Source organism: Ranitomeya imitator, chromosome 5 (genome assembly GCF_032444005.1).
Source record: "Ranitomeya imitator isolate aRanImi1 chromosome 5, aRanImi1.pri, whole genome shotgun sequence".
NCBI classification, from domain to species: Eukaryota; Metazoa; Chordata; class Amphibia; order Anura; family Dendrobatidae; genus Ranitomeya; species Ranitomeya imitator.
Window position 1 is genome coordinate 37,395,539 of NC_091286.1, and position 265,394 is coordinate 37,660,932.

A 265,394-nucleotide genomic window follows, 5' to 3' on the forward strand; every position below is an offset into this window, starting at 1 on the left:
ATGGGTTTTCAGGTTCCATCTGAAGGATCCGAGGGTGGCAGATAGTCGGACGTGTTGAGGCGTGGAATTCCAGAGGATGGGGGATATTCGGGAGAAATCTTGGAGGCGGTTGTGTGAGGAACGAATAAGCGTGGAGGAGAGTAGGAGGTCTTGGGAGGATCGGAGATTACGTGAGGGAAGATATTGGGAGATTAGTTCAGAGATATAGGGAGGGAACATGTTGTGGATGGCTTTGTAAATCAGTGTTAGTAGTTTGAACTGGATTCGTTGGGGAATGGGGAGCCAGTGGAGGGATTTGCAGAGGGGAGAAGCAGGGGAGTAGAGAGGAGAGAGGTGGATTAGCCGGGCAGCAGAGTTGAGGACAGACTGGAGTGGTGCAAGAGAGTTAGCGGGGAGGCCACAGAGGAGGGTGTTGCAGTAGTCGAGGCGGGAGATGAAGATGCGGCTCCACCCCTATGGGAGGTGGAGCCGCATATTCATGACCGTAATCGGCGGCACCACGTGACCGCTCATACAGGAGAAGCTGGCGCTTAGAGGAAGCTGCGAGGGAACCGGGTGAGTATTTTAGTAACAGCGGGCGGGCGCACAGGGGTTGGGAGGGGACAGGGATCTTTATTTTAAACACGAAAAAAAAAAAAAAAAAGGATTTTTCATATCTTCTCTCCAGCGAACGCTGCTGGAGAGAAGATAGGAATGGCGGCTTCAGCACCACACTGGGGGGACAGCGCTTGCTGTAGCACTGTGTCCTGCACGGCACACAGACTGCACACGGACAGCGTCCGTGTGCGGTACGTGTTTTACACGGACCCATTGACTTTAATGGGTCCGTGTGATCCGTGCGTTCCCACAAACACTGACATGTCTCCGTGTTTTGCACACGGATACACGGTCCGTGAAAACACGATGACATGTGCAGAGACACATTGATTTCAATGTGTCTACGTGAGTCAGTGTCTCCGGTACGTGAGGAAACTGTCACCCCACGTACCGGAGCCACTGATGTGTGAAACGTGCCTAAAGGGGTTGCCCTGCCTTAGGCTACAAGTCTGCAGTCAGTTGCACTCAGTGCTATGAAGATTCTCGAGCGACAGGCATCTGTCTGCAAGTATTTGATTTGCATGCATGCGGTCACCTGCCAACTAAAATGCAACTGTACCACGTCTAGTTGGACTGTGGCCGGAAATACGCAAATCACATACATGTGGTCAAAGAGACGGCATCGAAGATTCCTCGCAGCACATATATAGTGACTGCAGACTTGTAGCGTAAGGCTGGGCAAACCCCTTTAATGTCTGTAAGATGAAGCAACTTTGCAATTGGTGCTAAAGAAAATCTTTAAAAGGGTTTTAACCCACAAATCGCCACCAGTATGATACTAATGTGATTAAAAAAAAAGTATAAAGCTGTTTGCGATCTCCATAAAGAATGAATGGAGTGTTGGTGTGCATTAACCCTTCAATGCCTTATGCCAATAATGAATTGGGGGTACAGTGGCTAATTTATATTTTTATTGATCGGTGAAAGTGGCTATTTATAGTTAATCGGGGGCACGGTGCTGGATTATCACTGTGTATTTTGAATGGTGGGCTAACTATATACTGTATTAATGGTGTGGTGAACATTTGCATTCAGAGGCGCAATGTGGGAGATTTTGTCTCTGTCGTCGTGGACAAAATGACTGTGTAGTCCCGGTCTAAATTTAACAATGCAGCCTGCACCTTAGGGGATTTTTCTACGTGGCACCAGACTTCATTTTAGTTTGGGGTGGTAAACCCCTGCCCTTTTCCGATGCCACAGAGGCAAAGTTGTCTCTGCTGGCAGCATAAGGGGGCTTTCACATGCCAGTCCCATCGGAGCTTGCGTCCGAACCCCCAGCAAAACGTGGTTTGGACGTATGCGCTGACGGGGCCACAGACTATAATGGTGCCGGCAGGGTGAGTACGCCTACTGGATGCAGACACACATAGTGACATTTGTTTTTTTTTTCACTTGAAAAAAAAAATCGCCGTTACGGCATTGAAACGCGTTGTGAATAAAAAGCCTTTTCATCATCATTTCTGAAGAACTGATTCACTCCAGCAGCGCAGCCCACCGACGTGTTCATCCAACTGGATCCAACTCAAGACATAGCTTATGGGCATGGATGGCGCCGCTTCCGGACAGAAAAGAAGAAAAAAAAAAGGAGCTACAAGTAATAGATTATCAGAAAACCACACATACAACTGTCTGCATAACCGCACAGAGTCACAAACACAAAGCCATCGAGTACTATAGATCTGCAGAGCTGCCAGTCACTGCTCGCCGGCTCACGGATGATTGACGTCCTCACATCTCAAGACTCTATGAAGTAGGAATCTGAAGCGTATTTCAAAGGCGTCTTTCTTCCCAGCCTCGACCCGCTTCGTCTTGGTTGGCGGTGAATGGATGTGATAGGAGAAGGTTATGATTTTGTATTCAGAATAAAATACAATGCAGCCATGATTCATAATTCAGGATATGGGGGAGGGGTGGGACAAGTGTATAGAAGAAAGCCGCGCTTGTACGGAATGTTTACCTCGCAGTTGTACATTTCCTTTTAGGACGGGATAGTATAAACCTGGCCTCCAGCTGTTTCTTTCTTTCCCTTTAGTTTCCCCTGCAATCAAATTCAATTAAACAATCCGTACACCCTTCTCAATGGATGACAATAAAGCCAATTACGCCGCAATCACACAGTCTTTTCTGCACTTCCACTGTTCCTGCCTATTGTGCTGGGTATTTTGATTCCATGCTGGAGACTTTAACCTACACCTTCTCCGAGCGGCTCGCCGCAGGCGATTTCACCATAGCTTAGCAACCAATCACTAACCCACGGCGGACCGCGCAAAGGCCGATTCAAAACACTAGTTAGCGCCATCCGGCCCCGGAATTAAATGTTCCTCGCTGCTGCCCATTGTACTTCTCTGCGGGCTGCTGGATTATAATGGCAGGGAAGCTGAACAAAATGAGATCCTCGCATCCGAAGGCTGAGTGTGATATCCACGAGGAGGGCGATATGTCTTATTGTGAGTGATTCTTATCCTTAAGAATAGGCGCTGATCCTCAGAGTGTACCAGGGTATTATTAGAGGAATATTAATATGCCATTGATTGTTCTTAAAGGGAACCGATGAGAAAAATTTGTGCTAGGATAGGGCCGCATGCAACAATTGCAATGATACCTTTTGCAATCGTGATCATTACTCGAGTTTCCCCAGGGTGCTCAGGTATGCACCAAGTATCGCGGGGGTGCTCGAGACAAGTGACATGTTCGAGTCCCTGCAGCTGCATTGACTGACAAACATGGGCAATCCCCACGTTTTGTGCCTGTAACAGCAGCAAAACATGCAGCCACTGGGACTTGACAAGGTCACTCGTCTCGAGCACTCTAGGCAAACTCAAGTAATGAGCACTTGCGCTCATCATGATCCTTTGCAGCAAAATTCATGTTTTTATCCATATGCACTGGTGGGAGTATCGGTACACGTGCAGGCTATGGCTCCGCTTCTTCCCGCCCTCTGCTGCTTGATTGACAGTGAAGAGTCTCTGCTGCATCACGCCGCCTCTGCTCGCAGCCAAAATCTTGCATGCAACCCAACCTATTTTTTTATCAGTGATTAGTGGCAATAAGTACAGGGTTTGCAATCTAAATCGGACCCTGGAGCCCAGGAAGGAGGACCAAAAGGTCAATTGGCCCATATTAGTCGTCTGGACTACTGCAGCTCTCTTCTGATCGGTCTACCTCTTTCCAAACTTTCTCCTCTCCAATCCATCTTGAATGCGGCAGCCAGGGTCATATTTCTGTCCAGACGCTTCCCCGATGCCTCCATCTTGTGCCAGTCATTACACTGGCTACCCATTCGCTACAGGGTCCAGTATACACTCATCTCTCTCACCCACAAAGCTCTCCACAGTTCTGCACCGCCTTATATCTCCTCTCTCATCTCCATCTATCGCCCTACACGTGCCCTCCGTTCTACAAATGACCTAAGACTAACATCCCTGTTGTGGATTCTGTTTTTGGGCTCCCTCTGGTGGTTACAGATGGTACTGGGTGACTTGTGTTTTCTGCGGTCTCTGGTGTCCACCTGTTCTATCAGGATATGGGAGTTTCCTATTTAACCTGGCTTTCTTGTCATTTCCTCACCGGCTATCAATGTAATCAGTGTGTCTTGTTACCTCTGCTTCCCGCTTCTGTAATCTTCAGGACAAGCTAAGTTTTTGATTTTCCTGTTCCACGTTTTGCTTAATTTTTGTCTTAGTCCAGCTTGCAGATATGTGATTCCTTTTTGCTGGTTGCTCTAGTGGGCTGATATTACTTCTCATGTTCCATGAGTTGGCACATGAGTTCAAGTAATTTCAGGATGGTTTTTTGTAGGGTTTTTCGCTGACCGCGCAGTTCACTTTTGTATCCTCTGCTATCTAGCTTTAGTGGGCCTCATTTTGCTGAATCTGTTTTCATAACTACGTATGTGCTTTCCTCTCATTTCACCGTCATTACATGTGGGGGGCTGCTATTTCTGTGGGTGTTTCTCTGGAGGTAAGAGAGGTCTGTGTTTCTTCTAATAGGGGAAGTTAGTCCTTCGGCTGGCGCGAGACGTCTAGGAATCATCGTAGGCACGTTCCCCGGCTACAGCTAGTTGTGTGTTAGGTTCAGGATCGCGGTCAGCTCAGTTTCCATCACCCTAGAGCTTGTTTTGTTTTTTGTGCTTGTCCTTTTTTGACCCCCTGCCATTGGGATCATGACAGTATAGCCGGCCAAAAAGTGGTAATCGTATTGGCTGAAGTAGGAGGAAAAGTAGTCTGAGGAAGTTTTTTTTTTTTTTTTTTTTCTCCCTCAGAGTTTGCTGCCTAGCCTTAATTGCAGCCTGGCTGCGTCTTACCTCCTCTTAATCCCTGAATGGCTCTGACCTCAGCTGTTTATCATGGACGTCCAGAGTTTGGCTTCCAGCCTGAATAATCTTGCTGCTAAGGTTCAAAATATACAAGATTTTGTTGTACATGCTCCTATGTCTGAACCTAGAATTCCTATCCCAGAGTTTTTTTCTGGAGATAGATCTAGTTTTCTGAATTTTAGGAACAATTGCAAGTTGTTTCTTTCTTTAAAATCTCGCTCCTCTGGAGACCCTGCTCAGCAAGTCAAAATTGTTATATCTTTCCTGCGGGGTGACCTTCAGAATTGGGCATTTGCATTGGCACCAGGGGATCCTGCGTTGCTCAATGTGGATGCGTTTTTTCTGGCATTGGGTTTGCTCTATGAGGAACCTAACCTAGAGATTCAGGCTGAAAAAGCTTTATTGGCTCTCTCTCAGGGGCAAGATGAAGCAGAAATATATTGTCAGAAATTTCGGAAATGGTCGGTGCTTACTCAGTGGAATGAGTGCGCCCTGGCTGCAAGATTCAGAGATGGCCTTTCTGAGGCCATTAAAGATGTTATGGTGGGGTTCCCTGCGCCTACAGGTCTGAATGAGTCTATGACTATGGCTATTCAGATTGATCGGCGTTTACGGGAGCGCAAACCTGTGCACCATTTGGCGGTGTCTTCTGAACAGGCACCTGAGACAATGCAATGTGATAGAATTCAGTCCAGAAGTGAACGGCAAAACTATAGGCGGAAAAATGGGTTGTGTTTTTATTGTGGTGATTCAGCTCATGTTATATCAGCATGCTCTAAACGCACAAAAAAGGTTGATAAGTCTGTTGCCATTAGTACTTTACAGTCTAAGTTCATTCTGTCTGTGACTCTGATTTGTTCATTATCAGCCATTTCCGTCGATGCCTATGTGGATTCAGGCGCTGCCCTGAGTCTCATGGATTGGTCATTTGCCAACCGCTGTGGGTTTAGTCTGGAGCCTCTGGAAGTCCCTATTCCTTTGAAAGGAATTGACTCTACACCTTTGGCTATGAACAAACCTCAGTACTGGACACAAGTGACCATGCGTATGACTCCCGTTCATCAGGATGTGATTCGCTTCCTGGTACTGTATAATTTACATGATGTTTTAGTGCTTGGTCTGCCATGGTTACAAACTCATAACCCAGTCTTGGACTGGAAAACGATGTCTGTGTTAAGCTGGGGATGTCAGGGGGTTCATGATGATGCACCTCCGATTTCTATCGCTTCATCTACTCCTTCTGAGGTTCCTGTATTTTTGTCTGATTATCGGGATGTTTTTGAGGAGCCTAAGCTCAATTCGCTTCCTCCTCACAGGGATTGCGATTGTGCTATAGATTTGATTCCTGGCAGTAAATTTCCTAAAGGACGTTTGTTCAATCTGTCAGTGCCAGAGCATACTGCTATGCGGGATTATGTTAAGGAGTCCTTGGAAAAGGGACATATCCGTCCATCTTCGTCCCCTTTGGGAGCAGGTTTTTTTTTCGTGGCCAAAAAAGATGGTTCCTTGAGGCCTTGTATAGATTACCGTCTTTTGAATAAGATTACAGTCAAATATCAGTATCCTTTGCCATTGTTGACTGATTTGTTCGCTCGCATTAAGGGGGCTAAATGGTTCACTAAGATTGATCTTCGGGGTGCGTATAATCTTGTGCGGATAAAGCAGGGTGATGAGTGGAAAACCGCATTTAATACGCCTGAGGGCCATTTTGAGTATTTGGTGATGCCTTTTGGACTTTCTAATGCTCCTTCTGTCTTCCAGTCCTTTATGCACGATATTTTCCGTGAATATCTGGATAAATTTATGATTGTGTATTTGGATGATGTTTTGTTTTTTTTGATGATGACTGGGAGTCCCATGTTCAGCAGGTCAGGAAGGAGTTTCAGGTCCTGCGGGCCAATTCTTTGTTTGTAAAAGGTTCAAAGTGTCTCTTTGGAGTCCAGAAGATTTCTTTTTTGGGGTATATTTTTTCCCCTTCTACTATTGAGATGGATCCCGTCAAGGTTCAGGCTATTTGTGACTGGACGCAGCCTACATCTCTTAAGCGTCTACAGAAGTTCTTGGGCTTTGCTAATTTTTATCGTCGTTTCATAACTAATTTTTCTAGTGTTGTTAAGCCTTTGACGGATTTGACTAAGGCTACGTTCACACTAGCGTTGTGCCGCCCTGCGTCGGCGACGCAACGCGCGACGCACGGAAAAACGCGCGCAAACGCGCGCAAAAACGCGTGCGTCGTTTTTTGACGAAATCGGACGCAAGAAAAATGCAACTTGTAGCGTTTTCTTGCGTCCGACGCTAGCGTCTAAAACGACGCACGTGTCGGAAAACGCGTGCAAAAAGACGCACGCGTCCCCTATGTTAAACATAGGGGCGCGTCGCCGCTGCGTCGCCGACGCAATAGCGACGCGACGCTAATGTGAACGTAGCCTAAGAAGGGTGCTGATGTTGCTGATTGGTCTCCTGCGGCTGTGGAGGCCTTTCAGGAACTTAAGCGCCGGTTTTCTTCTGCTCCTGTGTTGCGTCAGCCAGATGTTTCGCTTCCTTTTCAGGTTGAGGTTGATGCTTCCGAGATTGGAGCGGGGGCGGTTTTGTCGCAGAGAAGCTCCGATTGCTCAGTGATGAAGCCATGTGCGTTCTTTTCTAGAAAGTTTTCGCCCACTGAGCGGAATTATGATGTTGGTAATCGGGAGCTTTTGGCCATGAAGTGGGCATTTGAGGAGTGGCGTCATTGGCTTGAGGGTGCTAGACATCGTGTGGTGGTCTTGACTGATCACAAAAATCTGATTTACCTTGAGTCTGCCAAGCGTCTGAATCCTAGACAGGCTCGTTGGTCACTGTTTTTCTCCCGTTTCGATTTTGTGGTTTCATGCCTGCCAGGTTCAAAGAATGTGAAGGCGGATGCTCTTTCTAGGAGTTTTGTGCCTGACTCCCCTGGAAATTCTGAGCCCATTGGTATCCTTAGGGATGGGGTGATTTTGTCGGCTGTCTCCCCAGACTTGCGACGTGCTTTGCAGGAGTTTCAGGCGGATAAACCTGATCGTTGTCCGCCGGAAAGACTGTTTGTTCCGGATAATTGGACCAGTAGAGTCATCTCCGAGGTCCATTCTTCTGTGTTGGCAGGTCATCCTGGAATATTTGGTACTAGAGACTTGGTGGCCAGGTCTTTTTGGTGGCCTTCCTTGTCGAGGGATGTGCGTTCTTTTGTGCAGTCTTGTGAAGTTTGCGCTCGGGCTAAGCCTTGCTGTTCTCGGGCCAGTGGATTGTTGTCACCTTTGCCTATCCCGAAGAGGCCTTGGACGCACATTTCCATGGACTTTATTTCGGATCTCCCTGTCTCTCAAAAAATGTCCGTCATCTGGGTTGTGTGTGACCGCTTTTCTAAGATGGTTCATCTGGTACCCTTGCCTAAGTTACCTTCCTCCTCTGAGTTGGTCCCTCTGTTTTTTCAGAACGTGGTTCGTTTGCATGGGATTCCGGAGAACATCGTTTCTGACAGGGGATCCCAGTTTGTGTCTAGATTTTGGCGGACGTTCTGTGCTAAGATGGGCATTGATTTGTCCTTTTCGTCTGCATTCCATCCTCAGACGAATGGCCAGACGGAACGAACTAATCAGACCTTGGAAACTTATTTAAGGTGTTTTATTTCTGCTGATCAAGATGACTGGGTTACCTTTTTGCCGCTTGCCGAATTTGCCCTTAATAATCGGGCTAGTTCTGCTACCTTGGTTTCTCCTTTCTTTTGTAATTCGGGGTTTCATCCTCGTTTTTCCTCTGGTCATGTGGAGCCTTCTGATTGTCCTGGAGTGGACATGGTGGTGGATAGGTTGCATCAGATTTGGAGTCATGTGGTGGACAATTTGAAGTTGTCCCAGGAGAGGGCTCAGCAGTTTGCTAATCGCCGTCGCCGCGTGGGTCCTCGACTTCATGTTGGGGACTTGGTGTGGTTGTCTTCTCGTTTTGTTCCTATGAAGGTCTCTTCTCCTAAGTTCAAGCCTCGGTTCATCGGTCCCTATAGGATCTTGGAAATTCTTAACCCTGTGTCGTTTCGTTTGGATCTCCCGGCATCGTTTGCTATTCATAATGTGTTCCATCGGTCGTTGTTGCGGAGGTATGAGGTACCTGTTGTTCCTTCGCTTGAACCTCCTGCTCCGGTGCTGGTGGAGGGAGAATTGGAGTATGTTGTGGAGAAGATCTTGGATTCTCGTGTTTCCAGACGGAAACTCCAATATTTGGTCAAGTGGAAGGGTTATGGTCAGGAGGATAATTCTTGGGTGGTTGCCTCTGATGTTCATGCTGCTGATTTGGTCCGTGCATTTCATAGGGCTCATCCTGGTCGCCCTGGTGGTTCTCGTGAGGGTTCGGTGACCCCTCCTCAAGGGGGGGTACTGTTGTGGATTCTATTTTTGGGCTCCCTCTGGTGGTTACAGATGGTACTGGGTGACTTGTGTTTTCTGCGGTCTCTGGTGTCCACCTGTTCTATCAGGATATGGGAGTTTCCTATTTAACCTGGCTTTCTTGTCATTTCCTCGCCGGCTATCAATGTAATCAGTGTGTCTTGTTACCTCTGCTTCCCGCTTCTGTAATCTTCAGGACAAGCTAAGTTTTTGATTTTCCTGTTCCACGTTTTGCTTAATTTTTGTCTTAGTCCAGCTTGCAGATATGTGATTCCTTTTTGCTGGTTGCTCTAGTGGGCTGATATTACTTCTCATGTTCCATGAGTTGGCACATGAGTTCAAGTAATTTCAGGATGGTTTTTTGTAGGGTTTTTCGCTGACCGCGCAGTTCACTTTTGTATCCTCTGCTATCTAGCTTTAGCGGGCCTCATTTTGCTGAATCTGTTTTCATAACTACGTATGTGCTTTCCTCTCATTTCACCGTCATTACATGTGGGGGGCTGCTATTTCTGTGGGGTGTTTCTCTGGAGGCAAGAGAGGTCTGTGTTTCTTCTAATAGGGGAAGTTAGTCCTACGGCTGGCGCGAGACGTCTAAGAATCATCGTAGGCACGTTCCCTGGCTACAGCTAGTTGTGTGTTAGGTTCAGGATCGCGGTCAGCTCAGTTTCCATCACCCTAGAGCTTGTTTTGTTTTTTGTGCTTGTCCTTTTGTGATCCCCTGCCATTGGGATCATGACACATCCCCCGTAATCCGAACCTCGCACCTCCATCTCCAATACTTCTCTCGTGCTGCGCCAGCTCTCTGGAATGCACTTCCCCAGACGATCAGGCTGATACCTAGCCCCAAACTATTCAAGCGCGCTTTAAAAACCCATCTCTTCAAACAAGCCTACCACATCAACTACTCAGTAACCTAACTTTGTCCTGTTCCCTCCTTCCAAATATTACTCTGAATCTGCACCCTACTACTCATCTGTCTCCACACCCTCCATGCACACGATAACTGCACTTGATACTTGACTATTGCACTTAAACACACGGGCTGATGACCGGATCATGCAGCTTCATATGAAAATCCCTATTTATTATAATTGCCAGACCTGAAATAACAAACACTTTTCACCTATTTGTCCCCCCATTTCCTTGTAGAATGTGAGCTTGCGAGCAGGGACCTCACCCCTAATGTCACTGTTTAAATTGTCTTAACTCGTACCGAATTTATTGTCTGTACATGTCCCCGCTTAATTGTAAAGTGCTGCGGAATATGTTGGCGCTATATAAATAAAAATTATTATTAATTATTATTATATGAAAAGACTATTGCTAATGAAGGCCTGCTATAGTTTGAGGCAGTGTTAGAGATCTTGCAGAGGGACCCGTGAGCTTTAGCTATGCCACTGAGTACAAGGCTAAGGATTTGGGCGGCACATAGAAGCGCATGCGTAGGCTAAAATAAATATGGCTCATGCACGATTTTGGCATTCAGCAGAGACTATGCCTTCACTGTTAATCAAGCAGAGAGGAGTAGAGAGAAGAGGAGCCGTGGCCTGTAACTGTACCTGATCCTGAGCTCCAATTCACATATAGAGGAAAAGGAAGATGAATTACGCTGCAACCAATTGCTTCCCATTGCCTTCTGCACTGCCTCTGCTTGTGTAGTGGAAACATTGCTGACAGGTCTCGTTTACAGGAATATTTGCTGCACGATTGTTCTCAGTTATCAGCCAGTTTGGTCTAGTCTATATAGCCTGCGGTGTTCTTCAATTGCTGACCATTGACTTGAATCATTTTATATGCTGCACTTAAAGAAACATTAAAACACAAAACATATCCCAGAACTTCCCCCCCTTAAAAGGCTTGTCCATGTTGCTCTAGTTTAATATAACAAGCTGCAGCAGGAGCCTCCCCCCTCGGCACTAGGACAGAAGTAGCCAAGTGCTACCCCATAGCTAAGTTGGTGGGTCTGCAGCCAGACACCATGCAAAAGATTAAACTGATCAGCGCATTAACCCTTCTGTTCTCTGCATAATTTCAGGATCACACAGAAAATTCTACATTTTAAACTTTAAGTTTAAGGTTTCTTTAGTAGAAATTGCCGAGTTTAGATTTAGTTTCCCTCTACATTCAAAAGTGGTAGGAAATGTTCACTGCTACATGTGAACATGGGCCTAAAATTAGGATTCAGCAGTTTTTGGTGACACAATCTCTACTTTTACCAATAGGATAAAAACTAAAAGGACAAAGTTAGAAAAAGAAATGTAAATAATTGACTAAAATAACATAAAAATAAATGATAAATATGTATTGGCACACATACAGTATATACACTGCTCAAAAAAAAACCAAAGGGAACACTTAAACAACAGAATATAAATCCAAGTAAATCAAAGTTCTGTGAAATCAAACTGTCCACTTAGGAAGCAACACTGATTGACAATAAATGTCACATGCTGTCGTGCAAATGGAATAGACAACATATGGAAATTATCAAGACACCCTCAATAAAAGGAGCGGTTCTGCAGGTGGGGACCACATATCAGTACTAGTGATGAGTGTACTCGTTGCTCGGGTGGCCTCGGAGTATTTTTTAGTGCTCAGAGACTTAGTTTTCATCGCCTCAACTGAATAACTTACAGCTACTATCCAGCCTAAGTACATGTGGAGGTTGCCTGGTTATACAGGCACGTGGAGGCCACACACACTACTGAGCATCATTTCCTTGTCTTGAGGCATTTCCACTGAAGTTGGATCAGCCTGTAATTTCATTTTCCACTTTGATTTTGAGCATCATTCCAACTCCAGCCATCCGTGGGATATTAGTTGTGATTTACGTTGATCATTTTTAGGTTTTACTGTTCTCAACACATTCCACTATGTAATTAATAAAGATTTACAACTGGAATATGTCATTCAGAGATATCCAGGATGTGGGATTTTAGTGTTTTCTTTATTTTTTTTGAGCAGTGTATATATATATATATATATATATATATATATAAAACATTTACAGTTTTTATTGGTGGATTACTACCAAATGTATTTTGCAAGTGTTGAGATCTCAGTCTGCCACCTGGTGGCAGGACTTAAAAAGAACAGCTTCTACACAATAGACCTGGACTGGACAGTTTCAGCAATTTCAGCTTCTAAAAACAATTCAATGCTATCCAAATGTTAGAAATTATTATTATTAGTGGACTGTATACCAAATAACCCTTTCTTGGGGGGGGGGAAGAAGGGGGATAAATGACATGTATCAACTATGTATTACGTATATACTATGTAGAAATCAATGCCTCAAAGGGATTGGTGTTAAAAGGAGAACCTGTCAGAACGTTTTTGCAATTGGAAGTACTGGTATGCTTTGTAGGCGCTTGTCTCCCAATAAAAACGATACCTTTTTTGTAGAGATCTGATGTACCAGTCATGAGAAATCTAGAGCAGAAGAAATATGTAAATCAGGATGAAAGTGCAAGAAAAACGTCCAAGTGCACCGACACCCCCAGTGCACCTCCGGTCTGATTTGCATATGGCTTCTATGCTAGATTTCTCACATCGGATCTCTACAACATAAGATATCCTGTTTATTGGGGGACGAGCACCTATGAGGAAGTGGTAAAAGTTTAGAAATTACACGGAAGCCTTCAGCTTCTCTACATATTGGAAGTTTACACACACTGGTGTTGGTGCATTTGCTGCTTCTATGATCACAAAATCACAGCAAACCCAAGGTGCAAAGTCCCCCACCCCCCGCAAAAAGAAACGAACAAAAAAAAACAAAAACTTGGAAAAATGGTAACAGCCAACAAAACTGTGTGGCCGGAGCCGCTCGGTGCACCTTCTCACCTTGTTTTCCCTCCATCTCATCCTCAATCAAGGAAAAGATACTGTATTTTTCGGTAGGAAATGAGTCTTATAATCCAAATGTAGCTTTACTGGGGGTTGAGCTGGGTCACAAGAGACAGGGTCGCTGCTGCAAGAGGCCGGCGGCAGGATTGGGGCGATGCTGCAGGCCCAGGGCTGGGAGGAGGGGGTGTCCCAGCAGTGCGAAGCTGCGGGCCCTGGGCTTACAGAAAGTATCGGCGGTGAGCGGAGTTCCCTCACTTCCCACTGATGTTCATGCGGTGAGCCTCGGTAAAATAGACACCAGAGGTGGTGTATGTGCAGACTGAGATCTGTGAAAGCCCAGGGCCTGCAGCCTCACACCACTAGGACACCCCCTCTGCTCAGCTCGGGGCCCACAGCATCGCCCCATTCCTGGCACCACCAGCAGCAACCCTGCTCCACCGCCGTTGCCCCCCTCATGCCCCCAGTGAGCTACCGTAAAATCGGTACCACCACTTTATAAAAAAAAAATGTTTTATTTTCCTCCCCAAATTTTGGGGTGCGTCTTATAATCCGCAAAATACGGTCGTTACACCTACATGCTTTGCATCCGTTTGACCTAGACAAGAGTACACTGTACGTCTGTGCTTGGTTTGAACAGTCATTTTGCGATGACAGACTCCCATAAATGTGATGAACACTTTCATGGGGTAAATAGCCCCCAAATTATACATGGCATAATAGTTTTTTGAGCGCATTATAACTATGTATCAACCTAATTCTTACTGTTAATAATAATAATAACAATAAAAAAAAACAAAAAAAAAAAACACAACACAGCCCAGAAAAGATTATTAATATTATTATTAACAGGATATAAAACAGTTCTGTACATGGGCTTTTAGATCAGTGAAGTTTCTCTGGTTTGGGGGCTGGGGATCACTAGAGGGGGGATCAGTCATTTTCCCCAGTGACAAAGAGGTGCACGTTCTTCTTGGACTGTAACATCTGGGCGGTCCGCTCGGCGCCCACCACTGTGGCCAGTCTCTGCGCATCGTACTTGGAGTACAGCACGGTGCACGTCCAGGTGGCTTCCTCGCCCTTGTTCCATGCGGTCATCATGTTACACACCTCGCTGTAGAAGTGAGGATAAGTCGGCAGCTCGTAGAAGATCAGGTTCCGGATGCCCTTCAGCATGTACCTGAGAACATAAGAAGGAGGATTACCGATCAGTAAAGTACTAATGGATTCTATAAAAATCATCCATCTTAAAAGAAACACAGCCCAAGCTACCGGGACCCCCACCGATCCTCAGAATGAGGGGGAGATAGCGCTAGTTAAAGGGGTTTAATCAACTTCTGCCTTCAGCAGTGAACGGCTCCTCCGCTTCCCGACTTCCAGATTTTTGGGGGTAAAGAGGGTGAGCCTCCAATGATTGACAGTTCACACCGGCAGCACGGCGGCGCCACTGCTGGGCAGAGTTGTGCACTCTCCATTGCTGCAAGAAGCAGCACTTTTGCCTCTCAAGCATCAGAGACGCGCACGGTCACTACACAAAATGACTTACAGCCCAAGAAGACCAGCCACCTCTGATAAACCTCAGCGGTGGCTGGTAACCTAGACGAAGAGCGACAAACAATAGAATTAAAAATTCCTCTCTGTTCTTGAGAACAAACATGATTTCTAACAAACATGCATGCACTATATTAAATAGATCTTGTCACCCTGGTGAGGCTGGTGTACTTACTTTGGAAACCAGGTTTTTCTGCCTCATTAAAATCAGAATTTTGACAAAATTCAGCTAAAGCTTGATGCATAATGCTAATTTCAGGGAAAACGTTTAAAAAAAAAAAAAAAAAAAGATTATGCAGCCATTTTGGAGCAAGTACACCAGCTTCATCAAGTCTATAAAGATCTACGATGTAGTGTATGCAGCTTATATTTCAGAATCTGGTGACAAAATCACATAAAGGGTCAGACGTGTTGCAGATTTTCATTTTCAAAAGTGGACAGGCGTCATCGATGATCATTGTGCGCCATGAGAGGTATAACCAGAAGATCTGGACCGAAGGAGTCAGCGGATGATCGGGCAGTGAGCTGTGATGAAAGGACAGGTGAGGGGGAAAGTATGATCATTTACTCTTTTAAACCACTTTGCGTGCCTATTAGGAATCCAGGAAAATGGCAGCTGGTCGCTACTTTGCAGATCAAACCACAAAAAAATAAAAAATTAAAAATATGAAAAACTTGTAACAAATTCCCTTTTGCTGTGAACCGATTGACTCCTCTGCACATTTGGATCCTTGCAAAAATGTGAAAATGAAGTCATAAATAGTCGCTCTCGTCTTTTTGGCCGCATATATACAAGGTATCAGTGTCATTTCTAGAGGGAGTCTCTGCTTCAGGGAGCAATGGGCGACCAATACGGCATGGTGCGACACCTGGGCTGCGGCAGTAACGAGGCGCACTAATGAGCCCCCCGGGGAGACCCCCTTCACAAACAAAGCTCCAATATCCTCACCTCTTATAGAAGTGGAACCTCTCGGTGACCAGAAGGAACTGTCTCTCCCCTTTCAGAAAGTGCTGCCGTGCCCTGGAGATCCCAGACTTGTCCGTATACTCGCAGATGTGGGTGAAATTCAGCTCTTCCTTTTTGAAGTAATTTCGGAGGCGCACGTAATCGAAGTAGGAGGGGATGTAGAGGAGGGTGTGCGACATGATGGCGTCTCGATACTGAGGCAGGATCTTGTCAGTGAAAAACTTAAATCTAAAAAAGAATCAAAACGCTTTAAAAGACGACTGAGAACCGGAGGCCGACATTAAGAGACGTCTGAGAAATAAGGTCCAAGAGGGGAGCACAGCGCATGGACGGGCCGCGGGAATCCTGACCCGAACTCCACAGCTTCACATATCCCCGCGGTTCGTCTGCGGTCGGACCGTATTTCCCGACCGTCTGCCACAGCCTTAATACAGCGGACCTCATCCTGGAGCACTATGGCGGCGCATTACACAAAACACGTCTTATTTCCATATATGAAGCCCCTTTATAGAATGATAACCTGTACTAAGCTCTGGTGCCAGTGCTGTTCAAGCGACATCGGCGCCTGGTCTCCCGGGGCTCTCCTGACATTATTGTGCTACATGAGCCCTGCAGCCGATCAGCAGCCACTTCACCGTCATCTCCTTCACACAAAAGTGACATTCAGAGGAAGTCAGATCAGCAGCAGCTCTCGCTTCTTCCAGGTGTCCGTTTGGTCCGAAGACTTTATAGGTGTTTTAGTACGAATATTACTGACTGCCATGGCGGCAATCCATGGTGTCCCTGGGGATGGCTGTTCCATCGAAATTGTACCGCTTATTGCTGCTGTCAGACTACAGCAGTGGTCGGAGCCGGTTTCGTTTGCTGCCGTCAGGTGCAGGTGACGGCTGTATAACACAGATGGCGCCTGCCCTGTATGACGTGGACTTCCCTCCTAAGCCCGCACGCGCCCTAGGATGCATCAGAGTGTGCTACTTGTGTCATCCGATTTGTGGAAACAACTAAAATCCCTAATAATTTTTGACTTTCTCCCTATAAAGGCAACTGCATAAAAGTGTCAAATTCCTCCATCAGTGCCTTACCGGGCATCAATGACGGAGAGCACGTCGTCTGCCTCCAGGCGCTGGAAGACGTGGGGAAGCTGCACCATGACGTGACTTATGGAGCCCGACGTAGCCATGTTTCTCACAGCCGCCTGGATAGGAAAGAGCGAAAAGCAGAAAGGTGTAAGGTTTCCCCCATCCTGAGAAATCAGCGAGTTCACAAATTAAATCATTTTTATCCTGGGGGGGGCTATGCTCACTGCACCTACCTGTCCGTTGTAATTACAGCAGTGCTTATTAAACACTGAGTTTATCTGGGGGTCCTGCAGGGCACTAAACAGCAGGGTCTGCCGATAGTACTTGGCCCAGTTACTGAGGTTCCACATGCGAACACGAGAGAAGTCCACGCCGTGGGAGTCCGAGGGCTGGAGGTTCAGATGAGACATCAGGTGCTGAAAGAAGAGGAGCAAAACAGGTCACATATCCGGCCATAGAGTAATACGGTCAAATATTAATGCTTTTTAGATCAAATGATCGCTGCTCCAGGTCACTTAGCGGGACAACGAAAAAAAAGTTATCACTCTTGGAATGTAAGAGCCAAAAAAGAAGGGGTTAAGTAATTACTAAAGGGGTTATCCAACTTTGGAATTTTTTTTTTTTTTTTTTTTAACTTAAATGCAAGTATTTTGGGCTAAGAATAATTTTTGCAAAATTGATCTCATTAAAAATGTTGCACCGTTTGAGTTTTACCGGCTATGTTTCGACTTTGATGTGATCCAAGATCATGAATGAGTTGAGTGGAGGTAAGAAAAAAAAAAAAAAAAAAAAACAGATAAAAGAGCTACAAACTCTCCCGTCATTCAATGTGAACGAGCTCACTGATGGATTCTCAGTTAAATCATTCTGCAGCCAGAAAACAGACCAGGCAACAATAAAAAGTACAGAAGAATAGTACGGTGCTTTTTTTTTTTTTTTTTTTTTTTATCAAATGAAAACCATTTGCTAAATTTAATTTTTAGCCAAAAAGTAAAATTCCCCAAATAACTACGGTATTATAATACTAGATGGTGGCCCGATTCTAACGCATCGGGTATTCTAGAATATGCATGTACACATAGTATATTGCCCAGTCACGTAGTATATTGCCCAGCCACGTAGTATATTGCACAGCCACGTAGTACATTGCCCAGCCACGTAGTACATTGCCCAGCCACGTAGTACATTGCCCAGCCACGTAGTACATTGCCCAGCCACGTAGTACATTGCCCAGCCACGAGGTATATTGCACAGCCACGTAGTACATTGCCCAGCCACGTAGTACATTGCCCAGCCACGTAGTACATTGCCCAGCCACGTAGTACATTGCCCAGCCACGAGGTATATTGCCCAGCCACGTAGTATATTGCCCAGCCACGTAGTATATTGCCCAGCCACGTAGTATATTGCCCAGGCACGTAGTACATTGCCCAGGCACGTAGTACATTGCCCAGGCACGTAGTATATTGCACAGCCACGTAGTACATTGCCCAGCCACGTAGTACATTGCCCAGCCACGTAGTACATTGCCCAGCCACGTAGTACATTGCCCAGCCACGAGGTATATTGCCCAGCCACGAGGTATATTGCCCAGCCACGTAGTATATTGCCCAGCCACGTAGTATATTGCCCAGCCACGTAGTATATTGCCCAGCCACGTAGTATATTGCCCAGTCACGTAGTATATTGCCCAGCCACGTAGTATATTGCCCAGCCAAGTAGTATATTGCCCAGTCACGTAGTATATTGCCCAGCGACGTAGTATATTGCCCAGCCACGTAGTATATTGCCCAGCCACGTAGTATATTGCCCAGCCAAGTAGTATATTGCCCAGTCACGTAGTATATTGCCCAGCCACGTAGTATATTGCCCAGCCACGTAGTATATTGCCCAGCCACGTAGTATATTGCCCAGCCACGTAGTATATTGCCCAGTCACGTAGTATATTGCCCAGCCACGTAGTATATTGCCCAGCCACGTAGTATATTGCCCAGCCACGTAGTATATTGCCCAGCCACGTAGTATATTGCACAGCGACAGAGTATACAGCACAGAGCAATGTAGTATACAGACTTAAAATAAAAAATAAACATATACTCACCCTCCGTTGAAGTTCTGGCCCTGTGTATGGTGCATGCGGCAGTTTCCGGTCCCAGGGTTGGTATGGGCGCAGGACCTGTGATGACATCGCGGTCACATGACCATGACATCATGGCAGGTCCTTGTCGCATACCATCCTTAGCACTGGAACCTGCTGCTTGCATGGATCGGTCACCGGAGCGTTGCGAGGAGCAGGAAAGGCGCCGGAATGGGAGTATATGATGATTTTTTATTTTTTTTAAATTATTTTTAACATTAGATCTTTTTACTATTGAGGCTGCATAGGCCTCGGTCGTGGCAATGGTTGTGGCAATGGTCGTGGGCGTTTTGCCACGACCAATCAGCGACTTGTATTCCATGACAGACAGAGGCCGCGACCAATGAATATCCGTGACAGACAGAAGGACAGACAGAAAGACGGAAGTGACCCTTAGACAATTATATAGTAGATTATAATCATCCATTAGGTGGATTCAACTAGAAATTAGGAAAATGTAAAATGTTGCGCCCTTACCAGCACGTGCTCCCAGTTTTGCATCAGGTAGATGTCAGTCTGATCCAGGACGAGAATCTCTATAGAAGAAAGAAAATCAAAATCCCTCTTTTTCTCGCCTTCGGTGCCGATGATGGTCCGCAGCCCCAGGGGAGAAGCGATGATGATGTCAGACGAGTAGAAAGGAGAATACAGCCTCATGCTCTTCTGCATGACGGACACTCCTGTGAAAAGGAAACTATGACATTTAGTCTTCTGCTGATATTGAGGCAGAGGACCCTGTGATGGCATCAGTCCTGGTCCAAAAAGACGCTCACACCCCATTTACCCCTTTTCGGGTGCAAGTATTAGGGCCACTGTTCACGGCATGGCAATTATCCTGGTGGGTGAGTGGGTACTGGGTAGGGTGGATTTTCTCTCTCTGCGATGAGGTCGGGAAAATATATATTTTTTGCAAATTGGATTTCATTAAAAGTGTTGCACAATTTTTTTTTTCCTTTTGTTTCCTGCATATTGGTGTCTGCAGACAGCGAGATCATTCCGCCTGAGTGTTTTTTTCCCCAAAAAATATCTTTTTCTAAGCTCACTGACAAGACACTCAGTTAACTCATTCTGCAGCCAGCACTGTGCAGAAAAACTGCGGCACATACATGATGCACCTCGACGTGCAGCATGCCGTTCATGTATATCTGCTGCTCACAGCAGAAGCCAGGTGTTACAGGCTGCCGAGCTCCTATGGCAAAAGCCAGGATTATCATCAAGAACATCAATCCCATCCATTTAACCCCATCGATGCCACTGTCAACACCAGAAGAGGGTCCATCACTCTTTAGCGGAACCCCTTGCCACCCAATCTAGGGGGGCGGATGAGCTGTGATGGCAGCTCGGGCCCCGATGAAGGCCACCTGTGCTCACCCCCTGGCCCTACAATGGGCAATAGCCCTTATACCAGTGGCCATCGCCCCCAATCTTACCTATCCTAAAGTGATCATCGATGTTCCCAGCGAATATGGCTTCATAGTCCTCGGGCCTTTTCAGATTGGGAGGTCTATCTCCGGGGTCAGAGCTAAACTCTTTCTTGAATCTCTTCTTGTTGCTCACTTCTATCTTTTCGCCGGACCCCTCCAGGAGGCTGATTAACAGCTGCACCACTCGCAGGGCAGATTCACGGAACGGCAGGACTATGAGGACCTGAAGAAGAGATTAAAGCCGTTGGGTCGGAATAATTAGATAAAGCCGCCAATGTATTATAGGAATCTATCGCACAGCGCTTCTAGTTCTCGGGTGAAACAGATCCCTCTGCCCTTGCCATAGCTAAACCTACGTGCAGGAATACTTGTTCTTAAAGGACATATCTAAGGCTAGCAGAATGGAGACATTCATTCCTTACATGTGCTATGGCGCCCCCTTCTGTTCTCTGGATTGCCTCTGAAGCCGTCCACCTAATGTGTCCGGTGTCGGCGGTCGCACGTGCTCAGACCCACTTGAACACAGGAGGTCGAGTTATCCCTGCTATTGTAAATAAGAAACAGAATAGCCCATCACCAATGTAAGACCCATTAGATGGACATTCTGCACGGAACTCAAAAGAACAGCAGGGGGCGCCATAACTACAATATTGAGACATAAAGGATGATTAAAAAAAAAGGAGTATAAAGGTACCGTCACACTAAGCGACGCTGCAGCGATACCGACAACGATGTCGATCGCTGCGTCGCTGTTTGGTCGCTGGAGAGCTGTCACACAGACAGCTCTCCAGCGACCAACGATCCCGAGGTCCCCGGTAACCAGGGTAAACATCGGGTTACTAAGCACAGGGCCGCGCTTAGTAACCCGATGTTTACCCTGGTTACCAGCGTAAAAGTAAAAAAAAACAAACACTTCATACTTACCTACCGCTGTCTGTCCCCGGCGCTCAGCTTCTCTGCACTCCTCTGCTCTCACTGTGAGCGTCGGTCAGCCGGAAAGCACAGCGGTGACGTCACCGCTCTGCTTTCCGGCCGCTGTGCTCACAGTGAGAGCAGAGGAGTGCAGAGAAGCTGATTGCCAGGGACAGACAGCGGAAGGTAAGTATGTAGTGTTTTTTTTTTTTTTACTTTTACGCTGGTAACCAGGGTAAACATCGGGTTACTAAGCGCAGCCCTGCGCTTAGTTACCCGATGTTTACCCTGGTTACCAGTGAAGACATCGCTGGATCGGTGTCACACATGCCGATCCAGCGATGTCCACGGGAGAGCCAGCGACGAAATAAAGTTCTGGACTTTCTTCAGCGACCAACGATCTCCCAGCAGGGGCCTGATCGTTGGTCGCTGTCACACAGAACGATTTCCTTAACGATATCGTTGCTACGTCACACAAAGCAACGATATCGTTAACGATATCGTTAAGTGTGACGGTACCTTAACTCAAGCAGAGAAAAGATTACCTTGGGTCGGGTGAGACCCTGGTCTCGGAAATCATCATCATCATCGAGTGCCATCTTCGGATCTTTCTTTCTAGCGTTGTTGTTGAGCACTTGAGAGTTGGCTTTAAGCACGTGATTGAGAGAGTGGAGACAGTAGACGTGTCTAACCTCTTCCCCCTGAGCGGTTGCCATTCTGGATGGATAATATAAGTCTTTGTAAGAGTTCATTATGGTAAAAAGTTCTCTCTGTAGGGGGCTGAAGAAGCTCCGCTCGTTCTGGCCGGTGAGAGCCGAGCGGTTTGCTATGGGCCATGTGGAGTCCAGCGGCTTGTGGAGATAAAGTTTTGTCAGGTCAGTTTCCTTCTCAGATTTTAATAGATGGACCTTTTTAAAGGACGACGAAAAGACCAATTGACCCAGTGTTGGCCACTGGAAGAAAAAAAACGAAAAAAAAAAACAACTTTTTAAAAACTTAAATATTTAGATTTAAAAATAAGAGAAAAAAAAAAGTTAAAATGAAAAAATTATATATATTTTTTTACTTCATTTTTTTGTGTTAGGGCCTTGATCCTGCGATTGTTTGATTACATATACTATACATTGCAATACCATAATGTTGTAGTTTATACATTGCAGTGTCCTCCAAAGTGGAATAGGACATGTGTATCGCTACTTTCAGCTGGGACAAGGAATAGCCGGGATGTATCTGTCTGACGCGTGGCTCAGATATCACGTACATGTAGGAGAAAAAAAAACAAACAAAAAATCCCACACAACTGAACAAGACCCCAATTTGGTGGTCGTCATCCTCTCGACTGTTAACATCAAACCTCAGTCAATGAGGCGTCCACAGGAGCGCGTGAATTAATAACCAACACAAACACATCTCCAATCAAGGGTTTAGCCGAGATCCATCTGATGTGTGATTCCTAGGTTAATACGATTAATCCCTACAGTTTTAAGCGTGCCCTAAAAACTCATTTGTTCAGACTGGCCTACCGCCTCAATGCATTAACCTAACCATCCCTGTGTGGCCTATATAAAAAAAAAAAAAATATCGTAGTTACTTACCGATAACGGTATTTCTCTGAACCCATGACGGCACTAACGAGAGAGAGGGATCCGCCCTCAGGGACAGGAAACCCACAGGTTAAAAAGGCGGGACCTCTCCTCCACCTCAGTTGGTTTACAGAGCCTTGCAGGGAATTTCTGCTGTAACTTAATTGGTTATTTTTACACAACAAAATATAACTGTATAACTTATATAAGCTCCTCTATATATATATATATATATTTTTTTTTTTTTTTTTTTTTTTTTTATGCACACCTCGTGACTTAATTTATAAGTAGTGTGGACACCCATACGTGAAGGGAGGGAATATACAGGTGCCGTCATGGGTTCAGAGAAATACCGTTATCGGTAAGTAACTACGATATTCTCTTACCCCATGACGGCACTAACGAGAGAATTTCAAAGAATGAAGGTTTAGGGTGGGACTACTGCCTCAAGAACTCTCCTACCAAAAGTTAAGTCTGAGGGAGAAGATAGATTAAGCTGATAGTGCTTGAAGAATGTAGAGGGGGAAGACCAAGTGGCTGCTCTACATATTTGATCTATTGATGCTCCACCACGTTCAGCCCAAGAGGTTGCCACCGACCTGGTTGAATGGGCCTTAATTGTGTCCGGAGCTTGTTCTCCGGAAGAGGTATATGACATCTTGATGGCATCTCTTACCCACCTCGCCAACGTGGCTTTCGATGCCTTGTGACCCTTATTTGGTCCCTGAAAGCAGACAAACAGAGCCCTCCCTTTCCTACACTCCCTTGTGGCTGATAGATAGTGTGTTAGACATCTCTTTACATCTAGAGTGTGTAGAGCCTCCTCTTTTTTGTTTTTTGGATTGGGGCAAAAAGATGGTAACGCTATCTCTTGAGATCTGTGGAATTTTGATGCCACTTTGGGAAGGTAAGAAGGGTCAGTTTTGAGGATTACTCTGTCATCTAATATTTGTGTTAGAGGTGGGTAGGCTGATAAGGCCTGCAGATCACTAATCCTGCGAGCTGAGGTTAGGGCCACCAATAAACAGGTTTTCCAAGATATTATTTTTAGTGAAGCCTGAGATAAAGGTTCGAACGGCGCTTTAGTTAGTGCTGAAAGGACTAAGTTCAGGTCCCAGGGAGGAGCGGTGAGATGTATAACTGGTCTGGACCTAGTAGATGCTCTAATAAATCTTTTTACCCAGTGATTCCCCGCCAAATCCTGGTTGTAAAGGGCACCCAATGCTGCAATCTGAACCTTCAGCGTGTTTGTTGCTAGGCCTTTCTCTAAACCTTTTTGAAGAAATTCTAAGATTTCCTGAATTGGCATCTGATTTGATAGGATAACTCCTGACGTGGAGAGGAACTTTTTCCAGACTTTGCCGTAGGCTCTGGTAGTTATAGGTTTTCTACTGGCCAACAGGGTAGAAATTAAATTTGAAGAAAACCCCCTTTTTGTTAACAGTTCCCTTTCAAAAGCCAGGCCGTCATGTGCAAACTTTTTATTTGAGGGTGATTCACTGGCCCTTGATGCAGAAGGTCTGGGATATCTGGGAGTACCCATGGATCCGCTATGGACATTAGGCGTAGCCATGGGAACCATACTCTTTTCGGCCAGAACGGAGCTATCAGTATCACTTTGGCTCTGTCTTCCCTGATTTTCTTCAAGACTAAGGGAATTAGAGCTATCGGAGGAAACACATAAGCTAGATGGAATTTCCATGGAATTAACAACGCGTCTATGGCCACTGGACTCCCCCGAGGATCTATCGAGCAGAAGGCCTCCGTTTTCCGATTTTGATTGTTTGCAAATAGATCTATATCCGGGGCCCCCCAAAGATCCACTATGCGTTTGAATATACTTGTATTTAACTCCCATTCCCCCTGTTTTAATTGGGTTCTGCTTAGAAAATCTGCAGTTTGATTTTCTGACCCTTTTATGTGAAGGGCTGTCAGGGAGGACAAGTTGGCTTCTGCTTGTGACATGATGAAATTTGTCACTTTCATTAGGGATTGAGACCTCGTCCCTCCCTGATGGTTTAAATATGCTACTACCACCCTGTTGTCCGTTAGTAGTCTCACGTGGTGGGAACGGAGGGAAGTTAAAAAATGATTGATGGCGTACTGAACTGCTAAAAGCTCCTTCATGTTTGAAGTAAGGTCTTTTTCTTCTACTGACCAAGGACCTTGGGCAATTTGCCTGTTTAGGTGGGCCCCCCACCCCCAAGGGCTTGCGTCTGTGGTCAGGATTATCGAGACCGGCCATACCCATGGAACCCCCCTCCTGAGATTGGACGGGTCTGTCCACCAAGCTAAGGAAGTTTTTGTCCGAGAGGATATTTTTAATTGCTTTTCTAAATTTCCTCCTGCGTGGGATACCGCCTCTAGTATTTCCCACTGGAGATCTCTCGAGTGGCTCTGAGCCCACTGTACCGCTGGGATACAGGATGTCATTGATCCCAGTATAGACATGGCTCTCCTTAGAGAGATCAGAGGAGAGATACTCAACTGATTCACTAGATGTATCATGTTGGATACTTTTTCTTCTGGCAGACGACACTCTTGCTTTGTTGAGTCTATTAATATCCCCAAGTACAACTGTACTTGAGATGGGATAAGCCTGGATTTTTCCAGGTTCAGAAACCATCCTAGATTCGATAGGGCTACCATCACTCTGTTTAGTTGCTGGCTGCAATGTAGAGAGGAACTGCCCATCACTAGGAGGTCGTCCAGATAAGGCACAATCAATATGTTTTGTTCCCTTATATGGGCCATTACTTCCGCCATTAATTTTGTGAATACTCTCGGGGCAATGGCTAGACCAAACGGAAGAGCCTTGTATTGGTAATGTTTCAGTTCCCCTTGTATCATTACTGCAACCCTGAGATATTTCCGGAAATCCGGATGGATTGGCACATGATAGTATGCGTCCTTTAAGTCTATAACAGTCATGAAACAAGACGGGATAAGGGATCTGACACATGATTTTATTGTCTCCATTTTGAATTTTTCTATTACCAGGTATCTGTTTAGTTGTTTCAAGTTTATAATTACTCTGAAAGTTCCGTCCGGTTTTGTTCGAAGAAAGAGCGGAGAATAAAACCCCCTCGTCTCTTCCTGTTGTGGAACTTCCTGTAAGACTTTCTTCTCCAGAAGAGTGAGAACTTCTCTCTGGATGCTTAGCTGCTCGATCTCTGACTTTCTTCGTGGTGTGACCACAAACTGATTGTGTGGTATTGTGTGAAAGCTTAATTTTAGGCCCGTCTTTATGATGTTTAGAGTCCAGGCACTTCCAGAAATTTTTTCCCAGGTTGGAAGAAAGTGGGTCAGTCTCCCTCCTACCTGGGGCACACCCTCATTGTGGCTGTTTTTTATTATCCGGCTTGTTGAACATGAAACCTCCTCTTTTGAATTTTCTGTCTTCCCACCCCTCCTTTTGATTTTTTGGGGGGCGTCTTTGTGTGAACCTCCTTCCTCGAAAGGGCCGCCTATAAGATTGATTTAGGAATCCCGGAAAGGCTTTCTTTTTATCAACCGCTTTTTCGAGGACATCGTCTAGGGTGGGACCGAACAAATATTCACCTTCACACGGAATGGAACACAACTTAGCTTTAGTTTGCAGGTCCCCCGGTCAGCACTTTAGCCATAATGCTCTCCTAGCCGCATTTGAGAAGGAAGCCGATCTTGCCGTCAGTCTAACTGAGTCTATTGAGGCATCTGCTAAATATGCAGCGGCCCCTCTCATCGCTGACACGGAGTCTAGTATAGACTCTCTCGGGGTTTTATTTTTTAATTGAGTCTCTAAATGATCCAGCCAGACCATTAGTGCTCTAGCTGTACACGTAGCAGCTATACCGGGTTTTAGCCCCCCGCTGGCGGCCTCCCAGGACCCTTTTAGGAAGACATCGGCCTTTTTATCCATAGGCTCCTTGAGGGTCCCCATATCTTCAAAAGGCAGAGCGAACTTTTTAGAGGCTTTCGCGATGGCGACGTCTAATTTTGGCGCTTTTCCCCATGAGGCGCAGGCTGGGTCATCAAATGGGTACTTCCTTTTGGGTGTTAACAGTACTTTTTTGTCTGGTCTTTTCCACTCCTTTTTTATAAGGGCTTGAATTTTTTCATTTAATGGGAACACTCTGTACTTCTTTTGTTCCAGGCCACTAAACATAAGATCTTGTACAGATTTTTTGGAACGAGTATCTGCCAGACCCATTGTCGCCCTAACCATTTTCACCAACGCATCCGTTTCATCTATTGGGAAACAGTTGCGACCGCTTTCTGAAGATGCGGAGGAGGATGATGAAGCTGTAGAGCTATCAGAATCCCCACTCGTACTATCTCCCTCGCTGGAGCTGTAATCTGGAGATTTTTCTTTATGTTTTCTTTTACGGTTTTTTACGCTTTTTAATGCGTCTGCTACTTGGGTTTTAATTAAATCTTTTAATTCAGATGTGAAACTTGGTGCCTCCTCATCAATGGTGTTCTTAATACATGACGCACAGAGTTTTTTAACCCACGAATCTGGCAAATCTGCTGAACAAAGTGGGCACACTTTATGTTTACTTTTCCCTTGGCATTTCTTTCCCTAGGAAACAATAAACCCCTATTAGAAAATACACTTTCACGGAGGTCACTTACCCTCCTAATGTGAGGAAGATACCGGTTGTGGCTTTGAGGATGCCTCCTCCACTTGAACCACCGTCTCCCTCCTGGATCCACCAGAGCCTCTGCTGCGCTGGGATCCTGAGCTGCTGCGCTGCGTAGGTTTCCGTGACGAATGGCGCTCCTTCGGATTCTTTGTCACAGGGGCCTGTGAAATTTCCTCCACCGACTGCTCTATTCCACTCATGGTGGTAATTACTGAGCAGCGGTATGCCCCTTCTTTTTTCCTTTTTATGCTGACAGAGCGGCGCCAGGTAACTTCCGGTTTACCCAGAGGTACCTTGCGCCGACCCCGGAAGTGACCCCAGCGCCTGCGCAGTAAGTTGCCGGACCTCGCGCGCGCGCGCTCACTACTTGCCGGCTCACAGGAGGGACGGAGCTTCTGCAGCCGCCGCTGCAATCTGCGTCTTGCCGCTTGTCGGTGACCGGCGTCACCACCCCCTGTGCGCCTCATGGACCGGCGGAGGAAACCTCCAGGTAGCCGCCGCTACCTATTACCGACCACTCCATTGCAAAGAGAAGAGGCAGGCTCGGTAACCTCTTCACTGCCTCCCCTCCGCGCATATCCACGAGGCCCGCCGACCCCGGAACGCGCCTTCAGGGAGGAATCCACCTGAACCGTGGCAGGGCCCCCCGCTGCCTGAACTCGGCCTGATGGTCCCTGGACTCCTGGATGGTGAGTTGTGGGATCCCCGTCGGGGACAGGAAACCGAACTGAGGTGGAGGAGAGGTCCCGCCTTTTTAACCTGTGGGTTTCCTGTCCCTGAGGGCGGATCCCTCTCTCTCGTTAGTGCCGTCATGGGGTAAGAGAAAACCAGGTTCCTCGCATCATGTTCTCATTCACTTTATGCAGTATTAGCCCTCTGTGTCTGTACTGCTACATACTTAGGCTGATAACTGGTTCATGCAGCTTTACATGAACACCTGAGCCTTACACTATGGTCGGTCCGAATAACTAAAGCGATTGTTACCATCCACCTCTCATGTCTCCCCTTTTCCCCATAGTTTGTAAGCTTGCGAGCAGGGCCCTCACTCCTCCTGGTATCTGTTTTGAACTGTATTTCTGTTATGCTGTAATGTCTATTGTCTGTACAAGTCCCCTCTATAATTTGTAAAGCGCTGCGGAATATTTTGGCGCTATATAAATAAAAATTATTATTATTATTCTATGATCACAATGGGTTCAGGTTGCACATTCAAGACTAGAATTTGCAACAATGGTCAAAAGGATTCTAGTGTGCCGACCAACAACAGGCATGTTCACACTATTACACAGATCTCTTAGGCCTAATGAGGCTGCTGTGCTTACAGGGAACGGGTCATCTGAAAATAACCTAATGTTTAAATCAAGCTGGTATTTTTTAAATTTTCCATATTAACCCAAAACACACACACACAATAATCTTGCAATTTTCACACAGGCCACACACTTCACCTTCTCTACAAACTTTGCAATGTTTTCATTATGATCATCATATATAACCAAGCACAATACATAATCACAGACCAGACTGCAATGACTGGTAACACCTCTATATACAGTAGATGACACAGGATCCACCATTCACAATAGGTGATGTCACAGCTCACCTCCTCCTCCTGTACAATGACTGATAACACCTCTATATACAGTAGATAACACAGGATCCACCATTCACAATAGGTGATGTCACAGCTCACCTCCTCTCTTCACAGTGACTTTTGCTGAGATTAGAGTATTTCTAGAGAACTCTCCTACACTAAGTCAATAATGTCAGATGTATATTGCTGTCTCTCCATGTGGCTGATGTGCAGGCCAGGAAGTAAAAGCGTAATATTAAAATCAGTCGCCAGTATAAAGAGATACAGTACATGGAAAAAAATGAACTCGCCACTACAAAAATGACCTATTATCAGAAATTAAAATTGTTTTAACTTCAGATGACATATTCCCTTTAATATCAGCGCAGAAAAGTCTGAGAGGATCCAAAAGCCATTTTGACATGGATTTTAAAAGTAAGTAAACCCGCCTCAACAGGCCTAAGAAATCTAATAGTATATGTGGTTTGTATTGTGCAGTCTGGTGACAGGTCCTTTGTAGACGGGCTAGATGAATCCTGGCTGTGTGAAATCCGACAGTAATGTTGTGCTTTACCTTCATGGATGACGTTGCTTTAGGGTTGCTTGTGATTTGGGCAATGTTGACTTCTTCCAGTTCTTGGTCAATATGCTTTTTATATGGATCTTAAAAAAAAAATAATAATAACAGAGCAAAAGTCAGGATTATGTATAGTTATTCTTCAGTAATAGAAGCGTGGCCACCTCTTCAGTCGGCCAGTACGAGGGTCGGGAGGAGATGGGAACCGCATGTATCAGACATTTATGGCATATTCTGGAGGAGGAGTATAATCTTTTAACCCAAAAGTCTAACACTAAAGGTGGGATTTCTCCATATTCAGTGCAGTGACACACTCTCTCTGGCATCATATGGCTGATAACAGCGAACATTGCATTTATAGGAGATTACAAAATACATATAATATTAATTTGTCATGAAGTGAAATGGAATCAGGTCAGTGCACTCAGTTTCATCCAAACGCACCGACGCGCCCCAGTGCACTTCCAGACGGATTTGCATAAGGCTTTTACACCAAATGTGTCACAGCTGGTACATCACAGCCCTACAAAAAGGTATAATAGCTTTTTATTGGAGAACCTACACATCCATACCGCTGCTTCATACTACTACCGTTTCTTTTTAATTATAGAAATTGGATGGATGACTAGAAATACCTTCAGAATCTACACTGGTCGGTTCTGTAGTCTCAGACTTTTGGCCTTTATCGCCTTCTTCCAAGAAATTAGTCTCTAAACTAAATTTAGACTCGAGTTTACTGTCTGTGAATTCCTCCTGGTCTTGCTGGGCCGGATCTCCGGGCTCAGCTGGATCTTTATCTTCAGCCTCACTGGTTTCATGCTCTGAAACAATAGAAAAAGAAATGTTACTCAGAAGGTAAAAACAAAACAAAAAAAAAAATGCTCACAATATAAATCCTTTTGACTGGAACTGTAAGATTGAGGATTTCTTCTACTTCAGAAAAAAAAAATCCAAAAAGGTGATTTAAAGGTGAAAAAAAAAAAAATCTAGCTGTGAGCTATTAAAGAGTTATGAAATCGCAGGTCATTATTTATCATCTAATTTTCTACCTTCTTGAGCATCATCCTCCTCCTCTTCCAACTCTTGTTCTTCTTCACTGTCCTCACTGTCTGCATTAGTGGTCAATTGTTCATTCTCTTGAGCTCCTTCATCATCCTCAACCTCCTCCTCCATATCATCATCATCATCATCGTCTTCCTCATCATCAGAAACGTGCTTTAATGTAGCCAGCAGCTGCTGATACACATTGACATTCTCTGTTTCGCTCTCGGCCTCACTTTCTGAATGCGATTCCTCGTCAGAACTATCGGGCTGGAAAATAAATACATTTGTCAAGTTATCAAACGGCTTCATGTCTGTTGGAGGAAAAATCCTTCCTAAAATGTGTATCAGATGCAGTGTAGACAGTCCGGACTGAGATCGTGCTTCAAGGACGCCTGAATTTACCTTAACTTGCAAATTTGAGTATCTTAATCCCCTCTGGCTCATTACTATAAATTTACATAATTCTTTTTTTCCATGTCCGCTCCATTTCCAGTGCAATAAGCCAATGAAATACCTCCCTCTGTTGCTTTAAAGGCTCATTCACATCACAGTATTTCACATACGAGTGCTATCCATTTTTTTCACGGATAGCACTCAAACATATGATAGTCTATGGGTTTGTTCACATCAGATTTTTTTCCTAAGACCAAGTGGTCTGTGCAAAATCATAGAGACATGTTCAATATTGATCCAAGTGTTGACAATGCAAGTCTATTGGTCAAGGGGGAAAAAAAAAAAAAAAAAAAAAAAAAAAAAAAAAATCGGTCAGTATTCGGATGCCATCCATGTATGGTCCGTTATTCACTGACCAGAGCAACATATGTTGCTAGTACATATACCTGACCTCTAAAATAAGGGTCTAGGCACCCCTGTTCTCAGACCGTAGGAGACCTGGCTTGTAGTCCCACTTCCCAATCACACATTTATTCTATAATTTAACCCCTTCCCGACCTTTGACGCATACGCTGCGTCATGAAAGTCGGTGCCATTCCGACCCATGACGCAGCATATGCGTCATGGAAAGATCGCGTCCCTGCAGGCCGGGTGAAAGGGTTAACTCCCATTTCACCCGATCTGCAGGGACAGGGGGAGTGGTAGTTTAGCCCAGGGGGGGTGGCTTCACCCCCTCGTGGCTACGATCGCTCTGATTGGCTGTTGAAAGTGAAACTGCCAATCAGAGCGATTTGTAATATTTCACCTAAAAAACTGGTGAAATATTACAATCCAGCCATGGCCGATGCTGCAATATCATCGGCCATGGCTGGAAACACTTATGTGCACCCACCCCACTCCTCCGATCGCCCCCCCACCCCCCCGATCTGTGGTCCGCTCCCCTCCGTCCTGTGCTCCGCTCCCCCGTCCTCCTGTCCGCTTCCCCGTGCACCAATCACACCCCCTGTGCTGCAATCAAACCCCCCCGCACTCCGATCCCCCCCCCGCACACAGCGACCCCCCCCCCGTGCTCCGATCCACCCCCCCCGCACAGCGATCCCTCACCCCGTGCTCCAATCCTTCCCCGTGCTCCAATCCTCCCTCCCGTGTTCCGATCCACCCCCCCCCCATGATCCGATCCACCCCCCCGTGCTCCGACGCCCCCCCCGTGCCCTGATCTCCCCCCCTTATACTTACCTGGCCGCCCGAGGTCCGTCCGTCTTCTTTCCTGGGCGCCGCCATCTTCCAAAATGGCGGGCGCATGTGCAGTGCGCCCGCCGAATCTGCCGGCCGGCAGATTCGTTCCAGAGTGAATTTTGATCACTGAGATATATCCTATCTCAGTGATCAAAATAAAAAAAATAGTAAATGACCCCCCCCTTTGTCACCCCCATAGATAGGGACAATAAAAAAAATAAAGAATTTTTTTTTTTTTCACTAAGGTTGGGGTAAGAACTAGGGTTAGGGTTAGGGGTAGGGTTAGGGTTAGGGGTAGGGTTAGGGGTAGGGTTAGGGGTAGGGGTAGGGTTAGGGCTAGGGTTAGGGTTAGGGTTAGGGTAGGGTTAGGGTTAGGGTTTCGGTATGTGCACACGTATTCTGGTCCTATGCGGATTTTTCCGCAGCGGATTTGAAAAATCCACAGTGCTAAACCGCTGCCGATTTATCGTGGATTTACCGCGGTTTTTCTGCGCATTTCACTGCGGTTTTACAACTGCGATTTTCTATTGGAGCAGTTCTAAAACCGCTGCGGAATCCGCAGAAAGAAGTGACATGCTGCGGAATGTAAACCGCTGCGTTTCCGTGCAGTTTTTCCGCAGCATGTGTACAGCGATTTTTGGTTCCCATAGGTTCACATTGAACTGTACACTCATGGGAAACTGCTGCGGATCCGCAGCGTTTTCCGCAGCGTGTGCACATACCTTTAGAATTAGGCCATGTGCACACGGTGCGGATTGGCCGCTGCGGATTCGCAGCAGTGTTCCATCAGGTTTACAGTACCATGTAAACATATGGAAAACCAAATCCGCTGTGCCCATGGTGCAGAAAATACCGCGCGGGAACGCTGCGTTGTATTTTCCGCAGCATGCCAATTCTTTGTGCGGATTCCGCAGCGTTTTACACCTGTTCCTCAATAGGAATCCACAGGTGAAATCCGCACAAAAAACACTGGAAATCCACGGTAAATCCACAGGTAAAACGCAGTGCCTTTTACCCGCGGATTTTTCAAAAATGATGCTGAAAAATCTCATACGAATCCGCAACGTTGGCACATAGCCTTAGAGTTGGGTTGGAATTAGGGTTGTGGTTAGGGTTAGGGGTGTGTTGGGGTTAGGGTTGTGGTTAGGGGTGTGTTGGGGTTAGGGGTGTGATTAGGGTTACGGCTACAGTTGGGATAAGGGTTAGGGGTGTGTTGGAGGTAGAATTGAGGGGTTTCCACTGTTTAGGCACTTCAGGGGGTCTCCAAACGCAACATGGCGCCACCATTGATTCCAGCCAATCTTGTATTCAAAAATTCAAATGGTGCTCCCTCACTTCCGAACCCCGACGTGTGCCCAAACAGTGGTTTACCCCCACATATGGGGTACCAGCATACTCAGGACAAACTGCGCAACAATTACTGGGGTCCAACTTCTCCTGTTACCCTTGAGAAAATAAAAAATTGCTTGCTAAAACATCATTTTTGAGGAAAGAAAAATGATTTTTTATTTTCACGGCTCTGCGTTGTAAACGTCTGTGAAGCACTTGGGGGTTCAAAGTGCTCACCACATATCTAGATAAGTTCCTTGGGGGGTCTAGTTTCCAAAATGGGGTCACTTGTGGGGGGTTTCTACTGTTTAGGCACACCAGGGGCTCTGCAAACGCAACATGACGCCCGCAGACCATTCCATCAAAGTCTGCATTTCAAAAGTCACTACTTCCCTTCTGAGCCCCCACGTGTGCCCAAACAGTGGTTTACCCCCACACATGGGGCATCAGCGTACTCAGGAGAAACTGGACAACAACTTTTGTGGTCCAATTTCTCCTGTAACCCTTAGGAAAATAAAAAATTCTGGGCTAAAAAATTATTTTTGAGGAAAGAAAACGTATTTATTATTTTCACGGCTCTGCGTTATAAACTTCTGTAAAGCACTTGGGGGTTGAAAGTGCTCACCACACATCTAGATAAGTTCCTTTGGGGGTCTAGTTTCCAAAATGGGGTCACTTGTGGGGGGTTTCTACTGTTTAGGCACACCAGGGGCTCTGCAAACGCAATGTGACGCCCGCAGACCATTCCATCAAAGTCTGCATTTCAAAAGTCACTACTTCCCTTCTGAGCCCCCACGTGTGCCCAAACAGTGGTTTACCCCCACACATGGGGTATCAGCGTACTCAGGAGAAACTGGACAACAACTTTTGTGGTCCAATTTCTCCTGTAACCCTTGGGAAAATAAAAAATTCTGGGCTAAAAAATTATTTTTGAGGAAAGAAAACGTATTTATTATTTTCACTGCTCTGTGTTATGAACTTCTGTGAAGCACTTGGGGGTTCAAAGTGCTCACCTCACATCTAGATAAGTTCCTTTCGGGGTCTAGTTTCCAAAATGGGGTCACTTGTGGGGGGTTTCTACTGTTTAGCCACATCAGGGGCTCTGCAAACGCAACGTGACGCCCGCAGAGCATTCCATCAAAGTCTGCATTTCAAAACGTCACTACTTCACTTCCGAGCCCCAGCATGTGCCTAAACAGTGGTTTACCCCCACATATGGGGTATCAGCGTACTCAGGAGAAACTGGACAACAACTTTTGGGGTCAAATTTCTCCTGTTACCCTTGGGAAAATAAAAAATTGCGGGCTAAAATTCATTTTTGAGAAAATAATTTTTTTTTTTTATTTTCATGGCTCTGCGTTATAAACTTCTGTGAAGCACTTGAGGGTTCAAAGTGCTCACTACACATCTAGATTAGTTCCTTTGGGGGTCTAGTTTCCAAAATGGGGTAATTTGTGGGGGATCTCCAATGTTTAGGCACACAGGGGCTCTCCAAACGCGACATGGTGTCCGCTAATGATTGGAGCTAATTTTCCATTTAAAAAGCCAAATGGCGTGCCTTCCCTTCTGAGCCCTGCCGTGCGCCCAAACAGTGGTTTACCCCCACATATGGGGTATCTGCATACTCAGGACAAACTGGACAACAACATTTGTGGTCCAATTTCTCCTATTACCATTGGCAAAATAGGAAATTCCAGGCTAAAAAATCATTTTTGAGAAAAGAAAAATTATTTTTTATTTTCATGGCTCTGCATTATAAACTTCTGTGAAGCACCTGGGGGTTTAAAGTGCTCAGTATGCATCTAGATAAGTTCCTTGGGGGGTCTAGTTTCCAAAATGGGGTCACTTGTGGGGGAGCTCCATTGCATAGGCACACAGGGGCTCTCCAAATGCGACATGGTGTCCGCTAACAATTGGAGCTAATTTTCCATTCAAAAAGTTAAAAGGCGCGCCTTCCCTTCCGAGCCCTGCCGTGTGCCCAAACAGTGGTTTACCCCCACATATGAGGTATCGGCGTACTCGGGAGAAATTGCTCAACAAATTTTAGGATCCATTTTATCCTATTGCCCATGTGAAAATGAAAAAATTGAGGCGAAAATAAATTTTTTGTGAAAAAAAAGTACTTTTTCATTTTTACGGATCAATTTGTGAAGCACCTGAGGGTTTAAAGTGCTCACTAGGCATCTAGATAAGTTCCTTGGGGGGTCCAGTTTCCAAAATGGGGTCACTTGTGGGGGAGCTCCAATGTTTAAGCACACAGGGTCTCTCCAAACGCGACATGGTGTCCGCTATCGATGGAGATAATTTTTCATTCAAAAAGTCAAATGGCGCTCCTTCCCTTCCGAGCCTTACCATGTGCCCAAACAGTGGTTTACCCCCACATGTGAAGTATCGGTGTACTCAGGAGAAATTGCCAAACAAATTTTAGGATCCATTTTATCCTGTTGTCCATGTGAAAATGAAAAAATTGAGGCTAAAAGAATTTTTTTGTGAAAAAAAAGTACTTTTTCATTTTTACGGATCAATTTGTGAAGCACCTGGGGGTTTAAAGGGCTCACTATGCATCTAGATAAGTTCCTTGGGGCGTCTAGTTTCCAAAATGGGGTCACTTGTGGGGGAGCTCCAATTTTTAGGCACACGGGGGCTCTCCAAATGTGACATGGTGTCCGCTAAAGAGTGCAGCCAATTTTTCATTCAAAAAGTCAAATGGCGCTCCTTCCCTTCCAAGCCCTGCCGTGCGCCCGAACAGTGGTTTACCCCCACATATGAGGTATCGGCGTACTCAGGACAAATTGGACAACAACGTACGTGGTTCAGTTTCTCCTTTTACCATTGGGAAAATAAAAAAATTGTTGCTGAAAAATCATTTTTGTGACTAAAAAGTTAAATGTTCATTTTTTCCTTCCATGTTGCTTCTGCTGCTGTGAAGCACCTGAAGGGTTAATAAACTTCTTGAATGTGGTTTTGTGCACCTTGAGGGGTGCAGTTTTTAGAATGGTGTCACTTTTGGGTATTTTCAGCCATATAGACCCCTCAAACTGACTTCAAATGTGAGGTGGTCCCTAAAAAAAATGGTTTTGTAAATTTCGTTGTAAAAATGAGAAATCGCTGGTCAAATTTTAACCCTTATAACTTCCTAGCAAAAAAAAATTTTGTTTCCAAAATTGTGCTGATGTAAAGTAGACGTGTGGGAAATGTTATTTATTAACTATTTTGTGTCACATAACTCTCTGGTTTAACAGAATAAAAATTCAAAATGTGAAAATTGCGAAATTTTCAAAATTTTCGCCAAATTTCCGTTTTTATCACAAATAAACACAGAATTTATTGACCTAAATTTACCACTAACATGAAGCCCAATATGTCACGAAAAAACAATCTCAGAACCGCTAGGATCCATTGAAGCGTTCCTGAGTTATTACCTCATGAAGGGACACTGGTCAGAATTGCAAAAAACGGCAAGGTCTTTAAGGTCAAAATAGGCTGGGTCATGAAGGGGTTAAAGAAGCTTTTTCTTTTCAGAAATGTATGGCATACTGCAGTGATGCATCAGAACTTTATGACCAGTGGGGGTCTGACGTTTCAGAATCATGGGGATGCAGTATACTCATGTGTTTTTTTCCCTTCCCCTTGACCCTGCCACCCAGCTGTACCGAGAACTATATGGCAGCACTATTCAAATAAATGGGATCACTTATCATTTCCTGCATATTAGTCCACCCAGCTGAGCAAGAAAAAAAAAATAAAAGAAGTCATAGCATTACACCAGCACTGTGCCTCCTTCTTTTTGGGATTAGTGGGGTCACAGCCCATATGATGATGGCATACTATAGCAAAATGGCATCATGTTAAAAGATACGGAAACCACTTTAATTAATCATTAGTGTATATACCGACAATCCCCCATGAAACACTGCCACAGCAACCAGCCCGCCCTTTCTTACATTAATATCTGCATTCTGATGAAGCAAACAGGTTTATCTGAGAAGACAGTAACAGAGAACGTAACTGCTGCAGCCAATGTATTTGTTCTGCGCTGAAATAAAAGTATAAAAACTTTGCAAGAAGTTTGGCTGAAAAACATTCCACCGTTTTGTATCTACAGCTCTCACGCGGACCTATGCCCTTCCATGGTGACATAGCGTAGTCTGACCCATGAGCCTTACTCCCCTCCATCAGTCACTGTTAGTCAGTAGGTGTTGTTTCTGGGGAGCTCAGAATCTGAAATGTCGGCATAAATACATGGGCTGTTCACTCACCAGCTCCACCACCTGTGTCCTCTCTTCTACACCGGAAACTCTGGAAGAGGAAAACAAGATAAATTACTGATGTTATCCAACTGCTATAAAATATAATTAAGATAGGTGACTTAGCTTAGGATTCTAACCTTTCCACAAGAAGTAAAAAAAAAAAACCTTTGGTGCCATCTGCCATACCTCTACGGTGAATGTGCGCACTAACTGTAGAATGTAAGCCCGCAAGGGCAGGGTCCTCTTCCCTCTGTACCAGTCTGTCATTGTTAGTTTTGTTTAGTGTAAGTGATATTTGTATTTTTATGTAACCCCTTCTCATGTACAGCACCATGGAATCAATGGTGCTATATAAATAATAATAATAATAACTGTAAGAAGGGGGGGAGTATGTGAGTTTGTCCAATGCTCATCGCTCACCCAGTAACTAGACGGCAGGCGCCGATAGGTCAGTTTAGAGACCTACTACGGGCCCTCCGTTCTGCCATGTACCAGGAGGCTCAGCCTGTGTAATTATACTATACACTGCAATACTGAAGCATTGATGCTGCACTGCGGTGGCAACGCAGCAACAGCAGATCCCATATGTCTAACAAAACCTATAATAAATGTAAAAGAAAAACAAAACATAGACAAATCGGAAAGCATCAGAAAATTATGTAGATAGTGGAATAGAAAAATTTAAAAAAAAAAACATTTATTATCCATAAAAATAGAAAATTTTTATCCCATAAGTTGGTGGAATCAGTGATTTTTTTATCATGTCACCGAGCATGAAAAAAAAGATGATTGTATCATCCCTCGGTTATTCCTCCTGGGAGTCTAAGGGGTTAATAGCCTTCCCGGGAGCCCTCACTCCCCACTGGTACAGACCCCAGAATATTCAGCTCCCAGTCCTCACTTACTGGTCATAAAAAGGGTGCTGCTCCCCGAACTCCTTCAGGTGCTTCTTCTGCTTCTTGGTCAGGGAGCTGACACTCTCATCTACGCGCTGTTTCCTTCTCTTCCCCATGGTTGTAGCTCCACGTGGGTCAAAGCGCATGCGCTGTAGGTTTCCGTCGCTTGCTTGATGACGTCAACGAGTTCCCAGAACGCACGTAAAGTCACGTGACAAGCGCCCGCCGGAAAAGAACGTCTTCAGGGCGTGTTCCCGTGACGTCAGTGACTCGCGACCTCCCTCGCTGCTGCTGCTGCTGCTGCTGCTGCTGCTGCTGCTGCTGTCGCTATGGAGATGGCCAATTCTGTTGAACGGCCCCGGTTACCGGAGAGGCTACAGCGGAGGGAGGAAGACAGGCAGCGGGAGGTGGAGAAGAAGCGGCAAGAGAAGGACGAGCAGGCCGTGCAGGAGGAGAAGAGCGGATACTTTAGCTCCAGCTTCGGCCTGGAGAGAGCCGCCATTGAGGAGGTGTTGTCCGGGGAGGATGCCGGTGGCGGAGCCGAGGCTCTGGATGAGGTTCCCGGGCGGCTCCAGCGGCTGCAGAAGCTGCTGAATGACAGCATGATGTTCCTGCCGTCCTATGACATCCGCCAGGCGCAGGAGCACATCACCCGGCTGCAGGGGGCGCTGGAGGCCCGGAGGCAGCAGCTGCAGCCCAAGAAGAAGTTCGCCTTCAAGTCCCGGAAGAAGGAGGCTCCAGCCGGCCCAGCCGCCGCCGTCATCCAGCCCACCGCCCCGGTGACCCGGGCCAAGGAGACCCCAGCCGAGCCCGCTGCCCAGTGCGGCCTCCGGGGCCTGAGCGGCCAAGTGCTGTTCATGGAGGCGGAGGAGATTGGCCAGAAGGACGTCCAGCTGAGCCAGCTCCGGGACTGCACCGTCACCCTGCCCGGCAGCCCCGCCACCCTGCACATACGGGGGCTGAGCGGCTGCAAGGTGCTGTGCGGCCCGGTGGTGACCTCCGTGTTTGTGGATCACTGCACCAACTGCCTCTTCACCTTCCCGTGCCAACAGCTCCGCACCCACAGCACCAGGGACTGCCGCTTCTACCTGCACGTCACCAGCCGCGCCATCATCGAGGACTGCAGCGGCCTCCGCTTCGCCCCGTTCACCTGGAGCTACCCCAGTATCCAGCAAGATTACCAGCGGGCCGGCCTGGATCAGAACCGCAACAACTGGGACCAGGTGGACGACTTCAACTGGTTGGCGATGGACGTCAGGTCCCCAAACTGGAGTATCATCCCCGCGGAGGAGAGGATCACCCAATGGAACTGAGACCGCAGCACCGTGTACTTGTGTCACTGTACAGAGCACGTCAAATGGGGACCAACTATATATAATATATATACACTTTATACAGTAACTGTATACATGTTTATGTATTATATTCCTTATATAGTGACTGTATGCAACAATGGGTCATATAGTAACTGCACATCAGGTCGTGTGAGAACCAACCGTGTGTGTGTATATGTGTGTGTATATATATATATATATATATATATATATATATATATATATATATTCACCACACACCGTAACTGCATACATCAAATTAACACCCACAGTATACATGACTTGTACAGTAACTACATCTGGTCATATGGACTGACCGTATGTACGCCTTGTATAGCAGACATATGTGAATAATGAAGAAATAAATTGTGCAAGATACAATATTAAAGGGGTTATCTTGCCTTAAGAATCCTCTTCATTCTAGAAAATGGAGTGACTTTTAATTCTGTAGAGTACAGTTTGTTCCCAAAGTTACCGGCCATTTCAGATACCTATTTCCTAGCACAGTGCTTGGTGACCCTGCATGCCTCCTGCTAGCAGCATGTGTGAGAGCGCAGAATGTGGGCCAGCAGCTCGCTCAGCCGGGCCAGCGGCTCGCTCAGCCGGGCCAGCGGCTCGCTCAGCCGGGCCAGCGGCTCGCTCAGCCGGGCCAGCGGCTCGCTCAGCCGGGCCAGCGGCTCGCTCAGCCGGGCCAGCGGCTCGCTCAGCCGGGCCAGCGGCTCGCTCAGCCGGGCCAGCGGCTCGCTCAGCCGGGCCAGCGGCTCGCTCAGCCGGGCCAGCGGCTCGCTCAGCCGGGCCAGCGGCTCGCTCAGCCGGGCCAGCGGCTCGCTCAGCCGGGCCAGCGGCTCGCTCAGCCGGGCCAGCGGCTCGCTCAGCCGGGCCAGCGGCTCGCTCAGCCGGGCCAGCGGCTCGCTCAGCCGGGCCAGCGGCTCGCTCAGCCGGGCCAGCGGCTCGCTCAGCCGGGCCAGCGGCCCCAACTGTCAATCATCAGGAGCACACTGCCTCCTAACAAGCTGGTAGGTAGAGGACCTTTGTGCACTTGAAGATTTAAATTAAGACAACCTTTTAACTATACCAACAAGTAGCCCAAAAGAAGAAGCAGCTGAGCAAGAAAAATTTAGTTTATTAATATTTCGGAAAAACACAGATCTGATAATGAAAATGATCAAATGACTGAAAAGTGCTAAGATTTAATTTTGAATTTTGCAGCAGACACAAATTTCTGTTTCATAATTCACACACCGTGTTCGGTTGTGAACGGTTTCATGTACTGTCATAGGACGGGTTCGTACATTGTTTGCTGTTTTAGTATAGGAACCATATACACCAAGACAGAGGGAAACTGACCATATATAAGACCTGTGTGATATCCGTATACATCACTTCTGATGGAGACTTCTAGTAAACCGTATATAACAAATGAAGACCATCATACTTATGCCTTGTATAAAAACCAAGTACTTCAGCCCCAGCATATAAATGTCTTGAATAGTAGCTATACATTAATAGGGTTGTCTCATGTTTGCACTGCCCTCCTGCCTCTTCATTTCCTGCCTAACGGAGGCAGCGTATTCCTGAAGATTGATGCCAGCAGCATGGTTGAACTTCTGACGCAAACTACGTGCCCTTCCAGTGTTAGTAGGAAAACGCTCTGAGGCCGGTCAGATCCAGCCAGTTCTAGAGCATTACTTACAGGCTCCATAGCAAATCGCTCATAAGTGTTGGCTCCTTGACTAGGACATTGGCCACTGCTGATACACTGCAGAGGTGTCCGGTAACCTAGGCAATGTGCTGTCAACTATCAAAGGAAAAAATCACTCCGGTCTTGAGAACTGAGACAATTTTTAATATGAAGTAAATTGCAAAGTTGCTTGTTCTTAAAATCATTTTGCAGTTTTAACCATTTACAAATGAAACAATGAACCCCATTAAGCCAAATGTAGAGCCGTCATGTATATGATGTGTACAGTAGCCATGTATATCCAGTCAGAGGGAGCCCGACCGTATCTAAGCCTCGTGTATAAATTCTCTGCTGTGCCTTCAGTGATACTGACTACGTTCGGTCTATTTATTATTCATTTACTCAACACATATTATAATTTTGACAATCGATGGTTCTGTTTATTGCAACATATGGTAAATCTGATGAGATCTACTCCAGTGTCACCTCCAGGTCTCCATCATCTATGCTGCCCAGTGTCACCAGGTCACTTCCCCAACTCCCAATACATACCGTAGTGTTGATTATTGTCTCTTTATGTGCATCTGAATAAATGGTGGAAGATAAAATGTCGCTTTGGAAAAACACCACAATTAATGCTGAGTAAAGTTAATTTTCCTGTTCTGCTTTTTAGTCGCATGGCATTCAGTCGCGAGCTGTGAGATCTGCTGGTTTCTTGTTCGCTGTAGGAGCTCGCGTCTCTTCAGTGTCTGATTTCATGTCATGTGTAGTGGGAGATTTAGAGCAAGGGTGTCAAGCTGCATTCCTCGAGGGCTGCAAACAGGTCATGTTTTCAGGATTTCCTTGTACTGCACAGGTGATAATTTAATCACCTACACAAATAATGAGTTGGTGATTAAATTATCACCTGTGCAGTACAAGGAAATCCTGAAAACATGACCTGTTTGTAGCCCTCGAGGAATGCAGTTTGACACCCCTGATTTAGAGGCTGTATAATGTGTGTTATAGAAAAGACTGCGCCACAATAAAGAAATTAAATGGGGAAAAAAAAGAGACAAATATATTTCCTTGTTAAAATTAAAAAAATAGTGATCCTTTCCCATTACGCTCACATCGTGTAATTGTTCTTCAGTGTGAAGATTAAACTAGGTTGATGGTTCTACCCTATATGGGGGCAGATGCCAGTACAAAGGTTGGATCTCCTGACTTTTTACATTGATTCACCGTTTACATAAAATGTGATCAGTAGGAGCAGATGTCCACAGTCACATAGGGGGAGATGGGATACCTCAATAAAAGGGGCTCATCCTGACTGATCCACGATTTCCCAGTGTAACTTCTAATGAAATAGAATACAAAGAGGGTATTTTCTGTATGTGACATAACATAGCTGGGCTCTGTCCAGGATGAGAGCCAGGAGCACGGACTGGAAGAACATGATATTTATACCAATATTTTCTGCAGTGTCGCAGTTTTCTTTACTATTCAATTTCTTGTTTCCTGCTCCGGGATTCGGTAATCTTAGTGCAGTGACATCCTCAGTATTATTGGCCCTGTTGGGCTAGGGGTGTGTTCTCACAGGGTGTATTTGCAACAGATTGTCTGCTGCAGGAGACACGGTGTCACATTGGGTGTGGTAGTTTAAAAGAAATCTGCGTGACACCCAAAGCAGTGAGACAAGAGCTGATTTCTATAGTATTTTAAAGGAATAGTCCAATACTCAGACAGCTAATTCTTAAATAAAACAAAAAAAAAACGCAAAACTGTACTCGCCTCTCGTGACATTGTTATTCCATGTGAGCCCTGCAGCCAGTCAGCAACTGCTAATGGGCTGCAGCGCTTACACGCCCCGGACATCTGAGGTCCGTCCAAAGGAAGTGAGGATACAGCGGCTCAATATCAGCCACTGACAGGCTGCAGGGCTGGTGGTATAACGATGTTACGTGAGCCCAGCACGAGAGCGGAGTTCAGGGCATTTATATGTTACAGGGGAAATATATTACTTAAGAAGAATTTGTCTTGGTAGTGGACAACCCTTTAATACTGCGGAAATAAAGACTTGGGCCCTGGTTGTTGTGTCTCCAGATTTCTGACGTAATTTTCTCATTAGCAGATTTAGTGTTTGCACCTTATTCACTTTTAAGTTTTGTGCTATGTTTTCAATTTTCTTTTTTAAAGGGAACCTGTCGCATGAAAAAATGCAATTAACCTGCAAATATGGGGTTAATCTGCAAGATAATCCCATCCCGACATATGACGTACCGTTACATCATATTTTGTGGTACTGGTACGTCCTGGCGATCGTGCGGGCCCAGTAGCTGAGCCAACGCGATCACCACCGTGAGCTTGAGTTAAGTGATGACTTAGACCCAGCTGGCAGCCCTGGGCTGTTTAATCCTCTAAATGCTGCGATCAATAGCGATTGCAGCATTTAGAAGGCTCTCTCTCCAGTCCGATTGGTGCCATGGGGGCTGGATGGTTGCCATGATAGCATGAGATCACATGACGACCTCCTGATCTGTCAGCTACAGAGGCCTGCTTAGGGCATGCCAGCACCAAGAGGCTTTTGTCAGTGTAAAACTGACACGTATAATACATTGTAGTGCTGGTTCAATGCAAAATATCGAATATTTGTCTGTGTTTTCACATGGCCTAGATTCATATACATGTGCTGCTGTGTTTCTTTATATCTATATGATGCAGCTTGCATGTGTTCACATTGGGAGTGCTGGTTGGTTTTTTTTCTTTGTTTAGTGTATGGATGTGGCTGCATCCAGACTGATCTTGCACTCCTCCCATTGACCTTGCAGGTGGCGGTAATCATCTCTACTTGCCCATAAATTGTAGGTTTAGCCCAGAGTGACATGTTTGTCCTAAGTTGCAGGCTGGTGGCCCAAGAGTGGCATGTGCAGTAGAGTAGGACCCATCAGAGGGAGATCACCTTGCCGTGGTTGATGGGCACACATGAATTGGCCAATTTATGTGCTAAGAATCTTCATTTTATCTATAACTGTAAGTGTTATGAAAAAAAAATTTTTGAAATTTTTTTAATGAAAAAATATTTTTGAGTAGTATGATTCATATTGAATATTTGTCTGTGTTTTCACATGGCCTATATTCATATACATGTGCTGCTGTGTTTCTTTATATCTATATATATATATATATATATATATATATGTGTATATATATATATATATATATATATATATATATATATATACAAATCACAAAATAAAGAACCCAAAAATGAAAAAGATTTTATACTGATGAAAATGTATATTTTTGTAAAAACAAAACCACATCTGGTATCGCCGAGTCCGGAACAACCTGATCTATAAAATTGTCACACTAGTTAAAGGAGTTGTCTGGTCCAAACCAATAAGTCTGCGGTCACTCTGCATGACTGCAGATTCGCCAGTTTCAGACCTGTGACCGTAAGGTTTGTATGAGTTATACATACCCCTGGCAGGTTTTTATTGTGTAAAAGCGCCAAAACATAAAAAAAAAAATATAAATGAGGTATTGCTGTAATTGTACTGACTCACAGGATAAAGCTGCCTTATCAATTTTATCACACGCGGAACAACATAAAAAAAAATCCAATTCCTAAATTGCTGGTTTTTGTTCATTCTGCCTCCTAAAAACTGGAGTAGAAAGTAATCAAAAAATGTCATGTGCCTAAAAATAGTCCCAATAAATACCTCAGCTAGTCCCGCAAAAAAACAAGCCTTCATTTGGCTGTCAGCCGAAATATAGGAAAAGTATAACTCAAAATATGGCAATGCAAAAACTTTTTTTCTCCTTCACCTCATTGGGGGACACAGACCATAGGGTGTATGCTGCTGCCACCAGGAGGCTGACACTAAGTAATACAAAGAAAAAGTTAGCTCCTCCCCTGCAGTATACACCCTCCTGCTGGCTCCCAGCTAACCAGTTCTTGCTTAGTGTCCGTAGGAGGCACACGGACAGGTCTGCTATTCAGACCCAAAGAACTCTTTTTTACCGTTTTTTACTTTTTACTACGGTCGAATGGGGCGACGGATTCTTTCATGTTCCGATCTCCTCGAACCATCAACAGGCGAGCACGGGAGTTTTACCTCTCCGTATCCTCTCCTGCGACGTGGGAAGCCACTGCCTGAGCTGATTTTAGGGGCGACGGGCCCCTTCAAGGGCACCGATCTCCCCCCTCCCTTATCAGACGAGCACTGGAGTTTCACCTTCAGTATCCTCTTCTGCAGCCAGGCCTATTGCCGGACATTCAGCCCTGTCCACCAGGTTTTACCCTCGGCTGTACAGAGGCACCTTCCAACGTGGCGTCCGAGCAGCCCCCACTGCATCACCACTGAAAAAGCGGATGATGGAAGGAGGCAGACGGTTCCTCTCCAGCCCTCTTCTGCAGGGATGGTGGATGGAGGCTCCCCAACCCTGCACCGTCCTATCTACCCGGGCACAGCTCCTACCTGCAGCCCCCTCCATATTGGGGTAAGTGCTCCGTGAGATTTGGGTTTTCCGGCGGTCAGAGGAGGGCTCCATAGCGACTGGGTCCCCACAGAGCTTTGCGGCACTTTTCTCCTCAGTCTGCGGGTGCGCGCCGGCTGAAGCCATAAATTTAGTCCCCGGCTTCGGCCCTGTTTAGGCCGCATCCCGGGAAGCCCCGCCCACCGCGAGATCTCGCAGGCCACCTTCTTCCTCCTCCATTGCGGTCACTTTCTTCTGGAGGGGACTGCGGCCGGCGGTTTTTCAGCGCTGAAGTCAGCGCTATTCCAGACGGGGGACTCAGAACCTGAGTAAGGTGAATCGCCCCAATATCTCCCCCCCCCCACCGGCACGCATCCCGGCAGCATTGAGGGACTAGCTTTCCCTGTTTTTTATATACTTAAGGCTGCAATCTCTGGAGCTCCTGCACACTACAGAATGTATAGTACAGTGTGCAGGCTTGCAAACAGAGAGCTGTGAGTTCCCAGCAATGAAGCTCTCATGACTCATTCCCTGGTGACTCATTCCCTGGTGACTCGTTCCCTGGTGACTCGTTCCCTGGTGACTCGTTCCCTGGTGACTCGTTCCCTGGTGACTCGTTCCCTGGTGACTCGTTCCCTGGTGACTCATTCCCTGGTGACTCATTCCCTGGTATTTAATACTCTGCCCGGTAGTCGCTGGGCCCATAGGTGCATCCCCAGCTTTCCATGCCTTTTTATTAAACCCAGGACCAGCATTCCCTGGTCTTAAGGGTCCCCTAGTTTTAAAAGGGTCACATCCCCAGCATTCTCTGCTCTGCCAGAAGCCGGTCTCCTTTTCCTTAGTACTTAATCAGGCCAGTATGCCCTGGTCTTAAAGGCGCAGGGCCAGTAGGCACTGGTCTTAAAGGCACATGGCAAGTATGCCCTCGTCTTAAAGGCACATGACCAGCATCCCTGGTCTTAAAGGAGCATGACCAGCATACTTGTTCTTAAAGGCACATTACCAGTATTCCTGGTCTTAAAGGCACGTGACCAGCATGCCCTGGTCTTATAGACTCGTGACCAGTATCCCCTGGTCTTAAAGACACGTGTCCAGTATACCCTGGTCTTAAAGGCACATGACCAGTATGCCCTTGTCTTAAAGGCACGTGACCAGTATTTCCTGGTCTTAAAGGCACATGACCAGTATGCCCTGGTCTTAAAGGCACGTGACCAGTATCCCCTGGTCTTAAACGCTATAACCAGTATGCCCTGGTCTTAAAGGCACATGACTAGTACGTCCTGGTTTTTCAAGGCCATGACCAGTATGCCCTGGTCTTAAAGGCACGTGACCAGTATCCCCTGGTCTTAAACGCAATAACCAGTATGCCCTGGTCTTAAAGGCACATGACTAGTACGTCCTGGTTTTCAAGGCACATGACCAGTATGCCCTGGTCTTAAAGGCTCATGTCCAGTATGCCCTGGCTTTTAAAGGCACACGACCAGTATGCCCTGGTCTTTAAGGCACGTGACCATTATGCCCTGGACTTGAAGGCTCAGGACCAGTACGCCCTGGTCTTAAACGCAAATGACCAGCATACCCTGGTTTTAAGGGCACATGACCATTATCTCCTGGATTTCAGCATGCCCTGCTTTTAAAGGCACATGAACAGTATGTCATCTTACAAAAGGCACAAGACCAGTATTCCCTGGTCTTAAAGGCTCATGGCCAGTAACCCCTAGCCTTAAAGGCGCATGACCAGTATTTACTGGTCTTAAGGGCACATCATCTATCCTAAGCTGGTCACCCTAACTGAGCTCTGGAGCACTCACATGCTCCCTCTCCTACAATGGGAGCCGTCGGCTAGCAGGGGCCGCAAGTATTCTAGAAAAACGTACAGGTTCTAGAAAATCTCCATCAACATTTGACGGTGATGCACTGGAAGACCTCTAAGTAGGATACCATACCTGGTCGGAATTTTATGGGCGACGGGTCCCTGGCTCCGATTTCCCCCCACACCTTCAACAGACGAGCACACGGAGTGTCGCCTCCATGTATCTTCTTCTGCATCCAGGTCTATCGCCACAACCTGCCCTGTCCACTCGGAAACCTCAATTCTGGGGATGTGGCGTCCACATTTGTGGCGTCCCAACAGGGAGGTTTTTCCCCCCTTTGTATCAGATGCAAGAAAGTGGACGATTCCTCTCCACTTCCCTGTTAAGAAGATGGTGGATCGAGGTTTTTCCTTATTTTCTTCTCTGCACGACGATGGCAGAGACCTGCTGGTTACAGTCCCGCATTCTGTCACTTGGCAGACTCGCCGGGCAGAATTTCTTGCGGTATTCCTACCAGTATCCTGGCCGGTGTATCGTCAATTAAGATTCCACAGACGGTCGGATAGCAAATCTAGTTCGTTCCGTCTTGTGGTTTCGGGTTCAGCGCTCTACCCTTCCTTAGCCGCCACATGGGTTGCTTGACCAAAGGGAGAGAATGAAAGTCTCCGGGTCCCAGACCTTATCTACTTCGTTCCACAGTATAGCTGGCCAATCAAATCTTCTGAGCGGGAGACTAGCAAGGGATCGTATCTCTTCTTCAGGCTCAACCAGCAGTGGAAGCATTGGCCAGGACAGTCTAGATCTAAGGGATCTTGGTTCCAAAATGGAGGGAATGAAAAGTATCTCCATTCCTGGACCCCAAACTTCTAACAACCTTTGACAGGGCCCTTTCTTTTTTCGGATGGAGTTCCTCCGCTCAGCCACTTCTTCAACAGAGAAACGTGGTTGTTTTCTGGCATCCATCGTCATTCGGGATTCTTACCCTCACATACCTATTTCTCCTCTCTACTATAATCTCTTCGCCTTTCCATTCGCGAACAGTATTTTCACGACCTGGCCCTTCTGCCTGGCTACCACACCAGAGTGGTCGCAAGGGTCATGGCGGTTGTCATGTTCTTCTTGCACCTTAGAAGCATGGTCGTCCTGCCCTATTTGGTCGACTTTGTAGCCGCTCTCCTAGGACTACGCTGAGTCGTCCATATCACTTGCAATTACCTCTCTATTGGGCTAGCAGCTAAACTTAGACAAGTTTTTTTTTTTTTTTTCCTCATTCTCAGCCCAGCAGATCCTCTTTGAGGATGATCCTGCCCAAGAAGGATGGTTATTCTCTCTCGGGTCTAGGTCGTGGCCCTTCTACAGGGAGCTTGCGCACTCGATCTCTCATTCCCTTGGTTCTTTCAATTCGCTAGGAGGGTTCTGAGGGAAAGGACATCTACGGAAGCAGTTTCCTTCGCTGCGCTCGTTTTCTGCAAGTCAATCAGGCTCTCAAAGGGTAGTCTCTGAGCTCCTTTCTCTTCCAGAGCCTTCTCCTGGCCCAAGGGCTATTGGGAGATACCATTGCCAGTTTTCTTCTCCCGATCATCTCTCTGTAGATCCGAACGGTACGGCTATTCCTTCAGCAGGCCCTCTGCCTTCTGGCGGGTCTTCAGTTGGATAATGCCTCGGCTGTGCCCCAAGTTAGCCATCTAGCAAGTACCCTCAGTCAAGCGCCATGGCTAAGGTACCTCGCACTCTCTGATGGGCCGAGTTCTATCTTCGGTGATCTCAACAGTACATTCCCTGGAGTAGAACACTGGGCGGCAGACATATTCAGCCGTCCGGGCTTTTCCTCAAGTGAGTGGGAACTTCACTCGGAAATCTTCCATCGGACCTGCCTTCACTGGAGTACTCCAGAGGTAGTTCGGATGGCGTCCAAACTGAACGCCAATGTACTCCAGTTCATGGTTTGGCCTCGCGATCCAAGACCATTGCAGTGCATGTTCTATTCTTCCATGGTACCAATTTCCATAACCCCTCTTCCACTACGTCTGAATCCTTTTCGGAAGCGGGTAGGGCCCCAGTGATCCCGGGAGACCCGCACTGACCATGTCAGGTTTTTTTCTCGCTTGCGGTACTAGTATTTTTCCGGCTTATTGTCTCAAGCTGGAAATATGGTCTTTCTTGCAGGCCCCAACCTGTAGTTCTTCCCTACCGCGTACCGTTAAATCCGTGGGACCTTAATGGTCCTGGGCATCTTACAGTGGACTCCTTTTCTGATCCGGATAGACTTTTCTATCAGGGAGGGTCTCTCCCCTTCTTTCTCTGCGTTCTTGTCCTCCTGATGAGTCTTCAGATCTCGACGCTCTGTTCTTTATCTTTTTTCCTTATTACCTTCAAGGCAAGGTTGCCCTCTAGCCATCCCCTTCCCTCGTTGCCAAGGGGTATTATATCTCCACTGTTGCAGGGGCATCGTCCTCTCATCTCCTTCGGCTCTAGTCCACAAAGCGGAATGGGTTCTCCATAATCTGGAAGAAGCGAGTGCTCTGAGTGGGTACGTATCGAGGACGACGTCCTTCCAAAGGTTGGACATTTTACTCGGGTTTTTCGATGGTAAGTAGGCTTCCTGACGGTCGCAGGAAGGGTTTAGCCGTTTTTCTTTGGGCACGTTAGCCTGGTGGATTCTTTTCTCCATCCAGGAGTCCTTTCGCGCTAGATGCCAGCCTATCTCCCTGTCTGAGGGCTCTAGGCACCAGACGTCGGCAAGCACGACCGCAGGCTTGCGAATTCCTCCAGGCTGCATGCATTCTTGAAGCACTATAATTCACTCACTTCCACAGATGTGAGTCTGGGCAGGTGGACTTTGCAGGCCGCGGTGGCGCACTTGTAAGTAGCGTCTACACGGCCTGAAGTGATGTTGTCCCCACCCAGGGACTGCTTTGGGACGTCCCATGGTCTGTGTCCCCCAATGAGGCGAAGGAGAAATAGGGAGTTTTGTGTACTCACCGTAAAATCCTTTTCTCCGAGCCATTCATTGGGGGACACAGCTCCCACCCTGTTATTAGCTTACGCTTTGTTTTTATCTTTTGATATGTTATACTCTTATATATAATGTGACATGCTTTATGCTTATATGTCGTTATTGATCTCCTACTGCTTTTGCACCGAACTGGTTAGCTGGGAGCCAGCAGGAGGGTGTATACTGCAGGGGAGGAGCTAACTTTTTCTTTGTATTACTTAGTGTCAGCCTCCTGGTGGCAGCAGCATACACCCATGGTCTGTGTCCCCCAATGAATGGCTCGGAGAAAAGGATTTTACGGTGAGTACACAAAAATCCCTATTTTTCGTAAAACAAAAAAACATAAAGTTGCCTAATCACTGATACTACACGAAGGACAGCGCAAAAAATAAATAAAGCCAATTCTTCACTTGCTGTTGATTTGTTAATTCTGTCTCCAAAAGGCAGTAAGGCTCAGCGCACATTTATCCTGCTCTCTACGCTGAGCACTTACATCGGGGTTTCCGTGTAAATCTCTGAAATACGTGATTTGGACAGAACCCCGGCAGAAGATTCCCTATATCGAGGCAGATGGAGGCACTGCGGATGTTGTCTGATCTGTGATCCAGCGGTGTCTTATTTTTGTAGGCGTTCATAAAAACACGATCCGCCACAGTTTTGTGCACTTTTGAAAAGAGAGTAGAGCACAGGATAAATGTGAACTGATCCAAAATGTTCTCTACCCCAAAATGCCACCAATAAAAGCTTCAACCCAACCCACAAAAAACGTCCCCAATCTGGTCCATCACCTGTTAACAGAAATGTAGGGGGTTGTCCAAGTTACTGGTAGCATAAAGGCTCTGGAAAAGTGACATGGCTCCTACCAAAAAAATATGCACTCCCAAATCCAAATGGCCCCCTCCCTTCTGAACCCCACAGTGTGCCTAAACCATAGAGCCCATGTTTGACATTAACGTAGTGAGGAGAGCCCCCTTAATCCATCAGTGCATGGCTCCAGAAGCACAAGCTGGGCACAATGTTTGGGCACTACAACGTATTGGGCACTACAATGGCATGTTTGCAATTCTAACTTTGCAACTTCCACTGCGTGTTTGTTTATTGAAAACCCCCATAGAGTCAAAATCGACACTGCACCCGTAGATAAATGCCCAGAGGGGTTTAAATTTCATTGAAGAGGTCACTTGAGGGGGGGGTTTCAACTATTTAGGATCATCTGGGGCTCTGTAAATTGGGTCCACAAATTATTCTAAAAAAATCTGCACTGCAAAAATCAAATAGCGCTCCTTCCTTCCCATGCCCTTCCGTGTGGCTAAACAGTACTGTACAGCTTTAAGTGGGGTATTGCAACATTTAGGAGACGTTGTGCAACAAATTATGGGGCTTTTTTTTACCCATTTTGCCTTGTGGAACTGAAAAATCTGGGGCTAAAACAGTATTTTAGTGATAAAAATGTATTTATTAGTTCTTCACCACCCAATGGTATAAACTTCTGTGGTGTCAATATCCTCACTGCATCACTAGATGTATTCACCAAGGGGTGCAGTTAGTAAAATGGGGTCTCTTATAGAGGGTTCTGCTGTTCTAGCACCTCGGGCGCTCTGCCAATGTGACATGGCACCCTCAAACCAGTCCAGTAAAATCTGCATTTGAACATGGCGCTTCTGAGCTTTGCACTGTGCCACAAAAGTAGTTTCTGATCACACATAGGATATTGGCGAACTCTGATAAATTGCATAACCAATTGCTTGATCCATTTTCTCCTATTTGCCCTTTTGAAAAATAAAAACTTGGGGCTAAAACAACAATTTACTGGTAGAAATGTAATTATTTTTTCTTCATCGCCCAATAGTATAAAATGTTGTAACACACCTGTGGTGTCAATATGATCACTGCACCCCTATATGAATTAAGTGAAGGGTGTAGTTTTTAAAATGGGGTACGGGGGTTCCTGCTGTGCTGACATCTCGGGCTCTGCCCATGTGACATGGCACTCGCAAATCATTCCAGCAAAATCTATACTCCAATATGGCGCCTCTTCCCTTCTGAGCTTCCGACTACATATAGGATATTAGTGTACTCAGGAGAAATTGCACAACAGTTTTTGGGGTTCATTTTCTCCTGTTACCCTTGTGAAAATGAACAGTTTAGAACTGAAGCAACATTTTTGTGGGAAAAATCAGATTTTTTTATTTTCATGGTTCAACATAATAAAATTCTGTGAAGCACCTTCTTGTTTAAAGTGTTCACCATACCTCTAGATAAAAAGCTTGAGGGGGGTAGCTTACAAAATGGGGTCACGTTTGGGGTGTTTCCACTGTTTAAGCGCATCATTGGCTCTGCAAACACGACATTGCATCTGCTATCTATTCCAGCCAATTTTGTTTGCTGGAAGTCTAATGGCGCTCCTTCCCTTCCAAGCCCTGCCGTGCCCCCAAACAGTAGTTTTCCCCCACATATGGGGTATCAGTGTACTCAGGAGAAATTGCAAATCAAATTGTACAGTCCATTTTTACTCATGTTACGCTTGTGAAAATGAAAACAATGGCTAAAGTAACATTTTTGTGGGAAAAATATATTTTTGCATTTTCACGGCTCAACGTTATACATTTCTGTGAAGCACCTGTAGGCCACCACACATCTAGATAAATTCATTGAGGAGTTTAGTTTAAAAAATGGGGTCACTTGTGGGAGGTTTCCACGGTTTAGGCACATCAGGGGCTCTCCAAAGTTGATATGGCATCTGCTAATAATTCCAGCGAATTTTGTGTTCCAAAACCCAATTGGCACTCATTCCCTTCCGAGCCCTGTCGTGTGCCCAAACAGTAGTTTTCCCCCACATATGGGCTAACTGCGTACCCGGGAGAAATTGCACAACAAATTGTACTGTTCAATTTCTCCAATTACCCTTGTAAAAATGCTAAATTTGGGGCTAAATAAAAATTTTGGTGGGAAAAATAAAAATGTTAATTTTTTTCCTTCCACATTACTTTTGTTCCTCTGAAGTACCTACATGGTTAATAAAATTCTGGAATGTGGTTTTGAAGGGTGCAGTTTTTCAAGTGGTGTCACGTTGGGGTATTTTCAGTCACATAAGCCCCTCGATGTCTTTTCAAATGTGATGTGGTCCCTAAAATAAACTTTTGTACATTTTGTTCCAACAAAGGAGAAACAGGAGTTTATGGTGAAAAATTGTAACAAATCTTTATTAGCAAAATCACATATAAATAGACACAATATTAAAAAGATGTGATAACAAGGACACCAAACCAGGTAATATTCAGCACCCTATTAAGTACCCGTCCAAAAAAGGACTGCAAGTATGTTATATATAACCCCATCCAATGTCAAGTCCATCCATATACTCCCAAAGTCTCTGGAGGGAGGACGCCACTCATTGTGACCTAGTGGTTAATACATAATGATATCCCTAGATCCAAAGATCCTTTTGTTATATGCTGGTTTGTCTGGTTTGTTTTCCAGTTCATTACTGGTGCTCAGCAGGAAGAATTGCAAAATGACAACTCAGCGCTGGGCCTGATGAAGGACATTGCAGCATATTTTTTTCCTGATAAAACCAAGCAGGCGCAGCCTTGTACAGTAAAATATGCCAAAATTCATATAGGATTAGAAGGTTTTATTTTCTTCAGGAAAACAGCGCCACCATTGTCCACAGGCCGCATCTGGTATTACAGCTCAGCCACATTGAATGCTGCATTTTGTCTGGAATGTCTATTTTATCCTGTACTGTAACACCTGATAATTTATTATGATTGCTTTTATTTTGATTAATTAGCAGCATTTTAATAATATTTTACAGTACATACTTATATCATGTTACTTGATTTTTAGCTACTTGTTACACTGTATCACTGATTAAATGGCTTCTTGTTTTCACTTTGGGGTCTTAAAGGAGTTGAAGTGGATCTGGTACAAGATTTTGCCGTCTAAACTATATACTTTATGACATAAATCTCTTAGACCTGATGAGTCTACTTATAATCTCGCTGTATAATCCTGATATTAAAAAGAGCATTTTATGAGTTCAGCCGTGGAATGAAATAACTCAATTCCAAGAGTATTCAGTCTCCGTCCGCCCAGCCTGACTGAAAGCTGCAGCTTGTATGGAGCAGTGTGAGATCTCAGCAGGGAGGAGGGACAGTGAGGAGCTGTCACTTAGGCTAGGTGGACAGAGCCTGGGTAGTAGAGCCTCGTTCTCGGGATATTTCGGGTCCCAGCTGTTAGACCCATTCTGTACTGCCAAAAAGACAAACAAGGAGTACAGGTTTGCAATCTGCATGTAAAAAAGGGTGTTACTTTTAACATTTTTTTTTAAGAGTTTTTTCTTTTTTTTTTAAAAAAAAAAACCAAAACTTGAAATTCAGATATGCCTCTGCAATTTTCCACGAACCGTTCAGTCTGCAAAATATCAGACATGGGAATGGCCCCATAGACTATCACAGGTACGTAAAAAACCAAGGATATCACTGGTACAAGAACATCGGACATCTGAATGAGCCCTTAGACCCATCTAACCAATCCTGTTTTTACACTCACATTTCAAAACTGTAGAGTGTCATAAAATGGCAAAAATTCCCAGATTTTGTACTCAGAAATGAAGTATTGCAATTTTTTTTGGCACCAGAAAAGTGACTGGTAAATTTCCACTTAGTTTTTTTTAGCAAGCTTTATTGAGATTTTTGTTTTTGACTATGTCAATGTGCTAACCAGGTTATTTCCAGCAGATGGCGCTATTCACATAAATTACATTCGGACCTTATACAGATATTCTGTTTAGCATTTTTCCAGCAGAAAGCAAAATAAAATGTTTTTTTTTTTAAAAATCAGCCATGAAAGGAAATAAAAAATTGATCCAAACTGCATAATGAAAGCAGGGGCCGTGATACATAAATATACACCGTGCGTTGGGTGTTGCCTCTTTGGCATTAGATTTTTCAGTGGAGATGGATACAGTTATTAATAAGCTTCTTCCAGCAATAAATTGATGAAAAATCCAATCACTATTAGGTCAGTTTGTCTGATGCAGCGGTTACTTATCTGTCTCCGCAATGTCCGCACATACTGTAGAATCTACGCCAGGTCACCGGTTTAGCCGAGGATAGCTTACCGGTGTCCTCACTGCAAGGTTTTCACGGACTTAACGCCTCCACTGTTTGCGTGTTATTTTTGTATCCGCCCCATTCATTCCAGCCGTCATGTAGTCTGTTAGATGTTGTGTCTTGCAGGTTACATTTCCGTTCTGCACAAAGTCACAAGGCCGACGATCTGGGCACAAAATAGCTGCTTGTCTCGTAGAAAGTACAGGAAATCTGGATAATTTTAAGTTTTGACTTTTAAGACGCAGTAGGCCTCTGCCTATGGGCCTCTCGGGGGTGGGGGGGATTGGTTGCAGAATATGTAAATTATATCAATTTAAATATTAATCAGCCCCTACCCCAATAGCGGTCGACCGAATACTGGATTGGCTGGCAGATCTCTCTCCCAAGTCCCCCCATGCACAGAAGACTTTTGTGGCAAAGGATCAGCTGTCAGACGTGCCGGATCCTTCTCTCAGACTGTTCCCGACCATCATCTGTAGGGAGGGACCCCATATTGGTGTAAACTCCTGAACTGATTGAAACATACGCGAGTGCCGATCTCCATGTCTACATTTGAAAAATGATGCTGGCGTCAAGTAGACAGATTGGAAATGTTATTTATTAACTTTTCTCTGTCTACTATAAGCATCTAGTTTAAGAATATAAACATTCAAAGTTTATTGCTATATATTTTTGTTTTATTGAATCAAATTTCCAATATTTTCATAAGTAAACACAAGACGTATCGACCTAAATTTTCTTTTTTAACAAAAAGTACAATGTGTCATAAAAAAAGAGCAATGTCAATATCACTGGGATATGACAAAACATTCCAAAATTCTTACCATATACAGCGAAGGAAATAAGTATTTGATCCCTTGCTGATTTTGTAACTTTGCCCACTGACAAAGACATGAACACTCTATAATTTTAAGTGTAGATTAATTTTAACATTCAGAGATAGAATATCACAAATAAAAACCAGAAAATCACATTGTATAAATTATATCATTTTATTTGCATTTTGCAGTGAGAAATAAGTATTTGATCCCTCTGGCAAACAAGACTTAATACTTAGTGGCAAAACCCTTGTTGGCAAGCACGGCAGTCAGACGTTTCTTGTAGCTGATGATGAGGTTTGCGCACATGTCAGGAGGAATTTTGGTCCACTCCTCTTTGGAGATCATCTCTAAATCATTAAGATTATGAGGCTGTCGCTTGGCAACTCGGAGCATCAACTTCCTTCATAAGTTTTCTATGGGATTAAGGTCTGAAGACTGGCTAGGCCACTCCATGACCTTAATGTGCTTCTTTTTGAGCCACTCCTTTGTTGCCTTGGCTGTATGTTTTGTGTCATTGTCTTGCTGGAAGACCCAGCCACAACCCATTTTTAATGTCCTGGTGGAAGGAAGGAGGTTGTCACTCAGAATTTTATGGTACATGGCTTCATCCATTCTCCCATTGTTTTGGTGAAGAAGTCCTGTTCTTTTAGCAGAGAAACACCTCCAAAACATGTTTCCACCTCCATGTTTGACAGTGGGGATGGTGTTCTTTGGGTCATAGGCAGAATTTTTCTTCCTCCAAACACGGTGAGTTGAGTTAATGCCAAAGAGCTAAATTTTTGTCTCATCTGACCACAGCACCTTTTCCCAATCACTCACAGAATCATCCAGGTGTTCATTGGCAAACTTCAGACGGGCCTGCACATGTGCCTTCTTGATTAGTAGGACCTTGTGGGCACTGCAGGATTTTAAACATTTACGGAGTAAAGTGTTATCAATGGTTTTCTTGGTGACTGTTGTCCCGGCTGCCTTGAGATCATTAACAAGTTCCTCCCGTGTAGTTTTAGGCTGATCTCTCACCTCCCTCATGATCAAGGATACCCCACGAGGTGAGATTTTGCATGGTGCCCCAGATCGATGTCGATTGACAGTCATTTTGTATTTCTTCGATTTTCTTACTATTGCACCAACAGTTGTCTTCTTCTCACCCAGCGTCTTACTTATGGCTTTGTAGCCCATTCCAGCTTTGTGCAGGTCTATGATCTTGTCCCTGACATCCCTATGAAGCTCTTTGGTCTTGCCCATGTTGTAGAGGTTAGCGTCTGACTGATTAATTGAGTCTGTGGACAGGAGTCTATTATAAAGGTGACTATGTAAGACAGCTGTCTTTAATGCAGGTAACGAGTTGGTTTGGAGCGTCCAACTGGTCTGCAGGAGCCAGAACTCTTAATGGTTGGTAGGGGATCAAATACTTATTTCTCAGTGCAAAATGCAAATACATTTATATAATTTATACAATGGGATTTTCTGAATTTTATTTTTTATATTCTATCTCTCAATATTAAAATTAACCTGCCCTTAAAATGATAGACTGTTCTTGTCTTTGTCTCGGTCGCTATGAAACTGGAAAATATAAACATTTTCCCCATACATAAAGGTATTCTGTGCCGCAGACACACCACTAGCACACCTGAGGTAGGAGCAGGAGAGTTTAGAAATGGAGCCATACAGCAATAATGGATTATGCACATGTTAGGGACTTGGTCCACCATTGGAATTAAATGATTTAGTTAGTGTCGGGTAGATCACATCATTCATTTTAAGTAATACCTAATTAAAGGGAATATGTTACCAAGTTTTTGTTACAACCATCTGAAAGCAGCATGATGTAGAGCCAGAAACCCTGATTCCAGCGATGTATCACTTAATACTGTTTTCTCTGCTGTATACCTAGCGGTTCTCTGAATGTTGAGCTCTGTATTAGCCTGCACCACTGATTGGCTGCTTTCTGTGTACACTGTGCATAAGCAGAAAGCTGCCAATCAGTGATGGGGTGGGGTTTTACTACATGGCAGCAGGTTTGCTAGTCGGTTAGTGAATAATCTCCTGCTGATAAAAAAAATAGTAATTTTATAAAAACTTAGCCCAGTAAGTGACACATCGCTGAAATCAGGGTCTCTGCCTCTATATCATGCTACTCTAAGATTAGGTAGCAAAAAAACAGCTGGCAGATTCCCTTTCTTATGAATGTCTTTAATTCTTTAGATTCTTTTACGCCTTCCCCTCTCTATAGACTTTTATAGGCAGCAACAGTAACCTGATCCTTCAGTGAGCTGAATGTCTGTCTTCATTAGAGACGGGTTTGAGCAGTAAGTTCAGGGGCATTGGGGAATACAATATTTTTGTCTAATAATATACAGCAGGATAATAAATTTAGAATAAGATAATAAAATAATAATAATAACGTTTCTTATCTCCATTTGTACTATTGAATAAAAGAAAAAATTGCAACAAGGGTTATTTTTTTAATGTGTTAGATGTGGCCCATTAAGTAGTCCAAAAGAATTTAATAATTTATTTTTGTTGGGTTGGAGGAAAAACCTGCAGCTCATTAGATTCAATACGATTTATGCTAGAAAGTGGTGAAAATATTATGACAAGCGGCGCCCTAAACGTATGGGAAATTCTTTAAACCGTTGTTTTCATTTTTAATTAATAAATCAATAGTACATACGACAATAAGCAACTTTGTAATATATCTTATCAGAGAAATCTGCTTCTTTCTCCTCCTGCATTGATCTTTCACTCTCAATTCATTGGTAAAATCTGTATTTAGTGTAGACTGATACTCACATTACTGAGATAAGAGATGATAGTTGGTGCTTTTAAAATTCTATGGAGGAGGAGGAGGAGCTAGAGGCGAAGACAGACATTCTGCTGCAAGTTCTCCTGAAAAGTTTCTTTAAGAACTTTATAAGGAATCAACTGTCATCTCCTCCTATCTCAGTAATGGGAAAGTCTGCATTCACTGAAGACACATATTACCCTGTATTAAGAATTTTGAGAATGAATAATTAGTCCCAGAGGAGAAAGAAGTAGATTTATCTGATAAGATATTTTACAAAGTTTCTTAATTTCAAGTGGTCTATTGATTAATGGAGAAAAAAAACCTTGAAATCTTGATAAATTAGTGTCTACAGAGTATTTGATCATGTTGGCCAGAATGGACTATATACACTGCTCACAAAACTAAAGGGAACACTTAAACAACAGACTGTAACTCCAAGTAAATCAAACTTCTGTGAAATAAAACTGTCCACTTAGGAAGCAACACTGTTTGACAATCAATTTCACATGCTGTTGTGCAAATGGAATAAACAACAGATGGAAATTATTGGCAATTATCAAGACACCCTCAATAAAGGAGTGGTTCTGCACTTTTCTGGCTGATGTTTTGGTCACTTTTGAATGTTGGCTGTGCTTTCACACTCGTGGTAGCATGAGACAGACTCTACAACCCACACAAGTGGCTCAGGTAGTGCAGCTCATCCAGGATGGCACATCAATGCGAGCTGTGGCAAGAAGGTTTGCTGTGTCCGTCAGCGTAGTGTCCAGAAGCTGGAGGTGCTACCAGGAGACAGGCCAGTACACCAGAAGACGTGGAGGGGGCCGTAGGAGGGAAACAACCCAGCAGCAGGACTACTACCTCCGCCTTTGTGCTTGGTGGAACAGGAGGAGCACTGCAAGAGCCTTGCAAAATGACCTCCAGCAGGCCACAAATGTGCATGTGTCTGCACAAACGGTTAGAAACCGACTCCATGAGGATGGTCTGAGTGCTCGACATCCACAGATGGGGGTTGTGCTCACAGCCCAGCACTGTATAGGATGTTTGGCATTTGCCACAAAACACCAGCCCTCCATGTGCTCCCAGAGGTAGCCTGACTGCCACTAGGTACCGAGATGAGGTCCTCAGACCCCTTGTGAGACCCTATGCTGGTGCAGTTGGCCCTGGGTTCCTCGTAATGCAGGACAATGCCAGACCTCATGTGGCTGGAGTGTGTCAGCAGTTCCTGCAAGATGAAGGCATTGAAGCTATTGACTGTCCCGCCCGTTCCCCAGACCTGAATCCGATTGAACACATCTGGGACATCATATCTCGCACCATCCACCAACGTCACGTTGCACCACAGACTATCCAGGAGTTGGCGGATGCTTTAGTCCATTTCTGGGAGGAGATCCCTCAGGAGACCATCCGCCGCCTCATCAGCAGCATGCCCAGGCATTGTAGGGAGGTCATACAGGCACGTGGAGGCCACACACACTACTGGGCATCATTTCCTTGTCATGATGCATTCCCACTGAAGTTGGATCAGCCTGTAACTTAATTTTCCACTTTGATTTTGAGCATCATTCCAACTCCAGACCTCCGTGGGATATTAGTCGTCATTTACGTTGATAAATTTTAGGTTTTATGTAATGAATAAAGATTAACAACTGGAATATTTAATTCAGTAATATCTAGGATGTGGGATTTTAGTGTTGCCTTTATTTTTTGGAGCAGTGTATTTATGGAACAGGCTGCCACGATAGGTGGTGAGTTCTCCTTCAGTGGAAGTCTTCAAACAGAGGCTGGACAGACATCTGTCTGAGATGGTTTAGTGAATCCTGCATTGAGCAGAGGGCTGGACATGATGACCCTGGAGGTCCCTTCCAACTCTAACATTCTAGGATTCAATTATCAGCCCAAACAAATCCCAAACCCTTGTGTACTGATTACCATGACCTGAAGCCATGATTGAGGTCCTTTTGATGTTTATTTTGGTTCCCTCATTCTTCTATGTGAACCAAGTTAGATATTTATGTCTTAAACTTCTCTATAGCAAATGGTTGAAAAAATTTTTTAAGTGTTTTTTTCTCATTTATTATAGAATAATAGCTGCCAGACTGTGAAGTGCATCATTTTATGAGGAAGGAGAAATCCAGTAACCAGTATAACTAGGATTATTTCTGCTGATTATCAGGTTGGCAGAGATTCTTACAAATGGGATGAAGGAGATTAGAGGTATTTAGGTGACGTACAGCACTTGTAGATTTAATCATCTGAAACTTTCAGCCATCTCCTTCGGTGGGAACTAGGCCACCAGATATAGCTGTAGCTCCTCACGGTCGATAACATTTCAGAATTGCATTTAAGTCCTGTAGAATAAGTCATTTTCTCCCTCCATTTTTAGGGGAAGGGTGGTCAATATGAAAGAACCAAACTCTATGCGGCCACTTATGGACTGACAGAACCTCAAAATCGATTTATTTATCCGTTATAAGAACCATTGAAAATTTAAGCAAAGCCCCGATCTTCACTCGGTCAACATGGCGATGATGAAAATGAAATTTAACCTGCGGAAACGTGTCAAATTGGCTCAAGGGATATGGCTGTTGAACTGGTGCAGTGTTCTAGCCGGCATTGCTCTCTTTGCCATGGGATTGTTCCTTAAAATTGAGCTGAGGAAGAGAAGCGAAGTGATGGATAATGCGGAAAGCCATTTTGTGCCCAATTCCCTCATCGTTATGGGGGCACTGGTCTGTTCCCTTAATGCGCTTGCCGGTAAAATCTGTTACGATTCACTGGATCCTGCAAAATTTGCAAAGTGGAGGCCAATGCTGAAACCTTACCTGTTCATCTGCATGATCTTCAACATCTTCATTTTCTTCATTGCCGTCTTGTGTTTGGTGACCCGGGGGTCTTTGGAAAGCACCCTGGCACATGGGCTGAAGAGTGGGATGCGTTACTACAAGGATACAGACACCCCAGGGAGATGCTTCATGAAGAAGACCATAGATCTTCTCCAGATTGAGTTCAAATGCTGTGGGAACAATGGCTACAGAGATTGGTTTGAGCTTCAATGGGTCAGCAACCGATACCTGGACTTCAGTTCCAAGGAGGTGAAAGAGTAAGTAGACACTAGTCACGCACAACGCAGATCACTACTAATCTCATCAAATGGATCTGATATTTTTACCCATTTGCCCATTGTAAAAATCATTATGATCTAATATTCACTGATTTTCTATAAATCCACTAGAGTATAAATTGGCTTTCCACAATCTAAAAGTCTTCAGAGATGTGTTGTTTGTAGACAATATATTTTTTTGCCGTCCTATGTAAGACTAAGTTATCACAAAATGTAATAAATCCGCATTTTTATGTCTTTATTATGTCCACAATACCTACTTAATCTATGTCTGGTTCAGTAGGACCGTAGGGTGGAGAGATCTAAGGAGGGTTGCCAGGTGACACTTATATTACGGGTGTCTTACAGGTCTTTGACCACCCTCAGACACCCATGCTCATGTAAAGCTGCCATCTCTGTACTCCCTGTATCTATGCCCTTTACGAATAGGTAGGTATTAGTCATTTGTGTATTCTTAGGGCTGGTTCTCTTCACTGAAGATCTGGACTAGAGTCCTTGATTGGATTATCTGCAGAATCTGGGTCATGCTGTCCATAGACACAAGGGCAATGACCAGATAAATACTTATGTTAGACATACATGCATCGTTCCATTTGAGTTTCAATGAGCTAGTATGCTAATAATTTGGCAATAAAATGTAATATAAGGCCAGTCAACCCTTTGTGTCCATGTCAACCGTATTGCGCACACAACTGCTCCAACCTCTTAATGTTTGACTTGATTTTCCATATGGCCACCTAACCTATGCCAACCTTGTTCCATCATCCTGCCTGGTAGAGTGCAAGGTCCCTGTTCTTCTAAACTGGTCATGGTGGCATCTTCATGAAAACAAAAAGTTGCATTGTCTGATTGGAGATAGGGATGTGTTTTTCACCATGGAACAGACCATGGTTTCCATGAAATGAGGTTGGACATTTTGCATTTACACATGATGGGGCTACCTCTCCAGGTTGTCAGTTGGCTTTGGCGGGAGTAACGTTTAGGAAATGTTCTTAACTTGAAATTTTTAAATTTGGATTAAACAAAAACGTCAAGCTTTGTGCTTTCTCACAGTTTTGTTTGTAGGATAAAGGGAATATTCGCAGGTGGCAGATTAGCTTCAGACATTTCTGTGATTGTTCTGAAATCCATGTGCGCGTCACCAAAAACGACAACGTTTAGTTGAATGGAGCCAATTTTCCATAGCAGAAACGTCTTCAACTACTCTGTTGAGTGTGAACTTTCTAAGGAAGAACTTTCTAAGGAAAATATTTCCTATTAGTCCTTTGTTTTGGGAATGAGATAAGGCAGAAATGCACCCAATGGTAGATTGAGGGTGCTGAATTATCATAAGGGCACCTGAGGGAGTTGTCAAAGGATCTAGGGACCTTAATCATATCAGACTCCACATTGAGGGATGCAAGGTCCATGGGTGTTCTGGAGATCAAACAGGTCTGGATGAAGAACTGCTGGGTCTTGTGACTCATCAGAACTCATCGTCTTAAACGGAGCATGGCTGCCAGTCCCACCTTAGTACTATCAAATACAGTATATATGTAATGGCATTCATGTAAAAAAAATTTTTTCCCAGTATCCCATTTGCCCTCTTTCCTATAATACATTACAAGAGGCTAGACAGTTCCCTCCTGTACAAAATGAGGGGGGTGGAAATAATGGCGGTGAAGCTGTCACTTGATTTCTACACTGTCAGTTTTTATTGCTTTGCAAACTTTGTTATCATACACAGAGGACTCATCAATAACATTTAGGGTTGTTTTGTGAATCATCCCAAAGGAAATAGACCCTAGCGGTAAAGTAAGTCCCTAAGGGGCCGTCATTTGGTTGACCGTAAAGGCCTGCTACTGCATCAGTCCCTTGGCCCACCAGAAGATGCCATGGTGGTCAATGTGATCCTTCATGAATGCACTGGTTATCCTTATGGTTCGTATTATGTCTATGACCACTTATGAAGTTATATCAGATGCACTGAAAACTTTGTTGGTTAGGCTACCTCAGTGTTTAACTCAGTTTTTCAGTTGCATACAAATGCTTGTACAGAGTTTGGTCATATTCAACGTAACGGGGGTGGGGGAGAGGTAAATGTAATTATTTTTATTTATTTTAAACACTTATATCATCACTGTCCCCATCGGGGCTCACAATCAAAATTTCCTATCAATATGTCTTTGGAGTGTGGGATCAAACCGGAGAACCCGGAGGAAACCCACGAAAACACGGGGAGAACATACAAACTGCTTGCAGATGTTGTTCTTGGTGGAATTAGAACCCAGCGCTGAAATGCAACAGTGCTAATCACTGAGCCAATGTGCTGCCCACTGTACAGTGCTAACAACTGAACCAATGTGCTGCCCACTGTACAGTGCTATCAACTGAACCAATGTGCTGCCCACTGTACAGTGCTATCAACTGAACCAATGTGCTGCCCACTGTACAGTGCTATCAACTGAACCAATGTGCTGCCCACTATACAGTGCTAACAACTGAACCAATGTGCTGCCCACTGTGCAGTGCTAACAACTGAACCAATGTGCTGCCCACTGTACAGTGCTAACCACTGAGCCAATGTGCTGCTCGCTGACTTTACATGTATTATGATGCAATATTATCTGTTACCACTTAGTTCCGATGTGGAAGTGGTGAAGAGGAGGTTATATAAAGAAGCTGCTCGCTGCAAGTGAATTGGAGGTAGACATCCCCTGTTACCAAGGAGAGAAAAGAACAAGGCTGCAGGGAGATAGTGGTGGTGAAGAAAAGGGTCTGACAAAGGGGAGCCTCAAAGGAGTCTGGAAAGAGTACTATATCTGCAGAGAGATATAAGTTTGCAACAAAGTGGTGCAACAGACCCCTACCCAGCCACTTTGGAACTTACCAGCAATTACGTGAGGTCATGGTACAGGATGGCCCCACTATGCCTGATCAGAGCAGTTGAGTGACGGACCTTGGCATAGATGTGAGTTTTGTGGCATTGAATAGCTGTGCCACAATTCTGTTGGAAAGGGACAATGCGAAGTCTTTAAAAACAGTGTTTTGGTACCAGAGGGAAGAAGAAGAGTGCTGTCTTATCATGTGAAGAGGCTTGAGCACCGATTGCTGGCCTATGTTCCCGTTGGTCCTGGGCTTGTCCATGTCCATTGTGATAGTGTCATTGAGGTGGAACAAGAGTGCCTACTTAAAAGCTGTGCGGTCGGTCAACTGTGTGAGAGGTGCCAGAGCAGTACGGTGCAACAAGATCCATGTAATGTCATTGAGGAGTAGAGGAAGAGTCGGCTGGTAGAATGTGTGTCTCGTGTGTGCGACATCTCAGTCACTGATTGTTGTCTATTCTATGAGTCTGTGTGGACTGCTGATAACCTCAGTTCTGAGTCAGTAGTACTCTGTGGGTTGTGTATGAGCTTCAGTTGTGTGGCAAACCATAGTGAGGTCAGAGAGGACTGTAGTGGGGTAACTAATGAGTGTGGGGGTTGCAATCGCATCCAGGCCCTGGAGTCGGGGGGATGGGGGAGGGGGGTCCCAAAGGGTCCTCTCGGCCCATATGAAAAGAACAATGCTATTAAAGATGTTGACTTTGATAGTTGGGTGTCTTGCTGTAGATTTTGCATTAGAGTCCCCAAATTTTAAGTTACAACACTGATGGAGTATGTGAAAGAAGGAGCAAGTGGCCTCTTGTGATGCTATCCCGACACCGAGTGGACTGGCTAAAGGTGATCTGTTCTTTAGCTATAGGCTCCAGTGCCGGGTCCCAGCAGGTCCATTTTGTGCCCAACACAAGAAAGTGTTCCCTGTTCCAGCATTTGATCAGAGTTGTGCATGGAGGAGGATGTCAGACTGCTCATTTCAATATCTAAGCTAGCCCCCTTCTCTGACTATGTAAGGGGCTGACTTAGCAAATGAAATTAGCATTGTGACATGTAGTGACTTGGTCACCAAAGGACGTCTGGAGGTGCTTGGCAAGACGATTGGAGAAACACTGGTGCAATTCCACAGGTAGCACTCAAGCGGGCAGGCTGTGAGTAGGAAACATCATTTTGAAGATCAACAAACAAAATCTGGCAGCAACTCTGGACACAACCCAACTTTCAGTGGACCAGTGATGTACTGGACAGTCCACAGCTTTAGTGAGGGTCAGCTCAGAAACAAACTAGGAAATTTAATTTTACAACATTCAAGTATTTACCGTAGTTTCAATAAGGGTAATCTGCAACCACCAAGCTTACTCTGCTTCTCTGTGTATTTGCAACCATCAAAACATCTGGTAATTGCTACCAGGATATCAGGGCACATGGGCCCCGGTGGTTGCGAGTGCCCCTTATCCTCATTCCCACATAAGAAGTCACTGGTATTGTAAATAGCACTTGGTAAATTGGGGTCATGTTGCAGATTATGCATTTTGGTCCCAGATACTTACAGTTCCGCCTCTGATTGCTACCTACTGCTGTAATTTTACAAGGAGATCACTATAACAGCTTCATACATATAAATGTCCTGTGCTGTAATATACATTGGATATAAAAAGTCTACAAATGCTAGGTTTTTGTCATGTAAAAAAAATCATACCAAGAAGAATTATTTCAAAACCTATTCCACCTTTATTGTCTCCCATAATCTGTACAATTTAATTAAATTGACTGCATTCACTTTTTGGGGGTAAGAGTCTATAAGCATGGCACATATAGAATTGGCAATCTCTGCCCACTCTTCCTTGCAGTGACTCTAGATCTGTCAGATTGCTTGGGGCATCTCCTGTGTAGAGCACCATCTTCGTTACGCTCCAGGAAGACATCCAGGCCTCTCTTGAACCCCTCAACTGATTTTGCCATCACCACCTCCTCAGGCAAGGAATTCCAGATTCTCACTGCCCTAACAGTAAAGAATCCTCTTCTATGTATAGTGATATAGTTAGCAAGGCCAAAAAAAGACATTTGTCCATCCAGTTCAGCCTATATTCCATCAGAATAAGTCCCCAGATCTACGTCCTTCTAAAGAACCTAATAATTGTAAGATAGATCAGCGTCAGGCATAGATTTTCAATTGAGTTCAGGTCTGGGCTTTGGCTGGGCTATTAAAAAACTTTGATTTTCTTTTGATGAAGCAATTCTTTTGTTGATTTAGAGGTATGCTTAAGATCGTTGTCATGCTGTGAGGTAAATTTCCTACCATCTTTAGCTTTTTAGCAGAGGCCTGAAGGTTTTGTAGCATTTGTTGTTTCATTATCCCTTCTACCTTGGCTAAAGCCCCAGTTCCAGCAGTTGAAGAACAGCTGGACACAATGCTGCTTCCACCATGCTTCACTGTTGGTATAGTATTCCTTTGGTGATGCACAGTGTTGACTTCTCACTAAACATACCTTTCGGATTTAATGGCCAACAAGTTCAGCCTTGGTCTCATCAGACCATAACACATTTTCCCACATGCTTTTGGCAGATGTAGGTTCTGGCAAAACACAACCAAACTTTGATATTTTTCTTTGTAAGAAAAGGCTACCGTCTTTCCACCCTACCCACATGCCAGACATATGAAGAACATGGGAGATTGTTGTCACATGTAGCACACATCCAGGACTTGCCAGAAATTCCTGCAGTTGCATTAATGTTGTTGTAGGCTTCCTAGCAGCATTCTGGACCTATTTTCATCTTATATTTTCATAAATTTTTTGAGGGACGTCCAGTTCTAGGTAATGTCAGTATTGGGCCAAATTTAAGTCACTTCTTGTTGAGTGTCTTCACCATTTTACATGGTATACCTAATGCCTTGGGATATTTTTGTACCCTTCTCCAGACTGATAACTTTTAAAAATTAGATCCCTTTGCTGTGTTGTAAGCAGTTTAAGGATCCTGGCTTTTACAGTAAAATGCAACTAATAAAATTGTGGAAAACTCCTACTAAATTTTATTTGGAGTTAATCAGAATCACAGTAAATGATGGCAGCTGTGTACTGACTGACTACTATGTAACATGAGAGTAAATGTGATTTGCTCATTGTCTTTACAACCACGTCCCCAATTATAATCACACTTATGCAACTTCAGTATTTTAGTTTTGTTATTTTTATTTTCTCCCCCAAAGTGATTTCAGTTTGTTTATCAATGGATTTGTACATATTATAAGTGACATTAAGGGTGGAAAACGTTCTGAAATTATTCTTCTTGGTTTGATATTTTAATTTGACAAAAACCTGAAATTTGAACAGGAACGTGTAGACTTTTTTTTTATATATCCACTGTATTAAGCTGCAGGTATATCTAATGTGTTGTGCTGAGTGTTACACTATGTACAGTGTTATCTTTATCCATATGTTCACTTTTGTGGCCATTTTGCTTACCTGCTGGATATTACAAAGTCTTGCTGTGTAAATAGGGGTATGACAATCCGAGACTCGAGAAGACGCTGGAGACGATACGCTGCGTAAGCAGAAGACATTCTTCCAGGTTATATATAACCCAGAGCTGGCTTATTAGCTCACTATTATCCATGTTTAAGGATTGGAGCCCTGCAGGTTAATCCATCAGAAAAAAAACTCTCCATCTAAGCACAACCACCAGATAATGTAGAGGAAATCCTTAGCGCCATACCAGTAGTTCTGTGTTGCTGCATGCTCTATAAAACTAATATCCAAATTATTATGTCCTTTCCTGGCCATAGATATGGAGATTTGTCCTTGAGGCATATATTGATGAACCTGTCTAATTTTGGTCCGCGCATTGTGGTGCTTGCTCAGACCGAGTTTGACGGATGTCTGCATGAGTCCTAAGCTGGATGGACACAGGGAGTGTCTTAAGAAACACCTAAATTTATACACAGAATATCTATATTCACGAGGAGTATAAAAAAAGAACACTCCGTTAAATATTGGAGTTTGCTGCAAATCACAAACTTTGCATCTCTTATTCTCACCAGCCGTAAAATGAATTCTTAAAAACTTCTCAGTTGGAGTTACTTCTCGAATCCCCAAAGAGTGGAGTTATGCGCGATCAGTAAATGTTGGCGTACCTTTTATTTCACAGTATCTGAAAGCATCATCCAATGGAGGGACATAGTAAAGAAACCTATACTGTGCAGTATACTTGTTTTTACACTGAGAATCACTGGCCAACGTATGCGAATATATACCTGTCGAGTAGCCTACATTGGGAATGCTCGCGATCTTTACCTAGGAGAACAACGAAAAACAAAATCCTAGTTTGGCATGATCGTCTTGTTTTATTTGGTTCACACTTGTCGATATGTGGTTTGCATTTGTTAAGTGACTATTTTTGTGATATTTTAATAAAGTTTGCTATTTTTAGCTATGCTTTTGTTGCTATGATGAAGCCTTGATTCTGTGACAAAACAATAGCTGTTGTGTCTTTCTAAGCCCATGCGATTCAACACACAATTACTTTAACTTCACCATTTTCCATCATTTCCATGGTGTTGTCATTTGGATCATTTTTTGCATTTCTGCAGGGAAGCCGCTGGAAGGGTTCTCCATGACAGTATCGGGTTGGTGGCGGGATGCAGACAGTATAAGCGTAGTTGTGTGTAGGTAAGAACACAGGATTTGTCAGATATGGGAAAAACAAACTTACAGGTTTATGTAAAAATTCAAAGAGGAGAGCAAAAAACAGGTGACAAAGCCAGGAATGAGACATAAGGTAGATAAGGTCAAAGACAACCCACGTCAAGATCTAAAGGACTCCATACGACTGACACACTGTAGCTGTTGGGTGAACGCTCGTTTGGCCAACATCTATCAATCAGAGCTGTACGAGTCTCACTGAAAAAGGACCAGTCGCTTTCCATAAATATGTCATTTTTTTTTTTTACCTGGTGCAAATGCCGGTGTTCTCCTGAATCTGGCGTTGTTTTTATTGTGTTCCTGTGCCACTTCATTTCTGAGATACGGTCTCCATCTTTTCTGTATGTAGATCTAATTTGGTAATCCAAGTGGTCTTCAACCCTTCATTGTGGTGTCTTACTGATGACTATGGCCAGTTGGCTAAAAAGACTGGATTTATACACAGGGAAAAGAGCGCGCCATATCTCAGGAACAGAGAGGTGCAGATACAAAAAATATATAGCACCAGATTTATAAGAACAGCATCAGTTACAAGAGGTTAAAAAATGCATATTAATGGTGAATGACCAGTCCTCTTTAAGGTGCCCAAATATAATAGGTAATTATGATTTGAAGACCTTATTAACAGCAGGATCTAACGACCATCTAATTTGCATGGGGGCCACCAGGGAAAAGAAGGATTGGACATTAGTGATGGGCGAGGGTGCTGGTATAAGGTGTTATCGGAGTATGCTTGGGTGCTAACCGAGTGTTTTTGGCATCCTCGAATACTATGTTCGAGTCCCCGCGACTGAATGTCTCGTGGCTGTTCGACAGCTGCAACGTATGCATGGATTGCCTGTTTGATAGACAATCCCTGAATAGGTTGCAGCTGTTGAACAGCCACGAGACATGCAGCTACGGGGACTCGAACATATTATTCGAGCACGCCGAAAACAGTCGGGAGGAACAGCTGTTGACAAACAAGAGTGCACAGCTACTTAAAGAGTATGATTTAGCTTGAGTTATTCTAAATGTTTATTGCAAATAATTCAACCTATGGGTGATTGTTTTGTTTTTTTTCCAAACATAAACTACGGTTGGTCATGACAAGGCGGAAGCACGTATAGGCTATTAGCTATATGGGAATGTCTACCTCGTGGCTCATTTATGTCTAAATCTACTTCTTTATCTTACCCAAATATTCTATTTCCACACTCCTGTCCTGCCTAAGATCAGGTGCAGCGCTGAGATAAAAAGAGGAGCCAAAGTTAATGGAAAGAATATGGACTGTGTCTTTATATGACGATTTAATGACTAGGAGACAAAGTAATAGATCCATAACTACTAAGTGGCTCAGTTACATGTTTGCCAATTGGCGGTCACGTAGGACCGTCTACACAGGCTGATTGTGCTTATGATGCACACAGGATGTGTGTCCAGGCTTTTATTGTTCTCGGCAGCACGTTCTGTTAACTCAGCGTGATGTGCTGCCGAGAATGATGATTATTTTAAGCAAGCCAAAAGATCGTTTCAGTCCGATGAACAAGCGTTTTGATCTTTTGTTGTTGTATGCATTCCTAAGAATGCTCGTTCCCGATAGATATGCCATGTGAATGCATCCTTAGTGAATGCTGTGGATAAAGGGATGACAGAAATAAGATCGATATGACCTTTATAGTGGAGTTGGGCCCATTGTAAGATTCTTTGAGGAATGCTGACGTTTCTCGATATCACCCTGGTGCCAGGATACTTCTACCCTAGTTCTGCTATGTACCAGGTTACTTTTTCTTTTGCTCACCATGCCACTTCATTCCTAGGTTTGAGATAAGCCAGATCTATTAATGCCCAGTTCAACTGTTGGCAAATCACAACTCTGCTATATGCCAAAATCTTATTCTTCTGCAAACCTTGTATGCCAGATTAGTTTACAAATTCTCATTTTGACTTCAGTCTAGATAAACATCCAGAAAACAGAACCACAAAATTACACCAGATCACCGGCAGTTCATGCAATACGACACTCTGATTACCGTCCAGCCAGTCAAAACAGTTGTAATGGATCTGTCATCATAAAATGACTGTTCAAACCAAGCACAGTAGCTCGGTGCACCCTTGGCATGGCCAAGCAGATTAGAGCACCTTCCCACCTACTTGGCTTAAAGGAGACAGAGGAAGGAGGTGAAATTCTGTATGTCAGAAATTAATCTACATTTTCTGGCATTGGGGCAAAAATTCATTTTGGCGCTGCTCTCCTGTACACAGCTTAAGCGGTTAGAGTAGTCACCTTGTAACCACTCATATGTAATGTTCACACAGTCATGAGCCCACGAGCTTCTCTTCCTAATTCTATTAATGTTCAGTAAAAAAAAACTACTGCCGCTGTTTCGTTGAGAAGAGAAGATAGTTGACATGCGACCGTAATTATGAAACTCGCATATGAGTGGTCACATGATGACCTCTGGAACCAGCAAGCAAAGCCGAAATCTGACATTGAGGATTGGCATGCTACAGTGCTTAATTTTATAACTAATAGTCAGAACATAAATACAGATGTAGTAACCCTTAACTTGTCAGATGGCACAATACTTTAACCTAGCTGTGTGTCACGTTATCTGACAGGTTATGGATTGCAACATGTGTACAGGATCAGAACCAATAACAATACATGAATACATCACCATAACCAAAATCAGTACAGGAATACATTACAAGAGCCACCATAAGTAAAGGAACATATAACAAGAACCATATCATATAACCGTGAGCCAAGGGGGGCCAGTGCCAGCACCGGCACCAGGCCCCCCGCCTGTCATCACACGTTCAAATGTTCAGCTGATGCTCCCTCTTCCATCATTCTTCCTCAGCGTTTGATGTTTCAGCGCAGCGAGCGCGATGAAGTCACTTCATGGCGTTTGCTTTGTGTGCACTTCAGAAGCTCACTGCAGAGTCCAGAGCAGCGGGACAACAATAAGGAGAGATGATTATTGTTTTTTTTTTATTGTGGTGGCCATAATACTGTATGGAGGACTATGGATTGCAATATACTATATGTAGGACTGTGAGGAGTGCATTATACTGTATGGAGGACTATAGTGTACATTATACTGTATGAAGGACTATAGTGTGCATTATACTGTATGAAGGACTATAGTGTGCATTATACTGTATGGGGGACTATGACGAGTGCATTACACTATATAGAGGTCTATGGATTGCATTATACTATATGGAGGACTATTGCGAGTGCACTGTACTGTATGTAGGGCTATGGGGAGTGCAATATACTGTATGGAGGACTATGGGGTGCATTAAACTATATGGATAAGTATGGGGGTGCATTATACTATATGGAGGACTATGTGGGGGCTATTATAATATATGGAGATCTATGTGGGGCCATTATGATATTTGGAGGGCTATGTAGGGGGCATTATACTATTTGGAGGGCTATGTGGGAGTCAATATAATATTTGAAAAGCTGTGTGGGAGCCTTTACACTTTATGGAGGGCTATTTGGGGGCTATTATACTGTATTCAAGCAATTATACACTGTGAAGGTTTGCATTGGGCCCATCATACTGTGTGGAGGGCTAATGGGGGCCATTATACAGTGTGGTGAGGTGTGAGGCAATTATACTGTAGGGGGGGTCACAGTTGGGGGATCATACTGTGTTGGGGTCACCATACTTTGCCGCGGGAGTTGAGGTAAGGTACAGTAGGGTAACCATACTGTGCGTGTGGAGGTTACTGTGGAGGTTACTGTGGAGGAATTCACTCTGGGGGTATCATACAGTGCCTGTGTGGCACTTTTTGGCATCATACTTTACGGGTGTAGTGAAAGGGGAATCTAGGGCTTCAATAAGAGGAAAATTACTTTGTAAAGGCTGCAAAGTTATGAGATATGCTCTTTTGTGCCTGCAGAATATTATAATTTTGTTTTTTGGGGGGGAGGAGGGGCCCAATGACAACATCTGCTATGGGGCCCAATGATTTCTATGTATGCCCCTGATGACAACCCCATAGATATGTATAAATCACTGTACAACAATGAAATGCAACAATAATAAGTATATAACATTATTGTAAGATACCTCTAAATTGAAATATATGCAATCAATAACATACCAATATGACCGTAGAGGCCCTAATGGGTCTTTGAGTAAAATCGATAATAATAGTCAAGTCCAAAACCACAAGATAATATCTTCCACAGTATGCTGTAAGAAGTTAAATATGTCTGAACATGTAGTAACCAGCCCTGATTTGGAATATACCGTAGATGTAAACATATATAAAGAGCACCAGAATAGTGAAATCAGTCAGCAAGTGTGCATGCATTGAACCGTGGGAAAGTATGCATAAAGGATAACGCAAATAAGTTGGTATTTAAATCACATGCAAAATAATCAATAGAAAACGCATATTACAAGACCCATGGCTCCAATGAGGGATCAGTGGGAAAATCCCACTCATATCGCTGCAAAACAGAGCAGCTTCCTCAGGGAAAAAGTGAGTTAAGACTGCACACTACTTGCCAAACGGCACAATATTTTAACAAAGCTATGTGTGCCATGTTATCTGACAGTTTATGGATTACTACATGTGTACAGGATCAGAACCAATAACAGTACATGAATACATCACCATAACCACTATCAGTACAGTAATACATCACCAGACCATCATCACTAGAGGAATAGATCACCAGAATCATCATCAATACAGGAATAGAACACCAGAACCACCATCAGTACATGACTACATGACCAGTACCACTATCTCTACATAAATGTGTCACCAGAACCACCATCAGTAAATATTTATATAATCAGAACCACCATCAGTATATAAATACATCACCAGAACCACCATTATTACATGAATACATCATCAAGCTCAGTACAGCGATCCAGTTTAATGTCAGGACAGCCAAATATACCATTGTATCGCATGAACCTATACCTCGCAATATCACCATACCAAAGGTAAGGAGATACTGGGAGTTGTTGTTAACAGTCATCATAAGACTGTTTGTCATACAGGAACCATATAGGAAGAAATTACCGCACACTCAAAACTTGGTATGATGCAAATAGGTATATGCCAGGTTTATTAAAATGAACAAAAAGAGGTTGCCACATAGAAAAATTTGTTGAAAGAAACCCAACGTTTCGACCCTCCCGGGTCTTATTCATGGGGTTACTTTGATCCTTTGGTAGATATACATAAGAGTGGCAATGGTAGAGAGTGGGCGAACGATCCCTTTAAAGCATATCCTGTCACTTGCTCTAGGGCCAGTAAGGGCCTGTGTGTCCCGGGTGGATGAAGCTTGAAATGGAGTGGCCGTCACATTTAGGAAGGGCATGTAATGATGTGTTCCAGGATAAGAGGCACTCCCGCGCCCTGCTAGTTGTGCTGTCCCACTACAGCACCACTGTGCCGCTTAAGCACCGCTTATCCTGGAACACGTCATTACAGGCCCTTCCTAAATGTGAAGGCCATTCCATTTCAAGCTTCATCCACCCGGGACACACAGGCCTTTACTGGCCCTACAGCAAGTGACAGGATATGCTCTAAAGGGATCGTTCGCCCACTCTCTACCATTGCCACTTTTATGTATATTTACCAAAGGATCAAAGTAACCCCATGAATAAGACCCGGGAGGGTCGAAACGTTGGGTTTCTTTCAACAAATTTTTCTATGTGGCACCCTCTTTTTGTTCATTTCAATAAACCTGGCATATACCTATTTGCATCATACCAAGTTTTGAGTGTGTGGTAATTTCTTCCTATATGATTTACGAGACCACATGGTCTGTTTTACCAGCACCTCCCTGTCCCTGACCTGAGTGCACACCATTATCTCTATATATGTCATACAGGAACCACAGTACTGATGAGGTTCAACCAGTATCACAAATAAATATTTACCTAAGGTACCTTATAAGTGACATCTTCTCTGATTGGAGTTGTTCTCTTTCTTCTCTTCTCCATGTTGTCTCCGTCTTTCAGTGGTGGAGACATTCCAGCTCGTCGTCATCTAATTATTAGATGAAATGATCTGTCTGGGAAGAGTTAGGAGGTCTCCATACACACTAAATGATGGGTCAATCACCAAAATCAGCTGAATTTTATCTAATGTGTATGGGGTCTAGGCAGTGGTTATTTTCTTAAAGGGCATGTTTGAGAAAAAGAATTCTGGTTTCTTACAGAATCATCACCCTTGGGATATTTTTTATGTTATGTGTGAATCAGATTACTCAAGAAAAAATATTGAAAATCAGTAGTACTGCTGTATTCTGTCTACCACATTATTATTATTATACATTTTTATAGCGCCATTTATTCCATGGCGCTTTACATGTGAATACGGGGCAAATATAGACAAATACATTAAACATGAGCAAATAACAAGGCACGCGGGTACATAAGGAGGGAGGACCCTGCCCGCGAGGGCTCACAGTCTGCAGGGGATGGGTGATGAAACACTAGGAGAGGGTAGGGCAGGTTGTGCGGCGGTTCAGTAACTTTATGGAAAGGAATCAATGGTATCATGATGAAGAAACTCTGATCTGAAGTTCAAGGTAAAAAATGCGTCATCATAGATTTAGAGTCCACATAGCAAGTGTCAAACTTAGAATATGATATACTGATTAGATGAGACTTACTCTGTGATTTCATAGTCTCATAAAGAAGAGGTAAGTGATAGAGTTGGCTCCAATCAATTCTCAGAACTCGGTCCATCAATCACTTTAGTAATCTGTAGTTGTTGGATGGGAGCCATGAACCGCCTCTTACCTGCAATTATCCGCAGCTCTTTATTTGATTAGCTGGCCTGATGTGACATGCGTATCAAAGTAACTTTATGCCAGACAGGCAAATCAAAAGAAGAGCAATGGATGCCATCAGATAAGAGGCAGTTCTTATGGCTCCCTCCATTAACCACAGATTGCTGATGTGGCTGATGGACTAGGCTGCAAATCGATTTGCGCCAATACTGGTAATTGATCATTAGACATCTTAGTACTTCGTGCCATTATGCATTAGATCATGAAGGATGTGTGTTAAAGGGGATATATGTTTTTAAAAAAACATAACTTTTTTTCCAAAAACAGCGCCATACCTGGCCAGAGACAACCCAAGAAACAAGCCATGTTTTGTTTTTAATTCTGCATATCCACATTAAGACAGGCAGACATCACAACCATGACTCTAAGCCACCATGAGGTCAACTGAAGAAGGCTGTTCTCTGGCAAAACGCGTTAACTGTTTTTAACCAAATGTTTAATGAAACTGTTGCATTTTCAGCTGCCGTGTCATTTAAAAAAGACCACTAAGAGTTGTGCCTGAACTCTGTCGCAAACTGTTTGATGAATGGGCCACGGTGAAGAAACCAGATTATATCTTAATTACCCAGATGACTATTTTTAGCAAACCAAGAATATGCTGTTATCTATACTTTTGCTTGTGTAAGCCTATAATAGTGACTTGTAAGCTAATATTTCATATAATATAGTGTGCGCTTATCTTTGATGACTAATGATGTTTGCTGATATGCTAATTATGCATTGTATTATGGAGCCAGTTTGTTGATTTCGAAAGCAGAGAGGGAAAAACTATGCAAATAGATTAAATAATCAAGTAACTATTTGATGTCATCACCATTGTTTCCCTTATCTATGAGGCTGGACTGAAGGACACAGGGCAAATCTAAAAACAGGTAACATGCCTTTGTATAAAGAGACTCTGAGAAAGAGAGACTGGGGAGAGACAGCCAGAGATTCTGCCAAGACATATAAATCCAAAGGACCAGAGACAGGACTGCAGCCAATATCATGGCACCATCACGAGGTACATGGATCTATCATTCTACAGGAAACAACCTAGGGGTTTTTGGCTCCGGTTGGAAGAATACAGATCTGCTCCATTGACCATCGCTGGACCATGGATACGTTTGGAGAAAGCTAGCATTGGGACCCGCTGGTCGTCTGGCTCCAAGGAGATGTTCGGATAAGCCAGGTTGTGACTCTCGTGTCAACTGGCCTTGTACTTTGTATGGACAAAATGGATTTTCATCTTCCTACGCTTGTCGTTACCTTCTCTGTGTGTGTGTACTACAGGTGAGGTAGCCGACCCTGGGAGCTCTGACGTAACATCTGCCATTATCCCGGCAGGTCAGCAGAAGGGTGGGACTCTAATGTGCATCATGTTGGGGAATGTTGCTGGGACTGTTCTTTGTGTTATCTGCCTGTTTTGTTGTTCAATAAAGCATTGCCACACTGTTTTACCCTCACTCTGTGTCGTCTAAGTAGTGTTATGCCCACGTTATCGGGAGAGCAGGCATTAGGCGGGATGATCCCTGGTCCATGTGGTTTCGGCTAGCGGACCTGGGTGGGTGCCGACCCCCCGTGTCTCCACGGCCCCTATATTTCCACTGACTAGGATAATAATGATGGTTACGTGTCTCATATAACATTACTGTGTTGCAGTGTTTTGCTCATTTTCTATTTCTTTTCATTGCAGTCGTATTAAAAGTAATGTGGACGGCAAATTCTTGATTGATGGAGTACCCTTCAGCTGCTGCAACCCCAGCTCGCCCCGACCATGCATCCAGATGCAGGTGACCAATAACAGTGCCCATTACAGCTACGACCATCAGACGGAAGAACTGAACTTGTGGAACAGGGGCTGTAAGGAAGCTCTGCTCAATTACTACACCAGCATGATGAGCTCTATGGGGGCTCTGGTTTTACTCGTCTGGCTAATGGAGGTAAAAGAGAAACAGAGTTAGAACATTGTTGTGCATCTAGATTTAAATTCTCATGTAGAGGATATTTATGTTTTTAGTACTTGCTATTTTGGCAATGTTTTTTTCAAGCCACATTCAGAGAGCCATACCTTTTTATGTAATGTAGCTAGGTTTACCATTATGTTGTATTTTTTTTCAGTAGCATCATTTTAGGGCATGTATAATTAATTAAACTCATAATAAAAATGTATGCATTTCTGCTGGATATGTAATAAACGCAGGATAGCTCCGGGTTGTATGGACTTTGTTGCTGATTTCCCTTTCCTTTCGCTCCTAAGGCTCTCTGGTCCCATGCAGATCTCTGAACACCCCGCCTGCCATACTGATGTCTCTTGACGTAGAGGCTGCTACAGTCAGTGGTCACGTCACGAGACCTCTTCACAAGAGGCCCGGGTGTGCACAGGCTGGTGGGTACGAGCCAATGGACAGAAGTCGAGTACTTTTTTGCTTTGTTTTTTTTTTTATTTTTCTATTTTTGAGAATGGTAGAGTTTGCATCTTATCTGCATCTTCGGCCTCAATTGGGTTTTATTACAGATTCTGACTTCTCATGCAGAATTTTTTCGAAATGTGGATGACATTCGTTTAAATTTTATCCATTTTGCCACTGCTCTATTCCTCTGCAGATTTTCTGTTTGAAGACTGAAAATCTGCAGCAAATTTGATATGTCTCAATGTAACCCAAGAGACATTTCTGACTGAGGCTATGCCAGATCCTGCACATGCTCTCTGTGAACGTTTACATTTTTTACACATTTTTAGCTTATCAAAAAGGCCAAAATATGACAATGCAATATGGCAAAAATAGAAATAAATATTAGAGATAAGAAAATCGTTCGAAATTCATATTCATCTGCTTTGCCAAATGTAAAAAAAAAATCAATTCACTATGAACCATAAATACTCCCAGAAAATATGTGTGTAACACTCTGAGGTCTCCTAGGACTGTATCCAACTCATTTCAAACTGTTTAACGTAAACTTAATGATGTCAAAATGAAAGTAAATGAGAATCCTGAAGGCTCGTGCACACATTGCTTATTTGTGACTTGTAGATTTAAATCTGCAGCACGTCAATTATTTCAACGGTTTTGCCGCAGATTTCACCTATACTTTTTTTTAAGTCAAGTACATTTTTATTAAATTTATAACAGTTACACATACACAAATAACATTTTCAGCCAAAGGTGTTTATGCCCCTCCCCCATACTTTAATTTCACCAATACTAATAAGTGGGGGGAAATCTGCACAAAAACACAAAGTAAAAAAAATTGCAAAAAAAAAAGCGTGTTTTTTTCCCGCTGCCTTTTTCCTGCCAAGCGATGCAGAAATCTTGCAAAAATATCTGCACCAAATACTTAAGAGAACACTCAAGTAAGATGCACAAAATTTATTCAAAGGCGTTCTTCAACAGCGATGTGCAATCGCCATAAATGTACGCAAGTCAGGGGTCATTTTTGTGGCATAAATTATAATGATTTTTTAGGGTGTGCTTATCAACACCTCATCCAGTTCCTCCCAACTTTCAAGAAAAATGGCAGAGTTGGCTGTAGCTCTTTCAAAAAAAAAAAGAAAAGCAAAAGTAGCAAACATTTTTGTGCATTTTTGAGTTGTACAAAAGTTTTGCAACATTTCAACAAGTTTTATACCAGAATTTTGGCGAAAGCTGCATGATGAATCTGGCCCTATGTGCTCTGTTTACCTGGAATCACGCTTTAGGCCAATACTTTATGCTTAATGGATGTCATATTTGTATTTTCAAAAAGTTAAGATATATTACATTTTCTTAGATATATTATTTTTTTATAACATTATACTGCGAATAGACATCTCAATACTAGGTCATTCTCTACTGATTTATATCTACAGGTGCTTCACACTAACTTAGAATATCATTAAAAAGTTAATTTATTTCATTTCTTCAAAACAAAAAGTGAAACTCATATTATATAAAGTCATTACAAACCGAGTGATTTATTTCAAGTGTTTATTTCTGTTAATGTTGATGATTATGGTTTACAGCTAATGAAAACCCAAAAAGTCATTATCTCAGTAAATTAGAATAATTAACAAAAAACACCTGCAAAGGCTTCCTAAGTGTTTAAAAGGTCCCTTAGTCTGTTTCAGTAGCTCCACAATCATGGGGAAGATTACTGACTTGACTGATGTCCAGGAGGCCATCATTGACACTCCACAAGGAGGGGAAGCCACAAAAGGTCATTGCTAAAGAAGCCGGCTGTTCACAGAGTACTGTATCCAAGCATATTAATGGAAAGTTGAGTGGAAGGGAAAAGTGTGGTAGAAAAAGGTGCACAAGCAACCGGGATAACCGCAGCCTTGAAAAGGATTGTTAAGAAAAGGATATTCAAAAATTTGGGGGAGATTCACAAGGAGTGGACTGCTGCTGGAGTCATTGCTTCAAGAGCCACCACACACAGACGTGTCCAGGACATGGGCTACAAGTGTCACATTCCTTGTGTCAAGCTGCTCATGACCAATAGACAACTTCAGAAATGTCTTACCTGAGCCAAAGAGAAAAAGAACTGGAATGTTGCTCAGTGGTCCAAGGTGTTGTTTTCAGATGAAAGTAAATTTTGCATTTCATTTGGAAATCAAGGTCCCAGAGTCTGGAGGAAGAGTGGAGAGGCCATAATCCAAGCTTCTGGAGGTCTAGTGTGAAGTTTCCACAATCAGTGATGGTTTGGGGAGCCATGTCATCTGCTGGTGTAGGTCCACTGTGTTTTATCAAGACCAAAGTCAGCGCAGCCGTCTACCAGGAAATTTTAAAGCACTCCATGCTTCCCTCTGCCGACAAGCTTTTTGTAGATGGAAATTAAATTCTGCAGCAGGACTTGGCACCTGTCCACACTGCCAAAAGTACCAATACCTGGTTTACAAACAACAGTATCACTGTGCTTGATTGGCAGCAAACTCGCCTGACCTTAACCCCATAGAGAATCTATGAGATATCGTCAAGAGGAAGATGAGAGACACCGGACCCAACAATGCAGACAAGCTGAAGGCTGCTATCAAAGCAACCTGGGCTTCCATAACACCTCAGCAGCGCCACAGGCTGATCGCCTCCATGCCACGCCGCATCGATGCAGTAATTGATGCAAAAGGAGCCCCAACCAAGTATGGAGAGCATTCACTGAACATACATTTCAGCAGGCCAACATTTCTGATTTTAAAATCATTTTTCAAGCTGATGTTATAAAGTATTCTAATTTACTGAGATAATGACGTTTGGGTTTTCATTGGCTGTAAGCCATAATCATCAACATTAGCAGAAATAAACACTTGAAATAGATCACACTGTTAGTAATGATTCTATATGATATACGAGTTTCAATTTTTGTATTGAAGAACTGAAATAAATTAACTTTTTGATGATATTCTAATTTTGTGAGAAGAGCCTGTATATATTTAAGAATGGATTCTTCTCCACACCATAAAATCACTTTTTTGTTGAATACATTGTGAAACAGTACTGTGGCTATAAACTCTACGAGAATGTGGCTGACAGCTTGTCAAAAAAATTGTTCCCTCCATCTGGTGGGCTAACTATGTCGACTTCCTGCAACATCTTACTCTCCAGCTTTCATTGGCAGAGACCACACGTGGCATAAAGTCTGGCAAAAATGTGAACAGAAGCTCGGGTGACAGCCTTGCAGACCTGGAAAGTGGAAGCATTATGCCTGATCACCTAGAAAGTCCCAAACACCCTCATGGGATTAACGGTAACTCTACGCTCTACCCTTGTAGGCTTCTAGAATCTCAGATCTAACCCACGATGGAGGACAGGAAGCCCTTGCACAGTCTATCGAAAAGAAGATTAAAAAGCCAGGCTTCTATTCCGATTCTGGATAAGTAGATCCCAATGACACTGACCATGGTCAGTTGGTGAAGAGAACACTTAAAGGGATGGGCAAAGGAAGAGAAAAAGCAAGAGAAGATGTCTTTGTTCAGGTGGAAGACTGAGATCACTTTTGGGAAAAGTGATGTTATAGGGCATAAGGCCATCTTGTCTTGATGGGGTATGAGGGATAAGGGACAAAGAGCATAAGCTCTGAAAACACTGTGAATGGAGGTGGTCACCGCTAGAAATTCAATTTTCGAGGAAAGTAGTTTGAAGGATTCTGGTAGCTTTCCTCGAGGCCAATGCACTTGTTTCCTGCTGATGGCTCACATAGACCAACCACTACAGTTAAGTTGTTTGTATTCAGCGTTGTCCTCGAGAAGGAGGGACCAGTGTAAGAGAAGACAACTCTTCTTTGCACAAGAGTGATCTAGAGCCAAAACTGCTCTGAATTCTAAAGACCCAATACCACTCCCCAGCTTGAGAAATTGACCTTTGTTGTCACCATTTGCCAATTGAGGAAGGAGCTGCCGTGAAGCAGAGCAGCAACTGTGAACTAGAACAGGGAGTTGGATGCAGAAGTCCAAGAAATTAACGGGCTGTAGAGAGACAGAATAGAAGTTACACACCTGACCTGGGCTCTGCTCCCTTCAACTGGATCTGCTGCCCTCTGTAGTGCTCCACATCTGGTTTTGCAGATTGCCTGGCGTGGATCAATTACATTATCTCCCTAGACTTGTTTAAAGCTCATTCACACACACACACACACACGTTTTTGGGTTTCAGACTCTAGTGTTCCATGTTTGGTTTGCTTCATTATCTGTAGTACTGTGTTTCAACTCTGATCCATCCTTGCTGGGTTCCACTCCATCTGTTTGCTGCTGAGCTTCCAGTTAGTCCTAGTCACCAAGATTCCACAAGTCTTCTGGAAGCTGGACAAACTCCTGAGGTCCATGTGCTCACTTGGATCAGAGGTTTAACATATACATCTCTCCTGGTAAACCCTTACATTTACTACAGTGCAAGTGAAACTTGGCATAGGAGACTGCTTGGAAGACTGGGCCCATCATGACATGGACCTTAATGAAGAAGTGGATGGAGTGCAAGGTTTCTGTCCATAGATATTACACTCTTAACGGAAGACAGGAATTTTTGTCTGGAAAAAAACAACAACAAGTGTCAAAGATAGTTCCCAGGAATTTAATGTGCTGAAATGGCATGACTTCTACCAGTTCAGGATACAACCAAAGTTACAGGTAGTCTAAGGAGATCTGAAGACAGGAGCGATTCTCCTCGCAAAAGGGAGTCTTGACCAGAACAACTTTCACTTAGAGAATGATTGCTACCCCCTGGCATGGAGAAGTGCCATGTTGGGAACAAAGAGGGCAACAAACTAGAGATGAAGCAAAGGAATCATTGGTGAGACCTAGAATGGGGATGTGAAGATACGCACATGTAGGTCCACTGGAGAGGAACTCCTGAAGCTCCAGTGATGCAACTACTACAGATCGAAGAAACTTCATAAATTGTAAGCTCTCACGAGCAGGGTCGTCTTATTTTGCTTTAATTATTGTATTGTTAACGTTGTTACTTATGACTTTTGTGTTTGAAACTGTTAAACTGTAAAGCGCTGCGGAATATGTTTGCGCTATATAAATAAAGATTATTATATTATTATTATTAAAAAATCTTCTAAACTGCACAAATCTGTTGAGCCTCTTCAGTTGCAAAAAGAGTATTACCAAGCTGTCCTTCTTGTAACAGTGAACAGGTTGGATTTATAAACCTGGAACCATTCGAGTCTGGAACCAAAACAATAACTCATTGGAGCTGGAGGATGTGGATTGCTCAAACAAAGCAGATGCGTGTGCTAGAGCCTTCTGAGGGAATAAATTTAAAAAATCTGTGTCAGGGAGAAGATCTCTATTCTATAAGATGAACACCAATTCCACGAATCAAAGAAAATGTTTTGAGTGGGGAAAGACCTTAATGTGAAGGAAGTCTTGGAGGTAGAGGGTGTGTCAGTGTCTCCAACAAAGGAAAAGACTGGAAACAGCATTTTTTTTAATGCTGGATATGTAGCCCACGATCTTTGCCAAATGGCGCAACAAGCCGTGACAATTGTCCAAGGCATAGGCCGCAAGGTGTGCTGACTCAAGAGAAGACTCACAAAGGAATTTTGCCCAGTGTCCGTGGAAAGGGTATAGCCCACCAGCCAGAGTTAATGTTGTTTTTTTTTCTACCTAGTGTCAGTTTACTAGTGGCAGGGCCTATATCCACAGTGATGTGTACCCCCGCCCCACCCTCCATGTAGTCAATGAGAGAGATCAGGTTCCGTATCTTTCATTCTTAACAGAGTAAGGTCTGGTGTGGTAGATCCATTCTCAAAGTAGAATTGAGTGACTTATAATGGGGTCTGCAAGGTTTTCATTGTTGTTTTTAAAAAAAATGTTTTAATACTATGCCATGTTTGCAGTCAAAAACACAAGAATAAAGACCATTGTCTTGCATATGTCTTGTGGAACATTTCTCCTTTACTCATGAGCTTTTGGTTGACCCTATTTTGCAGATGGGCGACATGGTTGGTCTCCGTTACCTGCATACCAGCTTGGACAGCATAGCAAACCCCGAAGATCCTGAATGTGAAAGTGAAGGCTGGCTGTTAGAGAAAAGCCTGCAAGAGACTGTCGCATCTTTCTTAGGAATGCTGAAAAGTTTGGGTAAGAAGAACCAGGTGGAAAACACCGAAGGAGATGGAGGAGACAAGACCCCAGCAGTGGCCACGGTCAGCTGAACATCAGGACTATACAGGACTTTTTTTTCTTCTAAAAAGTCAACTTTTCAAATGTGAAAATTTTCACTTTGGAAATTTTATTTTTTCAAAAAAACCCAGATGTGCAATCCTCTAAAATGTAATAGATTTCCATTCATATATACTACAAATGATATATTAATATGCACATTTGATGTATGCATATGCAACACACTCTAAATTACGGTACGCAAATTGTTTTCTTTACAAAATTTTCCATAAAGCAAATTATTAATTAGTCTTTGCTCCTTTAAATTGGTGGACACATCAATAAGGAATTCTCATAATAAAAGGCTTATATTCCAGGCTGAAAGAAGGCTTGCTGTACTGTACTAAATATATACTGTACATATATATTACGTATACATATAGGAAGGGCGCAGAGGGACCTAAGGCAAAAAGTGAAACATTGGTAGAACGTAAACCGATAGATGGCTGATCGACTGGTTTGTGGAAACTAACCCCTCAATAATCTCAACCACAGGCATCCAATTTGTTATACATAGTGGTTCTCGTATGAAAGCCAATGTGACTGTACATCAGTTTGGGCTTGAGATTTATTGCCCACTTTGATCTAAACCAGATGGTCAAGAAACATCATCTGCAAAACTTCAAACAATGCTGAACACTGCTGGGAAACGTCCACGGGGTCCCAAAGTCTTCTTATTAACGGGAAAAAAATCATATCATGTTTTAATATGGGTAAAAAAAACAAAAAAAAACAAAATATATGAACTGAAATTTGTAAAATCCTCATATGTTACCGAATAACAAGATTAGTGGGTCAACTTTGTGCAACCTTGTTTAAATCTGTCTACAATGGATTTTTATGAAATGTTAATATAACTTTAGCGAAAGACCTGTTTGACCAGACCAAATGCAGCTTTGTACATTTTTAGTGACAAAAAAATAAAACGAATACCGATGGTAAATAGAGTTGACTGCAACTCATTGTAACCTGTGCGATTTATGATCAAACGCAAGAAGTCAACGTCTTCTAGGAATTTCAGGTTGGTTTGATTTTCATTTATCCTCCTTACATATACACTGTAGACTGTAAGAGATGTCCAAAAGAAACATCTAAATATGTTACAGGTCACACCTAAAACACAAACACTGGTCTATTCAGTAAATCTGAACTTCTTTCTAATTCTGTCTCATTTACATATTTACATAATGCAGTAATATTAGCTGCCACATTGCAATTAATTTGCAATCATCTGACATTTGATTAACATGTTAAAGGCTATGGACACGTTTCTATGATTTCTTTCCTACTTATTGAATAGTCTATATTAAAGATGTACTACCCTGTTGCAGTCGTAGATTCTCATCTCCCTTCTTTCAGTGTTAGAGATAATAGGAAGGGTGGAAGCATGTACTCAGTGGATCACAGTTTGGAAGGGGGATGTAGACAGGAAATTAGAGTGTGCGTGGGGGAGATGTAGACAGCAGAACAGTGTGTGTGTGTGAGATTTAGACGGCAGAACAGAGTGTGTGTGGGGGAGATGTAGACAACAGAACAGTGTGTGTGTGTGTGTGTGTGATTTAGACGGCAGAACAGAGTGTGCGTGGGGGAGATGTAGACAGAACAATGTGTGTGTGATATTTAGACGGCAGAACAGAGTGTGAATGTGGGAGATGTAGACAGCAGAACAGAGTGTGTGTGGGGGAGATGTAGACAGCAGAAGAGAGTGTGCATGGGGGAGATTGAAGACGGCAGAACAGTATGTGTATGTGGGAGATGTAGACAGCAGAACAGAGTGTGCGTGGGGGAGATTGTAGATGGCAGAAGTGTGTGTGTGAGATTTAGACAGCAGAACAGTGTGTGTAGGGGAGATGTAGACAGCAGGATAGAGTGTGCGGGGGAGATGTAGACAGGAAATCAGAGTGTGCGTGGGGGAGATGTAGACAGCAGAACAGAGTGTGTGTGGGGGAGATGTAGTCAGAAATTCAATGAGTATGTGTGTGTGGGAGATTTGGAGCTCTGTATCAGAAAACCAAAGTTCTGTTGATTACACGGATAGATTACTAAACTAATTAGCACATTATGTTGAGTATTTCTATCCATCTATACATACAGTCATGGCCGAAAGTGTTGGCACCCTTGAGATCGTTCCAAAAAAATAAGTAGTTCTCCCAGAAAATTATTGCAATTACACGTTTTGTTATACACGTTACTTTCCTTTGTGTGTACTTGAACACCACAAAAAAAGTGGAAAAAAGGTCATTTCAACTTAACTGTGTTCTCTGTACCATCTCCTGTGTCTGTGTAGTTCCCAGCAGTGCACCTAGTGCGCAAGCTTCCCTGTTCTTAAAGGGGCAGCGCACACACTTGTTAGTTGGCCCCCAGACAATAGCTGGGGGGCATCTAAGTATAAAAGGTAACTTTCCCAATAGGGAGGTGCCTAAGCAACGTGGAAGTTAGTGTGGAACTAACCTTAACTCCTGGTCCTTGTGCTGCCAGTTCCTGAAACTGCTCTTCTGGTCTGTTTGCGGCTTGAAGCTGCTTCCCTGGTCCATGTCTGGCCAGTTCCTGAACCTGGTTCGTGTGTGGCCAGTGCCTGAACATGTACCTATCTCAGTACTCAGAGTCTTAGGACTGTTATACTAGTCTCCAAATCCAACCCAGTCTGATTCCGTGTCAGTATCCTTTCTGCCTGAGGATCCAGAACCGGTGTAGTCTGAATGGAGCCCGAATCCGTGTCTGCGTGTGTGACCCTTGGGGTCAGCAGCTGCAGTACCGGGAATTGCCTGAGGGTAGTACTTGGCTACCTGTACCTCAAGCGTGACTCCATTGGGAGCTCCAAATAAACCCATGTAACCACTTAGCTACGCCCCCCTAGATAAGTCGGGTAATCTCCCTGGACGTGGACAATAGAGAAAAATTGATGACAGTTTGCAACGCAGGACAGTCCGGATGGTGGATAAGCAGCCCAATCAAGTTCCAAAGAAATTCAAGCTGTCCTGCAGGCTCAGGGTGCATCAGTGTCAGTACAAACTGTCCATTGCCATTTGAGTGAAATGATTCGTTATGGCTGGAGACCCAGGAGGACCCCACTGCTGACACAGAGACATAAAAAAGCTAGGCTGCAGCTTGCCAAAATGTATGTGACTAAGCCAAAATCTTCCAGGGAAAAAGTCCTGTGGACATATGAGACCAAGATAGAGCTTTTTGGTAAAGCACATCATTCTATTGTTTACTGACAGAATGAGGCCTACAAAGAAAAGAACACAGTACCTACAGTCAAATGTGGTGAAGGCTCACAGATGTTTTGGGGTTGTTTTGCTGCCTTTGGTAGTGGGTGCCCTATGTGCAACACATCATGAAAGCTGAAGATTACCAAGGGATTTTTGGTCGAAATGTAGTGCCCAGTGCCAGAAAACTGTGTTTGCGTCATAGGTCATGGGTCTTTAAACAGAACAATGACACCAAACATACTTCAAGAAGCCCCCAGAAATGGATGGAAACAAAACACTGGAGAGTTCTGAAGTGGCCAACAATGAGTCGGGATCTAAATCCCATTGAAGACCTGTGGAGAGATCTTAAAATTTCTGCTGTGAGAAGGTGCCTTCAAATATGAGAGACCTGGAGAAGTTTACAGAAGAGTGGTCCAAAATTCCAGTTGATGGTTGTATGAAGCGACTGCAGTTATTTATTCCACAGGGCTACAACCAAATATTAAGTTGAGGATGCCAACAATTCTGTCTGGAATGATGTCCAATTTGCCTTTTTTTCCTAGTTTTTTGTGTTATTCCAATACACACAAAAGAAATAAATGTCTAATTGCAATAATTTTCTGGATCAATTGTAAGGGTGCCAAAACTTTTGGCCTTGACCATCTATCTGTAGAGATATATATATTTTCCTTGAAAAATTATTCATACCCCACAAACTTTTACACTTTTCTTAAAGTTACACCCACAAACAAATGTATTTTATTTGGATTTTATGTGTTCCACCAACACTAAGTAGCAAGTATTTGTAAAGTGTAACGGAATTGACTCATGGTTTTCTAAATATTTTAAAAATATAAATCTGAAAATTGTGACGGGCATTTGTATTCAGTCCCAAGACAATACTTTGTAGGACCACCTTTTGCTTCGATTACTGCTGCAGTCTTTTGGGGTCTGTCTCGAATAGCTTTGCCCATCTAGAGGTGACTTTTTGCCCCTTCTACTTTGTACACTCGCTCTTGCTCAGTGACATTGGATGGAGGCATCTGTGATCAGCAATTTTCAAGTCTTGTGACAGATTCTCAATGGTATATAGGTCTGGACTGTGACTGGGCCATTCACACACATGAATATGCTTTGATCTAAACCAGGAGTGGAGAACCTCCGGCCCGCGGTGACTTTTCATGCGGCCTGCAGGCGTGTCCCTGGAGTCTGCAAACCTCGGGCAGCAGCCATATCCAGTCAGCTGACGCCCCTTTAACTGCCATCCAGTCAGCTGACGCCCCTTTAACTGCTATGTGCACGGTATGCAGCATTCATTACAGAACGCTGCCTGCCTGCAGATGAATGGTGACATCATCTGGGTGGGTGGGGTTAGCATCCGGGTGGGCAGGGTTAAGATCCAATGCGCTCACATCCTCCTATCCCAGAAGAGGAGCTGCTGCCAGAGTCCAGAGCGATCTCTGTGAATGCCGGCAGCTTTGTACCTGTCTGCTGGTGATTTCTGTGACTCTCAGCTATGTGCCCCCCTCCAGCTATGTGCCCTAATATGATCTCTCGGCCTCCCAACTATATGCCCCCTGTGCCCCCAGCTATATGCTCCCCTGTGATTTCTGTGCCCTCCAACTATGTGCCACCCGTGATCTCTGTGGCTCCCAGCTTTGTGCCCCCCTGTGATCTATGTGCCCCTGCTATGTACCTACATGTGATATTTGTGCTCCCCTGTGATCTCTGTCCCCTTCAGCTACGTGCTTCCCAGATATGCCCCCCTGTGATCATTGTGCTCCCCCGGTGATCTGTGTGCCTCCCCGACGATGCCTGTCCCCCCCAGTGCTGTATATCCCCCCAGAGCTGTATGTGCCCCAAGTGATATTTATACTCCCCAGTGATACATTTGCCCCAGAAGTGCTGTATATCCAACTGAGTACTGTATATAGCCCCCAGTGATGTATGTGACCCCAACAGCGATGTATATTCCCCCCAGGGACATATATACCCCCAGTGCTGTCCATGCTACCTACTGATATATATAGCCCCTCAGTGACGTCTATTCCCCCCAGCCTCCCCGATGATGAATGTCTCAGCATCTCCTGTGATTTATATGACCCCAGAGTCTCCTGTGATGCATATACAGCAGTCTTAGTGTTTCCTATGTTATGTATGTACAGCAGTCCCATTGTCTCCTATGTGGTGTGTATACAGCGGTCTCAGCGTCTCCTGTGATGTATATACAGCAGTCCCAGCATCTCCTATGTGATGTAAATGATTTACAAAACTTTTGACAAAAAGTTGACTGCTCTCTTGGCTGACACAAACCTGGAAAAGCAGCTGTGAGAAGCAACATGATCAGTATCACCTAACCTCACAGCTGCACCAAAGAAAAACAGCTCCAGCCGTCACATTAAGGGTGAGTTACCATAATTAATTGTTTGAATAAATATACCGGGGTAATTTTCAAGGTGATCAATTTTGTGCGGCCCCCAAATCTTGGTAGAAATTTCCAAATGGCCCTCGGCTAGAAAAAGGTTCCCCACCCCTGATCTAAACCATCCATTGTTGCTCTGCCAGGATGTTTAGGATCCTTGTCTTGCTCAACGGTGAACCTACGCCCCAGTCTCAAGTCTTTTGTAGCCTCTAAGATTGTGTTCCCACAATGAGCTTTTGGTGAGTTTTTGATGTTGCAGATCTTCTGCACCCATTAAGAAGAATTGATCACTTGCATTTTTTCGAAAATACACAGCGTAAAAAAAACCTCACCAAAAACTCATTGTGGGAACAAAGCCTAACAGGTTTTCCTCCAGGATTTCCCACTATTTAACTCCATGCATCTTCCTAACAACTCTGGCCAGCTTTCCTGTCCCTGCTGAAGAAAAGCCTCCCCTTAGCATGATGCTGCCACCACCATGTGTGACAGTGGGGATGGTGTCTTTAGGATGTTAGTTTTCCACGACAAGAGTTTTGCATTTAGCAAAACTTTTATCTATCCTGTTAACAAATGTCGAGTTACAACAGGTGCTCCTTATCTCCTGACCAAAGTGGAGGGTAGATCAAAAGAGGTCCTGATTCATTAAAAACATTTTGCCAATGGGAAAAGAAAACTCCTTCAGATGTTGCAAAATGTTTTTGTACAAGAAGTTGTGCAAAAGTTTGGCAACTTAGTGGTTCTTATTTTATGCCCATCCCACCCAGCTTCAAATTTTCATACATTTGTAGAATTTTAAGGCAGCGCCCCTTTCTTTAAAGCTACTATACGACAATACTAGAAGGTCACATTACGCTCGCCCTAGAGGCCCTGCATTACACATATTTCAATGTGAACACTTTGTGAGCAGCATATTGTCAAGGGACCTTGTCTAAAAAATAGGGAATGTCCAAAGTTAAGAATCGCTTTAAAAAAAATAAAAAAGTCAGGTATGTGTATGTTGAAAACTTCATACACAAGTGTTTACGATATACGGTACATGGTCTTGTCCGACATTAAAAATGGCATTCTAGAACCGCACCATGCACCGGCAGCCCTAGTGCGGACCCCCTGACTCCCACCTTGCGCTAATTTACGATGAGCAAGTGTTTCCTGGCTCTTATGAAGACTAATATCATAATCACCTTTACATTCTGGTCCTACCTGTCCGTGATACAAGTATCCAGGTCATCCCTAGCTTAGCGCTGACATATCTGGGATACTTCAATACTGAGCCTGTGGCGTCCTAGTCAGCAAAACACACAGGAGGTCAATAAGTGGACGACGAAAAAAAAAGCAACGGCTAATGCATTTAATTTGGATAAGTTGTGTTTTCTGAGTCTTTTTTTTTATACATATGTTACATTCAAATATTACAAGAATTTCATGTATATTAAAGAATTAAAACTTTTCCAAATTGAATTCCATTCATACATTTTTTTTTACATGAATATTTCTACATTAAAACATAAATACATGCCGAGCAAGGAAAACGAGTCTCCAAAGAGTTAATGGGCTACATAGCAAAGGAAAAAAATAGTAGTAATTAAAGGGATTTAACAGGTTATCACAGAGGTCATCCTGGGCGCAGCCATCCAGGGCCAGACCAATTTATTAAGGGTCACATCACTGGAACTACTGCAAGACTCCAATAGTCTAGTGCCTACGGGGCCGTTGGGTCTCCATATAATGGGTCTACAGGGTTGTCAATGTCCAATTTTGGTAAAATTATTTTAATATATATATTTGGTTACTTAAATGCATAAACTTGGGGCTAAATTTTTTTTGGGGGGCCATTGGGTTTCATTAAAAATGTTGCAGGCGTTTAGCTTTTACAGATTCCGTGTCCCTGCACAGTCAACTTTGATGTGGTCAATGGTCATAAATCAGCTAAAAAGAGCTAAAAAGAAGGCTGATAGAAGAGTCGCAAGCTCCCCCCTACACACCGTCATAACGGGGGGCTCACCGGTGGAATCTCAGTTGACTCATTTTGAAGCCGCAACACAGAGGTTATAAAGGGTAAATGGGGCAAAGGTTTTCTATGAAATGATTTAGAGCGGATTAAATACACTAATTTTATTAAAAAAAATAAATAAATGGGGTTGTACAATACGGGTGCACCATCTCAAAATGATAACTACTGACAGCAGAGGGATATATATACTCTGCAGGACCCCCAGTAAAATTAATAGGTGCCCACTATAGTTGAGCATGTAGATTGGCACGTCCCATATCCGTGGCCACTGGGCCAGAGACCCTCTTATCTGCCGTCATATCGGGGGCCTTTTCCAATTAGTAGGCCTAGCGCGACGTCATGGTTATGGAGTGCCCGTATGTATGATGGCCTTACTAATCAGAAAAGGGGCAAGGTAAGAGGATTGCAGTGCTGCGGTGAGGGGGCCACCCACGGACTGTGAGCCCTGGGGGGTCCGCTAGTAATAAAAATCATGGTTGCTGTGGTTTTAACTGATGCAAAGGAGGGGAGTCATTATCATCCGCTCTTGTCCTCCTACTTAAAGGGAACCTGTCAGCAGTTCTCGAGTTACAAGCCCCATGAACGCTCAATCGTGTCCCTCATTAATAAGAACGCAGTGGCGTGTAAAAAACAAAACAAAAACAAAGGAAGTAAGTACCGACTAAAAGAAAAAATGTCTGCCGTCCATAGCAACCAATCAGAGCACCGCTTTCATTTCTTACAGTGCTCCTAGAAAATGAAAGCTGCACTGCTATTGGTTAATATAGACAATATAAACAGTTTTCTTTTTCTAATCGTTTTTCATAAATCTCTCGGGGGAAAAGTGGAAACTGGGAAGCTCCTCTCTGGCTTTTTCTGCACCCAGTGCTTGATAGATGGGGAGAAACTTGTCAAACATGGAAAGAGGGGAGAAGACGAAGAGGAGACGCCTTTTGCTCATATCTTTAAGTGAAATTTATGAAAAGAGTCTCCCAAAAAATGTTGTTGTTGTTGCTCACAGCAACCAATGAAAGCACAGGTTTAATTTTCAGGAGCACCAGAAAAAAATAAAAAAAGCTTGGCTGTAATTACTTCATATCAGTAACAATGACACTTTTTATTTTATTTGCATTAATGTCCATCAGGTTTTCTATAAAACTCCGTATAGGACTATATTTATCTAAATAGTCTAAGGCCACATTTACACGTGAAAAAAAAGTGTTGTTTTTTTTCCCAGAATTTTTTCATGTATTTCCCTTTTTCTCTGCAGATTTGATAGTATTTTATGTTTTTTTTAAATTTGAAGATGCATTGCGGTTATTTTTCCATTCGGCACAAAGAAGCCAATAGGCATTTGCTTAAAATGTTAAAAACAGCAGGAAGAAAATGCAAATTTAAGGCTGTGTGCACACGTTGCAGATTTTTTGGTTTTTTTCGCTATAAAAACGCGAAAAAAACCCGCATACATTATGCATACCATCATTTAGAATGCATTCCACAATTTTTGTGCACATCGCGGTAAAAAACGCAGCACGTTCATTAATTTTGTGTTTTTTTCCTGAGGATTTCCCACTATATTATTGCATTGGGAACCTCCGGAAAAATCCGCAAAAATAACGCACCAAAAACGCGAGAAAAAAGCGTGCCGATTTCTTGCAGAAAATGTCCTGTTTGCTCAGGAAATTTCTGCAAGAAATCCTGAACGTGTGCACATAGCCTCACGCTACCGGACCAAGGCCTGAAGGAAAAATGGTCTTTGTTTCCCATAGCAACCAATCACAGCACAGCTTTCATTTTACCAGGGCTGTTTAAGAAATGATAGCTGCGCTCTGATTGGTTAAATGAGGGACCATGCAAGCCTGTGGTTCGGACATTAGACGGGTCCCTTTGAGATTTGGGTTTGTGTATTGTGTGGGGTAAATGGAATCTTATGGGCCCCGGATGCAAAATCTCCAAGATCTTTCATAGTATTAATTTTCTCATCTGGGCTAAAGGGACCTTTTTTTTAGGCCTCGGGTGCCATATTCCAGACCACCAGAGTCTTGCAGTAGAACCACAATGGAGGCTGCACCCCTATATATATATATATATATATATATATATATATATATATATATATATATATATATATATATATGGCTGAACTAATTTCCAAAATGTTCAGGCGAGGAGCATCTCCTCCTACGTGTCACACCACTACAAATCAGCCTAAACGTTCACAGCTACACCACCAATGTGCCAAACCGAAACCAATCGGAAGGGAGGAAACATGGAAAGGGCGAAAAACATGGCGTCCCACAACAGATCTGAGAGTAGGAGACTCTTTGTGATAAGTGACCCTGGTTTAGGATGTCATGAACTCAAGTTATAAAGTAAGACTACCTGGTAGTCAATGATATAAAGCGTGTCCTATGGGAATCGGAGCTACACAGGTGCTTAAAGGGGGTCTCCAGGTTTTGGTAAAAAAAAAAAAAACAACAACTTACCCCTGGCTGTAGTTTGTTTTGATACAAATTGCTCTTCACTCAGGCCTCCACCACTACTCCTGGTGTGTCTGTTACTGTCTGCAACGTCATGTCACGTCAAAAACCTGCAGCCAAATCAGTGAACTCTGATCGACTGGTGTCGTCAACTCGGGCAGAGCCGCTAAGCTCAGTGATTGGCTGCAGCTTTATTGACGGGACGACAGCGATACTGATTAAGAGTCACCAGGAGCAGCGGTGGAGACCAAGGATGAATAATGCACAGCTGCTGTTTTTTTTTTTTTTTTCAATTTCTGCCGAGGTACATAAGTTTTCCAAAACTGGAAGACCCCCTTTAATTCTGCGTTATGTATAAAAATAATCGGCACAGATATTGGCCCTGACTGCTAAAGAAGACCCATATCCATAATTATGCGTTTCTCAAAAATCATTGTCATGATAAGCGCCCAAAATGTCAAAAGTTTTGTATCCAACGGTATTCGTGCCTACCGCGCTAGGTGGCGTTATTCCCTTGCCCTGCATGATCATAAGGACGGTGCCACCTAGAGGTAAATAAGGGCCCCCTGGCAATGGGGTAACATCTTTTCTGCAGCCATGGTAATTAATACCCCCATGGATTTTAGCACAGATCTGCCATGGCAATGTTTGTATTATATATAGCTGGTCATTGGGAAATTAGAAAAACAGGCTGCTTTAATTTAGAAACAGCGCCACTTTTGTCCATGGGCCATTTGTGGTATTGCAGCTCGGCTCTATAGAAGTGAAGAGGCAAGCTGATGTCTAAGGGCAGTTTTTTTCTAATCTCCTACAACCCCTTTAAACAGGCAAATAAAAAGTCACATACAAGACAGATGTCGATATTCTTCGAAGTGCAAGCGCAGCGATAATGAAGAAAAAAGTGTAGGGATGGGAGCGCGAGATGCTCCCTACAGATGTCCTGCTGTGTTATAGTTATGGTATTTCGTACTTTTCACCCACCCTATGGCAGAAACTAAACGCCCTGGTCATCCTAGGATGGGTCCTATACAGATATACCCACGTCTATAGGTGCAGACAGGAAAGTAGATGCATTTTTTTCACACTGTTATATACCTATGCAGATGGGAATACAGCACTGTGGCCTATTGCAAATTGCCCCTTTAAAAAGCAAGCTACTTGTCTCTGGCAAATATCTTATTTCGATATTCGGCAGCATTTCAGAAGAGGCAAGCCATATTGCGGAATAAGATGTAAATATGCACTGGCTCTTCATTACAGGGGTTGCTCACACTCAATCTTCAGGAGCGTGCTGCTCGCCAGCCTCAAGGCTTCCCGCTTGCTGGAGAGGAGGGTGAGCTCCTGATGGCTGAAAGCTCAGAATATCAGCATCCTCTCCCCAATGGCCTGAACTGGGCACCTTCCCGTGCAACAAGCAGAGGCAGCTTTGTCTCTTCTCTGCAGGGGCACCGAAGCTCTTTCCCGCAGCGCTTGCAGGCTCTATATCAAAGAGCTTGTAAGCGCTGTTCCTAAGAAAAATCGGCAACCGCTGCAGTATTACCTAGACAATAGGCAGTAAAAAAGAGAAATAAAAATCTCTCCGTCCTTGTGAAAAGAGAGAATTTTTAAAAAGAGCTAAATTGAAAAGTTGCTTGTTTCTACTCATTTATGTTGGCGGGAAAAAACTTTAATAAATGGTAAAGTGGTTACTCCGTTTTCACATGATCAATGTTATTTTCTGGAAAGTGAAAAGTTATACAATTTTGAAATATGCAAATTGCCTTTTCATTTCTGTATAAATTAAAAACTTTCTTGATCAGGCTATGGTCACCTTACCAGACAGATATATACAGTATATACAGTACAGACCAAAAGTTTGGACACACCTTCTCATTTAAAGATTTTTCTGTATTTTCATGACTATAAAAATTGTACATTCACACTGAAGGCATCAAAACTATGAATTAACACATGTGGAATTATATACTTAACAAAAAAATGTGAAACAAATGAAATTATGTCTTATATTGTAGGTTCTTCAAAGTAGCCACCTTTTGCTTTGATGACTGCTTTGCACACTCTTCGCATTCTCTTGATGAGCATCAAGAGGTAGTCACCGGGAATGGTTTTCCAACAATCTTGAAGGAGTTCCCAGAGATGCTTAGCACTTGTTGGCCCTTTTGCCTTCACTCTGCGGTCCAGCTCACCCCAAACCATCTCGATTGGGTTCAGGTCTGGTGACTGTGGAGGCCAGGTCATCTGGAGTAGCACCCCATCACTCTCCTTCTTGGTCAAATAGCCCTTACACAGCCTGGAGGTGTTTGGGGTTATTGTCCTGTTGAAAAATAAATGATGGTCCAACTAAATGCAAACCGGATGGAATAGCATGCCGCTGCAAGATGCTGTGGTAGCCATGCTGGTTCAGTATGCCTTCAGTTCTGAATAAATCCCCAACAGTGTCAGCAGCAAAGCACCATCACACCTCCTCCTCCTCCTCCTCCTCCATGCTTCACGGCGGGAACCAGGCATGTAGAGTCCATCCATTCACCTTTTCTGCGTTGCACAAAGACACGGTGGTTGGAACCAAAGGTCTCTAATATGGACTCATCAGACCAAAGCACAGATTTCCACTGGTCTAATGTCCATTCCTTGTGTTCTTTAGCCCAAACAAGTCTCTTCTGCTTGTTGCCTGTCCTTAGCAGTGGTTTCCTAGCAGCTATTTTACCATGAAGGCTGCTGCACAGTCTCCTCTTAACAGTTGTTGTAGAGATGTGTCTGCTGCTAGAACTCTGTGTGGCATTGACCTGGTCTCTAATCTGAGCTGCTGTTAACCTGCGATTTCTGAGGCTGGTGACTCGGATAAACTTATCCTCAGAAGCAGAGGTGACTCTTGGTCTTCCTTTCCTGGGGCGGTCCTCATGTGAGCCAGTCTCTTTGTAGAGCTTGATGGTTTTTGCCACTGCACTTGGGGACACTTTCAAAGTTTTCCCAATTTTTTGGACTGACGGACCTTCATTTCTTAAAGTAATGATGGCCACTCGTTTTTCTTTACTTAGCTGCTTTTTTCTTGCCATAATACAAATTCTAACAGTCTATTCAGTAAGACTATCAGCTGTGTATCCACCAGACTTCTGCACAACACAACTGATGGTCCCAACCCCATTTATAAGGCAAGAAATCCCACTTATTAAACCTGACAGGGCACACCTGTGAAGTGAAGACCATTTCCTGTGACCACCTCTTGAAGCTCATCAAGAGAATGCCAAGAGTGTGCAAAGCAGTCATCAAAGCAAAAGGTGGCTACTTTGAAGAACCTAGAATATAAGACATAATTTCAGTTGTTTCACACTTTTTTGTTAAGTATATAATTCCACATGTGTTAATTCATAGTTTTGATGCCCTCAGTGTGAAGTTACAATTTTCATAGTCATGAAAATACAGAATATATATGTATATATATATTTTTATTTATTTATTTTTTCATGGCATAGATGTAAACCAATAACGTATAGATCTCAAAAGCTGAAGAATTTATACATACTGGAAAATTATACAGCTTTTCATTCCAAAAAGAAAAACATTTATGAGCTGAAAACTAAGAATACACCTTTAAGCTAAATGATAGGGCTAATCAAAAAAAAACCAAAAAACATAGAGGCCACGTGGCACTGATCTTTTTTTTTTTTAAACTCCCAAGTTCATCAATTCTTCTGTTAACTTTCACCAACGCCTTCAGTGGTTAACACCCCCCCTCCCAAAAAAGAAGCATTTTATAAATGTGGATTTTGCTAGATTTATCACGGAAATATAATCTTGCGTGCGGGTAACTTAAAGGGCTCTTCAGGTTTGTTTTTTTTTTACAAAATCTGCCATAGAATAGAAAATATTACAAAATAAAGGAAATGCTTACTCTTTGATTACCAGTAGCCCTCGCCGCTTCTGCAGTGATGGGGTCCTATCAGTGATCAGACCACTGCAGCCAATCACAAGCCTCAGCAGTCACGTGCCATATATGCAAATGTCCTCGCTGAGGCCCATGATTGTCAGCAGGGGCTCGGTGACCGATGGGCAGGATATTACGCTGGAGAAATTGCAAGGACCACAGAAGCAGTACTAGGATGACGGGAGATCCGGTGGGTAAGTAACGGCTATTTCTTTATTTCATAACATCTGGGGCAAACTTTGCAAACCAGAAAATCCCTTTAAAATAGATTTTTTTTTTTTTTAAAAAGGGACACTGTCATAAAATCAGCATTACTGTCCATAAAATTAATTTCTCCCACAGATTTCATAGCTTCTTACAATGGAAAGAGTAGAGAGAACGGAGAAATCTGACGTAGATCTGACGTTTGTAGTGTTGTAAGAAGATTCCGCTTTATTCCGTACACTACACAATGAAATATAAATTAAAGATCTGCACTGTGTATGCAATGACTGCAGAATTAACAATGGAAGGGTTTTTTTGTTTTTTCTTTTTTTTAGAAAATGGGGCGGCTGAAAAGAAAAAAAAAAAAAAAGAAAGAAAGAAAGAAAAAAAAAAAAAACAACTAAAAATGACAAGAGACAAAATGAAAGAACATATGCCTGTATTATAAATGCTGCCATTCGATGCCAGCGAGCGTCTGGTTTGCTTCGTGCGCGTGTCCGATTTCCTCTGTCACGCTGTGCTGCTGCCAAAGTTTCTGGATCTTTTTGAAACGCTCTTTGCAGAGGTGAAGAGGATTCCCGCGTCTAAAAAGACAGAAATGTTCCCGTCAGTGTAATCGGCAGATGTGTCGGAATCCACGAATATCAGCGGCTAACCTCATGGCTAGTTGAGGGTGGACATGCCAGGGTAAGGCTACTTTCACACTTCCGTTTTCTGGTTTCCGTCGTTGTGCAGTGAAATGACGTATCGACGGACGTCCCGAAAATAGTAAAAAAACCGTGTGCGACGGATCCTGTGAAATGACGGATGCCTCGTTTGTATTTGTCAATAGAGAGAGAGAGAGACTTTTTCCGGATCTGAAAATCCTTCCGGGCATGCTCAGAGGGCAAAAACGGTATCCGTCGCTGGATTCCAGTGTGCAACGGATCCTGCGTCCATAGACTTCTATTCAACGACGTATGCCGCAGGATTTGTCGTGACACGTTTTCCCGATGCAGACAAAAAAAACGTTACATTGAACGTATTTTTCCAGACGACGGTCTGCCAAAACACGACGGGTCCGTCGCACGTCTATGGGAAAAAAACAGATCCTGCGGGCACATTTGCAGGATCCGTTTTTTTTTCCAAAACGACGCATTGCGACGGATCTGAAAAGACGGAAGTGTGAAAAAGGCCTAACTCGAGTGAGGGGAACACATTATCAGTTTTGGCTATATCTCTGAAGTACCTTGGCACGTGTATTATTATCGTTGGTGACATGAGCCCCTTACGTACCGGAGTCCTTGATCGGTCTCTCCATAATCATCCAGATATGGCGGAGGGTAGAAACAGCCCTTGGTTTTCCCAGCCAAGAAGAGGACCTGACATTCCCTCACTCTGTAAAAGCACAAACAGATGAATAGAGTTTAAATAACACCTTTAATACCCAGCAAAAGAGGGGGTCCGCAGCAATGTTCTTTGTACCCATTAAGGACCGGCCAATTTTATGTTTTTTTGCACTTTTGATTTTTCCCCTCCTCCTTTTACCGTAACTTTTTTATTTTTCCATTAATGAGGTTCAAGTCTGCAGTCACTCTATGTGACTTTAGACTTGTGAATGCTCATAGCGCGCACAGTGCGTACTGTCAGGATTCTCTGGTGTAAGGATCAGGCAGGCGCGTGATCTCAAGTGAGTGATTTGCAAACGTGGTCACGTACAGACTAGACGTACAAGTGAACTGAGTGAGGCCAGACACGTCTACTCGGAGTGCTGCAGCTTTCTTAATGTGATTGCCCCAGATTGGTAAAATGATTGATCTTAGCCAATCCATACCAACACAACCAGGAACCAATGACTGCTAAAAAAACCCCCAAAAAATGTGCAAGGAAGCCGATACAATTCGTGTCTGCCTCTTACAGACATTAGAGGAAAACTTAGCTGTCTTGTGTCTGAGGAGAGGGTATAGCCCAACAAGAGGAGCAAACACTTTTTTTTTTTCACCATCCGAGTTGCCTCCCCCAATGCTAGTCTCAAGAAATGAGCAAATAAAATAAAAAAAAGTTATAAAGTGTGAATGAGCAGAAATGTTTCTGACCTTCTTGAGGATATAATATGAAAAAAACCGCTTACGTCAACCCAAACTGTCCTTACCACCCTAACAAATGAGTTAAGGCTTTTATATCACTACTAGATTGAGGCCCGATGCTATTGCATCAGCAGGGTGGTGACGCCCGGAGGGTAGGGTGCCCTGGCGGCTGGGATCTCAGCGGCGGTCAGAATCCCAGCGGCGGCCTGGATCCCAGCAGCGGGGGGTCCGGCGATGACCTGCTGGTGGTACTGCGCAAGGGCCTGGTACCACCAGCGGGTGCCATATTAGAATACCCATCAGTTGGGTATTCCAATATGGCGGTCGGCGTACTTTCGGCGCGGTGGATTGTGGGATTCGAGGACGTCCAGACGGAAGTGGAGGACAGACAATTGAAGGCAATTATATAAATAGATGTGCGTAAAATCTGTACAATGTGTCTAGGCATTCTGTTCATTAAGGAGTTAAGCCCTCTAAGACATGGTGGGCTACTACTGACCTGAGGAAGATCCCCATCCCTGAGCCGCAGGTGTAGGTGTGTGCGGTGCAGGCGCCCACGTCGTCTCCATCCAGATCGGTCTGACAGCAGTAACTCTGAGAACAAAGCATGGCCCCGCAGACCAGACACAGCGTGGGGGCTCTGCTCTTGTCTCCTCCTGATTTTGGACATCTAAGTCAAAAAATAGAAAGTAAAATGATAAATCTTTTCTTAATCATCAAACATATAGATTCTAAAACTATGATCCATTGGATTATTTTGGTTTTGCTACATACGAAAAATTTGATGCTTGATTGATCAGACTGCTATAATCTTCTGGCAGATCTATGAGCTTGTTGGACTCTCTTGGGTAACTAGGAAGAAATAAAAAGATAAATTATAGCTCACTACAGTACAGACCCCTAAACACATTAGATAGCTGTAAACGCAATCGGCCAGGAACGTTCTCCCCCGACTACCCCATACACAGCCCGAGCACTAGTTCCAGGATCGGCCGGCAGAAATCAGAGATGTTGGATCTTCTATCCCCCAATAGCACCTGTCCAGGGAGAGTCGGGAGGCTGTCATACATCCGATCCCACAGATATCGGTGTGTTCAATGACTATTATTACTCCTGGAAATGTTTGGTAACTGGAGTGTTAGAATTAAACTTCTAAAAAGGAAATGTTCTGACAGTTTCTTGATTAGTGGGTGTCTCAGAGATCATTAGGTAATGGCAGATCCTTAGTAGAAATCATCACTTACTGGAATGCAAATATCCCTTTAAATGGAACATAGTGAGAATTTAAGTTTGCAATTTACTCCCTATTCCTCAGTACCTCCGGTTTTCGCTTTTCGCTTTAGTGATCATTGCCAGTTGAACCAGTCACCCCTGTTCTCTAGGAGTGGCAGTGCTTACAAGCACTTTGCTACTGAGCTTGTAAGCACTGCAATAAAGCTTGATTGCTGGGGCACAATGATAGCTCCTAATCCCAGCCGGCTTCACTGCCACTGCTCTTCCTATGGAGCAGAGACAAAGCATTGGGAACTCACATTTCAGCCAGCAGGGTGCAAAAGCTGCTGGACTGACCTGTCAGTCGATCAGGTGTGCACTGCCCACACACCAAGACAGCATCCTGGGGAGCGGTGCGCTGCTGTAAGATATATCATAAGAGCAATACTGTATTTTTCGGACTATAAGGCGCACCGAACCATAACACGCACCCCAAATTTTCAGAAGGAAAATAGGGTAAAAATTTAATGTGTCAAATGGGGGTCCATCTTACACTCCAAATTCAGGTTACCGGGGTGGGGGAAGTTCAACGGCGCTGGTAGAGCGGGATCATAGGAAGTGTTCGGTGGTCCGGCGATAATCTGGTTCCCATCCCAGGCTGGTATGGCAGGTTGGACGGTGCAGGGGCTCTGCCAACATTTTGTGAAATTCCGGAGCCCCCGCACATCCATTGCTAAAATCCGGTGGCCTTTAGGAAAATGGCTGCTGGAGGCGGCGCATGCGCAGATTGAGATTTTGTAAACGCATTGCAGCCATAGAAGTGCGGGGGCTCTGGGCTTTCACAAAATGTCAGCGGAGCGCCCGCACCAGCGAGCACTGCTGAACTTGCCACATCATCCTGGGATGGGAGTCAGATCATCGCCCTGCAGCGTTGGACCACCAAACACTCCCTCTTCCTAGCCCAGGGCCAGAAGAATTGCCTGACGCCTGCTGGCGCCACACTTCTGGTAAGTACATTCGGACTATAAGACGAACCCCCATTTCCACCAAAACAGGATTTTTGGTTGCTTACCGTAAAATCTGTTTCTCGGTTCCTTCATTGGGGGACACAGGAACCATGGGTGTATGTGCTGCCACTAAGAGGCTGACACTATGCACAAAAAAAAAAATTAGCTCCTCCTCTGCAGTGTACACCCCACCGACTGGCATTATGAACTTCAGTTAGTGAGAAAGCAGTAGGAGAAAAACAATAAGGTTGAGATAACATAACCACAAACATGAGAACTGTAAACATGAGAACAGTCATAAAACACAGAACAACAGAAACTGAATAACATGGGAGGGTGATGTGTCCCCCAATGAAGGCTCCGAGAAACAGATTTTATGATAAGCAACCAAAAATCCTGTTTTCTCTATCACCTCATTGGGGGACACAGGAACCATGGGACGTCCCAAAGCAGTCCCTGGGGTGGGAAAAACAGACTTCCATCAGGTCAGAGGACTCACCACTGCCGCCTGTAAGATCCTTCTGCCTAGGCTGGCGTCCGCCGAAGCATAGGTATGGACCTTGTAAAATTTGGTGAACGTGTGGATGGAAGACCAAGTTGCCGCTTTGCAAAGTTGTAGGGCGGAAGCCCTGTGGTGTACCGCCCAGGAAGCGCCGACTGCCCGGGTAGAGTGAGCCTTTATCCCAGGAGGAGGCACTCTGTTCTTGACCCGGGGAGCCTCCAAAATTGCCATTCTGATCCAGCGAGCAATTGTCGCCTTGGAAGCCGGCAGGCCTCTACGCGTGCCATCAGGAATGATGAAAAGAGAACCCGTCTTCCGGAAAGGAGCCTTTCTAGCCAGGTAGCTCCTCACTGCCCTCCAGCTTGTTCAACGATCACTCCAGAGGATGGGTCAGAGCTGGACAAAAGGAAGGTAGAACGATGTCCACGTTGAGGTGGAAGGTGGAAACCACCTTAGGAAGGAAGGAAGGAAGGCGGAGGCCTGAGGACCACCTTGTCCTGGTGGATAACCAAGAAAGGAGGTCGGCAAGAAAGGGCCGCCAACTCGGAAACGCGGCGAATCGAAGTGATGGCCACAAGAAAGGCCACCTTCCAAGATAGAACTGACAGGGAAACCTCCCTGAGAGGCTCAAAGGGGAACCCCTCAGAACATCCAGCGCAAGATTTAAATCCCATGAATCCACAGGGGTCCGGTACGGAAGGACAGCATGGTCTACTCCTTGAAGGAAGGTCTTAATCTGTGGCCAAGAATATAACGTCTTCTGAAAAAGGATGGTGAGCACAGAAACCCGGCCCTTTAGGGAACTAAGAGCAAGGCCCGAATCCAGTCCTGCCTGAAGGAAGGCCAAAATGGAAGGCAGGAAAAAGGACATAGGTGAAACGCAGTTGGACTTGTGCCAACGGAAGCCTTCCAGGTACGATAGTAGATCCTGGAAGACGAAGGCTTCCTAGCCTGAATCATAGTGTGAATGATCCGATCTGAAAGGCCGGACGCTCTTAGTACTGCGGTCTCAACAGCCACTCCATTAAGCTGAGTGACTGAGAATTCGGGTGGCAGATCGGACCCTGAGACAGCAGATCGGGTCTGTCTGGAAGGAGCTAGGGGGCGTCCGTGAGAAGATTGATGATCTCCGCAAACCAAGATCTCCTGGGTCAATCCAGGGCGATCAGAATGACCGATACCCCTTCCGCCTTAATCTTTTTCAACAGCTTGGGAAGCAAGGGAAGGGTTGGAAACAGATAGGGGAGCACGAACTGCGACGAAGGAATGGCCAGAGCGTCGACGTCCATTGTGAGAGGGTCGAGAGACCTGGAGACGAACCGAGGAACCTTCCTGTTCATTCGGGATGCCGTGAGGTCTACGTCCAGAGTCCCCCATCGAAGAGAAATCTGATGGAAGACCTCCAGATGCAAAGACCATTCCCCTGCCGCGAGACCCTCGCTGCTGAGGAAGTCGGCGGCCCAATGTCCACGCCGGGGATATGCACCGCGGATATCACCGGAACCGTTGCCTCTGCCAAGAGGAGGATCTTGGATACCTCGGCCAAGGAGCTCCAAGTCCCCCCCAATGGTTGACATATGCCACAGCCGTGACATTGTCCGTCTGGATTCAGATTAGACCCCTGAGAATCCTTTCCCAGTGACGAAGGGAGAGAAAGATGGCCCGAATCTCGAGGACATTGATCGGCAGAGAAGACTCCTGCGCCGACCAACGACCCTGAACAGTCAGGTGGCGAAACACCGCACCCCAGCCGAGAAGGCTGGCTTCCGTCATCACCACCTGCCAGTGAACTGGAAGGAAGGACCTGCCCTATGAGATGAGAGGTGATGTCAGCCACCAGTTGAGGGACCGTTTGACCAGAGGATAGAGTCAGATAGGACGATCCAGGGAGAAGACAGACCTGTCCCATTGATAGGATGGCTTGCTGAAGAGGTCGTGAGTGAAATTGAGCGAAGGGAATCGCTTCCAATGTTGCTACCATCCTCCCCAGAACCTTCATGGCCGATCGGAAGGAGAGAAGCCGAGGACCCTGGAGCAAGCGTACGTCCCGACGAAGGATGGATCTCTTGTCTTTGGGAAGGAAGACTTTGGTCTGACGAGTGTCGAAGAGAATGCCCAGAAAAACGAGGCGCTGGGAAGGGACAAGACAGGATTTCTTCATGTTGACAAGCCACCCAAAACGGGCTAGAGTGTCGAGGACGATGGACGGGCTCTCGTGAGCCTGAGAAAAGGACGGAGCCTTGATGAGGATTTCGTCGAGGTACGGAAAAAGTACCAGTCCCCTGACGTGGGAGCGGTTGCGAGACTGAACGGCAGGGCGACGAACTGAAAATGATCCTGGAGCACTGCAATGCGCAGGAATCGGTGACGTCCCGGGAATATCGGAAAGTGGAGGTAGGCATCCTGAATATCTATGGAGCACAGAAATTCCTGAGCCTCCATGGAAGCAATTACTGAACGAAGAGATTCCATCCTGAACTGTCTCAGACGAACTCTCTTGTTCAGCAATTTGAGATCCAGAATGGGACGAACCTTGCCGTCTTTTTTCGGTACCACAAAAAGATTTGAATAGAAACCTGTGAACCGTTCTTTTTCTGGGATGGGACCGATTACCTCGGATTTGAGGAGAGAAGCAATGGCTGAGAAGAAACCCGGAACTAGAGTGGGGTCTCTTGGAGGTCAGGATTCGAAGAAACGATTCCGGGGTTGTGAAACGAACTCTATTTTGTATCCCGAGGATACAACTTCCCTGAGCCATGCGTCCTCTACTGAGGAGATCCAGACGTCTCTGAAGAAGAGGAGACGGCCGCCCAGCCTGGGAAGTGGGCTGGGGACTTGTCGAGAGTCATGCCGAGGTGGATCTTCCAGTCCTAGACCTGGAGGATCTACCTTGGGAGTAGTGAGAATGCCAGGAAGCATTGGGTCTAAAGGATACCTTCTTCTCTTGATGCGCCTGCGGCCTCTGCTGTTGGGAGAATGAATCTGATGCCGCGAAATGACCGAAATTGCCATCTAGGAGGAGGGCGACGAGATTTAGACTGGGGAAGAGAACTTGTGCCCCCGGTGGCATCCTTTTTTTTTTTACTCAAATAGATTTTTATTAAGAATACCATTGCTTTTTACATATTAGTCTTGTTTTCAATACAAAATTGTCCCCATAACCAAACCTCAGCATTCCCAACTTATCCCTCCCCATCCCAATAAGACAGCTCACCTCTTTTAATAGAACAACCATCAATAATACTGAATGGATATTATCCCATTTGGGACCAGGTATTCACCCGCAAGAGAAATCTGGTTGGCAAGCTCCGCCAGCTGTCCGGTTGGAGCCCTGTCCAGGATGCCCCGACGGAGTATTTGGCCCATTTGGATATGGATTTTGAAACCCAAGGGGAAGCAAATGCCGGGCATAGAGTAGCTGCAGCCGCTTCAAAGGCTGACTTCGTAAAGGATTCTATGACTCTATCGTTAGAATCCTTCAGCGATGCTTCGCCTGACAGTAAAAAGACCGTGTTGGTGGACAGCTTGGAAACTGGAGGATCCACCGAGGGAGAAACAGTCCAATTGGCGGTAAGTTCTGGAGGAAAAGGATATAAAACGCCAAGGCGCTTTCCCCTCTGAAAACGTCTGGTTGGATTCTCTTTTTCTCTGGTCATGATCTCCTTGAATTCAGGGTGAGGAGCGAAAAACTTGGAAGGTGGGTTAGACCATCTAAACGAACCCGCCTGATCTGCGGGTTCCGTAGAGGAATCCTTGAAGCTACAGGTCTGATTTATCGCTCCAATGAGGTTCTGAACTATATCCCTCATGCTAGCGATTTGGTTCGAATCCAGCTCCGAAATATCCTCTGAAGGCGCATCAGAGAACGCCTCGCCTGACTCGGGGGAGGAGGACCGGGGGAAAAGCCGACCGCAGAGAAGGACCATGGGGCGAGATGGAACGAAAAAAGGACTCAGACCGGTGTTCCTGTCTGGACCTTTTGCGGCTTATAATGGAGGGCTCAGACTGAGGCTCCTGCGACCCGCTGGCTACTGTGGGAGACTGCAGGGGTAATCGATCAAGCACGGACACTAGAGTTTGAGACACCCATGTTAGATTCGCTACGGCAGAGCAAAACGGATTCCAGGTGGAGGAAGCTGTCCGGCTTGCGGATGGACCTCCGGGGAGAAGTAGCCCTTTAGGCAGGAAGGCAATGTGAGCTCCTGCCACAATCCAAGACATGGGAACTGCAGATGGCGACTGCTGAGAAGGACGCCAGCAAGCGCGCTCTGGAAGGGGCAGAGCGGCGATGTGTGGCACCAAGCAGCGGTGTAGTGGGGAGGGCGGCATTGGCCGTGCACCCAGGAGAAACAAGATGGCGCCGGTGGACGGATAGTGCAGGAAGAGAGATTGTCGGGTGGGAGAAAAGCCTGCCAGATGAAAAACGGAAGTGGGCGGAGCCGCGTCGCCGGGCGTGGATCGCGGCGCTGTAAAGGAGCATTAAACTGCCGCAGACGGTGCGGCTGCTGAAAAGCTCTGCGCCCCCCAAGCTAAGTACCGATCTGGGACAGGAGGGGGAATACGCAACTACATATCCCGCGCCGTCTCTAGTCTGGAGGCCTCGCTCTCTAATGACAGATCCTGAAAAGAGAGGTACCTCAATCCAAAAGGAATTAGACGTCCAGGGAGATGCTGACGGACGTCATCGTCTCCTCCAACCGACAGGCTCTGGTGGGCGAGTGGGTGGGGGACGGAGCTAGGACCGGACTTCTGAGCACGCTTGTGTGCTAGGATCTTGGTCCTGCTGAGGGATCTATGAGGATACGGGGTGGCAGTACACGCCGTACTCATAGTCCGTATTGTGGGATTACAGGTGTGACCTGTATCCCTCTGGAAAACCTGAAAGAAAACGACGCACATTGAGGTAGATAAGGGTCTAATGAAAGACCCGTGTCCACCTCCTACTGATACTAAGATAAACTGAAGTTCATGATGCCAGTCGGTGGGGTGTACACTGCAGAGGAGGAGCTAACTTTTTTTTTTTTATGCATAGTGTCAGCAGCATACACCCATGGTTCCTGTGTCCCCCAATGAGTGCCGATAGAGAAATACATTTTGGAAAAAAGTGCGTCTTATAGTCCGAAAAATACGGTACTTTAAATGAAATTTTACCAACTTATTAGATAAAGAGAAAATCTTTAACTTTCATACTGGTGAAGAAAACTTACCTAATGGATGTCCGCTCAGCATCAGCACATCTTCTCACGTCCTTATGTTTACACCAGCTTACAGAAAAAAAAAGAAGACAAAAATAACAAAAAGGTACAGACAGAGCTAAATAGGTGTACAGTGAACCAATAACGACCCAAATCTTGTTGCCTGACATTTTAAAACATTAGAAGCCTACTAGTGGCAGCACAACTTAGAATTAAATACTGATTGTACTCATAGGGAAGGACCTGATTTCAGCATGAAGACCACATTTAGTATCATTACTTGAAACAATGACTGCAAGATATTGCCATCTTAAATTGCACAGCCAGAAGTTGCTGTGTAGCCTCGAAAAGTTTACCTAAGTTGCAAAAGATGCTGTTGTAGTAATAATAATAATCTTTTTTTTTATATAGCGCTAACATATTCCGCAGCGCTTTACAGGTTGCACACAATCTAAATTCCCTATAATAAGTCTTTGGAATGTGGGAGGAAACCAGAGTACCCGGAGGAAACCCACGCAAACACAGAGAGAACATACAAACTCTTTGCAGATGTTGTCCTTGGTGGAGTCTGAACCCAGGACTCCAGCGCTGCAAAGCTGCAGTGCTAACCACTGAGCCACTGAGTTGTAGTGACTATAAAGTAAAATGCAGGGTAGACAGCCTGCTGCAGGAGAGACTACAGAGGTAACAACATATATACTCCAGCCTGCTGGAGACTACAGAGGTAACAACATATTCACTCCAATCTGCTGGAGACTACAGAGGTAACAACATATATACTCCAGCCTGCTGCAGGAGAGACTACAGAGGTAACAACATATTCACTCCAGCCTGCTGCAGGAGAGACTACAGAGGTAACAACATATTCACTCTAGCCTGCTGCAGGAGACTACAGAGGTAACAACATATTCACTCCAGCCTGCTGCAGGAGAAACTACAGAGGTAACAACATATTCACTCCAATCTGCTGGAGACTACAGAGGTAACAACATATATACTCCAGCCTGCTGGAGACTACAGAGGTAACAACATATTCACTCCAATCTGCTGGAGACTACAGAGGTAACAACATATATACTCCAACCTGCTGCAGGAGAGACTACAGAGGTAATGACATTCACTCTAGACTGCTGCAGGAGAGACTACAGAGGTAATGACATTCACTCTAGCCTGCTGCAGGAGAGACTACAGCGGTAACAACATATTCACTCCAACCTGCTGCAGGAGACTACAGAGGTAACAACATATTCACTCTAGGCTGCTGCAGGAGAGACTACAGAGGTAACAACATATTCACTCTAGCCTGCTGCAGAAGAGACTACAGAGGTAACAACATATTCACTCCAACCTGCTGCAGGAGACTACAGAGGTAACAACATATTCACTCTAGGCTGCTGCAGGAGAGACTACAGAGGTAACAACATATTCACTCTAGCCTGCTGCAGAAGAGACTACAGAGGTAAAAACATATTCACTCTAGACTGCTGCAGGAGAGACTACAGAGGTAACAACATATTCACTCCAACCTGCTGCAGGAGAAACTACAGAGGTAATAACATATTCACTCCAACCTGCTGCAGGAGACTACAGAGGTAACAACATATTCACTCTAGGCTGCTGCAGGAGAGACTACAGAGGTAACAACATATTCACTCCAACCTGCTGCAGGAGACTACAGAGGTAACAACATATTCACTCTAGGCTGCTGCAGAAGAGACTACAGAGGTAAAAACATATTCACTCTAGGCTGCTGCAGAAGAGACTACAGAGGTAAAAACATATTCACTCTAGGCTGCTGCAGAAGAGACTACAGAGGTAAAAACATATTCACTCTAGCCTGCTGCAGGAGAGACTACAGAGGTAACAACATATTCACTCTAGCCTGCTGCAGGAGACTACAGATGTAACAACATATTCACTCTAGCCTGCTGCAGAAGAGACTACAGAGGTAAAAACATATTCACTGTAGGCTGCTGCAGGAGAGACTACAGAGGTAACAACATATTCACTCCAGCCTGCTGCAGAAGAGACTACAGAGGTAAAAACATATTCACTCTAGGCTGCTGCAGGAGAGACTACAGAGGTAACAACATATTCACTGTAGGCTGCTGCAGGAGAGACTACAGAGGTAACAACATATTCACTCTAGCCTGCTGCAGGAGAGACTACAGAGGTAACAACATATTCACTCCAGCCTGCTGCAGGAGAGACTACAGAGGTAACAACATATTCACTCTAGCCTGCTGCAGGAGAGAATACAGAGGTAACAACATATTCACTCTAGCCTGCTGCAGGAGAGAATACAGAGGTAACAACTAGTGATGAGCGAATGTACTAGTTGCTCGGGTGGTCTCCGGGTATTTGTAACTGCTCGGAGATTTAGTTTTCATCACCTCAGTTGAATGATTTACAGCTACTAGGGAGCTTGATTACATGTGGGGATTCCCTAGCAACCAGGCGACCCCCACATGTACTCAGGCTGGGTAGTAGCTGTAAATCATTCAGCTGCAGTGATGAAAACTAAATCTCCGAACACTAACAAATACTCGTACGACACCAAAGCATGCCCTGGAAAACCCGAGCAACGAGTACACTCGCTCATCAATAGTAACAACATATTCACTCCAGCCTGCTGCAGAAAAGACTACAGAGATAATGACATTCACTCCAGCCTGCTGCAGGACAGACTACAGAGGTAACACCATATTCTCACAGAGGAACACACTACTGTAAATTCTTTAACTTATCGATCAATTGGACGTTAGCTTTAAAACAGTTTGAACCAATTACCTATTGATGAGTGAATCTGTCACTTGGGAATTTTGTTGAAAAATGCTGATAAGGTTGCTGGGTAATGAGAGGTAACTGCAAAGATGGCTGATCTGGCTCAATCCGCTCACTGAAAATGTAAAAATAACTATTATTTACAGCTATGTACATGATGGTCTTGGGATATTTTATACAAAATGTGACAAATGTATACATAAATTGAAGGGGTCATTCAGTGAAAACAAGTTATACTGTGGATAGATGATAACTTAATGATTTGCGTGGGCACCGACAGATGGGATCTGAACCGATCGGCAGAAAGGGGAATCTTTATTCCTGCTACAATGGAGAGGCAGGTCGAATGCATGATCGCAGCTCCACTCAGAAAAAGCTGAGAGCAGCGCTTAAGAGCCAAGGGCAAAGAATGAAGTGACGCTCGAGCCTGCATGCTGCCTATGGGTGCATGTCCCAGGGGTCGGACCCTCGCTAATCAACACGTTATCATCTGTGTCAGTACAATGTGTCATTGCTGCAGCGGCACAAGAAACTGGTGATAGATGACCGGACTCTCTCCCAGCAACGGAACACCCCTATAAATACAAAACTGATGGAAATAATAGGAGTACACACAGCATAGTAAAATCATTTTTTTTATTTTTTTTTATTTTTTACAAAATCTCAAAAAGATATCCCGTCTGGACCACTGATACCATGACTATGATATAATAAGATTAGTACTATACCTGGCATCTCTGTAGGTGCTGGGACTCCATTTAGGTAATGAAAAAACAGAGCTGAACACCTAAGGAAGGGCAGAATTGCTGTTTTTATTGCCCTGTACAGGTGCCACCCGGAGGACCACATCTTCATTGCACTTTAAATTGAGAAGGAAGGTGATCAGGACAAAAGTACAAACAGTGTATCACAGATAAATAATGCCCATTATATGGCAGACTATGAGCGCTAAACAAGAGAGGACCTGTCCGCACCCCTGTAGCAATACCCTGGTTCCTACATGCACGCTTTGTACTTGTCCTAACAGTGGTGCAGCCTGCAAGCCAACGTAAAAACTACTCACTCTCCCTGACTCTCTGTAGACAGCGCTGAGATTCCAGCACTGTTCTCATGTCCGGAATTGTCTGCAGCGCTGATGTCAAATGGTTAGCGCTGCAGCCAATAAATGAGCTCAGCCGCTTTGCCAGAGCAGACAGCACCGATTGGCTGCAGCGCTGTAGATGTGATGTCAGCACTGCAGACAATAACAGACAACAGTAGCAGGGCAGAGACTCAGAGTTGGACCTGGGGAGGGTGAATAATGAATGGGGTATTTGTTAAACTTTTTTTAAACAAACTGCACCCGAAAACTCCTTTAAAGAGGCTACAACAATGAAGCGGGCACTACGGGCCCTTTCACAAGGCTACCTGGTGAGTGGCAAACGGTCTCTCTCTTTAGGCAACCTCTAATACACGCCTTAGGTCGAATATGCCTAATGAGTGTAGTAAAGGGCTCAGAACCTCCATAATAGCCAAAGTAACAGAAAGCGACTCATTATTTGCAGTGGCGCTGCAGGGAGAATGAATAATATTCACCTACTTCCCCAGCAAATAAAATATCATCTCCTCAATGGCCAAGCCCCTTTAAAAATTTGCTGAGCCCCCTGGACCATTAAAATTATAAAGTCACAAACAATCACATCTGCATAAATGACAGAGATGCTGCCTGTGTCTGCAGATAGTGCATCAAATGGACTGTGCCAAGCGCTGCTCCTGAGAGAGGCCCACTGGGAAAAACACCGGTTCCCCGATGGGCCAGTCCAAGCCTGAACATATAGCTTCTCACCTTCCGGTACACCGACAGATTGTCCTATACAGAGCCAGTGCCGCCTGTTCCTCTTCTCCATCTGGGCATTCCTGCTCCATTTCATCTTCTAATACAATACAAATGTTATAATTTACATACCAAAAGTCCTTAAAGGCTTATTCTAGCATAAAACTCCTTTATAATCATTCTATTACGTCCATGTGTCCCCCTTTGGAGCTGCTGTGGGTATGGCTATGGACAGAATTGGTCTTCTTCTCCATCTGGCAGCTGACGGCATAGTAATTTCATACTTCCTCCGCAGAACAAGTCTTCTCAGCTATAATTCTGTGCTACTGCAGAGACTTTACACCTTTCCTGACAAGCAGGCAGGAAACTATTTCTATTGGCTGCTCTGTAATATATGACTGAGCATGTCTGTCAGCCAATTTGGTGGACGTGCACAGGGTTTTAAACTGTGAACACCAGGTGGCGCCATACTATGTTAGTAAATGTAATAACGATTCCCTGAATTCTCCTTTTAAGTAATCCATATGTCATTCTTGTTCACAAGTGTGGATTGCTAGAGCCTGTAACATTGCATTTCCCCAAAAATGAAGAAACAAAACTACAGTGTGAAGCATGGGGGATGGACAGCAAAGCAACCTGAGCGTCTGCTGAGACTTGCAATGAATTTCAGACTACTTGAGACGTCAATAGATGATGAATCAAACATATATTTATGGATTTTGGCTATGGAGGAAGAAAGAAACGGCTAAACTGGCAAATATTACCTAAAAGAATATCAATTGTGAAACTCACGACTTGCATCTGCTGAAATGTACTATGTGCCATGGTCATTATGCAGGGTGCTGAATTTATGATGAAATCTCCTTACCTGGACTGGATGTGAGCACTATCTGAATGATATGTGCCATGGTCGCTAAGTGAAAAAGATACAGATCCCCAATGCCTAAGCTGTACCCCGAAAAGTCCTGGCACTGCACGGATTGGAAGGAAAGCACCAAGCTGACCTGTAAGGAAAAACACTGAATCATCAGAAATAATCTCATTATAAACGCTGAGAGTTTAACATAGTTTTATGTATTGTAGTTGTCGGTTTCCAAAAATTCAATATTAAAAAGGGTGTCGAACCAGTTCTTATATGTCCGAGTCCCCCCGAGTAAAAGAAGAAAAGCTCCTACTTGCCTCTAGCGGTGGCGCCGTTCCAGCATGGTTGGCGCTGGCTTTTCTGGCGAGTATGTTATTTTACTGGGGAATTTAAAGGGTTATTACCATCCTCAATACCCTATCCCAATATGTAGTAGGTGTAATAGAATCATTACAATGTTAGAGTTGGAAGGGACGTCCAGGGTCATCTGGTCCAACCCCCTGCTCAATGCAGGACTCACTAAACCATCTCAGACAGATGTCTGTCCAGCACCTGTTTGAAGACTTCCATGGTAGGAGAACTCACCACCTCTCGTGGCAGCCTGTTCCACTCATTGATCACCCTCACTGTCAAAAAGTTCTTTCTAACATCTAATCTGTATCTTCTCCCTTTCAGTTTCATTCCATTGCTTCTGGTGTTTCCATGTGCAAATGAGAATAATGATGATCCCTCTACACTGTGACATCCCTTCAGATATTTGTGACAGCTATAGTCTCCCCTTTGAAAAAGCTGGACCGTGAAACGCGCGTCGGGGTATCTGGGAAGCCGTGGGAGTCACCCTTACTCATAGGTAAGCATGCGGATATACTGTAACTGCAGTTGTTCTGGGCTCATGATGGGTATGCTTCCTATACATATAATGATGTTGCTCTGATGGGGTTAGCCACTGAACTTTGCGTGGACCACAATCATGCTTATACCCTGATGGGATACATTTTATCTCCCACTCCTTCCCTATTTATCGCCAGGTTTCCCCTTGTACCTCCTATTTTTGGGTCTGTATTGAAATTTGTATATTTGTTTGTATATATGATTTGTTTCAATAAAATAATCTTTTTATCATGATCAGTGGGACATTGTTCATGCTCCATTTTTGTGTGTACATTATATTTGGGAGCAGTCCTTTTCAGCTAATCTCTTCTGATGTTTACGATGGGGGAGTGATATTTGTCTGCTCCTGGCCTCAGTGTTATATTGTGCCTGATGACTCTTGTACTGAATATAGTCTCCTCCCTGCCTTCTTTTTTGCAAGCTAAACGTTCCCAGATCCTTTAACCGTTCCTCGTAGGACATACTTTGCAGTCTGCTCACCATCCTGGTAACTTTTCTCTGAACTTGCTCCAGTTTTTCAATGTCTTTTTAAAATGTGGTGCCCAGAACTGGACACAGTATTCCAGATGAGGCCTGACCAAGGAGGAGCAGAGGGGGATAATTACTTCACGTGATCTAGACTCTATGCTTCTCTTAATGCATCCTAGAACTGTGCTTGCCTTTTTTGCTGCTGCATCACACTGTTGACTCATGTGCAGTCTGTGATCTATTAGTACCCCAAGTCTTTTTCACACGTGCTGTTGCTTAGGTCTATTCCTCCCATTCTATAGATTTTCGTTTTTCTTGCCCAGATGTAGAATATTGCATTTCTCCCTGTTAAATACAATTTTATTAGTCGCTGCCCAATGTTCAAGCTTATCTAGATCCTTCTGAATCCTTTCTGTCTTCTCTATTATCAATCCTCCTAGCTTTACATCGTCTGCAAATGTCATTAGTTTACCTTCAGTTCCCTTATGTAGATCATTTATAAAAATGTTGAACAACACTGGGGCCAGGACAGTGCCTTGTGGTTCCCCACTTGAAACACTCTTCCAATTGGATGTGCAACCATTTATCATCACTCTTTGAGTATGATCACTGAGCCAGTTATGAATCCACCAAACCATAGCCTAATTCTTGGTCATTTTTTCAATAAGGATAGTATGAGACACTTTCTCAAATGCTTTGCTGAAGTCGAGATATACCATGTCAACCGCATTTCCCTGATCCACCCAGTCAGTGATTCCACCACAGAAGGAAATTAGATTAGTCTGGCATGGCTTGCTTGCTACAAACCCATTCTAGCTCTGGTTAATAATAATATTAGCAAATACCTCCAATGAGAAATGTAGTAAAGTGCTTCTGATTTGCTATGTCACTTACCCCATGTCCAGGCCATTGCAGTAGCTTAGGTTACAACCACTACCTCTAACTGTCACTATATGCGTGGTCGTAACTATGGATATCTAAGCCAGTGAAATGCCCTGCACATGGGGTAGGTGACATAGCGAATCAGAAGAACTACACAACATTAGTAATTGGAGGTATTTGCTAATATTATTATTATTAATACTGCATATTGGGATAGGGCTCTTGTAGATGAGAATACACCTTTATGTTAATTATTAGCAAATTCTTAGGCAATATAGGGGGCCTTGTTTCACCCATCATGACCTTCTTCTCTTGGCCAAGAGTACTCTCACTCTGGAGAACCTGACCTATTCTGGACAGCACATTTAACGAGAATGAACACTGTGTAATGCCTACTTTTTCCCATGGAGGCGCTGCAGGAAAAGGAACATTTTCTGCCAGGTTTTGTTTTAACAGAAAAAACTTACTTGGTGTTTAAAGGTGGGTGCTTAATGTGCAGGGGCAATAGAAGGGGCCCTTCTATTAAGTAGGGATGGTCCAAAGAAAACAAGACTATAATCCACTACTGAGTAATTTTTCATTCCCCCTTCTTTTCCTCCAACAGCCATATTTTTTTTCTTTTATATTTTTGTCGACATAGCCGTATGAGGACTCATATAATAATAATCTTTATTTTTATATTCCGCAGCGCTTTACAGTTTTGCACACATTATCATCGCTGTCCCCATTGGGGCTCACAATCTTAATTCCCTATCAGTATGTCTTTGGAATGTGGGAGGAAACCGGAGAACCCGGAGGAAACCCACACAAACACGGAGAGAACATACAAACTCTTTGCAGATGTTGTCCTGGGTGGGATTAGAACCCAGGACCCCAGCGCTGCAAGGCTGCTCTGCTATCCACTGAGCCACCGTGCTGCCCATTTGCAGGAGGAGTTGCAGTTTTGAGTGAGACACCATTCACTTTAGCCATACAATGTAAATGGGGTTAAATGGTGTAAAAGTGAAATACCGCCATTGTTTTTCGGGTTTCGTTTGTACGGCATTTATTGAGAGGTAAAAACAAAAACAAAACACCATAATTTTCCAGATCAGTACAATTACGGAGATACCTAGCTTGTATAGTTTATTATATATTATAGTGGCTAAAAAAAATTCAGACTTTTGTAAGGATCTGCGTTTTGGGCCAGAGCAAAAAATGTGCCCTTTTTATGTCTAGTTTTTGTCATTTTTTTTGCTCATTTTTGATTGCACCAAATTCTCTTAATTTGGGCATTTTTAAAGTTTATTTTATATGGTTTTTTTTTCTTCTATTCCGGAAAGACGTGAAGCTAATGAAAAAAAAAATGAAAAAAATTCAGAATCGGGTGGAAAACTGTTCCTATATATCAGCAATTACCCATAAAATGGCTAGGAACGCTCACCATTAAATGGAACATGTCTATGTCCAGTATGCCGGGCGCTTCTTCACTGTCCTCCTGATGTACGATGGCTGTGTAAAAACATAAAATCACTTGAACAGTTAAATTAACATATTTCAGATGATTTTTAAGAGAAAATATTGTGGTTATAACTTTTCGTTACAGCGTGTTCAGTGCACATGCTTGGAAAATATTATGAAATACTGTGTATGTCTGATGAATAATTTAGGGGTCTCAAACATGCGCCCCGAGGCGTGCATGCAGCCCCCTGGGCCTGGTGTCTGCACCTCAAGCGGAACGGAGCTCCTGAGACATTTTTGGGACAGCAGAGAGGACGCTGAATGAGGAGCGCAGTGTGTCAGAGCAGAGGCACCGCTATATGGAGAGGAAGATTTTATTTTTCTAATTAAGCCCTTCCCAACACCTATCGTACATGTACGGCGCAGCAGGAGGCTACTTACTGCAAATCACAGTACATGCACAGGGTTAGGATGACGCTCGCTCGCAAGCAGAGCCGGCACCAATATCAGCGGGTGTACACCCTGCAGCAATGGTCAAGATCAGTATTAAGCCCATAGACACCACTGACAATAGTAGTAGCGGCATCTAGACAGTTATTTTAAGGAGGACAGCTCTTTTAACATACTGACGCAAAAAAAATAAAAAAAAAAGTGATCAAGAAAATGCGCATAGTAAAAAAACAAACAAAATAAAACGGTACCACTGAAAAAGTCATCTGGTTCCGTAAGGAACGCGGCTTGTTAACTTCGATTTTTTTTTTCTGTGTGGCACATTTACCCAACCGAGTTGAGGCCTTGAGACCCCCCTGTTCTAAGCAGTACAAGTCAATAGGAAGGCTAACAAACGACGCTATGGGCCTCTGAGCATTTTCACATTTTGCATCAGAAACTGCTAACAATTTCTTTTTTGATTAATGGAGGAAAAAAACAAAATGGGAAAATACCAGCAAAAAAGATGACCCAAAAATGGTGAAAAAAAAGGGTAAAAAAAACCTGCAAGTCGTCAAAAATCATGAAGAAAGCGCTTCTTTAAATGTATTTGTTAGTGTTAGCCTCCTGCCAAAGGCTGACACTAACAAATACATTTAGAGAAGCGCTGCGTGAAGCAGCCTACACCCATAGTTTCCTGTGTTGCCCAATGAAGTGCCTGAGCAAAGACATTGCAGGATGAAAAAAAAAATGATGAGGTGCCCTGAAGAGCTTTCCTCTTGGAAAACCCAGTGGGTTCACACAAATTTAAAACACGTCGTCTGCACATACAGATAGGCCACGACTTGCAGTTTTGAGGGACACTACTAACTTTACCATATAATGTACTGGAAACTAGTAGAAAAATTCCAAATGGGGTTACATATCACCCACACACTATTTTCTCTCTGCCTGTGCTCGGTGGACCCCCTGGTCTCTCCCAAGGACTTCCCTGCTTTGCTCCCTTGGACCTCTCCAGTCCTTATTGCGCCATCCCGCTGCCTTCTGCTATTTCTGCTGGAGTCGAACCTCTAATTTAGGCGTCAGATTCTGGTGCACCCCTGCTCACCCAGCAAATCAGGTTCGTGCACACGCAAGCTCATTCCCCATGTTTCAACCTGTTCCCCCTGCTAGCTTTCCACTGCCTGCTGCCTGCCTGAGGCAGCAGAGATATCCTTCCTCTGCTTCAAGCCCTTGGCCTTGTTCTCCTCCGATGAGAGGGATCTTCCATGGCCAGCTGAGCTCCATCCCAGGACAGAGTAGGCGGTCTGCCCTACCGGGGACCAACATTCGTGTTTATCCCAGCAGCCTCCTCTCCAGTCGGAATCAGCGCTCCTCTTCTGCCTACCTCTCCTGGCCATCTACCATGCCACTTCTCATAGAGTATCCCGCAGGCTAGCCTGCACAGACGGCACAGGTCACCCACTTTGCCTATACCATATGTCAGCGCAAAAATTGCCATCATGCCAACCACTACGACCACCACCTGGTACTCTGACTACTCCTCTGAATGAGTCAGAAGCACTACCTGCTCCACACCAAAATGGCAGACCGTGGCAGCAGTCAAAGAGGCTTTGAGCGATTTTATAGTCTTGGCTTCGATTTCTCTTTCCCTTGGTACTTGCCATCTCTCTACCCCACTCCTGAGTCTCAACCACCACAGGGATAGGCCCACCATTGCAACTTGGAACTAGACCTGGATTTCGACCAGGTGCTGAAGCTAGAGACATTGCCAACAACATTGTCAGTGTGGTGAACCAGTCTCTGAACGTAATGGAAGCAAATCCCTTCTCATCCTGCAGAGACTGCATCCTTCAGACTGGTCGTCTGCTCAGAAAGATGTTTTTACAGACAAATTTATATGGAAATGCTGTGTCCTTTTCCAGTGTTTTATTTTGTCACAAGCTGGTCTTCCTTCCAAGGATCATGACTCTCCCATTCTCAGACGCAGCTTCTTTCAAGGTCCCAATGGCTAGATGTGTGGAATTCTTGGCTACGTGTGAGTTTTTTTGCAGAGCCAGAGCCCAGTTTTAACTGATATTTGGGTTGCGAAGGATGTTACTGCCGGGTCAGTACACCTGTGCCAAAGCATTCTTTCCAGGGCTCCTACAACTGTATCACTGGAGCTTCCAAGGGGGGTATGTATCTCTCCTTTGTCTCGCCTACAGCTGCTGACTGTTCTGTTCAGATCTCAATCGACACTGTAGCAATCTAGCTCAAGTTGTGGTACAAGGATCCAAATGATCCCTTATTAACCTTCCCTTTCAGGGATCCTGCCTGTTTGGAACCAAGATGGGCAAAGATCATCTTGGTCACCATAGGAGGACCCTGCTTCCAAAGACTGGTCCAAATGTCTTGCTACCAGGCAGAGAATGCATCAGTGTTGTGTTTTTCATCAATTCTCTTCCATTTGCCAAAAGAGACTGCTGCCCCTTAAGAAATGAAGAGACCTTCCAACAAGCCAGTTCCATTTTGGCATCCACACGGCCAGTGGACAATTCCTCTAGTTCCAGAGGCAACAACTTTTCCTCAGTTTCACAAAGCACCCTGACCCCAGGAACCATTTGGACGGCTGTCTTCTCTTCAAGGAAGTGTGGACCTGCAGTCAATGACACTTAGATCAGATACATGACGGAATTCCTCCACATGGATGGCCCCTTCCATTTTGTTGATTTTGTAACCGGAAATGACTATTTCTCTGACCCAGGCGTCGTCGACCACCGACAACCATGCATCCAGGAAGAGAAGTAGTCGGACTCCAACCCTGGAGCGATTCTGGGGTGGGGGAGACCCATCATGCAGAGGAGAACTGTTGGTGCGTGACCCTGAAGGCTTGGAACAGCAACCCTTAGGTCACCAGTGAGAAGCTGGTTTGAAGGACGACTTTTTCCTTTCCCCCTGGGCAGAAGAGCGGTCCTGTTGTGAGGAAGTCCTTGAAGAAGAGAAGGACCGAAAGGAATGAAATTGAAGCGACCTATTCCTATTAAAGGGGCGCTTAGGTTTGGACTGGGGAAGCGAGGTGCTTTTCCCGCCGGTAGCATCCGAGATTATTTGATCCAGCTTGGACCCAAAAAGTCTAGAGCCTTGGAAGGCAAGATCTGTGAGGTACTTTTTTGATGGTGGATCTGCATTCCACGCTTTCAACCAGAGAATGCGTTGTATAGCAAAGATGTTGCTGGTAGCCCTGGCAGAGCAACCAGTCGCATCTAAGCAAGCAGTCAAAAGATATTTTCCAGCATGGGCAATCTGATCTGCCATCTCATCCAGAGGAGCTGCCGCTAAAATACCCTGATGAAGCATTCTTGCCCAGGCAGACATGGACTTTGCCACCCAGGTAGAGGCACAAATGGGAGGGGTCAGCTGCTTCAAAGGCTGACTTAGCCAAGGATTCAATCTGTCTATCCGTAGAATCCTTAAGAGATGCACCGTCTGGTAGAGACAAGAATGTCTTGGAAGACAGGCGAGAAACCGACCAATCCACATTAGGGGATTCTGCCTATTTACCAATGAGGTCTAAAGGGAAAATATCTAGCTGCTTCCTTCCTGGAAGCGCTTTTCAGTGTTTCAAGTGTTTAGGTAAAATCGCCTCAAATTCCCTGTGATTAGGGAAACTCCGGGAAGTAAGTTTTACCCCTTTGAAGGAAACAGAGTGCTCCTGAGCAGGTGCCTTCTACTCCTTTAGGCTCAAAGTTTTTGGTAATTGCAAAGATGAGGCTATTTACCATTTCCTGCATCTTTGAGGTCTGGTCCGTATCGGACTCAGACTGGGAATCCACATCCGACCCAAAAGCCGTCTCCGAGGAGGGGCATGGGGTGAGGAATGCATCCAGGATGCAGAGGGACCCGGAGAACTAGAGGAAGAACTGGAAAGAGTCTGCTTCCTTTGAAGCCGATTTGTCCCTGTGAAGCTCGCGGTCAGGTGCATGCAAATCACTGTGAGAGGCGTACGGAGCACTGGTGGCATTAGACAGATGTCAAAGTCGCTCCAGGACCTGGACCAGGGACTGTGAAACTTTTGTCAGGTCGGAGACCGACAGACATGGCAACAGCCAGCTTCGGAGGGAGGGGAGTGCTCTCATCCCGGGCATGAGAGGGCTCCTGCGGGGCAGGCATGGTGGAGGGGCTGCACGACAGGCAGAAAGAGGAGGGCTGGCCTGAAGACCACTTCCTTCTGAGAGGGCACAGGCATAGTGAATTACAGTGGGCTTAGAGGGGCAACAGGAAGCCTCTCTAGGGTTGGGCATAAGCTGAGCCTTGGGATACTGCTAAGGAAAAGCTAAGACAAAAGAAACAGAGCCTGCCCGATGCCAACGACGACAAGCAGAAAAAACTGAGGGAGCTGTGTCCACCTGTGAGCAGAACATCTACAGAGAGCGCAGAATATGGCTATGTCCCCAGTGTGCAGAGCGTGCTCCAGTCTGTAGAGAGCGCAGAATATGGCGGCGCAAGAAAAACAGTGCAGACTCGGCTGTTTCACCGCATGCTGAAGTCTGCTGGCCGGTGAAAGGAAAAGCTATCATCCTATTGGCTGACACGCTGGGGGCGTGAACAACCAGGAAGATCTGCCGGTCAGCAAAAGCTAAAGTCCCCCTTCGACTGGCTGAAGTGCCGGGGGCGTGACCAGCCAGGACGGAGAAGCTCCGTGGTAGGAGTGGAAGAAAACATGCCGAAAAAACGCGCGCTGCGAGAAGCATAGAAAGAAGAAGAGGATGAAGAAGCCTCTTATTGGACACAAAAGGGCGCGCGATTCAAACATGCGGTGGTGTAAAAGCAAGACCGGGTGGCAAGGGAAGGGGGAGTGTCTGCAAATACAGAGTACGGCCATGAGAAAAATGGCCACGGCTCTTCACTACCACTGACGCCGCCCTGTCCCTTTGTGATGAAGGGGACAGTGCTCCCAGGGATGACGCCTGTCGCTGCGGAGGGAAACATACTTGTGCCGGTCCCTCTGCAGCGTTGAGGATAACATCAGGAGCCCTCAGGGTGGGTGAGGGTCTCTGGAATTGGGCATCCTCCTTCCCACTCCATATCCAGACGGTGCAGAAAACGGCATCAACCCCTTACAAGAAGGGGGAAGGCCACTGATGGTGACCACCGTTTTCCTCCCAGCCCTCTCCGAGGAGAGGGGTGGGAAAAAGGCAAGGACTGGCCACCGGGAATCACCGTGAAACACCCGTAAAGGTGACAGGTGATAAAGTCCTGCCCGCGGGTCCTAGCGTTGGCGATGTGGGTGACACCACCCTGTTCTCTCAGTCGCATACGTACAAAAAAAACAGGGTGAGAAATTACACCCTGTTACCGTAAGAAAAAAGAAACCTGAAAAACAGAGGGAAAAAGATTAATAAACACAAAGAAGGAACCTGCAAAGGAAAATGTGGATCTGGGAGCAGATGGTCCACCTCCTACAGACACTAAGCTTTAACTGAGGTACTTTGTGCCTGTCAGTGCGTGTATACTGCTGAGGAGCCATTTTCCTTTTTTGACTAGTGTCAGCCTCCTAGCGACAGGAGCATACACCCCATGGTTACCTGTGTCTCCAAATGAAGCGATAAAGAAAGTGGTATCTTCACTGAGATGTCTTCCTCTAGATTTGTCTCAGGTGGGGTTCATCAGATGTCAAGATAATGTCATTCAGATGAAACAAAATTGTTTAGAAGATCAAGTTGGAACGGGTTCCTGTCATCCTCGTGGCCCCAAACTGGCTCAGAAGAGCCTGGTAAGCATAAATAATCATCTTCTCGCAGGCAATCTATAGAGACTGCTGGATCATCCCGACCTACTTTCCCAGGGTCCCCTCTTCCACCCCTAATCTTGGTTGCTCCCTTTAATGACATGGAAGTTAAAGATGCAGTTCTGAAGTTGCCAGTTTTCTCTGACTGGGTTGTTTTGACTGTGATTACGGTACAGATGCCCTCCTCATTGCATTCCTATTAACGTACTTGGAAGGACTTTTTTTGTTGGTGTACGTCCATGTCATCTCTATGCTCTTCTCTTTTCTGTGTCATATTCACAGGCGGGTCTCGAGTCCGGCCTGGCTCTCAATTCCTTCACGGAACTGGTTTTTGCCCAGCCAGTGTACTGCTTTTTAGAAGAATGTTTCAGCTGGATGTGTTCAGAGTGATGCGTCACCACCTGTCCTTGATGGCCTCATGCAGACCTTGTCATTCCGGAAAGATCTAGTCAAGGTCTCCCTGCCTCTAAGGTCAAGTTCACTCACTGGATATGTTCAGCCATTCTGGAAGTGTATCAGGCAAAGGATAGAGTGTCTCTACTGGGGGTTTAAGCTCATTTCACTTGGGTGGTGGGGGCTTCCCGGATCATTCGCCATCAGGCTTCTGTTCTGCATCTCTGTAAGCCTGTGACTTGATTTTCCGTTGACACGTTCTCAAAATTTTACAAAGTTTATAACTTTGCATCAGCTGACACGAGTCTGCGTAACAGGGTGCTGCAAGCGGGTTACGGCCTGAGACATTCATCTCTCTACCTTTGTTTTTCTTCTGTTTTCAATCCTTTGCGACTGATTTAGGACATCCAATGGTTTCCTATGTCCCCCAATGATGCGTTCGACAAATGAGAATTTTCAATACTTGCCCATAAAATTCCTTTCTCATAATAGCCTTCATTCAAGGGGGTGGTGGCACAACGCACACCCTTCTAGTTGTTCTAGTTTGGATGCATGTTTCGTGATTCTGTTCCTTATGTTGCTTCTCCTATTGCTTTACCGCTAACTAAGTAGCTTGGTGAAGCCTGCGAGGAGCCCAATGTCCACCAATGAAGACTATGAGAAAGGGATTTTACGCTAAGTATGGAAAATCCTCTTATTTTTTTTCATCACTGGACCAAAATGATATGATTTTGCGGATATCATTTTGGAGTACATACAAAATTGCTTTTTATTGTGTTTTTTTTTTTTTTAAGGGAGGTGAAAGCCAATTCTGACTTTTTGTTCACAACACATCCTAGTCCATGCTCAGAAATGAGGCAAATGGTGTAAAAAATATGAAACCTTGGAGTCAACTTAACCTTCTTTCTGGAAGTGTCTATTTTGGCAGGATAAATTTCAGTAGTAGAATAGCTAAATCTGGGAAACAGTATTCAGATGGAAGCCCCAACGGAGCGGAAACCAGACCATGGTGTGAACCCAACCTTAAATTAAAGTGTGCTTCATTACATCACTCAATGAAAGTAAAAGGGGATTAATTTATAGTAACTTACACTGAAAAAGTCGGGAAAAGTGTTTCTGCACCACTGACAGCGTACCGACGGTCCAGTGAGCCGCTGCAAATCTTGTGAGAGATTTTAAGCAGTCGTCCTAAGAATAAGCAAGCAAAAATTCATTACACATCCAAAAACGTGACAAATTTTTGCAAATTTTGTAGTTACACAACATCAAAATATTAGCACCAAATGATTGCAATGTCTATTTTTAAGAACAAAGTTTTATATAGTTTACCAAACAACTTACGGCTGCTCCTGCATTAGAGTTTTTCATAACTTATCCTTACCTGTCGACATGGCAGATTTCCGAACAAAGGTCTTTCTTCGTCCGTTAATATACGTTCTGAAGAAGAGCAAAATTATGATTAGCCGTAGTGCAATAGGAACGCATTCACTGACTGCATGTTAATAATTCTCACCAATAGTCTGTATGGTGTATGCACAGCTTTCCCAGCACATGATGGGGACACGAGGGTCTTCCTCATTGGGATGAACGTTGAGGCCGACTTTGTATGTTGCGGTTCCAAATGTCGTTAGCATCTCCTTAATGCTATCAGAGTATGGGTTCCTTGAAATGAGTGGTAGACCCATTAGTTCACTTAGCTTTAAAAGCTACAAGCTATGTCCATCTTTATCTGCATTGTTCTAATGCATCTAAAATACTGTTGTACTTTTGAATGCCACCATATATTTTAGCACTGGAAAGTGGGGAAAAAAATTCCATGTTCACTGAACTTACAAAAAAAGTGCAGTGCCACAATTTTATCTTTTTAATTACAATGTTCACTATATGAACAAATTGGCCTGGCTATATGATTCTCCAGGTCAGTATGAGTGCGCAGATAGCCAACATATGTAGTTTTTTTTATTTTTTTTTAAACTGTGATTAAAATTTTTTTTTTTTAATTTGTAAGAATTGTCACCCACTCAGGAGGGGGCGCATACTTGTTGTGAGAAGAGGGGGGCTCCTGGGAAGACATATTAGATGGTCTACAATTATGGCAGAGAGATGAGGTCTGACCAGAGGGTAACTTCTTGTTACAGGAGGAACATGCAAAGTGTACCACGATGGGAGTGAGACTCCCTAGGATTAGACATAGATGAGATGAAAGTGGTAGAAGGAGAGACCAAGTGCCAGGGGAGAGCTGCCAGGGATAAGAGCTGTGCCCCCCCAGTGACAGAGAACACAGAACTGGATCCTGGCCGGAATAACGTTATGCAGAGACGCAGGGAGAGCAGGTTGTAGACCGGGAGCTGCATGTGGGAAGCTTAACACGGCGTGAAGATGGCGCCGAGCCGTGGGTGGAGCCTTTAGCGTGCGCGGTTTCCCGCTCGGTGATGGACAGGGGCCGCAGGAAAAGGGCGTGAAGTGTTGCAGGGTCCAGGAGAGAGGGCCATGCTGATAGGCCGGTGGGAGGGCCGGAGCTAGCCGGACCGTTGTCACATGATAGGGCGGCCTGGGGGGGGCCGTGTCTAGCCCCATAGTAGGCAGCAGCCAGGGACTAAATTTTGGCCGGGAAGCCGTACAGGGGAGAGGGATGGAGCGGTAGGCACCGCGAACCGCCGAGGATGGGACCGGAGGACTGCTATTTTACCCCCTGGTCTAGGATACTTAAAGAGATATCTCAATATTAATTTTTTGAATCAAATAACAGGATTTTTGGTTGCTTACCGTAAAATCTGTTTCTTGAAGCCTCCATTGGGGGACACAGGAACCATGGGTGTATGCTGCTGCCACTAGGAGGCTGACACTATGCAAATAAAAAAGTTAGCTCCTCCTCTGCAGTGTACACCCCACCGACTGGCATCATGCTCTTCAGTTAGTGAGAAAGCAGTAGGAGATAAGAAGCAAGGTTGAAAAACCATAACCACAAACTTGAGAACTGTAAACGTGAGAACAGTCATAGAACAGATAACAAACATTGGGAGGGAGCTGTGTCCCCCAATGGAGGCTTCAAGAAACAGATTTTACGGTAAGCAACCAAAAATCCTGTTTTCTTTATCGCCTCTCATTGGGGGACACAGGAACCATGGGACGTCCCAAAGCAGTCCCTAGGGCGGGAAAAACAGACTTCCATCAGGTCAGAGGACTCACCACTGCCACCTGCAAGATCCTTCTGCCTAGGCTGGCGTCCGCCGAAGCGTAGTAATGGATCTTGAAAAATTTGGCGAACGTGTGGATGGAAGACCAAGTTGCCGCTTTGCAAAGCTGTAGGGCGGAAGCCCTGTGGTGCACCGCCCAGGAGGCGCCAACTGCCCGGGTAGAGTGAACCTTAATCCCAGGAGGGGGCACTCTGTTCTTGACCCGGTAAGCCTCCAAAATTGCCATTCTGATCCAGCGAGCAATAGTTGCTTTAGAAGTCGGCTGGCCTCTGCGCGTGCCATCAGGAATGACGAAAAAGGAATCCGTCTTCCGGAAAGTGGACGTTCTATCCCGGTAGATCCTCACTGCCCTGACGAGGTCCAGCCTGTTCAACGATCATTCCAGGGGGATGAGCCGGAGCTGGACAAAAGGAAGGTAGAACGATGACCTCGTTGAGGTGGAAAACCACCTTAGGAAGGCAGGAAGGCAGAGGCCTGAGGACCGCCTTGTCCTGGTGAATGTCCAAGTACGGAGGACGGCAGGACAGGGCCGCCAACTCGGAAAAAAAGCAGATAAAGGTGATGGCCACAAGAAAGACCACCCTCAAAGATAGAACTGACAGGGGAATCTCCTTGAGAGGCTCAAAGGGGGAAACCCTCAGAACGTCCAGAACCAGGTTTAAATCCCATGAATCCACGGGGGCCCTGTACGGAGGGACAGCGTGGGCTACTCCTTGAAGGAAGGTCTTAATCTGTGGCCGAGAAGCTAAAGTCTTCTGAAAGAGGATGGAAAGCGCAGAGACCTGGCCCTTCAGGGAACTAAGAGCCAGGCCCGAATCCAGTCCTGCCTGAAGGAAGGCCAAAATGGAAGGCAGGGAAAAGGACATAGGTGAAACGCAGTTGGACTAGCACCAACGAAAGTAAGCCTTCCAGGTACGATAGTAGATCCTGGAAGATGAAGGCTTCCGAGCCTGAATCACGGTGTGAATCACCCGGTCCGAAAGGCCGGACGCTCTGAGAACTGCGGTCTCAACAGCCACGCCGTTAAACTGAGCGACCGAGAATTCGGGTGGCAGATCAGACCCTGAGACAGCAGATCGGGCCTGTCTGGAAGGCGCCAGGGAGCGTCCGCAAGAAGATTGACGAGCTCCGCAAACCAAGCTCTCCTGGGCCAATCCGGGGCGATCAGAATGACCGGCACCTTTTCCGCTTTGCTCTTTTTCAACAGTTTGGGAAGTAATGGAAGGGGTGGGAACAGGTAGGGCAGCACGAACTGTGACCAAGGAATGGCCAGAGCATTGACGCCCACTGCAAGAGGATCGCAAGACCTGAAGATGAACTGCAGAATCTTCCTGTTCATTCAAGACGCCGAGAGATCCACGTCCGGAGTCCCCCATCGAAGAAAAATCTTGATGGAAGACCTCCGGATGCAAGGACCAAGGAAGTCGGCGGCCCAATTGTCCATGCCGGGGATATACCCCGTGGATATCACCGGGGCCGTTGTCTCCGCCCAAAGTAGGATCTTGGATACCTCAGCAAGGGCCAAGTAGCTCAGAGTCCCCCACTTGAAGATTGACATATGCCACAGCCGTGGCGTTGTCAGTCTGGATCCGGATTGGCAGACCCCTGAGAATCCTTTCCCAGTGGCGGAGGGACAGTAAAGGTGGCCCGAATCTCGAGGACATTGATCGGCGGAGCCGACTCCTGCGCCGACCAACGGCCCTGAACCGTGAGGTGGCGAAAAACCGCACCCCAGCCGAGGAGGCTGGCGTCCGTCGTCACCACTTACCAGAGAACTGGAAAGAAGGACCTGCCCTGGGAGATGAGAGGTGACATCAGCCACCAGTTGAGAGACCGTTTGACCCGAGAAAAGAATCGGATCGGACGAACCAGGGAGAAGACAGACCTGTCACACTGAGACAGAATGGCTTGCTGAAGGGGTCGCGAATGAAATTGGGCAAAGGGAATCGCTTCCAATGTTGATACCATCCTCCCCAGAACGTTCATGGCCGGTCGGAGGGAGGGAAGCCGAGGACCCTGGAGCAAGCGTATGTCCCGAAAAAGAGAGGATCTCTTGTCTTTGGGAAGGAAGACTTTGGTCTGACAAGTGTCGAAGAGCATGCCCAGAAAGATGATGCGCTGAGAAGGAATAAGGCAGGACTTCTTCCGGTTGACCAGCCACCCGAAACGGCTAGGGTGTCGAGAACGACGGACAGACTTTCGTGAGCCTGAGAAAAGGACGGAGCCTTAATGAGGATGTCATCGAGGTATGGAAATAGGACCAGGCCTCTGACTCTCAAGATGGCCAACAGCGCCGCCATGATCTTCGTGAATACCCTTGGAGCGGTAGTGAGACCGAACGGCAGGGCGACGGATTGAAAATGTACCGGGAGCACCGCAAAGCGCAGGAATCGGTGACGTCCGGGAAATATCGGGACATGGAGGTAGGCGTCCTGAATATCTATGGAACACAGAAATTCTTGAGCCTCCATGGGAGCAATTACTGAACGAAGGGATCCCATCCCGAAGTGCCTCAGACGAACTCTCCTGTTCAGTAATCTGAGGTCCAGAATGGGGCGAACCTTGCCGTCTTTTTTTTTTTTTTTTCCGGTACCCCAAAAAGGTTCGAGTAGAAACCTGTGAACCGTTCTTTTTCTGGGATGGGAACGATTTCCCCGGCTTTGAGAAGAGAAGCGATGGCTGCGAAGAAACCCGGAACTAGAGCGGGATCTCTGGGAGGTCGGGATTCGAAGAAACGATCCCGGGGTCGTGAAAACGAACTCTATCTTGTATCCCGAGGATGCAACTTCCCTGACCCATGCATCCTCTACTGCGGAGGTGCAGACGTCCCTGAAAAAGAGAAGACGGCCACCCAACCTGGGAGGTGGGTTGGGGTCTTGTCAGAGTCATGCTGAGGTGGATCTTCCAGTACTGGCCTGGAGGATCTACCCGGAGAGTAGCGAGGACGCCAGGACAGAGTGGGCCAAAAGGGCACCGCTTTCTTCTCTTGACGTGCCTGAGGACTCTGGTGCTGCTGAGAAGGGAGGTTGGTGCCGTGAGGTGATGAAAAAAAGGCCGAAAGGACCGAAACTGCCGTCTTGCCGTGAGGCCCTAGGAGGAGGGCGACGAGGATTAGCCTGGGGGAGAGGAGACTTGTACCCCCGGTGGCGTCCTTAATGATTTGGTCCAGCATGGAACCAAAGAGACGTGAGCCCTGAAAGGGGAGACAGGTGCGGGACTTTTTGGAACATAAGTCTGCCTGCCAGGCCTTGAGCCAAACGGTCCGGCGGATGGTAACGGCATTGCTGGATGCCTGAGCCGCACAAGACGCGACATCCAGAGAGACGGAGACCAGGTATTCACCCGCGTGGGAAATCTGGATGGCAAGCTCCGCCAGTTGCACAGGAGGCGCTCTGTCCAGGATATCTCGACGGAGTTCTTTGGCCCATTTGAAAGGAATTCCGAAACCCAGGTGGAAGCGAAAACTGGGCATTTGAAGCGGCTGCAGCTGCCTCAAAGGCTGACTTCGCAAAGGATTCTATAACTATCGTTAGAGTCCTTCAGAGATGCTCCGCCGGACAGTGGAAGCACCGTGTTGGTGGAGAGCCTGGAAACGGGGATCCACCGAGGGAGAGACCGTCCAATTGGCAGTAAGTTCGGGAGAAAAACTTAGAAGGTGGTTTAGCCCGTCTAAACGAAACCGCCTGATCTGCGGGTTCCGTAGAGGGATCCATAATGCCACAGGTTTGGTTTATAGCTCCAATGAGATTCTGGACCATATCCCTCATGGTGGCGATTTGGTTAGAATCCAGCTCCGAGATGTCCTCCGAGGGCGCATCAGATAACGCCTCGCCTGATTCAGGGGAGAAGGATCGGGAGGACGCCGACCGCAGAGGGGGACCGTGTGGCGAGATGGAGCGAGAAGAGGACTCAGACCGACGTTCCTGTCTGGACCTTTTGCGGCTTATCAAGGACGGCTCGGGTGGAGGCTCCTGCGACCCGCTGGCCACTGTGGGGGGCTGCGGAGGTAATCGGTCCAGCACGGATACCAGAAATTTTGAGACACCCGCGTTAGATCGGCCACCGAATGAGACAGAGAGAAAACCCAGCCTGGGATGGGCGTATCACTCTCGGGCGGACCGGCCGGAGGATCCTGGGCGGTAGGAACAATCGGGTCAGAAGAGGATGAAGTAGGAGGACGAGAGCGGCCCCCTTTAGAGTTAGACATTTTAGAGAGGTCCGTGAAGAAAAAGAGGGTTAGGGGACAGAGGGCAGAGGGGAGTGTCAGTCTGCAATTGCAGAGCTACTCACGGCAGACGGATTGCGGAGTGAAGCTGTCCAGCTTGATGCATGGACCTCTGGCGAGGAGTGGTCCCTTAGGCAGGAGGGTGGAATGGCCTCCTGGCGCAATTTGGATCTGCGGCTGTCATGTATCCTGTGTGGAGGAGAGGGCTCATGGCTCGGGAGTCCCAAGATGGCGCCGGTGGGCAGGGAAAAGAGGCGGTGCCTCAGTGCAATTGTCGGGCGGGAGAAAAGCCCGCCCGATGAAAGAGGGAAGGGGGCGGAGTCTGCCACCGGAAGTAGGCCCGGGCAGAAGCCGGGGCCTAAATTAGGAATAGGAGACCGGCGGAGAAGGGCCGCGGCGTAGGCACAGAGCGCCGCATGAGGAAGCGACGCGGTAGGTAAGCGACCGCAAACAGCGGCTGCATGCCCAAGCGGTGTGGCGACCTGGCAGGCCGCCACGCTGAGGGAGAAGGAATGGCCGCTACAGTGGAAAGATGCGGCGGCGGCGCTGAGAAAAGGACCGGCCGCTTACAGCGGCCGGAGCAGGGAAAACGCAGGGGGCCGAAGCGATGCGACGGCTGGCAAAGCCGCCGCGCTGAGAGGAAAGAGACAGGCGCTTACAGCGCCGGAGCAGGGTAGTCGCAGGGGCCCGAAGCGTGTGGCAAGGCCGCGCTTACTGGGAGCAGAGCGCGGTGACAGAAAAGAAGCGGCGCGGTAGTCCGAAAAGGCGGCCGCGCCAGACAAGAGAGGGCAGCCGCAGCCGGAGTAGGTGCGGCGGCTGGGAAGAAACGTGACCCGCATTATGAACCCATTAACAGGCACCCCCTTTTTTGAGGATCCAGGGAAGCCGCAGAAAAAAAAAAAATAACTAAAATAAATACTCACCTTAGACATCCCACGCCGGTACTAACCTGGAAAAAAGTGAGACGTCCAGGGAGCTGATGGACGTCCTCGTCTCCGCAACCGACAGGCTCTGGTGGGCGAGTGGGTGGGGGACGGAGCCAGGACCAGACTTCTAAGCACGCTTGTGTGCTAGGCTCTTGGTCCTGGAGAGGGATCTATGAGGATACGGGGTGGCAGTACACGCCGTACTCATAGTCCGTTTTGTGGGACTACAGGTGTGACTGCTCACCCTGTATCCCTCCAGAAAACCTGAAAAGAAACGACGCACATTGAGGTAGATAAGGGTCTAATGAAAGACCCGTGTCCACCTCCTACTGACACTAAGCTAAACTCAAGAGCATGATGCCAGTCGGTGGGGTGTATACTGCAGAGGAGGAGCTAACTTTTTTATTTGCATAGTGTCAGCCTCCTAGTGGCAGCAGCATACACCCATGGTTCCTGTGTCCCCCAATGAGAGGCGATAAAGAAAAAAAAAATTTTTTTGGAGCCCCCTGCACTGCCGCATGAATATCTGTCCTGAAGATTCCGCATCCCTCTTCGCAAACTGGCGCTGGAAGACGGACTGGCATGCAGACCTCTGGGCCACTGGACATCTCTGGTAGCCGTCGGGTACGATTCTGTTTTCCTACCCTGAACGACCGACTCTGGAGGGTGGGCGGCGCAAAGGATTGGTCCACATCTTCAGTCTTGTGGATGCCCCAAACGCGCTTGAAGTGTTAGGAGGCATGGGGTCCTGCCTGGTAGACACGAGAGGGTACAGTAGTGACGCATTTCCACACTGTGCTCCCGGTCTCTAGGTCTTACTGACACGAAGCTAAAACTGATTAGCTTTCTGCCAGTTGGTGGGTATATACTGCTGGAGAGGAGCTAACCATTTTTTGCGTAGTGTCAACCTCCTAGTGGCAGCATACACCCATGGTTTTTTTGTGTTCCCCAATGAAGAGAGAGAGAAAAAAAAATGTAATTCTGGTGTTTTGATTTCTTTTCTTGTTCCGCCTTTTTACCAATCAAATTAATTTATTTTTTATTTGTAGTTACTTTTAGTAACGCAGCGATAACAAATGTGTATTTTCTCATTTTTTTTTTTATTTTTAATGGGGCAAAAAAGGGGTGCGAGTTGAACTTTTTTTTTTGTCCTAAAAAAAAAATAAAAAAATTTGTTACTGTATTTAATAGTCCCCATAGGAGACTTGAAGCTGTGATCGCATAGGCGATGTATAGCAGAAATCACGATCTCCTATCAACACCAGCCGCGGGTCAGCGTAGACAGGAGTATCGTAATGACACGCACAGGGGTCTTCAGCAGACCCCTAACTTTCATGACAGCCCATTGGCACCCTGCAATTACGTGACAGGGGCGCTGATGGGCGGGATGTATGATGTGCTTCCTGCAGGCATGTGTAAAGCCCACTGTCAGTGACTGAGAGCGGGATTTTACTAGTTAACAGCCGTGGGCTGAATAGAATGGTGGTCGTGTGTGTACTACTACTCCATTCACCTAGGAGATGGGGACCCTTTTCCCGGGATCATTGGGAATCCCAGTAGTCAGACTCCACATTTAATTAGACAACCTCTTTGAAGTATACATGTGTTCCTATAAGTTTGCAATAACCAGCTACTGAATGCCACATGATACATTGCCATCTTTCCAGTTTCATCAAGCAATGAATGGTTAGATACGTACTTTGGTTGGTAAGTAGGCCGGAACCATTCAGGGATATCTGTAATAATAAGATACTGATATAGATCTGGTCGCAGTGTCACATAAATACAGTCTCATGTAGATTCTGTCTTGTCCACTCACCAGTGCTCTTCTCTCCATCCAGTTCCTTCAGTACTCTGATCTGCTGACCGATAACGTTCACCCATTCAGCCAAATCTGGTTGATCTGAAAAATCTAACCTGTAGAAATGCAGCACAGAAGACGGAGATGAGGACAATGCCCAGCTTTCAGCAATTTCAATTAGAGGGGGTGTCCAGAAGGAGATAAACATGGCTGCCGACAGCCCTAAAGCAAATGTGGTTTTGCTGCAAAACCACCCATTTACTGAGGACAGGAGTGGAAGACAATACATATGATTTTCTAAAGGTACCGTCACACTCAGCAACTTTGCAAAGAGGACAACAATCCGTGACGTTGCAGCGTCCTGGATAGCGATCTCGTTGTGTTTGACACGCAGCAGCGATCTGGATCCCGCTGTGCCATCGCTGGTCGGAGCTAGAAGTCCAGAACTTTATTTCGTCGCCAGGTTGGCGTGTATCGTCATGTTTGACATCAAAAGCAACGACGCCAGCAACGAGCATAGAGCCCCTAGATGTGTGTCGGATCGGTACACTCCGGCTGTTTGACATGGAGCTAACAACCAGCGAGAACGAGAAGTGAGTCGCCGTTACGTCGCTGGATCGCTCCTGCATCGTTCTGGAGTTGCTGTGTTTGACGTCTCTACAGCGACCTAAACAGCGACGCTCCAGCGATCTAGTTTAGGTCGGCTCGTTGTCTATATCGCTGCAGCGTCGCTGAGTGTGACGGTACCTTAACCCTGGAAACCCATTTACATAGAAGACAACTGGATAAGGTGACTTTCTAACCTGTGGTACAGACTCCTGGGTGGAGGCAGCATGGGGATGACGGTGTTGCTTAAGCACTGACACAGCGGGCAGAGGAATTCACCATTTTCAACATCGTAGCTCGTCTGCATACGTAAGCGCTGCTGCCTGCGCTGCTCCTTCATTTGCACAGCATCAAAATACCTGAAAAAAAATGTTAAAAGTGAATATTTCTAACATGATTTGTGAATCCAAATGTGTAAGCCTATGTAGAGATGAGCAAATAAATGTGCAGGATCCTGGTCTAGCGGCTGGGTCCGTATTCTATGGCTGATATAAGGGAGCCCTGCGGACCACCTCCTACCTGCGGATTGCCTCTTACCCGACGACATCCATATACCCTTTTAATCAGTGGGTCAGGAGCAATGTTGTGCAAGCCATGAGGTTGCGTCAAGCTGTGTAATCATAAGAGGAGCCGCAGATACAGTCACGTCGGAGGCGCTGTGAAGGGTTCCGGTCTAGCAAATACAGAATTACTGAGCAAGCTGCTGGCTGAGGGTCCCGTGAATCAATTTGCTCATTTCTATGATGTTTTTTTTTTCTCCTACGTCGATTAACTATAATGAATAGCCAAAAAATGTCCAAATTTTCCCTAATTGGTAGCAGAATTTTGCAGAGGATTTTAGCCGAAGGTGATGACAGAGCAAAAATGCCGAGAGATTTGCACATAATCCAAAATGCAAAAAAATTAAATTCTGAGTGTGGCTTATCAGCACATATTCTTCTCCATATGTCCAGGCTGATTTCCAAAAGCAAAACGTATTTCTACAAAAGAGATATCCAATACGTACCTCTGCCAGCAGTGAGCGTGCATGATGTGGCCGCAGCTCCCCGTGTGTGTCCCACAAGCCAAGTCTGGATGCATGAAGAGCGGATCGTAGTTATCTGCACAGAAGATTTGCTTGATTAGCAGTGCACAAACTGTAGCATTGCACCTCAATTATAAAGACCAAAGGTACTAAAAATTCAGAAGCCATGAATAGATTCGCTTTATGTACCGTATCTAACCCCCCAACACAAATCTGATAAGGGACAACTGAACTGTCTCCATACCTGGGTCTTGAATAATCTTTGCTCTGTTCTTGGAGAAGACAGTTGACCTTTGGATGAAGGCGGCCAGGACCATGGCTTTGCTGTCCACGTTGTACGCCTGTTCTTCTTGACACAGGATACAAGTGACCAGTAGACTCTGCTCCACAAACCTCGTCTGATGAGGGCCCAGTGCAATAAGCTTGGAGTCCAGCAAAGCAGGACTACTGTATAGATCACCAAGAAATGAGAAATCACAAGAGTAACAGATCAACAGGACATCGTGACAAAACCAGGACAAAAACAGATCAAGGAGCTCCTGTTCTAGTGACTGGTAGAAGTCCCTTTACTTTTACTTTTTTTGCAATATTACAGCCATATCTTTATGTTTTTAGATCTGTGACCTTTGAGGCTCAGCTTTATGTATTTTGGGCTTAAAATTGCAAAAAAAAAAAAATTGCAATTGGGTTTCATTACCAACTTTGAACTGCTTGGCTTTTTAGTTTCCCTGCACATTGCTTGTTGCATCTGTAAGAGAGAGATAGTTCTGATGAGGAGTTTCTAATTTTTTTTTTATTGATTCATCTCTGTGCTCCTCTGTGTTGATTTATGACCACAGATCATATCAAAGTTGACTTGAACTTTGATGTGGTCATAAATCAACAAAGAGGGGCTGAGAAAATAAAAATAAAAGAGATGAAAGTTTCAAAACAAAAAAAACTCTGTCAAAATGAGCTCAATGATGGATTTTCGGATACTTAATTCTACAGCCAGCAATGTGCAGAAACAAATAGAGCCTAGAAGAGGCAAATTATGCAATTTTTTTTAAGGCACATTCTGCATCTTCATAATGTTTTCAATATACGGTTCTGAAATATGGGAATCTTATTCTAAGTTTTGGGACTTCCATAAATGTCGATCGCCTGTTTCTTATGTTGTGTTTAGCATCCAAAAACTGCTAATCTCACCTGCTGTCATGTGACGTTGATGCAGACACGTTTAGTTCGTCCATCGACTGCTGGAAAAGCTCTCTGTTTTCATCAATGAAGTGCCGCTGCATTTCAGACATCTGGGCCATAATTTTCTCTTTACGAAGCCGGGCGATTTCCGCCTTCCGCTTCCTCTCTGCTTTGTCTTTATCCCGAGTGTTCTGAAAGTCGTCATCGCAGAATCATTAAAATGTGCAAACAGCCTCCACCCAGCAACAAAATGTATAGTACGGAAGCTTACAGAGTTATCTCAGTAATGGCCGGAATGTCATTTGTTACATCGAGTACCCTCATGAATTCTGGATCATAATAGGTCTCCTTTGTTTGTATGTAATTAACAGATAAATTGTTCCACATCTATGAATGGCCTTTGACTCGGTCTCGGGCCGTGGAGACTTGATGAACGATTTGTAGGAAGATTGATCTTGCGCAAGCCTAAATATGTCCACCATGGTCTTCTACGCTGTTATCTTGATTGCATCAAGCCATAAAGGTTGCTGGTCTTCCTCTTCTCCTTGCTCCTTCTATTCTTCCGACCATGATGTCCTTCTCCAGTGATTGCTCTTTTCCTATGATGTGTCCACAGAATGCAAGTCATAGCTTGGTGATCCTTGCTTCGAGTGACATGTCTGGCTTCATTCGTTCCAAGATTGATTTGTTTGTTCTTCTTGCCATCCATGGTATTGATAACATGCTTCTACGGCTCCACATTTCGAAGGCGTCGATCCTTCTTCTGTCTTGTCTGTTTATCGTCCAGGTTTTGCATCCGTATGTTACCACAAAAAAGACCAGATTATGTACGAGCCATACAGGTCCTTCTCAAAAAATTAGCATATAGTGTTAAATTTCATTATTTACCATAATGTAATGATTACAATTAAACTTTCATATATTATAGATTCATTATCCACCAACTGAAATTTGTCAGGTCTTTTATTGTTTTAATACTGATGATTTTGGCATACAACTCCTGATAACCCAAAAAACCTGTCTCAATAAATTAGCATATCAAGAAAAGGTTCTCTAAACGACCTATTACCCTAATCTTCTGAATCAACTAATTAACTCTAAACACATGCAAAAGATACCTGAGGCTTTTATAAACTCCCTGCCTGGTTCATTACTCAAAACCCCCATCATGGGTAAGACTAGCGACCTGACAGATGTCAAGAAGGCCATCATTGACACCCTCAAGCAAGAGGGTAAGACCCAGAAAGAAATTTCTCAACAAATAGGCTGTTCCCAGAGTGCTGTATCAAGGCACCTCAATGGTAAGTCTGTTGGAAGGAAACAATGTGGCAGAAAACGCTGTACAACGAGAAGAGGAGACCGGACCCTGAGGAAGATTGTGGAGAAGGACCGATTCCAGACCTTGGGGAACCTGAGGAAGCAGTGGACTGAGTCTGGTGTGGAAACATCCAGAGCCACCGTGCACAGGCGTGTGCAGGAAATGGGCTACAGGTGCCGCATTCCTCAGGTAAAGCCACTTTTGAACCATAAACAGCGGCAGAGGCGCCTGACCTGGGCTACAGAGAAGCAGCACTGGACTGTTGCTAAGTGGTCCCAAGTACTTTTTTCTGATGAAAGAAAATTTTGCATGTCATTCGGAAATCAAGGTGCCAGAGTCTGGAGGAAGACTGGGGAGAAGGAAATGCCAAAATGCCTGAAGTCCAGTGTCAAGTACCCACAGTCAGTGATGGTGTGGGGTGCCATGTCAGCTGCTGGTGTTGGTCCACTGTGTTTCATCAAGGGCAGGGTCAATGCAGCTAGCTATCAGGAGATTTTGGAGCACTTCATGCTTCCATCGGCTGAAATGCTTTATGGAGATGAAGATTTCATTTTTCAGCACGACCTGGCACCTGCTCACAGTGCCAAAACCACTGGTAAATGGTTTACTGACCATGGTATTAATGTGCTCAATTGGCCTGCCAACTCTCCTGACCTGAACCCCATAGAGAATCTGTGGGATATTGTGAAGAGAAAGTTGAGAGACGCAAGACCCAACACTCTGGATGAGCTTAAGGCCGCTATTGAAGCATCCTGGGCCTCCATAACATCTCAGCAGTGTCACAGGCTGATTGCCTCCATGCCACGCCGCATTGAAGCAGTCATTTCTGCCAAAGGATTCCCGACCAAGTATTGAGTGCATAACTGAACATTATTATTTGATGGTTTTTTTGTTTGTTATTAAAAAACACTTTTATTTGATTGGATGGGTGAAATATAGGGATTTTTGTGTACTCACCGTAAAATCCTTTTCTCCGAGCCATTCATTGGGGGACACAGACCATGGGTGTATGCTGCTGCCACCAGGAGGCTGACACTAAGTAATACAAAGAAAAAGTTAGCTCCTCCCCTGCAGTATACACCCTCCTGCTGGCTACCAGCTAACCAGTTCGGTGCAAAAGCAGTAGGAGATCAATAACGACATATAAGCGTAAAGCATGTCACATTATATATAAGAGTATAACATATCAAAAGATAAAAACAAAGCATAAGCTAATAACAGGGTGGGAGCTGTGTCCCCCAATGAATGGCTCGGAGAAAAGGATTTTACGGTGAGTACACAAAAATCCCTATTTCTCCTTCGCCTCATTGGGGGACACAGACCATGGGACGTCCCAAAGCAGTCCCTGGGTGGGGACAACATCACTTCAGGCCGTGTAGCCGCTACTTACAAGTGCGCCACCGCGGCCTGCAAAGTCCACCTGCCCAGACTCACATCTGTGGAAGTGAGTGAATTATAGTGCTTCAAGAATGCATGCGGCCTGGAGGAATTCGCAAGCCTGCGGTCGTGCTTGCCGACGTCTGGCGCCTAGAGCCCTCAGACAGGGAGATAGGCTGGCATCTAGCGCGAAAGGACTCCTGGATGGAGAAAAGAATCCACCAGGCTAACGTGGCCGAAGAAAAACGGCTAAACCCTTCCTGTGACAGTCAGGAAGCCTACTTACCATCGAAAAACCCGAGTAAAATGTCCAACCTTTGGAAGGATGTCGTCGTCGATACGTACCCACTCGGAGCACTCGCTTCTTCCAGATTATGGAGAACCCATTCCGCTTTGTGGACTAGAGCCGAAGGAGATGAGAGGACGATGCCCCTGCAACAGTGGAGATATAATACCCCTTGGCAACGAGGGAAGGGGATGGCTAGAGGGCAACCTTGCCTTGAAGGTAATAAGGAAAAAAGATAAAGAACAGAGCGTCGAGATCTGAAGACTCATCAGGAGGACAAGAGCGCAGAGAAAGAAGGGGAGAGACCCTCCCTGATAGAAAAGTCTATCCGGATCAGAAAAGGAGTCCACTGTAAGATGCCCAGGACCATTAAGGTCCCACGGATTTAACGGTACGCGGTAGGGAAGAACTACAGGTTGAGGCCTGCAAGAAAGACCATATTTCCAGCTTGAGACAATAAGCCGGAAAAATACTAGTACCGCAAGCGAGAAAAAAACCTGACATGGTCAGTGCGGGTCTCCCGGGATCACTGGGGCCCTACCCGCTTCCGAAAAGGTTTCAGACGCAGTGGAAGAGGGGTTATGGAAATTGGTACCATGGAAGAATAGATCATGCACTGCAATGGTCTTGGATCGCGAGGCCAAACCATGAACTGGAGTACATTGGCGTTCAGTTTGGACGCCATCCGAACTACCTCTGGAGTACTCCAGTGAAGGCAGGTCCGATGGAAGATTTCCGAGTGAAGTTCCCACTCACTTGAGGAAAAACCCGGACGCCAGTGTTCTACTCCAGGGAATGTACTGTTGAGATCACCGAAGATAGAACTCGGCCCATCAGAGAGTGCGAGGTACCTTAGCCATGGCGCTTGACTGAGGGTACTTGCTAGATGGCTAACTTGGGGCACAGCCGAGGCATTATCCAACTGAAGACCCGCCAGAAGGCAGAGGGCCTGCTGAAGGAATAGCCGTACCGTTCGGATCTACAGAGAGATGATCGGGAGAAGAAAACTGGCAATGGTATCTCCCAATAGCCTTTGGGCCAGGAGAAGGCTCTGGAAGAGAATGTAGCTCAGAGACTACCCTTTGAGAGCCTGATAGACTTGCAGAAAACGAGCACAGCGAAGGAAACTGCTTCCGTAGACGTCCTTTCCCTCAGAACCCTCCTAGCGAATTGAAAGAACCGAGGGAATGAGAGATCGAGTGCGCAAGCTCCCTGTAGAAGGGCCACGACCTAGACCAGAGAGAGAATAACCATCCTTCTTGGGCAGGATCATCCTCAAAGAGGATCTGCTGGGCTGAGAATGAGGAAAAAAAAAAAAAAAACTTGTCTAAGTTTAGCTGCTAGCCCAATAGAGAGGTAATTGCAAGTGATATGGACGACTCAGCGTAGTCCTAGGAGAGCGGCTACAAAGTCGACCAAATAGGGCAGGACGACCATGCTTCTAAGGTGCAAGAAGAACATGACAACCGTCATGACCCTTGCGACCACTCTGGTGTGGTAGCCAGGCAGAAGGGCCAGGTCGTGAAAATACTGTTCGCGAATGGAAAGGCGAAGAGATTATAGTAGAGAGGAGAAATAGGTATGTGAGGGTAAGAATCCCGAATGACGATGGATGCCAGAAAACAACCACGTTTCTCTGTTGAAGTGGCTGAGCGGAGGAACTCCATCCGAAAAAAGAAAGGGCCCTGTCAAAGGTTGTTAGAAGTTTGGGGTCCAGGAATGGAGATACTTTTCATTCCCTCCATTTTGGAACCAAGATCCCTTAGATCTAGACTATCCTGGCCAATGCTTCCACTGCTGGTTGAGCCTGAAGAAGAGATACGATCCCTTGCTAGTCTCCCGCTCAGAAGATTTGATTGGCCAGCTATACTGTGGAACGAAGTAGATAAGGTCTGGGACCCGGAGACTTTCATTCTCTCCCTTTGGTCAAGCAACCCATGTGGCGGCTAAGGAAGGGTAGAGCGCTGAACCCGAAACCACAAGACGGAACGAACTAGATTTGCTATCCGACCGTCTGTGGAATCTTAATTGATGATACACCTGCCAGGATACTGGTAGGAATACCGCAAGAAATTCTGCCCGGCGAGTCTGCCAAGTGACAGAATGCGGGACTGTAACCAGCAGGTCTCTGCCATCGTCGTGCAGAGAAGAAAATAAGGAAAAACCTCGATCCACCATCTTCTTAACAGGGAAGTGGAGAGGAATCGTCCACTTTCTTGCATCTGATACAAAGGGGGGAAAACCTCCTTGTTGGGACGCCACAAATGTGGACGCCACATCCCCAGAATTGAGGTTTCCGAGTGGACAGGGCAGGTTGTGGCGATAGACCTGGATGCAGAAGAAGATACCTGGAGGCGACACTCCGTGTGCTCGTCTGTTGAAGGTGTGGGGGGAAATCGGAGCCAGGGACCCGTCGCCCATAAAATTCCGACCAGGTATGGTATCCTACTTAGAGGTCTTCCAGTGCATCACCGTCAAATGTTGATGGAGATTTTCTAGAACCTGTACGTTTTTCTAGAATACTTGCGGCCCCTGCTAGCCGACGGCTCCCATTGTAGGAGAGGGAGCATGTGAGTGCTCCAGAGCTCAGTTAGGGTGACCAGCTTAGGATAGATGATGTGCCCTTAAGACCAGTAAATACTGGTCATGCGCCTTTAAGGCTAGGGGTTACTGGCCATGAGCCTTTAAGACCAGGGAATACTGGTCTTGTGCCTTTTGTAAGATGACATACTGTTCATGTGCCTTTAAAAGCAGGGCATGCTGAAATCCAGGAGATAATGGTCATGTGCCCTTAAAACCAGGGTATGCTGGTCATTTGCGTTTAGGACCAGGGCGTACTGGTCCTGAGCCTTTAAGTCCAGGGCATACTGGTCGTGTGCCTTTAAAAGCCAGGGCATACTGGACATGAGCCTTTAAGACCAGGGCATACTGGTCATGTGCCTTGAAAACCAGGACGTACTAGTCATGTGCCTTTAAGACCAGGGCATACTGGTTATTGCGTTTAAGACCAGGGGATACTGGTCACGTGCCTTTAAGACCAGGGCATACTGGTCATGGCCTTGAAAAACCAGGACGTACTAGTCATGTGCCTTTAAGACCAGGGCCTACTGGTTATAGCGTTTAAGACCAGGGGATACTGGTCACGTGCCTTTAAGACCAGGGCATACTGGTCATGTGCCTTTAAGACCAGGAAATACTGGTCACGTGCCTTTAAGACAAGGGCATACTGGTCATGTGCCTTTAAGACCAGGGTATACTGGACACGTGTCTTTAAGACCAGGGGATACTGGTCACGAGTCTATAAGACCAGGGCATGCTGGTCACGTGCCTTTAAGACCAGGAATACTGGTCATGAAAGGAATGTTGGAACAAGTGCCTTAAAGACCAGCAAAGCTGGTAATGTGCCTTTAAGAACAAGAATGCTGGTCATGCTCCTTTAAGACCAGGGATGCTGGTCATGTTCCTTTAAGATGAGGGCATACTTGCCATGTGCCTTTAAGACCAGTGCCTACTGGCCCTGCGCCTTTAAGACCAGGGCATACTGGCCTGATTAAGTACTAAGGAAAAGGAGACCGGCTTCTGGCAGAGCAGAGAATGCTGGGGATGTGACCCTTTTAAAACTAGGGGACCCTTAAGACCAGGGAATGCTGGTCCTGGGTTTAATAAAAAGGCATGGAAAGCTGGGGAAGCACCTATGGGCCCAGCGACTACTGGGCAGAGTATTAAATACCAGGGAATGAGTCACCAGGGAACGAGTCACCAGGGAACGAGTCACCAGGGAATGAGTCACCAGGGAACGAGTCACCAGGGAACGAGTCACCAGGGAACGAGTCACCAGGGAACGAGTCACCAGGGAATGAGTCATGAGCTTCATTGCTGGGAACTCACAGCTCTCTGTTTGCAAGCCTGCACACTGTACTATACATTCTGTAGTGTGCAGGAGCACCAGAGATTGCAGCCTTACGTATATAAAAAAAACAGGGAAAGCTAGTCCCTTAATGCTGCCGGGATGCGTGCCGGGGGGGGGGAGATATTGGGGCGATTCACCTTACTCAGGTTCTGAGTCCCCCGTCTGGAATAGCGCTGACTTCAGCGCTGAAAAACCGCCGGCCGCAGCCCCCTCCAGAAGAAATAGTGACCGCAATGGAGGAGGAAGAAGATGGCCGCCGAGATCTCGTCTGGAACGAGAAGCGCCTGAATAGGGGGGCGGAGCCGCTAGAAGGGAGCAAGCGGTGGGCGGGGCTTCCCGGGATGCGGCCTAAACAGGGCCGAAGCCGGGGACTAAATTTATGTCTTCGGCCGGCGCGCACCCGCAGACTGAGGGGAAAAGTGCCGCGAAGCTCTGTGGGGACCCAGTCGCTATGGAGCCCTCCTCTGACCGCCGGAAAACCCAAATCTCACGGAGCACTTACCCCAATATGGAGGGGGCTGCAGGTAGGAGCTGTGCCCGGGTAGATAAGACGGTGCAGGGTTGGGGAGCCTCCATCCACCATCCCTGCAGAAGAGGGCTGGAGAGGAACCGTCTGCCTCCTTCCATCATCCGCTTTTTCAGTGGTGATGCAGTGGGGGCTGCTCGGACGCCACGCTGGAAGGTGCCTCTGTACAGCCGAGGATAAAACCTGGTGGACAGGGCTGAATGTCCGGCAATAGGCCTGGCTGCAGAAGAGGATACTGAAGGTGAAACTCCAGTGCTCGTCTGATAAGGGAGGGGGGAGATCGGTGCCCTTGAAGGGGCCCGTCGCCCCTAAAATCAGCTCAGGCAGTGGCTTCCCACGTCGCAGGAGAGGATACGGAGAGGTGAAACTCCCGTGCTCGCCTGTTGATGGTTCGAGGAGATCGGACCATGAAAGAATCCGTCGCCCCATTCGACCGTAGTAAAAAGTAAAAAACGGTAAAAAAGAGTTCTTTGGGTCTGAATAGCAGACCTGTCCGTGTGCCTCCTACGGACACTAAGCAAGAACTGGTTAGCTGGTAGCCAGCAGGAGGGTGTATACTGCAGGGGAGGAGAGAACTTTTTCTTTGTATTACTTAGTGTCAGCCTCCTGGTGGCAGCAGCATACACCCATGGTCTGTGTCCCCCAATGAGGCGAAGGAGAAATGCTAATTTATTGAGACAGGTTTTTTGGGTTATCAGGAGTTGTATGCCAAAATCATCAGTATTAAAACAATAAAAGACCTGACAAATTTCAGTTGGTGGATAATGAATCTATAATATATGAAAGTTTAATTGTGATCATTACATTATGGTAAATAATGAAATTTAACACTATATGCTAATTTTTTGAGAAGGACCTGTATCTTCATCACAAGTGAAATGTTCCTTGATTTGAAGACCTTGTCCAATTACTTCATTGTTGATTTGCCCATAGCTATTCTCCTATTGACTTCCGATGAAATTTGCTGATTCTGGAGTTATCGATCCGAGTAACATAGTAACATAGTAACATAGTTAGTAAGGCCGAAAAAAGACATTTGTCCATCCAGTTCAGCCTATATTCCATCATAATAAATACCCAGATCTACGTCCTTCTACAGAACCTAATAATTGTATGATACAATATTGTTCTGCTCCAGGAAGACATCCAGGCCTCTCTTGAACCCCTCGACTGAGTTCGCCATCACCACCTCCTCAGGCAAGCAATTCCAGATTCTCACTGCCCTAACAGTAAAGAATCCTCTTCTATGTTGGTGGAAAAACCTTCTCTCCTCCAGACGCAAAGAATGCCCCCTTGTGCCCGTCACCTTCCTTGGTATAAACAGATCCTCAGCGAGATATTTGTATTGTCCCCTTATATACTTATACATGGTTATTAGATCGCCCCTCAGTCGTCTTTTTTCTAGACTAAATAATCCTAATTTCGCTAATCTATCTGGGTATTGTAGTTCTCCCATCCCCTTTATTAATTTTGTTGCCCTCCTTTGTACTCTCTCTAGTTCCATTATATCCTTCCTGAGCACCGGTGCCCAAAACAGAACACAGTACTCCATGTGCGGTCTAACTAGGGATTTGTACAGAGGCAGTATAATGCTCTCATCATGTGTTTCCAGACCTCTTTTAATGCACCCCATGATCCTGTTTGCCTTGGCAGCTGCTGCCTGGCACTGGCTGCTCCAGGTAAGTTTATCATTAACTAGGATCCCCGGGGGCGTGGCCTAGCAGGAGATGTGAGAGGACGCTTGCCGGACCTCTCCCGCTGCCCGAACGGAGATTTAAGTGATTCTGAAGGCGCCGCCGAACGCCAAACACCGGAGGAGCAGCTCCTGAGTGGCCGGGGAGCAGGGAGAGCGAAAAGCGCGCTGCAGGAGCCGGGGGAAAATGACGCGCAAAAGGCAGAAAGAAGCCGGGGTGGCCGGCTGCACGCGCTCCCAAGATGGCGCCGACAGCGCAGCGGAGGAGGCGGCAAAGGCAGGCGCTGCTTACCAGAAGCGGCTAGAAATACTAGCAAAGCTGGAGCAGTTTGCCAGAACAGAGGAGGCAGGACGGATGATGCAAGGAGCTGAAGGAGAGGTGACAGGAGGAGCAGTGGACTCAGTGGAGCAGACGGGTGAGCAGGCTGGGGCACAGAGGGAGGTGGTGGAGAGCGAATCCTGCTTAGCACCCACCATAACACCAGCCATAAGCAATGCCCCACTAGATAAGGGGGCTGGGCTGGCCCTGGATTGTGCAGCACAGCTGGGAACTGTATGTATTGATGAGGCTGCGGAGCCGACCCTGAGGGACATTTTCTCTGCTATATTGTCTTGCAAGACTGCTTTAACAACCCTAACTGCTCAGGTGGATGGCCTGAAGGGGGAGGTCTCCTCGTTTCGCTCAGCCATGCACAAAATGGAGGGGAGAGTTGAACTGTTAGAGGAACGTGTAGGGGGAGCGGAGGACCAAATTGCCGAAATGACTAAAAGGGAGAAAAAATACATCCAGCGCATTTCAGAGTTGGAGCTTAAAACTGACGATCTGGAGAACCGCTCACGTAGGAATAACTTGAGAATTGTTGGTGTGCCTGAAAAGGCAGAAGGAAACAACCCCACGGAATTTATTGAAACATGGTTGAAAACTAAGGTGGGAGGAGATAGTCTCACTAAGTTATTCGCGGTTGAAAGAGCGCACAGGGTGCCGTCCAGACCTTTGCCCCCTGGATCCCCTCCAAGGACTTTTCTGGCTAAAATCCTGAATTATAGAGACCGAGATATTCTGATGAGGAAGGCCAGGAATATGGAGGAATTAACCATCGATGGAAATCGAGTATCCATCTATCCTGACTATTCCACAATTGTGCAGAGGCTTAGGATGAAGTTTGGAGAGACTAAAAGACGTCTGCGTGAACTGGGCCTGGCTTATTCTATGATGTATCCGGCAAAACTACGCGTGGTGGCTATGGATAAGGTCCACTTTTTCCAGAGCCCTGAGGAAGTGTCACACTGGTTGGATCTGAACGCGAAGCGTATTGAAGCGAAAGGGAACCGCTGAGGAGGATCAGGAGTGATTTTCTGTCTAAAGTGTTCATCTGACAGAATTAACTGAGCTACGGGTTCACTGTGACAGAATACTGGAGTAACTTGTTTTGAAGGATTAGTGCGCTTTGGTTGTGTTCGGCGGCGCAACTGTTTTTACATTATGTTTCAGATGGGCGGGGGGAGGGGAACGACTGTTGGATAGTGGGAAATTTATTGTGGGTGAGTGTCGGCTTCTAAGTCACTGGTAGGAGTGTTAGTACGTTCCCCTTTTTCTCATATAGAGAGGGAGTAGGAGTTTTGTGAGGGAGGAGGTTATTGAGGGAGGGAGAGGTAAGGTTTAGGTTAATTTGTAATAATGAGGGATGGGGGGGAGGTTTGGGGGGGGAGGGGTCAGTTTAGGGGAGGGGGGAAGAAGATCAAAGGATGGGAGAAGAATATTTTCATTGTTTGGCAATATGATGGGAGATAAAGTTAAAATTTTGAGCTGGAACATTAGAGGTCTATCAAACAATACAAAGCGTACGGCGATTTTGCAATATATCTTGAAACAGAGGCCCTCGCTGATATGCCTTCAGGAAACCCATTTAGTAAAAGAAAAAGTGGATATACTGCATAAAAGATGGGTGAGGAGGGCGTACCATGCGACGTTCTCGAACTATGCTAGAGGGGTGTCGATTCTGGTGCACACGAACGTACCGTTTGAGGAGGTGGAGGTGACGATAGACAGTGATGGACAGTATGTATTCCTAGTGTGTAAAGTATTCGCTAAATTGATATGTGTAGTGTCGGTATATATTCCTCCACCGTACTCGGGGAAAAAACTGCAGGAAATTCTTAATATAGCCGGTAGATGGGGAGGAGTTCCTTTGCTTATATTGGGAGATGTCAATAACATTATTAACGATCACTGGGATAAGGGTCAACACGCACAGCTGAGGGCGGAAGGGAATGAGACAGCGTTTGGTAGTTATTTGAAAGAAGTAGCATGGAGGGATCTGTGGAGAGTCCGTAACACTGACACGTACTGCTTTTCCTGCTATTCGGCGACACATGGCTCGTTGTCTCGCATCGATTTGGCCCTGGGCAATAAAGGAATGGACGGGCTAGTGGAGGAGGTGGCGTATATGGCTAGGGTAGTCTCGGACCATAGTCCGCTTGTGGTAACACTGAAAATTGAAAGCCTGGGGGAGATAGCTAAGCGGGGCTGGAAAATTAACCCTTTCTGGTTGCAAATTCTGGATATGGGAAAGATAGGGGAGGAGCTGGAGGAGTTCTTTCTAATTAATAAAGGTAGTGCAGCGAAATATGTGGTGTGGGATACCATGAAGGCATTCTTGAGGGGGATATTATTTAGAGAGATATCTAGGCACAAAACACGAACAAGGGAATCTGATAAAGCGATAATGGAAGAATTGAAGGTAGCGGAGGCTGCATTGAATGATCTGCGCTCACAGGACACCATAAAACGTATGAAGAAGGCTCAGGAGGAGGTGAATAAGTTACACTTACGTAGAGCAGAAAGGACAAGGAATTTCCAAAGAGAGGCATTTTATGCGGAGGGAGAGAAAGTGGGGCATCTGCTGTCGGTGGTGGCATCGGCGCAAAGGGAATCGGCACATGTACATGCCCTAGAATTGGAAAATGGCAGTATTGTTACACAGGGGGCCCAAATTATGGAAGGATTTAAGGGTTTTTACAGCAAACTATATACATCACGATTGGAACAGGGAGAAGAAGAAATTGACAGGTTCTTAGAGGTGGCAGACTTGCCTAGAATAGAGACAGAGGATAGAGACTGGTTGGATAGGCCGTTTACGGTGGAGGAATTGGAGGGGGCCTTGAGGTCCATGGCGGGAGGGAAGGCGCCGGGGGCGGACGGCATTCCTGTCGAAATATACGGCAACTTTGCTGAGGAGCTGATGGCTCAGTTGTTGGAGGTCTTTGAGGAGTCACTGGAGAGGGGTATATTGCCTGATTCCATGAGGGAGGCCATTATTGTGGTCATCCCCAAACCAGACAAGAACCCAAGATTGCCGGAGTCATATAGGCCGATATCACTCCTAACGACAGATGTCAAGATTCTGGCTAAGGCCCTGGCGAACAGGCTGACCCGGGTGATAGAAAAAGTGGTTCATTCGGACCAATCAGGCTTTATGCCTAATAAATCAACTGCCATTAACTTGAGAAGGCTATTTCTTAATATGCAAATACCGCCTGATAACGCTGGCAAGAGAGTGGTGGTTTCCCTCGATGCACACAAGGCCTTTGATAGTATAGAATGGCAATACCTGTGGTCGGTGCTGAGTCGTTGTGGGTTTGGGCCAGTCTTTGTGTCATGGGTGAGACTCCTATACTCCTCTCCGGTGGCCAAAATCAGGGTGAACAATATGATGTCAGACAGCTTTCAGCTTTTTAGAGGTACAAGGCAGGGGTGCCCGTTGTCCCCGCTGCTGTTTGCTTTGGCGGTGGAACCGCTGGCAGCGACTATCAGACGGTCTCAAATGGTGAAAGGGTTTTTATATGGGAAGATGGAGGAAAAAATCGCCTTATATGCAGATGACATACTGCTTTTCCTTGAGAGCTCTGGGGAACCACTAAGAAATGTAATAGCATTAATCGAGAGATTTGGGCAAATTTCAGGGCTAGTTATTAATTGGGACAAATCGAGCGTTATGCAGATAGATAGAGAAGTGGATTGTACAAGGGAGGTGGAAGAAGATACAAAATTAAGGGTGGTCACTCAGTTTAAATATTTGGGGATTCAGGTAGCTCTTCCCTTAACTAGATTTGAGGAACTTAATCTCGAGCCTTTAGTAACTAAGATACGCACTAAGATCTCAGCTTGGAGTAAGCTAAATTTGTCAGTGGTAGGAAGAGTAAATCTCCTTAAGATGGTGGTGATGCCTCAGATCCTGTATGTCCTACATAATTCTCCGGTATGGATCCCGATGAGAACATTCCGTAAGCTGAAATCGATATTTGGAGAGTTGGTGTGGGGAAAGAAGAGCCCGAGGATTAGGCAGGAGACTTTGCAGAGACCCAAAGATGAGGGGGGGCTTGCGTTACCCAACCCATGGTTATACTTTCTGGCTGCACAGAGCCAACATCTTAGGGGATGGGGGAAAGGGTTAGTGGAAGAAATGGGTCACAGTAGTCTGGTGCATATTAGCGGGGTATGGCCCTTGAGTTTGGGTCTGGAATCAGGACTATTTAGGAAATTGGGGAATGGCTTTCCCACCATGAATTTAATTCATAGAGTATGGCAGATGCTGAAGCGTATTAGGGGAATTGGGGGCTTCACGGAATTTTCACCTATCTGGGATAACTCATCTCTTCAAGAATTTAACCATATGGAAGGAATGGGAGAATGGAGAGAAAAGGGCATTAGGCTGTTAGGACAACTGATTCACAATGGGAGTCTTAGATCTTATGATGCGCTTCGGCAGGAATTTCAGTTTCCGGGATTAAAATGGTATCAATATAGGAGAGTTCAGCACGCTTTTCAGGCACAGAGGAAGAGGGGGCCCATAGTGGTTCAGAAAGATCTCATGTTAGACTGTATTCTAAATAACAATGGAACAAAGGGGGCTATATCGGAAGTATATGGGGATTTACTACACACATTCTTGGAGGATTACCCGATTAAAGCTAGAGGAAAATGGGAGGCCGAACTGGGGGAAATAGACGATGACAAATGGGGGTCTATTCTGGAATACATACCTAAATTGTCAATGAGTGAGCCTGGGAGGCTCTCGCAATTGTATGTGGTTAATAGGGCCTATAGGACACCTGACTCGTTGTTCAAAGCCGGAGTGAGATTGGATTCTGAGTGCCCTAGGTGCACTCAGACTGAGGCGGGTATGCTCCACATGTTGTGGGTGTGCCCCAGGCTCTTTTCTTATTGGGTAGCAGTGTTGAACCAAATTGGAGTGCTTTATGGATGTGCGATTCCCAGGGATCCAGTGGTTTGTATACTTGGGTATGTGGAGGAGTTGTCGGCCGATGAAACTGCCAAAATGGCAATAGCTAGATTGCTCTTCGTTGCAAGGAAAGTGATTGCGAGATACTGGATTAGGGAGGAACCTCCAACCAGACGAGAATTTACCGCACAGGTGAATCATATTGTCCAGCTCGAAAAAAGCATTTATACCAAGAGGAATAGGATGGGGTTTTTTCAAAAGCTATGGCAGCCATGGCTAAATGGGAATGATTAAGAGGTTGTGGTAAATAATGTTAATAATACAATTTGTCTGTAATAAAAATGATCTTCTTGGGGAGGAGGGGGGAAAGTTGGGGTTGGTTATCTGAAGGAGGGAGGGGGGAGAAGGGGTATATTTTCTTGTTGAAATGAAAAACACAAATGCACTTTGTTGTATGAATAGATAACATTTATTATGTTCAATAAAAATTTATCTGATAAAAAAAAAACTAGGATCCCCAAGTCCTTCTCCCTGTCAGATTTACCCAGTGATTTCCCGTTCAGTGTGTAATGGTGATATTGATTCCCTCTTCCCATGTGTATAACCTTACATTTATCATTGTTAAACCTCATCTGCCACCTTTCAGCCCAAGTTTCCAACTTATCCAGATCCATCTGTAGCAGAATACTATCTTCTCTTGTATTAACTGCTTTACATAGTTTTGTATCATCTGCAAATATCGATATTTTACTGTGTAAACCTTCTACCAGATCATTAATGAATATGTTGAAGAGAACAGGTCCCAATACTGACCCCTGCGGTACCCCACTGGTCACAGCGACCCAGTTAGAGACTATAGATGAAGCGACCCAGTTAGAGACTATAGATGAGAGTAGATGAAGTCCATTACAACTTCAAAGTTTTGTCGCTGTCCATCTAAAATGAGTCCCGGTCCTACATGGCAGTCAATATCTTTGTCTTCTGTGTATTGAGTAGCAGTCACATATTCAAGCTCTCCATCTTGATACTCCATAATAAGTCCATCATTCCATCCACGCTTGTTACTCTCAATGTGGTATTGACTCTATATTTAAGATTGTTGATGACTTATCCAGCAATTTTGATTCCTTCTTGTTTATACACTGCTTAAATATATGAAGGGAACACTTTCCCAACATATTAGACCCCCCAAGTTTATGAAACTTCAGGATATTGATGTCTCCAGTTAGCTAGCATAAGCAAGTACAAATTCATGTCCCCTGTTTAAGTGTAAGTAAAAGTGGCAACAGGAGAACCGAAGAGGCGACAGCAAGACAACCACCAGACATAACCACAGACAATAACTCTACTTTTATCCTTCCTGATTTTTCTCTAGTTTTTCATTTTGCTGGTGTCCCTGTCATTATTTTTAGCATAAGGAGGTATCTGCAGCCCATCCACGTGGCACATCCATAGCTGTCATCACAAGGTTTCATGGGTCTCCCAAGACAGTCCTAAGAGCTTGGAGATGGGCTGGTACACAAGAACATGTAGACTGGACCATAAAAAAGCATCATCCCAGAAGAAGGATCTTTGTGCAAGGAAGAGTACTGTCAGAACACCGTCTGATGCCTAGGGGGCAAGCTCAGATGTTTTCAAGAATGCATACAAGCACCTAGGGGCCCTAAATACTCCTGAGACACAGGATGAGGTGTTGTAATGAAATTGGATCTGACTGCGTATTTCAATTTTTTACTTTAACTTTCAAGGAGGCTTGGAATCCAGCCTTTAAGTAGTTGAAGAACTTGATTCCCACTGACCTTCGATGCATAAACGACAGATTATATACAGTACAGACCAAAAGTTTGGACACACCTTTAAGATTTTTCTGTATTTTCAAGACTATGAAAATTGTACATTCACACTGAAGGCATCAAAACTATGAATTAACACATGTGGAATTATATACTTAACAAAAAAGTGTGAAACAACTGAAAATATGTCTTATATTCTAGGTTCTTCAAAGTAGCCACCTTTTGCTTTGATGACTGCTTTGCACACTCTTGGCATTCTTTTGATGAGCTTCAAGAGGTAGTCACCGGGAATGGTTTTCCAACAATCTTGAAGGAGTTCCCAGAGATGCTTAGCACTTGTTGGCCCTTTTGACTTCACTCTGCGGTCCAGCTCACCCCAAACCATCTCGATTGGGTTCAGGTCTGGTGAATGGAGGCCAGGTCATCTGGCGTAGCACCCCATCACTCTCCTTCTTGGTCAAATTGCCCTTACAAAGCCTGGAGGTGTGTTTGGGGTCATTGTCCTGTTGAAAAATAAATGATGGTCCAACTAAACGCAAACCGGATGGAATAGCATGCCGCTGCAAGATGCTGTGGTAGACATGATGCCTTCAATTTTGAATAAATCCCCAACAGTGTCACCAGCAAAACAGGATTTTTGGTTGATTACCGTAAAATCTGTTTCTCGGAGCCTTCATTGGGGGACACAGGAACCATGGGTGTATGCTACTGCCACTAGGAGGCTGACACTATGAACAAAAAAGTTAGCTCATCCTCTGCAGTGTACACGCCACCAACTGGCATTCTGAAACTCAGTTACTGAGTAAGCAGTAGGAGAAACGATAAGGTTGAGAATATAACCACAGATATCAAAACTGTAAGTATGAAAAACGTTCATAGAACACAGAACAACAAGAAACTGAACAATCATGGGAGGGTGCTGTGTCCCCCAATGAAGGCTCCGAGAAACAGATTTTACGGTAAGCAACCAAAAATCCTGTTTTCTCTATCTCCTCATTTGGGGACACAGGAACCATGGGACGTCCCAAAGCAGTCCCTGGGGTGGGAAAAACAGACTTCCATCAGGTCAGAGGACTCACCACTGCCGCCTGCAAGATCCTTCTGCCTAGGCTGGCATCCGCCGAAGCGTAGGTATGGACCTTGTAAAATTTGGCGAACGTGTGGATGGAAGACCAGGTTACAGCTTTGCAAAGCTGTAGGGCGGAAGCCCTGTGGTGCACCGCCCAGGAGGCACCGACAGCCCGGGTAGAGTGAGCCTTAACCCCAGTAGGGGGCACTCTGTTCTTGACCCGGTAAGCCTCCAGAATTGCCGTTCTGATCCAGAGAGCAATAGTCGCCTTGGAAGCCGGCAGGCCTCTACGCGTGCCATCAGGAATGACGAAAAGCGAATCCATCTTCCGAAAAGAGGCTGTTCAAGCCAGGTAGACCATCACTGCCCTGATGAGGTCTAGCTTGCTCAAAGAATGCTCCAGAGGAGGAGTCGGAGCTGGACAAAAGAAAGGTAGAACGATGTCCTCGTTGAGGTGGAAGTTGGAAACCACGTTCGGAAGAAAGGAAGGCGGAGGCCTCAGGACCACCTTGTCCTGGTGGATAACCAAGAAAGGAGGTCGACAAGACAGGGCTGCCAACTCTGAAACACGTCGGATAGAGGTGATGGCCACATGAAAGGCCACCTTCCAAGAAAGAAACGACAGGGAAACCTCTCTGAGAGGCTCAAAGGGGGAACCCCTCAGGACCTCTAGAACAAGATTGAGATCCCAAGAATCCACAGGAGCCCTGTACGGAGGAACAGCATGTGCTACTCCCTGAAGGAAGGCCTTGACCTGTGGTCAGAATGATAACATCTTCTGGAAGAGGATGGAAAGCGCTGAAACTTGACCCTTTAGGGAACTAAGGGCAAGACCTACATCCAGTCCTGCCTGGAGGAAGGCCAAAATAGAAGGAAGGGAAAAGGACATGGGTGAAACGTGTTTGGACTAGCACCAACGGAAATAAGCCTTCCAGGTTCGATAGTAGATCCTGGAAGACAAAGGCTTCCTAGCCTGGATCATAATGTGAATGACCCGATCTGAAAGCCCGGACGCTCTTAGAACTGCGGTCTCAATAGCCACGCCGTCAAACTGAGTGACCGAGAATTCGGGTGGCAGATCGGACCTTGAGACAGCAGGTCAGGTCTGTCTGGAAGCCGCTAGGGGGCGTCCGAGAGAAGGTTGACGATCTCCGCAAACCAAAATCTCCTAGGCCAATCCGGGGCGATCAGAATAACAGGCACCCCTTCCGCCTTGATCTTTTTCAACAGCTTGGGAAGCAAGGGAAGGGATGGAAACAGATAGGGGAGCACGAACAGCGACCAATGACTGGCCAGAGCGTCGACGCCCACTGCGAGAGGATCGCGGGACCTGGAGACGAACCGAGGGACCTTCCTGTTGATTCGGGACGCCGTGAGGTCCACATCCGGAGTCTCCCATTGAAGACAAATTTGACGGAAGACCTCCTGATGCAAGGACCATTCCCCTGCCGCGAGGCCCTCGCGGCTGAGGAAATCGTTGGCCCATTTGTCCACACCGGGGATATGCACCGTGGATATCACCAGAACCTTTTCCTCTGCCCAAAGGAAGATCTCGGATACCTTGGCCTAGGCCAGAGAACTCCGAGTCCCCCCCAGTGGTTGACATATGCCACTGCTGTGGCATTGTCCGTCTAGATTCGAATTGGCAGGCCCCTGAGAATCCTTTCCCAGTGAAGAAGGGACAGAAAGATGGCCCGAACCTCGAGGACATTGATTGGCAGAGTTGACTCCTGCGCCGACCAACGACCCTGAACTGTCAGGTGACGAAACACCGCACCCCAGCCGAGAAGGCTGGCGTCCGTCGTCACCACCTGCCAGTGAACTGGAAGGAAGGACCTGCCCTGGGAGATGAGAGGTGATGTCAGCCACCAGTTGAGGGACCGTTTGACCCGGGGCAAAAGCCGAATCAGACGAACCAGGGAAAGGACAGACCTGTCCCACTGTGAGAGAATAGCCTGCTGAAGAGATCTTGAATGAAATTGGGCGAAGGAAATTGCTTCCAATGTTGCAACCATCCTCCTCAGAACCTTCATGGCCGATCGGAAGGAGGGAAGCAGAGGACCCTGGAAGAAGCAAACTTCCCGACGAAGAATGGTTCTCATCTCTTCGGGAAGGAAGACTCTGGACTGATGGGTGTCGAAGAGCATGCCCAGAAACACGAGACGCTGAGAGGGAACAAGGCAGGACTTCTTCCGGTTGACAAGCCACCAGAAACGGGATAGGGTGTCAAGGACGATGGACAGACTTTTGTGAGCCTGAGAAAAGGATGGAGCCTTGATGAGTATGTCGTCGAGGTACGGAAAGAGCACCAGGCCTCTGATCCTCAAGATGGCTATCAGTGCTGCCATGATCTTTGTGAAAACCCTGGGAGCGGTTGCGAGACCGAACGGCAGGGCGACAAACTGGAAATGCTCCTGATGTACTGCAAAATGAAGAAATCTGTGATGTCCTGGAAATATAGGGACATGGAGGTAGGCGTCCTGGATGTCTATGGAGCACAGAAATTCCTGAGCCTCCATGGAAGCGATTACCGAACGAAGGGATTCCATCCTGAAGTGTCTCAGACGAACCCTCTTGTTCAGCAATTTGAGATCCAGAATGGGACGAACCTTGCTGTCCCTTTTCGGTACCACAAACAGGTTTGAATAGAAACCTGTGAACCGTTCTTTTTCTGGAACGGGAACGATTACCCGGGATTTGAGGAGGGAAGCGATGGCTGCAAAGAAACCCGGAACTAGAGCGGGGTCTCTTGGAGGGTGGGATTCGAAGAAACGATCCCGGGGCCATGAAGTGAACTCTATTTTGTATCCTGAGGATACAACTTCCCTGACCCATACGTCCTCCACTGAGGTGATTCAGACGTCTCTGAAGAAGAGAAGATGGCTGCCCAGCTTGGGAGGTGCGTTGGGGTCTTGCCGTGAGTCATGCCGAGGTGGATCTTCCAGTTCTAGACCTGGACGATCTACCTTGGGAGTAGCGGGAACGCCAGGAAGGAGTGGGTCTAAAGGATAACGTCTTTTTCTCTTGACGTGCCTGTGTCCTCTGCTGCTGCTGGGAAAAGGAGTTTGCTGCTGCAAAACGACGAAAAGACCAAAAGGACAGAAATTGCCGCCTAGGAGGAGGCCAGGGAGGTTTGTACTGAGGAAGAAGAGAGCTTGTGCCCCCGGTGGCGTCCTTAATTATTTGGTCCAGCTTGGAACCGAAGAGACGAGATCCCTGAAAAGGCAGACTGGTAAGGGACATTTTTCATGACAAATCCGCCTGCCAGGCCTTGAGCCAAATGGTGCGATGTATGGCAACATTACTGGATGCCTAAGCGGCACAAGACGCGGCGTCCAGGGAAGCAGAGACCAAATATTCCCCAGCGTGAGAAATCTGGGTGGCAAGTTCCGCTAGCTGTTCTGGAGGAGCTCCGGCCAGAATGCCCCGACGGAGTTGCTTGGCCCATTCGGATATAGACTTCGAAACCCAGGTGGAAGCAAAAGTCGGGCATAGGGTAGAGGCACCCGCTTCGAAGGCCGACTTCCCAAAGGATTCTATGGTCCTATTGTTGGAATCTTTCAGAGACGCTCCGCCAGACAGCAGGACTGTGTTGGTGGAAAGTCTAGAAACTGGCGGATCCACAGAGGGAGAAGAAATCCAGTTGGCGATGAGATCCGGAGAAAAAGGATATAAGACCCCAAGGAGCTTTCCTCTTAGAAAGAGAGAATCCAAACAGACGCTTTCACTGGTCAGAAGCTGATCGAACTCAGGATGAGGAGCAAAAACCTTGGAAGGTGTTTTAGACCGTCTAAACAAAACCGCCTGATCTGCGGGTTCCATAGAGGAATCTTTGATGCCACAGGTCTGATTGATCGTTCCAATGAGACTCTGAACCATATCCCTCATGCTAGCGACTTGGTTCGAATCCAGCTCCAAATTATCCTCTGAAGGCGCATCAGAGAAAGCTTCGCCTGACTCCTGGGAGGAGGATCGTGGAGAAGCCGATCGCAGAGAAGGACCGTGGGGCGAGATGGAGCGAGAAGAGGACTCAGACCGGTGTGCCTGTCTGGATCTTTTGCGACCTATAGTGGAATGCTCGGATGGAGCTTCCTGCGACCCGCTGGCTTCTGCAGGGGCAATCGATCGAGCACGGACACAAGGGTCTGGTACACCCGTGTTAGATCCGCTACAGATTGTGACAGAGCGGAAGCCCAACTTGGGGTGGAGGCCTCACTCTCAAGAGGAGCAGCTGGGGGATCCTGGGCGGTGGGCATAATGGGGTTGCTGCAGGCCTGACAGAGGGGAGAGGACTTACCTGAAGGAAGCTTGCAGTTACAAGACTAACACACAAAGTGTTTGACTAAGGCAGAGGAAGTAGAGGAAGAAGTAGGAGGACGAGAGCGACTTCCCTTAGAATTAGACATGACGAACGGGCCTCTGAGAAAAATGCCAGGTTAGAGGACAGGAGGGCAGAGGAGAGTGTCAGTCTGCAGTGCAGAGCTATTCACGGCAGACGTCCTGTAGCTTTCCGGCTGTAGGCTGCGAAAATAGAGCAGGTCCTGCAGAAGAATCAGCGCCGAATCCCACGCCGAAAATGGCGACCGCCAGGAGATGCAGGGTCACACGGTGGACGTGAGGTAGCAAAAAAACCCGCTCTCCAAGGCCGGAAGAGGAGGCGGAGCTAACCGTGTGGTAGGGAGCCGAAAACGCTGGAAAAAACCTTGACTCAGGTGTCTTGCGCTGGATTGGAAGGAGCGGGCGGAGCCGGTCATAAAACACCCGGAGGACCAAGATGGCGGCGAGCGCAGCAGGTAAGCCCGCTCTCTGTCGGGAGGAGTGGGCGGGGCTAAACACGTCGTCTGGGAGGACAAAGATGGCGCCGGTGGGCGGAGCTCGCCGGAGAACAGGAAGAGGAGGTGAAAGACGTTAGGGAGAAAAGCCCGCCCAAAGGAGAGGGGAAGGGGGCGGAGTCGCGGAGCTGGACTAGGCCCGGAAAGAAGCCGGGGCCTAAATTAGTAACAGGCAACAGCCGGTGAGGGGAAGACAGTGCAGCTGCCGGCCGCCGATGGGAAAATAGCACGGCCGCCTGCAAAAGGCCTCCACACAGACGCAGCGGCGACCCCCGCTGATGGACGTCCTCGTCTCCATCAACCGACAGGCCCTGGAGGGCGAGTGGGTGGGAGACGGAGCTAGGATCGGTCCTGATCTCCTAAACACGCTTGTGTGTTAGGGGTCTTGGTCCTGCTGTCGGATCTATGAGGATACAGAGTGGCAGTACACGCCGTACATACAGTTAGGTCCATATATATTTGGACACAGACAACATTTATCTAATTTTCGTTATAGACATTACCACAATGAATTTTAAACAAAACAATTCAGATGCAGTTGAAGTTCAGACTTTCAGCTTTCATTTGAGGGTATCCACATTAAAATTGGATGAAGGGTTTAGGCGTTTCAGCTCCTTAACATGTGTCACCCTCTTTTTAAAGGGACCAATAGTAATTGGACAGATTCAATAATTTTAAATAAAATGTTCATTTTCAGTACTTGGTTGAAAACCCTTTGTTGGCAATGACTGCCTGAAGTCTTGAACTCATGGACATCACCAGATGCTGTGTTTCCTCCTTTTTGATGCTCTGCCAGGCCTTCACTGTGGTGGTTTTCTGTTGCTGTTTGTTCGTGGGCCTTTCTGTCTGAAGTTTAGTCTTTAACAAGTGAAATGAATGCTCAATTGGGTTGAGATCAGGTGACTGACTTGACCATTCAAGAATATTCCACTTCTTTGCTTTAATAAACTCCTGGGTTGCTTTGGCTTTATGTTTTGGGTCATTGTCCATCTGTAGTATGAAACGACGACCAATCAGTTTGGCTGCATTTGGCTGGATCTGAGCACACAGTGTGTCTCTGAATACCTCAGACTTCATTCGGCTGCTTCTGTCCTGTGTCACATCATCAATAAATACTAGTGACCCAGTGCCACTGGCAGCCATGCATGCCCAAGCCATCACACTGCATCCGCCGGGTTTTACAGATGATGTGGTATGCTTTGGATCATGAGCTGTACCACGCCTTCCCATACTTTTCTCTTTCCATCATTCTGGTAAAGGTTGATCTTGGTTTCATCTCTCCAAAGAATGCTCTTCTAGAACTGTGCTGGCTTTTTTAGATTTTTTTTTAGCCTTTTTATTCTTGATGCTTATGAGTGGCTTGCACCGTGCAGTGAACCCTCTGTATTTACTTTCATGCAGTCTTCTCTTTATGGTAGATTTGGATATTGATCCGCCGACCTCCTGGAGAGTGTTGGTCACTTGGGTGGCTGTTGTGAAGGGGTTTCTCTTCACCATGGAGATTATTCTGCGATCATCCACCACCGTTGTCTTCCGTGGGCGCCCAGGTCTTTTTGCATTGATGAGTTCACCAGTGCTTTCTTTCTTTCTCAGGATGTACCAAACTCTAGATTTTGCCACTCCTAATATTGCAGCAATTTCTGGGATGGGTTTTTTCTGTTTTTGCAGCTTAAGGATGGCTTGTTTCACCTGCATGGAGATCTCCTTTGACCGCATGTTTACTTCACATCAAAACCTTTCAAATACAAGCACCACACCTCAAACCAACTCCAGGCCTTTAATCTGCTCAATTGAGAATGATATAACGAAGGGATTGCCTACACCTGTCCATGAAATAGCCTTGGAGTCAATTGTCCAATTACTTTTGGTCCCTTTAAAAACAGGGTGGCACATGTTAAGGAGTTGAAACTCCTAAACCCTTCATCCAATTTTAATGTGGATACCCTCAAATGAAAGCTGAAAGTCTGAACTTCAACTGCATCTGAATTGTTTTGTTTAAAATTCATTGTGGTAATGTCTATAACCAAAATTAGAAAAATGTTGTCTCTGTCCAAATATATATGGACCTAACTGTATAGTCCGTATTGTGGGATTACAGTTGTGACTGCTCACACTGTATCACTCTGGAAAAACCTGAAAGAAAACGACGCACATTGAGGTAGATATGGGTCTAATAAAAGACAAGTGTCCACCTCCTACTGACACTAAGCTAAACTGGAGTTTCAGAATGCCAGTTGGTGGGGTCTACACTGCAGAGAAGGAGCTAACTTTTTTTGTGCACAGTGTCAGCCTCCTAGTGGCAGCAGCGTACACTCCATGGTTCCTGTGTCCTGTGAACCCCCACACCTCCTCCTCGCTTCACGGTGGGAACCTGGCATGTAGAGTCCATCTGTTCACCTTTTCTGCGTCGCACAAAGACACGGTGGTTGGAACCAAAGATCTCAAATTTGGACCCATCAGAACAAAGCACAGATTTCCACTGGTCTAATGTCCATTCCTTGTGTTCTTTAGCCCAAACAAGTCTCTTCTGCTTGTTGCCTGTCCTTAGCAGTGGTTTCCTAGCAGCTATTTTACCATGAAGACCTGCTGCACAAAGTCTCCTCTTAACAGTTGTTGTAGAGATGTGTCTGCTGCTAGAACTCTGTGTGGCATTGACCTGGTCTCTAATCTGAGCTGCCGTTAACCTGCGATTTCTGAGGCTGGTGACTCGGATAAACTTATCCTCAGAAGCAGAGGTGACTCTTGGTCTTCCTTTCCTGGGGCAGTCCTCATGTGAACCAGTTTCTTTGTAGCGCTTGATGGTTTTTGCCACTGCACTTAGGGTACCGTCACACTATACGATTTACCTACGATCACGACCAGCGATATGACCTGGCCGTGATCGTAGGTAAATCGTAGTGTGGTCGCTGGGGAGCTGTCACACAGACAGCTCTCCAGCGACCAACGATGCCGAGGTCCCTGGGTAACCAGGGTAAACATCGGGTAACTAAGCGCAGGACCGCGCTTAGTAACCCGATGTTTACCCTGGTTACAAGCGTAAAACTAAAAAAAAAAAAACAGCACATACTTACATTCTGGTGTCCGTTAGGTCCCTTGCCGTCTGCTTCCCGCACTCACTGACTGCCGGCCGTAAAGTGAAAGTGAAAGCACAGCCGCTGCTGCGTGTCAGACACAGCGATATCGTAACGATATCGCTGGAACGTCAAGAATCGTACCGTCGTAGCGATCGAAATGGTATAGTGTGACGGTACCCTTAGGGACACTTTCAAAGTTTGCCCAATTTTTCGGACTGACTGACCTTCATTTCTTAAAGTAATGATGGCCACTCGTTTTTCTTTACTTAGCTGCTTTTTTCTTGCCATAATACAAATTCTAACAGTCTATTCAGTAGGACGATCCGCTGTGTATCCACCACACTTCTGCTCAACACAACTGATAGTCCCAACACCATTTATAAGGCAAGAAATCCCACTTATTAAACCTGACAGGGCACACCTGTGAATTGAAAACCATTCCCCGTGACCACCTCTTGAAGCTCATCAAGAGAATGCCAAGAGTGTGCAAAGCAGTCATCAAAGCAAAAGGTGGCTACTTTGAAGAACCTAGAATATAAGACATAATTTCAGTTATTTCACATTTTTGTTGAGTATATAATTCCACATATGTTAATTCATAGTTTTGATGCCTTCAGTGTGAATGTACAATTTTCATAGTCATGAAAATACAGAAAAATTATTTGCATACGGTAGCGGGAGGCGGAAGGAGAAGGTTACGTTAACAAGAGTGTTCGCAATGGGTGATGGTGCCCCACTCTTGATAAGAGGCAGAATGTATAGTATTGGGGGGTGTGGGGGAGGGGGGGTAGGGGTAAGGGTGGGGAGGGAAGTTAGACAGCTCAGAACGGGGAGTAAAGACATAACTAAAGATGATGAGTCACATAATAGGGGACCGCTTTAAGATTTTGAGTTGGAATGTGAGAGGTCTGGCGGATAAATCTAGGAGAGCTGCGAGCTTGCAGTATGCGAAGGATCAGCGGGCTTCTATGATATGCTTGCTAGAGACGCACTTGATACAGGAGAAAGTGGACGTACTGAATAGACGTTGGATACAGAAGGGGTATCATTCTACCTTTTCGACGTACTCAAGAGGTGTGTCAGTGTTGGTGCCGGTGGGAGTGCAGTATGAAGAGGTGAAAGTATGCGTGGATGCTGAGGGTCAGTATGTGGTGATACAATGTATATTGTATGGAGTGAGATTGTGTGTGGCGGCAATGTATATTCCACCTCCATATTCAAGTAAGAAGATCAGGGAGGTGTTGGAGAGGGTGCAACGATGGGAACCACTACCACTCTTAATTATTGGGGATTTGAACAATATCTGTGATGACTTTTGGGATAAAAATAAGAACACCCAGAACAGGTCGGAGGGGCACACTACAACATTTGGAACCTATGTGCGTGAAATAGGCATGATTGATCTATGGAGAGTTAGACATGTTGGGGAGAGAGGGTACTCGTGCTACTCGCCGGCTCATGCTACGCTATCCAGAATTGATATGGCGTTGGGTAACCGCCTGTTGGACACAATGGTGGGAGAGGTGCGTTATCTGCCGAGGGCCCATTCGGATCACAGTCCAATTGAGGTGGAGGTTAGGTTGTTGGGGACACGGACCGCAAGTGGGAGAGAATGGAAGATCCATCCTAACTGGTTACAGAGTATTGATTTGGACGGTATAGGGAAGGAGGTGACGGAATTCTTTGCTTTAAATGATGGGAGTACAGATGCTCTAACTGTTTGGGATGCAATGAAAGCGTACCTGAGAGGGTTACTATTTAGAGACATTAGTAGGTGTAAGAGGAGGACAAGGGAGGCGGAGAGAGTGGCGATGGAGGAGCTGAAAGCCGCAGAGGACGAGATGGTAGTGCTGGGGACTTCTGAGGCAGAGAAAAGGTTGAGAACAGCGCAAAATTGTATGGAAAAGATTCTGCTGGGAAAAGCTGAAAGGAAGCGGGAGTTTCAGAGGGTGGCTTATTTTCAGGAGGGAGAAACAGTGGGACACATGCTATCGGTGGTAGCCGCGGCTCAGCGTGGTACCTCGTATGTACATTCGTTGGTTTCAGATGGGGGGAGCAGGGTATCTGAAACACCTGAAATTATAAAGGTCTTTGCGGACTTTTACGCGGACTTATATTCCTCCAGGGTCAATGAGTCAGCCGGAGATACGGAGACTTTCCTTGAGAGTCTGGGTCTTCCGAAATTGAGTGAGGAGGATGGGGTGAGCCTCGATGCCCCTATCACCGAGGAGGAACTGAGTCGGGCGCTGAAGTCTATGGCTAATGGGAAGGCACCTGGGGTTGATGGGTTACCAGCCGAAATCTATAAAAGTTTGGAGGAAGTGCTGATTCCCAGATTAAAGTTAGTACTGGAGGAGGCTGGATGCCAAGGGTATCTCCCAGCATCTATGAGGGAGGCTATTATAGTGGTTATTCCGAAGGAGGATAAGGATCTGGGGAAGCCTGAGTCATATCGACCAATCTCTCTGTTAACCATCGATGTCAAACTCTTGGCCAAGGTGTTAGCTACCCGTTTGTCCAGCGTCATTGCTAGCCTTGTACATCCGGATCAGTCTGGTTTTATGCCTGACAGGTCTACAGCGGTTAATCTGCGGAGGCTGCATATGAACTTACAGCTGAAGTCTGACAACTGTGGCCGAAGGGTTATTGCATCCTTGGATGCCCATAAGGCGTTTGACAGTGTGGAGTGGGGATATCTCTGGCGGGTGTTGAAATGTATGGGTATTGGTCCGCAATTTGTGGCATGGACTCAACTGTTATATTCACTACCAACAGCTAGAATTAGAGTGAATGGGGAACTTTCTCAGCCTATAAAGTTGGCCAGAGGTACGAGGCAGGGTTGCCCACTGTCGCCCCTTCTGTTTGCCTTAGCTGTGGAGCCACTGGCCGCTAAGATCCGACAATCGGATGAGGTTCCTGGGTTCAGATATGGGAGTGTTGAGGAGAAGATCGCGTTATATGCAGATGACATCTTACTGTTCCTGGCGGACCCGGATGAAGCCTTGAATGGGGCTATCGAGATCATTGGGAAATTTGGAGCCTTGTCGGGATTGAGGATAAATTGGGATAAATCGGTCCTCTTCGAGGTGGATGGGGTGGAGGAGAGCAGAAGTGAGCCATTGGGAGAGGGGCGGCTTAAGGTGGCATCCCTTTTCAAATACCTGGGAATATGGATCTCGATGCCAGTTACAGAGTTTTTGTATAGGAATTTGACTCCTCTCATGGGCGCCCTTAAAGCAAAAGTGGATGCGTGGAATAAATTACACCTATCGGTGGTGGGTAGGGTTAATCTCATTAAAATGGTTCTGATGCCCAAATTACTTTACGTCCTACATAATGCGCCAGTTTGGATTCCACGTGGGAAATTCCGGCAGATTAATGCTCTTTTTAGAAGCCTGATATGGGGGAGGCGGTACCCACGTATTCGACTGGAGACGCTTCAGCGACCCAAGGAAGATGGAGGATTGGCTTTACCCAATCCTGAGTTATATTTTCTTGCAGCCCAGAGCCAGCATTCGAAGGGCTGGGCGCGGGGAGCGTCTACCAGTGCGGTACAGCACTTGATGGAGAGGGTGACAAACCGAAGACCGGTGGCGCAGTGTCTGGAGGATGGCTCCTTGGGAGTATTGGGGAAATTATACCCAACTATGTTTTTGATACATAAATTATGGACCAGACTGCGACATATTCGGGGGGTTACGGGGCTGACTAAATTTACACCGATATGGCTTAATAATAATTTGGTGGAGTTTGCGGCTCTTGGAGTGCTGGCGGAGTGGAGGGCCAAAGGAATCCACTTGGTGGCTCAGATAATTCAACAACAAGGATTAAAGTCCTTTTCGCAGCTGCAGGGGGAGTTTGGATTGAGACCGACTGGGGAGTATCAATATGCTCAGATGAAACATGCCTTTAAAGCGCAAAGCAAGGGCGGTGGTATTGAGATCCAGGAGGACATAGTTCTGGAATACGTATGTGGGGAAGGGTCCACAAGGGGAGTCATTACCACCCTTTATAAGGACCTTCTACATGCATATTTACTAGACTTCCCTCTAAAAGCGAGAGCGAAATGGGAAAGAGATTTAGGCCCAATGGAGGATGAAACCTGGGAGTCGGTGTTGGAGTGGGTTCCACGAGTGTCACTGAGTGAGCCGTACAGACTGTCGCAGCTGTACATCTTGCACAGAGTCTATAAATCACCGGAAGTGTTGTACAGAGCGGGGTTGCGTGCGGACTCTGAATGCCCGAGATGTAAGACTGAGAATGCAGGAATATACCACATGATGTGGATATGTCCAAGACTGGTTGCTTTCTGGTTGGTGGTAATGAGCCGTGTGGAAGGGGCGTATAAATGCAGAGTGCCGAGAGATCCGATAGTGTGTATACTAGGATATGTAGAGGAAATTAGAGTGGATAACATCTGGAAGATAGCAATAGCTAGGCTATTATATATGGCAAGGAAGGTAATAGCAAGGAACTGGATCAAGGATGAGCCGCCTACAAGGGGTGAATTCCTGAAATATGTTAAACATGGTCTCAATTTGGAAAAGGGGGTATACAAAAGACGTGGGAAAATAGAAACGTTTGATAAAATGTGGTCTCCGTGGCTCGAGCTGGGATAGTAGGTATGGGAAATGGGAGGATGAGGGCCTCTGAAAGGAAGAGAGTGCTAAAGAACAAGCGGACATAAGTGATTCAAATGGCTCAAAGAGCCATCAATACTGGTAACAAAGTATAACTGGGTATGAGCTGTCAGGGGAGGGGGAGGTTTGGGTTTTGTTGGGATTGTTGGGGGTTTGGAAAATGTAAAAATTTTGTAATATACTGGAAAATGCATAAATTGTATTGTTCATATTCGCTTTCAATAAAAATCTATTTAAAATAAAAAAAAAAAATTATTTGCATAGTGTCAGTCTCCTAGCGACAGCAGCATGCACCCATGGTTACCTGTGTCCCCCAATGAAGCGAGAAAGAAAATCTTTAAATGAGAAGGTGTGTCCAAGCTTTTGTTCTATACTGTAAGTAAAAACGTGAAGTTTGAAGCTTTCACTCATTAAGAGATGACTCTTACGGTGAAAATGACTTTGCGGGAAGTACAAGGATTGGACTGCAGTGGACGGGGGTAAAGTTATTGTCTCTGATGAAGCTCCTTTAGGCTTGTCCTTTGGGACATCTAGAAGAAAGATTGTCCAGAAAAAAAAAAGATGAACGCAACCTTGAGTCCTGTGTCTGCCAATAGTAAAGCGTCCCGAGACCATTCATGTGTCGTGGCTTTCATACACGCAAGGGGCTCACTCATAATTTTGCCAAAGATCACTGCCATGAATAAAAAATAATATGCAAAGATCCTCCAAGAGCAACGTCTCCCAATGATCCAGGGTAATCTGGTGATGAACAATGCTTCTTCCAACATGATGGAAACCATCTAAGAAGGTTAAAGTGATAATTAAGAGGCTTGAGGCACAAAACATTGACACTTTGGGTTCATCATGACCAGGAAACTCCTATTAAGAACCTCAAAAACAGGGTGGACATATAAAAACATAGAAATTGTGATAAAATTCAAGCACTGATTAGGCAAGAATGGGTTATCATCAGTCGGGATCTGCTCCAGAAGATGATGTCCAGCTGCCATGGCGAAGGGCAAATGTGAAAACTAAGGGTCAATGATGTAAATATTGAGTCTTTGCATAAGCTTGATGTGTTTGTTAATAAAAGTTTAAAAACGTATGAAACGCTGATAATTGTACTTCAGTAACCAGAGAAACATCCATCTAAAAGTTCTAAAACCTCTGAAGCAGCAAACTGTGAAAACCAAAATCGGTGTCAGTCTTAAAACTTTTGGCCACGACTATATTGATGCGTCCCTTAAATTTTCCCCTTGCACAGCTGAGTTACCGGCTACTGCAGCCTTCCGATTCAATTACACAACCAAAATGTTGGGGGGCGCTGTATACGGGACGCAGCCCAGGTGTAGCCTTTATTCTCAGGATTGGTGATGATCTCAGAGGTCTTAATCTCACCATAATAATCTGATAAAATCTATAAATATGGAAAAGTCCTTTACATTTTTGTTGCATGCCCTATGGTCACTTGTTTCATCCGTTTGACTCATCTTTTAGACGACTTATCTAGACACTCAAAGAGCCAAGGTCATAAGTAGATAGGGCATGAATCAATACCTGCTCCATCGTGCTGCCCTCAATCTCCACCACTGGAACTGCAGAGGAACTTTCTCGGATTTTCTTAATTGTTCCAAAAGTCTATGTGGAAAAAAAATCTATAAATCACACATCAGCACTGTGTTCTAAAATTAAGCAGTAATATTCCTTATTTTTAGTGAAGAAGGTAGGAATTAAAAGAAGACGACACACAGCTCAGTGGCTCTTTTTTTGGCAATGTGGCAAAGCTTCAGTATCAGGTGAATTTTGCTTGTGTATAAATACACACACACACACACTAGATATATATATATATATATATTATATATATATTATTATATAATAATTATATAATAATTATATATATATTATATATTATTATCCCCTATTATCTCCTCTTCCCACAATCGCATACAAGATTTCTCTCGTGCATCCCCCCTACTCTGGAATGCTCTACCACAACATATCAGACTCTCGCCTACCATCGAAACCTTCAAAAAGAACCTGAAGACCCACCTCTTCCGACAAGCCTACAACCTGCAGTAACCACCGATTGACCAAACCGCTGCACGGCCAGCTCTACCCTCACCTACTGTATCCTCACCCATCCCTTGTAGATTGTGAGCCCTCGCGGGCAGGGTCCTCTCTCCTCCTGTACCAGTTGTGACTTGTATTGTTAAAGATTATTGTACTCGTTTTACTATGTATACCCCTCCTCACATGTAAAGCGCCATGGAATAAATGGCACTATAATAATAAATAATAATAATATATATATATATATATATATATATATATATATATATATATATATATATATATATATATATATACATATATATTTAAAATAAAAAAATAACATGCAACTCAGCCACTGCTTTTTGAGTTTTGTTTTTATGGCGTTCATTGAGCAGCAAAAATGAACTGGCAACATTATTCCTTGGGTCAGTACCATTACAGCAATACCAAACTTTCATTTGACTATATATATACACAATAAAAAAAAATACATACTGTATATCCTCAATATTCTATAAATATATATATATATATTTTTTTTTATTATAACTTCTACTTTTTTTGTTTGTGTTTACTTTTTTTTTTTTTTTTTTTAATTTTAGCTCTTTATTTTTTAGTTCTGCATGGGGGTTTAAACCTGTGATCAGTTGATTGCTTCAATTATGTATTGTAATGCTTCAGGAATGAAATGTATAGTAAAAATAATGATCTCCTATGAAGTCTGGCATGTGGTACCACCATGGTGGAGACGGGGGTTTCAACTGCAATGGCAACTCTGTGACTTTGTCAAGGGGGGGTGATGGGTGCTCGAATGGATGTCTGGCCAGGATTGGCAATACCTAAATTCTGTGGTCAGGGATTGACAGCGACATTTAAAGTGGTTAAACAGCAGTGATCGGAACTAGCTCTGATCTCTGCTGATACAGACAGGTTCTGGCTGTATAATACAGCCAGCAATCAAACCTGCATCCGCTCCAAGACGTAATAGCAAGTCATATCAAGTAGGGAGGTGTTAAAGAGAATAATTCCAGTATTATAATATCAATAGATATACTATTATTACGTGCGAATGAGGCAGGTGGAAACTGCAGTTTTACGACGTGCGGTCACGAGGCGCTGTGCAGTGCCGGCCTAATGAGAATCAGTGACTTGTGAAACGTTACCTTCAAAATCCAGCGGATCATATCCTTGTGAACCTCTAAGTGAGCTGCATTCTGCAAGGTCTCCAACAAAGCCAAGATGCTGGGTGATGTGTTTGGAGCTGCGCCAGGCCCTAAAATGGGATATAACTGATGTTAGACAAGATATAACTATCAAAAAGCTCTTAGAAGATACAAGTCTCCTTGCAGAGATCTGGCTGGTGTAATGAGCCTTACAGCCAGAAATAGCAAGCTAATTAGCTCTCCTCCATAAGTGTCTCTCATGTGCCAACTATTAATACCGATCCATTAAAGAACCATGAAACACACGCTAATCTATTCAGAGGCATCCACTATCAAATCATTGGGGAAAATATGGACCCCAGTGCTGGGCTTGTATTGTGTCCGGCAGCAGCACTATTTCTTAGAAGATCTGCTGCCATAACCTGTAGGACCTACTTGAGATCTTCTCTGAGAAGGTAAAGGTGAGAACGTTGTCCTCGCTGATGTTCTGCAGATGCTGGTTCTCTTCTTGCAACGCCATTCCTATCAGATGCAGAACCTAAGGAATTGTAAAAATTGGCATTTATTTCACTTATTATTCCGAACATATTTTATTGTAATTAACAACTTAAAGCAATAATGTAGGGGGATCTTGCAGTACAGAAGGGGCTTTCCGCTTCAGATCTCTACAAGGGTCCATTGATTGTAATTCTAATCAAAAAGCGTCCTCTTGTTGGAATCTGGTAGCAGGTGTTCAGTTTTCCTGCAGTGACACCACAGGGGAAATGGGGTATTACACCATGCTCATTTAAACCAGTGGATTGTCTGCATAATGCCCGGACAGGACTAGTCCTCAAGAATGAGAGATGGTCTTTCCAACCATTCCTCATTCTGGCGAAGATAGGAGAGTCCCTAACAAAGATCCTAACCTTTATTAACTCAAAATTCCCAAATACGGTATATTAAAATGTTGCTTTTTTTTCTAAACCAGGCAGCCCATTTAGCCCCATTCCTACGGGGACCTATTTTCTTTTTCTTCCATTTTCCTGAAGTTGAGATGCGAACTCGGCTTCAGGAAAATGGCCAACGCGATCTCCATCTGCGCACGCGCGGCATACCGCGGCCATTTTCCTGAAGCCCCGGGCAGCAGAGGAGTCCATATGCGCACGCGCGGCCTCAGGAAGATGGCCGCCCCCACAGATCACCAGGGAAATAGCGCCGATCGTGCGTTTTTTCTTCTCCTGCCCAGTGGATTCAGAAGATGGGCATGCGCAAACCACTATGCCACCAACGGAAATATATGCAAGATCTGGGGGAAGATACAGCGATGTCGCCACGCCCATCTGACCTGACCAGCCTGATTGACAGGCGAAAACGGCGACTTTGGTAAGTTATTTCGGCAGCATAGGTGGGGAATCAGGGTACACTACATACACTATTGTAACGCACAGCTCAGGCCCTATTTAACAGTATTTTTATCTCGTACTGAAAAACCGGGGTGACAAGTTCCCTTTAAGTAGTGAAAAAAAAATCAGAAATTTAAAAAAATAAAAATTAAAGATAATCTTGTTTGTATTGCCCTTATCAGAGACCTGTAACTTTTTATTTTTCCAATGATGGGGCTGTGGGAGGCTGTTTTTTTGTGTGATGAGCTTACATTTTCATTGATACTATTTTGGAGTACGGTACATATGTCATTTCGATCGCTTTTTTATTACATTTTTATTTTAGGGAGGTGTAGCGTAAAAATGCAATTCTGGAGTTTTTTCTTTTCTCTTTACTGTACAGATTAATTTATTTTATATTTTGGATCAAACTTTTACGGACGCATCTATACAAAATATGAACTTAATAGGGAGATTCAAATTCTTAAATGTTTTTTACACTTTCTTTCCATTTTTGGTACCTTATTTAATTCTACTTTATTTTTCAATCCCCATAGGGAACTTGCCCCTGCATTTATTTGATTATTCCTGCAATACTATTTATACAGAAAATTACGTTCTCTGAATCTTAGACACAGACAAACATGGGGGTCTTCAGCAAGCCCCTGGCTGCAGTCCTTGCCCTTTGGCACCCCACAGTCACATCATTTAAATATTGCTGTCCAGTGAGTGACAGCGGCATTTAGATGGTTAGACAGCAGCGATCAGAGCTAGCTCCGGTTGCTGTTGTTACAGACAGATGAAAACTGTTCAACACAGCCGGCACTCATCACAGGTGTTTAGGGGTGGTTGCGCCTCAGAGAAGAGCAAGGTAATGGTTGGCTGGGTAAGATGACTTTGATGTGGGTCTTAAGGGTACCACTTCTCGTTGCAGAAGCTACCAGCTGGCCTAGGTGGTCTTATAGACCAGGACCTGCACCATGTCACTATGATGGTCGAGCGGGCTGGGGATGGGTTGGCAAGGGCAGTCCGCCAAGGCCGTCCCAAGAAACTATTGCTGTGTTAGATGGATAAGGTCCTGCCTTGTGAACTGTGGATCAGATCACACTGTTCTCTTGGTCTCTTAGGTGGGAAGACAGGGCAAGTGGATACACCCTGTTGCCCAAAGTAGAAAAATCTGAAAAACTAAGTAAAATTATAAAAAACAAACAAGGAAACCTAAGGTAGAAACAGGTCTGGGATCATAACATGTCTGCCTCCTGAGAAAAAAAAGGGAAATCCACAGGCACGTCCAACAGGAGAATAAAATGTACTATTTATTAGAAAAAACTTTAAAACATGATTAAAAATGAAACCTCAGAAACCTGACGCGTTTCTGGTGTATAAAACTCCATTATTCATAGGACAACAGGTCTGCCTCCTACTGACACTAAAATAAAACGGATTAGCTTTGTGCCAGCAGTTGGGGAGTGTACCCTGCTGGGGATGAGAACTTTTTTTTTTTTTACCTAATGTCAGCCTCCCAGTGACAGCAGCAAACACCCGTGGTCTCCTGTGTCCCCCAATGAAGTGCTAGAGGAACTCATTTTTGCTTATTTATAAGCTTAGGATAAAGTAGTGTGCACCCACCCTCTGCAGCATGGCCTCAGACCAGGAGTATCCATTGGGCTCCACTGCCCACTGAAGAATTGTCCCCATGATGCAAAGCATAACGTCAGACTGGAGGATGTTGATCAGGCTGGCAAACAGTGGGCAAAATGGCGGCAGCACTGGGGGTGGCAGAGCTGCAACAAAATAGAAGGTTATGTATAATTTACCTGTTACAACGCTGTTTATATCCTTGGTGTATTTACTTTAGACCAGGGGTCCCCAACTCCAGTCCTCAAGGCCCACCAACAGGTCATGTTTTCAGGATTTCCTTTGCATTGCACAGGTGATGCAATTATTACCTGGGCAAGACTAAGGAAATCCTGAAAACCTGACCTGTTGGTGGGCCTTGAGGACTGGAGTTGGGGACCCCTGCTTTAGACCATATACATAATAGTGATAGCCAGTTGTCTGCAAAATATTGAAGATTTTTTTTTAACCAATTAGACCCCAATATGATTTACTGAATGTAAAAGGTGTCGTCAAACATGGCGGCTTTCCTTCTGAAGCTCCTGACCATGCGTTGGAAGTGGTATTGTAGCTCAGCTCCATTCACTTAAACTGGGCTGAATAGCAACACAGCCCAATTCTGAAAGAAAGCAGCCATGTTTCCTAATCCTGGACAACTGATAAAGTGTCACGACGGCCTAACATCAAGCCAGTAGAACGAGACGGACCAGATGTTGCATACATATCATGGTTCTTACAAACCACTTTGACCATAAGGCTGGTTTCATACATCTATGTTTTATTACCCAAGTACGGATTGTGATGCACAGGTCTCCTCCTGACCCAAACATGACAGCCTGCCCTATGAATATAAGGCTGTTCAGTTCAGTTTTGGAGATCCGCGGACGGTCGATACTCGGGACATGATACACGGAAGAGTGAGACCGGCCTAAGGCTGAGATTTCATCTACTGCAAATTATTTAAAAAAAAAAAAACGTACAAGCACAATGTTATGATTTTTGTGGTCTCTAAGCATGCCGTTATTCTCATAGACTTTGCACAACTATAAAAATAAATAAATGCATGTAATTGTTCCAAAATCAACGTCACTAGAAGCAAAATTCTAAGAAAAACAATTGATGTTTATGGCGCTTTTTACAAACTTTTAAAGTTGCAGAAAAGCCCGGATTTGCACCCAGCAGCTTTGCTGATTAATTAATGCTCTGTTCTGTCAATACTTCGTTATATAAAAGGACGAATGATCTGAATTAGTGAAGCATACCTGTCTCTTCTTCACTGAGACGCTTCAGTTTGCGCTGGGCCTCTTCAGCCTGCAAAAAATGTGAGATAATCTGTTAATGAATTCCCGGAGGTTATTCTACGATGCTTTCAATTTCCTAAAAGGAACACAAAGGTAATAATAGCTGCACTATTAATGCTCTCATGTTCTCTACAGCATCATTGCACATCTGGCAATTCAGGCTTTAGAGTTGGGCGACCATAATCTTCTACCATAAGCCACCTAGTCAAGTACTGTATAGCAACGTGAACAAAGTTAAGCAAAATGATTTGCAGGACTATAGTCCAGTGGCCATGTGTTTAGCCCCACAAACCTCCTCCTACCTATATCATCCCCAGCGCCTCTTCTGATCAGCAGGCTCCGATATCGCGTCATACATGCATTATGCCACAATATAATCACGCTGCGCTGGGCTCAGCAATAACAAGCAGCACAGAATACGCCACAGGTAGTAGATGGTTTGCAGCGGTTCACCTCTATAGTGAATATCATGTCCAGAGGAGAGACAGAACCTCTGATGACTGGAGAAACAATAGCACAGAAATATTCAGCCTGTTTAGCAAACAAAGCCAGCGAAAAATGACTTGTAGAGGAATGTGGAAGGTTTCCTAATCAGAAAGGCACTGTCAGAGGTGCAATATATTAGACAGCAACAGTCCGTTCTTCAGGCTGAGTTACTGGAAGCAAGAAAAATCTGAGTGATTTTGACATGGACAATTGTGATGGCTAATCGACTGAGGCGAAGCATCTCCAAAACGACATATCTCGTGGGGTGATTTCAGCATGGGACACGATTCGTGGGTAGTTTCCAGTCTACGACCGGTCTCGTGGGGCGCTGCTTGCGTAGGGCCAGTCACGAGGGGTGCTCCAGATTCACAGACGCTATCGTGGCTTGTTTCTGGTACACGGACTCTATCGTGGCGTGTTCCCGGTAGTCGGACGCTTTCGTGGGGTCTTCCCAGTGCACGGAAGCTCTTGTGGGGTGTTCCTGGTACACGGACATTCTCGTGGGGTCTTCCCAGTGCACGAACAACTCTTGTGGGGTGTTTCTGGTACAGGGATACTCTCGTGGTGTGTTCCCGGTACACGGACGCTCTCCTGGGGTCTTCCCAGTGCACGGACGCTCTTGTGGGGTGTTCCTGGTACACGGACATTCTCGTGGGGTCTTCCCAGTGCACGGACAACTCTTGTGGGGTGTTTCTGGTACAAGGATACTCTCGTGGGGTGTTCTTGGTACACGGACTCTATCGTGGTGTGTTCCCGGTACACGGACGCTCTCCTGGGGTCTTCCCAGTGCACGGACGCTCTTGTGGGGTGTTCCTGGTACACGGACGCTCTCGTGGGGTCTTCCCAGTGCACGGACACTCTTGTGGGGTGTTTCTGGTACAGGGATGCTCTCGTGGGGTGTTCTTGGTACACGGACTCTATCGTGGTGTGTTCCCGGTACACGGACGCTCTCCTGGGGTCTTCCCAGTGCACGGACGCTCTTGTGGGGTGTTCCTGGTACACGGACGCTCTCGTGGGGTCTTCCCAGTGCACGGACGCTCTTGTGACGTGTTCCCGGTACACGGACGCTCTCCTGGGGTCTTCCCAGTGCACGGACGCTCTTGTGGCGTGTTCCCGGTACGCGGACGCTCTCGTGGGGTCTTCCCAGTGCATGGAATCTCTTGTGGGGTGTTCCTGGTACACTTAAGCTCTCACGTGTGTTCCCGGTACACGGACGCTTTCGTGGGGCGTTTCTGATACACGGATGCTCTTGTGGCGCTTTCCTGCTACACGAATGCTCCTGTGGCGTGTTCCCGGTACACGGACGCTCTCGTGGGGTGTTCTCGGTACACGGAAGCTCTCGTGGGGTGTTCTCGGTACACGGAAGCTCTCGTGGGGTGTTCTCGGTACACGGAAGCTCTCGTGGAGTGTTCTCGGTACATGGAAGCTCTTGTGGGGTGTTCTCGGTACACGGACGCTCTTGTGGGGTGTTCTCGGTACACGGACGCTCTCGTGGGGTGTTCTCGGTACACGGACGCTCTCGTGGGGTGTTCTCGGTACACGGACGCTCTCGTGGGGTGTTTTCGGTACATGGAAGCTCTCGTGGGGTGTTCTCGGTACACGGACGCTCTCGTGGGGTGTTCTGGGTACACGGACGCTCTCGTGGGGTGTTCTCGGTACACGGACGCTCTCGTGGGGTGCTCCAGCTGTGTAGTGGTTAGTGTTAGTATCTAGTAAAAGTAGTTCAAGGAAGGTCAATCAGTGACCCAGCGATGGGGTAATGGGTACCATTTGCTCACTAATGAATGGAAGTAGAGAAGGCTAGCCAGTATGGTCTGATCCTACATGAGAGATATCGTAGCTGAAAATACTGCAGGCTATAATAGAAGTGTTAGATCATCGGGGCTTGCTGGGAGTAGATCACTGAAGCCACATGGTTAGGCACATTTGCAGAATCCCTTTAACTCAAAGACTTTTAGTATTACCGTAAGTACTGAACATAAAAGACTACACACATTATTTACCTTTGACTGTTCTGCTCTTGAGTAATGATAATAAAAGAGGTTGAAGTCCTTTGTGCACTCCGGCTTCAGTTCATAGAGTCCTCGCCCCGTTAAACCCGGTTTCCTTAAGACAAGACAAAAATGACTTTAGATATTGAACAGCTTCAAACTGAAGCAAAATCAAGAAATAGTGTCACAGCTTACTTAAAGGATGCAATGGTCTCAATCACTTGCTCCATTCCGGTTTCTTTGTTCTCCTGTTAAAAATAAGAAAAGGCTTTAAAATGATGCAAACAAACGGAGCACAGTTACTGCAACAACCCCCATAAGTCAGTATTTAGTCACCAGCCAGCCTGACTGACAGCTGCAGCTTGTGATGAGCAGTGTGAGTTCTCAGCAGGGAGGAGGGACAGTGAGGAACTAAAATCAGGCTGGATGATGGAGTTTAACTTTCATAAAGAATAATCAAGTCATTCTGATATGGTGAAGAAAAGATAGAATCCTTATCAGAAAATAAAACATCCATGTAATAAAATATGCAGCAAGTGATCTGTGTTTTATGTATTTCAGCGTAGGGCAGAACATTACATTATTCCATATTTAAACTGATAAAATTAGAACGACCCTCGTTAATCATCGCTATCCAAAGGGAACATCTATGAAACAGTACGTCGATGTAGCTTTACAAGAAAATAGCTTGGCAAACTCACATCTTCAGGCAGCGCCTTCACCAGCTCACTGTGAGCCATGGGTCGTATGCTCAGCTGATGGACGATTTCACGCTTTATCTCATCGGCGGAAGTCACGTGCCCGACACCGGGGCAAAACCTTTCACCTTGGTTATGGAGAACAAACGTATCAGCCCGGAATTTACATTTAGCTCAAAGCTGCGAGACAACTCAGAAATGGAGTATGGGGGGACTTGCAAAACAGGGGGTCCTGCATGAAGCTTGCTTTAATCATGCTCGGTGTAAAAGAGGACACTTAGTGAATATGTAGTGATAATAAAAAGTATATGTTTCATTGCCACAGATCGCAACAGAACAGGTAAAGTGTTATAATGCACATATTTACGCATCGTTCGTATCTTACCAACTATCATAATGATCAGATGCAGCATCTCTTCTATCAGGGTGTTATTCTGCTGCACCAGATCCTGAACAGAGACAACACAGAAGATCATTTCACATTGAAATCGGAACTGCTGTAAAACATTTTCATAATAGCTGTCTAAGTATTGTGAAATGTTTTTTTTTTTTTTTTTAAAACACCTTTTATCAAGTTTCGCCTCCCTGGTGTGGCTGCTGATACTTTGTGCTGTTGAGGGAAGACAGAAATAGTCTCCTTCCCCCTCTGGCAGCTTATAGCATTGACCATGTTCGTTTCTTCTGAAGGAGTCTTCTCAGCTATACTGACTCTGCTCCTTTCTGGACAATCAGAGCTTTAAAGGGGTTGTTCAATACTTGGACAACCCCTTCTGAATCCGTTTTCCCCCACTAAAATAATAACACTTATACTTATCTCCGGCGCTGATCCAGCGATGTCGGCACTGGCTGTCCCGGGGATCACGTGACATTGTTATGTCACATATTTTGCAGCCAGTTAGATTGTCCCCATCTTTGGACAATTCAAGACACCTGGAGGAACCGAGCGAGCAGCCGCAGCTCCCACTTACTCCAGATGTCAATAATGTCTGTCGGAAATTTAAGTGAAGCCAGTGCTGATTATGTCACGCGATCCCTGTGGCCAATGTCACATGATCCCTGGGACAGCCAGTGCCGAAATCACTTGGACGGCGCCACACCGGAGGTGTTATTATTTACATAGGGATTCCTAAGGAATTGTTTGAGTAGAAAACAACCTTTTTAAGCCATGTCTACTGGCAGTTCTACAATGGCAGTTCTACAATGAAAATCACAATGCAGACCAGCACTTGGCTCATTAGGTGGACGTGTGCATTGCTTTAAACTTTAACCAGCAGGTGGCGCTATTCTACGTAACCAAATCTCACTGGATCTTTAACAGCAAATAAATGGAAATTATTAGTCATTTATTAGGTTCTTTAAAAAAAAATATATATATTATATACATATATGTTTTCAAGCTGTTGATTGAAAAGAAGCTGATGTGCTGTACCCAACAGCGGCACCCGCAGCTCCGTTCACTGTGTTTACATCCCAGCAGCCATACAGCAGCTGATCAATGTCGGTGCTGGGCATCGGACCCCCGCAGATCTGACATTGATGGCCTATCTTTGCGTAGCTCATCAATCTTGCCTTGCGCAGGCGTGTACTGCGGAGGACAGAGAATGAACTTCAATCCAATATTGCGGCCAGCATGCAGCCAGCGGGTAAGGAAAGGGTGAATCAAACACCCGAAAACTCCGCCCATATGACCCAAAACCGGACCCGCCAAATTCAGGTGACAGGTTCCCTTTAAGTCATTAAATCTGACTTTTTATAGTAACATATTAGCAGTCCAACATGAGACAGTCACAGTGCGTTCGCACAGCAGTACCTTGTTCGTGCTGTCTTTTTTGAACCTCTTCCCATAATCAGGAGTGCCGAATATCTGAAAAAGTTCAAATCGGCTGAGGACGATCATCAAAAAATGGTTTGGATCCATCATGGAAGCTCCAGCCTATGGAAATAATAAAGCAAGAGTTTATGCCTAACCTACGGAAAAACTATTATTTCTGCTTTAAATGCTTGTAACTGGGACTAAAAATCATTTTTGTGTTTAGGTTTCATTAAAAATTCCCATTGTTGGTCTTTTCTAATCTCTTTCTATTATGATCCAAGGATTGAGATTACTGAGAATCCGTCATTTACCCCCCCCCCCCCCCCCCCCCTATGATGATCTGATGGGGATTTTATAACTTTTTCTGATCTCCTCTCAGTTTATTTAACGCATATCCACATACTACCTCAAAAGTGGACAACCCTTTTAATGTAATGTCCCTTTAAAAAAAGAAAGAAAACTCAATATACTGCACATAGAGCCATGCATGCATTAGCCTTCAGTTTTTTTCACATCCGCTTCTTTTATGCATTCAAATGACTGTGTGAATAAAGTCTTAAAGGGGTTATCCAAGACTATTTTATTACTATGGACCGAAAAACTAACATGCAGGTAGTTGCCCATCTCTGTTGGCACAGAGGGGTCACCGACCGCTCCTGCCGGTGATTAAATGGCTTCTGCCAACATAATGTCGTCAGATCAGCGTTTTCTCATCCGCTCTGCTCTGTCGATGGGGTGCGACTGCAAACGTCATGCTAACTGACAGCTAGCAGATTGACAGCCAGTTACCAACTGCCTATCAGCAAGAAGATGGCAGTCACACCCCATCGACAGAGCAGCCTTGAAGAGGAAGAGCTGCTCTGCTGACGTGAAGCAGCTGAATTGCTGGCAGGAGCGGTCGGTGACCATTCGGAGTCGGCGCCGGGTAGAACAAACCGATAGTTGCCTATGTTATCAACTACATACATGTTTGTTTTTTGATTTTTTTAAAATGGCCCTAAAAACCAAGTCCTGGACAGCCCCTTTAAATGAAATGGTCTTTGGGACAGAGTTTAGCTTCCCTATAAGTGAATATCCCTATAGGAGACTGTGTCAAATACTGGATTGCAGGAACTAATCCGAATGCAAAACTAGAGTAGTGGTTTGACTTCTTTGGGGAGAGGTGCTGAGACTTTTGCATTCTGATCAGCTCCTGCAATCCGATGTTTGATACACTGATATATATTACGGAATCTTTTGGGAATGCCGAAAAGTAACCAGAACAATCATATTTTGACATTTAAAATTAAAGTGTCAAATTGTCTGTACAATGGCAGAAATCTGAACATTTTATTATTTCATTAACTTGAAAGTGGTAACTCGTTACCTGTAACATTACTATGTCTTTGTCAAACATTTCTCTCCTGCATTTGACGTTGTGATAGTAGTAGATCTGTTAAAAATAAACAAAAAATAGAAAATATAATGATAGAAAAATAAACACATTGCAAACCCTTTTAATTCGGAACATTTAAGAATAAATATACCATATTTTTCTGACTATAAGACGCACCTTTTCCCCAAAAAAATGTGGAGGAAAATGGGGGTGCATATTATAGTCTGGATATATTGGCTCTGGCTGTGGTGGGGAGGTGGGGGACCAGTAACGGAGGAGCAGAGGGTCACAAGACAGGAGCTGGCGGGTCCAAATAACTCCTGTGCCCGCTAAAGAGAAATGAATATGCACTGCATTCCACGCCCATGGGCGTGGAGGGCAATGAATATTCATTTCTTGCAGGCATCCTGGTATGATTGATTAGCCCCATCCTGTTCCTGGTATGATTGAGTAGCCCCATCCTGTTCCTGGTATGATTGACTGGCCCCATCCCCTTGCTGGTATGATTGATTCATCCCCATCCAGTTTCTGGTATGATTGTTTGGTCCCATCCAGTTTCTGGTATGATCGATTGGCCCCATCCCCTTGCTGGTAATTCTGAAAAATACGGTAATTATTTTTAATTTTTCTTTGCAAAAGACCTGCAGAAAAGCTTTACATTGGAGGAGTCCAGGCGCTGAAATCCCCATTGATGGCTCAAAGCACCCAAATTCTCTATGACCCCTGTGTACCTCAAAGTACGGGCTCCAAAGACCTTTACTAGAGCTCATACTCAGCTGTGCACGGCTCATGCAGAAGCGGAGTGTTCTGAGTGATAGGTGGTGGCCTCAGAACCTGGACTCCACACATGCAAGACACCTCTGCATCATAACTTTCATCATTAAATTGTTTTACATAGAAAAACTTAAAAATGATAATATATACATAGAAGAGGGCCTTTCACTTTGTAACAATCCCTGAGCTCCCCTGACTACACAACATTTTTCTGTTTAGTGCTGCGTCGCTCCTTAGCAGAGATATTCATATTTGTTGCTTTTAAAGCGCAATGTGTGAAATTTCTGTTTGCAGTCCAACTGGTCGTCTCTTCCGTTTTCTCTGGAGGTGTGTGCTTTCATCCCTCACAGACGATGCCAATCACAGCTCAGCAGCTGATCTAGCGGACTCCAGCGCTGCCAAGCTGGAGTGAAAGCGAAAGCCCCCAGGGAAGACACTGAACTAACATCTAACTGGACTGCAAGCAATTATCTGAGAGTAGCCCTTTTTGCAACAAGTAATGCTTATAGCAAATAAAGTAAGAATCAAAAAGAGGAGATCTCACCTGGTTGACTAATGAGAACCCGTTCCTTCTCCACATGCCGGCATGTACCTGAGCACAGAGCACCAAACAGCGCAGGGGGTGTTCAATCAGCATGGGTGGGCTCAGCTCACTCTGAAAGACAGGAGTCAATGGTTTTTAATTTAAAATGTATGTCTTACATTTTTTTTTTCAAATTTTCGATATTATCTACGGTAATAAAAAAAAATCTGACATCTGGCAATTACTACCCTGGCCACAAGATGTAATACCAGACTCATATTCCCTGTTCTGTATAGTTGACTTTTAACCAGCCTCATTATCATCACAGACAGGATTACAGCGAAATGTAACACCTCTATATACAGCAGATAACACAGGATCCACCATTCACAATAGATGATGTCACAGCTCACCTCCCCCTCCTGTACAATGACTGATAACACCTCTATATACAGTAGATAACACAGGATCCACCATTCACAATAGGTGATGTCACAGCTCACCTCCTCCTCCCCCTTCTGTACCATGACTGATAAGACCTCTTTATACAGCAGATACCAGAGGATCTATTATTCACAATATATGACACAACTCATCTCCTCCTCTTCCTGTACAATAACACAGGATCCATCATACACAGTAGTAGATGATGTCACAGCTCACCTCCTCCCCCTCGTGTACACTAACTGAAAACACCTCTATATACAGCAGATAGCACAGTATCCATCATCCACAATAGGTGATATCACAGCTCACCTCCTCCCCCTCGTGAACAATGACTGATAACACCTCTATATACAGAGATAACACAGGATCCACCATACATAGGAGATGTCACAGCTCACCTCCTCCCCCTTCTGTGCAATAGCTGATAACACCTCCATATACAATGCATTTTGTCAAGATTAGATAATGAGCATATAATATTTTTATACAAAAAATGACCCGATTCGTCTATTACTGCAAATGTCTATGTGAAAAAGAGAAAGTAGGAGTCTAATATTAGGACTTGTGACCAGAGTGAAAACTAAGATTTTTTTATTTAAATACGGATATGAAGAAAACTTTAAAAAAAAAATATATATTTAACATAAAAGTTTGATTTATAGTGGATCTGTCACCAAATTTCTCATATTGAATTGGACACATGATAGAAGGAAAACCTTTTTTTTGTCTCTCCTTTGTGGAGATATTATCAGTCCAAGTATTTGGCATCTAATTAGTTCGTTTTCATTAAGGCTAGATGTGCGTTTTCAGACTGTGGGTGTGTACTTCTTCCCCCTATATGATGTTGACCAATTATAAGCAGGCAGCAACATTCAGGGTGAAGAAGAACACGCCCCCACGATAGTTTAGAACAGGCTACTCCTATGTGAGACATAATGACAGACAGCCTCTCATAGTGCTGCCAGCTCAGCTATACTGCCTCTTCCCCCACACGGACTGCCAAAAGATGAATGCTCACAGGAGTCAGTAACCACACTTATGTTTGTTGTGCTCAGAGGCACTTGGAATCGCTTTACAGTGAGATCAGGGCTGTCTGTCATTACAGGTCTCACACAGGAGTAGCATGTTCTAAGCTATTGTGGAGGCATGTTCTTGTTTCTGGAGTTGCTGCTGCTTGCTTATGATTGGTCAATATTTTACAGTGGGATAAAGTACATGTCCCAATGAAAATTTTTTGATAATCACTTAGATTTAATGAAAATATACTTATTATTTGACAAATACTTTGATTGTTAATATCTCTGCAACGAGAAGGTAAAATAAAAAATATAAAATGAGAAAAAAAAAAGGTTTTATTCTACCTGCAGCACAAAAAGATGGTAAAAGGTTTTGCAGAAATTTCTACTGACCACGGAAGACCCCTTTGAGAAGCAGGATCTCCATCTAGTGACATCTTAAATTGTTACATTAGAAAAAAGAAAATTCACACTTACAAATGGTAGCAGCTCAGGGAACCTATAGGCCACTTCGCTCTTACTGAGCAGAGCATGAAGTCCTAAAAGAAACAGAAAACCCATTTACAATATAATGAATGTAAAAAAAGTTTAGATGCGTCATTACAGGTGGGGGGTCCTAGAATTATGACATACCCCCCCCCCCCACTAATAACCATAAAGTGATGGCATATCCTACTTATATGCATGATTTCCTATAGAGATATTACCCCTTTAATAAGTGACCGGAAAACAGGATTTTTGGTTGCTTACCGTAAAATCTGTTTCTCGGAGCCTTCATTGGGGGACACAGGAAACCATGGGTGTATGCTGCTGCCACTAGGAGGCTGACACTATGCAAATAAAAAAGTTACCTCCTCCTCTGCAGTGTACACCCCACCGACAGGAAGTAGGATATTCAGTTAGTGAGAAAGCAGTAGGAGAAGCAACGTGTAAAAGAGAAAGAATAATAATAATATAATAATAATACTCTATATTCATCTAGCGCCAGCAAATTCTGCAGCGCTGTACAGATTAACAGTTTCAAACACTCAAAGAGTGTTCAAAGAACTCAAACGTTAACAGTATAACACAATAAACAGAGCTGTTCAACTTGGGAGGGTGCTGTGTCCCCCAATGAAGGCTCCGAGAAACAGATTTTACGGTAAGCAACCAAAAATCCTGTTTTCTCTATCGCCTCATTGGGGGACACAGGAAACCATGGGACGTCCCAAAGCAGTCCCTGGGGTGGGAACAGCAGTCAACTCCAATCTAGGTCAGAGGAACTCACCACCGTCGCCTGCAAGGTCTTCCTACCTAAGCCGGCATACGCCTAAGCTAGGCATGGAAGATTCGCGAACATGTGGAGGACCGATCATCGGTCTGTAGATGTGCAAGGCAGAGGCCCTATATGTGCACGGCCGGGAGGCGCCCACTGCCCGGGTAGAGTGCGCCTTAAAAACTGGAAAGCGGAGCACTGCTCTGACCTGGTAAATCTAAACATTGCTGACCGGATTTTGCGGGCATACGTCGATTTGGAGGCCGGAGGGCCTCTCTACGCCGAGCCCTATACTGAAAACGGGGCCTTAGCTGAGTAGACGTACCTCGCCCTGACCGGTAGTGTGATGAGAGAACGCTACAAAGGATGAGTCCGAGCAGGACGAAGGGAAGGGAATCAAGAATGATGAACAGAACCATGGAGAACCTCGGCAAGGTAAGGGCAGAGTACTGAACCTGTGATCCACAGAATGTACAAAACTGCTGCCACAGACTCTGGAAGTGGTTGAGAGCCTAAAAAGAAGGTATAAAACGAAAAAGGACTCGCCCCTCGCAAAAATGCAGGAGTGTCCGATGTCTTGAAGAAAAAAGGAAGACCTGGATAAAGGCTTCCATAAAATAAAGGAAAGCACACGCGGTCCAAGGAGGACCCTGTCCCTCCGATGACCCCCTTAATTATTGGTTCAAGTTGGAGACAAACTGACGGAAACCCTCGGAAGGCAAGCTGTGAGGGACTTCCTAGAGGATAAGTCCTGTCACGCCTTAAGCAAAAAGATCCTTCGGAAGGGCACCCTATAGCTAGAGGTCCAAGCAGCACCTGCATCCGCGGGGACGGATACCATGTACTTCCTGCAGGAATAAATTAGTCCACAAGGACAGCGATTTTCTCCGATCGGACTCCATGAAGGGTGCCCTGATGGAGCAGCTTAGCCCATGCATCTATAAACCTTGCTGTCTAGGTGGAGACAAAGGTAGGGTACAATGTAGCGGCGGACACTTCAATGGTCGACCTTGCCATGGACTATTAGTCCGTCGTTGGTATCCTTGAGGGATGTTCTCTGTTGGAGAGGAGGACTGTATCGGTGGAAAAGCTGGAAACTGAAAGGTCCAGAGACGGAGAAGAGGTCCAGTTCGCAGTAAGCTCAGGAGAGAGGGAATATAGGAAAACCGAGACGCTTCCCTCTTTGGAACTGTTGAACTAAGGATTCCAAGAGAAAACCCAGAAAAGACCATTACATTGAAATGACAAGAAAAGACTTGAGAGTAGGGTACTGGGAACCTGCTAGAAAGCATGACAAGATGGGCATTGATAGGCACAATCGGACATGAGCAGTCAAGGGAGGAGAGTCCATGGAAAACCTGGAGTATGTCAATTCCATGGCAGGTTGGCCCTAGAAGGAGTACATAGGCCCCAGAAAAAAAACAAAACAAAACTTGACTGCCAAAAGGAAGATCCTTACCTACGACGACATGAGTGACCCTATCCGTCCCGGACCCTCTGGAACGGGGAGAGGATGGAAGTGTGTGGATCTACTTACGTAAGTATAAGATACACACAAACGAGGATAACAGTGAAAGGGATACGAATCCTGCTGAAGGAAGGCACGTATTATCACAAAAACCCATCATTGGATCCAGGCGTATAGCAGACTTGTACACTGGACGATGCTTGCATGGAGTAAGATCCAATTCCTATCCGAGGTGGAAGAACCTGTTCCTGCCACAGTCGGAAATAAAATCCTGGAGCTGCTCGGGGTTGAATCCAGTGTCTGTAAGAAAAAAGAGTTAAGTACAGACACATAAATAGGAAGCTCTGTATTGAGGTAGTTCAAAGGCCCCTAGGATAGTGCCGTTAACAATCCTGGGTCAAGGTATTATATGGGCTCTGACTCCATAAAAGACATCCAGAACGTATAATACTGTAAATCCTATATGATAGGAGTAATGCACTGGATCGTGCAGATAAATCTAGGACAGCACTGTAAACTGACCTACTGGATAGTTGGTGGTAGGCCCGAATAACCGAATGGAGAGAAAAGGTCCCTGGGGAGCAACACGCAATTAAGGCCCAGTGCGTGGCTGAAGAAAAACTGCAACCAGTCGGTACCTGACACCGGCGAGTCCGACCTACCTGAAAGTGGACTGGCCACTTATGCTGCCACTGAGGTCCATCCTGTGGCACCGAGATCCGCCTTGAGGTACGTGGTAGATGTTCTGTTTAGCTGCTAATAGACCACAGACGTTATTGAACGTGAAGCACACGATAAAAGTTGCGCCTCTGACTCACCTGAATGCGGATTGTAACTGCGGCGGCACCCAACCAGAAGTGATAAATACCGGGCACCTCTCTCTGAGTGGTGACTAAAGGGGAGCCTAGGCAGATGCTGCAAAAGACCCTTAAGAGAGTGATAGAGGGCGTTTCTGACATACCTGACTCTAGATCAAAAGAGCAGGACCAATGCAGCAATCGATCTCGGGCACGTCTAATCCACTGGGACGACGGCAGGTATTGACAATGTGTCTGGAAGATGACATCTAAAACCTGGATAGCGGATAGCACTGCTGCAATCGACGGGAGGAGTAGGGGAGTGCACCTGACTTACCTGAATACAGTACAGAACGCCGGAACCACTGCGGTGGTTAATCCAAGACACGACTGATCCGTTTCAAGTAACATACTCTACCTGGAAGGTGGTGCGTGTGAAACCTGGATGGCGGATAAAGTACTGCTGCGATCGGCTCCCGGTATCCTGCGACTATGGCAGATAGCGTACGGCTGCGATCGGCTCTCGGTATTCTGCGACTATGGCAGATAGAGTACTGCTGCGATTGGCTCAGTATCCTGCGACTATGGCAGAGGAAGTACTGCTGCGATCGGCTCCTGGTATCCTGCGACTATGGCAGATAGAGTACGGGAGAACCCTGGAGAAGGGTATAGGCGAGAGTTGATTCTGTGTTGCGGTCTAGGTCATGATACCTGACGGCCTTATGCAGAATAACAGCTTCCGTGTAGTAAGCCGCAGCACGGAGTCTGTCTTGAAGTATGTCCATGCTCATTCTCCTGAAGGTAGAATAGTAGGCTTGTCAACAGAGAGCCAAAACACTACTCTCTGTTGTGCACCTGAGTTCAAACCTTTGCGCCTGCGATCTGTGGTCAGATTCTTTATCCACTGAGCCACAGCAGACATTGCTGGGAAATACGGACTCTTAACCAGCTGGAAGTCAGGTCTGAACACTGCAGTCGTGCAGTGGGTAGGAGCAGCTCCTCTCTCTGCTTAGAGCAGTGTAATGGTTGCATCCGGAGGGGGCTGCAGGAAGATGGAGGGCGGGTGCCTGTGAGCAGGAGAAATGGAAGCGTTTGATATGCCAGGGCTCTAGCATCGCTGTGTGTAGAGAAATAGCTGAGGCTCCCACCGTTGAAAATCAAGGCACAGGTCCGCAATAGCAGAAATCACAACAGCAGAGACTCCAAGGAGAAATGTGCAACTGAAACCTCTATGAAGAGAACGCCATATGGCAGGCTTTATAATGGTCCATCTCCCTGTGGAGGGTGAGGGGCGGACCGTGGCACAGATGACGGCAGCGTGGGGCATACTACCAAACCCCGCTGGTAACTGCACGGCTCTAGGGCACTTATTACACCAGAGACTGCACGGCTTTAGTACTACTATGCCAGTGACGGCTCTAGAGAGCTACTACGCCAATGATTGCGCGGCTCCAGAGGACTATTACACATTACGCCGGTGACTGCATGGGTCTAGAGTACTGATATACCATTGACTGCTTTAGAGTACTATTACGTATTACACCAGTGACTGCATTACGCCAGTGGCTGCACGGGTCTGCACGGTTATAGAATATAATTACACCAGTGACCGGCTTGCATGAAAGGAGGACGAGAACACCCTCCTATAGGATTAGGCATGGTAAGCATACCTACTAAGGAATGCCAGAAGGTTAGGGGAACAGGAGAGATGCAGAGAGGAGGGCCAAACAGCTAAGCAGCGCTACTCACAGCAGGTGTAGTATCCTGTAGTCTGCTCCAAGGTTGTTAACTGTGACAAGTATTAGGACACAGGTCCAGGGCACCAGCATGAAGATGGAGGCGGGGAACCCGGCCGGTGCAGAACACACTGGTTGGAAAGGACCAGCACGTAGATCAAAAGGGGGAGGAAGGGGGGGGGGGCCTTGGCGCGAACAGCCAGCGGGTCCGGAGGAGAACGCTCCCCAGCACAATAGCTGTGATCCCTGGCCGAATGGGGCGGCTGGGAGTAGTGGGCGGAGCTAGCCGCTCTGTATAGAAATGGGGACAGAGCAAACCGCCTGTAGTGGGAGCACCAAGATAGCGCCGGTGGGCGGAGAATGCGGGGAGAAGGTTGTCGGGCGGGAGAAAAGCCCGCCCGAACAAACCGGAAGTGGCAGAGTCGCGGCACCGGATGTAGGCCCCGGCCGAAGCCGGGACCTAAATTAGGGGCCGGCGCCGCCGGAAAAGAGAACCGCGGCGCCGGAGCAGTGAGCCGCAGGGACTAAGCAGCGCGGCAGCCTGCCAAGGCCGCCGCGCAGACACAGGACGCACTGCAGCCGCCGAGTGGTGTGGGCGCAGGGGAAGTGGCGCGGCAGCCTGTCAGGCTGTCGCGCCGTATGAGAAGACCTCGCGGCTGCCGAGCAGTGCGGCTGCAGGGAGAGCACTGCGGCCGCCGAAGGAGGAGACAGATCCAGCATCCCTAGCCTTCTGCAGCTAGGAGGGAGCGTGGCCTGAAAGGCCGCCGTGCGAAGAGATTCTGCCCGTGTGGCTGGCACTGGGACCCCTCATAAAAATAAAGGTAAAAATCGTGCATTTCCAAAGGGACATCTTCTCCCCCACACTGCGAGTGATCTGGGAATGGGAGGGGAAAATACTCACCTAAACATCCCACGCAGTTACTAACCTGAGGGGAATGAGACGTCCATGGAGCCGATGGTGGACGTCCTCGTCACCTCCAACCGACAGGCTCTGGTGGGCGAGTGGGTGGGGGACGGAGCCAGGACCGGACTTCTGAGCACGCTTGTGTGCTAGGCTCTTGGTCCTGGAGAGGGATCTATGAGGATACGGGGTGGCAGTACACGCCGTACTCATAGTCCGCTTTGTGGGACTACAGGTGTGACTGTTCACCCTGTATCCCTTCCGGAAAACCTGAAAGAAAACGACGCACATTGAGGTAGATAAGGGTCTAATGAAAGACCCGTGTCCACCTCCTACTGACACTAAGCTAAACTGAATATCCTACTTCCTGTCGGTAGGGTGTACACTGCAGAGGAGGAGCTAACTTTTTTATTTGCATAGTGTCAGCCTCCTAGTGGCAGCAGCATACACCCATGGTTCCTGTGTCCCCCAATGAGGCGATAGAGAAATGGCTACGATTTACCATCTTTTAATGATTGTTGGATAAGGAGACTTCTTGATAAGTGATATCTACAGAACTGAGTGTGTCAATTATGAGGCTCCGTGGTTAGAGGGCAAGATTTTAGTTTTGTTATTTTGGGAATTTTTTAATCCCTTAGTGACAGAGACAATTTGGTACTTAATGACCGAGCCAATTTATACAACTCTGACCACTGTCACTTTAAGAGGTTATAGCTCTAGAACGCTTCAACAGATCCCACTGATTCTGAGGAGGTTTTTTCGTGACATATTGTACTTCATGTTAGTGGTAACATTTCTTGCGTTTATTCATGAAAATAAATGGAAATTTGGCAAAAAATTTGAACATTTTGCAATTTTCAAACTTTTAATTTTTGCACCCTTAAATCAGAGAGTGGTGTCACACAAAATAGTTAATGAATAACATTTCCCACATGTCAACTTTAAATCAGCACAATTTTGGAAACAATTTTTTTTTGTTAGGACGTTTTAAGGGTTAAATTTGACCAGCGATTTCTACTTTTTCCAACAAAATTTACAAAACCATTTTTTTTTATGGACCACCTCAAATTTGAAGTGAGTTTGGGGGTAGTCAATCTAACAGAAAATACCCAAATTGACGCCATTCTAAGATTTGCACCCCTCAAGGTGCGCAAAACCACGTTCAAGAAGTTTATTAACCCTTCAGGTGCTTCACGATTACTCAAGCAACGTGGAAGGAAAAAAATGAACATTTTACTTTTTTCACAAAAAAATTAACTTTGGAACCAATTTTTTTATTTTCACAAGGGTATCAGGAGAAAATGGACCACGTAATTTGTTGTGAAATTTCTCCTGAGTACGCCGATACCCCATATGTGTGGGAAAGTCAATGTTTGGGTGCATGGCAGGGCTCATAAGGGAGGGAGCACTGTTAGACTTTTTGAACGCAAAGTTGGCTGGAATCAATGGTGGTGTCATGTCGCGTTTGGAGAGCCCCTGATGTACCTAAACAGTGGAACCACAAAAATGTAATTCCAACCCTAACCACAACACACCCCTAACCCTAATCCTAACCCTAACCACAACCCTAACCCCAACACACCCCTAACCCTAGCCATAACCCTAACCACAAACCTAACCCTAATCCCAACCATAACCGAAATCACAACTATAACCACAACCCTATCCCCAACACACTCCTAACCCTTAATTACAACCCTAACCACAACTCTAACCCCAACACATCCCTAACCCTAGCCATAACCCTAACCACAAACCTAACCCTAACACACCCCTAACCACAACCCTAATCCCAACCCTAACCACAACCCTAACCACAAACCTAACCCTAACACACCCCTAACCCTAATCCCAACCCTAACCGAAATCCCAACCATAACCACAACCCTTACCCTAGCCCAACCCTAACTTTGGCCCAACCCTAACTTTAGCCCAACCCTAATGGAAAAACGGAAATGCATTTTTTTTCATTATTTTTCCCTAAGAGGGTGATAAAGGGGGGTTTTATTTACTATTTTTCCATTTTGATCACCGTGATACACCCTATCACAGTGATCAAAATGAACCAATAGGAAAAATTTCCTATTGTTGCTGGGTGCTGGTCGGCAGATCTTAGCGGGCGCACTACGCAAGCCATTTTCACCCGGAAGACGCCGGCGGCCCGGGGGACTTCACAGGGGGGTGTTGCAGGAACCCAGTTGTGTCGGGGGAGATCGGGGGACCCCATTTCTCTCTCCTCTGAAGTGCAATCACATCAGAGGAGAGAGAAATTAAATGGGAAATAGTACTTTTTTTTTTGCGGTCGCCGTTATACCGTTAATAATGGCGATCGCAACACTGGGGTCGATAAAAAGCGACCCCGGTAGCCGAGACCTCGGAGAAATTCCAACCCTTGGGAGCGCTATATACTTATTTCTCAGCGTCGTTAAAAAGCGTCGCTGAGGCATAAATACTCGTAACTGCCGCCGTTAAAAGGCGTATCGGCGGTCGTTAAGGGGTTAAACATCGAGTGACAAGAAAAAAAAAAGTATATATATGTTAACATAAAAACTTGTACGACCGTTATCATTAACCCTTTAAAGAAACACTCCCACTAAACTTTTTGTTGCCTATACCTGTGTAAATGTGTTGTTTATCTTTTACTGATAATGTTCTGATCTTTGGTTTAATATACTATTTCTATATTGCAGTGCGATGGAGAGCCCAGTCTGCAGTGGGAGTCTGTATCCTCTCTTGTCGGGATGGCAGGACCAAATTTCCTTGACACCGTTAGCGATCAGGTATCAAGGCGGACAGTTGCTTTGCCTCCCAGAGTGTGGCGCGTTGCATGGAGCAGAAGATGGATCCAGGACTCCAAGGCCCACGGGACCAAACCTCTTCAAGATACAGTTAAGCATGTCAGTTGCTTTAGTCCTGAGTTGCAGTATCCCTTTCCTTCGGCCTCTACTGGCGTCATCTTCCTCTCAGGCTCGTAGCATTCTCATTCCTTGGTGGTCTTTTGGAGAGTCCATTTTTTTGCTGACACTAGCTATTTCTTCTGTATATGCCTACCTGCTCTGTCTCCCATCACGTCTAAACGCAGAGAAGATTAGGTATGCTAACCTTCCCAGGTTACTCATTTCGCCTGCAGCCCCCCAAAGGGTCAGACCATCAAGTTCTTTTTTCAGCTGGACAAATCGTGCATGGCACTCAACCCACAGGGGTCGGATTATCAAGCAGAGTTCTTTCAGTAGGTCGTAACTTCACAAACGAACCTAACTGTACTCTGACTACTACCAAAAGTGAGACTGACCTTCGAGTAGCGTTTTCTGTCCGTGTTGGCTCATATAGCATAAGCGAGCCACATGGTACTCGAACCTCTTACCTAGGTATTTAAGGTCAACTAGCAGACACGTACCAGCCATGTGAAAAGGAAAAGTGAACCAGTCAGTACTCTGAACAGTCTCTGAACAGCAGACTGAGACCTCTAAGCAAAGTGCATCTTGAAATCAGACCAGGCGATGATGCCCTTACACTTCCTTCATCTAGTCAGTATCACAAGCCAGTATTGTCATATCATCAAGCCAGTATTACACAGGGTGTATCATGCTAGCAGACCAGACAGTACTCTGACCACTTCTCCGAGTGAGTCTAACCATCAGGCTCGGATTCCTCCACAGGAGGTAACACGCAAACTATCTTAATGGAAGTGTTGTGACCACCTCCCAGGGCGAGTAACCCTTGCAGGTTAGCGAATACCCTCAGTAGGGCATATTGCTCTTACGAATCAGACGGTACACTGACCATTTCTCAGTACATCAGGGTGGATTGAACATGCAATCCAGTCAGCACTCATCCATTTCGAGGGCAAATGAAACCATCTAGCAGACACAGTTTTGTAGGTAATTTTGCGAACAAAGATCAGAAGGTACTCTGGCCTCATCCTAGGTGAGACAGTCCTCAGTAGGACATATATCAAAAGTCAACCACACAGATCTCTGACCTCTTCCTTGACAGAGTCAGACTTACCAACAAAGACTTCTAGGTCTGGTGAAGGTGCAAGACTTCTGGGACGCTTCTCTAAGAGACATTTTATCTTAGCATAGCTCTTAAACAGTCCAGTTAGCTTTGTTCCAGCTTTTTATGCTCAATTTTCTTTTTTTTATTCCGCCCTGTATCAGGGATTTTTCTTTAATTCCAAAAGCAGGGGCAAAAGCCTCAATCAGTCTTTTTTTTACCTTGCAGTGAGGGATGGTGGAAGGTCACAATTTTTTAGGCTACTACAGCCAGTAAGAGTCCGTACTTTGTCATATCTTGGACCATAGATTAGATGCACTGATACTGATGCTCCAAGAAGCCCTTGGGTCAGGTCACTTCATATCTTATTGACCATCTAACTTTCTAGCTAGAGCGCTTCATTTTTTGGGGGACCCCAAATTCTCTTCCTTCATTCCTGGGTAGACCACCATTATAGACACAGTGTTTGTGTAACGAAGCCTCCCCTATAGGTAGCCTCAGTTTTTTGTGTTAGCGCTCTGGCTCTCTCGGTCTCCAAGGCGATCTCCACGTTATTCTTATCTTATCTCCCTAGCATCTTGGATTGCTTGGTCAAAGAATTCTAGCAGTGTTTCCTTCTTCTCATCTCCTCTGGAAGTGTAACCAGGATCGTCTCATTCAATGCCTAACGGAGATCGTCCAAACCTGTGCCACCAGGGCGTTTGGAGATTTTAAGTCCCAGATAGTCTCCCAGGATGCCTTCCTCCTCCACTAGAGTTTCGGTTGGCGATGGTCAAGACCCTCATACACTCCAAGGGAATCTTGGTTCTTCCCTACAAGGGTAAAGTTCTTCTTTGCTCCATTTTGGACTGAAGACTTTAAATGCACGCTAAGCTCAGCATTCCTAAAGTGGAGTCCAGAACTCTTTTTCTTTGCTGTAGATGTGCCCTGTTACTGTAATGCCCGCCAGGGCCCTGGGGTACTCGGTACCGGTACTTAAAGGGGGATGTCACAGTGGCGGCGACCCGGTCCGTGGCCCTGGGCGCCCATGTTAAAGGGAATGCCCTTAAAGGGGTTTGTAATAAAGAGTCCCCTTTACCAGGTGGAGTTAGAAGTCTTCCTACCAGCCCTTTGATGTAGTCCCTTGCTGCCTGTGGCTTCAATCAAGATCTTCACAATTCTCTCTGTCCTCCATAAAGGTGGGACACAAATCCGCCTGACAGGTGGCTCGAGCCGCGCTCTATGTGGCACTGTGTGTCTCCTGGGTATTAGGGCAGACAGGTGATGTGTAATCCAGTAGTCTTGCTGGTTTCTACCGTGCCTCCTAGAGTCCGACCCAACCTCGGTATTCCGGCTACCGGGAATCTGCGCTCTACAGGGGGATAGCCCATATGCTGCTGTCCTCCCCTGGTGTCACTGTCCTGTGCTTCACTCTCCTGCACGCTCATTATACACTGTTCTTCCTTCACTGTTTCTCTGTCCAGGAGCTGCAGCACCCTCTTGGCTGCACGGCCCCTTCTGTTCTTTAAACTGCTCTCTTCTTTCCTTCCTCTTCTGCCAGGAGCTGTAGACCCCCACTTCTGCTCAGCTATTCTCCTTTCGTACCAGCTCCGCCTCAGCTGAAGTTCTGTGACAAGCTCCTCTTTGGCCTTCCCCAACTCTCCTCTCAACCTCAGACTGCTCCAGTCTGATGTCTGGCCTTCTCTCTCTGATCCATCCCTCTGACAGACTGACTGCTTTCCCTCCAAACCAGAATGTGTATGTATAGGGGAGCCATCCACAAACTGGGCCAGGGCTCCCCCTTCTGGACTTGAGTGTGAACATGTTGTGTGCTTTTTGGTTACCTGATAGAAGAGATCTTCCCTTGCTTCCAAGCGTGACATCACTCTCCCCGTGAGCAAAGCAATGAAACTGTGACAACCAGGACCCTAGGGTGTCACACTACCACCTATAGCATTCAGATAGACCTTTCCCAAGGTCTCATCTTCAGCAGGACTGTTGAGGCTGCAATAGGAAGGCCTCTTTTCCACAGGAAATCTAAAAGGAAGCACTACAATGTCATTATGCTACAATAATTTTTTTTACATTCTGGTATTGAGCCAGGGCTGGCTCCCAAGGGCCTGACTCCTGCCTTGGCTATCTTTTTCCAGCGAATCTGACTTCTAGGCCTCATATCAAGACTGGCCCGGGTGTGCAAGGCGAACTCGAGGCCAACATATTGGCCTCCCCTGAATCCTTAAGACCTCAATCTGATCTTGGACATGGTTCAGTTCTCCCCTTTTGAGCTGATCAGAGACATCTCTCTGGTCCGTCTTTCGAGCACGGTGGCATTTTACTTTTAGCGATCTCTTCCATCAGGCAAATTTCTGAAAGATGTCTCTCGTCTGTCACTCTCCTTCTATGGTGTCACGTTCAGCAATCTCCATTCTTCCTTACATGTTGTTAGTTTTCCATGGTCATGATGAGATTGCTTAGCTTCCTGATGAGTTTTGTCTATCATCTTCCTGAGAAGTTCTTGCACATCCTGATATGGCTGATCTACTTGTATCCAGTTAAGACATTCGGATGCCATGTTGGTCATCCCAGTGCACCCTTACAGTGGTCTGGCTGTCTCTAGGGCTACCAAGCTCGCTGCATTAGATCTCTCATTCCAGAAGATCAGGCTTCCCCCAGCCAGGGCACGGTTCACTCCACCCAGGCGGTAGGAGTCTCCTTTGACGTACGCCACAAGGGGTGTGTTCTTCTACTTGGCAGTGCCGCCACCTAGTCTTTAGTCCACATCTTTGCATAGCTCTCACCTTTGACCTGGCGAACGTAATTCTTGGCACAGGGGTACTGCAAGCATCAGTCACTTGAGGGATTTCTATTCCTCCTGCAATATTATTAGTTTTTCCACCCTAAGGACAGCTTTGGGAAGTCCCATCGTTTCCTGTGTACCCCCCAATGAAGCATTCAACAGAGGATTTTTGATACTCACTGTAAAAACTCTTTCTTGTAAACTTCACTGGGTGATCGAGCACGTTCCTTTTTTTTCCAGATGCATTCTTAGTGTCGGCCTTCAGGTAGCAGAACAGTACCAACTGTTCTTGTGTTTCCCAATGAAAGCTATGAGAAACAATTTTTCTGACGAGTACCAAAAATCCTAATTTTTTCACATACGTTAAGAAAACAGACATCTGAATGAGCCTTTACACTGACAAAAAGTTTATTAAACCCAGCTGCTAGCAAAGCCTACGAGGCTACCTGTACCATCGTTTGGCCTCCAGCTAACAAATTAACCATAGGCACCTGCGATCACGTTTTGAAAGGACAATGGGGTACAGAAGAAGCCCCCTTCCTCAATCAACCACCAAGATGCCATGGTTGCTATTGACCACATCCAATGGGTTAAACAGCTGTAATTCCCTATGGGAATACCAGGGAAAGACAGGAATAGGGCTTGTCGTTTCCCGGCAGTACAAAGAAAACGCGTTGAGCAGCTCCTTTGTGACTAGGTCATTTCAGAGCCTATGGATAGGTGATAAAGGGTTATTCTCATCGTTAAAAGTTCATTTACACAATTAGTTAATTCCCACCAAAACATGAAATTATTACCTGCAAGGAGACGAGACACTGGAAGGTGAATGCTGACTTTCTCCTGAGATACGCAGTATCGTATCGTGTCCACCGAATGGCCAGCTAGCGTGAGCGTAATGGGCTGCTCTCCGTCTGTGAAGCCGCTGTGACAATGTGTGAGCACGGCCAGACACTTTTTGTAGCCTTCAATGAGGACGTGTTCCTAGAAATCACCCGCCAAATATTAGTAATCTATTTCTATCCTCAGTGCCACATATAGTAATTCCCCAAAAAATACTCATAGCGCACATACACCATAAAGCAATCTTATAAAACTACATTGACTGGGGCTGGCAACTATTCATAACCAGGTGACCTAGTGTTTTTAACCCTATAGCTGCTAAAGCAAAGGATAAAAAGTAGGGGGCATACAGGCTCAGTTATGGGGTGGGGCACTGATGCAAAAGAGCTCTTTATTAGGGAACTGATAGCACCGGTTTGCATCAGGCTCTCACCAGCGGTATGGATGAACCATGAGTTCACACTGTGCTCTGTTGCTGCGATATGAGGCAGTACTGCTTCTGCAGCATCGAAGGAGCGCAGCACTGAAGCTGGCCAGATGCAGCGATATGAGGCATTACTGTCTCTACAGCATCAGTGAAGCGCAGCACTGAAGTTGGCCAGATGCAGTGATATGAGGCAGTACTGCCTCTGCAGCATCGAAGGAGCGCAGCACTGAAGCTGGCCCGATGCAGCGATATGAGGCAGTACTGCCTCTACAGCATCGAAGGAGTGCAGCACTGAAGCTGGCCAGATGCAGCGATATGAGGCATTACTGCCTCTACAGCATCAGTGAAGCGCAGCACTCAAGCTGGCCAGATGCAGTGATATGAGGCAGTACTGCCTCTGCAGCTTCGAAGGAGCGCAGCACTGAAGCTGGCCTGATGCAGCGATATGAGGCAGTAATTTCTCTGCAGCATCAGAGGAGTGCAGCACTGAAGCTGGCCAGATGCAGCGATATGAGGCAGTTCTTTCTCTGCAGTATCAGAGGAGCGCAGCACTGAAGCTGGCTAGATGCAGCAATATCAGGCAGTACTTTCTCTGCAGCATCAGAGGAGCGCAGCACTGAAGCTGGCCCGATGCAGCGATATGAGGCAGTAATTTCTCTGCAGCATCAGAGGAGTGCAGCACTGAAGCTGGCCAGATGCAGCAATATCAGGCAGTACTTTCTCTGCAGCATCAGAGGAGCGCAGCACTGAAGCTGGCCAGATGCAGCAATATCAGGCAGTACTTTCTCTGCAGCATCAGAGGAGCGCAGCACTGAAGCTGGCCCGATGCAGCGATATGAGGCAGTACTTTCTCTGCAGCATCAGAGGAGCGCAGCACTGAAGCTGGCCAGATGCAGCAATATCAGGCAGTACTTTCTCTGCAGCATCAGAGGAGCGCAGCACTGAAGCTGGCCAGATACAGTGATTTTTCCAGTTTGTACAAAAAACGTAGGTAAATTATTGCACGAACTAGCAACTTGGAGCTAGTGCTGATCTTTTCTTACCTTATGCACAAGATTTTAGCAGATTGTTACATTAGAACCTTTTACAATATCACAAGGGTAATACTTACATCGGTAGAACACCAGTCTTGCATCATGGATATGATATGTGTTAGCTTCATCTGCAAAGTGAACGCAGCCTCCCACTCCGGCTCCATCTCGATGTGCTGCCCGACCTGACGAGTTATTGGATCCATTCCCTGCAGGAACACGTGAAGGTTACACGATCATTCATCACTGGTGCCCAATTGCCAAACGATTTATACCCAGTTATTTAGACCTGTAGACATAGAAACACAAGAGGAGCGCAGCGTCTCCTCCAATAAGGGCAGATCGGGGGTCGGGAGTGAAGCTGCCGCAAGGGCCGAGCACAAAAAGCTCCAGTACGTTTTGCGCGACAGCGTATCCAGGGGTCCTGACACTAGCCAGCATCAAGATGTTGTGTCTAGTGGGCCTGCAAGTGGAAAAGACAAGGAAAAGATATGTATTTTTTTTCTTGATCTGGGGTCTGATCAATGTAAGGGAACTTGGTGTCTTAAGTGAGCTGTTCAGGAGTCTAAATACATTTTGGGGGGTTCAGTCTGGGATTTGAATTAATATCAAGGGTCTAAATTAATTTACAGGTCTGGGGTCCTAATAACATTACGGGGTCTGCGCTGTGGTTTGAATGCATTAAAATAAAATTAAGGGTCTGGACTTGCTTCTAAATTAAAACTAAAGGTTTGGTCTGGGGTCCGATTTAGTTTTAGTGGTCTGGCAACTGAATCACTTTAGGGGCCTGGCCTGGAGTCTGCATGAATTTAGGGGTCTGGCTTCACACTACCGTTTTGCGTGATCGGTGGGGGCAACACTTTGAAGTACTTTTAACATATTAAAACTTTTTACAAATATTAGTTACCCCCTTAAGACTGATCTGATCTACCCACTAAGAAAAATACTAAATCTTAATGAAACCAGTTACATAAAGACCCATTAAAGCAGATTTTTTTTTCCTATTTTTCTATTTCACCCCTGTTGTGGCATCACTAATGTATGTTCACCGCCCCTAGTAATATACTTACCGATCACCATCTTCTGCTGTTCACAGCGCCACTCAAGTCATCATCTGCTGCTTGTGACCCGACGGATATCTCCAGTGTTTGCTGGGCGAGCCGGAGGTCACTTCTAAATGTAAGTCTATGAGACCCAGAACGAGGTTCTCAAAGTTATACTGAGAGCTTGTGACCTTAGCTCTGGTAAGTCAGGAGCTGTGGTCACAAGATGGCGGAACGAGACCGGAGCAGCGCCGGGAAAACCAGAAGACGGCATCTGGTATTTTAAAATGGGCAGCGAACAGACATTAGCGACTTCACTCTGGGAGTGAAGCTTCAAGTTTTATGATTTTTAATAAAACAAACATTTCCAGAGAGCAGGGAAAAATCAGATGAATACTGTTGGCCTTATTACTTTATTTTTGTTTCTTTTATAGCACCAGATCCGCAACATTATACAGAGATTGTCATCTATCCATGGTCACAATCCAAGATATCAGATACATACAACAGGGCTGATTTTATAGAAAGTCAATTAACCAATTATCATTATGAATTTCTAGTGTGGGTGTAAAGCACAATAAATATACAACAGATGGCCATCAGCTCAATGTGGCGTCGCCCCTCCCATACACATCAGTGCTGCTCAACCGAGAGCTCCTGTGTTCTCTACGCAAACATCGACTGGCGTCTAATCACTGTGAGAACAATGCGATCAGTAGTCCTAAATTGGATATGCCAGTTTGATATCTCTCCCAATGATTAGTCGGATGGTGCCCCCATACACATTAGACTGTCAGCCGAAGCCATCGACATTAGACCACTTTGTTTGGGGGTCTTTAGGTCGGTTTCACAGGTGCTCTGACTGGAAGAGCCAAACAGACTGGCTGACCTCCTTATCTGAGCTTAGTTCTTCTTATAAGTCTATGACACCGCTAGTTCCGGTCTGGATACCTGGTGGTCGGGCAGAGTCTTCCAAGCCGAGCATAGTCCATGAATATGGGATATGTGACACCAGAGGAAGAATACCTAAATAAGTAGGTAACTCCATGCACAGGATGTCCTTTGTCGGATTTGAAGCCAGGATAAAGGTACCTTCACACTGAACGATATCGCTAGCGATCCGTGACGTTGCAGCATCCTGGCTAGCGATATCGTTCAGTTTGACACACAGCAGCGATCAGAATCCTGCTGTGACATCGTTGGTTGGAGCTAGAAGGCCAGAACTTTATTTCGTCGCTGGATCTCCCGCAGACATCGCTGAATCGGCGTGTGTGACGCCGATTCAGCGATGTCTTCACTGGTAACCAGGGTAAACATTGGGTTACTAAGCGCAGGGCCGCGCTTAGTAACCGGATGTTTACCCTGGTTACCAGCGTAAAAGTAAAAAAAAAACAAACACTACATACTTACCTTCCGCTGTCTGTCCCCCGCTGTGCTTCTCTGGACTGTGAGCGCCGGCCAGCCGGAAAGCAGAGCACAGCGGTGACGTCACCGCTCTGCTTTCCGGCCGCTGTGCTTACACAGTGCAGAGAAGCACAGCGCCGGGGGACAGACAGCGGAAGGTAAGTATGTAATGTTTTTTTTTTTCACTTTTACGCTGGTAACCAGGGTAAACATCGGGTTACTAAGCGCGGCCCTGCGCTTAGTAACCCGATGTTTACCCTGGTTACCAGGGAACCGGCATCGTTGGTCGCTGGAGAACTGTCTGTGTGACAGCTCTCCAGCGACCAAACAGCGACGCTGCAGCAATCGGGATCGTTGTCTGGATCTCTGCAGCGTCGCTAAATGTGAAGGTACCTTAACACTACTGCAGAGCAGCAATGCTAATCACTGAGCCATTGTGTTGCACTCAATCAGTTGGGCAGGAGTTTGACACTTCCACCGATTAGCTGTTTTAAGCTCTGGCACGGAACGGTGAACAGTCGGAGCAACACAGCTCCATTTAGTAATGCCCGTGGCTGAAAAATGCATCTCGGCGCCTATTCAACAGCACAGGAGCTTGGGCTGCAGCTCACAGTTTACAAAATGGGTCATCGATATCATAAGGCTGGAAGCAAATCTGTGAAAGTGCTTTTTCCGGGACACTAGCATACAGCTCTCTATAACTAGTGCCATCTACAAAAAGTACTCCCATAGGAACATGTCGAAGCTTACCTGCATGCACTTCAATAATTCGAGGAAGGCAAAAAACCCTTCAAGAAACTTTGTGCGTAAGGCAGGAGTCCACTCGGGGGGCTTGCTGATGAGTAGATACCTATAAAACGAAAAAAAAAAAAGGCAAACCACCATAAAAAACAGGATTTTTGGTTGCTTACCGTAAAATCTGTTTCTCGGAGCCTTCATTGGGGGACACAGGAAACCATGGGTGTATGCTGCTGCCACTAGGAGGCTGACACTATGCAAATAAAAAAGTTAGCTCCTCCTCTGCAGTGTACACCCCACCGACAGGAAGTAGGATATTCAGTTAGTGAGAAAGCAGTAGGAGAAGCAACGTGTAAAAGAGAAAGAATAATAATAACATAATAATAAACTTTATCTACATAGCGCCAACAAATTCCACGGCGCTCCATAGATTAACAGTTTCAAGCACTCAAAGAGTATTTAAAGAACTCAAACGTATACAGTAAACAGAGCTGTTCAATTTGGGAGGGTGCTGTGTCCCCCAATGAAGGCTCCGAGAAACAGATTTTACGGTAAGCAACCAAAAATCCTGTTTTCTCTATCGCCTTTCATTGGGGGACACAGGAACCATGGGACGTCCCAAAGCAGTCCCTGGGGTGGGAAAAACAGACTTCCATCAAGTCCGAGGACTCACCACTGCCGCCTGCAGGATCCTTCTGCCCAGGCTGGAGTCCGCCGTAGTCCGGCGAAAGGCGTGGATGGAAGATCAGGTTGCCGCTTTGCAAAGCCGTCGGCGTAAGCCCTGTGACATACCGCACTGGAAGCGCCGACTGCCCGGGTAGAGTGAGCCTTTATCTCAGGAGGGGGCACTCTAATCTAGACCCGGTAAGCTTCCAAAATTGCCATTCTGATCGAGCGAGCAATAGTCGCCTTGGAAGCCGGCAGGCCTCTACGCACGCCATCAGGGATGGCGAAAGGAGAATCCATCTTTTGGAAAGCGGCCGTGCTAGCCAGGGAGATCCTCACTGCCCTGACGGGGTCCAGCCTGTACAACGATCGCTCCAGAGGATGAGTCGGAGCTGGACAAAAGGAAGGTAGAACGATGTCCTCGTTGAGGTGGAAAGATGAAAACCACCTCGTGAAAAGAAGGAAGGCGGAGGCCTGGGACCACCTTGTCCTGGTGGAAAAAGAAGAAAGGAGGTCGGCAAGAAATGGCCGCCAACTCAAAAACGCGGCGGATCGAAGAGATGGACCTGAGAAAAGCCACCTTCCGAGATAGAACTGACAGGGGAAAAACTCCCTCAGAGGCTCAAAAGGGGGGAACCCCTAAGAACAACCAGCACAACCTTTAAATCCCATGAATCCACAGAGGCCCTGTACGGAGGAACAGCGTGGGCCACTCCTTGAAGGAAGGTCTTAACCTGTGGCTGAGAAGATCACGTCTTCTTAAAGGGAAGAAGAGCGCAGGAACCTGGCCCTTTATGGAACTGAGAGCGAAGCCCGAATCCAGTCCTGCCTGAAGGAAAACCAAATGGAAGGCAGGGAAAGGACATAGGTGAAAAGCGGTTGGACTCGCATGAAGGAAAGTAAGCCTTCCAGGTACGATAGTATATCCTGGAAGTAGACGAAGGCTTCCTAGCCTGGATTATAGCGTGACCCATCCGGGCCGAAAGACCGGACGCTCTTAGAACTGTGGAGTCCACAGCCACGCCGTTAAACCGAGCGACCGATAATTCGGGTGGCAGATCGGACCCTGAGACAGCAGATTGGGTCTGTTTGGAAGGCACCAGGGGTGTCCGCGAGAAGATTGACGATGTCCGCAAACCAAGACCTCCTGGGCCAATCCGGGACGATCAGAATGACCGGCACCCATCCCGCCTTGATCTTTTTTGACAGCTTGGAAAGCAAGGGAAAGGGGTGGGAACCGATAGGGGAATACGAACTGCAACCAAGGAATGGCCAGAGTGTCAACACCACTGTGAGAGGGACCTTGGGCCGACCCGAGGGACCTTCCTATTCAATCGGTACGCCATGAGGTCCACATCTGGAGTCCCCCATCGAAGAGCAATCCGATAGGAAACCTCCTGAAGTACCAGTCCCCTGCCACAAGGCCCTCGCGGCCGAGGAAGTCGGCGGCCTAAATGTCCACGCTGGGGACATGCACTGCGGAGCTCACCAGGACCGTTGCCTCTGTCCAAAGGAGGATCCTGGAATCTCGGCCGAGGCCAGAGGTGGTAGACATATGCCACTGCTGTGTCATTGTCTGTCTGGATTCAAATTGGCAGGCTGCTGAGAATCCTTACCCAGTGAAGGAAAGACAGAAAGATGATCCGGAACTCGAGGACATTGATCGGCAAAGAGGACTCCTGCGCCGACCAACAACCCTGAAAAGAACAGGTGACAAAGCCCCGCGCCTCCGCCGAGCGGGCTGGCGTCCATCGTCACCACCTGCCAGGGAACTGGGATAAGAGAAGTGACCTCGGCCACCAGTCGAGGAACCGTTTGACCCGGGAGAAAGCCGGATCGGACAATGCAGGGAGAAGACAGACCTGTCCCCCTGTGATAGAATAGCCTGCTGAAGAAGTCTTGAATGTAACTGGCGAAGGGAAAATTGCTTCCGATGTTGCAACCAACCTCCTTAGGACCTTTAAGGCCCATCAGAAAGGAGGGGAGCCGAAAACCCTGGAGCAAGCGAACTTCCTGACAAAGGAGGGATATCCTGTCTTCGGGAAGGAAGATTCTGGTCCGACAAGTGTCGAAGAACATGCCCGGAGATACGAGGCGCTGAACAAGACGGAACTTCTTCCTGTTGACGAGCCACCCGCAACGGCTAGAGTGTCGGGAAAGATGGATAGACTTTCGGGAGCCTGAAACCGAAATTCCTGAGCCTCCATGGAAGCGATTACTGAACGAGGGAATATCATCCTGAAGTGTCTCCGACGAAACCTCCTGTTCAGCAAATTGAGATCCGGGCTGGGACGAACCTTGTCGTCCTCTGTCAGTACAAAAAGCTTCGAAGAGAAGCCTGTGAACCGTTGAACCGTTCCTGTTCTGGGACGGGAACGATTACCCCGGATCTAAGGAGGGAAACAATGGCTGTAAAGAAACCCGGGACTAGAGCGGGGTCTTGGAGGTTGGGATTCGAAGAAAACGATCCCAGGGCCGTGAAATAAAGATTTTGTATCTAGAGGATACAAGTGCCCTGGCCCATGCGTCCTCTACTGAGGAGACCCAGACGTCCCTGAGGAACAGGAGAAACGGGCTAGAGTCTAGTCGTGGGTCATGCCTAGGTGGAACTTCCAGTCCTGGACCTGGAGAAACCACCTTAGGAGTAGCGGGAACGCCAGGAAGGAGTGAGTCGAAGAATACCTTCTTCTCTTAACGTGCCTGTGGCCTCTGTTCGAAGTTGCCGCCTAAGAAGAGAACTGGTGCCGCCAGTGGCGTCCTTAATAATTTGGTCCAGCTTGGAACCGAAAAGACGTGATCCTTGGAAAAGGCAGGCTCGTAAGGGACTTCTTTGATGACTCTTGAGCCAAACAGAACGATGGCTGGCAACAACATTACTGGGTGTCTGAGCGGCAGAAGACGCGACGTCCAGAGAACAAATTATTCCCCGGCGAGAGTAATCTGGGTGGTAACTTCCGCCAGCCAGTCGGGTGGAGCTCCGGCTTGAATGCCCCAACGGGGTTGTTTTAGCCCCTTCGGATACCGACTTAGAAACCCAAGTGCAAGCGAAAACCGGGCATAGGGATGATGCGGCAGGTTCGAGAGCCGAATTTACAAAGGATTCCATGATCGTATCGATGGAATCTGTCAGAGTCGCCCCACCGGACAGCGTGAGGACTGTGTTGGTGGCAAGTCTAGCAGCTGGCGGATCCACAGGGGGAGAGGTCGTTCTCCATCGCCTCTCATTCCGGTTGGCGATGAGATCCGGAGGAAAGAGATATGAGACTCCAAGACGCTTTCCTCTTTGAGAACGTCTGGTCGAATTCGCTCTTTCTCTGGCCAGAAGCTCCTCGATTCAGGATGAGGAGCGAATCCCTTGGGAGGTAGTTTAGACCATCTAAACGAAACCGCCTGATCTGCGGGTTTCGTAGAGGAATCTTTGTTGCCACAGGTCAGATTGTACGCTCCAATGAGGCTTTGAACCATATCCCTCATGTTAAGATATGGTTCGACTCAGGCCCCAAAATATCCTCCGAAGGCACATCAGAGAAAGCCTCGCCTGACTCCGGGGGGAGGATAAGGGGGAACTCGACCACAGAGAAGGACCGTGGGGCGAGATGGACCGAGAAGAGAACTCAGACTGGCGTTCCCGTCTGAATCTTTCGCGGCCTGTATTGGAAGACTCGAACAGAGCTTCTTGCGACCCGCTGGCTACTACGGAAGGCTGCAGGGGCAACCGATCGAGCACGGACACAAGGGTCTGGGACACCCGTGTGAGATCCGCTACTGATAGAGACAGAGGGGAGGCCCAGCCTAGGGTGGGGACTTCGCTTTGAGGCGGAGCAGCAGGGGGGAACAAAATGTGGGTTGCTGCAGGCCTGCCTGAGGGCAGCTTGTGGTTACAAGGCGAACCCTGAAAGTGTTTCACTAAGACGCAGGAAAAGGTAGGAGGCCGGGGGCGACCTCCCTTAAAATTAGACTGAACGGGCCCCTGAGGGAAATGTCAGAAGATTAGGGGTTTGAGTCAAACTGCGGTGCAGAGGTACTCACGGCAGGCGCTGCTGTGTCCAGATGGAAGGCTGCACGGCTTGGAAGATGCTCCTCAGGAAGGATAGCCCCTAGGAGAACAGGTAGACACATCTGGGGCACTCTTGTCCGGAGCTTACTGCAGGCCTGAAGAACAGCAGTGGAACAGAAAGATGGAGCTGCTGCCCTGCGGCCTCTGGTGCAATCCGCGCAGATGATATGCTGTGCCCCCAGGTGAAAATGCGGGCAGGTTGGAATCTCCTGCCCTGTGCTCAGCAGCGACGTAAAGGAAGGGGCGGAGACAGCCCAGATGGCGCCGGTGGGCGGAGATTGCAGGGCACAGTTTGTCGGGCGGGAGAAAGCCCGCCCGAAGAAAGCGGAAGTGGAGGAGCGCAGTACCGGAAGTAGGCCCCGGCGGAAGCCGGGACCTAAATTAGAGGCCGGTGCCGCTGGAAAAGAGGCCGCGGCCCCGGAACAGTGCGCCGCAGAGCAGCGCGGCAGCCTGCCAGGACCGCAGGGAGAACGGGACGCGGCGCCGAAGTAGGCCCCGGCTGAAGCCGGGACCCAAATTAGAGGCCGCCGCCACCGGAAAGGGGATCACGGCGCCGAAGCCCGCAGGGGGGGTGCCGGAGTCGCCAGAAAAGTGACATTGCGGCCGATGCGCAGTGCGGCCGCAGGGAGGGCACTGCGGCCCGATGAAGGGGATAGCCCATAGTGCAGAGCCACTGCTCGTCTTGGTGCCCCTAGGATCCCTTTTTAAAATAAAATCAGCGCCGCCATAGAAGATAGTGCAGCGTATTTAGGAACTACTACTCCCCCACACTGTGAGAGAGTAAGGGGAAGATCTGGAAATTTAGGGGAAATACTCACCTAAACATCCCACGCAGTTACTAACCTGAAGGGATTGAGACGTCCACGGAGCTGTGATGGACGTCCTCGTCTCCTCCAACCGACAGGCTCTGGTGGGCGAGTGGGTGGGGGACGGAGCCAGGACCGGACTTCTAAGCACGCTTGTGTGCTAGGATCTTGGTCCTGGAGAGGGATCTATGAGGATACGGGGTGGCAGTACACGCCGTACTCATAGTCCGCATTGTGGGACTACAGGTGTGACTGCTCACCCTGTATCCCTCCGGAAAAATCTGAAAAGAAACGACGCACATTGAGGTAGATAAGGGTCTAATGAAAGACCCGTGTCCACCTCCTACTGACACTAAGCTAAACTGAATATCCTACTTCCTGTCGGTGGGGTGTACACTGCAGAGGAGGAGCTAACTTTTTTATTTGCATAGTGTCAGCCTCCTAGTGGCAGCAGCATACACCCATGGTTCCTGTGTCCCCCAATGAAAGGCGATAGAGAAATATCAGTTTCCTATAATCACATGTATTGAACACTCTCATGCCTTTTTAATGTAACTTGTCTCTCAGAAGCCATTTGATTTGGCGGGTCACAAATGCGATCGATCACGTGACGGGTAGACGGAGACTCATTATCCGCAGAGAGCAAGGGATTTATTGAAAATTCTATTACAATGCAGAAAGTTTGGGGAGGGAAGTGGGGGGGTGGGGGTTATTGGGGGGTGTTTGCGTCTCAACTTCTGCAGGAGTGCGCTGCTCCCTTGCCTCCTGCTTGTCTTGCAGTTCAAATTGGCAAGATTCGTATACACTCAGATATTGCAAGCAGAGTCAGAGGGGAACTGAAGCTGGCAGGGCTGTGAGCTAACAGGGCACTCCTGCGATCCAGCCAGCTATGAGCAGCACTTACAAGCTCTATTGGAAAGCACTTGTCAGCGCTGCATACATTCGGCCACCGCTGCTAGACTTGCAATGGTGGCTGGTAAACAAAACGAGCACTAAACAAAAATAAAAAAATCCAACTGTTTTTGAACGGCAGTTTTCCCTTTACTGATTGCCCGACTACAGATGCATTCACAAGTAGCACTTGTAGAAAAAAAATGCTGCTACTTTATGTAAAAAACAAAACAAAAAAAAAAAGGCTCAATCACTAAAGAATTACATGCACTACAAAACTGCATTTTTTGGTTGCCTTTTTTCAATGCTTTTCTGTTTTTAGCGCTTTTGGCATTTCTTCTCCAGTGCAGCACACATGGCATTTTTTTTCATGTGTTTATTACTTTTGTATGGGAACAATAAAATGCATAAATAAACATATGAAATTCGTGTCTTTTTTTAATTATTATTTATTTTTGCAAGCACCTAAAAAAATGCCACAATAAGTGTGTTGTCTGTTCTTTACTGGAAATTCGCATGATATGTAGTTCTCGCTGGGAATCCCTCCCTCACCAGTAGATATCACTCTGGTAGGCGAGGAAATGGATTAAGATCATTACATTATATCAGGAAATTCTCCTTATTCTATTTACCAAAATCTTTTTTTTTTTAAAAAAAACTTCCGAAGTTTCCTGGAGTTACATTTGGTGCATTTTTTTCTGCACATGAAGCTTTAAACATATTTCTTATGTGCCTTAGAAACATTCAAGGGTGAATCGCTATGAGGAGGGGTAAATGGTGCACCACAAGAGACAAAAAGAAGGAAGCAAAGTATGCCAACAAAGAGATAAACATAAAAACTGTCTAAATACACCCCAAATTTATCTCCCGGCAAGTTCATGATAATTTTGATGCTTTTTAAAGACTGATTATTCGATATTCTGCATTGGCTTTCACCAGTATAGTATTTTGCCAGTCACCAGTATATTAACTGTGTATGTTATTAAATAGCTTAGGCCTGATGAGACAGATGTACTTACTTGTCAGAATGGATCCTTTTAAGTCAATTTCTGCCCGCCTAGCCTGAATGACAGCTCCTCAGGGTCCCTCCTCCCTGCTGAGATCTGACACTGCTTAGTACAAGCTGCAGCTGTCAGTCTGGGTGGATGGACCCATAAGGAATTCTAGATGGATGCAAAACAATTGCTCATTTTAATATAATGCGACTTTTGAGAGGAACTTACTTCAGATCCAGAATAAGACTTTGAACTCTCCGGAACTTGAAAGCTTGCACTGCTGTGTATCTCTCAAACTGAAATCTGCCCTGGATATCCCGATGCCTTAAATGATCCATGAACGTCTTTATTATTGTAGTCATCAGGTTTTCTTCTGTGATCAACATCCGAGCCTGGGACAGGAAGAAATAGTCCATTTTCAAGGGTAGAATTACCAATAATGAATAACAGACGTTCAGAGATGCAAACTTCCTTTTCCTTAGACAATGCCGAAATATTCAGTAACATGGTACAGAAAATGTTGTCCCTTACAGCAGGCCCTGTCCCTGATCCGGAGAAGACCAGCAGCCCTGAGCGGTGTGGTGACGAAAAACTGCTGCCCTGCCCAGAAGACTGGCATTGGTAGTCACCACTAGCCATTGAACCGGGAGAAAGGACTGCCCCTAGTTGAGGGAAGAACTCAATGTTCACCATCTGAGAGTCTGCCTGACCCGTGGGGATAGGCGGCAGTTGAGGGAGAAAGGGTTCCTGTCCCAAGCTGCTAGAAGAGGATGCTGTAGGGGACGGAGGTGCATCTGTGCAAAAGGAACCCCTTTGATTGCTGCCATTTTCCCCAGTACCCTCATCGCAAAGCGGATGGAATGAGGGGATGACTGAGAAAGTGTGCGGGCTCCTTGCTGAAGGGCTAGGACCTTGTCTTGAGGGAGAATCACCAACCCTCGGGAGGAGTCCAGGGTCATGCCTAGAAAGGATATCTGCTGGGCTGGAATGGGGAAGACTTGGCTAAGTTTATCAGCTAACCCAGACGAGAAAGAGTATCGCAAGTGATATGAACAGACTCCGCGGAATCTTGACAAGGAGGTCGTCCAGATAGGGTAGGACGACCACGCCCCAAGAGTGCAAGATGGACATGACGGCCGCCATGACCTTTGTGAACACCCTAGGAGCAGTAGCGAGGCCGAAGGGTAAAGCCGTGAATTCAAAGTGCTGGTCGCGAATGGCGAAACGCAGGAACTTTTGGTGGGGAGGAAAAATCCGGAGCAGCAGATAAGCATCTCAAATATCGATGGATGCTAGAAACTCCCCTTTTTCCATTGAGGTGATGACTGAACGCAGAGACTCCATGCGGAAATGACGGACCTTGACAAACTTGTTTAGAAGCTTGAGGTTTAGTATGGGTCTCACTTTTCCATCCTTTTTGGGGACAACGAACAGGTTGGAGTAGAATCCCTTGAACCTTTTGTTTTCCGGAACCGTGACAATGACGACATTGCGGCGCAAAGAGTCTATGGCTCGGGAATGAGCCTTTGCCCTTGCTCTTGATGCTGGAGGTCGGGAAGGAAAGAAATGAGCCTGGCGAAGCGAAGATAAATCGATTTTGTATCCGGAAGACACCAGGTCTCTGACCCATTCGTCGTGAACGACTGAGAGCCAGGCCTGGTGAAACAGAAGTAGGCGACCGCCTACTCTGCTGGTGTCGACCAGATAACCCCATGAGTCATTGGGCGGAAAAGCTCTGGGACCTAGATCCCTTAGATCCAGACTGTTTGAGCCGACCTTTCCATTGCTGATTGGACCTATAGGATGTCTGGGGTACTCTGTTCCTTCGTGAAGAGCGTCCTGATCCTGAAGAGGTAGTGGTAGTGGACCAAACCGGATTGTTGCGAAAGGATCGGAAACGGATTTGTTGTGGACGCTGAAAAGGACGCCTAAGCCTCTGCTGGGGAAGAAACTTGCTCTGGCATCCGAAGATAAGCTGATCCAGATTCTCTCCGAACAAACACCCACTCTGGTAAGGAAGAGATGTCAGAGACTTTTTTGACGCAGAATCCGCCTTCCATTGTCAGAGCCATAAAGATCTTCTGATCGTGATGGCTTTTGCCGCCGATAGAGCCGCACAGTTGGCGTGTACCTGGTAATCTCCTGCCTGAGAAATTTGGCTAGACAGCTGCGCTACCTCCGGAGGAAGACTTCTGCTCTGAATGGAATTAGCCAAGGCCTCCGACCAGGAAACCATTGCTTTAGTAACCCACGCTTCAGCGATGGAAGGACATAGAGCCGCACCTGAGACCTCGAAGACAGATCTGGCGGTCTGTGGGATTTCTGTCCAGCAGGGATAGAAGGGTTTTGGATGCCAGGCGAGAGACTGGCGGGTTTACTACAGGGGACTCGGGCTAATCTTTTCTCAAATCGGCTGAGAAAGGGTACTTTGCCTCAAGCGGTTTTTGTCCTGTAAAGCACTTATCCGGTCGCTCCCTGTGCCGATTAACTATATCCCAAAACTCTGGGTGAATGGCGAATGTTCTAGGAGGACGCTTAGATATTTTGAAGTACACAGTATGATTAGGCACAGAGCCGGAGTCTTCATCAAACGTCAGAGTTTGGTTGACGGGCTCAATCAGAGAATCCACCGTCCTCAAAGTCTGGCGAACCCGGATCTAAGGAGACGTCATATTCATACTCAGAATCGAGTTTTCCTAGACGCTTGTACGTTTCTAGATTTTGTGCGGCACCTGCTAGTCGACTGTTCCCGTGTAGGGGAGGGTCCCTCTGCGTCAGACGTACGAATGCCACGATCCCCAGCAGGAACACTGAAGAATTCAAGCGCTTTGGCTAGAGAAGTCATTGATTGCGACAGAGATAAGAGCCACTCAGGAGGACTAAGGACACTGGGCTCAGTGTCAGCGGGGGGCTCCTGAGCGCATTTGGGGCCACAGGCTTTGCAGAGCGGCGAACTCTTGAGCTTTTGGAAAGCAGACTGGCAGGAGTTACATGAAGTGAAAAAGACTGCAAGAGTCTTATGGGACTTGATGTACTCCTATGTGCCCCCTTAATCAGGGTTCCCACAGAGGATAGGATACTGAAAGGGAGAGAGAGAGAGCTAATGGCAGTGCTCCTTACCCAGGTCCTGTGTCCCAGCCACGAGAATCACACTCCGCGTCGCTATCCGGGCAATCAGGAGTCTTCCTGAGCATCCGGAGGCCCTGTCAGCTTGCGACATGGTGTAGGAAGATGGCAGACGAGATTTCATGGACAACTCTCGTTCAGAACTAGAAGTGCCGGAAAAATAGGCGGGACCAAAATGCGTCACATTGGGGGCGGAGCTTCAGCCTATACAAGGCCAAAGATGGGGACTAAATTTATATCCGGGCACCAAAAACGGAACACCCCCCCCCTGCCAGGAAAAGTCTGCTGCCTGTGCCCGGACTGCTCAGAGTCCCCCCTTCTCAGCGCTTGGCTGGAGATGTCCTTCGGACAATGTTGCAGGTACCTTCGCTGTAGTGCAGGTACCTCCATTGCGCAGCTGCTGTCGTTGGTGATTTTTTGGACGATGAAGGGATAAAGATAAAAAACCCTCAATCCACTCTCCCTTTCATAGGGAGATGGGAAGGAATCGTCCGCCTCCTTGCTTCATCCGCTAGACAGTGGTGGAGCAGTGGGGGCTGCACGGACGACAAAACAGTGCCGAAGGAGAAAATATACTTGTCTGTAATCATACTAATCACTTGTCTGTTGACTAACTCAATAATACTAGTAATAAAGGTGCATTCATTATAGCAATTAAGGCTATGTTCAGCATGACACCGGCAGTCACGCCCCATCAACAGAGCAGAGAGGAAGAGAAGCCTCTGCTCTTTCGACGTCTGTGCGGTCTAAGAATTAGTTGTTGTTTTTTTTTTTAAACTCTTTTTTTTTAAAGATTACACAGGATAAAACTTACAAGCATATAATATCATAGTATAATGTCCGAATGATTCATTTACCTTTATCCATTCAATACAACAAAATGAACGCAACATCACACTCTCAACAATAGAGTGAACAAATACAGAAAAACGGACAGGTTGGAACATAGTGTATTAGAACGAGTTCCGTCATGAAGCATTGCAACTCTTACCTAAATTAGCTAGTTTCTTATCAAAATTTAGAACACGTACCAGTTCGGGCCATATCAAAAGTACACTCTTTTAGTCTATGCATATCATATATCACAGTCACTTGTTTGAAGGAACACACGTCAGGGCTCGTAATGTGAAATTGACGAAGTCATGGCATTAGAGGATAAATGCGTTAAGGGTGAGTCACACCATCTCTCCCAAATCCTGAGAAACTTCTGGGGACATCCTCTATTTCTATATAATATATTCTCATACAGTATTATATTATTAACTCATTTTTTCCACTGGTTGATAGTGGGAGGCTTCCCCCCCATCCACCTTAGTGCTATTGCTTTCCTAGCAATAAATATAACCTCCCGGGGAAATATCCTATCATAATGCGACCACAATTCTTCATCCACAATACCCAAGATGCATATCTCTGGGACACACTCAATAGGTATCCCAATTATCCGTTCCAATTTAATTATCACTTCACTCCAGTATCTTCGTATTATACCACAATTCCAAATAAGATGCCAGAAATCTGCTCCTGGTTTAAGAATTAGTATTGATAAATATTTCCAATTGTTTTTGTTTTTTACTGTGGAAGCTTATAGGTAGAGTTGAGCAAAAAGATTCACAGGACCTTGGCCCGGCGGCCTCGGAGGCAGACTGCGGCCTCGGAGGGAGTCTGCGGCCTCGGAGGGAGTCTGCGGCCTCGGAGGGAGTCTGCGGCCTCGGAGGGAGTCTGCGGCCTCGGAGGGAGTCTGCGGCCTCGGAGGGAGTCTGCGGCCTCGGAGGGAGTCTGCGGCCTCGGAGGGAGTCTGCGGCCTCGGAGGGAGTCTGCGGCCTCGGAGGGAGTCTGCGGCCTCGGAGGGAGTCTGCGGCCTCGGAGGGAGTCTGCGGCCTCGGAGGGAGTCTGCGGCCTCGGAGGCAGACTGCGGCCTCGGAGGTAGTCTGCGGACTCGGAGGTAGACTGCGGACTCGGAGGCAGACTGCGGCCTCGGAGGCAGTTTGCGGCCTCGGAGGTAGACTGCGGCCTCGGAGGGAGTCTGCGGCTTCGGAGGCAGACTACGGCCTCGGAGGCAGACTGCGGCCTCGGAGGCAGACTGCGGCCTCGGAGGTAGACTGCGGCCTCGGAGGCAGACTGCGGCCTCGGAGGTAGACTGCGGCCTCGGAGGTAGTCTGCGGCCTCGGAGGTAGTCTGCGGCCTAGGAGGTAGTCTGCAGCCTAGGAGGTAGTCTGCGGCCTCGGAGGTAGACTGCGGACTCAGGATCTTTGGCCCTGCGAACATCCCCCTACCTGCCCGCATCCTGAACAACTCTTCTGATTATTAGGCCCCAAGAAGGGTAGCCCTGAAAAAGCGTTGGAAATACCGGTAGGTAAGACGAGATTGGCATGGTTCAGGTTTAGCGGCCATGGACTACTGTAATGGCTGCAGGACCAGTGACATACAAATCATCTTTGTGTTGCTCAACTCTAGCTATAGGCTACAAATCCCACTGAGTTTATTAACACTGGGACACGTCATGACCTTCTGTTGGAGGTGAACGTCAGGAGTTCCTTTAGTTTACAGAGCATACAGTATGATGTTAAAAATGCCCTAAATACATACACAAGTGAAAAAAAGGGACAATGAACATTGCCATGTGTTGGTTTTGTGGAGTTACATGTCACGTGTTAATACTTACTAGTTTACGGACGGTATGTGTCTGGCTGCGCAAAGTAACTCAGATACTTACAAGTGAAGGCACCGTGATTATCTGTACCGAGAGGTCAATGATTGAGAACTCACTGTCGTGGTCGTCTTTGACATAATCAGTCTGCAATCGCTCATAGTTCTAGTGAGAAGAAGGTAAGAAAAGACAAGGGGTGGCATCTATCAGTTCAAAAACAATGGGCATTTACTCACCATTGTGGGTACAGTGAAGAGTTGCACAGACAAAGCAGCCACGGACACTGCTCGCTCGTGATCATCCTCCATAAAATCTTTCTGCAACTGCTGGTAATTCTAAACAACAAGGGGGAAATTCACCTCTAATCCACACTGGCCTTTCATGGTAATCTTAAAGAGCTTTAACGTTAAAGGGGCTAAATGGGACTCGAAATGCCCATCTGCTACATCACCGTAAACGTATTGCTATATTATCTGCTGTACCTCTTATCATGCCTCCTCCTGGACTGAATGTTAAGAGACCTAAGCAACATTAAACACAAGGCTAAGATGAAAACAAACGTCTGCAGAAAATCAGATCTTAAAGGGGTACAGTGGACTGCTCTTAAGACGGACCCCAAGTATCAGATAAGTCCTGATGGTATAAATGAAGGTGCTGTGGTACTGGAGCAAGTGTCAGGGCCCCTTCATTGATTACCAGGCACCTTTAATACTGTCCTCCTCAATAATGGGTCCAAGGAGATGAAAAAACACTTGGTACTCCCCCTCCTTGTGGTCAGCATTGTATCTCCAGCCAGTCTGCTAAGATCAACATCCGAAATAGAGTATTAAGTGAGCGCTGCAGCCAATCAGTGTGCGCTGATTGTGTGCAGCGTTCACGTTTTATTTGTCTGAGCGGAAAAAAGATTGGCTGCAGCGCTTATACAGCGCCCTTGATGTCAATTACAGCAGATGGAAGATGCAGCACTGACTAGAGAGGAGTATAATTTTTTTTTACCTTCCTGCCCAATTGAAAAAAAGGGTTATCCATTAAAGGACAACCCCTTTAACTGAGTCTATATATAAAGGGAGCCACAACACTTTCCTGGATGGGTTGTACGCCGCATATACCGCTGACCCCCGCTGTAACTAATGGGGTCCTTCAGGTTTCATGGGAATAACAGAGTGGCATGCGGGGCTGTTCTCGCCACTTAATCTGCCGACGGAGGCTTTGAAGCCCAAATCGATACGATATAATAATGAACAATAGTCCCAAAAAAAAGTGCAGGTAGGAAATTAGACACTTACTTTTGCAAAACGGATAGCAAAAAGCTTCTTGTATTTAAGGTCCATTAGTAAACTGCTCATGAAGAGCTGATGGTAGCAGTTTCTTGCACCTAGAAAAAAAAAAAAGCATGAAATCTGTTCGCGGACGGCGCAAGAGCAAATGGAAACGCAGATACAAGTCGCATCTTGTGCGTCTCTCTAACTACTGCTACCTTTCCAGAGAATGGAATCACACAGCATTAGCTTGTCCACTAAAGACGAGTTTTCACCATCTGGACCTTCTTGTAAACCGACCTGGCACAGAATCCGTCTTAACCCATCTGAAAAAATATAACATAAGGAGGAGAGTCAACACCGAGCATCAGCACGTACAGGAACATTCACCTGGCCGGGTGCATTCGTGGTATGTGTTCACATGTGCAGATTTCGTGACGTTTTCTACCCTGTACATGGAACACTTTTTTTTGTGTGGCTGCAAATTAAATATATATATATATATATATATATATATATATATATATATATATATATATATATATATATATATATATATATATATATATATATATACAAACTTCTCTACCCCAAAATAGTTTTTTTTTTTTTCTTTGGTCCGCGCCCCCCCCCCCCCAAGAGACCCTCCTCTCTCCTCAGGGTTTTTCAGGCTTCTCAACTTAGGCATCCCCGTTCCTCCACAATGGGGTTTTATTAAAATTTGTTCTTGGTTCCCAAGAAAGATGGCTCCATTCCCATCCTGGATCTCAAGCTTCGGAACAGACGAGCATGGTTTCCGTAATTTTAGAATTGAGTATCTTCATTCGTTCATAGCCTCCATGGAATTCGAGATATTCCTTTGCTTAGTGGTTATCCAGGACACTTATCTCTACATTCTTTTGCAGGTCAGCAGAGGTTTCTTCGCTTTGCAGTACGACGGGATCTCTTTCTGTTCGAGGCCCTTCCCTTTGGGCTGACCACTTTCCTCGGGGTCTTCATGAAGTTCATGGCGGCCGTAATGGCTATTCCGCGGACCAAGGGGATCCAAGTAATCCCCAACCTGGACGATAACTTTGTCAAGGCTCCAACTTTCCAAGCAAACCTGGAGAGCCTGTAAATCACTCTCCTGACTCAAGTGGATCATCAGCACACTAAAGTCATCCCTCATCTACATTTTACATATAGTTTTGCACACAATTGGATATACAAATTTTTATATCATATATATGATCTCTATGGTCATTACAAGGGGGAGTGGCTCACAGGATCCTCTGGGGCATGTCTTTAGCTATGCATAATTACCATGTGAGCCACACCCCCTAGGTAACTACCATAAAATTAAAAAAAATAAAATAAAAAGCACATATCTCTGGAAAAAAATAAAAACTGGACACTCTCTGGTGACAGGTCCTCTTTAAAATGTGGTGTGGACCTAACCTTACAGAGATGTTCTTTAGCAATGCGACTAAAGGAGAGACTAATGGTAGATTCTTAAAAAAAATATTCACTCTTACTTTACCTGAGTAACCAATAATTTGTCCCAGCCAGCCGAGGATTCTTAGTCCAAATGTCTGGTGGGCAACAATAGCTGAATGCATGACTTGGACCTTAAGAGGTTTCGTTTGGCGACTGGTGTTTCTCTAAAAAGCAAGACAAGACTAGATCACTAAAATATTATGATAAAGAGCGCTGTAATTTTTTATTTGATCTTTTAACAAATTAACCCCTTAAAGCAGCACTTTGAAGAATTTTTTTTGTAGTTAAACGTGTCGAAATACATGTCACCCTTGCTGTTTGCCAGGCAGAGTGGCAGCGTCCGGTCCTACACATCTCTGATACTACAATCAATGCAGTCATGCACTAAATCATACATTTAAAAAAATATATATTATATATATATATATATGTGTGTATATATATATATATATATATATATATATATATATATATATACAAAATATAAATATTTGTTTTAGCAACTTTTAAGTCAGACCCGAGCAAGGTCTGCAATGCACAAGATCAGGAAGTTCCAAAAATCTCCCTCATCATAGGATACATCCAAGCCACTAAGTTTAGACATTAGGCGCAGGAGTGAGGAGTCATGTCACTGCTCATCTAGCAATGTAACACTGAGTCAGGTTACTACTTACTAGAACATGAAAATCCACTCACCACGATAACGGATTTTGCCTGATCGCAGTTTTGGAAACTCCCATACAGCACTGATCTTCGCCCCTAAAACAGAAAAAAAAAATTGGGGTTAAAGGTGTTGTCCGCCTGTGAGGGCAAATTTTAACTTAAATGTAAGTATTTGGGACTAAAAATAATTTTTGCAATTCTGGTTAAATTAAAAATGTTGCAGAGTTTGGCTGTCACGATCGCCACTCTGTCTGATATGTTACTTTATGTATGGGCTGTCAGTCTGTGTTGGTTGTACTGGGTCTGGGCTGCAATCATCTGTGTCTACTTTCCTTGATTAGCCTTCTACTTAAGCATGCTAGCTCCTCCATCCAGTGTCAATCGTGCACTTGCTGCTGCCAGTGTAAGTCTGATCCCTCTGTGCTCTGTTCCTGACCCAGCCTGACTTTATTCCCTTCCTTCTCTTGTGCCTGCTTCCTGTAAACCGTCTTGTCTTCTGGTTTTCCTGACCTCGGCTTGTGAATTGGATTTCGTCTCAGACGTCCCCTTGTTGCACTAAGCCATTCCCTAGACCTGACCTCAGATTGTTTGACCCCCCTTTGCGGATTCTGTAAGTAGTATATATTTTGCTATCTGTCATTGTAGTCCTTCTCTCCACTTCTGGGACTAATATTTTCTATAGTGACTCCCGTCACACTATCACAGGCTTTGTTTCCTTCCGCTTTTAACTTTGAGCTGGTCTGTGGTCATAAATCATCTGAGAGATGATCAAAAAGACATAAAACGAGATACAAATTTTACCATCGGAGAATTAGAATCCGCTCACTGACAGATTCTCAGTTAACCCATTGAAAAGCCAGCAATTAATGAAATGCAATTGCAAAAATATTTTTTAGAAGAAATACAAGTATTAAAAAAATTGTCCTTAAATGTACACAAGCCCTTTAAATGGGTATTCTTATCTTATAAAATAATAGCAGATTGTTATGCACTACATGACGGGTGTCTAAAGTCTGGGATCCCCAACAATGCGGAGAATAAAGTGGCCACACTGTAGATGTAGTACCGTATCCCTATGAGTCCCCTCCACAGCTGACACACAGGAGAAAACAGCAAAGAAAACGCATTGCTTTGCCAGCACTATGGCCGCTATGCCAGCACTATGGCCGCTATGCCAGCACTATGGCCGCTATGCCAGCACTATAGCTGCTATGCCAGCACTATAGCTGCTATGCCAGTACTATGGCTGCTATGCCAGCTCTATCGATCAGACCACCACTGATCATAAAATGCCCGCCCGCTGATAATGCCTTTTAGGAAACCCAAGTACTTACATCTCGATCCACAGTCGTTGCAAAACTTATTGCTTCTTTCTGGCTACAATTCACAGCTTTTTGCAGAGTGTAGATGACCTGCTCGTAGGTATGGACTTCATCATTAAAAAGCATGCAGTAATAATTTTCTTCTTTCTCCCTGCGGCAAACGAAAAATGTAGACTATCTCCATTCATAACCGCATTCTAATAATTCATACATGAAAGTTTTTTGTTTTTTTTCATGCTTCAGTTTGTGTGCTTCCCAATTGCTGCAGAATGTGCACACTGTCAGGATCCTGCCCTGATTCTAGATCCAGTAGACGCTCATGTGACCATACGTATGCTATTCGCATAGTCGTGGACAAGTGCCGACTGCCAACTTTTCCAACGTTGAGAGAACTGGATGAGAAGGTGGTATGCAAAATGCCTGCTTGAGCAGACAACAAAGCAGAATCCTGACAGTGTGCACAACACTTCATACTGTCAGGATGCAGAAATCTGCAGTCCCACAGACTGACTGCAGAAATGTAGCTAAAGCCAGGAGAACCCCTTTAAATACACAATAAATAAAAATGAGATTCTTGTCCAGAGCCAGTGGGGCTTACTGAGATAGCCATGCGTGGTACTTGGTACTTCCAGTGGAGCAGCGGCACATACATGACCACTGCGCCATTCTCACAGGAGACACACGAGATCCGTTCTGGCAATCTAGTGTCATTTTAACTACCGGGATACTCTCTTAAGTGTTCCTCCCTCTATCCGAGTATTAATGCTGCAAACTCCAGCTACTGATGTAACAGCAGGAAGACTCACTGCTCTGATTGCAGCTTTGCTTCTGAGGCTTTCCCTTTGCTACGGATGGCTATCGAGGCCGCACAGAGTACACGGCCCGTCACAGAAGCAGATCAGTCAGCAGCAGGGGCGTACAGCAGGAGTATCTGTGCTGCTGGAGATAAGAAACCAGTTGCAAATATCCAGTATTGGAAAATTAGGGGTTGTCCGGCCTTGGGCTACAAGTCTGCAGTCACTCTATGTGACTGCAGACTTGTGAATGGTCACATCACGCGTGTGCCAGTTCTGGAAGCAGCAAGAGCGTGACTGTAAGTATGCAGTTTACATACATGGGGTCACATTCCGACTAGATGTGTGTAGCTTTGCTCAACGCAAGTGTATTGAGTGAGGCCGGACACGTCTAGTCGGAATGTGATCAGAAGTATGCAAATCACATAATCCCCGCTTCTGGAGCCAGAGAATCCTGACAGCGCACGGTGCGCGTTATGTGAGTATTTACAAGTCTGCAGTCACATATATTGACTGCAGACTTGTAGCCTAAGGCCAGGCAACCCCTTTGAAACTTTCACTGCAATACAAAATGCTGACAGAATTAATATGTTCACCATGGTAGTTTCCCTTCAGGTAACTTTGATTAGGGGTTATACTAAAAATAATGTAAGCTTAGGATAAGTCATTAGATAGGAGGGGGTCCGATACCCGTCAGCCCCACCGATAAGCTGTCATTAGCTCTGGAGGTGTCAGGATGTAAACAGAGATCTTTCCCAGGTACTAAGCTGCAGTTCTTGGCAACACTACCCAGTGTACGGAGTCGCGCGGTCCCGCTCCTTACATCTAGCCGCCGATAACAGCTGATCGGTGAGGTTGATCTCCAGCGATCAGATTTTGATGACCGATTCTAACCAGAGTTTATCAAAACCAAAGTATTGGAGAATCCCTTTAATATGTGCATTGGTAACAGTTTGCTATGTATAATGTAATACTTACGTGTGCTCCAGGCCTGGAGGCAGCTCGTTATCTTTTTCCCATGTGAGAATATTCACTGTGTATTGAAACATGATGGCAAAAATGTTGTAGGCCCGAGCGACCATATCCTCTGACAGGTTAATAAGAGGATCCTTTTAAAAGGAAAAAAAAATAAAAAAATAATGAGTATTACGGATTAAATAATAATTTAATCTAGAGGGCGGACGGGCCTCGGCTGTCCGCTGCCGGGCGGGCGTGAAGGCAGACCTCAGCTCTCCGCTGCCGGGCGGGCGTGGAGGCAGACCTCTGCTCTCCGCTGACGGGCGGGCGTGAAGGCAGACCTCAGCCACCCCGCTGCCGGCCGGGCGTGAAGGCGGGCCTCAGCCACCCCGCAGCCGGGCGGGCGTGAAGGTGGGCCTCAGCCACCCCGCTGCCGGGCGGGCGTGAAGGCGGGCCTTAGCCACCCCGCTGCAGGGCGGGCGTGAAGGCGGGCCTCAGCCACCCCGCTGCCGGCCGGGCGTGAAGGCGGGCCTCAGCCACCCCGCTGCCGGGCGGGCGTGAAGGTGGGCCTCAGCCACCCCGCTGCCGGGCGGGCGTGAAGGCGGGCCTCAGCCACCCCGCTGCCGGGCGGGCGTGAAGGCGGGCCTCAGCCACCCCGCTGCCGGGCAGGCTTTCAGTTCAGAGCTAGCAATACATAGGGCAATGGTAGTATGCTGGGAAGTGAGGGAAAGTGCCAAGTGTATGATGATGAACACAGCATCAAGAAAAGTTCAACAAAGGCTATCAGTAATCTCCTTTGCAATATTTCGAGGGCAACCACCTTCTAGAAATGTCACACAAATGCATGCACACCATGCTTTAATAATGGTGTCTCTGGCCCCATGCTTTTTACATGACTACCAAAGCCATGATTTGTATGCATATGCAATATGACATGTATTGCAAGGCCCATTAAAGGGTCAATAGTGACTTTTAGGATCGCTGATTCCAACAGGTGGCGCTATAACGTTCTAGTCCTTTTCCTCTCTGAAGAGGCAATTTGCATATTTAAGCTACCAAAGGAGCATGCATAGCATATAAGTCTCCTTACATTGTCATGTTAGGGCCATTATTTCACTTACCCCTTTTCACTTATTTACAGAATGTTTTTTTTTTTTTTTATTAAGGGACTTTTTTCAGCTCAATATGATTGTTCATATGAAGCACAGGCGCTCGATGCACCCCCGTTTGTTGTCTAGCCGTCCAGTGAACCTTCCCACCAACTTCTTTTGCATTCATCTTCACCCCACCTCTTCCTTGATTGACAGCTCTGGATTTACAGGAGCCAAAAATGGGGCAGCGATAAATAGATAACAAGTAGGTAGAAAGGTGCACTGAACTGCTCAGCCACACCAGAGGTGCACCTAGCACCTGTGCTTGGTTTGAACAGTCATTTTGTGGTGACAGACTACACTACAGTCGCCATTGCTGCCCATTTTTTTTCAAACCTGAACACAGTCTAGCATGGTGGAGGAAAGTACCAGGACTTGCTGTGCTTACTATGCCAGCAGCGATGAAGCAGCAGTGAGTAGGGACATGACGGCTTTACCTCTGTCTCACTTTCAGATATATTAAGGCCATGCTTCTGGCAGGAGGGCCCTTCTTTCCATGCTTCAGCATCTCCACAGTCACAGAAGCCTCCTCCTCCTGAAGTTGTCATCTGCAACACATTGAGACAGAGCACAGATTAGAGGAGATCTAAAGGTAAAGCAGCGCTGCAGTCCCTCAGGATTGGTGGCAGCCCTGCCAGTCAAATAGAAAGAAATTATATATTGGACATGTCAGAATGCAGACGACTAACCCTATACCGGTGCTCTCTGTGAACGCTTCCCAGGAAACACTCCATGCACAGGACGCAAGTTGGATCCACTGCACAATCTCTGCCAAGAAAAATCAGAGACAAACAAATATATTACAAACAGCAGAAAGCCACATAATAAGTAAAGAGTTTGTCTAGGCTTACTCATTATTAGGATAGATCACCAATAATAGTCCTGTAGTCATCCTATTACTACTGCTGACCCCTCATCTTAGCCTTCCTGGCCCAAGTGCCAGCTCCTCAGTGTTTCTCCTCCCTGTTACTGAACCTCTGCCCACCTAGCCTGAGTGCCAGCTCCTCAGTGTCCCTCCTCCCTGCTGCTGAATCTCCGCTCACCTAGCCTTAGTCTCCTCCCTGCTACTGAACCTCTGCCCACCTAGCCTGAGTGACGGCTCCTCAGTGTTCCTCCCCCCTGCTGCTGCTGAACCTCTGCTCACCTAGCCTGAGTGCCAGCTCCTCAGTGTCCCTCCTCCCTGCTGCTTAATCTCCGCTCACCTAGCCCGAGTCTCCTCCCTGCTACTGAACCTCTGCCCACCTAGCCTGAGTGACGGCTCCTCAGTGTTCCTCCCCCTGCTGCTGCTGAACCTCTGCTCACCTAGCCTGAGTGCCAGCTCTTCAGTGTCCCCCCCCCCTGCTGCTGCTAAACCTCTGCTCACCTAGCCTGAGTGCCAGCTCTTTAATGTCCCTCCTCCCCGCTACTGAATTTCCGCTCACCTAGCCTAAATGCCAGCTCCTCAGTGCCCCTCCTCCCCGCAACTGAATCTCCGCTCACCTAGCCTGAGTGCCAGCTCCTAAGTGTCCCTCCTCCCTTCTGCTGCTGCTGATCCTCTGCCCACCTACCTGTGTGCCAGCTCCTCAGTGTCTTTCCCCCCTGCTGCTGAACCTCTTCCCACCAAACCTGAATGCCAGCTCCTCAGTGTCCCTCCTCCCTGCTACTGAATCTCCGCTCACCTAGCCCGAGTGACATCTCCCCAGTGTACCCTTTTCCTGCTGAATCTCCGCCCACTTAGCCCGAGTGACAGCTCCCCAGTGTACCCTTTTCCTGCTGAATGTCAGCCCACCTTGCTTGCTTTAAAGCTCCTCAGTGTCCATCCTCCCTGCTGAATCTCCACCCAGCTAGCCTGACTGAAGGCAAATCAAACATCCCTCCTGCCTGCTGCAGCTGAGCAGTTTCTCAGCGTCTCTCCTCCCTGCTGAGATCTCACACTGCTCAGTACATGCTGCAGTTGTCAGTCAGAAGGGTGGAGACTGAATACAATTGGATTCCTGAGCTCTCTCACTATGCTCATCTTAATATCAGCATTTTACAGCCATCCACCTTAATTTTCACAGTAAATTCACCAGCCCCATCAAGTGTAAGATACATATTTATTAATGTGTGCGGTTTTTACTCTAAATTCCAGTGACAGTGTGACTTTAATAATCCTTAAGTTGAAAAAACTAAATCTGTTTGTATATTCATGCAGATGTATTTTGAACAACCCCCCCAAGAAGTTTTTTGTTTTTTTTTTAGATTTTTTTTCATGTATATAATAAACGGAAAATCAAGGTCTGTACCAATCCCATCATCCAGATTAAGCTGAATGTGATGTGTGGCTCATTCATGGACTCAAGAGGCAAAATGAGACCTGCCGAGAAGCAACAAGGTGACGACAGAACACAAAAAAATGGAAGTGCCCAGGTTGTCCAGAGAAGAGGATAGTGGCAATTCTGCAAAAACATCCACAGCAAAACCTGCCTGACTCCCATGTCGCTGCAAATTTGCAAAAATTCTGCACTGCCTTTACCATTATCTGTCAGAAGAGCTACATACACTGCGCTTGAAAAAAAAAGTGTACAGCACTGAAAAATAGCCAGGCAACAGAGAGAGAAGGCAGGAACATTTTTCTTACCATTTCTGCCTTTTAGATGAGCTGCGGACTTTATCATTCCACTTGAGGCTACATACAACATTTTGATCGCATTTTATAGCATTTACGGTTGTGAGAGGAATGACTGAAAAATGGGAAATTTTGGCTTTTTACCATACAGGTTAGATGATTTTATAAATCAGACTTTCGATCGTTTGACTATAAAAAATATTTTGATTTTTTTTATTATTTTTTTTCTTCATTTTTATAACCGGAAAAAGGGGGGGGGGGGGGGGTGTAAAAGTAGATTTTTTTTTTAATATTAAAAAATATATATTTTTTAGTTCTCCAAGGGGATTTGAATCCAAAATCTGAGCAGTGAAGATTATTATTTTTAACAAGTGCAGGCTGTTTAAAATCGACTTATTCCAAAAAGACCCCTCTAAGCTATGCGCGCGCAGTTTTTGCAACAGAGGCTGAGAACAAACTTTCCAAATCCTCTTCAATGGTGCAAAGCCCTTCAAAAACTTGGGGGTATCCATTCGGCTTCTGCTACGAGAACTGTTGTGAATTCTGTTATCAAACTCCCTCCTGTGGTCATGAATGGTACTTCGGCGAGTGCTGTCCATGGACTCCCTTTGGTGGCTGTGAGTGGAGCTGCTGCTTCTGAGGTTCCTTCCACAGGTGACGTAGTTTATTCTTTGGCTGGCTGCTCTATTTAACTCCACTCAGATCGTTACTCCATGCCAGCTTTCAATGTTCTTGTACTGGTTCAGTTCGCTCTTGGATCTGTCGCGTGTCCTGTCTAATCCAGCAGAAGCTAAGTCCCTGCTAGTTTATTATTTGTTCATTGTTTCCTTGTCCAGCTGGCTATCATGATTTTGTTTTGCTAGCTGGAAGCTCTGGGATGCAGAGTGGCACCTCCGCACCGTGAGTCGGTGTGGAGGTCTTTTTGCACACTCTGCGTGGTCTTTTGTAGTTTTTTGTGCTGACCGCAAAGTTACCTTTCCTATCCTCAGTCTGTTTAGTAAGTCTGGCCTCCCTTTGCTGAAACCTGTTTCATTTCTGTGTTTGTGACTTTCATCTTAACTCACAGTCAATATATGTGGGGGGCTGCCTTTTACTTTGGGGAATTTCTCTGAGGCAAGGTAGGCTTTATTTTCTATCTCTAGGGCTAGTTAGCTCTTAGGCTGTGAAGAGGCGTCTAGGGAGAGTCAGGAACGATCCACGGCTATTTCTAGTGTGTGTGATAGGATTAGGGGTTGCGGTCAGCAGAGCTCCCACATCACAGAGCTTGTCCTTTGTTGGTTTAACCATCAGGTCTTTTCGGGTGCTCCTAACCACCAGGTCATAACAGAGAACAAAAAAAAAAGCCTTAAAATTGACTTGAAAAGTGAATACTTTAAAAAGTAGGTGTGTGTAACGACTAAAAAAAAAAATGCAAAAATTACTTTATTAGCATAAAAATAAAGACGTTCCACCAGAACGAGGAGAAAGCAAAAAACGTGTGTTGTAATAATGTTCAGAACAAACCTTTTAAATATGTAAAAATGTTTAAAAATCCTGTATTTCCTATTACTTCTTTCATCTGCTAGCATTAAATATATAAATGTTTATTCAATGGTCCTGTAAAACATATGGAAATGTCCTGCGTTCTGCAGCTTGGGATCCCCCTTTATAAGGTCCAAATACCATATATTGTTTTATGAGATGTGGTCTTTATTATTGTCATACAGGAGAGGGTCTAAAGTTCCCCCGGTGACTTAGTGGGTGATGAAATAGTGAACCTCAGGCACCGCAGCCTAAATATATCCTTCACCTCTGCTTTCCAAAGTGTCAAAACTTCTAAAGAGAAGTAGGCGCAGACGTCAGGATCTTTACCGATGCATTAAAGTTAATGCCTTTTGCAATCATGTCACAAAGTTTATTCTTGGGGGTTTTGTATTTTGTCCTGAATTCATCAAACACTGTGCTCACCATTTTGATGAATTTGGCGCAAAGCCCTTAGGTGAAAACAGAAAGACTAAGAAGTAAGAAAAAAACGTCAATATGCCCTATCAATTATTTGTATTACTTTGCCTACATTTTGTTGTGTTTAAAAAAGTTAAAGACAAAAATAAAGAGTGATTTGGATTTTGGCTCCAACTTTTGAAGAATTAGGTGGAAAAAAAAGTGTACAAGACAAAAAAAATAGAATAAAAAAAAAAAGCAAACAAATATGGGACAAATAGATAAAAAGTTGCAGGCAAAATAATACCCAAAAATATATAAAAAGTATTATATTATATATTTTTTTGTAATGTTCTAAAAAATTTTAAAAAAATTCACACACTGTATATGTATGTACCATATATGTACACACACATACAGTATAGAGGGATTTTGGGTTCTTACCGTAAAATCTTTCTTGGAGCCTTCACTGGGGGACACAGGTAACCATGGCTGTGTGATGCTGTCGCTAGGAGGCTGACACTATGCAAATAAAGAAAAATAACTCCTCCCCGGCAGTATACACCCTCCGACAGGCACCAGGCAACTCAGTTGGTGCAAAAGCAGTGGTAGGAACAAGTATAAACAACTCAACCTATGTACCAACCCAAAACAACGGCACGTTGGCCAATACGGTACAACATAAAGGGAGGGTGCTGTGTCCCCCAATGAAGGCTCCAAGAAAGAGATTTTATGGTAAGAACCAAAAATCCCTCTTGCTTTCTTGCTTCATTGGGGGACACAGGTAACCATGGGATGTCCAAAAGCAGTCCCCAGGGCGGGATAGTAAGAACAGAGAACTAGGTCGGCCGGTGCAAAACCGCCGCCTGCAGTATCTTCCTACCCAGGCCTGCATCCGCAGAAGCCTGAGTGTGCACCTTGTAGAATTTCACAAAGGTGTGGATGGACGACCAAGTTGCAGTCTTGCAAACCTGCTAGGCCATAGCTTGGTGACGAACTGCCCAAGAAGCTCCCACATGCCTCCAGGACGGCCGAATGGATCCACCGAGCAATTGTGGACTTAGAGGCGGGGAGCCCCTTCTGACGACCTTCCGAGACGACAAACAGAGGGTCGGACTGACGAAAAGGAGTTCTGGCAAGGTAGATTCGGATAGCCCTGACCACATCCAAACTGTGGAGAGATTTCTCCAAAGGAGATGTAATGTAAAATGTAAAAAGCCGAAACCACCTTTGGCAGAAAAGAAGGGACAGGCCGAAGGACAACTTTGTCCTGATGAAGGACCAGAAAGGGAGAACGACAGGACAATGCCGCCAACTCGAAAACTCTCCTGATCGAGGTGATGGCGACCAAAAAAGCTACTTTCCAGGAAAGAAGCGAAAAAGAGATGTCCCGAATCGGTTCAAAAGATGTACACTAGAGGGTGCCGAGCACAAGGTTGAGGTCCCAAGGAGCGACCGGAGGATGGTAAGGAGGTGCAACATGAGCAACCCCCTGAAGGAAGGTTCTCACCTGGGGGAGAGAAGCAAGGTCTCTTTGAAAGAGAATTGACAAGGCAGAAACTTGACCCTTTAACGTGCTCAGGGAGAGGTTCCAATCTAGACCCGACTGAAGAAATCTGAGAAGCGAAGGAAGGGAAAAAACCATAGGGGATAGACCGTTGACGTCACACCATCGGAAAAAGGCCTTCCAACATCTATGGTAGATACGGGAAGATGCCGGTTTCCTAGCTCTTATCACGGTTTGTATGACACGTTGAGAAAAACCTGCGTCCTTCAGGATCGCGGCCTCCATGGCCATACCATTAAATTCAGAGACCGAGAACTCGGGTGGAAGAGGGGACCCTGCGATAGAAGATCCGGACTGTCTGGGAGCCTCCAAGGTACGTCCGATAACATGTTCATTAGCTCCGCGTACCAGGCCCTGGGGGGCCAATCTGGAGCTACTAGGAGAAGGGGAACCACCTCTGACTTTATCTTCTTTACGACCCTTGGAAGCAAGGGAAGAGGCGGGAACAGGTAAGGCATCTGAAACTGGGCCCACGAGATCGTCGCAGCCGACGGCCCTCGGATCCCGGGATCTGGATGCATACTGGGGAACCTTGTGGTTTGCTCGGGAGGCCATTAGGTTGACGTCCGGCACGTCACACCTTTGGCAAATCTGGTCAAAGACAGTGGGGTTAAGAGCCCACTCGTCTGACATGAGCCCCTGACGACTGAGAAAGTCGGCTTCCCAATTGTCCACCCCTGGGATATGGACAGCTGATATGGAGGGAACGTGGTTCTCCGCCCATCGCAGAATTTTTGCCACCTCCATCATGACTTGCTTGCTGCGAGTCCCTCCCTGATGATTTATGTAAGCCACAGCTGTGGCATTGTCCGACTGAATGCGGACCGGTTTTCCCAAGAGGAGGGGCTGCCAGCGGAGGAGGGCTAGAAAAATAGCCCTGAATTCCAAGAGATTGATCGGGAGGCGTGCCTCTTGAGCAGTCCAGCGCCCGTGGGCTTTGGGGTGGAGAAGGACTGCACCCCACCCCTGGAGACTGGCATTGGTGGTGATAACCTGCCACCAGAGGGGGAGAAACAATCTCCCGCGCAGAATGGAAGTGGATAGCGTCTACCAAGTGAGAGACTGTCTCATATCGAGAGGGAGGCGAACTGGGCGGTCTAAGGAGAGTGGATTCCTGTCCCAAACTGACAGCTGGAGAGGGCGAGGGTGAAACTGAGCATAAGCGACCGCTTCCATGGAAGCGACCATCTTTTTTTTTTTTTTAATCAAATATTTTTATTAAACAATAAGGGAAATATATGAAGATTACATTGCTGTAAATAATACACATATATTTTACATTTTAATAAACTTTTTAAACCCAAACCAAACTCCCGCCCCCCCCCCCCCCCCCCCCCCCATCCTCTAGAGACCTAACAAGAACCGCTCCGGTTTACTACATCATACATAGATAAACAGAAGAAAGAAGATGTCATATCGATAATGCTCCCAAGGGGGCAAATGACCCAAGAACAGGAACAAAGTCTCTCAAATCATGTTGACTCGAGCCAGGGATTCCACAGCCTGTTAAAAAGGTCCATCTTGTTTCTTTTAGAATAGAAACTCCTCTCCAAGGCAACAATATGATCCACTTGCATCATAAAGTCTCTTCTCGTTGGTGGCTCTTCCCTAATCCAAAACTTACCAATCAACTTTCGCGCGATAAACAGCAATCTAGCAATAACTATTTTGTACACATTATCAATTACAATCTCCTCTACATAACCCAAAGCACATACCAGAGGATCCCGTGGCATCGAACATTTATATGTCAGTCCCACTTTATTTAGCACCACAATCCAAAACGAGGACAACCTGGGGCACTGCCACATCATATGGAGGATACCCGCCCCAAACTGCGAGCACCTAGGGCATTCAGAATTAGGTCTCAGACCGGCTCTGAATAACATGTCCGGAGTTCTGTAAGCCCTATGGATAACAAATAGTTGTGACAGCCTCCCAGGCTCGCTCATCAAGATCCTGGGTACGTAATCCAATATTGAGTCCCAACGATCGTTGTCAATCACCCCCAAGTCAGCCTCCCACTTCGCCCTGGCTCTAATAGGGTGCCCCTCTAAGAAAGAGAATAGAAGAAATTCATATATTCCCGAGATCACCCCCTTCGTGCCTTCCCCCATAAAGATAAAGTCTAGCATGAGATCCACCTGAATCTCCACAGGCCCTCTCTTACAGGAAGCGACCATCTTGCCCAGAACCCTCATGCAGAGCCATAGAGGTAGAGGGGTAGGACACTTTAGGACTTTGATGCCCCTCCGAAGAGAGTGAAATTTCCCCCTTGCCCAGGAATTCTAGATGCTGGGTTGGATTCAAGGTGGACTTTTGTTCGTTGATTATCCAACCGAGGCGGGTTAACGTGTCCAGAGTGATCTGGAGACTGTGACCGCAGTTGCGGCGAGACGGACCCTTTACGAGGGGATCGTCGCGATAGGGGATTCTCGTAATCCCCTTTGACCGAAGGATGGCCATGACCGCCACCATAATCTTCGTAAAGACTCTGGGGCGGACGCCAAGCCGAAAGGAAGAGCCGTGAATTGGAAATGTTGGTCCTGGATCGCGAAACAAAGGAACCTCTGATGCTGAACATAAATCGGTATGTGCAGATATGCATCCCGAATGTCCACAGAGCAGAGAAATTCTCCCGGTTCCATGGAGGCGATCACCGAGTGCAAGGACTCCATCTTGAAGTGCCGTATCCGAAGGTGGCGGTTCAACCGTTTGAAGTCCAAAATTGGGCGAAGAGAGACGTCTTTTTACTGAACTACAAATAGATTTGAGTAAAAACCAGAAAACCGCTGGTTGGAAGGTACTGGGACGATTACCCCTGAGGCGAGAAGGGAATCAACCGCCTTAAAAAGCCCTGGGACATGGGAGGGCTGTTTGGGTGGGCGGGAGAGGAAAAAACGTCTTCCTGGGGGTGACGAAAATTCTATTTTGTAACCTGATGTGACAATCTCCCTGACCCAGGCGTCGTCGACCACCGATAACCAAGGCTCCGTGGGGGTGACTCGTCATTTTGAAGAAAATCTGTGGTCTTGAGAACTGGAAGATTTGGAGGAGCGGCCTTTAGCTCTCCAGTGAGGGGTAGGCCTGAAAGAAGGTTTCCTTTGGTCCCTTTGAGTGGAAGACCGGTCATGCTGAGAGGCACCACCTGAGGAGGCGAAGGAGCGAAAGGGGCGAAAGGAATGGGGTCCCTTTCTATTGAAGGGTTGCCTAGGCTTACATTGCGGAAGAGAAGTGCTCTTACCGCCCGTGGCGTCTGAGATCATTTGGTCTAGCTGCGCTCCAAAGAGCCTGGATCCCTGGAAATGCAAACCTGTGAGGGATTTTTTGGAAGTGGGATCTGCGTTCCACGCCTTCAGCCAAAGGACACGGCGAATGGCGACAATATTGCTGTTTGCCCTTGCCTAGCAAGCAGCCACATCCACAGAAGCATTCAGAAGGTACTTTCCAGCCAGTGAAATCTGATCTGCTAAATCCGCTAGCTCCTGTGCAGGAGCCGAAGCTACAATGCCTCTGCGTAGGGTTTTGGCCCAGGCCGACATCGCTTTCGCCACCCAGGTAGAGGCGAAATTGGGACAGAGAGAGGTACCACCAGAAGCTTTAAAAGCTGATTTGGTTAGAGCCTCAATTTGTCGGTCCGTGGGGTCCTTTAGAGACGCCACGTCAGGAATGGACAGCACTGTCTGGGAGGATAAGCTAGACACTGGTGGATCTACCTTAGGATTGGACCATTTGCTAACGAGGTCTGCAGTAAACGGTATAAAATGTCTAAACGTTTCCTCCCTGGAAAACGTTTACAAGGGTGTTCCCAGTGTCTAGACGTAGTGTTATCAAATTCCTTATGATTGGGAAAAACTCTAGAAGAACGCTTCATCCGTTTGAAAGAAACAGATGTCCTGAGAAGCTGCCTCTTCCTCCTTAAGCTCAAGCGTTTGAATAATGGCTGAGATAAGGCTGTCAATCATATCCTGCATCGCGGAAGTCTGATCTGCATCTGAGTCAGAATCCGACAGAGGATACATCTGACCCGACGTCCGCCTGCGAATAGGGGAAAAGGGTAGAGCGGTATTCCGGCTGACGCAGTTGGATCCGGAGAAGTGGATGAAGAAGTAGACAGAAAACGCTTTCTGGTTCTTTTCTGAAGTCTGCCCCTGTGAGGGTCTTGGACAGGTGCGAGCGAATCGCTGTGAGAAGCGTTCGTGGCACTGGTGGCAGTAGTCAGCAGTGGAATACGCTCTAGTACCTGAACCAGGGACTGAGACACTTTAGTCAGGTCGGAGACTGACAGACATTGCTACCGCCCACTCCGGGGAATGGGGGAGTGCACTCATGCCGAGCAGTAGTACACAGGAGGCAGCTGGCCGGGAAAGCGCAAGCTGCAAGCGTCTGCTCGTGCAGAGAACGCGCCAAACAGTGGGGCGTGGCCGGCTGAAGAGAAACCAAGCGCCCGATAGGCCGGCAGGGAAAAGGGGGGGGTGTGGCCCGCCGGAGCGAGGCCAATACCAGCACTGGGCTGCAAGCGAGGTGTGTCCAGCCCTGGGAACGAGGAAGAAGAAGGGGCGCAGAGACTTGCCGGAAAGGAATATGGTGGAAAAAGCGTGCTGCGATGAAAGAGGCGCGAGATTTAAATAACAGGGCGCCCGATTGCCCCTGAATCCCTTAGCCCGGTAACGGAGCGCCCGTGCAGCTGCGAGTGCTGCTGGATAATAAGGTTAAGTGCCCCTGCATGAAGATTGCGATGATGTATGGCCAGGTGGTGGTGGTGGTGGTGGTGGGGGGGGGGTGTTGTTGCTTGAAGATCTTCCTACCTGAATATGAGGAACGCATCAGGATCCCTTGATGGCAGAAAGGGTCCTGGGAGATGTGGTCCTCCTTCCCGCACTATATCACCCGGCGCAGAAGACAGCGTCAACCCCTTAAAAGGGGGGAGGTCACCGCAGGTGACCACCGTCTTCCTCTCAGCCCAATCCGAGGAGAGGGATGAGCGGGGGAAAAAAGGCAAGGACTGGCCACCGACAGTAAACATGAACACCCCAGGGTGACATGAAACAAAGTCCTGCCCAGCGGATCCGAGAGGGTGTGATGTGGGTGATACCACACTGCTCTCTCGGTCATTAATGGGGTGAATCAAGAAGAGAAGAACTGCACCCTCTAGACCCAAAAGAAGCATCTGAAACAAAAAGGGAAAAAGATTAATAAGCACACACTATCCCTGAAAGAAAAAGAAATGCGGATCTGGTGTTAGATCCAGGTCCGCCTCCTACAGACACTAAGCAGAAACAGAGTTGCCTGGTGCCTGTCGGAGGGTGTATACTGCCGGGGAGGAGCTACTTTTCTTTAATTGCATAGTGTCAGCCTCCTAGCGCCAGCAGCATGAAGTAAAATAATATATTAAATAAATTAAAAATAAATAAATTTTTATATATTTACATTACTTTATCAAAACATTGCTAACTGCAAACATTCCCGCAACATGATCATGAGGCCGGCAGGATCCGTTTTTGGGCATTTTGGTCTCTGCCCTGATCCCAATTCTAATGAGAAAGAAGTCTGGGGGACTTTAGAGGAAATAAAGCCGATTCTTGTTTTCCAGCAGAAAAAATAGAAGGTAAAAATAAATTGCCAAAGTGGAGAACCCCCTCTTTATCAGCCGGTAAAAGTTAGTAATTTGAGCAAAAATTAGACGACGGTCGCAGTTAAAATTCTGTGATCCCAATTCACTTCCAGGCCCCTACGCCTACCTGCAGGAATAGGTGGGCTCGCCCACTTTGAACACCCGGCCGCACAGCTGGGATGGTTTGTTTGCTTGCTCAAGCTTTGGAAAGCCGGTGGCAGGATCCTCCCCGCACAGATACCACTCCAGCACCCCCAGGAGCGCGTGCTGCGCCAGCATCTCCTCGTGATCGGTCACCGGATCGGCCTTTCTGCAGTAGACTTTGGGGACGTAGAAAGCGAGGTGCTGGTAGACTTCTTTGGGAAGATCGGTTGCTTGGAGCCATTTCTAGTTAAAGAGACAAAAAAACAAAATAAAACACCATTATCATAAAAAGTGCAAAAACAGAACGGTAGATCAAATCACCCGGGGGCCTGCAATTAGGAATTATCCTATATATTAGCAGTGGGGGCCTGTGGATTTATCTCTGGAAGATCCACAGACAATTAATTAGGCGGTGGTGGTGGGCACGCATGATCTCCGCTCCATTTATCCAGGGGTCTGCAAAGTCACCAATAAAATCTTGACTAAGGGTGTGTTCACACGTGGAGTTATTGCAGCTTTTTTTTGCTGCGTTTTACCGTACCAGCAAAAGTGAACGAGATTTCAAAATTCTCATAAGCACTTAGTCTTTTTGAGCCGCCGTGCGCTTCTTTGCAATCAGCAGCGTGTCAACTCTTCGAGCGTTTTCAATCATTCAAATGAATGCAAAAAAATAAATAAATAACGGAGCAGGACTTCATCTCCGATCTAAACACCCTGCAAAAGCTTCTGCTGCCTGGTTAAACACACGACAGATCTGCAGGAGAAATGTCTGCGACTGCCCCATTCACTCAAAATCCGGAAATGACCCTATTCACATGTAAAGAATGGATTTCTCAGAAATGTCTGTAACTCATCTGCTGTACGTGAACACACCCCGAGGCCCTCACTATGGAAGACCAAGTATTTTCATGCAATCTGCAAATGGTACATTGATATTAATGCGCTGCGGTAAAATTCTTCATTGCCCCCAACCAAAAAGAGCTGAAACCCTGCAGATTGTCTTTGTGTGCACTAGCATCCTGCAGACCGGTGACGCTGTACATGAGCAGATGGCACGCTCAATAATACTGGCACAGCTAAGAAAATGCCAGCCTCCACTAAAAGGGGCAACTACAGTCTATATGAAATCACAATAAAATAGTGTTAAATACACAGTGATAGAGATGAGCAAAGTGATCCGCACATTGGTCCAGCAGCCATGTTGGTAGATGACGGCCGCTGGACCAAAGCCCTGTGAACCAGGGTCCTCTTGGGCGCAGAACTAAATCCATGTGAACCAGGGCCCTCGTGGGCCCAGGACCAAATCCCTGTGAACCAGGGTCCTTGTGGGCGCAGAAACAAATCCCTGTGAACCAGGGTCCTTGTGGGCCCAGGACCAAAGCCCTGTGAACCAGGGTCCTCGTGGGAGCTGGACCAAAGCCCTGTGAACCAGGGTCCTCGTGGGAGCTGGACCAAAGCCCTGTGACCCAGGGTCCTCGTGGGCGCTGGACCTAAGCACTGTGACCCAGGGTCCTCGTGGGCGCTGGACCAAAGCCCTGTGACCCAGGGTCCTCGTGGGCGCTGGACCAAAGCCCTGTGACCCAGGGTCCTCGTGGGCGCTGGACCAAAGCCCTGTGAACCAGGGTCCTCGTGGGCGCTGGACCAAAGCCCTGTGAACCAGGGTCCTCGTGGGCGCTGGACCAAAGCCCTGTGAACCAGGGTCCAGCTAATCTTTCACACCTACACATGTCGGTGCCCACACACATCTGATGAACACAGGCCAAATTCACCAATTTCTGCAGAACCTATGGGCAGTCCCAGTGTGTGGGCAGCACATCAGGGCAAGAAAGGATGGGACACATTGGATTTCAAGATGTCCACCTATTTATTCTCCCAGGAGAGCAGATACCAGCAGAGTCTGGAGAATACTAATTCCTCTCTTCACAATGACTTAACAATTAACACAAAATTTGAAGACGTTCTGTAACTGGAATTTCATGGGAAAACTGGTGTGTGGGGACGGCTTTCACGCTAGACTGCGAGCTGATCGGGGGCGGCTTTCACGCTAGACTGCGGGCTGACCGGGGGGGCTTTCACGCTAGACTGCGGGTGGCTTTCACGCTAGACTGTGGGCTGACCGGGGGTGGCCTTCACGCTAGACTGCGGGCTGACCGGGGGTGGCTTTCACGCTAGTCTGCGGGCTGACCAGGGGTGGCTTTCACGCTAGACTGTGGGCTGACCGGGGGGACTTTCACGCTATCCTGTGGGCTGACCAGGGGGGCTTTCACGCTAGACTGCGGGCTGACCGGGGTGGCCTTCACGCTAGACTGCGGGCTTACCGGGGGCAGCTTTCACGCTAGACTGCGGGCAGACCGGGGGCAGCTTTCACGCTAGACTGCGGGCAGACCGGGGGCGGCTTTCACGCTAGACTGCGGGCTGACCGGAGGCGGCTTTCACACTAGACTGCGGGCTGACCGGGGGGCGGCTTTCACACTAGACTGCGGGCTGACCGGGGAAGGGAGGCTTTCACGCTAGACTGTGGGCTGACCGGAGGCGGCTTTCACACTAGACTGCGGGCTGACCGGGGGGCGGCTTTCACACTAGACTGCGGGCTGACCGGGGAAGGGAGGCTTTCACGCTAGACTGTGGGCTGACCGGGGGCGGCATTCACGCTAGACTGCGGGCTGACCGGGGTTGGGGGGGTGGGGGGCTTTCACGCTAGACTGCGGGCTGACTGGGGAAGGGAGGCTTTCACGCTAGACTGCGGGCTGACCGGGGGCGGCTTTCACGCTAGACTGCGGGCTGACTGGGGAAGGCTTTCACGCTAGACTGCGGGCTGACTGGGGAAGGGAGGCTTTCACGTTAGACTGTGGGCTGACCGGGGGCGGCTTTCACGCTAGACTGCGGGCTGACCGGGGTGGGGGGCTTTCACGCTAGACTGCGGGCTGACTGGGGAAGGGAGGCTTTCACGCTAGACTGCGGGCTGACAGGGGAAGGGAGGCTTTCACGCTAGACTGCGGGCTGACAGGGGAAGGGAGGCTTTCACGCTAGACTGCGGGCTGACTGGTGAAGGGAGGCTTTCACGCTAGACTGCGGGCTGTCCAAGGGACGTGACTAAAGTACTTAATTTGCAGCATAATGTTTACTTTTTTAATTTTAGCCCAATTTGTGAAACAAACACAAGCAACATATAAAAAAAAAAACATTTGCATGCGTTTCATGGCGCCACAATGGTGGCGCATTGGGTTTACTAATCAAAAGAGGAGACGGGATGTTCACAGGGCTCTGATCCGGCAGCCACAGACCAGGGTCCTGCAAAAGTTTTTTGCTCAACACTAATACACATATATACGCACAGTTATGTACATACAATATAAGTCATATACAAAACATACACAAATATAGATCGTGCACAAGTGCCGTAGCGAGTATGTACACAGTGATGCTGTTGGCGCATATTATATACAGGACACACAACTTATCTGTGTAATTTAGTGATCACGTAATTCATGGAATCCATCATAAAAGAGTCTGACTGGCACCAAACTATGTGTTGTCAGCGGTAATACCAAACCGCGCAACTCAAGATCAGGAAATCTCAGCGCAGGATGGATCCACAACACACTGTCCAGATTTAAAAAAAAAAAATCAGAAGTGTTTTCCAGGAGCAGCAATGTGTATGAGATTTAACAGGAAAATCCTGAGGATTTGTCTATATGTGAAACAAAAAAGGTAAAATCTGCAGCAAATGAGGTCATCAGGAAACGATCAGCAGAGACATTTTTTTTTACAGGAAAAGTTATATAATGTTCATATATGAGAACTGAGAAATTATATATATATATATATATATATATATATATATATATATATATATATATATATATATATATATATATATATATTCAAAATTGCAGTTCTGAGTTCCTGCTCCTGTACATACAAGTCTATGCATTGGGGTCTATTTTGGATACACTGCTATGTATAGTGAGTGACGTGAGTATTATATGACATGTCCATTACATTATACATATCCATGCACGCAGCCAGTTATTACTGTATAATATATACACATACACTCAGTAAGACACACACATTGGGGTCTCTGTTTCTTGGTTGAGGCTGTTCTCAGGGTCTTCCGTATTCTGTGTGACAAACCAGGCATTGATGGATTTTTCTTCTGGCCTCTTGCAGTTCTCTTTTTTAAGGTCGCACAATTCGGCTGTGGTGTACACTATATCATTGAGGTCTTTTGCAGTTTGACTCGCTCCTTCTGGGTTATACCTGTAGTGGTGGTGAAGCATCGCCTGAATTTGGGGTCCGTTTGGACCAGCTGTATATTGTATTGCCAACGTCTTGGACCATTTATAGGATGGAGGCAGGATGAAGAGGATTCTCTGCTGAGGCTTTTCTGTCGATGACTTCTTTGTAGATTTCATGTACAGAAGTCGTTGGCCGTCAGGTGACTATGAAGATACTTGTTGTGTCCATGTCTGTAATTGCACAGTCTACTCCCCTCCTTCTTACATAGGAGTTTAATGTACAGCTTCTTAGTGTCTCACTTGGTGCGGCCATTGAGAATATGAAGTCATAAACTTCCACATTTGTATATAGACACATGTATATCCATACACGTACAGTGCATTGTACATTACATGCACACATATCTACTACATAATTGTCTAAGGGTCACTTCCGTCTGTCTGGCTGTCACGGATATTCATTGGTCGCGGCCTCTGTCTGTCATGGAAATCCAGGTGGCTGATTGGTCGTGGGCGTTTTGCCACGACCAATCAGTGACGGCCATAGTCTGGTAGCGAAATGGCCGCTGCTTTAGTGCCCTGCAGTCAGCGCTGAGCGCTCACACAGGGTTAATGCCAGCGTTAAGGGACCGCGGTGTAACGCACTCCGGTAACGCAGCTATTAACCCTGTGTGACCAACTTTTTACTATTGATGATGTGTATGCAGTATCAATAGTAAACAGATCTAATGTTACAAATAATAATAATAAAAAAAGGTTATTCTCACCCTCCGACGTGGCGTCCTGTCCTCGGCAGTGCAAGCGGCAGGTTCCGATGCCAAGGATGCTATGCGAGGACCTGCCGTGACGTCACGGTCATGTGACCGTGACGTCATCACAGGTCCTGCGCTCATACCAACCCTGGGACGGGAAGCTGCCGCGTGCACCGCACACAGGGCCAGGACTTCAAGGGGCCTTCGGAGGGTGAGTATGTGTTTATTTTTTATTTTAAGTCTTTTTTAACCACGCATATAGTGCCCACATTGCTATATACTACGTGGGCTGTGTTACATACTGCGTGGGCTCTGTTATATACTACATCTCTGTGCTATATACTATGTAGCTGGGCAATATACAACGTGGCTGTGCAATATACTATGTGCTCTGTGTTATATACTACGTAGCTGTGCAATATACTATGTGGCTGTGTCAGTTCTGTTATATACTACATCGACTGTGCAATATACTACATGGCTGTTATATACTACGTGGCTTTGCAATATACTACGTGGCTATGTTATTTACTACGTGGCTCTGCTATATACTACGTCGCTGACCAATATTCTACATAGCTATGCAATATACTACGTGCCTGTGCAATATACTATGTGGCTCTGCTATATACTACATACCTGTGCAATACACTACGTAGCTGTTAAGCTCTGCTATGTACTACGTAGCTCTGTTATATACTACGTAGCTCTGTTATATACTACGTAGCTCTGTTATATACTACGTAGCTCTGTTATATACTACGTAGCTCTGTTATATACTACGTAGCTCTGTTATATACTACGTAGCTCTGTTATATACTACGTCGGTTGTGTTATATACTACGTCACTGTGCAATATAGTACGTAGCCTGTGCTGTATACTACCTACATATTCTAGAATACTCGATACGTTAGAATCAGGCCACCATCTAGTCCTATATAATAATTGCCAGTTGGGACTTCCGAAAGCTGTCCCTGAATCCCATAAGGCACCGCGGCAGTGTCAGGAACTGTGCAAGTGACATGCACGTCTCTGCTATTCCCATGCAGGCGCAGTAACAGCCACAACCGAATGCTCTACCCACGCATGCGCGGTAATGATGCGGCTGTTACTGCCCCTGTGTGGGGAATAGCGGTGATGTCTATTTCACCGCACTCCCGATGCGACAGCATTGGGCCTATTTGCAGTATATATCTATATACATATACACACACATACACATGCATATACATACATATTATCTATATCTCCATACACACATACAGATTACACACATAGACAACTATCATATGCCATGGGTTTTCTTAGCCCCCACCTTGAATTTGCCCCCATTCACCGTTCCTACAGCCTCTATTCCCTACTGTACACGTACTTTGGCAAAACTATTGTTTATTTGGACCTGCTAATAAAGTATCATAAAATTTGAAAAAAAATAAAATAAAATTATATATATATATATATATATATATATTATATACACACCTATATTTTATACATCATATATGTCTCCATACACATTATATTACATATGCATATACACACACCTATATTTTATATATATATATACACACACACACACAAATACATTACATTCTCTCTCTCTCTATATATATATATACACACACACGTATATTTTAAGCATCATACATATATATATATACATATATATGTCTTCATACACATTATATATACACATATACAAAATCATATTTATATACAGTATATATATATATACAGTATACCTATATATTTCTCCATACACACATACAGTATCTTAGACACACATTTATATAAACACATTTACACACACATACTGTATATATATATATATATATACACACACATATATATACACATTTACACACACACATATATATACACACACACACATATACACTATATATATCTCCTGTATGCAGGATTCTGACCACTGTTTCTATAACCCCACACTGACATATCGCCTTTGACACTCCAGCTGTTGTGAAGACTACAACTTCCATCATCCCCCCTCAGGCAGTGACTGTGCAGGCATGCTGGGAATTGTAGTTTCCCAACAGCTGGAGCTGGCAATCTGCACTGTCACTGGCCGCAGCCCGGGGGCGCCCCTGATAGGAGCGATTTCGGGGGGCAGGCTGCTTGGCACGTACCAGGGCCACGTCCCGGGCCGAGCAGCCCATCAGCTCGCTCTCTGTGCCCAGCTCCTCGGGCTCCTGCATCGGAGTCGCCATCTTCGCTCGGCAGGAGACTGCACCGGAAGCGGAAATACGTCATGACACGTCGAGGAGGGGGTTATTGCTAGAGTCGCTGAGTGTGAGGATGGAGCCGCTCCAGCCTCCTGGAGAACTACAAGTCCCAGCGTCAGTATCACCAGTGGTTGTCCAGGAATAGCCGTGGTATAAGAAGGTGTATATGACTGACCTACCTTGTCTGATAATGTGGATGATACATGGCGCACGTCCTGTAATCCGGCAGCACTGGCTCCTCGGGGGTCGCATTATAAAATATTCTGTATTATGAGATTCATTTTAATGGTAGAGACCATGTCAATTATCCTGCAGCTCATTGTTGCCCCCTGACCGGGTAGTGAGACCCCCTTGGCACTCGTGCACTACCGTTACCATGGTGACTGCTATGCCAGGACCGTATGGTGCACGGTGAGACCCCCTGTGTGCCAGGGTGTAGCCATGGAAACGACTGCCCATAGTGTCCGGCACATGCACACACAGGTGTATGGAGCGCGCTCAGGGCCTGCGCCCGCTGCTGTCATAAGGCTTCATTCAGACCTCAGGTTTTCTCATGTTCTCTCCATGTTGTGTCTTTAAAGCCAAATGTAACCCAAAAAGATAAAAATCACAGAGGCGGTGATGCCAGGGACCTGAGATGGTGGTCTCACCGCAGAGCATACCCCCTAGGGGCGCACAGTGCCTGATAGTGCTCCACATCTCACCGCAGAGCAGACCCCTCCTAGGGGCGCACAGTGCCTGATGGTGCTCCACATCTCACCATAGAGCAGACCCCCCTAAGGGCGCACAGTACCTGATGGTGCTCCACATCTCACCGCAGAGCAGACCCCCCCTAGGGGCGCACAGTGCCTGATAGTGCTCCACATCTCACCGCAGAGCAGACCCCTCCTAGGGGCACACAGTGCCTGATGGTGCTCCACATCTCACCGCAGAGCAGACCCCTCCTAGGGGCGCACAGTACCTGATGGTGCTCCACATCTCACCGCAGAGCAGACCCCTCCTAGGGGCGCACAGTGCCTGATAGTGCTCCACATCTCACCGCAGAGCAGACCCCTCCTAGGGGCGCACAGTGCCTGATAGTGCTCCACATCTCACCGCAGAGCAGACCCCTCCTAGGGGCGCACAGTGCCTGATAGTGCTCCACATCTCACCATAGAGCAGACCCCCCTAAGGGCGCACAGTACCTGATGGTGCTCCACATCTCACCGCAGAGCAGACCCCCCCTAGGGGCGCACAGTGCCTGATGGTGCTCCACATCTCACCGCAGAGCAGACCCCCCCTAGGGGCGCACAGTACCTGATGGTGCTCCACATCTCACCGCAGAGCAGACCCCCCCTAGGGGCGCACAGTGCCTGATGGTGCTCCACATCTCACCGCAGAGCAGACCCCTCCTAGGGGCGCACAGTACCTGATGGTGCTCCACATCTCACCATAGAGCAGACCCCTCCTAGGGGCGCACAGTGCCTGATAGTGCTCCACATCTCACCATAGAGCAGACCCCTCCTAGGGGCGCACAGTGCCTGATAGTGCTCCACATCTCACCGCAGAGCAGACCCCTCCTAGGGGCGCACAGTACCTGATGGTGCTCCACATCTCTCTGCAGAGCAGACCCCTCCTAGGGGCGCACAGTGCCTGATAGTGCTCCACATCTCACCGCAGAGCAGACCCCTCCTAGGGGCGCACAGTGCCTGATAGTGCTCCACATCTCACCGCAGAGCATACCCCTCCTAGGGGCGCACAGTGCCTGATAGTGCTCCACATCTCACCGCAGAGCAGACCCCTCCTAGGGGCGCACAGTGCCTGATAGTGCTCCACATCTCACCATAGAGCAGACCCCCCTAAGGGCGCACAGTACCTGATGGTGCTCCACATCTCACCGCAGAGCAGACCCCCCCTAGGGGCGCACAGTGCCTGATAGTGCTCCACATCTCACCGCAGAGCAGACCCCTCCTAGGGGCACACAGTGCCTGATGGTGCTCCACATCTCACCGCAGAGCAGACCCCTCCTAGGGGCGCACAGTGCCTGATAGTGCTCCACATCTCACCGCAGAGCAGACCCCTCCTAGGGGCGCACAGTGCCTGATAGTGCTCCACATCTCACCATAGAGCAGACCCCCCTAAGGGCGCACAGTACCTGATGGTGCTCCACATCTCACCGCAGAGCAGACCGCCCCTAGGGGCGCACAGTGCCTGATGGTGCTCCACATCTCACCGCAGAGCAGACCCCCCCTAGGGGCGCACAGTACCTGATGGTGCTCCACATCTCACCGCAGAGCAGACCCCCCCTAGGGGCGCACAGTGCCTGATGGTGCTCCACATCTCACCGCAGAGCAGACCCCTCCTAGGGGCGCACAGTACCTGATGGTGCTCCACATCTCACCATAGAGCAGACCCCTCCTAGGGGCGCACAGTGCCTGATAGTGCTCCACATCTCACCATAGAGCAGACCCCTCCTAGGGGCGCACAGTGCCTGATAGTGCTCCACATCTCACCGCAGAGCAGACCCCTCCTAGGGGCGCACAGTACCTGATGGTGCTCCACATCTCTCTGCAGAGCAGACCCCTCCTAGGGGCGCACAGTACCTGATGGTGCTCCACATCTCACCGCAGAGCAGACCCCCCCTAGGGGCGCACAGTGCCTGATAGTGCTCCACATCTCACCGCAGAGCAGACCCCTCCTAGAGGCGCACAGTACCTGATGGTGCTCCACATCTCACCGCAGAGCAGACCCCTCCTAGGGGCGCACAGTACCTGATGGTGCTCCACATCTCACCGCAGAGCAGACCCCTCCTAGAGGCGCACAGTACCTGATGGTGCTCCACATCTCACTGCAGAGCAGACCCCTCCTAGGGGAGCACAGTACCTGATAGTGCTCCACATCTCACTGCAGAGCAGACCCCTCCTAGGGGCGCACAGTGCCTGATGGTGCTCCACATCTCACCATAGAGCAGACCCCCCTAAGGGCGCACAGTACCTGATGGTGCTCCACATCTCACTGCAGAGCAGACCCCTCCTAGGGGCGCACAGTGCCTGATAGTGCTCCACATCTCACCATAGAGCAGACCCCCCTAAGGGCGCACAGTGCCTGATGGTGCTCCACATCTCACCGCAGAGCAGACCCCTCCTAGGGGCACACAGTACCTGATGGTGCTCCACATCTCACCGCAGAGCAGACCCCTCCTAGGGACACACAGTACCTGATGGTCCTCCACATCTCACCGCAGAGCAGACCCCTCCTAGGGACACAGTACCTGATGGTGCTCCACATCTCACCGCAGAGCAGACCCCTCCTAGGGGCGCACAGTGCCTGATGGAGCTCCACATCTCACCGCAGAGCAGACCCCTCCTAGGGTCGCACAGTACCTGATGGTGCTCAACATCTCATCGCAGAGCAGACCCCTCCTAGGGGCGCACAGTGCCTGATGGTGCTCCACATCTCACCGCAGAGCAGACCCCTCCTAGGGGCGCACAGTACCTGATGGTGCTCCACATCTCACCGCAGAGCAGACCCCTCCTAGGGGCGCACAGTACCTGATGGTGCTCCACATCTCACCGCAGAGCAGACCCCTCCTAGGGGCGAACAGTACCTGATGATGCTCCACATCTCACCGCAGAGCAGACCCCTCCTAGGGGCGCACAGTACCTGATGGTGCTCCACATCTCACCGCAGAGCAGACCCCTCCTAGGGGCGCACAGTGCCTGATGGAGCTCCACATCTCACCGCAGAGCAGACCCCTCCTAGGGGCGCACAGTACCTGATGGTGCTCCACATCTCACCGCAGAGCAGACCCCTCCTAGAGGCACACAGTACCTGATGGTGCTCCACATCTCACTGCAGAGCAGACCTCTCCTAGGGGCGCACAGTACCTGATGGTGCTCAACATCTCATCGCAGAGCAGACCCCTCCTAGGGGCGCACAGTACCTGATGGTGCTCCACATCTCACCGCAGAGCAGACCCCTCCTAGGGGCGAACAGTACCTGATGGTGCTCCACATCTCACCGCAGAGCAGACCCCTCCTAGGGGCGCACAGTGCCTGATAGTGCTCCACATCTCACCGCAGAGCAGACCCCTCCTAGGGGCGCACAGTGCCTGATAGTGCTCCACATCTCACCATAGAGCAGACCCCCCTAAGGGCGCACAGTGCCTGATGGTGCTCCACATCTCACCGCAGAGCAGACCCCCCCTAGGGGCGCACAGTACCTGATGGTGCTCCACATCTCACCGAAGAGCAGACCCCCCCTAGGGGCGCACAGTGCCTGATGGTGCTCCACATCTCACCGCAGAGCAGACCCCTCCTAGGGGCGCACAGTACCTGATGGTGCTCCACATCTCACCATAGAGCAGACCCCTCCTAGGGGCGCACAGTGCCTGATAGTGCTCCACATCTCACCATAGAGCAGACCCCTCCTAGGGGCGCACAGTGCCTGATAGTGCTCCACATCTCACCGCAGAGCAGACCCCTCCTAGGGGCGCACAGTACCTGATGGTGCTCCACATCTCTCTGCAGAGCAGACCCCTCCTAGGGGCGCACAGTACCTGATGGTGCTCCACATCTCACCGCAGAGCAGACCCCCCCTAGGGGCGCACAGTGCCTGATAGTGCTCCACATCTCACCGCAGAGCAGACCCCTCCTAGAGGCGCACAGTACCTGATGGTGCTCCACATCTCACCGCAGAGCAGACCCCTCCTAGGGGCGCACAGTACCTGATGGTGCTCCACATCTCACCGCAGAGCAGACCCCTCCTAGAGGCGCACAGTACCTGATGGTGCTCCACATCTCACTGCAGAGCAGACCCCTCCTAGGGGAGCACAGTACCTGATAGTGCTCCACATCTCACTGCAGAGCAGACCCCTCCTAGGGGCGCACAGTGCCTGATGGTGCTCCACATCTCACCATAGAGCAGACCCCCCTAAGGGCGCACAGTACCTGATGGTGCTCCACATCTCACTGCAGAGCAGACCCCTCCTAGGGGCGCACAGTGCCTGATAGTGCTCCACATCTCACCATAGAGCAGACCCCCCTAAGGGCGCACAGTGCCTGATGGTGCTCCACATCTCACCGCAGAGCAGACCCCTCCTAGGGGCACACAGTACCTGATGGTGCTCCACATCTCACCGCAGAGCAGACCCCTCCTAGGGACACACAGTACCTGATGGTGCTCCACATCTCACCGCAGAGCAGACCCCTCCTAGGGACACAGTACCTGATGGTGCTCCACATCTCACCGCAGAGCAGACCCCTCCTAGGGGCGCACAGTGCCTGATGGAGCTCCACATCTCACCGCAGAGCAGACCCCTCCTAGGGTCGCACAGTACCTGATGGTGCTCAACATCTCATCGCAGAGCAGACCCCTCCTAGGGGCGCACAGTGCCTGATGGTGCTCCACATCTCACCGCAGAGCAGACCCCTCCTAGGGGCGCACAGTACCTGATGGTGCTCCACATCTCACCGCAGAGCAGACCCCTCCTAGGGGCGCACAGTACCTGATGGTGCTCCACATCTCACCGCAGAGCAGACCCCTCCTAGGGGCGAACAGTACCTGATGATGCTCCACATCTCACCGCAGAGCAGACCCCTCCTAGGGGCGCACAGTACCTGATGGTGCTCCACATCTCACCGCAGAGCAGACCCCTCCTAGGGGCGCACAGTGCCTGATGGAGCTCCACATCTCACCGCAGAGCAGACCCCTCCTAGGGGCGCACAGTACCTGATGGTGCTCCACATCTCACCGCAGAGCAGACCCCTCCTAGAGGCACACAGTACCTGATGGTGCTCCACATCTCACTGCAGAGCAGACCTCTCCTAGGGGCGCACAGTACCTGATGGTGCTCAACATCTCATCGCAGAGCAGACCCCTCCTAGGGGCGCACAGTACCTGATGGTGCTCCACATCTCACCGCAGAGCAGACCCCTCCTAGGGGCGCACAGTGCCTGATGGAGCTCCACATCTCACCACAGAGCAGACCCCTCCTAGGGGCGCACAGTACCTGATGGTGCTCCACGTCTCACCGCAGAGCAGACCCCTCCTAGGGGCGTACAGTACCTGATGGTGCTCCACATCTCACTGCAGAGCAGACCCCTCCTAGGGGCGAACAGTACCTGATGATGCTCCACATCTCACTGCAGAGCAGACCCCTCCTAGGGGCCCACAGTACCTGATGGTGCTCCACATCTCACCGCAGAGCAGACCCCTCCTAGGGGCGCACAGTACCTGTTGGTGCTCCACATCTCACCGCAGATCAGACCCCTCCTAGAGTCACACAGTACCTGATGGTGCTCCACATCTCACCGCAGAGCAGACCCCTCCTAGGGGCACACAGTGCCTGACGGTGCTCCACATCTCACTGCAGAGCAGACCCCTCCTAGGGGCACACAGTACCTGATAGTGCTCCACATCTCACCGCAGAGCAAACCTTTCCTAGGGGCACACAGTAACTGATGGTGCTCCACATCTCACTGCAGCGCAGACCCCTCCTAGGGGCGTACAGTACCTGATGGTGCTCCACATCTCACCGCAGAGCAGACCCCCTAGGGGCACACAGTACCTTATGGTGCTCCACATCTCACTGCAGAGCAGACCCCCCTAGGGACGCACAGTGCCTGATGGTGCTCCACATCTCACCGCAGAGCAGACCCCTCCTAGGGGCGCACAGTACCTGATGGTGCACAACATCTCACCGCAGAGCAGACCCCTCCTAGGGTCGCACAGTACCTGATGGTGCTCCACATCTCACCGCAGAGCAGACCCCTCCTAGGGTCGCACAGTACCTGATGGTGCTCCACATCTCACTGCAGCGCAGACCCCTTCTAGGGGCGCACAGTGCCTGATGGTGCTCCACATCTCACCATAGAGCAGAACCCTCCTAGGGGCGTACAGTACCTGATGGTGCTCCACATCTCACCGCAGAGCAGACCACTCCTAGGGGCGAACAGTACCTGATGGTGCTCCACATCTCACCGCAGAGCAGACCCCTCCTAGGGGCACACAGTACCTGATGGTGCTCCACATCTCACCGCAGAGCAGACCCCTCCTAGGTGCGTACAGTACCTGATGGTGCTCCACATCTCACTGCAGAGCAGACCCCCCCTAGGGGCGCACAGTACCTGATGGTGCTCCACATCTCACCGCAGAGCAGACCCCTCCTAGGGACGCACAGTACCAGATGGTTCTCCACATCTCACCGCAGAGCAGACCCCTCCTAGGGCCACACAGTGCCTGATGGTGCTCCACATCTCACCATAGAGCAGACCCCTCCTAGGAGCGCACAGTGCCTGATGGTGCTCCACATCTCACTGCAGAGCAGACCCCCCCTAGGGACGCACAGTGCCTGATGGTGCTCCACATCTCACCATAGAGCAGACCCCTCCAGGTGGTGCTCCACATTGCAGTGTCCGCTCCGAATAGTAAAGACAGCATAAAGTGACTCACAGTGGGGAGCCCAGCACATCGGTTTGTCCAGATGTCACTGCACCCACCCCTTAATGTCCCATTAGTCACAGAAGTCCCCAGCACACTACTGCAGAAGTCAATAACCCCACTACTATAGTAACTCTCCCACTTCCCCAATTGTCTCAGCAGTCCCCAGCACACTACTGCATAAATCAATAATCCCACTTCCCCAGTAGTCACAGCAGTGTCCATACACTACTGCATAAGTCAATAATCCCACTTCCCCAGTAGTCACAGCAGTGTCCATACATTACTGCACAAGTCAATAACCCCACTGCTATAGTAACACCCCCACTTCCCCAGTAGTCACAGCAGTCTCCAGCACACTACTGGAAAAGTTCATAACCCCTCTGCCATTGTAATGCTTCCACTTCCCCAGTAGTCATAGCAGTCTCCATACACTAATGCAGAATTCAGTATCCCCACTGCTATAGTAACACTCACATTTCCCAAGTAGTCACAGCAGTCTCCATAAACTACAGTACTGCAAAAGTTAAAACGCTCTATCACACTGATCTGAGAAGACAGTCCTACCCCCCCTAGTTGTCACAGCTTCTCCCACGACCACACTATTCAGAACCGCGAGTTCCCCCTCCTGGATAGTCACAGGAGACCCATCACCTCTGATCATACTGTAGACCACAGTGATCAGAGATGACACTTCCACCAATTCCCCAGTAGTCAGAGCGGACACTCTTCCATCCAAAATAGCCCACTGAACTGCACTGATCAGAGTAGACATTCCCACTGTCCAAGCAGTCACAGCAGTCCCCTCCACCACACTTATCAGAGTGGGCACATTTAATTCCCCAGGAGTCACAGCAGGCCCCCAATGACCTTAATCAGAATTGTCACTTTCAGCTTGCATAGAAGGGGCTTTAGTAGTCGCAGCAGCCCTCCACCGCATACACCTTCCTCTGTAGCCTCAGTCCTTGGTGAATACCTGTAATGCCCTTATGGTGGTGCTGGTGACCCTGCTATCCTTAGAATGGCTTCATACTGTGGCAGAGTCTCATCACAGTCAGTGTTATTTATCCCTTTATTATATTTAAATATACAGGTGAAATCTGACTAGAAGACCACCTTGTTATACAGATCAGACTTCCTAGAACATATTTTCATTTCTGATATACGGTATGTATTTTTGCTGTTCTTTCAGAAGATCACCCCTTTAGGACAGCTGACATTATTACTATATAGACCTGACAAGGCTGGTGTATTTACTGTGATAATCCTTATCAAAATGGCTTATATAACCCTTTATGAAAGTTTAATTCAATCTCTGCCCACCTAGCCACCTATGTGGTTTGACATTATTTATTTATTTATATATACTAAATAAATAATGATATATTTTAAATATTTATATATATATATATATATAATCATTAATTATATATTTTAAATGATATATATATATATATATATTAAATCATAATTATATATTTTTTAATAATTATATATATGAAATTATTATAAATAATTATATATATTTTTGTATTGTATTTTTTGGTCCCCTTATACTGTGTACTGCAGTCTATAGTAGAAATCACGTTCGCCTATGAACACTGGCTACAGACAGGAGCACTGTCATGACAGACACGGTTGTTTTCAGCAGGTCCCTGCCTCCCAAGGCAACCCATCAGCAATCCACAATCATGTCATGGGTGGGCAATGGGCTTGTTGAACAACGTGCCCCCCCAGATTGTGCACTTTAAATGTTGCTGTCAGTGATTGACAATATCATTTCTTAGACTCTGCATTGTGCGGTTCCTCTGTTTTTCCTCCTGGAAATATAACACCCAGTCGTTGATTTAGGTTGGGACTACACGACAGACCCAGACCCAGACCCAGTCAGACCCAGTCGTATTTTTTCAGACTTGCTTGTAGCAGGTTAAACGTCCTTTATGATATTTGGACGCACGACCCATGTTGTAGCCGAAATCGACGTACCTTATTTCTAGATTTCCAGGAGGAATAACAGAGGAACAGTACAATGCAATTCTCAAGTTTCTCTCCTGGCTTTGGCATACAAACACCGATGAAAAAATACTGATGTGTGAACGAGGCCTAAGGGCAGGTGCAGATGGCCATAGCTTCTCTCATCCGAGAGAAATTGTCCGATTATGAAAATGACGCTCTGAACAGAGTGTGATCACATTGTGATGCGATTCTCTCAGATGAGAAGAAAATGAAGGACAAAATTTCTTCATCTTCTCCATTCTGTCAGTGCATGGAAATCAGACTGCACTCTGATGTCATCCAAGTGCAGTCCGATGGTTTCTGCGGACCCAGTGACTTGCATGGCCGAGTGGGAGCCAAATATCAGATCAAACTCGGACATGAAGGGATTTCTTTCATCAGACAGATTCTGTCCTAGGAAAAAATCAGACATGTGCACGATCCCATAGAAAGCATTGGTCGGAGTGCGATCCCATGTTTGGTCAGATCGCACTTGGACCGAAAATATGCGTATAAAAATGCAATTTTACATAATGGGTGCAGAAATAATGCAGAAAAAGCATCAAAAGCTCATCGTGGTAACGTAGCCTTAGGGTACATGTGATGTTCCAATTGCTTTTATAGCACTTTGTTCGGGAGGTGCAGCGATTGAAAAAATCTTCATTTTGGCTTTTTTTTTTTACCTCTTGAGTCATTAATTATTTTTGTCATTTATTTTCATATTGGGAAAAAGGGAATGGTTAATGCATTTATATTCTTTTTTTATTTTTCATAAATGATTTTTTTTTCTTTTAGTTTCCCTTGAAGACTTGATGTAAAGATCTAACTATAAAGCCCATGATTTAGGAGCCAGGCTGACATGGCGACCCATCGACATCTCATATATGTCATGTTTCAGGAAGGGGTTAATACATTCTGTTTTTATAAGGTTCAACCTTTCTCATGACCTTAGTTCCTCTTAGGAGGTTAGGGACTTTTGACAGGTGTAGCCTCAAATAAAAACCCATAAGCTGATAATGTCTGATGCTGCATAGCTTAAAGGGGGTCGTTTAGGACTTATATATTGATGATTTGTCAATATCAGATCAGTAGGGTGGGGGGTGACCTGTTGGCAACTCCTGCCGTGGTTGGATGTGCGCGGTCTACAAGGCCATATACAGGTCCTTCTCAAAAAATTAGCATATAGTGTTAAATTTCATTATTTACCATAATGTAATGATTACAATTAAACTTTCATATATTATAGATTCATTATCCACCAACTGAAATTTGTCAGGTCTTTTATTGTTTTAATACTGATGATTTTGGCATACAACTCCTGATAACCCAAAAAACCTGTCTCAATAAATTAGCATATCAAGAAAAGGTTCTCTAAACGACCTATTACCCTAATCTTCTGAATCAACTAATTAACTCTAAACACATGCAAAAGATACCTGAGGCTTTTATAAACTCCCTGCCTGGTTCATTACTCAAAACCCCCATCATGGGTAAGACTAGCGACCTGACAGATGTCAAGAAGGCCATCATTGACACCCTCAAGCAAGAGGGTAAGACCCAGAAAGAAATTTCTCAACAAATAGGCTGTTCCCAGAGTGCTGTATCAAGGCACCTCAATGGTAAGTCTGTTGGAAGGAAACAATGTGGCAGAAAACGCTGTACAACGAGAAGAGGAGACCGGACCCTGAGGAAGATTGTGGAGAAGGACCGATTCCAGACCTTGGGGAACCTGAGGAAGCAGTGGACTGAGTCTGGTGTGGAAACATCCAGAGCCACCGTGCACAGGCGTGTGCAGGAAATGGGCTACAGGTGCCGCATTCCCCAGGTAAAGCCACTTTTGAACCATAAACAGCGGCAGAGGCGCCTGACCTGGGCTACAGAGAAGCAGCACTGGACTGTTGCTAAGTGGTCCCAAGTACTTTTTTCTGATGAAAGCAAATTTTGCATGTCATTCGGAAATCAAGGTGCCAGAGTCTGGAGGAAGACTGGGGAGAAGGAAATGCCAAAATGCCTGAAGTCCAGTGTCAAGTACCCACAGTCAGTGATGGTGTGGGGTGCCATGTCAGCTGCTGGTGTTGGTCCACTGTGTTTCATCAAGGGCAGGGTCAATGCAGCTAGCTATCAGGAGATTTTGGAGCACTTCATGCTTCCATCGGCTGAAATGCTTTATGGAGATGAAGATTTCATTTTTCAGCACGACCTGGCACCTGCTCACAGTGCCAAAACCACTGGTAAATGGTTTACTGACCATGGTATTACTGTGCTCAATTGGCCTGCCAACTCTCCTGACCTGAACCCCATAGAGAATCTGTGGGATATTGTGAAGAGAAAGTTGAGAGACGCAAGACCCAACACTCTGGATGAGCTTAAGGCCGCTATTGAAGCATCCTGGGCCTCCATAACATCTCAGCAGTGTCACAGGCTGATTGCCTCCATGCCACGCCGCATTGAAGCAGTCATTTCTGCCAAAGGATTCCCGACCAAGTATTGAGTGCATAACTGAACATTATTATTTGATGGTTTTTTTGTTTGTTATTAAAAAACACTTTTATTTGATTGGATGGGTGAAATATGCTAATTTATTGAGACAGGTTTTTTGGGTTATCAGGAGTTGTATGCCAAAATCATCAGTATTAAAACAATAAAAGACCTGACAAATTTCAGTTGGTGGATAATGAATCTATAATATATGAAAGTTTAATTGTAATCATTACATTATGGTAAATAATGAAATTTAACACTATATGCTAATTTTTTGAGAAGGACCTGTACTGTGTAGTGGCCATTCCTTGGCACTGCAGATCAGCTCCTGTGACCCTTTCATAGTGTTTCCCTGCACAGCGTACAGCACAGCTGGATGACTGGTCAGTGAAGATGCCCCAATGCTGACTCGGGATTTTAGAATCAATGGCGACAGATAACCACATGATTGGTCAGTGAAGATGCCCCAATGCTGACTCGGGATTTTAAAATCAATGGCGACAGATAACCACATGATTGGTCAGTGAAGATGCCCCAATGCTGACTCGGGATTTTAAAATCAATGGCCACAGATAACCACATGATTGGTCAGTGAAGATGCCCCAATGCTGACTCGGGATTTTAGAATCAATGGCCACAGATAACCACATGATTGGTCAGTGAAGATGCCCCAATGCTGACTCGGGATTTTAGAATCAATGGCCACAGATAACCACATGATTGGTCAGTGAAGATGCCCCAATGCTGACTCGGGATTTTAAAATCAATGGCCACAGATAACCACATGATTGGTCAGTGAAGATGCCCCAATGCTGACTCGGGATTTTAGAATCAATGGCGACAGATAACCACATGATTGGTCAGTGAAGATGCCCCAATGCTGACTCGGGATTTTAAAATCAATGGCGACAGATAACCACATGATTGGTCAGTGAAGATGCCCCAATGCTGACTCGGGATTTTAAAATCAATGGCCACAGATAACCACATGATTGGTCAGTGAAGATGCCCCAATGCTGACTCGGGATTTTAGAATCAATGGCCACAGATAACCACATGATTGGTCAGTGAAGATGCCCCAATGCTGACTCGGGATTTTAGAATCAATGGCCACAGATAACCACATGATTGGTCAGTGAAGATGCCCCAATGCTGACTCCTGATTTTAGAATCAGTGGTCACAGATAACCCCACGCTCCCTTTTTTTCCAGCGTTTTCCATCAGAGGCATTCTACAGAGAAATGTATACCATATGGTGTGTTACTTAACAAGGGAGTCGGACATATACGACAGGAGATTGAACGGATCAGCCAAATATATCTTTACTGGGAAATGGGTTCAAATCCCACCACCACCAACAACATCCGCAAGGAGTTTGTATGTGCTCCCCGTGTTTGCGTGTTTTTCCTCCCACAGTCCAAAGACATACTAATAGGGAATGTAGATTGTGAGCCCCAATGGGGACAGCGATGATGATGTCTGGAGAAATCAAAATATTAGCAGCGATGATGACATCACATGCATCTACTTGCCGGCTGCAGCCAATCACTGCCCTCAGCGGCCTCGTCCCATACATGTCAACATCATCACTAAGAGCAGTGATTAGCGGCAGCGGTCACACGATGTCATCATCACTTTTATCATCTTTAATCAGTAGCCTCAGCAGTCTCAAACCGCACATGCCCTCATCAGCTTTGGATGCACGTGATGTACAATGTAAAGCGCCATGGAATAAATGGCGCTATAACAATAAATAATAATAATAATAATAATAATGTCATCGCCATCACTATTACCAACTTGCCTGTTGTTAGGTTTTGTCTTTAAAAAAAAAAAAAAAAAAAAAAACAGAACTCAACCCCTTTAATTTAACTCTTTGGACTCTGGAAACTTTCCTTATGTCAGAAAAAAAAAATTGTTTTTTTTTGTTTGTTTTTTTCTTTCAGGCTTCCTGATTGTATGATCACCTCCCACCTTGTGCTATCACAGCACAGTTAAAAGAAAAAAAAAAGAAGTAGAAGAAAATGACAGAGAGATAGTGGAGTCGGCCAATGATCAGGCCACCGGGTGACCTAGTGACAGGATCTGACAGCTAACTGCAGGGAGAGGGCCTGGGAGTGAGCGCGGGCCAATCACAGGGACGGGGACAATCACCTATCGTCAGCCGGCCCTGCACTCACCAATCACCGCCCTCCTTACATGCAACTTCAGGAACTGGCTTTGCTTTCGAGATTGCTTGCCAGAAAGGGTGAAGTGTGTGTGCATGGGCAGAAGTGGCAGACAGCCCCCTGCCCTGCTCGCCGGCCCTGGGGCATAGACTGGCCCTGCGGAATACACTGGCCCGGACACCCTGCATTAATGCCTTCTCCTATTCCGTCCTGTGCAAAAAAAACAAAAAAAAGCAACCAACCTCCTGCTGCAAGTTCACTTTTAAAAGAAGAAGAAACAGGTAGAACCTGAATTATTATTTTTTAATTATTATTATTTTTTTTTTTTTGCATTTACCGGTTACGTCCTATAATTCGTATCACCCGGCCCGTGCTGCAAGCGCCATCGCCATCGCCGTTAACCCCCTGTTAGCTCAGGGCCACGAGCAGTCCGTCATCTGACAGGTCGCGACGACTCTCTCGGGGACAGAGTCGTCTTTCTAGCTTTTCGGCCACAGGGGAATATTCACAGGTGTCACGTTTCCGCCGCGTGCGGGGACGTCGAGGTTGGCGCTCGTCCAGGGGGCTCGCACTCTATTTGTGATGGGCCGCGTCCGGAGGACTGACATATGGAATTAGGAGAGGGGGGTCAGGCTCCTGACGCCGTCTCTTTTGGTTCCTAGGGAGGTTTTTTTTTTTTTTTTTTTTAGTATTGTTTTTGACAAAGTGGGGAAATTTTGAATTAGATTACGGTGTAGGGGAATTTCACGTAAATTTACATTTTCGGGTAGCGCTCTATGGATCCTGTCCGGTTCACTGCTGCTAATATTATAACTGCTGCTTGACTTATTTCTATATACATTTTTCTATAAATTGAACTTTAAATTACGGCGGATGTAAGAAAACAAATAGGCGGTAATCAAATGGATAAAGGTGTATATACGTGCTATATATATATATATATATATATATACATATATATATATATATATATATATATATATATATATATATATATATATTTATTATTATTATTATTATTATTTATTGTTATAGCGCCATTTATTCCATGGCGCTTTACATGTGAGGAGGGGTATACATAAAAACAAGTACAATATTCTTAAACAATACAAGTCACGACTGGTACAGGAGGAGAGAGGACCCTGCCCGCGAGGGCTCACAATCTGCAAGGGATGGGTGAGGATACAGTAGGTGAGGATAGAGCAGGTCATGCAGCGGTTTTGTCGATCGGTGGTTACTGCAGGTTGTAGGCTTGTCGGAAGAGGTGGGTCTTCAGGTTCTTATATATATATATATATATATATATATATATATATATATATATATATATATATATATATATATATATATATATATATATAATTAGTACACACTTTGAACCAAAGTATTGTCTTTACGGATTAATAGAAATTTGTTTTTTAACTTTTCCAAATGGTGTTCTGCTGCCATTTTTCTTATTTTATTAATATATATATATATATATATAGTTATATATATTATATATTATTATATTATTACCGTATATATTATGTATTTTTATATTAACTTTATAGAATATATTTATATATATTTTTGATATTTTTGGAAAAATTGGAATTCTTCAAAATTTATATGCTCATTGGTGTATAAAAGACATCCCAACATAAGCGAAAATATTTGTATTGTGCTACATTTATACATTTTTGTTAATGACATATAAAACAAAACGAAAAAACTAGATATTGTGGCGCATGTATGGAACTATACGCCCATAGACAAAGTGTGTGTGTGTATATATATATATATATATATATATATATATATATATATATATCTCTATATAATCGTTCAGCTATAACGTTACTCCACCTTATTCATTGCTTTGTGACACTGGCACCAGTCAAGGATGAGATCCGTTCTCGCCGGCTTCCAAGTGAATGTGAATTGGAAGCAAGAAAAACGGATTAATGGTAAAGGTTGGGATTGGCAGATAACTGGGCAGAGCGTCTCCAAAACGGCCGGTCTCGTGGGCTGTTTCCCGTACGTAGCGGATTGTACTGACCGAATCGGCCCATGAAATGACACCTGTGGATTCTGCACCAACGTCACGGGCGTCCAAGTGTTTTAAGTCTTCTTTGCGCGCCGGTAGTGAAGGCTCGCCTGTAAGGTCCGATACCACAGAGGTGGTGATGTTGTGTAACTTGCTTGCAGAGTTATCGCGAGACGCCGTAATAAAAGGCCGGGACGGACATATTGGTGCAACCGCATTAGCTACATGGGCCAATATTATCTCTAAAGCAGGTGAAATTGTGCTTTATGATGAGCTATTGGACTGGAAGGGGCCCATATATTCTCGCACAAGGCCCTTTTCGGTTTGTGTCCAATTCTGGGTCTTGTGGAGTCAATGGGTCGGAGCTGTCTTGCACCATGGGGAGGACCTAGATATTACTAAGGTTGTAGTCTGAAATGTCTCTACTATTGACCCCCATCGTTTAAAAAGGAAAAAAAAATCATACTGAGCCCAATATACCTCTAATTTTATAATTCTGGCGATGACTCCTTGGCACAGCGCCATATGAAGCCCCATTAGGCATGTCGTGGAGTAGACACATTTCGGCATGGCGTCTCTGGTGAAATGACACTTAATACTTTTTATAACTTTTCAGTGTTTGCTGACATTATATTACACACGCTCAGTTGTAAAACTTCCGTTCTTTAAGGGGTTTTTTTATTGCAATTTCTGCTATTTTACATCTCGAGTTCATGTTATTTATTTTTTTTTTTTACATGCGCTCTTCAGAGATTTTATGTTATTGTTTTTGGCTGCAGCCCCCGTCCTATAAATCACTATTCCGCCAGTCACCCATAGTTCAAGTTCAGAATTGCAGAACATCCTGACATAACGTTTATCAGAAATTTTCAGTAACTTTCCACTGAAGCTTTAATATGAGCTTGTCAACTTCTTTTTTTTTTTCGCCTAAATAAAACCAGACTGATTGGATTGAGGCCTGGGATTGGGAAAAATCAAGTCAATTATTAAATTGTGATAATTATTGATTCTGTTATATCAATTTCACATTAATGACCACAAACTGACTAGTCCAACCGGTGACGTGCAGCTTCAGAATTGCGGTGTTTTTTATGTCGTTTTGTGGCAGTATTTTTTTTATACACTTTACTTGACTTATGTAATGACTCGTCAGCGGTAGGTGAGTGTATTAATGATTTATGTAATGGTTCATGCACATGTGGCTCTACTGAAGCTAGACCAACCAGTGACCTGCTGCCTCATAGTTGCAGTGTTTTTTATATAGTTTTCTAGTTGTATTTTTTGATACCCCTTACATGAATATTTTAATGAATCAGTCTGCGGTAGATGAGTGCATTAAAGATTCATCTAATGGTTCATGCACATTGCTGAATTGTGGCTCTACTCAAGCTAGTCCAACTAGAGACCTGTAGCCTCAGAGTTGCGGTGTTTTTTTATGTGTCTTTTTGGCGGTATTTTTGATGCACCTTAATTGACTTTAATGATTCGGTCAGTGGTAGAGGAGTGTATTAAAGATTTATCTAATGGTTCATGAACATGGCAGAATTTCAAACAGATTTATGACCAAAAATTCTGGCGCCATTGCATGCTAAATTGCGAAGCGTTAAATGGCACATTTACAGCGAAAGCCTAAGATGTATAATTGCACCGCCAGACAGATTAATTTATACTGCAAATGTCGATATGATGCGTACCGTGGGATCTATCACTGTGGCAGTAATTACCTTCCATGGAGGATTGAATTTTTCACTCCGTCTATTTTCAAAAAAAAGCAAGTAATCTACTTAATAGGTGCAGAAAATCCGCAATATCAAAAACTTACCAAATGTTAATCGTGGAAGCGTAACCACGAGGATTTATTGAAAACGGCTAGAATGATGTGAACTCTGCATACGGATTACGGTAGAAATGCAGTAGATTTTCCTGGTGGAAAATTTTCTGAGTTTTTTAGGGCTTCTGCACACGATTACTGTTTGCAGCAGATTTTTCTTCTTGGAAAATTGACAGGATTAACATTGCATAAAATGGGTGTTTGTTTTCTTGCTTGCGTTTTTCATGCATTTCTACTACAATTTTTTTCCCTAGTTATTTGATATGGGTAAAAAAAAGTTGCAGAAAATTCTGAAAGAATTTTTTCCGTAGCAAAAAAAGCCCGGAAAAGCACTACTGTGCGTTTTTTTTTTTTTTTTTTAACATGTGGATTTTCCTCATCTAATACATGTTGTGGATTTGAAGCACGCCCCACGGGTCCGTATACACTTAAGTAAAGGAGGACATAGGGCAGGAGAGTTCTATAAATCCAATCCACATTGTGTTTGTTTCTCGCTTCATTGGGGGACACAGATAACCGTGCTGTGTCCCCCAATGAAGGCTCCAAGAAAGAGATTTTACGGTAAGTACCAAAAAATCCCTCTTTTTTGACTACGCGAAAATACGCAGCATTAAAAAACTGAGCAAAAACTCATTGTGGCCACACGGCCCTAGTCTCATGCACTGTGTGCATTTTGCTGAGAATTTCACCCAGTGTGTAAAGGGTGAAGTCCGCAATGAGTTTGCCCGCTGTGCATGCTAAAATCCGCACTGCTGGTCAATTTAGCTGTGCAAAAATTATACAACCTGCAGAATTGGATGTTTAACAATTTATTAACTTATCTGGTGCTGTGTTATACTGCGAGCTTTTCACATGGCAATCCACACTCGGTATTTATCCTGCTGTGGGTACCACTAGTGAGGAGCGAGCGTGCTGGGGTAAGGTGTTATCTGAGCATGCTCGTGCGTTAATAGAGTATCTTCGGTGTACTCGAATGCTATGTTCGAGTCCCTGCGGCTGCGTGTCTCCCGGGTGTTCAACAGCTGGAACACATGCAGGGATTGCCCAACAAACAGGAAATCCCTGCATGTGTTGTGGCTGTCGAACAGACATGCAAATGCGGGGACTCGAACATAGTAGTCGAGCACACCGAAGACACTCTGTTAACGCACGAGCATGCTTAGATAACACCTTATCCCAGAATGCTCGCTCATCACTAGATACCGCCAATCGGAGAGTGATAAGGTTATAAAAATCGGGACCTGCTTCTGTGACGTCTGCTTCGGTCACCAGGCGCTGCCATATTCATTCTGCTGGTGATGGAGGAGATGTCGGGACCAGAAGCTGTGGGTGGCATGGGCTCTGCCCAGCCATTGAGACTGGGGTGCCTGGTACTTGTAGTGCTGTCCAGTCTTGCAGTACGCGTGTGTGTGCGCGCTGTTCAGCGAGAAAATTCCACTGCAAGTAAATGAAAGTTCTGCCATACACCAAAAAAGACTAATCTGTAAAGGGTAGGGGAGAAAAAGATGTATTGAAAGGCACCAGTAACCAAAAATAAGGAAAAAAATAAAGAGACGCTTGCAAAAATTAAAGTGGGAAAATATCTTTATTTTTAGAATCAAGATTCACAGAAACGACATAAAAACTAAAAGTAGGGGAAATACTTTTTGTTTAAAAAAAGTCTTCTTATCAGAATAAGTGATGAAAAATAATCTCCAAATCAACCTAATGACATGGTAATTCTGAAAATAGATTTAAAAGGGTTGCTAAGAGTAGAGCCTAAGGTGATACATGCAATAAATACTCAATATAAACGTAAAAGCAATCACAATTGATTATATATATATATATATATATATATATATATATATATATATATATATATATACATACATACACAAGGTAAAATACAGTAACTCAAATAAACCTAGTGAGATATGAGAGAAAAAGGAGTGGAGAGTAAGAAGATGTATGTGTGTATAATATATATATATATATATATATATATATATATATATATATATATATATATATATATATATATATATACACACACACACCAAATCATAGGATCAGGCCATGCATGGACGTGTGACCTACAGGATACGCAATAAATGAGAGAATGGAAGAAGAACGTAAGGAACCCCACGCGTTACGCCACAAAATGTGGCTTCCTCAGGGGTGGAGTAATCTGCTCCCTTCTTTGGCCAGTAGGACAGCACCACGCCTTATTTATGCTCCCACCCTAGTGCCGAGAGCTGCCAGATATAGTTAGCTCTACTCTGGTTCGTTCAGGCCTGTGTTAGCTGCTCCTTCTTGATTGTTATATTCCTGTTGTCTGACTAGTCTTTGGCTTCCTGATTATTTTACCTATACTGCCCTCCTGGATTCTGACCCTGATACCTGTCCATTCCTGCCAACCTGCACCTGACTCCGTGGCCCCAACCCAGGGTTTGTTGTGTAAGTCCAGGTCTTTGTACTGCGGTTAAAGGGTGAACGCCTAAGATCTGGTAAACTAAGTAGCTTGCACTAAGCCTGGTAGTGTTTTTACAGCAGCTAGGCGACCGCTGACTGACCCATCCTAGCGGTATGCCATTGTTTTTTATGATAGAAAAACCCCTTTTGCCCCTTCCTGTATTATTATGTTCTATGTCGGTTGTGGGTGTATGGAGCAGGTAAAGGAGATAAGTTATACAGCGGGCATCGGCTCCGAACAGCAGCGTCCAGAGCTGGCTCCGATTGCTGCTGTTTAACTCCTTTAACCCTGCTGTTGTCTTCGGTCAAAAACGACCGACCTTGAACTTCAATATTCTTTTAAAATATTCCAGATGCGGCTCTGAAACCCGTGGCCGACCGACCCATCCTCATTTAAGTCAATCAACCACAAGTTTCAGAACCGCATCTTGAACACCCCAAAAAATACCAAAGTTCAAAATAGGTCTCCCCAGACCGAAGACAACAGCAGGGTTAAATGCATTTGTCAATCTTAAAGAGACTACAAAATAAAGTAAAAAAAAAAAATTAACTAAAAAATTAAGTGAACCATAAACATATTTGGCATTGCTGTGTTTTTTGTAAAATCGATAATATGTCATTTTTCCCTTGTTTCCCCTCCACCCAAAATATGCAACAAAGGGTGATTAAAATGTTGTATGTACACCAGCATGGTACCAATAAAAACATTCGCCCACCATGAAAGGAAAAAAAACACCAGACCTCCAAATATGTTGTGCATTATACTCTCAGAATGGTGACGCAAACTTTTCTACAATGTGCTAAAGCAAAAAATTAATAAAAATAATAATGAAAAAAGCTATATACTTAATATAGCTGTAGTCGCACTGTCCTGAAAAATCATAAGTAATTTTTACCTACACAATGACTGCCATGAAAAAAAAAAAACATTGGTGGAATTGTGTGGGTTTTTTTTTTTCTTTCTCCCACTGTTTTCCAGCACTTCATACTAGATTCTGAAAGTTGAACTGGTCCCGCAAATAAGCCCTATGGTTATGTTGATGGAAAACATTAAAAAAATGGATGTCTTTTGGATGTGTAGGAGGGGAAAAAAAACAGTCAGTCTTGGAGCTTCATCAACGATGCTGAAAATGAGGGCGATGAGTTAAGGTTTCTGCATGTTGGTAGTTTAGTGTGTTACGGTACATTACATGATACTTCTGTCTATGTATAATACAACGTGACTATAATTTTGCCTAGAAATGTTCCTTTGATGTACATGGATGTTTATTTTGTCAGGTTGTTAAGAATTAACCTGGCTACTAAAGCAGTCTAACTGGCTCCTACAGTTTACATTGGTTCACTCCTCAGGACTGCTATCTGACTTGTCCCATATTTTCAGTTTTTGGACATTTCAATTTGTAAAATTATTGTCCTCAATTCATCACTTGCGGGGTTTTTTTTTCAGTATCTTTTTTTTATGCCACATTCTTCAAAATTTTGCATGCGGTTCTTAAATGTTGTGCAAAGTCAAAATTGTCTTTATTATTCTGTTTTGACCTTTCTTGTGACTTTTCAATACAAAAAGTCGTACATTTAACAAATTGGAACAAAAAATTGTGCAAATATGTTT

At 46.0% G+C, this 265,394-nt stretch overlaps 6 protein-coding genes across 12 annotated transcripts in view; 3 read left to right on the forward strand and 3 right to left on the reverse strand.

Moving 5' to 3' along the window:
• The window catches only part of SERTAD4 (SERTA domain containing 4), a 371,017-nt gene extending 331,987 nt beyond the window's left edge, over positions 1-39,030 (reverse strand). Inside the window, exon 1 of the mRNA XM_069768565.1 lies at positions 39,013-39,030. The gene's annotated coding sequence lies outside the window, so the exon portion shown is untranslated. The remainder of the gene's footprint in view (positions 1-39,012) is intronic.
• Positions 13,975-38,864, reverse strand: UTP25 (UTP25 small subunit processome component). The gene is made up of 12 exons (XM_069768563.1): positions 38,738-38,864; positions 37,842-37,881; positions 30,630-30,891; positions 30,216-30,401; positions 29,578-29,666; positions 21,765-22,172; positions 20,314-20,530; positions 19,361-19,563; positions 16,980-17,162; positions 16,750-16,862; positions 15,650-15,895; positions 13,975-14,329 (listed from the first exon to the last, which is right to left on the reverse strand). Exons 1-12 carry the CDS (start codon positions 38,842-38,844, stop codon positions 14,083-14,085), a joined length of 2,301 nt encoding a protein of 766 aa, XP_069624664.1. The 5' UTR covers positions 38,845-38,864; the 3' UTR covers positions 13,975-14,082.
• On the forward strand, positions 38,998-40,308 carry TBCC (tubulin folding cofactor C). Its single transcript, XM_069768569.1, has one exon. It carries the CDS (start codon positions 39,058-39,060, stop codon positions 40,039-40,041), a length of 984 nt encoding a protein of 327 aa, XP_069624670.1. The 5' UTR covers positions 38,998-39,057; the 3' UTR covers positions 40,042-40,308.
• A 21,702-nt stretch (positions 40,309-62,010) lies between these two features.
• On the forward strand, positions 62,011-86,805 carry PRPH2 (peripherin 2). The gene is made up of 3 exons (XM_069768570.1): positions 62,011-62,839; positions 78,920-79,166; positions 85,633-86,805. Exons 1-3 carry the CDS (start codon positions 62,259-62,261, stop codon positions 85,855-85,857), a joined length of 1,053 nt encoding a protein of 350 aa, XP_069624671.1. The 5' UTR covers positions 62,011-62,258; the 3' UTR covers positions 85,858-86,805.
• A 13,469-nt stretch (positions 86,806-100,274) lies between these two features.
• On the reverse strand, positions 100,275-243,425 carry UBR2 (ubiquitin protein ligase E3 component n-recognin 2). Of its 7 annotated transcripts, XM_069768571.1 has the most exons (48): positions 243,310-243,403; positions 236,152-236,411; positions 225,026-225,104; positions 224,774-224,884; positions 223,207-223,337; positions 221,447-221,585; positions 220,146-220,208; positions 219,493-219,613; positions 218,192-218,299; positions 218,001-218,089; positions 216,951-217,049; positions 216,781-216,879; positions 211,167-211,330; positions 203,536-203,635; positions 200,419-200,547; positions 198,838-199,021; positions 185,589-185,650; positions 183,670-183,780; positions 182,343-182,408; positions 180,974-181,096; positions 179,549-179,612; positions 179,167-179,291; positions 178,661-178,713; positions 178,478-178,580; positions 175,950-175,998; positions 174,700-174,854; positions 172,142-172,244; positions 171,707-171,816; positions 170,046-170,126; positions 138,755-138,936; positions 137,811-138,013; positions 137,549-137,642; positions 136,740-136,901; positions 135,955-136,052; positions 135,835-135,871; positions 127,301-127,449; positions 127,169-127,224; positions 126,879-126,975; positions 119,179-119,246; positions 115,521-115,656; positions 114,665-114,752; positions 113,568-113,698; positions 112,846-112,954; positions 110,068-110,124; positions 102,914-102,991; positions 102,639-102,809; positions 101,349-101,450; positions 100,275-100,657 (listed from the first exon to the last, which is right to left on the reverse strand). In XM_069768571.1, exons 1-48 carry the CDS (start codon positions 243,388-243,390, stop codon positions 100,516-100,518), a joined length of 5,322 nt encoding a protein of 1,773 aa, XP_069624672.1. In that variant the 5' UTR covers positions 243,391-243,403; the 3' UTR covers positions 100,275-100,515. The 7 variants fall into 7 exon arrangements, 6 of the variants coding, with proteins under 6 accessions (XP_069624672.1, XP_069624674.1, XP_069624673.1 ...); XM_069768573.1 differs by lacking the exon at positions 216,951-217,049 and having other exon boundaries at positions 243,310-243,425; XM_069768572.1 differs by lacking the exon at positions 216,781-216,879 and having other exon boundaries at positions 243,310-243,414.
• A 14,097-nt stretch (positions 243,426-257,522) lies between these two features.
• TRERF1 (transcriptional regulating factor 1) overlaps positions 257,523-265,394 on the forward strand; it is a 204,919-nt gene continuing 197,047 nt past the window's right edge. The window contains exon 1 of the mRNA XM_069768578.1: positions 257,523-257,749. The gene's annotated coding sequence lies outside the window, so the exon portion shown is untranslated. The remainder of the gene's footprint in view (positions 257,750-265,394) is intronic.

What these genes read in the sequence shown, in the direction of transcription:
- PRPH2 (XM_069768570.1), top strand. Translation starts at nt 62,259, where the DNA reads ATGGCGATGATGAAAATGAAATTTAACCTGCGGAAACGTGTCAAATTG. An exon ending in AGTTCCAAGGAGGTGAAAGA is followed by an intron (nt 62,840 to 78,919) that starts GTAAGTAGACAC and finishes TTTTCATTGCAG; the next exon opens with TCGTATTAAAAGTAATGTGG. An exon ending in TACTCGTCTGGCTAATGGAG is followed by an intron (nt 79,167 to 85,632) that starts GTAAAAGAGAAA and finishes CCTATTTTGCAG; the next exon opens with ATGGGCGACATGGTTGGTCT.
- UBR2 (XM_069768571.1), bottom strand. Translation starts at nt 243,390, where the DNA reads ATGGCGACTCCGATGCAGGAGCCCGAGGAGCTGGGCACAGAGAGCGAG. An exon ending in CACGCTCACTGCTGGCAGAG is followed by an intron (nt 136,902 to 137,548) that starts GTACGTATTGGA and finishes ATTTTTTTTCAG; the next exon opens with GTATTTTGATGCTGTGCAAA. An exon ending in AGTGCTCACATCCAGTCCAG is followed by an intron (nt 114,753 to 115,520) that starts GTAAGGAGATTT and finishes GTATTGTATTAG; the next exon opens with AAGATGAAATGGAGCAGGAA.
- TBCC (XM_069768569.1), top strand. Translation starts at nt 39,058, where the DNA reads ATGGAGATGGCCAATTCTGTTGAACGGCCCCGGTTACCGGAGAGGCTA.
- UTP25 (XM_069768563.1), bottom strand. Translation starts at nt 38,844, where the DNA reads ATGGGGAAGAGAAGGAAACAGCGCGTAGATGAGAGTGTCAGCTCCCTG. An exon ending in AAGCAACGTCATCCATGAAG is followed by an intron (nt 22,173 to 29,577) that starts GTAAAGCACAAC and finishes TTTTTCTTCCAG; the next exon opens with TGGCCAACACTGGGTCAATT. An exon ending in AAAACTGGGAGCACGTGCTG is followed by an intron (nt 17,163 to 19,360) that starts GTAAGGGCGCAA and finishes CTCTTCTTTCAG; the next exon opens with CACCTGATGTCTCATCTGAA.